Source organism: Drosophila obscura, unplaced genomic scaffold (genome assembly GCF_018151105.1).
Source record: "Drosophila obscura isolate BZ-5 IFL unplaced genomic scaffold, ASM1815110v1 contig_192, whole genome shotgun sequence".
Taxonomy (NCBI): Eukaryota; Metazoa; Arthropoda; class Insecta; order Diptera; family Drosophilidae; genus Drosophila; species Drosophila obscura.
In genome coordinates, this window is record NW_024542781.1 from 2,288,228 (window position 1) to 2,515,423 (window position 227,196).

General features: G+C 43.6%; 31 protein-coding genes and 1 long non-coding RNA gene across 69 annotated transcripts; 16 read left to right on the forward strand and 16 right to left on the reverse strand.

Moving 5' to 3' along the window:
* Positions 1 to 1,309: 1,309 nt before the first annotated feature.
* LOC111074904 lies at positions 1,310 to 30,721 on the reverse strand. Of its 2 annotated transcripts, none has more exons than XM_022367884.2 (4): positions 30,621 to 30,721; positions 28,195 to 28,831; positions 3,150 to 3,207; positions 1,310 to 2,981 (listed from the first exon to the last, which is right to left on the reverse strand). In XM_022367884.2, exons 2-4 carry the CDS (start codon positions 28,579 to 28,581, stop codon positions 2,839 to 2,841), a joined length of 588 nt encoding a protein of 195 aa, XP_022223576.2. In that variant the 5' UTR covers positions 28,582 to 28,831; positions 30,621 to 30,721; the 3' UTR covers positions 1,310 to 2,838. The 2 variants fall into 2 exon arrangements, with proteins under 2 accessions (XP_022223576.2, XP_022223577.2); XM_022367885.2 differs by having other exon boundaries at positions 28,195 to 28,963; positions 30,621 to 30,690.
* On the forward strand, positions 23,122 to 24,028 carry LOC111074905 (chromobox protein homolog 1). Its single transcript, XM_022367886.2, has 2 exons — positions 23,122 to 23,850; positions 23,914 to 24,028. Exon 1 carries the CDS (start codon positions 23,317 to 23,319, stop codon positions 23,824 to 23,826), a length of 510 nt encoding a protein of 169 aa, XP_022223578.2. The 5' UTR covers positions 23,122 to 23,316; the 3' UTR covers positions 23,827 to 23,850; positions 23,914 to 24,028.
* A 627-nt stretch (positions 30,722 to 31,348) lies between the features above and the next one.
* LOC111074882 (chymotrypsin-2) lies at positions 31,349 to 32,438 on the reverse strand. The gene is made up of 3 exons (XM_022367857.2): positions 32,290 to 32,438; positions 31,865 to 32,227; positions 31,349 to 31,798 (listed from the first exon to the last, which is right to left on the reverse strand). The coding sequence occupies exons 1-3, from the start codon at positions 32,434 to 32,436 to the stop codon at positions 31,496 to 31,498; spliced, it is 813 nt and encodes a 270-aa protein (XP_022223549.1). The 5' UTR covers positions 32,437 to 32,438; the 3' UTR covers positions 31,349 to 31,495.
* A 144-nt stretch (positions 32,439 to 32,582) lies between these two features.
* On the reverse strand, positions 32,583 to 35,055 carry LOC111074879 (serine/threonine-protein kinase ULK3). Its single transcript, XM_022367855.2, has 7 exons — positions 34,867 to 35,055; positions 34,647 to 34,795; positions 34,364 to 34,588; positions 33,577 to 34,307; positions 33,334 to 33,518; positions 33,190 to 33,276; positions 32,583 to 32,712 (listed from the first exon to the last, which is right to left on the reverse strand). Exons 1-7 carry the CDS (start codon positions 34,951 to 34,953, stop codon positions 32,614 to 32,616), a joined length of 1,563 nt encoding a protein of 520 aa, XP_022223547.1. The 5' UTR covers positions 34,954 to 35,055; the 3' UTR covers positions 32,583 to 32,613.
* Positions 35,056 to 54,538: 19,483 nt separating this feature from the next.
* On the forward strand, positions 54,539 to 56,539 carry LOC111065680. The gene is made up of 7 exons (XM_022353989.2): positions 54,539 to 54,580; positions 54,839 to 54,975; positions 55,043 to 55,181; positions 55,235 to 55,364; positions 55,421 to 55,515; positions 55,759 to 55,995; positions 56,055 to 56,539. The coding sequence occupies exons 2-7, from the start codon at positions 54,905 to 54,907 to the stop codon at positions 56,154 to 56,156; spliced, it is 774 nt and encodes a 257-aa protein (XP_022209681.1). The 5' UTR covers positions 54,539 to 54,580; positions 54,839 to 54,904; the 3' UTR covers positions 56,157 to 56,539.
* A 3,929-nt stretch (positions 56,540 to 60,468) lies between these two features.
* Positions 60,469 to 77,456, forward strand: LOC111065687 (AN1-type zinc finger protein 6). Of its 5 annotated transcripts, none has more exons than XM_022353996.2 (5): positions 60,469 to 61,054; positions 73,477 to 73,910; positions 73,969 to 74,127; positions 76,805 to 77,003; positions 77,078 to 77,456. In XM_022353996.2, exons 2-5 carry the CDS (start codon positions 73,812 to 73,814, stop codon positions 77,224 to 77,226), a joined length of 606 nt encoding a protein of 201 aa, XP_022209688.1. In that variant the 5' UTR covers positions 60,469 to 61,054; positions 73,477 to 73,811; the 3' UTR covers positions 77,227 to 77,456. The 5 variants fall into 5 exon arrangements, with proteins under 5 accessions (XP_022209688.1, XP_022209691.1, XP_022209694.1 ...); XM_022353999.2 differs by lacking the exon at positions 60,469 to 61,054 and adding an exon at positions 73,325 to 73,342; XM_022354002.2 differs by lacking the exons at positions 60,469 to 61,054; positions 73,477 to 73,910; positions 73,969 to 74,127 and adding an exon at positions 74,288 to 74,516.
* LOC121404277 lies at positions 65,829 to 66,905 on the reverse strand. Its single transcript, XR_005967858.1, has 3 exons — positions 66,374 to 66,905; positions 66,130 to 66,307; positions 65,829 to 65,928 (listed from the first exon to the last, which is right to left on the reverse strand). It is a non-coding gene; the product is annotated as an uncharacterized LOC121404277 (long non-coding RNA).
* LOC111065686 lies at positions 74,560 to 76,143 on the forward strand. The gene is made up of 2 exons (XM_022353995.2): positions 74,560 to 75,263; positions 75,365 to 76,143. The coding sequence occupies exons 1-2, from the start codon at positions 74,849 to 74,851 to the stop codon at positions 76,141 to 76,143; spliced, it is 1,194 nt and encodes a 397-aa protein (XP_022209687.1). The 5' UTR covers positions 74,560 to 74,848.
* A 4,855-nt stretch (positions 77,457 to 82,311) lies between the features above and the next one.
* LOC111065688 (phosphotriesterase-related protein) lies at positions 82,312 to 83,846 on the forward strand. The gene is made up of 5 exons (XM_022354004.2): positions 82,312 to 82,439; positions 82,525 to 83,037; positions 83,091 to 83,255; positions 83,314 to 83,531; positions 83,594 to 83,846. The coding sequence occupies exons 1-5, from the start codon at positions 82,421 to 82,423 to the stop codon at positions 83,729 to 83,731; spliced, it is 1,053 nt and encodes a 350-aa protein (XP_022209696.1). The 5' UTR covers positions 82,312 to 82,420; the 3' UTR covers positions 83,732 to 83,846.
* Positions 83,847 to 84,359: 513 nt separating this feature from the next.
* Positions 84,360 to 87,137, forward strand: LOC111065512 (L-threonine ammonia-lyase). Its single transcript, XM_022353732.2, has 5 exons — positions 84,360 to 84,687; positions 84,749 to 84,819; positions 85,693 to 86,143; positions 86,201 to 86,493; positions 86,556 to 87,137. The coding sequence occupies exons 1-5, from the start codon at positions 84,436 to 84,438 to the stop codon at positions 86,905 to 86,907; spliced, it is 1,419 nt and encodes a 472-aa protein (XP_022209424.2). The 5' UTR covers positions 84,360 to 84,435; the 3' UTR covers positions 86,908 to 87,137.
* Positions 86,931 to 117,851, reverse strand: LOC111065511 (tyrosine-protein kinase Fer). Of its 6 annotated transcripts, none has more exons than XM_022353729.2 (14): positions 117,763 to 117,851; positions 115,762 to 116,071; positions 113,321 to 113,508; positions 93,428 to 93,524; positions 93,016 to 93,352; positions 92,660 to 92,938; positions 92,419 to 92,596; positions 91,980 to 92,180; positions 88,759 to 89,133; positions 88,476 to 88,689; positions 88,271 to 88,357; positions 88,080 to 88,208; positions 87,836 to 88,018; positions 86,931 to 87,768 (listed from the first exon to the last, which is right to left on the reverse strand). In XM_022353729.2, exons 2-14 carry the CDS (start codon positions 115,955 to 115,957, stop codon positions 87,617 to 87,619), a joined length of 2,616 nt encoding a protein of 871 aa, XP_022209421.1. In that variant the 5' UTR covers positions 115,958 to 116,071; positions 117,763 to 117,851; the 3' UTR covers positions 86,931 to 87,616. The 6 variants fall into 6 exon arrangements, with proteins under 6 accessions (XP_022209421.1, XP_022209417.2, XP_022209419.2 ...); XM_022353725.2 differs by having other exon boundaries at positions 90,606 to 92,180; XM_022353727.2 differs by having other exon boundaries at positions 90,606 to 92,180; positions 115,762 to 116,095.
* A 3,503-nt stretch (positions 117,852 to 121,354) lies between these two features.
* On the forward strand, positions 121,355 to 123,145 carry LOC111065483 (odorant receptor 85f). The gene is made up of 4 exons (XM_041593536.1): positions 121,355 to 122,167; positions 122,231 to 122,432; positions 122,491 to 122,646; positions 122,701 to 123,145. Exons 1-4 carry the CDS (start codon positions 121,401 to 121,403, stop codon positions 122,752 to 122,754), a joined length of 1,179 nt encoding a protein of 392 aa, XP_041449470.1. The 5' UTR covers positions 121,355 to 121,400; the 3' UTR covers positions 122,755 to 123,145.
* LOC111065486 (protein FMC1 homolog) lies at positions 122,769 to 123,245 on the reverse strand. The gene is made up of 2 exons (XM_022353692.2): positions 123,213 to 123,245; positions 122,769 to 123,137 (listed from the first exon to the last, which is right to left on the reverse strand). Exon 2 carries the CDS (start codon positions 123,134 to 123,136, stop codon positions 122,831 to 122,833), a length of 306 nt encoding a protein of 101 aa, XP_022209384.1. The 5' UTR covers position 123,137; positions 123,213 to 123,245; the 3' UTR covers positions 122,769 to 122,830.
* Positions 123,246 to 123,888: 643 nt separating this feature from the next.
* On the reverse strand, positions 123,889 to 124,598 carry LOC111065485 (60S ribosomal protein L34). Its single transcript, XM_022353690.1, has 2 exons — positions 124,488 to 124,598; positions 123,889 to 124,427 (listed from the first exon to the last, which is right to left on the reverse strand). Exons 1-2 carry the CDS (start codon positions 124,550 to 124,552, stop codon positions 123,980 to 123,982), a joined length of 513 nt encoding a protein of 170 aa, XP_022209382.1. The 5' UTR covers positions 124,553 to 124,598; the 3' UTR covers positions 123,889 to 123,979.
* A 293-nt stretch (positions 124,599 to 124,891) lies between these two features.
* Positions 124,892 to 125,937, forward strand: LOC111065484 (omega-amidase NIT2). Of its 2 annotated transcripts, none has more exons than XM_022353688.2 (2): positions 124,892 to 125,000; positions 125,057 to 125,937. In XM_022353688.2, the coding sequence occupies exons 1-2, from the start codon at positions 124,982 to 124,984 to the stop codon at positions 125,887 to 125,889; spliced, it is 852 nt and encodes a 283-aa protein (XP_022209380.1). In that variant the 5' UTR covers positions 124,892 to 124,981; the 3' UTR covers positions 125,890 to 125,937. The 2 variants fall into 2 exon arrangements, with proteins under 2 accessions (XP_022209380.1, XP_022209381.1); XM_022353689.2 differs by having other exon boundaries at positions 124,972 to 124,990.
* LOC111065481 lies at positions 125,890 to 131,177 on the reverse strand. 2 transcript variants are annotated; one of them, XM_041593534.1, is made up of 3 exons: positions 130,745 to 131,177; positions 126,187 to 127,206; positions 125,890 to 126,131 (listed from the first exon to the last, which is right to left on the reverse strand). In XM_041593534.1, the coding sequence occupies exons 1-3, from the start codon at positions 130,904 to 130,906 to the stop codon at positions 125,985 to 125,987; spliced, it is 1,329 nt and encodes a 442-aa protein (XP_041449468.1). In that variant the 5' UTR covers positions 130,907 to 131,177; the 3' UTR covers positions 125,890 to 125,984. The 2 variants fall into 2 exon arrangements, with proteins under 2 accessions (XP_041449468.1, XP_022209378.1); XM_022353686.2 differs by lacking the exon at positions 130,745 to 131,177 and having other exon boundaries at positions 126,187 to 127,637.
* Positions 127,914 to 128,393, forward strand: LOC111065464 (BBSome-interacting protein 1). The gene has a single exon (XM_022353644.2). The coding sequence runs from the start codon at positions 128,066 to 128,068 to the stop codon at positions 128,300 to 128,302; it is 237 nt and encodes a 78-aa protein (XP_022209336.1). The 5' UTR covers positions 127,914 to 128,065; the 3' UTR covers positions 128,303 to 128,393.
* Positions 131,178 to 131,468: 291 nt separating the features above from the next.
* Positions 131,469 to 132,806, reverse strand: LOC121404250. Its single transcript, XM_041593535.1, has 3 exons — positions 132,494 to 132,806; positions 132,342 to 132,431; positions 131,469 to 132,284 (listed from the first exon to the last, which is right to left on the reverse strand). The coding sequence occupies exons 1-3, from the start codon at positions 132,692 to 132,694 to the stop codon at positions 131,970 to 131,972; spliced, it is 606 nt and encodes a 201-aa protein (XP_041449469.1). The 5' UTR covers positions 132,695 to 132,806; the 3' UTR covers positions 131,469 to 131,969.
* Positions 132,807 to 136,752: 3,946 nt separating this feature from the next.
* On the forward strand, positions 136,753 to 136,989 carry LOC111065521 (BBSome-interacting protein 1-like). Its single transcript, XM_022353741.2, has one exon. The coding sequence runs from the start codon at positions 136,753 to 136,755 to the stop codon at positions 136,987 to 136,989; it is 237 nt and encodes a 78-aa protein (XP_022209433.1).
* Positions 136,990 to 137,113: 124 nt separating this feature from the next.
* On the forward strand, positions 137,114 to 139,537 carry LOC111065518 (LMBR1 domain-containing protein 2 homolog). Its single transcript, XM_022353738.2, has 3 exons — positions 137,114 to 137,284; positions 137,340 to 138,671; positions 138,738 to 139,537. The coding sequence occupies exons 1-3, from the start codon at positions 137,114 to 137,116 to the stop codon at positions 139,338 to 139,340; spliced, it is 2,106 nt and encodes a 701-aa protein (XP_022209430.1). The 3' UTR covers positions 139,341 to 139,537.
* A 733-nt stretch (positions 139,538 to 140,270) lies between these two features.
* LOC111065519 (tubulin beta-2 chain) lies at positions 140,271 to 141,908 on the reverse strand. The gene is given in 3 exon segments (XM_022353739.2): positions 140,271 to 141,252; positions 141,254 to 141,307; positions 141,365 to 141,908. Coding segments are annotated over 3 exon segments (1,341 nt in total). The 5' UTR covers positions 141,758 to 141,908; the 3' UTR covers positions 140,271 to 140,358.
* A 119-nt stretch (positions 141,909 to 142,027) lies between these two features.
* On the reverse strand, positions 142,028 to 143,807 carry LOC111065520 (two pore potassium channel protein sup-9). Its single transcript, XM_022353740.2, has 5 exons — positions 143,610 to 143,807; positions 143,370 to 143,525; positions 143,247 to 143,308; positions 142,787 to 143,187; positions 142,028 to 142,730 (listed from the first exon to the last, which is right to left on the reverse strand). Exons 1-5 carry the CDS (start codon positions 143,788 to 143,790, stop codon positions 142,457 to 142,459), a joined length of 1,074 nt encoding a protein of 357 aa, XP_022209432.1. The 5' UTR covers positions 143,791 to 143,807; the 3' UTR covers positions 142,028 to 142,456.
* A 992-nt stretch (positions 143,808 to 144,799) lies between these two features.
* Positions 144,800 to 148,956, forward strand: LOC111065465 (alpha-mannosidase 2). The gene is made up of 5 exons (XM_022353645.2): positions 144,800 to 145,027; positions 145,089 to 145,609; positions 145,668 to 147,125; positions 147,196 to 148,258; positions 148,312 to 148,956. Exons 1-5 carry the CDS (start codon positions 144,914 to 144,916, stop codon positions 148,471 to 148,473), a joined length of 3,318 nt encoding a protein of 1,105 aa, XP_022209337.1. The 5' UTR covers positions 144,800 to 144,913; the 3' UTR covers positions 148,474 to 148,956.
* A 393-nt stretch (positions 148,957 to 149,349) lies between these two features.
* LOC111065466 (RNA-binding protein Nova-1) lies at positions 149,350 to 191,145 on the forward strand. 20 transcript variants are annotated; one of them, XM_022353658.2, is made up of 7 exons: positions 152,312 to 152,494; positions 166,346 to 167,276; positions 179,615 to 179,680; positions 180,798 to 180,941; positions 181,013 to 181,653; positions 181,741 to 182,263; positions 183,342 to 191,145. In XM_022353658.2, exons 2-7 carry the CDS (start codon positions 167,159 to 167,161, stop codon positions 183,560 to 183,562), a joined length of 1,713 nt encoding a protein of 570 aa, XP_022209350.1. In that variant the 5' UTR covers positions 152,312 to 152,494; positions 166,346 to 167,158; the 3' UTR covers positions 183,563 to 191,145. The 20 variants fall into 20 exon arrangements, with proteins under 20 accessions (XP_022209353.1, XP_022209350.1, XP_041449582.1 ...); XM_041593648.1 differs by having other exon boundaries at positions 166,349 to 167,276; XM_041593647.1 differs by lacking the exon at positions 152,312 to 152,494 and adding an exon at positions 162,259 to 162,279.
* Positions 191,146 to 191,344: 199 nt separating this feature from the next.
* On the reverse strand, positions 191,345 to 192,388 carry LOC111065480 (probable maleylacetoacetate isomerase 1). The gene is made up of 3 exons (XM_022353685.2): positions 191,993 to 192,388; positions 191,603 to 191,933; positions 191,345 to 191,545 (listed from the first exon to the last, which is right to left on the reverse strand). The coding sequence occupies exons 1-3, from the start codon at positions 192,300 to 192,302 to the stop codon at positions 191,416 to 191,418; spliced, it is 771 nt and encodes a 256-aa protein (XP_022209377.2). The 5' UTR covers positions 192,303 to 192,388; the 3' UTR covers positions 191,345 to 191,415.
* Positions 192,389 to 193,453: 1,065 nt separating this feature from the next.
* LOC111065675 (probable maleylacetoacetate isomerase 2) lies at positions 193,454 to 196,783 on the reverse strand. 3 transcript variants are annotated; one of them, XM_022353981.2, is made up of 4 exons: positions 196,369 to 196,783; positions 194,471 to 194,648; positions 194,083 to 194,413; positions 193,454 to 194,029 (listed from the first exon to the last, which is right to left on the reverse strand). In XM_022353981.2, exons 1-4 carry the CDS (start codon positions 196,390 to 196,392, stop codon positions 193,900 to 193,902), a joined length of 663 nt encoding a protein of 220 aa, XP_022209673.1. In that variant the 5' UTR covers positions 196,393 to 196,783; the 3' UTR covers positions 193,454 to 193,899. The 3 variants fall into 3 exon arrangements, with proteins under 3 accessions (XP_022209673.1, XP_022209674.1, XP_022209672.1); XM_022353982.2 differs by lacking the exon at positions 196,369 to 196,783 and adding an exon at positions 195,101 to 195,242; XM_022353980.2 differs by lacking the exon at positions 196,369 to 196,783 and having other exon boundaries at positions 194,471 to 194,740.
* A 1,557-nt stretch (positions 196,784 to 198,340) lies between these two features.
* Positions 198,341 to 201,938, reverse strand: LOC111065572 (26S proteasome non-ATPase regulatory subunit 1). 2 transcript variants are annotated; one of them, XM_022353806.2, is made up of 4 exons: positions 201,852 to 201,938; positions 200,782 to 201,763; positions 199,413 to 200,720; positions 198,341 to 199,347 (listed from the first exon to the last, which is right to left on the reverse strand). In XM_022353806.2, the coding sequence occupies exons 2-4, from the start codon at positions 201,725 to 201,727 to the stop codon at positions 198,497 to 198,499; spliced, it is 3,105 nt and encodes a 1,034-aa protein (XP_022209498.2). In that variant the 5' UTR covers positions 201,728 to 201,763; positions 201,852 to 201,938; the 3' UTR covers positions 198,341 to 198,496. The 2 variants fall into 2 exon arrangements, with proteins under 2 accessions (XP_022209498.2, XP_022209499.2); XM_022353807.2 differs by having other exon boundaries at positions 200,782 to 201,758; positions 201,852 to 201,907.
* A 2,753-nt stretch (positions 201,939 to 204,691) lies between these two features.
* LOC111065689 (endoribonuclease Dicer-like) lies at positions 204,692 to 211,029 on the reverse strand. 2 transcript variants are annotated; one of them, XM_022354005.2, is made up of 8 exons: positions 210,682 to 211,029; positions 210,468 to 210,598; positions 210,214 to 210,391; positions 209,682 to 209,992; positions 208,900 to 209,602; positions 208,264 to 208,821; positions 208,017 to 208,191; positions 204,692 to 207,967 (listed from the first exon to the last, which is right to left on the reverse strand). In XM_022354005.2, exons 1-8 carry the CDS (start codon positions 210,718 to 210,720, stop codon positions 204,906 to 204,908), a joined length of 5,157 nt encoding a protein of 1,718 aa, XP_022209697.2. In that variant the 5' UTR covers positions 210,721 to 211,029; the 3' UTR covers positions 204,692 to 204,905. The 2 variants fall into 2 exon arrangements, with proteins under 2 accessions (XP_022209697.2, XP_022209698.2); XM_022354006.2 differs by lacking the exon at positions 210,682 to 211,029 and having other exon boundaries at positions 210,468 to 210,619.
* Positions 211,030 to 211,283: 254 nt separating this feature from the next.
* LOC111065693 lies at positions 211,284 to 212,633 on the forward strand. The gene is made up of 2 exons (XM_022354013.2): positions 211,284 to 212,112; positions 212,172 to 212,633. The coding sequence occupies exons 1-2, from the start codon at positions 211,344 to 211,346 to the stop codon at positions 212,537 to 212,539; spliced, it is 1,137 nt and encodes a 378-aa protein (XP_022209705.2). The 5' UTR covers positions 211,284 to 211,343; the 3' UTR covers positions 212,540 to 212,633.
* A 1,104-nt stretch (positions 212,634 to 213,737) lies between these two features.
* LOC111065692 (zinc finger and SCAN domain-containing protein 21) lies at positions 213,738 to 216,266 on the forward strand. The gene is made up of 3 exons (XM_022354010.2): positions 213,738 to 214,841; positions 214,909 to 215,042; positions 215,099 to 216,266. The coding sequence occupies exons 1-3, from the start codon at positions 213,815 to 213,817 to the stop codon at positions 215,819 to 215,821; spliced, it is 1,884 nt and encodes a 627-aa protein (XP_022209702.2). The 5' UTR covers positions 213,738 to 213,814; the 3' UTR covers positions 215,822 to 216,266.
* LOC111065690 (arf-GAP with coiled-coil, ANK repeat and PH domain-containing protein 2) lies at positions 215,945 to 221,471 on the reverse strand. Of its 3 annotated transcripts, none has more exons than XM_022354008.2 (10): positions 221,030 to 221,471; positions 220,015 to 220,131; positions 219,840 to 219,933; positions 219,607 to 219,771; positions 219,406 to 219,549; positions 218,690 to 218,985; positions 218,362 to 218,478; positions 218,139 to 218,294; positions 216,914 to 218,074; positions 215,945 to 216,845 (listed from the first exon to the last, which is right to left on the reverse strand). In XM_022354008.2, exons 1-10 carry the CDS (start codon positions 221,080 to 221,082, stop codon positions 216,659 to 216,661), a joined length of 2,490 nt encoding a protein of 829 aa, XP_022209700.1. In that variant the 5' UTR covers positions 221,083 to 221,471; the 3' UTR covers positions 215,945 to 216,658. The 3 variants fall into 3 exon arrangements, with proteins under 3 accessions (XP_022209700.1, XP_022209699.1, XP_022209701.1); XM_022354007.2 differs by having other exon boundaries at positions 218,362 to 218,499; XM_022354009.2 differs by lacking the exons at positions 219,406 to 219,549; positions 219,607 to 219,771; positions 219,840 to 219,933; positions 220,015 to 220,131; positions 221,030 to 221,471 and having other exon boundaries at positions 218,362 to 218,499; positions 218,690 to 219,124.
* A 333-nt stretch (positions 221,472 to 221,804) lies between these two features.
* Positions 221,805 to 225,996, forward strand: LOC111065621 (cell wall protein DAN4). The gene is made up of 8 exons (XM_022353873.2): positions 221,805 to 222,324; positions 222,452 to 222,546; positions 222,626 to 222,808; positions 222,873 to 223,061; positions 223,123 to 224,579; positions 224,644 to 224,970; positions 225,044 to 225,148; positions 225,214 to 225,996. The coding sequence occupies exons 1-8, from the start codon at positions 222,285 to 222,287 to the stop codon at positions 225,272 to 225,274; spliced, it is 2,457 nt and encodes an 818-aa protein (XP_022209565.1). The 5' UTR covers positions 221,805 to 222,284; the 3' UTR covers positions 225,275 to 225,996.
* Positions 225,997 to 227,196: the final 1,200 nt, after the last annotated feature.

Sequence of the window (227,196 nt, forward strand, 5' to 3'; positions counted from 1 at the left end):
TTGCCTTTGTCTTGGGGAATACCTCAACTGCCACTTGAGTAGTCGCTGGCCATGCTAATGGAGCAGTGCACCACTGAAACAGCCCCCCATGATTCAGACTTCGTCTTAATCAAGCGCCTGGCAATTCACTTTTGCCCTCGGTTGTGGCATGCCTCGTGACTTAATCCGTTTGTCATGTTCAGGGTTGAATTTATTTGGATATTTATGGCAGAATCCTTTTTCACTTGCTGCCGCGACGCGTAATTGCATGAAATCCTTTGCTGACACAAAACGTACATTTCGCTTTCAATTTTTACATCACGAATTTGTTTGTTAAGCCTCGCCCTAAGCTTGGGAACTGTACAACGCTTTCCGTTGGGGCAGTCGAGTCGAACCCACAGCCGATAGCCGACCACTTTTTCTGTTTGACACAACGATATGTAAAATGCGTGGCTTATCCGGATTACCGAACGCTGAGCGCACAAACATTAGCAGAACTCAGTGGTTGTTCATTTTTTTCTACATTTATTTTGTTGGGATAACAGAAATAGCATTTTGAGTTTTAACTGGTGGAAAGGTTAAGTCGCGAGTGGGCAGTTGAAGTTTGTTGAGAAATGGAATTTTAATTTATTTAAAAAAATGCATCCTTTACAAGGACAAACAAATTTTTGTTTTGGTCTAGATTTCCCCTATATTATTTCTTCTTAGATATGTATAAATAACAGCAACATTAATGAAAGTTTTTCCATAGCAATGTAATATTCCCCAAGTGTATGACGACAGAACATTAAATCCCTCAATTCACAAAATGGAAGCTCTCCCGGAGAGACAAATATTTATGGCCTTGTTGAACTCTGAAATAATTCTCTCAGCCAAGGCCCTACTTTTAGCCATTACTCTTTTTGTTCTGCTCCAGTTTTAGAGACTTTTGGAGAGACTTCGCCAAGAAGCGGCACTTGAGAAATTAGTCTCATTTATACAAATTATTTGTTCCATGGAATAAAACGAAATTTATACCTTTTTTGTTTGTTTTATTGAAGTTTATTACTAAAAATTAAATGAAAATTTTATTGGAAATACATGTACCATATATAATACAATTATTATTAGTGTTGTAATTGCAATTGGAATAACCAGTATTTCTAGTAGCGTAGGGTGGGTCTTGCAACGGAAAATCATTAATTTCGAGGTGAATGTTAAATGATACATATAATTGCATAAAATGTGGTCCAAGCGGACAGAATATTTGACACATTAATTGGCAAAATGTCAGAGACGATTTTCCTTTGGTAATACAATTAAATGGAAAATCCGGTTTACCGATTTCATTAAGCATTAAATTTGTAATTTTTATGCAAATTAATAAACAGAACGGCGAGCTTTAAATACACAAGCTGCTTTGGTTTTGAGGAACTAACATTTAACATTCTTTTATGTGTGTATTTGTTCTGTTTTTATTCACACTTTTTGTTTGCTTTTAATATAGTGGAAAGCCCTTAGATCTAGTCTCTATGTATGTTGTATATATCATATGCATTGTTTAAATATATTTTTATAAGTATTTATCATTTAAAATGTTCATATTATATTAATTGTAAATAATTAAAAATGGAATCGCATAAGTGCTCTATAAGAAAATCGCTTAGAACTTTCATGGTAATACACTTTGGGTTCACTAAACTCTCGCTTGATAATTCTAAATAATTCTAGTAATTGGTTTTTGCTTTACCTACGGTTTTCCGCATTGTGTTACACTTCATCAAACTGCTACAAATATCTTCTCTTCTTTGGCTATCAATGGATTTTTGTTAGTATTCCTTTACTATTAATATATAATTTAGAATTTCATGAACAGTGGAGTGAAGGTTTGCTTGCTTTTCGTTATGATAATTCATATCACCTTAAAGTTACATATATTTGCATGAGTGCTAGATATTTTCAAATTTTAGGCGCCTCTCATCTTCGGGCAAAAGGAACAACATATAATAGAGTATCCAGCAAATATTACTTGTACAAAGTGCAAAGTCACAGACCCCAAAATAAACGCACTGTGACTTTGACATTTGCGTAATATTTGTGGATATTTATAGAAATTATAATGCAAACACTTAACCATGATTTATTTCTACTTTCGCTTTTTGTTCTTTGTTCTTAGGTGTAATATATTTATTAATGTTTATGAAATGTGAAATCGTAATGCATTCAACGACGCTAAAAATTTTATATTTGTATATATATATATTTAACGTCTCAATGTTATTACATTTCTTTATGTACTTTTGACAGCTGGCATTTTTCTTACAGACAATACTGGTTTTCTTTCTCTCAACATTTTTTGTTTTTCATCTCTTGTAATATCTAATTCATTTTTGGCATTCGATTTTATAGTTATGTAATACGATTTAGTTAGTGTTGCTTACGTTGCATTTTCTTCTATTTAATATTTTAACAATTAGTATTTTTTTTTGGTTTCAAGAGTTTTGTCATTATTCTTTTTATTCAGATATTATAGTAGTGCATTTTGGGAAGACAGTCAGAAATACAAAGCCACAAAATATTAACAGTAAATATATATTGCAACATATTCATATATATGCATAATTAGTTTTGTAATCATATGAGTTTCTAAGTCACATCAAAACAGGTTCGAATGGTTTAATTTTCATCGAAATGTTATTTTTTTGTTGTTTTATTTAGTTCTTTAGGTCCCGTTCACAGAATTTATTTTTCGTGTTTGTTTTTGAAACTCAATATAAATGCTAAACATTTGAATTTTTATACATTTTTTGTAATTAAAAATAGGTTCATAAATGAAAAAGTAACAAATGAGAGTGTGAATCATCTGAACGATTGTTCAACCTAACGCCTCAAGTTCCAGAGATCGACGGCTGTGGGCCAGATCGACAGGAAAGGCAGGGTCAACAAGATGACAGAGTAGGCCAAATGGGTGCCAGAATTACAACCATCCTCGGTGCAGCAATATGTTTGGGTCTCCCAAATTTCTAACCATCAAAGAAACGGAATAATAATAATACAAAATTAGCTGAGGATTTGGTCAGCAAAAATGGTTGACCACATTTAATTTGAATGTGACTTTCAGATGAACATTTCACAATATATAGTTCAATTAAGAGAATTAAATTGATCACTATAGTTGACTCGCCACTCACCTTTCTCCACACACTCGGTGGCACAATCGCGAACGGTCGACAGCTCACTAACGTATTTCTGAAAAGGAAGTCAATGAAAAATATGTAAATTTTACACAAAACTGCCATTTGAAATCATATTCATGAAAGGTTAATTAAATACCAACAAAGTCCAGTTGTGGATAGAAGTGTCCGTTGGACAACATGGCGTATGAATGGCATTTATCCGTGTTTGAGTGTGTGTGTTTATTTGTCGATTTATAATGGAAAATCGGATATGTAGACACATACTCGCATTCAAGTGAATAAATATCAAATTTAGTATTGATTTTTATCAATTAAATATGAATATTTTATTAACTGCCCTCAACCGCAAATTAGTGTCAGGCAATGTTATGGTTTTTACATAAAGATAACTCTTCAAATGTAATTAATGATAGTACGGGAAGTTTTCTTTGTCATGTTTTGAACGATTATACAAATGAGGTAGTCCTATAATACCTTGAATCAAGACATTTCGATCGATTGTTATATTTTTTATATTAAAAAACAGGTTGTGGCATAATATTTGCATAAAATCCATACATCTCTAAAGCTTAAAATGCTGTAACTACATAAATTAACTCATACAAAACAGACACACAGTTAAACATTTCTCATTACTTTGTGATTTTTTAATTAAATTTACACTTAATTTGTTGACATAAATTGTATTTTGTCATAAATTGAACACAATTATCAGCATATTAACTAATTAGTCATTGAGAACAAGCATTTTAAATCGTCCGGACTAACGTTTATAGGCTCAATGGCTTGAGAGCTTGAGGCTTGAGAACTATAACAAAGATGGAACCATAAACTTAAAATATGCCGGCCTTAAGATAAATATAGCCCATAAAAACCACAGACATTTGTAGGTTTGAGTATGACCATAAACATTTTTATGAGAATAATTTCGGATGGGGAATAGGATTAATATAAAACTTGGAAAACAAAACAACTTTGTGGGTCGTACGATACGATGTGGGTCGTACGATACGATGTGTGTTCTGTACCCGTAATTATATGTAGGCTATAAGTAAAGTATCTTAAGTACTTTGCTGACCCAAGCCGATTTCAATCAATCCTTAAAACAATCCTCAAACAAAACCCCCCTAAAGAAGTTGCCCCACTTTGATTTTGGCAAAGCGAGAGCATGGGTAATTCCGTATGTCTGTTCTAAAAGAATTATTTATTTCACTCAGGGATACCCACATATGGGGCGTACATCTATCCACCCATTCCGGCACACAATCAAAGTGTCATCAAGGATTTGTGTATTGTATTCTAAACCAACTTTTGATGCTATTTTAACGACAAATTCGTGAGCTCAACTAGAGAGCACCCCTGGAGTCCTGCTCCAAAGAAACACACATAAAACACATCATACAACGACCCCGTCATGTACTTGCAGCCCGACCCAACCAGTGTTCCCAAACCAAAGTAAACCCACACCACATGAGCTGCACAAGCTGGTTTTTAGCATATATATATACCCGACATTAAAGTTTATGGCAACATAAGAAAGGGACACTAAACACACAGATGACATGAAGATAGTCGGCGGGCTGACAGAGAGACATAAAGTGCGCTAGCACACACTCCTTCGTGTGCACCATTATAAATCTTTTGTTGAACTCACGAGTTAATTGAAAAATGGGGCTCCCGTAAGTAGGCAACGCCAACGCCTTACGGTCCATTAAGCAAATAATAAACCTGTTCAATAATTACCCAAGGTGTGTGCACTGAGTGTTATTCTCCAGCCACAGCTCGACAACAATGCACCTGCACCTGCAACCAGGAACTTTCAACCAGCAATACATCTACCCACACACATACATATGTATGTACGCCCCGGGATAGGCACTACAAAACACGTGTTCACAACAGGAAGCAGGAGGCAGGCAACCAAGCAGTCTGCCGAGGCAGCTTATGGGGCACTCTAAACCGCTTAATCGATTCGAGAGTCGAGTGGTGACCTGGGCCACGGCAGGGGCTAGACAATGTGCAACAATCCGAGTTTCTGAGCTAAGCCATTCCGCAGCACTTAACGACTTTGCGTGCTCATCGTCCGTTTGTTACTGCAACAATTTCATGACATTTGCAGCTGGGCACAGGATCAGGACCTGGGGTCCAGGAAAACCACAAGATTGCAGTAACCACCGCTAGAACATTGGCAGCTCATTGTTTATGTAACAGGTCCTGCGATAGCACCAAACCCATGCAACCGATCCGTTAGCTCTTGCCAAATGTTGTCTTATTAAATTGGAACGACACTGAGAATATTCCAGTGATACATGTTGGATCCAAACATGCCCCACTCTGCGGATTCGTTGGCATTGTTTAAGCTAATGTGTGCCCCTTATGCTCGGCGCTGAGTAACCCCACAGATGTCCCAAGGGGCGGAGAAAGGGTAAGCTCATTATGTTATGTGATGCCACAAAATGCGTCTGCTTGTGTGGTAGGAGGGCTAAGTAATGCGGCTGATGAAGATAATGTGGGGATAATCACATGAGACAAACATTCGGGTGGCATAGAGCGAACTAAGTGTTAAAGGGAGTGGTTGCCAATGTCTCCTTGGGGGTTGCAAACCCCAAAGTATTTCTGAGTTACTCATCTGATTTACCACTGAAATTCCAGTAAACTTCAGCAAACCGGTGTCCCAACGCAACCCCTCTTCTATCTTTCGCTTCCCAAATTTTACTTTCTACAAGCGGAATCCTTCTTCACTTGCAGGCCCGCCAACGATTTATGCATTTGGCCTAGTTTAAAAAAGAAATGCGAAAAAGAAATGCCTGCCGTGTGGGCGTGGCTATGGTCTGTCGAGCACGTCCAGCAGAATGCAGCTACGTAATATGCAGCACGGTAAAATGCAGCCCGGCATGTTATTTGGTTGTTAGGGCCAAAAGTTAGACCCAAAAGAAAACACGAAACGAAAGCGTTGAACAGAGCAATAATCTTGAGACACCCAAGGAGCCCTGCCACAGTGTTTCACTGCCAGTGTTGTTCTTGCCTCTGTTTCTGTTGCCCTGCCCCTTTGTGCTACTTTTACTTAAGCTAGTTATATCATCACTGTTCAGTTCTGATTTGAACACAGCCCTCACCCCGGCAGACAGCGACTGATGACGACGTTGATGATTTCAATTTTGCATGCAAGTGACGGCTAGCTGAAAAAAAAACCAAAAGATGTAAGAGAAAACTAGTAATGACAGGGAAAGTACTGCCATTGCAAAAAGAGAACATGAAAGGAAAGACTGTGTGGTCGAAGCTTTATATACCCTAAAAGAGCAATCTTTCCTATGGTAACTTATGATTTTGTCATCTTGCTAAAGGAGAGATATGGCAAGATCAAGAAACGGACACAAATACAAATACATCTTCCTCATATAATAAATCCTTCTTCCAGGGTAACCAAAGTAAGGATTGAATCGTGGGAGTAAGTGTGGCAGAGCACTGGTGGCAAATGAACGAGCCACAACGTCATCAAAGCCATCAGTGGCAATGGCAACTTTTGAATTGTGTGCGGCTGGTGGGGGAGTGCCTGGTGGCACCGACACAGGCAGGTTGCAGGCAGCATTCCCATCATCATGACAACGTTCTTAAGCCATTTATGAAATTTTCAAGAGTCTGTGGAGCAGCAGTAGGGGCGTGTCAGTGCTAGCGTAATCTTAAAGGGAAGAAGATGATTTCCTTCAAATACTTAGACATGCTGCAAATCATATGTGAGCTCCTTGCCTGTGTGTGTGTGTGTGTGTGTCTGCTCGTCCTGAATGCTTTTGCGGACTAATGCCTGGTTTTCCTTTGCCTGCGCCGGAATGATGCACAATTTTTCACAATTTCAAAGTAATAACTCAATTTGTCTCCAGGATGAAAAAGGATGCAAATTCTTGGCCGTTTTATAAATATTTATCAAAATTTTTAAAGAATGTCTTTAACCAAAAATGTGTAAAATATTTTGCAATCCAAACAAATCTACACATTTTATTCAGAGCTATGGTAGCCTCTGCCATGTCTGGAATTATTCATAATCATAGCCTTTGCCATTCCACCACTCCCTCACCACACCATTCCCTTCCAAGTGCTGACCATTTAGATGTCCTCGTTAAAATTTATTTACCAAGCTCAATAAATCCTTGCAGAAATGTTCCCCTGCCATCTGCCATCAGCGAAGCTGGTCACGAACTCAATTGTGGAATCCACTCAAATATTTTTAGAGGCGCCACAGTTGTGACATTAATTACGAAATCGTGACCTATCAACTGACAGGCGGCATCTGCAATGGAGAAATTCAATACGGCACTCCAAACACATTAATTATGCATGTCTAAGGAAAACAATTTCATTAAGGAACACTTTAATTCAATTTCAAAATGAAATAATGCAAAAAAGTGTGAAAATTGCAATGCGTTCAGTCATGTGTATGCGAAGGAAAGCAAATGAGGCGCACTCAAATCGAAATGAAATTGAAGCGTTTGCAAAATGATCAGGAAAACAGGCTCAAGGAAAAATGCAAAGAGAAGCAGAAACTGAAAGGATAAACTTTCGAACAAGAAGAATGAACTCGTGAAAAACTTTTTCAAGCTACATAAAACGATTTTGTCTCATTCTCGTACTCGTATGATTGTGCTGAGCATTGCCTTCAATTATTTTGCCAAAATTGTGCCCAGGTGTTGTGACAGGCGTAAAGCCATCTCTTCCCTTTCTTCCACTTGGGCCTTGAGCTCTCGCTTCAGTTGCTCTATTCAATGGGCACAGAAAATATCTAGTATACTGTTGCCACTCCTGCCGCTCCATTATCAAAATGCAATTTCATCAATGCTAACTTTGAGACCTCAAAAAATCCGACCAAAAAAAAAAGATGTAGAAAAATGTCTGAAATTTGATTTTCTCCTCTAAGAGCGAACGATGCACTCTCTCATTCAGCAGGACCCCGTAAATTCCCATTCCTCAAAAATCCATCAGAATCCCTAGCCCAATCCCAGCCATCAGACAGGCCAGTCATGAGGCAGGCAGCCATCCAAGAGGCAAGCAACGGCAGCCAGCAGAGTCAAGATGCACAAAGCGAGCAGCCTGCAAACGCTTTTTGTGAGTGCAATTTGTTGTTACATGCAAACCATGCCATGCCATGCCATTCCCAACACCAACAACTGGACAGAGAGGAATTTTAAATAAAATGACGCTCCATCCACCGAAAATTCATACAGACACATACATATATCCACACATCATATATACATATATATGTAAGCCTTTATGGGGTTTATATTTTTGGCCGCGGGGCGTATACGTAATGCAATAAACTGATTTAGCTACTGACTAACATCCAGGCCAGTCGGGTTGTGGCTCAGCTTGCGAGTATATATAACACTTATCTGGATAACAGCAACAATCAAAAAGAGATTTGTCTAAATTTGAATTGAGGTCATCGTGTGTGTAGGTTAAAGTTCAACCAAAGGAATGCTAGTGTTGGACAGAAATTGAAACCAGCCACATATCTTTATCTGAAATTAATCTATAGGAGTGCAATCTTATTTTAATTTATATATCACGAGGCAGACTATTGTGTAATGAAATTGCGTTAGAATAAGACTAAGCCACAATTCCCCGCATTAAGGCAAACCATCAACCCAACCAGACCCTATCTCTTTTACTTTGAATGGAAATGATAGCCTTTAAGTCAGTTCGGTCTGGGTCATTGTCCCAGCACTCAAACGCTTGGAATTACATTATTATGACTTTTGCACATTTTGTACCCCCCACTTTGCAAAATACTTTAGAAAAGGCAGAAGTCATAAAATTTAATTGCATACTCCTGGAAAATATGCTGTGTCATTGAAAATTTTTTTTATTTTATTTAGATTTCTGGTAAATACTTGTATAAGAAAAGCAATTTTATAATAAGCCAGCATGAGCTCTTCTGGAACATAAGCATAAGAACGAGAATTATTCAGACCATAAAGGTTCAAAGCTGTCCAACTTAATGTCACATCATCGCCAAAATCCCAACTCAAAAGATGACGCCTCATTTTGGATGATATTCAATTGGTTAAACGAATAGAACCTTTATCATTGTCTGGTTCACCTTTTGGCCCAAGTCAAATCCCAAGTCAAAGCTGTTGACCCACATCGCCTTTACCTTATAGACAAATAAAAAAGGGAAAATCGCTGATGACCTGGGAATACAAAAGTGCCACAAGCAGCTGCTTAAGACCACCCCAAGACCCAATAACCCATAAGCCGCAATGAAAATATCTTGTTAGGTTTTTTAGTTTAGACTGGCAAAACGATTTGTGTGACATGCAATAAGTTCTGCCTGACTGCCGATAACTGGCAATAGCCAAAAAACACACAAATCTGGGCTAACGAAGGGGCAATAACAGCAGTTGCATTTGCGGCTATTTGCAGCACATAATGGTTAGCACTGAACCGACAGAGTCGGTCACTTGCACAGACAATCGGTAGCCGGATGTATTGTCATTTATTTACAATGGCATCGCCAGGCGTGTGCAAAAAGCTGCGACTGGCCGGCACACTTATCTCACAGCCATTATGCCGATACTTGAATGCCTCCAGTGGTGTGGCATGTGGCAAACAATGGCAGCTGCAATTGCCTCTGCAGAGGAAATACTAGAAGAGAACAGAGAAAGCACCGCCATACACACAGCTGTTACAGGAAGCAAATATTGTACATAATCAAGTGCACAGGCGATAAAAACTACAAAACTGCATAAGACACAGATAAGAAGACTGCATATCCCTTTTCCTTTTCCCGCAGTCCTTACGCACACATTGAGTCTGTATGTATCTCCCCCTAAGCCATATCGATTGGAAAAACTTCTTCATAGCAACAAGAATGAAAGTACAGTCTCGGGGATCGAGGCTTCATATACCCTTTTAAAGCGATCGTTTTAATGGGAACTAAATGGTTTAAAAATCTCTTACACTTGGCTCTCCCAAACGACAGTTTTCTTACCCATATAATATAGATTCAATATTGGAAGTTTGACCTTTAAAGTTCGTGAAGCCAAAAAGAAGGCTGTCAAAAATTTTACGAAACCATATAATACCCTCTGCTAGGCCTAGTCTTGTCAACTGACATTTAAAATGTGTACTTTTATAAGAATCAAACCAAGCAAAACCCAAGTATCATGTTTTGGGATAATAAATCTCATTTCCGGAAAGTTTTCTGACCTTATTTCAATTGTTTTTATATGTACATTCAAGAGGAAGAACCAAACATAAAGAAGACTCTCACCTCCTTACATTTTCATTTATACTTTCAAAAATAGTTTTGCTTAGTTTTATTTGCCATGAATCTTGAAATATTTTACAAGTGGTCTTGTTCAACTAGATTCTGGGTCTGCTTATGACTGCCATCCCGTTCGAATGGCTACATTGCCGTCTCTTGTGCAGCTGCAGCTGGCGGCATGTCAACATGTAATTGACACCGAAAATAAGAGAGTGGGGGAAGCATGTAGTGCCCTCAATGGATGTGCGAGTATGTGGTTCAGTCGGGGCAAGAGTAAGCCATTAGTGGATGCTACGGTCTCTTGTCAGAGTCAAACTGTGTAGTTGAGCTCATGATTCGAGAAACATGATGATGCATGATGCAATATTGCATGTTGATGGGGTCTCCAACCCACCAGAGACAGTGCTCCTTGAGTGACTGTAACGCAGGTCTGATTTCTTGGGTCACAGAGTACCATTAGAGAAAGCAGAAATATAGTTTCAATTATATGCAATAGTTAAGGGAATATTGATTTCCACAGAAAAATTTGGAGGGGGCGAAACTTATTTGCCAAATAGTTTTTCCCATTCTTTGTAAAATATTCATAGTTAACGATGAGCGAATTCAATAAGCACATTTAGTTTTGCCAAACTGCACGTCCCCCAAGTTTTGTCTACGTGAGCGAAAACGACAAACTTTGCTTGCATTAATTTGCGTTAATTTCGAACGATGCGGAAACTTGTACGTATCGCCCAGACGGCAGGGTGAGGTAATTAAATTTGATAAATGACGACGCTACGACCTCAGCCGAGGCCTCACCCACACCATCAGCTATAGCACCACCCAGTGCTCTACCCATTACGATACAGCCTCCTGGCAGGCTGGCACGTAGCCAGCTGGCGAACGGCTTCTTGGAGAACTGCTCAAGTGTAAATGATCTGCGATTGCCTGGCATTCGATTGGATTGTGCTAATTTCATCGAACTGTTGACGCACGGAGCACGTTGACAATTATGCGGAAGCCTACTCGGAACCCCTACAGCCTAATTTATGGCTGCCAATTTACCGTAGGCAACTGTACGTACGGCCGTCGCCTTCCTCCGATCCAAAGAAACCTTTGGCAAATTAATTTGCAACAAAACTTGATTAATGTCGGGTGTTTATGCGGCACTCGGGGTCCGGCATGTGGTTTGAGTGGGGGACATTTTTCCACATGAATACCGAAGCGGAGAAGAATCTGTAATTAATTACACACGGACCGCCACAAAGTATGCAAGATGAACAAAAATGTATTGCGTATACGCCATGTGACCCAAAAAGGCTTGAGAGCTCAGTGGGTTTAAGTGCTTGTGTTTATGTGCTTCAATTACATACCATTTAAATTCGAAACAGATTTATGAGAGTTAATTGTTTTATAATTGCCGCATTAAATACGAAATGACTGCAGAATGTTGGACACTTCTCTGCCTTACCTATTTTAATATGCAAATAAAAAGGATTCTGATTTGGCTTAAACTTAAAATTATCCAAACGTAGTGCTTTTACACCATATTTTTTATACCGATGGTTTTTTGCATACATACATACATGGGAATGGATTTGTTATCAAAAAGCATCGGTGGAAGGTGTATCGTGCCACACCACCTTCGAACTTAACCAAACAAATTTGCTAGAGCATTGAAAACTCACAATGGTAGATTAGCCCATAAATTCAGACCTGACCAATCCATAAATTGCATAAAACGGATATTTTCCAAAGTCAATATTGGTTTTCATACCATGGATTTTGTGTTTACTTTCCGGAGTGTTTCGGAATGTTTATTTTCAATAAAATTTAACTAAAAATGCATGTGTTTGTTTGCGTATTTGATTCTGTGAGTTTGAAATGTGTTGCTAATTTCCCTGGGGCTAGCAATGTAAATATAAGCCCTCACAGTCATTTCAGCACCTTTGTTGATTGTTAAGCATAATTTCTCAGGCGAAAAACATTGCCATAATATTTACATAAGTAAAATAGAGAAAAATACTTTAGATGGGGTGGATACCAAGGGTCTCCGCTGTAGCTATAATCAATCAATCAATTATACAATCAATCACCCCCAAAAAGGACGAGCATCATCATCTCATTTCTTGTCATCATCATGGACGTATGAGACTCCCAAATTTCAAGTTTTTCTTGAGAACAGACTGATAAACGAAGGCACTGAGTGACTGAATGACTGATTGATTGTTGCTACGTTGCATTAGGGGAAATTAAAGTGTTAATTTGACAATGGCCTTGTGCGATTGTTGGCATCCACACTGCAAAAGAAATTACCAAGCAATTGGAAACTTTATTTGGTTCAGGTCATAGTGGTTGCCCTTCGAAACATCTCGACCATAGCAAAGTGCACAGTCAACCACCCCTATGAACATACATATATATATACATATGTATGTATCGTGTACAGCCAGATGTGTTCTCAGGCGTTTTTCCACGTTCGTGGAAGAACTTTCACGACAATTTTGTTGTAAGAAAATGTTCTAATGAAATTTGCGCGCAACTCTTGCAGGTATTTCGTTATTTATAGTTTTCGTTGTTTGGTTTTGTAACCTATTTTTCACTAGAGGTAGAAACTTTCCCACTGAATCACAGTGAAGTGGAGGAATCTCTTGCCGCTAATTAATTTAGTTTGTTTCTTTGGGTTTCGGTTGACATGTGATAGGAATATTTTATTTGGAAAACTCTATGTTTTGCTATCCCTAATTCGGGGCCTGTCTCTCTTTTAATTGATTCAATTCAAAAAGTTTAAATTGTCACAGATTAACTGAAAGTATAGCCCCAACAATGCGGATCCGAGTCTGAAAAGTATGTCCCCAAGCAAAGTGGATTTGGATGATAAATGAGCATTTGGTACGGCATGTGGCAAACACACAGAGAGCCGGGTAGAGTGGTGGCCGCCTCGGAGAGAGTGACATTCGAGCGTTAAAATTAACGAGTGTCACAATTTTCGTGTGTGATTTACGACATCAAATTTTCAACTCCAGCTGGCAACCATTTTGTTCTGTTTTCCTTTTCGCTTTTTTGCTGTCCCTGCCCGGCCACAAGGTCGAACATGGAACATGGAAAACCACTTGGTAATTACAATATACAGGCATTTGTTTGCCACACTTTTATTACTTCATATTATCGCTGTTATTGTTTGTCGTTTGTCAACGAACCAAGCGAAAGTCCTAGTATGTCGCTCGTGCTCATTAAAATTAATTAACCCTGAATACATTTTTTCATTAACCAGAAATATAAAAGCGTGAAAAAAATTTCCTCTCTAGAATGTTAGTCCTTTGCCCGATTAATAATGCGACTTAGGCTCACAGCTTAATTTTCGTAAAGGTTCTGCAATTAACGATGATATACTTATTCCCTTAAACTGTTTTCGGGATTTTCCCTTATGATTTGTCTTCCACCAAAACATTTTCCACATTAGTCCCCAGTAGAACATGCAGTCATAGCTCCCAACTAGCTGGCATGTCACAGGTTTAGTTAATGCTGCCCAACCGCAAGCACAATGCAGTCTACAGGGCTGATTAGAGTGCGGTATTTCCCATCGTATATTTAACATCTTGCCACGTTTATCGCATCGCATGACATGGATATAAAATGTAACAAATTGGATGGCCATATTATCCCCATATATTCAGGCACTTGAATGCGGCAATTTATTGTAATTTGCACAATTTATGTTGCATACTCTTTAGGTGCCATTCACATATAAGTACTCTGCATATGCTCGTACTTATGCATCAAGACACACATTCTAACTTGTCAAATACGTGCCGGAATCTGCTTGGCATCACAAAGCTGCTTGTGGCAGGGCCATGAGGCACAAAAAAAAGAGAGAGACAAAAGAACAGATATGACACTCAGAGTTTTACCACACAGTTGACACTCCAGCGATTCAGAATTCCAAATGCGTTGCGCAATTTCATTTAATTTATAGTACAGTGAGAAAACTTCTGCAAAAACTTTTCCCTATAAATCAACCGCAGAGAATCGTTAAGTGTTCGCTTAAATGAGTTACCACTGTGCACACATACCATGTATTTCGTGTCTACCATGGCACAACAATGCTGTCAATTATTCTTGTTGCAGTTGCAAAAGGCAAAGCAGCTTCTCGACACTTTCACAAAGACAGACAATGGCATTGTGTGTCGCGGCTTCTATTCAAATTATCTGCTTCTAAGCCGTTTTTGTGTGCACGTCAATCAGTTCAATTATGTGCCACACCCATATACTCATACTCATATCCACTTCCATGCTTATTTATATTCATATTTACATGGAGCTTCCAGAGAAGGGTAACAATGTAAAAAAAAAAGAAGAACCGAACTCCTTCAGGAGTGAAATTGTCAAATGGAGTTGATATGAAGGTAGTAGTACGAGCATTAATCATAATGTGTTACTCTCAATCATCGCAACATTTATGGCTCAAATAAATCCACTCAGTTGCCATATTCATGAAGGCTCACTCAATCAACTTAAGAATCAAAAGTGCCTCATTTTTCCCTTGGAGAGGGTTTCCAACTCACAACAAAAGCAGTTATTCAAATGAACTCACATCATGAATTACTCACCTCCACCCACTGTATGGAAAGTGACTCTCCGCAAAACCACATAATTTGCGTTGTTTTTCTCAGTTGTTCTATCTTAAAAGGAATTTAGTTGCTCTACTATTTTTTTTCCCTCCTCTGCATTTTTTCATGTGCTCCTTCCTGTTTTGTTTTTCCTGCCTGGCAGCTGCTCTTTTTGCTTTTTTTCCATGGCATTGCATTTCTATTATCTTGTACATTTATTTTGCCCATTTTCCATTGCCAGCGCCTGCTCAGCATTTTCTGTATGGAACTGCAGTGAGAGCCGCTTAGCTTTAGGTTCCTTTTTTTGGCTCAAATCTTTGAAATATTTTAATGTGCTTTGGCCAGATTTATGGAGAATATCTCCCTCCAGCACTCCAACTTCTATTTCCATCTTTCTCGCTTCCACTTAATATCATGCATTAGCAGTAGCCGCCTGCAAATAATGCGCTATTTTATATACTCAAATCTCTGCGGTTTGACTTTTGAGCCGAGTAACGAGGGGCTGGAAAGCGGTTGAGTCAGTTGGGTTGAGCTGGTGGTCATAAGGCGTGGCAGGCGCTACCATTAAATGGCTTTGGATTGCAGCTGATAAATGATGCCAGTTGGTTTTTGGCCATAAACATTTCTGTGCCTGCTTTCTGGCCAAACAATGAAATATGATAATCGCCAGCCTGGTTGAGGTCCATAAATCCAATCGACTGCATAAATAAACCCAACAAAATGTAGTCCCTTAGCCGTTAACTACTGCTGTTAGAAAAGCAATCATCTTCATACATACATACAATTGTGAACCCGATTTGATTTGAAATGAAAAGAAGAAGGATAAACGAAGAAAAGAGTCTTGAACTGAGGAATACGAAATCCCAAGAGTCTCGTTTCAATAACTCATAATAGTCAGGAATAAGACGTGGCACCTGCTAAATCCGAACGTTTCAGAGACAGCATACCCATTTTGGATGTTATTTGCTAAAAAATATTTTCTAAATACGCGTTTTATACATTATATAGTCAGTTATCTGTGCGCTTAAATTGAGAACTCTAGGATTATCCATCCAAACAAAAAGAATTTTATTTCAATTTCAAATGTTTCACATTGCATTCCACCAAAAAATAATTAAATAATCAAATTAGTTTTACGGTCAAAATAATCAAATGACCAAATTCCATCCTGACAATGAAAACATTTTAAATTAATTTAGTTCTGGCGCGGGGATAACATTTACCCCCCGCTGCGAAAATAAATTTTAAATGTCAAAGGGAACAAATTCCCACTAATCGGATGATGGATGTTTGCGGAAAATACAAAGTGAAATGATAGAAATGAACCATTTGGAGGAACACACAGCTTAACCGGAAGTATACAAATATTTCAGCATCCTTCAGACCTTAGTCCGAGGCATTAATAGCTTAAAGTGCTTGTGAGTCCACACTGCAGTCCTTCAGGGAGGACCCACGTAAGCACAAATTCCGCGCCATAAATCACGGATAAACAATTTTTGTTGTTGCTTTTGTACCTGCGCAGAGGACAAAAAACAAAATACGTAAAAACTTGAGCGAAAGCATAGTTGCGTAACTGGTCAGGGATGGGCCAGCGGCAGACGGCAGGGACGCGAAAGACCCCAGAACGAGGTCAGGTCCGAAAAAGACAGAGCTGAAAAAACCAAATTCTTGCGACACAAATCAACAGCAGCTAAATTGAACGTCAACATGACTTTGATTGTTCGCTGCAAGTGTGAGTAGCCCGTTCTCGTACTCCAGGGATACCCCTGGATGGATATCAGGCATCACTCGCAGAAAAGGCAAACAGGCGGACCCACCAGAGCCACTCATCAGCACACATGCCACACTGTGCCACATGCAGCAGGCCAACCAGGAATGAGGCAGGCAGTAAGCCCAGTCAAACACATATATGGAATTTCTAGCCCACAATTCAAAGGCCAGCCAACAACCACAACAATCCAAGTTCTCCCCCATTCCGCACCCTATCCAATTCCCTTGCACAACCATCAAAAAATTTGCTTCAAATGAATGCGAAACGCTGCCATGCCATGGCCGTCGGTTACAGTTGGCAGCTGTTTCCTTAAAGCAAAGACCTGATCCTCCAGCAGCACCAGACCCGACCCGACCAGACGGTACGGTATGACCGGAGCTGGAGAGCATATAAAATGCGAAAATATGCCAAAATGTCATTCACAAGCATGTGCAAAGTATGTCGTTTTGTGTTGAAAGACCATCGGATCTGAGAGGAATTGGCAGAGAAGAGAAACAGAAGATAGTGGAGGAATTATGGGCAAACAGACACAACACCTTGGCAGGCAATAATTCATCAGAGATTGCATTCTGCAGCCTTAAAGTGTTTGCCCTCTGCCAGTGCTGAGTGCTGTTTCGGTTTGAACTAGTTCAAGGAATTGGTTTTGCGGTATAGTTCCTACCATTTTGAGGCATGCTAAAATATTTGTTGGGGATTCAAACTGAGGAATACTGAGAATCCAAAGATATGGCTCTCGAATTTATAGGTTCTTCGCTAGTTTTATCTGGCATATTAAATTCTATTTAGCTTTCATAGGCAAATAGAAAACATCTTTAAAGTCTCCATTGCTCTATCGTTTGCCTGTTATTCCCCCATACCTGCGCCACATGTGAACTAGTTCTTTAAAACTACAAATGGTTGCACATTTATAGCCTGCCACCGTGTTGATTTCGAGTGCTGCTGTCTGTGTGAGTGGAGGTGCACCCAAGCGGTAGTAAAACGGTTTGCCTTTTGAAATTTTTCGACATTCACAAAATGCGAAGCGAGTTGTTACGCATTTCGCGCTCTTGTCATGCACTGCCACCTATACTTGAATGAGGGGAACGGGAAGCACACCGTAGGGGCAACTGGTGCCACCTTTCACTTTCACTTTAATCGATTTAGTAGCGCTTTAGTTTCGTGGATCTTAAAGTGCACACCAGCAGCTGGAGAGACATTAACTTATTTTGGGGATTTTAAACCACTGATAGATAGCTTGAGTGTTAAATTCTAATAGTAAAAGTGCAACTTAATAATCAAATGTAAGTGAAATCGCCAGACACAACATGACAATCAAATTCTTGGTAGAACCCGATCCCTAGCAAAAGTGAATTTACAAGTTTCTGAAATCTTAAAAAATTATGTAAAATGTCTTGCTCTCTAGTACATTTTATTAGAAGGATGCAAATTACCTGACCCAACTCAGCCAGCAGACAGTCGCACGAATCCCAGGTGTCCTGACCCGAGCAAATCACATTAGGATAATAAGATTCCCACTAGCGAATGCCAACTAACTTTTCTTACTCGTTCTTCGCCTCAAGTCCAGCAGTAATCATAAGTTCCAGTTCCAAGAATGACTTTTCGCATGAGTTAAACGGCTTTACAATGATTAATATTAATGACTGTTCTACCAGAAGGCCGAGGGCTGGGTTTTCCCGTAAAAAAGGAAATTTGCACACACCCATTACGCCTAATGAACCACGGAGGACCCAGATGGCAAGACAATGCCCCAAATTGCATTGAGAGTGGAAGAGGCTGGCACTCGTAAAAACTGCAACAGAATTCTCCATTTACACAGATCCGTTTTATGCGTTTTATTACGGACTATGACCACTTCCCTCTTCCCTTTACATTTTGGCTTACAATGTCGATGGCTTCGTTTATGGCCCCACATGGCCTCTACAGGCAAACGGAGACACGGACAAACGGATGGACGGACGTTGATCAAGAGAGAGAGCCTCAGAACCAAGGAATTTATATCGAAGTTGTAAATTTGCTCAACTTGTCGCAGTCCTGGACTTTAAGCGAATTACATTATACACTTGGGGAAAATACAAAAAAATTGTTTGGAGACCAACATTGGACTCAACCTCATGGAAGTCATGGGAAATGTGAGGAAAACAGACAAAGTTATTGTGGTTTTTGACAAAAAGTTTGAACAAGAAATTTTATATTTTCATGATGCCCTTTCACGGGGTAGACATCATAACCAGAAAGGTAGATGTAATAAAATTTATATAACAACATCAGTTTTAAGCTTCAATGATTTATCTAAGATAATCAGTTAATAATTTGATAGAATAGAATAACGGAATTAAAAATGGGTTTAAAATGAAGAGTATCACAAACTTCGTCCTTACTAAATCTATTCTAAAACTTTATGCAAGATTTATTTATTACTGTGTCTCCCCTTTGTGGGTCAGTTGAAGCAAATATTTTGATTCTCACTCCCCGAGGAACATGTCGCACAACAACCAACCACCTCACATATTGTTTAGTTTTGCCAAAAAGTTGGCAAGTTTGAGCCTTGGTGCCGTCAGGCCCTTGATTGATGGTGGTAAAAATTTTCATTTTGACTTTTCAGTTGATTAATATGAATGGCTGTAGGGAAAGTACCAACTGGATGCAGTCCCAACCAGCAGCCGACTGTCAATTAATAACCCCAGAAGCGATATCGATGGCCAATATGGCAGTACTTCCGCGGGAAAGTGGAAAATACCCGCGACGGAAGCCAGCAATTTGCCAAGGGCAATGTCGAGACGCGACGCGACTCCGATCCGACGCTTTAAGTGACTGCAAGCGAAATCTAATAAAAAAAATTTACGCTTTTCTCCGCATTTTTGTTGCCGGGCGAAAGTTTTTCTCTGTTTCTGGGTTTGCCTTTTTTTTTTTTTGCTTTTTTGGTTTGTCCCAGGATGTCGCTGTCATAAGGAAACTAAGGATTTCCGTTTTGGCTTTGGTTCGTAAGCCGAGCATCAGCTTTATAAAAATTTCAGTGGATGTTGTCACACAGACAGAACAGAGCAGAGAAAAAACAAAAAAAAAAGAAAGTAAAAGAAATGAGTGGGGGAAAATTATGTAAAAAGTTTTGTTCGTGCACGTTTAGTCACGCCCCCTGGTTATTAGTTGGTCACAGCTGCATGCCCATCATAATATGGGGAGCGGGGATACACACGTTCCTGGGCAAACCATTTTTCATTAAGTTTTCGCGCCATGTTGCTGCCTCTCATAAGTTATAAACAAGAAATATATTTTATTAGTGTCTTGGCAATTGTCTGTCTTGCAAAGAAATAATATAAATTTCCAGCAATAAATTACACGAAAGAGTCGCTTTCTCTTCTGTGTGCGAGAATGCTCAATGAAGTGGGAAAGTGGCTTTGACAGGAGTCGAGCACATTACTTTATTCAGTTCGTATGGGTTCTGGCATGTTCCCAGGAACCTTTATCAACAGCACCAGCAGCTCGTCAGTGGCACAACATTCTTTATATGACAGGAGAGATATGTATACTACATATACAGTTGAGGAAGCTTCAAATTTGCATACACGTCGTATGCGTAACATAGCCAATCACATCTTTCCTCAAACATACATATGTTTTTACACACATAAAAATGGATATTTTTACATATTCGTACATAACTGTGCTGGTGAATGTGTTGTCTGGAGAGCTAATAAAACTTATTGTCAGCCACAGTCTGACCCACTTTCCCATTCATTTTGTTTTTCGCCATTTTTTTGTGTGGTTGTTTTGGGTTGTGTGGAATTCCATTGTTCGTTGGCATAATTTGAATTTTAGAATAATGAAGTCACAAAATGTCAGTGCGCGTTATCAAAATCATTTATATGCGAAAAACAACTTTTTGGCCATGGCAGCTCCCAAGTGCCAACTGCCAACAGGCAACAGTCGAAAACAGGCAACAGCCAACTGCCAGTTGTGCACATTTTAAATCGCTTACAATGCTTCAAAATGAATGCAAAGAAGCAGGATAGTTGTCGGCCCAACTGGGAATGTGTATACATATAAACTCATATATTTATGTATTCAAATGTGGCAAAAATAAATGAATTATTGTTCTGGGTGTTTGGGTAAAAACTTTCTGGGGCCTCACATATGTTTGTATATGTGTGCTAGAGAGCTAAGTGTTAATGGAGCAAAGGGAAAATCCTTAAAGTGCCCGAAACAGAAATCAAGCTAATCTCTGCTGGGGCAGAAGAGGAATTTTTATTTTATTTTTCATGTGATTGCTTTAAATATTTAGGAGAGAGTTTGAACTTCCAGAAACGACATTGAGGCAATTTCGCACCAAAACAAAAGATTGATAAAGATTACTATGTTGCTCTTCTGTGAAAACAAGGACATTCCCCAGAATGTTTTCTTATCATTCCTTCAAATAACCATCAGCAAAAACTATTACCTACTCATGGACTCACACTCCTTTGTTCTCTTTACACAATTGTATCAAACTATTCCCTATCTTCGACAGATTCAGAGCTATTAAGACAGTACCACTGTCAAAACAAACACATAATAATTATAATGATGATCAAATAAAAGTGGAAATTAGCCCTTAAGCTGGTTAAGTGGGGTCTAGGTAAAAGACAAAGAGAACTACTAATAAATAATGCCATACAAGGCAAAAAGTGACAGCCAAATTTGCCAAAAGACAACGGCTAATGAGGCCGGGAAGGAGTCTGGGCGAGTGGAAGATCCTAAAGGGAGTTGGTTAGCATGGAAAGATGTCTATGGGTGGCTAGACCCTGAAGCTAGTCAAATAGAAAAGGCAACGAGAAGTGAATTGGGTTTGTAGCAAGACTAAGCGTCTTAGTTGGCCCCACCCCCGAGGAAGGGGTGAAAGTGAGTAACGTCTCTGGTCTCAAAGCCGAAAGCCCAACAAAGAAAAAGCAAAAACAGATGGAAGAAAAAACTCAATTGCCGCACAAACCGAGCCGCCATTGTTTTCTTAATTGAGTGCCTCTGTCATTGTATGGGTGTACGATAGTATCTGTGTGTTGAATAGCTGCTGGCATGGATGTTCATGTTTGCTTACGGACTTAGGGAGTCCTGTATGTGTGGGTACTATCTGCTGGCAGAGCTGCTTATCAATTACATTGAATTTTTCCAGGCGCAACTTGTTTTCTGTTGACTTCTCCGCCCATCTCAGCCATTTGTCGTGACAATCAATGGCTGCCGGAAATGATGGCATAGGCAGTCACTTCGACTTTCACTTCCCTTTCCGCTGGTCGCCTTTCCTTTACTTCCTCCTTTCCGATTTGTCGCTGATTTCACAACTCGCCGCACGGAAATTGCCAGCGCCCCATTTATGGCTTTATTACCCCCACCTGGGAAATACTAATTCCCCGCTTCAGCGCTGTAGCGCCTGTACTACATTTGAAAAGACTCAATATTTTCTTATATAACCATGGGCATTGGCTCCTCAGGATTCCATCCTCTTCAATGTCGAGCATAAGGATTCAACTGATTTATTCCGTTCATGTACCGCTCACTGCACACTTTGATTGCGGCATTGGGATGTAAATCTCGGCCTCTAAAAAGAGTGGACCTCCACCTAAATCTGGCCCACGTCAACACCCATAATCGGGCTTTTAATTTCGGGCAATAAAACGTTGGATGCTTTAATGTCACGGACGTGAAAAAACTCTTCTCTCCGGGATTTGACACAAAGTTTGAAGGAGAGCAATAAAAATAGGTGTGTTTTCTTCAAGAAGAAAGAAATACACTGTAAAAGTCCCTACATTTTTACTAATTAAAGATTCTATTACATATGATAATATTTCAGGAAATAATTGTCAAGAATCCCCATCCTTTAAAAGCAACTTTTCCATCATTAAACATTGTGATATTCAAGTCCCACCTCAACAAACTTTCATCCACGAGAGTCCTGAAACTTTTGGCAAAGTTTACGCATAATTTTTAACGATATTTTCCCGCATTTAGCCTTCGAGTGGTGGTTGGTGTTGTCTTCGAGCACTTTTGTTGGCCTCCACGGATCCCAAATACCTTTCCGGCCAAACAACTTTATTCAATTTCTCATATTGCATTGGCATGGGTATTTTATTAAGCTGTTATGCTCTGAGCTCCTGGATATTAAGATAAGACAGCTTCTTGGTAAGTTTTCTTTCTGAATATTAAATAAATTTCGCCTGTTTGTTATTAAAATTGTATGATAATCTTTGGCAAACGATTGAGATTTCTTCGCCAAACAAGATATAGATAGACATACTTTGAAATGTATAACAATCTTTGATTTCCGTAACGAAAAAAAGTAGAACAAAGTTGGCCAAGGAAACTGTGTCAATACAGAAAGGTAGACTACAAAAATTGAGCCGTAAAGCGTAAAGCCGTAAAGTTACGATAAAAAGTGAAAAGAAAAATAAATTCAAAATTCATTCTATTCACCAAAAATATTATATACCGTTTATTTGTACTCATAGAGGACGGTACAATTTCGTTAACGATCGACCAGTTCCCCAAATTCTGCATTTGGAACTAATTACAAACATGGGAAAATCTGACAAAGCGAAGGGCCACAGCAGCTCCTCATTGGAGATGATGATCTTAGCCACAGAACATACCGAATATGTTGTTGAGAAAATAATCGGTCTGAGAGTACGCCAGGGCAAAGTCGAATATCTTGTCAAGTGGTTGAATTTCCCCGAAGAGGACAATACTTGGGAATTTCCCAGCAGCCTGAACTGTGATCGTCTGATCGCCGCTTATCATCATCAACCCCTAATAAACCATGACCTAAACGAACTGTACGAAGGCAAAGCAAAACGATTGAAAGTTGACCCCACGGCAGTCATTGACAATCCTTTTTGTTGGGGCTTCGAAGCAAAACATATACTCGAAGCTTTTAAACAGGGAGAACAAATATCATTTCTGATCAAGTTTCGTGATCTGGTCCTGCCGCAAATGGTTCCATCGTACGTGGCATATGTGGAAATACCCCAAATGGTCTTTAAGTTCTACGAAAATAAATGCACATTTGAAAAACTTTATGAGCATTGAATGAAAAACAAGTAAATGAAGAAGGTAATGTAAAGATTTATAAATTTATCCACACAAAAGTCTAAATATTTCTTAATTATTTAACAGATAAATCGTTTGGATACTAAACAAATCAGCTGATGCAACGCGAATAAGACCTAAATTTATTATTATATTCATTTTTCCTTATTCCATAAAAGATGTTCACCATTTCCAATTGTTTTTTCTTTTATTATTATATACATATTTGCACCATTAAATTGTGCCACTTTACGCAAAATATTAGATGGAAAAATGCCAACTTTTAAGTGATTTTCGGGGCGTGTTTGTTCCGGGTGCCCCGTGTAAACATTCCTAATTGCAACAACAACATTCACAACAGGGCAGGCTTCAAACAGAAGAGGCGATGAGCTCGACGAATGTACAGCAGGGGAAAATGAAGACAAAATATTTGCATTCCTTTTTTTTTGTTTCCCTCTTTTGGCCCCCAGTGGATGGGGCGTGGCTGGTCGGCCAGTGGCCTATATTTGAGTCTGTTATTCAGCGTTTTGGTTTGTGGCGTTACCCCCAACAAGCACGTAGTAGCACCAGCAGCCGCCATAGAGAATGCTTTGTTTATGCAGCAAGGAATGCCTCCTGCAGTTGCACAAAAAAAGGGAAAAGTTTGATACTGCAGTACCTACTCGTACATAGAATAAAATGTTTGATACTGCAGTAGAAAATGTGTTTAACCTACAATGTATAATACATAGAAGCTCGGTTTTAATTAGTCAGACGTTGCTGCTTGATTTTTTTGTAATTTTGATTGGCACTGGGTATACCCGGTATCTGTGACTCTGGGGGTACTAATGGTAATGTATACAACAGGCTAAAGAAAACCTGGGTATATTGTACGGTGTACTATTAATGTATTCTTGATTCATTATAAACTTGGAGAGTATCCAGATTTACGAGTTTATCCAAAGTTACCCATTTAGGGTGATCCTTCAGTGCTACCAGCACCATTACTCCTATTTTTTTTAAGGGTAATGAAGCGTTGCCTTGCCAGGAAAGTTGAAAATAAATACAAAACAGCACAAAAAAAATTAATTACGTGACCAGGCGTTGGCTGTGCCTCTCTTCCTTTCCCACCACATGCCATTCTTTTTTTGTATTCCATGAGGTCAAGGGTTAAACATACACAAATGCAGTATTTGTTTACGTACTTGAGCCGAACCTCAAACAATGGTCGACCCACACCCATTGTTTTCAAGATGTAGATTATGCTCCATGAATAGCAGAGTTTTGCTACCCTTAAGCACTCATTATTGAAATAATGAATTATGCATTCATTCAATGTTGTAACACTACTCGTACTACATCCCCTCGCTGTGCACCTTCCAAAACTGGTTACCCAACTAATTTGAATATAAATTTAACTCATAAATATATATAAGACGATTCATGGCAGACGGTGCGGCGCCATGGTCCTGTAACTTTTTTTGGGAAGAACAAAAAAAACAACTACTTGGCCAAGAACAAGACGACATCAGGTCAAGCAGTCAGGACAACAACCGCCCCACAAGAACTACAATAATACCAAGGAAACACTTCAACTTTTATGTCAGACATCCATAGATGATGAAAGAGACGGAGCAAGAGGAGCCAGAGGAGCAGTCTTTATTATGCTGGTTAATATTTAAACAAAAGCTGTTCTCCTGTCTGTGTAGTCGGGTGTTGCAGCATATTTTTCTTGTCTTTTCGGAGGCGTTCACTGGAGCGCATCCTCATCAACATCATCATAAACATCAGCATGAGCATCTCGCCATTCTGGGGCACTTTAGTCTAGCGGCTTGGCATAAATTATTCTGTTAATTAAGTGTCTGTGAAGCTGTTAATAACCAAATTAATGGCAATTATCAGCAGAAGGGCAACACCAAAAACAAAACAAAACAAAAAGGAGAAAAGACAGAAAGATAAAAGTTAAATAGAAATACTTGAGCCTTGACGGACTCAAGCGTTTTCTTTTGTATTTTTCTTGTACAAATTTCATCTTTGCAGAATTTAGCAGAAAATTAAAAGGCTGTCCTTGGTAATTTATTGGTTCGTCATTTGAGCAATTTTAGCAGAAAAGGATTGTAAAACAAACTTTTTCTTTTCGAAGTCAAGTCATCACAACTTTTTAATGTCAAATTTTAGGGAAGGACTTCTGTATCTTAAAATCGAGCTTAAAAACGTGTATTTTAATTTGAGGTGTGTCATATCTATCTGGTCTCCTAACTCTAGATAGAAATTCCATTTGTTTATGGAAGGCAGGTTCCTCCGCTTTTCATCGAAATGAATGTGGCAAATAAATTCTCTTAAATTACACAAATAAAATTATCCACAAAAGCCCAAAATATAATTTTAAAATACATTCCTGCATTTCAAAATTCCCCCACATTTTTTTTTTTATTTCCGCACACAATTTTCTATAATTTTTCAGTAAATTTTCGTACAAACATATCGAATAACACAATTATGGTTAATCATTGCACATTATATAAAAAAAAGGTCAAAATATTCGCATAATATTTATATATTCTTATTTATATAAATTGGAATACAAATTTGCTGCAAAGGACACACTTTGGGGGCACAAAGCAAATGCCGCAATGTTGTATAAATTTCTTAAATTTATTCTTATTTGCTACCAATTGCAACTAAATGAAGTTTTTCCAATGCGTGCATATAAATATGTTCTACTGGATGGAAAGAGAATGAAAATTTATGTTAATGAGAGCGAACAAACTACAATGAAATTTTCATATATTAAAAACTATTTTAAATGTGAAAACACCTATCCAAAGTTTTTAAAACTTTACAAAAATATTTTGCCTTATTTCCTGTAGTTGCCAAAAAAGAATCCGTCGACTTTTAATAAAATCATGTGTTGATTTCGAAGAAAACTGTGTGTTCCAAGAGAAAAACCTTGCTGACTAAATGATTCCCAAGAGACGAGGGCGTTACGGGCGTGGCCGTTGAAATGAGTGGGACGTGTTCTCATCGTGCACCGCAGAAAATAACAATTTATGGGCTACTCCTCCATGTGGAATGGAGGAGTGTGGGATTCGGCAGCCAGATGGCAGCTGTGCATGGCAAGTAGGTGTTAAATATTTAATGATTGCCAGAGCGCAAACCGGAGGGTTCCCAAAGCTGCTCCTCTACCTGATTTGGCTCCTATGCTGCGTTCCTCCTGTTGCAATACGTTAAGTGTTCCTCCCAACGCACACAGACATTCGGAAATGGATACAGATACACTGGAGAATCAAGTGCATACAATATGCCGCAATTTATGTGCACAATTGGGCTGCCACGCCCACAATCAAGTCGGCACACGTACTCCGTGCCACCCATACCAGAGATCGTTCCGGGGGAGCCCAAATGCGACCTCAAAACTAATTGAAATTGCCAGCGCAGGCAGTTGCCATTAGTTTGTCTTTTCTTGGTGGAAGGATAGATGGATGTACTGCTGGGTGGACGCAAAAAGAGGGTTAACAGTTGCGTGATTGCTGCAGGCACCAACATTGCGTATTAGTAATTTAAACACGACGCGTATACGTAATAGATTTACATGGGCTCAACCCATAAGCTCCCATTACCTGATATTAATTAGTGAAGCAATAAGTGATGACAATAGATCAATGTTTGCTAAAAGAGTTGTACACTTCGGTAAATCTATTGTTTGCTTAGTACTCTAGCAATTTCAGCGGTTGGCTGTAGACAATCAAACTTTTATCAAATTCTCTGAATAAATACGCATTGATTTTGGAATCTATTTAGTGAAAATTTTCGTGCTACTCCCGTTTTCTAAATCCTGCCTTTTACCCTCTGTTTCTAAGTAACGACTTTACCCCTTCCATCTAATGTATGGGCCCTTACCATCTGCTTTTAAGAACAGACTTTATATACTTACCCTCCCTTTCTAGATACTGATCTATCCTGTTACTTTAGCAAATCATTCACTTTGTTTCTATAAGCAATTTATCTTTGTTTGTTCCCTCCCCAATGAAAGGAACAACAAAAATGTGACAACAGCAAAACTGCCAACGAATATATATGGCCAATACGAAGATAACACAAGCACACAACATGGCAAGAACAATAAAAGGGAAACATAAACTCGAGAAGTCGTCATCAATGGAGCAGTGGAGTGGAGGAAGGAGCGGAAACCTTCAATGGAGGGATGGTGGCTGTTTGCCTGACACGATGGTCCTTTTGCAGTCCAGACAATGAAAACAATGAGCAGCAATGAACCAAAATGAATGAGTGTATAAATAAATGAATGCAACGTTTCAATTTCGCTTCGATATCCGAACCTTGGACTTTGCTAGGGAATTTTCACGAAAAAAAAGCTACGATCCCACTTACCACACAATATTTCTCGCTCTTCTTGGTGCACTCCTTCAGATAGAGATGGGCAATGTCTTTGGTGTAGTTGGAGCAGGGCGTGATGGAGCCCACGCCCTCGTTGTACTGGCCGCACATGTGGCACTTGAGGCCGTCGGCGAATCCCAAGTTGCCGCTGCACAGAACAATGGCCACCAGTATGGCAGCGGCCACCGTAGCCCGACTGGCCCTAAACAGAGGTGTGCCACCTGTCAGGCTGATGCTGGACATCGATGCAGATGCAGATGCTGATGGGGATGCGAGTACTGAGGATGCAGGATGCATGGACGAGGCCATGTCCTCGTCGACGGCGGCGACAACAGCGCCATTTGTTGACATTGCTTTTTGGTTAGAGCGCGACATTTTCATATGAGTTCTGACCTTTAACACAAAACACACACCGCACACAAAGGAGGAGTCGACGGGCAGACTGACGGAGTGACAAACAGTATGCGTGTGCACTCACTAAAATTGCAGTTGTTGCTGTGTTGCTTTTTTCTCGGCTGCTTTTGTTTCTGTTGTGGTTACTTGATTAATATATGTACAGTGCACAATGTATTTCGCTTTCGTCTGCTTGTAACTTTGATGAGTTTCCTTCTGTGTAGTTTATCACCAGCTCCTGCCAAAGGTCAATGTTGGTTGTTTTGTGTTTTAAAATTTGTTCTTTAAAGGTTGAAGATGAAAGCTAACACTCCAAATGTTTTGACGTACTTCAGGCTCAGTACGAAGCTGTTCTGATATTCTTGGAATTCTAATATGACAAAATTAAACAATGAAAATTGCTTGGCAGTGACGTGGTGCCTGGGAAGGATAAAAGTGTATTTCCTGGAATAAACAATTGTGCGTCATCAACTAAAATTAATCTCTCTAGATTTTCTGTTACAAAATACTGGGATTCTGGGAGAACCAAACAAGATATCCGCTTGCCAATAGAGGAATCTATTTTAAGTTTGAATCAATTTATGTGGAAAATTCTAGGAACTTTTACTCAATCCTGAAAGAATATTAAATTTTTCTCAAAATTGTTCCCAATAAATTCTTCAAAACCTTTCAGCACTTTCTGGGGAAAACTTAATCAGAAATCTTGCAAGAAAGTACTGTGTACCGTGAAGGTCTTTTCATGGAAGACATCGACTTAAATCACAAAAGCTGTCGATGCGTTGGCAACTTTTGTGGCATGCACCTACCATCATGCTGCTTTTGTTGCACGTAGGGCTACTGGGCTCCCTGGCAGCATAGAAATGTTACAAATTTCCAAATGCTGCCACACCCTTTGTTCGGCTGCTGGGGGAGCTCTGGAGCCAGGCCCAAAGCCATAAGCATGGATGCCACAAACACACACGGCCAAACGTTTCTCTCAAAACTCAAAAAATTGTTTTCAAATTGCTTTTGTTGTTAGTTAAATGCGTGTCTCTGAGAGGGGAGCTAGGGGAGCGGCGTAGCACCGAGGGATGGTTCAAAGTTCTTCTATGCGCTTTCTGTTCTGAATGTTTTCCACGAAATTTCCGGAAAATACACGGAAAAGTACGGCAGGGGCAACCCAAAACCGTATTACTGCCTCCTCTTCACACAATATGTGTACTTTTTGGTGCCTACTTTCGGCTTTGATTTGATTCGGTGAAATGTGGATGATGCCTGTGTGCCACACGGAGGGGCACGGGATCAATTCATGTTCTCATTTTCTGCTATTTCGAAATTCTAGACAAAGTATCACGCATACGCCATGTTGCCCCGCAACAGCCAATTAACAAGTCTTTTTTTTTTTGTTATGTTTTTGGATTTTTTTTTTTTGCTTTTAATTAAACGAATGAATGCAATGGTCCATCTAAATGGGCGATGTATGACCTTCCGCACTCTGCTCTTCTCTGCCAAATGAAATATATTTTTCTCATTTTTGCATTCTCAATGGCACAGTGCAACCACACAAGAACACCAACATTGACAAGATCTGTCCGCAGGGATTACATATTCCAAAAAAAAAACACTGTTTCGGTTTCCCATTTTCCCTCTATTTCTATGGATTTTTTTTTCGAGTTTTATTCTCCTTTTCTTTGATATTTCACAAATGTTTCGTAGATATTCTCTGCGATTATAGATACGCTCTTTTAGTTCACTATTCAGTTTTTTAATTTAAAAAAATGGTTTAAAATCCACTATCTACTTTCACAAATGTTTTGGCAGGAATTTTCTATGTTTCAGACACATTTTAAATGTTTCAAATTCTCTTCATAATTTAAAAAATGTTTGTGGGGAATATTTATAGTTTAAGATACATTTTACATGTTTCATTTTGTACGTTGAGATTCCTCGACTGTTTGATTAAAATCCCTTTATTTTTAGGCACATTTCTCATGGTTTTAACGTTTATTTCTTGGTTCACTCCTCAGTTGTTGAACACATTCACTGACCGTTTCTCTGAAATATTTGATTTCCAACTGATTTTTACTGAATCCGTCGAACCGTGCGTTTCGTCAGAGTTGAAAATGTTGACTGCAGCGGCAGAAAGCAGAGGAAACAAGAACCATGCCACAAAAGGCATAGCGATGGCGATGCTCGGGTTTTTTGTGGCAGCTTCGGGTTGCCTTCGTATTGGTCCAGTTGTGCAATGCTGCTCAAACTGTTTTATTCTGCATTTTGGTGGTACAGTTTGACATTTGGGGCCATTGAATGTGTTAATATTGCTACAAATATATTTAATATGTGTGGTAGGATTGGCTTACATTTATTTACAAATTATTATACATATATGTATAAGAAAAAAAGTTTTGGTTTTTTAGTAAACACATTTAACCGTTTGCAAAGGGTTCCAAAAATAACTGAAAATTATTAAAAACAAAAAAAAGTACTAAAAATATCATATAACTGAGCGATTAACGGAAGTTAATAAAAAAAAAAATGTGTTGAAGAAATTAAGAGAAGGTTGCCGTAACTAAACATTTACTACAGTTTGAGAGTCACCATTGGGCTTTCGGCAATGACTATGAACTATTCTCTCTAAAATGCATTGCTTCTCATGAACCGTTCTCACTTCACTGTTGGCCTTCCGATGCACTGTTCTCACTAATACAAAATGCAACCGCATACTGCTCCCTTACACGCATACATTCCACACCTGTCACAGCTTGAAACTAGGAAATCCCATTATTTATTCTTTATTTGCTTTCAATATTGACATACAAAATATGATTTCCTTATCAATCGCCACGAGCAATTTCAGTGGACCGCAATTCAATTATTTATAGGGCAGTATCAAAAGATACGTCTTTAAAATTTATTTCCGTGACTATGCCAATATGATTTGATTCTTTTTAATCCAGTCAATGTACTGGGAGACCTTACAGTACACACCCGGGTAGGGGGCCACAGTGCAGGGCTTGATGCTCCACGAAACGATGCCCACCTGTTGGCCATTGTAGAGCAGAGGGCCGCCCGAATCGCCGCTGCACTGTCCCATGCCGCCCTCATCGACACCACCGCAAATGTGGTATCTGGGATCCGTGGCACCATTATGACGATCAGAGCATTCCTTGTCCGAGTAGATTTTAAGATCGACCTCCTGGAGAGTGGTCTGGATTACGCCGCCAGTCTGGAGGGATATAAAAAATTATGATTAAGGTTTTTTTGGTGGAGTCCTTCCAATCTCAAAACCTACCGCATTTAGACCCCAGCCAATGAGCACTCCGTCGCCGCCACTGTCCGTCTGAGGAGTGGCAAAGGCAAGCCCTGGGAGCTTCACGGCTGCCACAGTAACACCATCAAATACGAACGGCTCCTGCACCATGATTAGCGATATATCGTTGGCATAGTTATTGGCGGGACTGTACAGCTCATGCTGGATGATTTTCTTCACACCCACAACATTGGGACCAGTGGAATTGATATTCGTTACTCCATACTGCACCGAGAGCTGATTAGAAGTGCGACCGGCAGTGCAATGGGCGGCAGTCACCACAAACTGCTGGGAGACGATGGATCCACCGCAGGAATGCGAGCCGGACGGACCACGCAGCGATATCTGAGAGTTGAACCACACTAGTACAAACAGTTTATCCCTAATTCGTCATTCGTAAACATTACCACAAAGGGATAGCTCTCGATGCTAGAGTCCGTGCCATTAACCACACGCCCAATGGGAGGCGCCGCCTGACCCAAGCCAACAATGGCCAAAATTACAAGCGCTGCCAGCGAAAGATCTTTATACGACAACATGGTAGAGCAGAACATGTTCCCTTGCCACTTGGCCACATGCTTATATAGAGCTCTTTGGCCATTGCCAATATCGGACTGCCGACTGATTGTGTTTATTTATTAGCCCAGATTACAGGAGAGCGACAGCAGCGCTATCGCTGCTAGTAGGAGTATCTCCATTGACATCGAAACGACGTTTTGTTCGGTTATCAGTTAAACAATTTTAATTAAATTAAGAACAATAAACAAAAGAAGGTATAGTTTTGGGGGATTCGACTGGCCGTGGAATGTGTTGGTTCTCGTGATGGTGCGCTTAAAAAAGATAATGACAGGATACAAAACTTAACAACGTTTTAAAAACCAACAAATAATACAATTATTGTTAAAAAGAGGGAGGCCATCAATGTTAAGGCTAATACCGCTGATCCACATGGGCACATTCGTCGAATGCTGTACATAGGCGTAAGGACATACATAATGAAAGTGTGGTATTATTCGTACATACAATTCAAATACGTTAAAATAGTGTTGTTTTTTTTGTGGGTCGGGGAAGCGTTACAAAAAGCTGCTGTGGTTCTGTTGTACATAGAAAGCAAATCTAGTATAGATATATCTCTGTATATAAGTATCTGTATATAAGTAGTATATAAGAAGGCTACGTGACTATGCGATGTACCTCTAACATCGGTCTACAAAAATACTCTAACAAATGCGCTCCAGGCGCCGAAAAATTGCTCATCATTTTCTATTTTATCTTGTTTATTACTACTGTATGCTGCAGCTGCGTACCGTGGACAACTTCTGTTCCTCTTCATCCAAATTCTTGGCGCTCAATATACTCTTGATGCTCTCCGCCTCCTTCATCCAAAACTCCAACTAAATGATAGGGAAATTTATCATTATAGCGCATCAACTTTAAAATGTTTCACCAACCTGCTGCAATAATAGATTGCGACGTTCCCCCTTTGGTTCATTGTTCACGAAAGGCACCAGAATGCCCAACGCAGTGGTGTACGATTCCAGAGCTGCGTCCAGCTTCCGCTCGTACAGATAGAGCTCTCCTTTGCGTCCGATTTCTAGGCCTGTTTTCAGGGACGGACTAGAGTTCGACAAGGCAACTAAAATATAATTGGAAAATTAACCATAAACCCTAACACTCTTGTTCTTCTCTAATACATAGCTGCTTGTAGCGCGCATCTGGCTCCAGCATCTCCGTCACACTCGAGCCACTGGGCTGTGCCTCTGCTGTTGGGAGAGCCTCTGTGGAATGTCCAGCTGCTGATGCAGCAGCAGCAGCCTTCTGTTGCCGCAGTGCCAGCTGTTTGTACTCATCCTCGATTATACAGTTCTTGATCTCCTCGGCGCGCTTCATATAGGTCAGAGCTCGGTTGCGCAGCGCCTGCCGCTTGGGGGCATCCGACTCCTCCGTGATCAGCGGCACAAAATATTGCAGCGCGCTGCAGTATAGATAATAAGCCTCCTTGTAATTGTGCTTCTCGTCGTGTTCACACGCCTGGGTGACCAGATCAATGGCCTTCTTCAGCGTGTGCTCCGTGGGAAACGTCTTGAGATCTAGAAACGGATGCGCAAAGAAATCCGCAAAAGAAATGCGCGCCGTTGGCTCGTGGGCCAGCAGGCGGCGCAGGAGATCGTGACACTCGTTGCTGATGCGTGCATTTGGTGGCAGTGTGATGGGTTCGGCGTTGCGTATCTTCAACAGCAGCTCCTCAATGGTCCGCGAGCTATAAGGCGCCTTGCCGAACAGGCACTCGTACAGGATCACACCAATGCTCCAGAGATCCGCCTTGGCATCGTACTGATGCTTCCGCACAATCTCCGGTGCCATATACAGCGGTGATCCCTTCAACTGCTGATTGATCTCGCCCAGCTTCAAGTGCTGGGCAAACCTAAAGACGGAGTAGAGTTAGGAATATCTTTTGGCATTGTTTTCCCATATGGTTACCCAAAGTCAGCTACTTTAAGAGAGACATTGTTGGCTCCTCGCGTGAGGAGAAGGTTCTGGGGCTTCAGGTCAAAGTGGGAAACATCGTTGGCCCGCATATACTGCACGGCGGCGGCCAACTGGCGTAGAAAATAGCGGCAGGTGGTCTCCGGCAGTGCCTTCTTGGTGCGTATAAAAGCAGACAGGTTGCCGGCATTGCAGTACTCCAACACAATGTAAATGTTCCTAGTGGAAATACTCTGTATGAGGAATGGTGTTATATGAATTCTATTCACTTATGTACTTATCGTCCCAGAAGAAATCCTGCAACGTCACAATATACTTGTGATGGAGATCCCTCAGGAGGCGTATTTCCGTTATTAGATTCTCCCGCGAGGTTTGCGATAACGTTGACATTTCCACATATTTGATAGCGTGATAAGTGCGCTGCTTCTGAAAATGGATAGATTATTGTAAATTTTAATCAGCTAATTGACCGTAAAGTGTGTGTGTATGTGCCCTACTTTGTGGCGCGCTTTGTAGACGGATGCATAGCTCCCCACTCCAAGTTTCTCGAGTATATCATAGTCCGTTATGCGCGGGAGTGACATGTGGATGTGTCATTTAATTCACATTAATAAAATTCATTTAATTCGATGCACAATAAATGTTTGTTTGTTTGTTTGTAGGTAAAGCAGTGTGGATAACGAGCAAAAAAAACTGACTTAACCCACTGAACCCCCTTATTTATACACCCCGAACACCTTGAGTCAAACCGCGATAAATGTTACCGTTGTGTATGCTCCTTGTAGCTCCTCTTTACTTACAAAAAGAAATCAAAGCCTAGTACTCAGATCGAAAAAAACACCTCGCGAACAGAATCAGGGTTGATATTCGTATGAAACCGATAAGAAATTTTTTACGGCAAAAACTGTTTTCTAGGCTCTGTACGGAAGCACTAACCACACAGTATATAGATGTGCCAGTTAATACACCGAAGGTGTCGCAGCTGAGTTTTCTGTCCCAACACTCCCAGGGCCTTCGGCTGGGGTGCTGGGACCATTCGGCTATGCATGTATGTACATAAATATTTTTCAAATGTTGTCTGCTTTCGCCTTTTCAACTTAGTAAATAAATAAATAAATAAAATATAAAAATCAAACCAGTAACAGCTTTTATTTTAATATTTTATTTATTACCCACGCCCACCCCACCCACTCTGCCCATTCCTCACTTATGATGCGGCAGGTCGCTCCACAAGCTGAAAACAAAGGCGAAAAACGAAACGGCCAAAAATTGTAGAACCAACACACAAGCACAGTATGTGAGCACACACACATTTACGTAACCTGAAAACTCAAAACAAAGACGGTTTCGGAAAATAATAGGCTGTTTACATTGGGGCTGCGTCATGCTTCTTTGCGTCTTGCCAGCGTCGCAGTTTTTTTTTACAACGGCTAAGCCACTAACCATACAGTATATAGATGTGCCAGTTCATACAACGAAAGGGGCGCAGCTGAGTTTGCAGCGTACGTTCCCAGATCTTTGGGAATGGCCGCGTTCGGCTCTGGGAATGGCCGCGTTCGGCTCTGGGAATGGCCGCGTTCGGCACATGACGTCACACGAGCCGACTGGCAGCAAGCATGCATGCGTTGTGTACGTGTACACTCCAAAATATATGATTGTATGCATAGAATAATTTTTAGCTGCCGAAACCGACTTTGTTCGAGATTTCAGTTTACGTAAACGTGTGTGTGCCATGTATTCACACATACTGTGCTTGTGTGTGGGCTCTACAATTTTTGGCCGCTTGAATGGTTTTTCGTTTTGTTTTGAGGGCTGATGTGATGTAGCGAACTGAGCTGACCTGCCGCAACATAAATGAGGAATGGGCAGAGTGGGTGGGGGTGGGAAATAAATACAGTATATAAAAATAAATTATGTTATCTCTGCTCATATCTCCTAAGCTAAAATTATCTTGAAAATTATATTCGCTAAAGCTCTGGAAAATTTTCTACTTGATGTGTACATTTATTTTATTCAAAGCGTTCATAAAATATTTTTTAATTTTGCCACATTTTTTCCCCTGTATATACAAGCAATACAAACAAATAACAACTTTAAAACCAAACTAGACCTATTCAGGGCCGGATCAACCCTCAACCGGGCCCTGGGCAACCATCAATCTGGGGGCCCTCCTTTACTTTGTATTTTTCTCAGTGGCTATTATATTTTTTATTCATTATTTGGAGTTTTGTTTTTTCAACAAAATTTTTCTGTTATCCCTAGGGGGCCCTAGGCAACTGCTAATCCGGCCCTGGACCTATTCCCGTCGTAAGACTTCATATTTTCTTGGTGTGTTCTGTCGCTCGACGTGGGTCGAGACATTGACGAAGCCGAAAGCAGAGGCAAAGGCTAGCCAAAAAAAAAATGGAAAAAATACCGCGCGCCCGTCGCAACAACAGCTTTTCAAAACAAAACGAAAAAATATTTTATGAACGCTTTGAATAAAATAAATGTACACATCTAGTAGAACATTTTCCAGAGCTTTAGCGAATCTAATTTTCAAGATAATTTTAGTTTAGGAGATATGAGCAGAGATAACATCCTTTATTTTTATATACTGTACTGTACTGTACTGTACTACACTGTACTGATGCGTGTTTGTATCCTCATCTCCGTTGAACACGGCAGTATGAACGGGCGCGTGATGCGTGTAATTTGGTACGCAGACACAGCTCCTTCACCTCATCGGGGCTGTACTTTTGCTACAGATCCTCAGGGGTCACCTTCTGCAAATTGTTGCCCAGACTATAGATATATTGTGATGGAGCAGACGCTCCCCCACATTTTTTTCCCAAGAGAATGGAGACTTTATTATCCCTGGTTTCCTCCTATTTAACTCCGGATGTGCCCTGAAATGCTCCCACACTGGATGAGAACGACGGCTAAAAGCTACGTTGTCCTCATCTTCCTGGTCCTCAGCGGAAGTGTACCTCGCGGGAGACTTGTTGGCAGCTCAGCACTGCTGCACTACTGCGACATTCTCATCCCATCCAGGGCTGGCGACAGTGCTGGAAGTATGAACGGGCCTCGCGTGTAGCGTGTTGGCAGTGCTGGCGTCATTATCCTCATCTCCGTTGAACAAGGCAGTATGAACGGGCGCGTGATGCGTGTTTGTATCCTCATCTCCGTTGAACACGGCAGTATGAACGGGCGCGTGATGCGTGTAATTTGGTACGCAGACACAGCTCCCTCACCTCATCGGGGCTGTACTTTCGCTACAGATCTTCAGGGGTGACCTTCTGCAAATTGTTGCCCAGACTATAGATATATTGTGATGGAGCAGACGCTCCCCCACATTTTTTCCCAAGAGAATGGATCCTTTATTATCCCTGGTTTCCTCCTATTTATTTCCTCCATCCAGGGCTGGCGACAGTGCTGGAAGTATGAACGGGCCTCGCGTGATGCGTGTTGGCAGTGCTGGCGTCATTATCCTCATCTCCGTTGAACAAGGCAGTATGAACGGGCGCGTGATGCGTGTTTGTATCCTCATCTCCGTTGAACACGGCAGTATGAACGGGCGCGTGATGCGTGTAATTTGGTACGCAGACACAGCTCCTTCACCTCATCGGGGCTGTACTTTTGCTACAGATCCTCAGGGGTCACCTTCTGCAAATTGTTGCCCAGACTATAGATATATTGTGATGGAGCAGGCGCTCCCCCACATTTTTTTCCCAAGAGAATGGATCCTTTATTATCCCTGGTTTCCTCCTATTTATTTCCTCCATCCAGGGCTGGCGACAGTGCTGGAAGTATGAACGGGCCTCGCGTGATGCGTGTTGGCAGTGCTGGCGTCATTATCCTCATCTCCGTTGAACAAGGCAGTATGAACGGGCGCGTGATGCGTGTTTGTATCCTCATCTCCGTTGAACACGGCAGTATGAACGGGCACGTGATGCGTGTAATTTGGTACGCAGACACAGCTCCCTCACCTCATCGAGGCTGTACTTTCGCTACAGATCCTCAGGGGTGACCTTCTGCAAATTGTTGCCCAGACTATACATATATTGTGATGGAGCAGACGCTCCCCCACATTTTTTTCCCAAGAGAATGGATCCTTTATTATCCCTGGTTTCCTCTGGGAACAAAAGAGTCAGTTGACTTTTCAACTTCTTGGCGCAGTCGAGTGAGAAGCGGAGTTTGTTTTCTTTGAAATATAGAACGACTTGTTCCTTCACGGTTCGGGCTTGTTTTGCATGTAAGCAATTCTGTTTCTGGGCATTTTTAAGGAAAGCCAGTTTATTCCTCGTGAAAAAAATGTGTGCCAGATTTGTAGCTACAACATTTTCCTTTGGATCGTAATGTGACGTTTCATCCGATTCAATGTCTTTTTCCACGGTCTGAATCGGTGGTGTGCTCATGAACACGTTCTCATGCGCTCGTCGGATGTGGCGAGCCAAGTTCCCCGACTTGTTCTTTACTGAATGCAAACTACCGCACAGCTTGCACTTAGCTTGTGTCTCAGAAATAAAGATAAAACGAGAAGGAACGTGTGAGTCGCTTCTGGGGACGCGACTCTACTTATACCCGTACTCAGTCAGTATATACATTTTTGAACTTATAATTTTTAAGAATTTTAGAAAAAAAAAAAAATTTAACTGTTTACATTTTTTTCTACATCTGCTATCTACATCTACATATACAATGTATATTCAACATCTAACATGTAGATTGTACATGTTCCAATTAGATTCTACATCTCCTCCGCTAGGGGTTGCTCGCGCACTGAACGCGGCAGAGTGTGCGAGCGAGAAGGAAAATGAGTTGTGTTGTTGTTTTCTGGAGGGGGCAGTGGAAGCAACTGAAAATTAATTTCTTCATTCTGGCTATAATTATGATCCGATCTGATTCGGCAATCTGGTAGATATGGTCATTCTCTACGATACTGCGTTTTTAGTTTTATCGTATCTTTAAAAATGTGCCTGCCACAGATTTTCGTCCTTTGTGGGGGCGGAAGGGGGCGGGGCGAAATTTTGAAATACACTTGTAGCAGTGTGATATCACATGAGTCTGGAAACAAAATTTGGTTCCTCTAGCTTTTATAGTCTCTGAGATCCAGACGTCAAACAAGACGGACAGACAGACATGGCTCTATCGACTCGGCTATTGATGCTGATCAAGAATATATATATTTTATGGGGTTGGAAACGTTTCCTTCTCTGCGTTACACACATCCACTTTTACCACAAATCTGATATACCCCTTAACTCTTTTTTGAGTACGGGTATGAAAACTTCTGGCCTCAGGCTTCCTTGTACGGTTTTTCTGTGCGCATTCCCTTTGATGCCTTTTTAGGCGTGTTATGTTTTTTGCCTCTATAACAATATGGCAACGTTTACATTCTAATTCGAAATCGTTCAGCTGACTGAATGTTTCCCACGGAATTGCAATGTCCGAAAATATGTCCGGATGACACGAATGCATGTGGTGTCTAGCATTAAACGAGCAGTATTTGCAGGTTGCGATATTTAACTCCGGATGTGCCCTGAAATGCTCCCACACTGGATGAGAACGACGGCTAAAAGCTACGTTGTCCTCATCTTCCTGGTCCTCAGCGGAAGTGTACCTCGCGGGAGACTTGTTGGCAGCCCAGCACTGCTGCACTACTGCGACATTCTCATCCCATCCAGGGCTGGCGACAGTGCTGGAAGTATGAACGGGCCTCGCGTGATGCGTGTTGGCAGTGCTGGCGTCATTATCCTCATCTCCGTTGAACAAGGCAGTATGAACGGGCGCGTGATGCGTGTTTGTATCCTCATCTCCGTTGAACACGGCAGTATGAACGGGCACGTGATGCGTGTAATTTGGTACGCAGACACAGCTCCCTCACCTCATCGGGGCTGTACTTTTGCTACAGATCCTCAGGGGTCACCTTCTGCAAATTGTTGCCCAGACTATAGATATATTGTGATGGAGCAGACGCTCCCCCACATTTTTTTCCCAAGAGAATGGAGACTTTATTATCCCTGGTTTCCTCCTATTTAACTCCGGATGTGCCCTGAAATGCTCCCACACTGGATGAGAACGACGGCTAAAAGCTACGTTGTCCTCATCTTCCTGGTCCTCAGCGGAAGTGTACCTCGCGGGAGACTTGTTGGCAGCCCAGCACTGCTGCACTACTGCGACATTCTCATCCCATCCAGGGCTGGCGACAGTGCTGGAAGTATGAACGGGCGCGTGATGTGTGTTTGTATCCTCATCTCCGTTGAACAAGGCAGTATGAACGGGCGCGTGATGCGTGTTTGTATCCTCATCTCCGTTGAACACGGCAGTATGAACGGGCACGTGATGCGTGTGATTTGGAACGCAGACACAGCTCCCTCACCTCATCGAGGCTGTACTTTCGCTACAGATCCTCAGGGGTGACCTTCTGCAAATTGTTGCCCAGACTATAGATATATTGCGATGGAGGAGACGCTCCCCCACATTTTTTTCCCAAGAGAATGGATCCTTTATTATCCCTGGTTTCCTCCTATTTATTTTCTCCATCCAGGGCTGGCGACAGTGCTGGAAGTATGAACGGGCCTCGCGTGATGCGTGTTGGCAGTGCTGGCGTCATTATCCTCATCTCCGTTGAACAAGGCAGTATGAACGGGCGCGTGATGCGTGTTTGTATCCTCATCTCCGTTGAACACGGCAGTATGAACGGGCACGTGATGCGTGTAATTTGGTACGCAGACACAGCTCCCTCACCTCATCGGGGCTGTACTTTCGCTACAGATCCTCAGGGGTGACCTTCTGCAAATTGTTGCCCAGACTATAGATATATTGTGATGGAGCAGACGCTCCCCCACATTTTTTTCCCAAGAGAATGGATCCTTTATTATCTCTGGTTTCCTCCTATTTATTTCCTCCATCCAGGGCTGGCGACAGTGCTGGAAGTATGAACGGGCCTCGCGTGATGCGGGTTGGCAGTGCTGGCGTTATTATCCTCATCTCCGTTGAACAAGGCAGTATGAACGGGCGCGTGATGCGTGTTTGTATCCTCATCTCCGTTGAACACGGCAGTATGAACGGGCGCGTGATGCGTGTAATTTGGTACGCAGACACAGCTCCCTCACCTCATCGGGGCTGTACTTTTGCTACAGATCCTCAGGGGTCACCTTCTGCAAATTGTTGCCCAGACTATAGATATATTGTGATGGAGCAGACGCTCCCCCACATTTTTTTTCCCAAGAGAATGGAGACTTTATTATCCCTGGTTTCCTCCTATTTAACTCCGGATGTGCCCTGAAATGCTCCCACACTGGATGAGAACGACGGCTAAAAGCTACGTTGTCCTCATCTTCCTGGTCCTCAGCGGAAGTGTACCTCGCGGGAGACTTGTTGGCAGCCCAGCACTGCTGCACTACTGCGACATTCTCATCCCATCCAGGGCTGGCGACAGTGCTGGAAGTATGAACGGGCCTCGCGTGATGCGTGTTGGCAGTGCTGGCGTCATTATCCTCATCTCCGTTGAACAAGGCAGTATGAACGGGCGCGTGATGCGTGTTTGTATCCTCATCTCCGTTGAACACGGCAGTATGAACGGGCACGTGATGCGTGTAATTTGGTACGCAGACACAGCTCCCTCACCTCATCGGGGCTGTACTTTCGCTACAGATCCTCAGGGTGACCTTCTGCAAATTGTTGCCCAGACTATAGATATATTGTGATGGAGCAGACGCTCCCCCACATTTTATTCCCAAGAGAATGGATCCTTTATTATCCCTGGTTTCCTCCTATTTATTTCCTCCATCCATGGCTGGCGACAGTGCTGGAAGTATGAACGGGCCTCGCGTGATGCGTGTTGGCAGTGCTGGCGTCATTATCCTCATCTCCGTTGAACAAGGCAGTATGAACGGGCGCGTGATGCGTGTTTGTATCCTCATCTCCGTTGAACACGGCAGTATGAACGGGCACGTGATGCGTGTAATTTGGTACGCAGACACAGCTCCCTCACCTCATCGGGGCTGTACTTTTGCTACAGATCCTCAGGGGTCACCTTCTGCAAATTGTTGCCCAGACTATAGATATATTGTGATGGAGCAGACGCTCCCCCACATTTTTTTCCCAAGAGAATGGATCCTTTATTATCCCTCGTTTCATCCTATTGAACTCCGGATGTGCCCTGAAATGCTCCCACACTGGATGAGAACGACGGCTAAAAGCTACGTTGTCCTCATCTTCCTGGTCCTCAGCGGAAGTGTACCTCGCGGGAGACTTGTTGGCAGCCCAGCACTGCTGCACTACTGCGACATTCTCATCCCATCCAGGGCTGGCGACAGTGCTGGAAGTATGAACGGGCCTCGCGTGATGCGTGTTGGCAGTGCTGGCGTCATTATCCTCATCTCCGTTGAACAAGGCAGTATGAACGGGCGCGTGATGCGTGTTTGTATCCTCATCTCCGTTGAACACGGCAGTATGAACGGGCACGTGATGCGTGTAATTTGGTACGCAGACACAGCTCCCTCACCTCATCGGGGCTGTACTTTTGCTACAGATCCTCAGGGGTCACCTTCTGCAAATTGTTGCCCAGACTATAGATATATTGTGATGGAGCAGACGCTCCCCCACATTTTTTTCCCAAGAGAATGGATCCTTTATTATCCCTGGTTTCCTCCTATTTAACTCCGGATGTGCCCTGAAATGCTCCCACACTGGATGAGAACGACGGCTAAAAGCTACGTTGTCCTCATCTTCCTGGTCCTCAGCGGAAGTGTACCTCGCGGGAGACTTGTTGGCAGCCCAGCACTGCTGCACTACTGCGACATTCTCATCCCATCCAGGGCTGGCGACAGTGCTGGAAGTATGAACGGGCGCGTGATGTGTGTTTGTATCTTCATCTCCGTTGAACAAGGCAGTATGAACGGGCGCGTGATGCGTGTTTGTATCCTCATCTCCGTTGAACACGGCAGTATGAACGGGCACGTGATGCGTGTAATTTGGTACGCAGACACAGCTCCCTCACCTCATCGAGGCTGTACTTTCGCTACAGATCCTCAGGGGTGACCTTCTGCAAATTGTTGCCCAGACTATAGATATATTGCGATGGAGGAGACGCTCCCCCACATTTTTTTCCCAAGAGAATGGATCCTTTATTATCCCTGGTTTCCTCCTATTTAACTCCGGATATGCCCTGAAATGCTCCCACACTGGATGAGAACGACGGCTAAAAGCTACGTTGTCCTCATCTTCCTGGTCCTCAGCGGAAGTGTACCTCGCGGGAGACTTGTTGGCAGCACTGCTGCACTACTGCGACATTCTCATCCCATCCAGGGCTGGCGACAGTGCTGGAAGTATGAACGGGCGCGTGATGCGTGTTTGTATCCTCATCTCCGTTGAACAAGGCAGTATGAACGGGCGCGTGATGCGTGTTTGTATCCTCATCTCCGTTGAACACGGCAGTATGAACGGGCACATGATGCGTGTAATTTGGTACGCAGACACAGCTCCCTCACCTCATCGGGGCTGTACTTTCGCTACAGATCCTCAGGGGTGACCTTCTGCAAATTGTTGCCCAGACTATAGATATATTGCGATGGAGGAGACGCTCCCCCACATTTTTTTCCCAAGAGAATGGATCCTTTATTATCCCTGGTTTCCTCCTATTTATTTTCTCCATCCAGGGCTGGCGACAGTGCTGGAAGTATGAACGGGCCTCGCGTGATGCGTGTTGGCAGTGCTGGCGTCATTATCCTCATCTCCGTTGAACAAGGCAGTATGAACGGGCGCGTGATGCGTGTTTGTATCCTCATCTCCGTTGAACACGGCAGTATGAACGGGCACGTGATGCGTGTAATTTGGTACGCAGACACAGCTCCCTCACCTCATCGGGGCTGTACTTTCGCTACAGATCCTCAGGGGTGACCTTCTGCAAATTGTTGCCCAGACTATAGATATATTGTGATGGAGCAGACGCTCCCCCACATTTTTTTCCCAAGAGAATGGATCCTTTATTATCTCTGGTTTCCTCCTATTTATTTCCTCCATCCAGGGCTGGCGACAGTGCTGGAAGTATGAACGGGCCTCGCGTGATGCGTGTTGGCAGTGCTGGCGTCATTATCCTCATCTCCGTTGAACAAGGCAGTATGAACGGGCGCGTGATGCGTGTTTGTATCCTCATCTCCGTTGAACACGGCAGTATGAACGGGCACGTGATGCGTGTAATTTGGTACGCAGACACAGCTCCCTCACCTCATCGGGGCTGTACTTTCGCTACAGATCCTCAGGGTGACCTTCTGCAAATTGTTGCCCAGACTATAGATATATTGTGATGGAGCAGACGCTCCCCCACATTTTATTCCCAAGAGAATGGATCCTTTATTATCCCTGGTTTCCTCCTATTTATTTCCTCCATCCATGGCTGGCGACAGTGCTGGAAGTATGAACGGGCCTCGCGTGATGCGTGTTGGCAGTGCTGGCGTCATTATCCTCATCTCCGTTGAACAAGGCAGTATGAACGGGCGCGTGATGCGTGTTTGTATCCTCATCTCCGTTGAACACGGCAGTATGAACGGGCACGTGATGCGTGTAATTTGGTACGCAGACACAGCTCCCTCACCTCATCGGGGCTGTACTTTTGCTACAGATCCTCAGGGGTCACCTTCTGCAAATTGTTGCCCAGACTATAGATATATTGTGATGGAGCAGACGCTCCCCCACATTTTTTTCCCAAGAGAATGGAGACTTTATTATCCCTGGTTTCCTCCTATTTAACTCCGGATGTGCCCTGAAATGCTCCCACACTGGATGAGAACGACGGCTAAAAGCTACGTTGTCCTCATCTTCCTGGTCCTCAGCGGAAGTGTACCTCGCGGGAGACTTGTTGGCAGCCCAGCACTGCTGCACTACTGCGACATTCTCATCCCATCCAGGGCTGGCGACAGTGCTGGAAGTATGAACGGGCCTCGCGTGATGCGTGTTGGCAGTGCTGGCGTCATTATCCTCATCTCCGTTGAACAAGGCAGTATGAACGGGCGCGTGATGCGTGTTTGTATCCTCATCTCCGTTGAACACGGCAGTATGAACGGGCACGTGATGCGTGTAATTTGGTACGCAGACACAGCTCCCTCACCTCATCGGGGCTGTACTTTCGCTACAGATCCTCAGGGTGACCTTCTGCAAATTGTTGCCCAGACTATAGATATATTGTGATGGAGCAGACGCTCCCCCACATTTTATTCCCAAGAGAATGGATCCTTTATTATCCCTGGTTTCCTCCTATTTATTTTCTCCATCCAGGGCTGGCGACAGTGCTGGAAGTATGAACGGGCCTCGCGTGATGCGTGTTGGCAGTGCTGGCGTCATTATCCTCATCTCCGTTGAACAAGGCAGTATGAACGGGCGCGTGATGCGTGTTTGTATCCTCATCTCCGTTGAACACGGCAGTATGAACGGGCACGTGATGCGTGTAATTTGGTACGCAGACACAGCTCCCTCACCTCATCGGGGCTGTACTTTTGCTACAGATCCTCAGGGGTCACCTTCTGCAAATTGTTGCCCAGACTATAGATATATTGTGATGGAGCAGACGCTCCCCCACATTTTTTTCCCAAGAGAATGGAGACTTTATTATCCCTGGTTTCCTCCTATTTAACTCCGGATGTGCCCTGAAATGCTCCCACACTGGATGAGAACGACGGCTAAAAGCTACGTTGTCCTCATCTTCCTGGTCCTCAGCGGAAGTGTACCTCGCGGGAGACTTGTTGGCAGCCCAGCACTGCTGCACTACTGCGACATTCTCATCCCATCCAGGGCTGGCGACAGTGCTGGAAGTATGAACGGGCCTCGCGTGATGCGTGTTGGCAGTGCTGGCGTCATTATCCCCATCTCCGTTGAACAAGGCAGTATGAACGGGCGCGTGATGCGTGTTTGTATCCTCATCTCCGTTGAACACGGCAGTATGAACGGGCACGTGATGCGTGTAATTTGGTACGCAGACACAGCTCCCTCACCTCATCGGGGCTGTACTTTCCCTACAGATCCTCAGGGTGACCTTCTGCAAATTGTTGCCCAGACTATAGATATATTGTGATGGAGCAGACGCTCCCCCACATTTTATTCCCAAGAGAATGGATCCTTTATTATCCCTGGTTTCCTCCTATTTAACTCCGGATATGCCCTGAAATGCTCCCACACTGGATGAGAACGACGGCTAAAAGCTACGTTGTCCTCATCTTCCTGGTCCTCAGCGGAAGTGTACCTCGCGGGAGACTTGTTGGCAGCACTGCTGCACTACTGCGACATTCTCATCCCATCCAGGGCTGGCGACAGTGCTGGAAGTATGAACGGGCGCGTGATGCGTGTTTGTATCCTCATCTCCGTTGAACAAGGCAGTATGAACGGGCGCGTGATGCGTGTTTGTATCCTCATCTCCGTTGAACACGGCAGTATGAACGGGCACATGATGCGTGTAATTTGGTACGCAGACACAGCTCCCTCACCTCATCGGGGCTGTACTTTCGCTACAGATCCTCAGGGGTGACCTTCTGCAAATTGTTGCCCAGACTATAGATATATTGCGATGGAGGAGACGCTCCCCACATTTTTTTTCCCAAGAGAATGGATCCTTTATTATCCCTGGTTTCCTCCTATTTATTTTCTCCATCCAGGGCTGGCGACAGTGCTGGAAGTATGAACGGGCCTCGCGTGATGCGTGTTGGCAGTGCTGGCGTCATTATCCTCATCTCCGTTGAACAAGGCAGTATGAACGGGCGCGTGATGCGTGTTTGTATCCTCATCTCCGTTGAACACGGCAGTATGAACGGGCACGTGATGCGTGTAATTTGGTACGCAGACACAGCTCCCTCACCTCATCGGGGCTGTACTTTCGCTACAGATCCTCAGGGGTGACCTTCTGCAAATTGTTGCCCAGACTATAATATATTGTGATGGAGCAGACGCTCCCCCACATTTTTTTCCCAAGAGAATGGATCCTTTATTATCTCTGGTTTCCTCCTATTTATTTCCTCCATCCAGGGCTGGCGACAGTGCTGGAAGTATGAACGGGCCTCGCGTGATGCGGGTTGGCAGTGCTGGCGTTATTATCCTCATCTCCGTTGAACAAGGCAGTATGAACGGGCGCGTGATGCGTGTTTGTATCCTCATCTCCGTTGAACACGGCAGTATGAACGGGCGCGTGATGCGTGTAATTTGGTACGCAGACACAGCTCCCTCACCTCATCGGGGCTGTACTTTTGCTACAGATCCTCAGGGGTCACCTTCTGCAAATTGTTGCCCAGACTATAGATATATTCTGATGGAGCAGACGCTCCCCCACATTTTTTTCCCAAGAGAATGGAGACTTTATTATCCCTGGTTTCCTCCTATTTAACTCCGGATGTGCCCTGAAATGCTCCCACACTGGATGAGAACGACGGCTAAAAGCTACGTTGTCCTCATCTTCCTGGTCCTCAGCGGAAGTGTACCTCGCGGGAGACTTGTTGGCAGCCCAGCACTGCTGCACTACTGCGACATTCTCATCCCATCCAGGGCTGGCGACAGTGCTGGAAGTATGAACGGGCCTCGCGTGATGCGTGTTGGCAGTGCTGGCGTCATTATCCTCATCTCCGTTGAACAAGGCAGTATGAACGGGCGCGTGATGCGTGTTTGTATCCTCATCTCCGTTGAACACGGCAGTATGAACGGGCACGTGATGCGTGTAATTTGGTACGCAGACACAGCTCCCTCACCTCATCGGGGCTGTACTTTCGCTACAGATCCTCAGGGTGACCTTCTGCAAATTGTTGCCCAGACTATAGATATATTGTGATGGAGCAGACGCTCCCCCACATTTTATTCCCAAGAGAATGGATCCTTTATTATCCCTGGTTTCCTCCTATTTATTTCCTCCATCCATGGCTGGCGACAGTGCTGGAAGTATGAACGGGCCTCGCGTGATGCGTGTTGGCAGTGCTGGCGTCATTATCCTCATCTCCGTTGAACAAGGCAGTATGAACGGGCGCGTGATGCGTGTTTGTATCCTCATCTCCGTTGAACACGGCAGTATGAACGGGCACGTGATGCGTGTAATTTGGTACGCAGACACAGCTCCCTCACCTCATCGGGGCTGTACTTTTGCTACAGATCCTCAGGGGTCACCTTCTGCAAATTGTTGCCCAGACTATAGATATATTGTGATGGAGCAGACGCTCCCCCACATTTTTTTCCCAAGAGAATGGATCCTTTATTATCCCTGGTTTCCTCCTATTTAACTCCGGATGTGCCCTGAAATGCTCCCACACTGGATGAGAACGACGGCTAAAAGCTACGTTGTCCTCATCTTCCTGGTCCTCAGCGGAAGTGTACCTCGCGGGAGACTTGTTGGCAGCCCAGCACTGCTGCACTACTGCGACATTCTCATCCCATCCAGGGCTGGCGACAGTGCTGGAAGTATGAACGGGCCTCGCGTGATGCGTGTTGGCAGTGCTGGCGTCATTATCCTCATCTCCGTTGAACAAGGCAGTATGAACGGGCGCGTGATGCGTGTTTGTATCCTCATCTCCGTTGAACACGGCAGTATGAACGGGCTTGTGATGCGTGTAATTTGGTACGCAGACACAGCTCCCTCACCTCATCGGGGCTGTACTTTCGCTACAGATCCTCAGGGGTCACCTTCTGCAAATTGTTGCCCAGACTATAGATATATTGCGATGGAGGAGACGCTCCCCCACATTTTTTTCCCAAGAGAATGGATCCTTTATTATCCCTGGTTTCCTCCTATTTAACTCCGGATGTGCCCTGAAATGCTCCCACACTGGATGAGAACGACGGCTAAAAGCTACGTTGTCCTCATCTTCCTGGTCCTCAGCGGAAGTGTACCTCGCGGGAGACTTGTTGGCAGCACTGCTGCACTACTGCGACATAATCATCCCATCCAGGGCTGGCGACAGTGCTGGAAGTATGAACGGGCGCGTGATGCGTGTTTTTGTATCCTCATCTCCGTTGAACAAGGCAGTATGAACGGGCGCGTGATGCGTGTTTGTATCCTCATCTCCGTTGAACACGGCAGTATGAACGGGCACATGATGCGTGTAATTTGGTACGCAGACACAGCTCCCTCACCTCATCGGGGCTGTACTTTCGCTACAGATCCTCAGGGGTGACCTTCTGCAAATTGTTGCCAGACTATGATATATTGCGATGGAGGAGACGCTCCCCACTTTTCCAAGAGAATGGATCCTTTATTATCCCTGGTTTCCTCCTATTTATTTTCTCCATCCAGGGCTGGCGACAGTGCTGGAAGTATGAACGGGCCTCGCGTGATGCGTGTTGGCAGTGCTGGCGTCATTATCCTCATCTCCGTTGAACAAGGCAGTATGAACGGGCGCGTGATGCGTGTTTGTATCCTCATCTCCGTTGAACACGGCAGTATGAACGGGCACATGATGCGTGTAATTTGGTACGCAGACACAGCTCCCTCACCTCATCGGGGCTGTACTTTCGCTACAGATCCTCAGGGGTGACCTTCTGCAAATTGTTGCCCAGACTATAGATATATTGTGATGGAGCAGACGCTCCCCCCGGCCACCGCCCTACCTCATCCGGCGGCGCGGCTGGAGTTGCGGGCCGGGGTGGGGGCGTTTATCCCATCTCCGTTGAACAGGGTTGACGGCGGCGTGTTTGTATCCCATCTCCGTTGACCGGTCACCTCGCAAATGTTCCAGACTATAGATATATTTTGATGGAGCAGACGCTCCCCACATTTTTTTCCCAAGAGAATGGAGACTTTATTATCCCTGGTTTCCTCCTATTTAACTCCGGATGTGCCCTGAAATGCTCCCACACTGGATGAGAACGACGGCTAAAAGCTACGTTGTCCTCATCTTCCTGGTCCTCAGCGGAAGTGTACCTCGCGGGAGACTTGTTGGCAGCTCAGCACTGCTGCACTACTGCGACATTCTCATCCCATCCAGGGCTGGCGACAGTGCTGGAAGTATGAACGGGCCTCGCGTGTAGCGTGTTGGCAGTGCTGGCGTCATTATCCTCATCTCCGTTGAACAAGGCAGTATGAACGGGCGCGTGATGCGTGTTTGTATCCTCATCTCCGTTGAACACGGCAGTATGAACGGGCACGTGATGCGTGTAATTTGGTACGCAGACACAGCTCCCTCACCTCATCGGGGCTGTACTTTCGCTACAGATCCTCAGGGGTGACCTTCTGCAAATTGTTGCCCAGACTATAGATATATTGTGATGGAGCAGACGCTCCCCCACATTTTTTTCCCAAGAGAATGGATCCTTTATTATCCCTGGTTTCCTCCTATTTATTTCCTCCATCCAGGGCTGGCGACAGTGCTGGAAGTATGAACGGGCCTCGCGTGATGCGTGTTGGCAGTGCTGGCGTCATTATCCTCATCTCCGTTGAACAAGGCAGTATGAACGGGCGCGTGATGCGTGTTTGTATCCTCATCTCCGTTGAACACGGCAGTATGAACGGGCGCGTGATGCGTGTAATTTGGTACGCAGACACAGCTCCTTCACCTCATCGGGGCTGTACTTTTGCTACAGATCCTCAGGGGTCACCTTCTGCAAATTGTTGCCCAGACTATAGATATATTGTGATGGAGCAGGCGCTCCCCCATTTTTTTCCCAAGAGAATGGATCCTTTATTATCCCTGGTTTCCTCCTATTTATTTCCTCCATCCAGGGCTGGCGACAGTGCTGGAAGTATGAACGGGCCTCGCGTGATGCGTGTTGGCAGTGCTGGCGTCATTATCCTCATCTCCGTTGAACAAGGCAGTATGAACGGGCGCGTGATGCGTGTTTGTATCCTCATCTCCGTTGAACACGGCAGTATGAACGGGCACGTGATGCGTGTAATTTGGTACGCAGACACAGCTCCCTCACCTCATCGAGGCTGTACTTTCGCTACAGATCCTCAGGGGTGACCTTCTGCAAATTGTTGCCCAGACTATACATATATTGTGATGGAGCAGACGCTCCCCCACATTTTTTTCCCAAGAGAATGGATCCTTTATTATCCCTGGTTTCCTCTGGGAACAAAAGAGTCAGTTGACTTTTCAACTTCTTGGCGCAGTCGAGTGAGAAGCGGAGTTTGTTTTCTTTGAAATATAGAACGACTTGTTCCTTCACGGTTCGGGCTTGTTTTGCATGTAAGCAATTCTGTTTCTGGGCATTTTTAAGGAAAGCCAGTTTATTCCTCGTGAAAAAAATGTGTGCCAGATTTGTAGCTACAACATTTTCCTTTGGATCGTAATGTGACGTTTCATCCGATTCAATGTCTTTTTCCACGGTCTGAATCGGTGGTGTGCTCATGAACACGTTCTCATGCGCTCGTCGGATGTGGCGAGCCAAGTTCCCCGACTTGTTCTTTACTGAATGCAAACTACCGCACAGCTTGCACTTAGCTTGTGTCTCAGAAATAAAGATAAAACGAGAAGGAACGTGTGAGTCGCTTCTGGGGACGCGACTCTACTTATACCCGTACTCAGTCAGTATATACATTTTTGAGCTTATAATTTTTTAGAATTTTAGTAAAAAAAAAAAAAATTTAACTGTTTACATATTTTTTCTACATCTGATATCTACATCTACATATACAATGTATATTCAACATCTAACATGTAGATTGTACATGTTCCAATTAGATTCTACATCTCCTCCGCTAGGGGTTGCTCGCGCACTGAACGCGGCACAGTGTGCGAGCGAGAAGGAAAATGAGTTGTGTTGTTGTTTGCGGGAGGGGGCAGTGGAAGCAACTGAAAATTAATTTCGTCATTTTGGCTATAATTATGATCTGATCTGATTCAGATTCAGCAGTCTGGTAGATATGGACATTCTCTACGATACTGCGTTTTTAGTTTTATCGTATCTATATATCACATGAGTCTGGAAACCAAATTTGGTTGCCCTAGCTTTTATAATCTCTGAGATCTAGGCGCTCAACAAGACAGACAGACGATATGGCTATATCGACTCGGCTATTGATGCTGATCAAGAATATATATATACTTTATGGGGTCGGAAACGTTTCCTTCTCTGCGTTACACACATCCACTTTTACCACAAATCTAGTAAAAAAAACTGAAATTTGGAAAAAAGATTATCCTCGTTGAATATAATTTGGTTAGACTTATATTCACCAGAAAAATGGCAATAATCGAGCGTACGGTTTTAAAGATATAAGCCAAAGTATGACCTAAAAGTGCGTTACATAAAACAGAAGTGGTTTTCGAGGTTGGGGTACAAAATGGCAAAACTCTGCGAATTGGATAGGGCTATCTGTATAACATTTTTTGTGCTAATAAATGAAGTATTGAGAGTTAATTTTCCAATTTTATTAAATGTAAAAACTTTTTCTGTTTTTTTGTTAAAAATCCGCGGAGGCATCTGTCGAACGTTACTGGCGTTATGTTACCAAATTCCGCGATTATAAAAGCCTAAAAATATACTGTTAGCCAAGGTTCGACCAACGTTCTGATAATGGTTTTAGGTAGTTTAATATATTAGAAAGACTTTAAGGATAAACTTTTATCAAGAACCATCTTCTTCCTAGGAGATAAACGTAAAAGAAAACATGTCTATAAAAATACCAGAAAATACCAAAAACGTGAACTTTTGCTTATTTTCATGGGTTTTAGGATGAAAGTTAATGAAATTATATGTGAATAAAGTAAATTAGTTACCTTTCAATAAATTTAGAAACAAATATCCGGAAAAAATTATATAGAAATCGGTTTTTATTGACTTTTTATGATTTTTGGCCTGGTGGACCTTTTGGCGGAACTGCCCATATATAACCCCCCTTCATCGACTATAATGGCCTCTTAATTATTTTAAAATCAGATAAATTTTCTTTTTCTACTGGTACCGATATGGTTCCTAGTGCTGTTCTTAAACTTTTTGCAGATTCTCTCTGTGTGCCCCTCCTTAAACTGTTTGTCTGGGAAAGAGTCATATATTCCCATTCATTAAAAGGGGTCTAAATCGGATGTTTCTAATTACCGTGGGATCTCCAACTTATCTGCCACTCCCAAACTCTTCGAAAAAATAATTACTTTCCAGATCTAACACTTTTGTTGTTCCTTATTCTCTGAATCGCAGCATGGATTTGTGAAATGTCGGTCTATTTCTGCTAACCCCCTGGAATTCTCCACCTTCGTGCATGCGGGTAAAAATCTTCCACACTCACGCGAAACCGTTACTCTGCCACTACTAATACTTTTGATTTGCGCGCCTGTCGCTACGCTACGTTTGTTGTGCTGTTGTTGTTTTTTAGTGGACCGTTTAAATTAAACAGCTTCTCCTGTTTTTATTCATAGGCGCTTGGTGGAAGCAGTATTTAAAAAAAACTTCGTTATCCGCTTTTTATATGCCTTTTTTGAGATATTTCTGCTAAAATTGAGATGTCAATCGATCGATCTCCTGATCAGTGTGACCGCGGACTTATCGACGAAATATACCGTCAGACCCTCAGAAATATACCGTAACGTTGTCAAAATATACCGTAAATATACCGATGTAAAATAAGGACTTAGCACACTTAGCCATCATGTACTAATTAATGCAATGCAAAAGATTTTCAGAAATGGTTCGTAAAAATTATATCGCGTATTATGATTGCCCTTGAATTATATCAATAGCTAAATTAGAATAAGCACGAAATCGCAAAAAATAAATAAACACAAAATGAATAAAAAATCATAAAACTAGCTCAATATTCTAATTTTACGTGACTATTTTTTGTTTCGAGTCGCGAATCTTCGAAGTCAATATCGATAGGTTCACCGAACTTAAAGCAGTTTGATATCTTTTGCCAGCAAACACGAAGCAAACATTGCAATTAGAGAACAAAAAACTTTAAACAAGACCAAGCAGCGGTCTGAGCAGTGTAACCGTTCGGAATGCAGTGCACACCTCTGGTCACACCACTGGTCGCTCGAAAAATATATGACATCTGTTTGCTAGCAAACAGTTTTTCGATCTGAGTACTAGGCTTAAAATGAAGTTGTCCTGGTGAACGCGCCCAATGAATTTTTCTTTTAAGATGTTTTTTATTACCGCGATTTAACTCAAGTGATGGAGGGGGCTAAGTGGGTTAAGTTCGTTTTCCGGTATTTTTGAAATTTTAGAGGTATATTTCGGTATATTTCTAAGGGGGCAGGCAGTATATTTTTGTGTTTTGTTTTTGAAGCGTGTTGCGAAGCAACTAGTTTTTTTGATTTTATAAAGGTACATAAATGCAAGGATGCATAAAAATGTCCACACGTGAACATATAAGCTGCAGCAACAGACCTGCAGTTACGGCTGGTGCTTAAGTGTTTATTAAACGTGTGAATTTTACATTTAAAGTGTGATGCTTTCAAGTCCAGCTTGGGACGTACACTGGGGCGACACACCCAAAATAACAAATTAAGCAAACACGCCCTGCAGACCATCGCAATGTTCAAAATGTGTTGTTAAATTCTCATTATAAACGTTCTCCTGCAGGTATTTCATAGACTGGTAACCAATTTCCTCTTCTGCTGCGCGTGACGTCACTTGCAAGGCTTCAAGATGAATTACGGCAGGAAAACGCCCTCCACATATCGCTCCAATCCCTCGGTGTACTCCCATGCCACGGGAAGGTATGTACTAAACAGAGATTGCTCTAATGATGGATTTGAATAACTTTCATTTTGCATATTCCTGTAGATCCTCGACAAATCTGCATTCCAAGATGTCGCGTTCGACGCGGTCTGTGCGGATTCCTTGGTACCAGCGACCGCTGCTCAAGAACAATCAGTATATTGATATACAAAAGGGTGCCATGCTCATTGGCCTGTTTGCCATTGTAAGACCATGATCCCGATCCTATTTCTGCGTATTAATTTATATTCCTTTTAGTTCCTTTCATTGTTTACCATTGCCTCGAGTGTCTTTGATATCTACTGCTATGCCATGGCCGCGCCAGGGTCCACACATTATGGCTACTATATCATATCGTATGAGTTTGTCTATGTGGGAAATAAGCATGGTATGGAATCACTGGGAACCCCATTTTAAATATAAATAAATTTAAATTACTTTTAGTGCGCAACATGTTGATTGTGTTTGCCCTGTTCTCCCTGATCATGGCTCTAATTAACTTTGTGACCAGCGTACTGCTGTGCGTGGCCCTCCGCAAGGTAAGTTGTGGGTTAGATGGTGGTACTATAAAACATTTGCATGGATTTCATTTACATTTCTCATTGCCCGAAAGCAAGAAAAACTGGCAGCAGAGAAACGTTTACTGAGCAAACGGGTAACAAATGCATCCAGCACAATCATGAATCAAGAAAATTTGCACTTGTCCCCCAACCCCCAACAATTGGCTACATTTCCTGCTTTGTTTATATAGTAATCGCCATCTGATTTCTCTCACTTCTCAGGAATACGAGCGGAAGGTGATGCCCTGGCTGTGGACCTTTGCCGTTTTCACGGTCTGGCGTGCCCTGGCGCTGATCTTCTTTGCCATTGTCAATGACTTGTACTTTGCCTACAATGTGATAATGGTGATGCTGTGGAGCATCTTCTGTCTTTTCTCGATCTATGGCTGGGCCGTGGTCTATTCGCTGTTCCTGGAGCTAGTGGATCTCACCAAATTGGAGGATTTGGCTCATTTACGCGCAAGTTTCTTGGCTAATTACACATTTAGCATTAATCTAATAATTATTTCATGTTTCAGATGGGTACAATGGCCTCGCTGCATGCCTCTACAGCTAATTCGCTCGCTGGTTCACGACCTACAACTCCTCATAGCACCGTATCCACAATGCCCGTTGGCTAGGAATAGTATTATCTATATGAGATAGATTACAACGAAATTGCACAAACCAGACCGTCCACAAGCTGCACCCCCGATGCGCTTTCTTTCCACCAACATTTAAATATTTAAACAAATGTGCATTCCATCCACCAGTATAGTGCCTTATAGATGCGTCTATCGAATACCACAAATTTTATACACGAATCTGCATAAATAGTTCTAGTTTTATTCCGTCCAACAGTGCATCTGTGTGTTCTCCAATGTTTTTTATATTGTTAAAGAATCTCTCTGCCTTTATGTACGACAAACATATCGTGTTTTTATATATACTATGTACAATCCGAATATTAGCTATATTTGTATCGAAAGTACTAAGCGACAAGCAATTACACAAAACAAAATACAAACAAATTAGTTTTGTTAATGATGTTCTCGTACAATGGATCATTTTCAGGGCGTTGACCATACGCCCACCCTTAAAAAGTAATACATCTTATTCTATGATGATTCAGAAGGCACAGTGAAGCCAACAGGGAATTTAGGGTTGCCCAATGACACCGTAGTCGATGTACTTTCAAGAAACCATTTTGCATCCAAATTAAGATGATCTTCCGGAGTTAATGATCACAGTTCACTTAGGGGACGAGTATCAGGGCGTTTACCATTGAAAAGTTATTCATCTTAATTCATGATGATTAATTACAACAACGCAATGCACAGTGCTAGTCAAAAGTGAACCGCTGTAATTCAATAATTTATAAGGAATTTTCAATCTAAGACGATTCTGTGGTTAACTTGTATACATTTTTATTTTTAACAACGCATAGTGGTGGAGGGGTTATCCTGAAGGAGACCAGACCCCAGTCAACCGCTTTTGTGTATGTATTTTACTTACAAAGAACAATCTTTGAAATACATTTGCTGCCGGACTTTCCATGAGTGTGCAATGCGCGAAGCGAAGGCATTTACTGGTCATTAACACCCGAAAATATATTATGAACCCCACACACGGGCAAAGTGGGGCAGTTCAAGAGCAGAGGCGACACAGGCACGGACACAGACACGAGCAAACGCGATGGGACTTGTAGATGTGTGGATGCGTGTGTGGTGTGTGGAGGCCAAACAAAGTTCAATCAACTGTTTTTGTTAATCATGACGACGACGACGACCGACTCTTTCGATAGAGGGGTGGTGTTGGTGCAACGGTTAACCGGAGTTTCCTCCCTCCGTAACCCCACACGACTGCAATACTTTCACGGCCTCCTGCTAATGATGGCGCATTCAGGTCTCACTCTATCATCAGCGGCAGGGTGAGGGCATCGCATCCCACTGGGTTAATTTAAACAATTGCAATTTGATTTCAGCTGGAAAACAAACTACGTCATAATCTAGTAACTCTGGAGGGGAGACTCTTTGTTCCTGTCTCTGTCTCGGTTGTAGAACGCAATTTGTTGCATGCGCCATTGACTTATCATCAGCATCAGAAATCAGGAAGAAGCAACCAACCCCAACCCCCTCCTGCAAGACAGGCAAACAAGAGATGTTGCGAACGGGGTGGGGGTGAGGGTTTGCTACGCATTAAAGTTCAACAAATTGCGTTGTCTCCGAGTCCTGAGGTTACACTCGCACTCTCACTGCATATTCTCCATCTCGCTCTGTCACTCACACAGCTGTTGATCGCACCGCAAACGGTAAATGTTCTTGTCGTGCACCTGTCGTCCCGTTCCTATCCCCCCAGGTTGAATGCACCAAAGCAAAATGGGATAAACCAAAGTGTATTAGTGTAGGGTGAGGTATTTTCAGGGAGGCGCTCTTTAAGATAAATGATTCACTAAGGGAGTTGGAGTTGCAAAATTGGAAAGAGTGTGTGTGTGTGTGTGGGATGGAGTGAGTGCCAAAATATACACAAAGCTTTAGTCTGTTCCCCTTCCACGTTGTTAGATTTGCTTCCACATGCTCAATTTATGGTCCTTTTCCCCATATGGCTGTACAATGCACTCGCTCTCACACTCAACCTTGTAGTAAACTTATATATACATACATATGTACATATGCACAAATGTATATGTAAGCATTCACCCTCTGTAGCTGGAGCTCCGTTATATGTACATATGTACATGGTACATTTTGTAAGACGCACCTTGTTATCAATCAGCTCTGGTACGCATTGTTTGGCCACCTTTGTCTTTTGCACTGCGTCATTTCCAACGGGGCACTATGCAACGGTTTGGCTTTGCCTCCCCTGCTGATTGTTAAGGCTATTCACCACGCCATGTTATGCCACCCACCCCCCACACACAGAGAGAAGTGCAGTGCAAGGTGCCTTTGTATTGAGTGAGGAATTCTTCTACCTTTGAGTGGCCTATTTTTACCCCTCTTTTCACAGACGCAATGGAAGCAAGAAAAAATGACAACTGTCATGGGAGCACTCTCTGGCGTCGCACCTTGGCTCAATACACCTTGATTGACGTGACTTTTGCCCAACTTTTTCTGTTATCTCCGGCTGCAGGGCCATACGTGTGTATGCACATTTGTATGTATTTTCCCACCTCACCATCAACGCTGGCTGCGACGCTGACTGCGCAATTGTTGCTATTGCTAAAAACAGGAAATAATTTTCGTTTTCTATAGAAAACACTGCCAGCGCAGTCGCTGCCTACGTTGCCTTCGCTGGCGTCGCTGTTGCGTGTCTGATATTTTATTTTTAACGCTCTGCGACTTTAAATTTTCTGTTCCTCTTTTTTACGTCTCGCATACTTTTCGTAGCTCTTTCGTAGCCTTGTCGGAACCCCCGAACAGGGGCTTTGCACGGAGTTCGTTAGCTTTAGCGCTCTTATATGGCTGAAATTTCAATTTGTTATTATTATCAACAAAAAAAGTCGTCGGTCGCAAGGTTAGTACAGAACGTAAGACCAGAAATGGATAGTACTGGTCAGATCTGTCGACAGTTCATACTTACATAGATAATGCTGTAGGAACAGTCCAACATGATCACATTGGATCCTATGACCTCTAATTAAACATATTTTAGCCTCACATTGCCTTTGCATTTGTTTTGCGAGTGATCAGTGAGAGAGAGGAAGAGCTACAATCACAAAAAGAATGAGTCGAGACTTAGGATGCCCTACAAATTCCTTGATATGCTTCCAGTTGGGAAGCCATTTAGTAGAACTATACTCCATAGAATCAGGCCATATGTTATTTCCCAAAAGAATAGTTGGGATAAATTTGCACAGATAAACATACAAATGTTATTCAAAATAAATATACTCTTCGAAAGGGTATACATTAACAAATTGCAGGCAAACGAAAATGTTAACCTGCAAAAATTCACCACAGCCCACCACAGCAGAGAAACGGAGACAACAGACAAATTTCACAATTTGCCTCTGTTACTTCAATTGTAAGGAAAACCAAAGCAATTAACATGCAATTGGCTGTTAATGTTAATGCTGAATGGTTACAACATAAGTATTAGCGAACGCATAGAGGGTAACATTAGTAACATTTCTTTTTTGAACAAAGTGCGCAGTTTGCACTGATGACGCAGCAACAAACACAATGACAATGTCCACAGCATAGACGACAACAACAGTTGCTTCCAATTGCTCACTGCTCTCGCACGCTCTCTCCCTCTCTGTCGCTGTTAATTTCTTGCTTTCGCAGCTAGCGAACAATATGGCGTCTTTGAAATTGTGTCGTCGCCCAATTTAAAATATTTATAAAAATCACAAATGCCAGTAAGGCGTACATGTGTATTGTACATATTTGGGGAAAATGCACATCCAGCAAAATTGACTATGATTTTTCCATTTCATTTAATTGAGCCAGCAGCAAGAGTCATATGACAGTCGGTCGTATACACTTTGCCCTCCTCTTTCGCTCTCTTCGCTGCATGGGTCTTTTGTGTCTGCTGCTCTTATTGTACTTGCACTGTACAGTGTACACTCAATTTTGCTCTGCTGGCTGTGCACTTTGCACTCATTCTCTTGGTTATTCAACATTGTTCAAGTTTTTTGTTTTTTACTTTAATACGCATTTTCAGCTAGGCGCTCTCACTTAATTTATGGCTATTTTATCACTTATTTCCTACTCGGACATTTTCACCACACCCTCTGTTAAGTGTTCGCTCTCTGGGCACTGCTCTCCGATACGCGATTTCTTTTTAACTCTGCACCCTGCACACATCCGCTGCTGGCATATGTGTTCCCACCACCGTCTTGCCCACGGCCGAGCGGCCAACAGCAGTCGTTGTGGCTGGTCGCCGCGTCCGCTCTCTATCCACCGCTGTGCGCGTTTTGAGGGCCAGAAGCATGAAAGTAGAAACTGGGCAGCATTTCAATTCGAGCCCCCGTTTGGAGCGTTTCGAGCGTTTGGAGGATCAGATCCACGTTGCGTTTTGGCTTCAGCTACCAACAACTGTTAGGAAATTACACACGCGCTGTCTCTCTCGCTCGCTCACTCGTTCGCTGGCCTAGCTCTGTGTGTGTGTTAATAATTTAAAATAAAATTACGATTTTTCTGCGACCAAAGGTGCCGAGCCAACCGCAGGACAGGACGCAGCAGTTGTAATACCCTGCGCCTCAGCGTCTCGTCGTCGCCGTGTGCGTTGTGACCAAGAAAACGGAAAATTTTTAAATTGTTTTTCAAATACATATTGAGAAAAGATATATAACTACAACTGCAACTGCATCGTGCATAATCTTGTGATATATTATTTGCCCCTCCTTCTGCAACAACGATCCCTGTGCAATTCTCCGCAACAAAAAATTAATCATAATTAATAATAGTTCTGCAAAAGCAAGCAGATAGAAGCCACATAAAAAATTGAATAGAATATAACTGTGATTTAAACAAAGCTCTGAGTTTTTGTTTTTCAAATTTGTGCAAATACCACAAAAATCGAAATAAATAAAAAAGTAAGTGCTGCAGCAAAGAAAAAGAAAATTTATTATTTCATTTTGTCTCTGCTTATTCACCACCATTAACAGCTAAAAAATTTCAACATGAATGCTCTCTGCCCACCACGGCAGACCTTATACACACATGAACACACACACAACGGCAGGCATACGTCACTCTGTTGGGTGTTGGTGTGTGTGTGTGGGACAGGCAAGCGTTGCCATGTCGCGCGAAAAAAAGTGGAAACAAAAAATAAATAGCAGTTAGGCAGAAAAGCAAATAAAAGCAAAAGGAAAAACAGATGGGAGAGAGAGGAAAAGGAAAGGATTAGGGTTCGAAGAAAGATAGTCGAATGAGAAATACCCTGACAATCAAAGAATAATGAAATTATATTAGAAAAGAAATAATTGAGTGATAATTAAAGGGGGGAAAATGTTGTGTAAATTGTAAGAAATACCAGTCTCAGGCGAACCTTCATATTTGGTTGGCACCTTTGTTCCACCTCTTTTTGTTCAGTGTATTTTAGCAGATTTTCTGGCTGCGCTGCCAACAAAATATTACGACTTGCCAAAAAACTAAAAACCCAGCAGAGGACGTGGCTGATAAGTCGACCACAAATGACTGATAGCTCAAGTACACACGCACACAAAGAGGGAATAGGAATGAGAGATAGTGTATAATTTAAATAGCATTTTCCGCATTATCGCGCTGCTTGAAAATTACTTTATCTGCACTCGCACACGCTCTCTCTGTCTCTTTCTGTCACTCTGGGTTTGCGCTCTGCACTCTCTTTGCTGTTGCCTGCAGTGCGTGACTGGAACTTTTTGTGGATGACTCACCAGAACACATATCTGCTGTATAGTCATATTTGGTCGCAAGTACCACAATATGCCAGCAGAATATTTGCATTATCTGCAGATTCTAATCAGCTTCTGCCTGTGCATAGGGGTGCATTGTGGCAACCCTAGGTATCTTTGGATAAGGGCAGATAGTAATAGTTGACAACCCTGGTAGCCAATCAGCTGATATGTTTCCTTTTTGTTTTGTCATTCTCTCTCTATCTCTCTCTCTCTTGGTGAGTCATTGTTTTTGGCATTTTGCTGTTTGTTTTTCTATTTTTTTTGTTTGCATTATGATCGAACTGCAGCTCACCTTGTAACACTTGTAAGAGGTTTTACTGTGCTTTCTGTCTGTTGCTTTTACATCCCACACGTGTCGCCTACTCGCTCTCTTATCGGAAGCTACATATATATATATATGCTTTATCTCTAGTGGGGCACGTTTTTTGCTCTGAATAGAGTACATTTTTACACGTCCTGTATAAAAAATGATACATTTATTATAGGTGAATTTCTATATGAGACTTCACGTAAAATATACTCTTGAGCTAAATAGAGTCTTATTTCAAAACTTCTTGAACTTTCTATGGTTTATTTCGTCATTTTCTCGTTGAAATGTTGTTTTTGTGTACAGTAGACCGCGATAGGCCGTCACAAGAGACAGATAAGAGTAATAAAAGAGAATGAGAGAGAGAGAGAGAGAGAGAGACAATCGGAACGCTAACTGTTTTGGATTGTATAGACAAACAAACATGTTTTTAGCTCAGTTCCTGCGAGTGAATCAGAAAGCCAAACAGCTGAAATCGTAATATGATAATGGATAACCAAAGCACTTGTGTGTGTGTATGTGTGGGCTGTTTCAGTTGTTTCCAATTCCAAGGTAAAGCTGTTATATAGATTTTCCTAACCTATGCACTCCCATGATTTAGAGAGAAAACAGTTTCGAGAACCTTCTGGCCCTACTCGACTGTGACTAATTCTTTAGTAAATAATTCTATAGAAATAAACATATATTTTGTTTGAAATTCTTGGCAAAAAGTTGGATCAACAACACGTGTCGCCTTTCTTTCGCTGAATTCACTCTAATGCCGTCAAATATTTCGTATATTTGTATATGCAAATTTAAACAAGTTTTTCATACTAAAATGAATAATATAATAAAAACAAACAAATAGTCGCCAATCGTCTCACGTACACGTCGCTCTTTTCATATTTATTTCCTCTTTATTGTTGTTACGCATATTATTTCATTGTATCATAATTTGTTTCGTAACTTCTCGGCCAGACGACATACCCTTTCTGGGCGAAAGAGCAGGATATAATCGGTGGAGTACCCCTTTTAGACTAGGGAATATTCGTCGAATGTTTTTCTGTAAAAAATGTCTCAAAGGTGAATTTTACGAACAGGGATTTATTTGCCACAAGAGATTCGTGATTTCGGAATATTAGAAAACAAATAGAAATGATGGCAGAAACATACGAAAGGGCATACAATTTTCGTTGCTTACAAATTGATTTTTCATGCACTTTTTTTTATATAAACAACTAAAAACTGATAAGCGGACGCCGTCTGGCGTTCGACGCGTGTATGCCCGCGGCCCCATTTTTTTTCTTGTTGCTGTTGCGTCTGTTTTTTTATAGGTCGCGTGTAAACGAACGGTCACCCTCCCAGAAGCTCCCTTCCACCCTCCCCACAATCTTCCCATTTCTCTTCCCACCTCCCCCACACACGATCGGATTCGATTGGGCTTCGGGTTCGCTTGGTTCTGTCATTCGTGTCGTTCAGTTCAGTTGTTTGCTTCGTTGATTCTCTCTTTCGTGCAGTTTCGTTGTTGTTTTCAAAATGTTTTTGTGTAGAGATCTATTTATACCACTCTAATCCCCTATACTTGATCTTCTTTTTGCTTGTTTTTCTCTGTTATTTTTTTTAAGTTATGCAATTTAGTTGTTGTATGTAGTATTCCCTTCATTCATGAGACTGACTGTACCTCAAATTGAGAGAGAGAGAGATAAAGATCCCATTGAAGAAATCGTTTGTGTATGCACATATTCTCAATAGATCCCCCATGTAAATGGTCCTCTGCATAAATTGGAACATTGAATGGTTGGGATTCATCAATCAATTTCCGATGAATATTTCATCGCTAAAGGAGAACACATACCACCCTCATATCCATAGATCCATATGTACGAGTATTTTGTGTCTAAATTGGTACCAAAAAAATATACTATAGGAAACATTTTTCCGGCACATCTTTTTGCTTTGATTTCCTCGTAAACATAAAAAAAAACCTAACAAAATTTGGGTCAAATAATGCGAATGTGTTCTCTATAAATACTTTTAAATATTGCCAGAGGGAAACTTAATTGTGGGGAAATCCTTGGGGAAAACCTTGGATGTTTTATGGGGCGAGGATTTACGAGCAAGTGCACATACATTTAAAATGTTCAAACAAACATATAATGCAATTTTAATTTCCGGACAAATGAGCAAACCACAAAAAATAGCAATAAAAGCAAGCCACAAAGGGTGGAGGAGGAGAAGGAAAGGAATAGGGGAAGTAAAAACAGAATCGACTAGCGGGGGCGGCGTCTCACCTTGCGCCCGACCGAGAGCTACAAAATTTTCTTTCAAACATCGATTTTTTCACCCATCCTATAACCTTCCTTTTCCCACTGCCCCCAATCCCTGCTACCCTCACCTTCTATGCATTATTATACCTATCTCTTTTTTGTGTTTCTCTTTTCAATTTTCTCCAATTTGTTGTACAGGTTTTTCCTTATTCTCTTTTTGTTTTTTTGTGGGAATCGATTTAGGCGCTCGATTGACTCTCCGCCGCCTGCACTGTTTGCCACCCACAACCCACCCACGAAATTAAAGTTGTCCGCCCAAAAGGAAAAGTTGAGGCGCTTTTCTCTGGCAATTTAAATCCGTGCCGTGGCTCCGTTCGTTCGTTCGTTTGTTTGTTCGGTTCGTGTGTTGTTGTTTCTTTACTTTTTTTTATCCAACAGAAAAGCAGACGCCTCTGTGACGCGCATATTCACCACATCTGGCAACCATGGCAACCACCGTTAGCTGGCGGAGCCATACCATACCACCGTTAGCCAGACAAAATGAAAAGCGAAACTTTTGTGGGGCCCTGCCTTTGTGTGCTGCTGCTGCTCCTCCCGTCGTTGCTTCCTTCCTTGAGCGGAGAGTGGAAAGGAGCGAAGTGGAGCTGCTGCCTCGCCCTGTTTGCGACGGCTTCTTTGTCTTGGTCTTGCTCTTGGTCCCACAGTTCATTGCCTTTGGAGATAGAAGAGAGCAGCAGCAGCAGCTGCTCCAGCAGCAACAGCAGAAACAGCAGCAACAGAAATTCGTAAATGCATAAATCAATAAAAATCAAGTTTAATGTAAATGGTTCTGCTGATGCTGCTGCTGCTGCCACCGCCCCAAACATCATCATCATCATTGTCCAAACAGAGGAACAACGTCATCATCTCTGTGAGCTCAATGTCTCGTGACTCAGCTGCAGCCTTTGTACATAGTCCCAGGGTATTGTCGGGGTTTGCTCACTCTCCGGCACGGTTCAACCGCCGCCCAATAGCCAACGGCAAAGTTCAATAGCACAAAATGGCAGTTCAGAAAAGTTTCTAGCTTAAATCCATCCATCCATCCAACCACAGACTCAAGGCTTCCGCATCTGTCATTGCTTTGTTTTCATCGTCTTTATTCGCAATTTTCTGGCGAGCGAGCGAGCGAGGAGATGTCAGTCATTGAAATTACCAGATCCGAGACGCTTTCAAAGCTCAAACGTGTGTGCAAGGGGATAGACGAATTGTATATACCCTTTAAAGAGCTATTGTTACCAGGAAAGTTACATGAAGTTATTTGTTTCGAAATATAACTCGAAAATAAGGATCTTAGAGATATGAAGATCTACATACATAGTGTAATTTCATGTTTCCTGCAACTCTTTTGACTAAAACTTTATTACCCTACCATCTGAAAGGGTATACAAACTGTCTTTGAACGGCCTTCAGTTCCCATAAAACCGATCGTTGCGGAGTCTCTGCAGTTGGAAAGAGAAACAGACACACTGAAAGATACCCAACTTAGTAAGAGGGAGACACCACATTCAGCTACTTAGTGTGTGGCAGAGAGGAGAGCAACTGCAGACAGACAGAGCCGAAGCACTTTTTTCTTTGTTTCTCCGGACAGCAGTTTTATTTGCCTCTCGCGTTTTATTTGTTTTGCTCCTTTGTGCACTTACTTTTCGTGAATTCTATAAAACTGGTTTTCTTTTCTTTTTTCGGTTCGTGTTGGGGATGGTTCTTCAAGTGCTCCATGGAGAGATCCCCCTCTCTATCGCTGCTTCAGTGATTTGATTAGCCTATAAAGTAAGGGTATCGTGGTGGGTGGGGTGGGGTCCGAAGTAGAGTGAGCGCTGACTGTAGAAATCCATTTCGAATTTAGCTTTTATTTCTCATTCTCTTTCATTGTACATACATACATACATATGTCTCTCTATATGACTTCTTTCTCTTCTTTAAGTACACCCGCATGTTACCACTGTATAGTAATTTGTGGTATTTCTTTTGGTATTATTGCTGTAATATCAATTTGCCAATTAGTTTCGCTTCACACGTTGGCTCTCTGGCTCACTCTTCTCTCTTGCGCTCCAACTATCTGGCTGTGTTCCCTTTGCAATGGCAATGCTCCCGCTGCTTTTGCTACTGATTCTGCATCCCTTCCTCTTCGTTTTCTTCTGCTCTGCGTCTAGGCGGCGTTTGTTCGGCTCCCCTGCAGCGTTTGCCCATATGATCGTCATCTCATCGTCGCGGTGGTTGAAAATGTCAACTCTCCCATTCTCCTTCTCCTCTCCCGCTGGTCATGAATCTCCTCCAGAGCCAAGAGCCACTCATGTGGACGTGGACGCGCTCTCCTGAAGCGTTTCATATTTCATTTTCCCATGCGATTTTCATTAATCTTTACGATACGTGTGTGTGTTTGTGTGAGTGTGTGTGTAGTTGTAAACGGAGTCGTATTCGTCCGTTCTCCGACCCCTGTTACACAGAAAAAAAAGCAACCACAAAAACTAATTTATAACAATTTAGGGATTGCTCTTCTTGTCCCTCTACTGCACACACATGCACGGTCACAGAGAGGAGCATAGTATTGTAACTGCACACCTTGCCATTTGTTTTCCTTTTCTGTTATTCTTTGACCTGTAGAGCAGGATGGGATGGGATGGGAGAGTAGCAACGGAAGAGGAGAGCATGCAAGGTGTAATTGGTACAGGTGTGGTATAACCAAATAGTTCTCGCAAAAATCGCATATGTATTTGGTTTCATCTGCACACGTGAGAGCAAAGAGAAAAGTCAAAAAAAAGGAGACTAGAAGAACGTGAATGCCTCACCTTGTATCTATGCACCTTGAGAAGGAGCAGCCACAAAGCAGTGTTGTGTGGTGACTTTCGCTGGCAGCACCTCCCACTCCCCCACAACCCATCAACAGTCCCGACCGAACCAACGCCTGCTTCTTCTCGTATTTTTATGGCCATTGCTGTGTGTGCTGCATGCAGCACACTCTCCTTTCAACATAATTCATAAAAAATGGTTTGGTTGAAGTGAATTATTGGGGCTCGTAAATTCTTATAAATGCAATTTTTTTTTAAAGGAGCAGCAGACCAGGGAGCTGTTCAAGAACGTGTTCGTTGTTCGTTTTGCACTGTTTATATGAAAGTCTGCTTTATATAATTATACATATTTACAGGGTAATTAATTATGCGTCTGAGAGCAAATAATTTCAATCAATGTCGATGCTCAGACAGAGATGAAGAATCTGCGCTAATAAGCAATGCAGCCAGAATGAGAGGGGTATAGTACACAGTTACAGCCCGTATGATGGTATGGTTGTCTGACACTACACATAACGTGACACCCAATCTAATAGCGATTGAGAAAAGGAAATCTCCTTTAAAATTCGATCATCGTTCTTCGTTTCTCCCACACATATTTTTCTACCAAACAAATCAGCAAATGACGTCACGTACACGTTTTGCTTTGGAAAACATTTGACTTTGAAACGTGAATTCGAATGAAACACGTGGAAAACGCATTTGGGAAAACAGTTGTTAACACCTGTTTTGTATTTATTGATCATGTACGTTCGTTTTAAAGAGTATGTGCATATGTACGTATGTATTTGCTTTTGTATATTAAGATATTGACATCAATTCAAACTGATGTTCTCCTTTCAATATCGTCGGCGAGAACAGAACACAACTAATGACTTGTTCGTTTCTTTGTCTCCCGTACTCTCTTTTCCCTTGTTGACTTTTGTTTCGGGCTTGAACAAGGAGGGGAACGGCGGAACCCTACTCCAAACTCCATCTATACTTCGATAGGTAAATATGCAGTGTCTCGATATCGATTGGCTGTCCGTTCTTCTCTCTGCACTCAAAATGTGACAATCTGTTTATTGCTGGCCTTTTAGCCACGGTTTTACGTTTGAGAGTGTTTCCCGTGTGTGTTTGTGTGTATTTTTGTTTCTCTTCATCCTTCTTAATGGCCGCCATTGTTGTTGACTTTTGCTGGCGGGCCTTTGTCTCTTGGACAGAACACCAGAGTTGAGTTCAAGGTGAAATCGGTTCAAGTCTGCAGGAGGGATTGTCTCTGTCTGTCTGTCCTTTGCTGATTGTTGGTATCCTGCCACGCAGGCGCACAGCTCTGCGGTTCCCTGTTCCGTTCTACCTTCAGTGCGCCGAAAACAAAACAAAACAAATCAATATACCCTCTCCTCTCCTTTCATCCCCTGTGTGCAGAGTGCAGCACATTTCCATTCCATTCTATCCACTATCCATTGACTATACCACATTCAAGTGCACGCGTTCCTGTAGAGTTTTTTGACCTATCGCACATCATCGTGGTGCTCATGGTAACTCATTTTTGTGCTCTCTCTTTCTCCCTCTTATTGTGTGTAATTTTGAACAGGTGTTTCCATGTGAGTCTTCGTTTAATCCTAAGCCACCACACACCACTCCTCTCCTTAATGTCTGGAAGGCCAGACATCTTTTCATCCATCCATGAATTGTTCATGAAGCTGTATTTATTTCATATTATTTCATGTATTACTTTTCGGGGGGGGCGTTCTTTCAGTTTTAATAATTTTTCGCAACAAAATCGCCGGAAATATGAAGCTTAAAGGTAGAGTGTAGCATCAAAGCTGTCTGGGTCCACATCCTCTTTCTCGTCCGTCTTCCCCGAGCATTCGTGCGTTCATTTATTATGTGGAAAATAACACTCCTTGGTCCGAAGCCTCGCAGTTCCGAGAGTTTTGCTTCACAAAATGTAGTCGTCATATCACTTTTTTCCTTTCTCACTCGCTCCGTTTCATAGTTTGTAATTTATTTTGATTAATGATGGGCGGCACGCTCTCGTGCTTCGTCTCTGATTCTCCTCTCTGGTGGGTCCTCCTCCCCTTCTCCACCTCCTCTTGCTTGTTGGAGGCCAACCAATTGCCGTTATATTCCACATTTATTGTTTTTGTTGTTGTTTTCAACTCCTATTTTGGAAGAAATTCAATTGGTATTTCTTCTATTTTGGAACATTGATTGATTGTGCGTATTGCACGAGTATTTTCCATTTTTAGTCGTGGATAAGTCGGTGCAAACAATTTTAGTTGAACAGTGAAGACATTTAAAGGAAATGATATTGATTCATTGAAGCACTGCAGCTAGCTATATTTTTTAATTTGTAAGTATCGTAGTTGCTGCTTATTTGATGGACAAGTGGGATTTTTGTAATTAAGAATTTCGCAAATGTGGAAAATAAATAAATAAATACTTATAATGAAGTAAGTTCAAAAAAATCGATTTCGGAGCTTAATTGTGTGTTTACACTACAGAATATCCTCGGAAAACTTTACCAACCGGTTAGGCAGAAAAAAAAGGTGCAGCATGAGCACTAATAAGCAGTAGATTCCACCATTTTCCAGCATAGAAGCTACAATCTCCCTCCCACTAGTTAAGTTTACCCATAAAGCTCATATACATAGCTGTACTACTTTAGTTTACACTTAAGTAAATGTCATAAAGGCTATGGCTTCTCTTCTCCTTTTTCTTCAACTTCTGCAGTCTCGTTCTACCGTGACCGGAAGCTCTGTGCATTCTTGAGACGGCAACGAACATTTTAAAGCTCAGGCCACAGCTTAGCTCTCAGTTCTTTGCTTAGCTCTCAGCTTTCGTTGAGCTGCCTTTGGGCGGCCATCTTTCTGTGTGTGGTTGCCTCTCGCCCTCCTCTGCTCCTTTTGCGCACATTTTAATAAAGTTTAATAATTCAATGCGCCGCCTCGCCTCAGAGCCTGATGTTGTCTCTTTGTTGCATTTCATCAGCATATGTATATGTTTGTTGTTTTTTGTCGGTTGTTGCTCCGCTTGCCCCGCTGCTCGCTCATTAATATGCAAATGTGAGTCAGAACTGGCGTTCTATCTCTCTTCCCCTCTTACTTAGTCTTCTCTCTCTCCCTTACCTTTTATGTGGTTGTTGTGTGCCCATCATCATCATCATCTCTCTGTTTTCGGTCTTTCCTGTTGTAAATTTTAGTATTTTTGAATGCAGGTCAACAGCACATTAACCTGTATGGGTGTGTGTGTGAGTCCAGTTTATCAGAGTTTTAATATCAACGGGGGTTGGGGAGTGTGTAACGTAGTCGACCGGGTGATATCTTATAGAGAGATGATTCTACTAAAATCTATGACTTGATCATTTGCTCAGAGAAAGGAGTGGCACCTTGCATAAATACACCTTGTGTCAGAGTTTTCCTTTTCGTCCACGGTAGTCGACTTGCTTATACCCTATTAAGAGTTATTAATAAGTCGCACGTTGAATTTTGAGCATAAAAGGGTGTTCTTCTGCTCGTTCATTTCTTCTATCTGTTATCTGCCTTTGACTTGTGTTCAGCGTTGTTATTTTTTTTATTTTTCCTCCACGCGCCAATTTCCAAGTTGCTAATTGTTTCTCACTTGGCACTTTTTGGTTTTGCTTTAGTTGTTCCTCTTTGTGCGCCTGTTCCGTTCTGATTTCTGGTGTTCCTTATGCAACACACACAAATGCGCATTTGGCCTATCATTTGTATCTCCCACAAGCTTTGATATGTGACAGCAGCCGCTAATGACGTCACACCGAGTAAAGCAGTGACGACACTGCTTGGTAGGCAGCTGAACGAATCATATGATTTCCTAGTATCTTGAGATTATGAGCCTATTGCGCTTAAAAATAGCCAGCAAAAACGGAAGACGAAGTCTACACACAAAACAAAATAAACTAAAGGCAAACAAACATACATATGTAGATATATATACAGAGAAGTACATACAAACTTATACCACTTTTATTCGTGTTTATTTCATTGAACGGAAAAAAAAACAAAACTTTAGGCGCAGCAGCCGCGCGTGCTTGTTGACGTCTGTATGTATAATATACATGCATACGTGTGTGTACATACTACATACATATATATGTGTGCTCTCTCTGTGACGCTGGTGGTGGTGCCTGTTTCTATCTCTCTCTGCTGCCAATTGTTGTGTGGGGAATTTTTTGGTTTTGTTGTTGACATTTTGATGTCCACCTTCCCCCCTTTGGCACTCTTAGCCTGGTGTCACCTCTCTTGTTTCATCTCTCTCTCTCTCCCCCATTGACTTAACATGTCATTTCTGTCATACTGTTTGTGTGTGTGCGTATGACGGACAGCTGTTTTGTCTGCAATTAAATGGCAAACGGCAGGAAATCAACTATGTAAGCTCACAAACATACATGCATACAAGCGTATACTAGTAAATTTACATAGTGGCACATGGTTGGAGTAAAACTATAAATCATAATTAAATTTATATGCATACAAAGTGGAGAAAAAGCAAAACTGATTATTTATTGCTGCGTCCCAGCAGAGCAAGCAGCTCACAAGCAGAGCACATAGCCATATGCATGTGTGTAAGTAAATGCAATGCCAACAGGGAAGCGTCGCTGTCAACGTTAGCATCTGCAGCGACTGCGACGTTTGCCTCGCCTTCCATATGGTTCGTCCCCCCTCCCCTACTACAGCCATTCCATGTCGTAAAATCCACCATCGCCGTCACGGTGCTCTGCTCGCGTCGCTGTTGTGGTGGCTTGAGGAAACAAAAAAAAAAACTCCCCATGCTACGTTGTAAATGTAAAAGTCGTCTCTCTGCTGTGCCCGCACACAACCACAAGCACTCCAGCTACACCCTGCTTATGTGTGTACATAGAGGTTTCGGCCAGTTGTGCAATAGAGGGATTCCCATTCTGGATGGGATAAAATAAATTCTTGTAATTTATGCCCCAGACGTGTGTGAGAGGGGGCCTTTGCTCTGCCTAGCTTTTGAATGTTTGCGATTCACCATAACATTCACCACTAAGGTCAATTTTAGTATAACAGCAGAACTCGCACACACGCTTACACTCTGCTGTACAAGTGTGTGCGTGTGCCCATTTCAATTCTGGCTCCCAGCAGCGTCGCATTGAAAATAACAGTAAACATAATTGTGCTCATTCTTTGCTCTCTTCCACTCCCACTCTTTCACCCTTTGCCTATCTCTGTTTCGTCTGATGGCCGTTTTTTTGTGTTTCTGTGCGTTTACAATTTTGCTTTTACTCTTTGGGGTTTCTCTCGTAATCTGGGTTTTTTTCCCCCGTGATGGATTGCACGTCCGCCTCAACATCCTGGCTTTGCGCTGATCGCAATGGGTATCGATGCTTGCGATTGTTATCAACAATTGGTTAAAAAATTATACATATGTACATACATACTACAAATATTTGTTGTTTGTTACCGTTAGGAGGTGCAGCTGCTTTAAAATTCATTTAAACATCAAACAAAACTCGTTTAATTTACTACCTCTTACTACTGCCTCTTTTTTGTTCACTAACTATCTCTGTCTCGCTCTTCCTCTAGTGTGACCAGTTGCTGGGCAAACTGGTTTAAGCTTCGTCTTTTTTCGTCTCTCTTGTATCACAGGTTGTGTGTGTGTGTGTGGTATGACTGAGACAGCCTTGAAGAGAGCAAAGACTCAAATACGAGAAGATAAAAAAAAACAACATAGTTTGGCTTGTTTTGTTGTTGCAACATTTTGTTTTTGGTGTGAAGAGAGGTCTCTGTTCATTGAGTGTTTTGTAATGCAAGGCAAACTTGGTTGCACTTGGGTGCTGCTGCATCGGCACCTTCTCTGGCGAGATTTGTCGTTTATTTTGTTGAATTTTCATGTGTCGAGAACACCAATAAATATCGTTACTTATAGCAAATCATGTTTTGATTTAATTCCTCTCTCATATAGTCATAGTCAAACAGGTCACGATCGTATCTGCTTTTCTATAATTCTCATTCATATCCATATTTATTTTCGAAATGCATAGAACGTTTACATAAAACATTCTGGGTTTGCTGCCCTAATTATTGTAATTATCTTGGTAACTTAACCGCGAATACCCTATCCATTTCCATCTTGTCATACCGATACATCGGCCATCAATGGTTTCTCAACGATATCTATCGATATGCATGACTAAATGTTTTTCTTCCCTTTTGTTGTTTGTTATTGCAGTCTACGGTTGCAAACAAATCTGCCTGGAGATTGCAGCAGTTCCACAGTCACGAAGCGAAAACTACAAGAGGAAGCCGAAGCCTGTCTGGATAATTGGACGAACTGATTAACAAAACAGTTAAAGCAAACAGTAAAAGGTATAAACGGCGACGAATCAACACGCTTCCAAACGCACACGATTGAGAGAGTGCAGGAAGGAAAGGAGCAGTCGGCTGTCGCTCGACACATAGCAGCAAGCAAACGGAACTTCGCTGGGCGAAAGTGAAGATATAGATTGGCTGAAACAATAAAAAGCAGCAATTGCACAGACAAATAGAGGCGCTCTAGCTTCAGCCATGGAACGTGAATCGAATCCAATGCAACCCATGTGCCGCTCTGGTTGCGGCTTCTATGGTAACCCAGCCACAGATGGACTCTGTTCGGTGTGCTACAAGGTAAGTAAACACATCCATCAGATCAGAACTAAAACTAAAATATATATCGTTTATGCAGGACTCGCTTAGAAAAAAGCAACAGCCACCTGTGAGCAGTACACCTGTCTCGGTTCCAAGCCCACAGCCTAGCCCCACATTCAGTCCGGCCATTGCAATCACCAACACCGCACAGCCCACAGTTACCAGCTTACAACAGCCACACAATGATGTCAAAGAGGTGAGTGCCGCCGACACACTAGAACACCTACCCAAGAGGTCTTGCTTGGGATGACCCAAAAATATAGTTTTCCTTGTATCAAAAGTAGGCTTTGCCTTTAAATGCAAAGATTTATCCATTAGATGTAGATTTTCCTTTACTGTCGTCTCAGTCTATCACAAAATCTGTTGCAAAATCTATTGCTTTTCGGATATAAATTCAGTGTATATTTAGTCAAATTGTTGAAACAATTCGTTGTGTGTTTCACCCAATTGGGAATCAAGTGTAGACGAACAACTGTGTTCCTTCCGTATATAAGTTTTTTTTTTCGTTTGTTTCGTTAATTTTGTGTTAATTTTATGTGTTATATGATCTACACTGATATCTATGCTGTTGGAGCTATTCAGAAGGTAAGGTTATGATTTATAAGTCTTTGCGTTCCGTTGCCCTGCACCCAATGAAGCCCAAGGCTTAGTTTTCCCTACGAAGTGACATTAAATGGAAAAGACTTCCGTAAGAGGCTAAAGATATAAGGATAAATATGAAAACTTGGAGAACTAAGACAAAGCTGAGCATCTACGTATATGTATATAAGCTATTCCCCAAGATGAGGGTAAAGATTTGCTTAACAAATTTGTGAAGATCTATAGAATCCAACTCTTAAACACCTTACCAAAATCCACTCCTCCCTTTTGGTTCGGCTTAGTGTCACTTTGAGATCTGGGATCCCAGCAATCCCTGCATGACATTTTGCTCTGTTCGACTTTCGGTTATATTCCTTTTCGGCTTTGAATCAAAATTTCGATTTTCAATTAAAATTCCAAATTCAAAATTCCCAGCAATGGTCAGTGGTGGTTCACAGAGAGCAGCAAAGCCCAAGCCCAAGGCCAGTGGCAGTACTAACAGCCGCTCAAACGTGACCATGCGGTCGGGAGGTATCTCGGCGATCGATTCCACGGCTCTGAATGCGCGACGCATCAAGCGTAATCCCCGTTCGGCGGCTGGAGCCCTGGCGCTGGGAGGGAGGATTGCTGGGAACCTGGGAGCTGCAACGATGGGCTTCAACACGGGACGTGTCTCCGCCTTGGGTCCGGGGGGTGCGGGCACGGGAACGGGCGCCCAAACCACGAAGCTGCTATCGACGGTGTCTTCAAAGGGTACTGATATTTGCGCTTATTGGATTTATTGGCGCCGCCCGACGGCACTAACCTCCTTTCCCACCTACACCTCTCTTCTCCTTTTCGATGCGATGCTGCAGTCCACGAATACCAACGATCGCCGCTTCGCAGGGGAACAGTCTCTGCCGTGTCTGCCCCCCCCTCGTTTGTTGCCAAAGTTCCTTTTGCCACGCCGTGCTCTAGTGTCAGCGCACCAAACCTAGTACCCATCCATTCAGCCCTCAAGAAGAGCTCGCTGTCCCGCAAGGTGGGCGGTGGCAAGGTCGTCGACTCCAGTGCCAAGCGCAGGGTCAAATTCTCGGCCAATGTGCACACCTTCCCCTTGGCACCCACCAAGAAGTCGTCGCGCATCGGCGAACTGCAGCTGAAGAAGCGCGTAAAGAAGCTGAAGCGTAATCGAACGCGCAAGGAGGGCGGCAGTGGCTTCCTTAGCGAAGGTCGCGCTGGCTTTGGCCTGAGCAGCATCGGGATCGCAGGATATAGCGCCAGCCCGAACAACAACCACCACGGCAACATTGTAGATGTGCAGCCGGCGCCACGGATTGCCAGGAAAAGTGTTGCTGCTGCCTCAGGATCAAGAGCCTACCCCATTCGTGTGAAATCGAAGCTTGCAACTTCTCTAGCGACTGCGACATTAAATGCCAGGTATCCGTGCAGCAGCCTAACATTGAGCGCCACCAAGGAGAGGACCAATCTTGCCAAGGGCCAGGCCAAAAGCAAGTCTAGCAGCACGCAGCCATTGCGTACAGCCACCTCCTCCCGCCTGGGTTACACTCCAGTGGCGGGTGTCAATCGCAAGAAGACCACTCCGGTGACCATTACGAAGGGCGGTCGTCGTCGCCGTAACAGCCATGGATAAGTCCGATGGGGGAAAGCAACCGGAGCGCCACAACCAGAAACGCCGCCGGGACTTTGAACAAGACAAGGCAGATATCGTCGATAGCAATCCAAAGGGAAAGCCAACAGCAGCAGAGACCAAGCCACATGATCCCAAGGAATTCCCATTACTGGTTCCTGTTCCTGTCGATGCTGTGCCATCGAAGCGGGCGGTAAACATCCACCTCCATCACACAATAAACACAAACGACAGCGATCGAGGGATCTCTTTCTCTCTAAATCCGCCACTGTACCACACACATATTTACATACGAATAGAATTGGTTAGGAATTTTTGGCTGTTCGCCCAGTTGATGCAACTGTGGCAGTTGGGCGGGCCAGAGACACACAACAACATCTATCTCATCCGCCACTCAACACTCGACGGAGACCAACAGCGAGAAAAACTTGATAAAACAGTCGAATAGAATAATAAAAAAAAAACCGAAACGAGAAAAAATTGAGTCGTACCAAGTACTTCAAGGCTTTTGAATGCAGTTAGAGGAGGAAGAACAGATAGTACATAGAATTGATATAGGGTTTTTTGATCTAGATCTGGATAGTATTGTCTAGTTTTCGTTCAAATTTTCTGTGTGTGTCATGTGATTGAAATTCCTCTTTTTCTCTTTTCCTTGTGCCTGCAGAAAATCATCGTAGAAGCCGCCGCTGCTGCTGCTGCCAAAGTCAATACTGAAGCCATCACATCGGCGACCGGTCCAAATACTTCCACACAAGCAGCCGCCTCCGCCAATGAGGAGGATGACAAGGACAAGGAAGATGATAAGGATGCCAAAAAGAAGAAGAACCGATGTGGCGAATGCCGCAAAAAGGTTGGACTGACTGGTAAGTAGATTCTGGATATATAATTGTCATCAATTGAATTGCGTTTCTAATTCTTTTCTCCTCTTTTTTCATAGGTTTTCAGTGTCGCTGCGGCGGTTTATACTGCGCTGTGCATCGTTATTCTGATAAACATAACTGCACATTTGATTATAGAGAGCACGGTGCACAGGAGATTCGACGCAACAATCCAGTTGTCGTTGGCGAGAAAATTCAAAAGATTTGAATTTTGCGAGATATTGTGCCAGTAACAGTAAACAGTAACAGTAGCCGTAGAATGATAATAACCACAACCCCCTACACATAATGATATATATAGTATATAAAATGCTATGCTGTAACAAAATCTACAAAAACCAACAACCACACACACACACCATACACACATACAAGCAGAAGAATAGTACTAAAAAAAAAAAAATGTAATTATAATTGCAAAAGAAGCGAAAGCCGAAAGCAAAACAATAGTACAGAAAGAGAGAAACGATAACCAAATACCACGCATAAAGTACACCTGGAGCAACAGCAAATGGAAGAACAACAGCACTGGGCGATACGAAGAGCTTCAGGAGTCTACCAACAGCCAAACCAAGGAGCATCAGTGGAGCAGGGACTACGACTTGAACCAGACGCGTAACAGCGTTAGGCGTTACTGCAATCTCTCAACAGCAACAACAACACAAATTTAACAACAACCTCTGCACAAGATTGACGGCTGCTCCTGAAGCCAGAATGCGCTTAGAAGAGAGAGAGAGGACAAAACGTTGTTTTGGAACTCCTTTTGTTTTGTTCCATCAAAAAGAAAAATACCATTTTGCAAATTGTTTGTATTTAGCAACAGCAACAACAAAAACACTCAACACTTGCAACAAATTTGCAATGGCAACAATGCACACACACAAACAACAACAGCTACAACAACAATTGTTTCATGTTATTGAAGAACGCAACAACAGCAGCAACAACAGCCTTTAAAGACAATGTGGGTCGAATGTTTTTTGTAATTTGTTGGAGTGTATTAAAAAAAAATTTAAAATAATAAAAAAAGTATAAAAAATGAACAAAAACTAAGCAAAATTCAATTGCAACTCAAAATCTAGCCGGGAAAAAAACGAAGGAAACAAAATTCCACACACATAGAAAAACAATTCAACAACCAACACACAAAAACCAACTCTTTCTCAATTCTTAATTATCAGCTACTAAAAAACAGAAAAAAAAACAAATATTATATTAATTAAAATTATTGTATATGTATTATAAAAAGAGAAAACAAAGAAAAACAAAAATATGCAAAATTTAAGCGTAAAAAAACATAAAACCCTCAAACACAAAAAAAAAAAATGTAAAAAAAAAACAAAAACCTAAAGAAAAACAGAGTAGAGAGAGATGAACATTTTGCTAAAAATCCACGACCATGCTAAAAACATATTTAGAGGAAAGAGAGCGAAAATGTGCGAGAGAGAAGGAAGGATGAGAGAGAGAGAGAAGAGGAGCGCGTTAAAGTGTAAAGCAACTTGGAGCATAAAAAACTCCCTATACATACATATATATATATATATAGAGATATAAATAATAATTATAATTAATTAGTGAATCAAAGCAGGCAAATGCAGTGCAAGCGGCGTTTTTTCTTCGTTTTTACTACCAATGGCCAACACCATACCCCCGCACTTCCACTTCCACTCCCCCCAACAAAACTCTAACATAAAATTGAATTGATTTTGATTTTTTCGATGAATTATATATATATATATGATGATGATATGCATAAACGTAAACTATATCTACAACTAATTCTATATATATATATATAGGGTAGGATGTGTCTGTCGTCAATCGCATAGTTTTCTTTCACCATGCAACACGAACATAAACCCTCACACATATTCTACGAGTATATATATATATGTAGTAAGAATTACCAAGAAATCCGCTTAAAAACAAACATAAAAATGCAAAAAATACAAAAAATATATATGGTTCGTCTTTAGGTTTTTATTGCTTTAAGCGTTATTTAGTTTTTTCTTTGTTTATATTAAAACTTAAAACAAAACAACAAATACTTGCATACACAACAAAAAAACAAAAACAAAAGAAAACCCCCTTTTAATCTTTGCTTTCTTCTTCATTCTGTAGTACATAATTTACAAAACAAAAACAACTTTTATTCAAATCAATTATTACTATTATATGCAAAAAATAAATTTAAATCTAGCGATAAATTGTGTTGTTAACCCCCTACGAAAACAAAGCAAAATATTTTGAGTAAAAACTAAACTTACACCAATAACAAACAAAAAATGGAAATATGCAATAAATTTTGATTTTTCAATTGAAATTCTCCCCACGACCAACAGATCCTATAATATAGATTTTAATATACATTTCTTGGCACACAAAGAACTGAGAAAAAGAGAGCTCCAGCAAGAGCGCATACCATAACTATCCTGCGAACTGTAGAGATGTTATGTTTTGTGAGCTTTTATACATACATATACGATCACATAGATCAGTTCTAGCTAGAAGTGCTGCACTCAGTTTTGGAGTAGCTTTTCTATCTATTCATTGATCAAGGGGTCTCTCTCTCTCTGGAGGCGATTCTTAAGTTCGGTTCTAGGTAGGTTATCACTTATCCACTGAATAGCGTTTCAAGTCAAGAATAGTTTCAACAACAACTGTACAAAAATGAGCAACCTATAAAACACCAACTTCAATATAATTTTTAAAAATATATAGAGACACAGCAAACTGCAAAGAATTACAAATCGAAGAACAGCAAAATGTCATTTTAATTATAATTTTCGCAACAAAAGATTTAAGGCGACAATTTACTCGTACGTACATATATTCATAATTTAATTCATTAAACAAATTCTCTAAAATTAATTAGTAAAATTATATGCAAACACAGACACAAAGGAGAATTTTAAAAATACAAATGAAATTTACACAATTTTTAAATAGAATTTTAATATTTAAAAGTTTTGAAATTATCAAAAAAACCTATTTCGAACCGCTCTTTTGTTTGTGCCTAGTTTTTAGTCTATCAAATTATTTTAATTTACAATGCTTTAGTGTGCTTTTTAGTTGAATTTGTGTTTTTGAAAGTGAAAGGCAAATAATTATTATACGCGTAATAAATTTTAATAATTATTAACCAACGTTTACTCTAGTAATTCTTTATTATTATTATCATAATTATTATTATTAAATATGTTTTTTTTGTTTGTTGTGTGCACCTCTTAGTCACTTTTGCGCTTATAAGCTTAACAAACAGTAACAAACATGTAACACACCAGCCGTTTACACCCCCCCCAGGATCATCCCGATTTGTCCACTCTGGATTAACCGTTTACCTCCCCATTTGTGTTAAATCTTTTTGCAATTGCTAGCCGAATTTGATTGTTTGATTGATTCTTTTGAGTGTTTTGTTGAGAGTAGAGTCGAAACGAAATTAGTCGATGTAAGCGTATGAATGGGATATACAATGAACAATTTGAATATGAATTATGAATGGAAAACGAAACCAATATCCAATACTTTATGCGGATCATCTATATATATATATACACACAATATATATAAATATTGTACTAATGTGTAACGTAACTGTAATTAGAGGCGGTGAAACGGGGTAGTACCCGGAGTATTCGCAGCAGAGTGTGGGGTCTAAAACTGAACATATAATTAACACAGAGAAATGGTAAAGCTAGAAAATCTAAATAGAAAATAGATATATACATATACATATATACGAGCCTCAGCCTCAGATCTGGGCCTATATATAAGAGCAACAACTATTTTAATTAAACGTAAAACAAATGCATAACAAATACAATAAAAACATAGATGATACAAGCAACAAAAACCGCAACAGCAAACAGAAGCCACAAAAAAAAATCCATTAAAAAGATCACGAAATTAATTGCAAAATTTATATATATAGCTAACTGGATGATGTTCAATAAATGGCAATTAAATAATTTTGAAAAAAAAAACCAACAGAAAGTGAATGTTTTATTTGAATTTCTTCCGTTTGCCTAAAAACCAATTTTACAATTTGAAAACAAAAACAAACCAGACCCGAAGCCAGGCCCAGGTGCTAAGTAGGATATATAGAAAATATATGGAAAGCGGATGAGATGTGGAAAGATGGAGAGGGTCGCATAGAGGTTTATTTTTATGACAGAATAGGTGGGGGCCAGGCAGGAGGTTCGCTCTCTCGATGCAATAGTAATAACCTAAATAAAGTCACAGCAAGTGTTCAAAAGCAAAACTCAGCAACTACCTAAAAACAAAACTCAACAAAACGAAATATTATAATAAAAACAGTTTTGCGTGCTTACTTCTTCATAGAGTCGTTTATGTAAATCGAAAACAAAATAACAAACCCTAATAACAATAATAATTTAAATTACAACAAAAAGGAATCACTAAAAACTTAAGTTCTAATCAAGATTGGCTTAAAATAACACACCACACACACACACAAAAAAAGAAGAGATAGAGTAACAATTACAATATTTGACAGATTATTCGCGATGTGCTTAGATCTTAAGGAGAATCGATATGAAAATATATATACATATATATATACAAAAGATATAGCAGTTGAAATGGATGAAGGTAGCAGCAGCAATGTCATGAAATTAACAAATGAATATAACATAAGTATAAATGAGTATATATATATATAGACTATATATCTGATAAATGAGAAATTGCTAAAACTGATAAACCTAATAACTAAGTAAAATTAAAAGAAAATACAAAAAAAAAAACAAACAAAAAACACGGAAAGAAATGGAACTAATAAAGAGAATTATTCTGAGAAATATAAAGAACAAATGTATTTTGATTGAGCAGAAGTTTTTGGAAAGGTTTTTGAATGGAAGAAGAAATGGAAAAGTTATATCTGATGCTGCGATATGGATCTTTAGTAGTTTATATTTTCAGTTTATTTAATTTTCGTCTAAAGATAATAGAAAGTCTTGCTAGAGGTATTCGTTTTCTGGGAAATATTAGTTATATTGCACATAAGATACCACAAGAATATGCATCTTGGCATTCATTGAAGCCATTGAACTCTCTCTTAAGTACAGTACTCGGCTAGTATACACTCTTCATCTCCTGTACCGAGTTTATTTCATCGTGACTTTAATTGCACTTAAGGAGATAATAGACGCAATTGCAATCTCTGATTGTGGGGCACAATACACACACAGCTTAATGTTTGATCTACGAGAATAAAGCAGAACAACTGTGCGGATTTATTCACCACGAAGCACCATTGGGGTTCTCCAAGTTTTAGTTGCTCTTTGAAAGTCGGGGCGCTCGGACGCTAACAGGTTAAACGAACCATCTAAAAATATACATACGTTTCTGAAAGAGTGTGACCCAAATAGAAAGCTGCAATCATGTCAGCCGTACAGACCGGTAAGTTGGTGGAGAATATATCATGATAAGAGCTGGTCTTAGGCTTATCTGAATGTAAATTTCCACTGTTTATGCGTCTGCATAGTGCTGGGGAGCATTACACCCAATCTGCTGGGTCGCACCCTCACCCACGAGCATGTGGCTCTCGATTTCGAGCACTTTTACAGGCCACCGCCGGCGGACTTTGAAAGCGAACTGAAGGCAAAGATAAGCATGTCCACCCTGGGCTATGTACGTCTGTATCCGTATTCCAGCAAGGAGAATGTTCGGTTCTATGATGAGGAGGCTCTCGTGGCCGCCAAGAAGGATGTGCTGCTCTACAAGAAGCACGGCGGCGGCAGCATCGTAGAAAACAGCAGCTATGGATTGAAGCGTAATCTCGAGTTTATTGTGGAGCTGGCTAAGAGCACTGGTGTCCATTTCATAGCTGGCACGGGACACTACATCCACGCCGTGCAGGATGCTAGTCATGCGAGTCTTACGGTGGAACAGATGACTGATTTGTATACCAAGGATATTCTGACTGGTATCGAGATCAAGGGGAAAATGGTCAAGTGTGGCTTCATTGGGGAAGTGGCCAGCGTCTATCCCATTCATGGTAAGCCCCTAAAGATGACATTGAACCGTTTTCTAACAGGTAATTTCCTGTAGAGTTTGAAAAGAATTCCATCAAGGCAACGGGAGAGATTCAGGAGGTGCTGGGCTGCGGCGTCTCCTTCCACCCACATCGGGATGCACAGGCTCCTTTTGACATCATGCGACTGTATCTGGAGGCTGGCGGACGTGCACAAAAGTGTGTCATGTCGCATCTGGATCGTATGTGAAGTGACACTACTCCTGCTTATTTTTCAGAGATTTCCACTTGTTGTTTTAGGCACCCTTTTCAAGATTGACGAGTTGGTAGAACTCTCCGAGCTGGGCTGTTACCTACAGTACGATCTATTCGGCACTGAGTGCTCATACTACCAGCTAAACACCAATGTGGATATGATATCCGATGGCCAGCGCATTGACAATCTGATGAAGCTAATCGAGGAGGGTCTGGTGGACAGGCTGCTCATGTCCCACGACATTCACACAAAGCATCGATTGGTAAGCGAAAGAGAATCACCATTAGCTATAAATATAGCCCTATAATTCTCTTTTTTCAATAGACTTCTTATGGGGGTCATGGCTATCATCATATCCACACAAACATCCTGCCCCGCATGTTTGCCCGAGGCGTCACCTTGGAACAAGTGGAACAAATGACTGTCACCAATCCTGCAAATTGGCTCTCATTTGATCCCTAGAAAGGGAGCTACCATATATGATGTTCTTTGAACCACATCTCTTATCATCTCTACGAGTGGATTAGATAAGCTCTGTTGTTTTGGCAAACTTGGAAAATATACATATGTATAAATTCACAAAATGTTCATAAGTTTCGTCTTATCGACCCTGTGTTTATTATTTTTCTAATGGTCGTTTTTGGGGGCTCGTGCGCAGCTTCGACCTTAAAGTATCGCAATCCCCTACAGTCCAAAAGTTGAATAAACAACTGCTTGGTATTGGATGATTTTAGCAATTGGATTCTAAAGGTTTCCCCATTTTCCTTTGTCGATTGATCCAACCAATTTCTTATCGCTTTTGACCCGCATTCGATTTAAACGGCTTTAAACTTATTTTACCCTTCAGTATGGAATCTTTCTGCCTTTGGTGATGTTGCCAAAAATACTGAAAGTCGAGTTAATTTAAGCCTTATCGTTGTTTTTGTGGTAGCCAAACTCTTATCAACACGTCGTCAGGCCAGGCCAGGCCAGGCCTCATAAAGTGACCAGCCGCCCCAGGCAATCAAAACGCAAAGGTGCCGTTTTTACGACCAACAGCTCGTCAATAGAGACTTCTAATCGACCTGCCTATATATACGAGTACCGACTATTCCAGCATTCAGCAGTATTCATCAGGCAGTTGTCGGCAAGCAGTCGTAGGAGCTGGAATAACATTGAGGGAAAACATGTCGCAGGCGGTAAAAACGGAAACGACCAAGGAGCAAAATGTCACAGTTCCGAAAAGCAATGGGAATTCCAATGGAAATAGCAATGGCAAAGTGGAACAGCAGAAGCTGAGACCCAGACACGTATCTGGCGGTGTGGAGGAAATCTTAGATCCCTTTTGCGATCCCGAGCATCCTCAAAAGATATCCTTCCATGATGTTACATCGGCTGCTTTTCTTATTCGCGGTGGAGTGGAGCGCACACCGTGTCCGGTAAATATCTATCTCCATTGATTATAGATTCTGGGTTATAATCTGTGTGTGTGGTTTGCAGAAATCCACTTCTTCGGATCTATATGGCATGGAGCTTTATTTGAAAAAAGATTTCCTACAATATACAGGCAGGTGAGTGATCGGGGATTAAAAACATCGGGGAAACCCTAAGAAAACAATTGAAACTGAAATTTTAATTAGAAAGAGTTGAGAGGAGAATGGATTTGCACCTAAATATATTTGCAATCAATCTTGGAATATTATAGACATTTTCGGAACCTTAAAATATATGTTAGAGGCTGAAGTACAGTGTTTATGGTACCACAAACTATTATGCCATAAGAGTCCTTAAGTCTGTCCGGCAGTGTGTATAAAAAGTGTATCGCTCTCTATAATATTGGGCGTTTATTTTCTACGCAGACTTTCCAAGGCAATAAATTGTTGATACTTTTGATATCGTAAATCAATATAATTCTGATAAAAATTATAATTTTAGAAAATTTCGTATAAATGGTTATAATATATGAATTTTTCTTAAGATTGTTTTTCCACCTACCTTCCTATTGCATTTTGTTTGAAAAATGTAGGTACAAGGTTCATAATCACTCTGGCATTATTATTGCCTCCAATGATCTGTATAGTATATGCATATAGTATGTATACTGTGCCTAATAGCCTATACAATATGCATTTGAATATTGTCTGGCAGCGGTATTTTCCGGCTACTGATAAGAAGCGTATTACAATATTTGTTGTCATCTTCTGCGTCGCTCGAACAGCTACTATGATTAATCAAGCATATAGTACATTATTCATAGAGCGGCTACAACGTATTATTTTTTATCACTTGCCCAAAAAAAAGTAACAGGCACAGATCCGATAAGATAACGCTTAATAGGCTGATATGGGTAAATGGGGGAAATTAATTACTGTTGCTAATTGATTTCCTCTTTTACGGGTAACATGTGATTGAGTACCGAATTCATTTGACATCCGTTTCGACAGCTTCAAGGAGCGTGGAGCACGCTACGCCCTGCTGTCCCTCACAGACGAACAGAAGCGGACGGGAGTAATCAGTGCCTCGCTGGGGAATCATGCCCAGGCATTGTGCTACCATGGCTGGAAGCTTCAAATTCCCGTGACGGTGGTCATGCCGAAAGCAGCGCCGATAATGAAGATCCAGAAGTGCCGCAACTACAAGGCTCGCGTCATTGTGGACGGCAACGATATGGGTGAGGCCAAGTCCCTGGCCATGCGCATGTCCCAGGACGAGGGTCTGCTCTATGTGAATGGCTACGATCATCCACATATAATGGCCGGGCAGGGTACGATTGGACTGGAGATCCTCGAACAGGTGCCCGAACCGGATGCTGTGGTGGTGCCGGTGGGCGGTGGTGGCCTAATAGCCGGCATAGCCACAGCGGTGAAGGCACTGTCTCCCAAGACCAAGATAATTGTAAGTAGAAGCCATGTGTGATTGAAAGTAGACTCTGAATTCTGTGGCTTTTTCCAGGGCGTGGAGTCGGAGAAGTGCGCAAGTTTCACGAGAGCCATGGAGAACAAGGGACCCATTCATACACCCATCAAGAACACCCTGGCCGATGGTCTGGCTGTTCCAAAGGTCGGCTACAATGCCTATGCCACGGCCATGCCCCTTATCGATCGCATGGTGGTGGTCAAGGAGGAGTGGATTGCAGTTGCTATACTCCGACTAGTGGAGGAGGAAAAGTGTGTAGTTGAGGGAGCTGGTGGTGCAGGTTTGGCTGCCATTTTGGCCGGACATCTCGATGAACTGAAGGGCAAGAAGTGAGTAGTCATTGGGCTGGCTGAAAGTAGGATTAACCGACTGATATTCTCTCCTCCTTTAGGGTTGTGGTTCTGCTCTGTGGAGGCAACATAGACACCACTGTCTTTGGACGCTGTCTGGAGCGAGGACTGGCCGCTGTGGGTCGCTTGGTGAAGTTCAATGTGGAGATCAGCGATCGGCCGGGCGGCATCAATGACCTGTGCAACCTGCTGATGCGCATAGGGGTCTCGATCAAGGATATTATGCACGAGCGTGCCTGGCTAAGGGACATCTACACCGTGGAGGTGAAAGTAATCTGCGAAACGGTCGATTGGTCGCACAGTCTGCAGCTGAAGAACGAACTGAAGAAATTCTACTCCAAAGTAGAGTTCTCCGATGTGCCACTGGCAATACTCAATGCCCCAGAGTCGTAGGATCAAGCAAAATATGCAACAAGTACACGGTACACATATGATTTATTCACTTCAGCAGCGCAGCTAAACTTAAAGCTTTAACTTAGAGCGTAGATATACATATATAGTACATATATATAATCGTAAATATAATCGTAATCGAAGTAAAAATATGTAAATTAGGTGTAAATAAATATACATAGAATACAGAGTCTTGAAACGAATTGGCCAACGCAAGGCTTGAATAATTTACAAATATATTTTTTCCTTAAACTAAAAAAACACAAAAAACAACTAAGGATATAAATTCAATGAGCTTAGGCCTATGCGATGCAGTTATTTAAGCAGACACACAATTTCTTTTATGAATTTCTTTCTTTCTTTTTAAGTTCTTCTTGCGGTTTTTGGCACATTAAGGATTCATTATATCATACATATTCAGTCAGTCACGGATACACATGCACACAGACACACATCAAAATACAAATATATATCGAAAATTTACAGATTACATGGCTAGAAAAAATATAATATAAATATCGTTAATGTGGTAAAATGTATCAGTTGTATGTTGTATGGTTTATGGTATCTCATAAATACAGGCATCTCGTTATTAAGTCCTAGGACGTGACGTACTTTAAAAGCGCTGACTAAACTTACATTGAGTATGCTTAAAGTTATAGATACAGATGCGGCTACAGCTACAGCTACGGATACAGCGCGGATGCATTCAGTGGCTGTTGTCCAGGCGCAATATGAGGGCATCGACCACATTATAGATTTCATCGAAATGTGGCCGAGACTCAGCATCGGCTGCCCAGCACTTGAGCATCAGTCGATACATCTCCGGCGGCGTATTCTCCGGCGTTGGCATGCGATATCCTATGAAACATACATATAACCATTATGCGACTCTTTTTCGTTTGCATAATCTAAGTTGATTCCATACCTGTATCGATGCGCTCCCTGGCCCTTGAATTGCTCATGCCCGAATAGGGTGTATCGCCCTTTGAGAATATCTCCCACATCAATATGCCATACGACCAGACATCGCATAGGGACGTATATTTTCCAAAGTTCAGGGCCTCTGGTGCAGTCCATTTCACGGGTATTTGCTTCATGCCATCGGAAACTGTTCCATCAAAATACATTTTAGTTTATGTTTAGTATTTCTTTTGTATTATTAACCCTACCGATATATTCCTCTTCCTCGCGGGACATTCCAAAATCAGAGATCTTCACGCTGTGCTCTAGATCGACGAGACAATTTCGCGCCGCCAGATCCCGATGAATGCAGTTCTTGGACTCCAGATAACGCATGCCTAAATTAATAATATTGTATGGGATTAGTTGGGCGTTTGGACTTGGTTTATGTGGATCTTACCTGCTGCCGCATCTCGGCACATTCCCATTTGTTGGCGCGCAGAGAGGCCATTCGAGTTCTTACGCAAATAAGTGAGCAGGGAACCACCTGGAATTACAGATTTAATATTAGTTCCCATTCAGCAGATTGCTAGATATTTATTTTCTTTAGTTTCAATCTTAATTTTGAGTTAATTTAAATCTTTGAATCTTTTCCTATCACTTACCTAGCACCAGTTCCATGACAATCATTATTGGCTGCTTCTGCACACAAATGCCAATCAGTTTGACAATATTCGGATGATCGTATTGCTTCAGGATGCGACCCTCCTGCAGAAATTTGCGCTTCTGTTCATCGGGCAGGGTCATGCGGCAGGTCTTGACGGCCACATCCAGTTTGGTGGACTTCAATTTGGCCTTGTAGACATCACCAAAGTTGCCCTGAAAATAGACAAGAGTAAAATAAATATCCATATATCTTTCAGGATTAAAATAACTACGGAGACTTACCCTGCCAATCCTTTCGAGCAGGACCACATCATCGTTGCTCAGCTCCCAGCGTTCCCGGCAAACGGGACGTCGTAGAATGGCACCGGACTTGACAGTGACGGGCAACTCGATGTGGTACTGATGCATGATCAGCTCCTGGATGCTGGCAAAGGGTGGACCCTCGAAGCGGAAATTGCCCTCGCCGGTGGTCTGGACGATAAAGTGCTTGTGGCCATTCCAGCAGACACTCAGCACAATCTGGCTCTCCTCGTTGCGGATGGTCTCGCGCACCAGGAAGTCGCCATCGTTGTTGAGTAGGCGCACAACCTCCTCGCGCGGCAATACACCGTGGAACCACTCCTCCTCGTAGAGCGGCCGATTCGTAGATAGGGATATCTGCAAGAGCCAGACAATTAGCCAATATATTCTTCCCACTTAGCCAGAAGATTAGTGAATGGCATGCAGAACACAGAATACAAGAAGAAGTGAAACGATGAAAAATAAAATAAAATGAAAAGCTTAACACGCCATTTCCACAATTTCCACAAAAACGGCGGAACGGAAATGCGTGGGTGCAATTGGCTCTGACGAAATGCAGCAGCAGCCTTTTTATATACAATAGAGGGAGAGAGAGATACAAAGATACACACGCAAATTAAAAGAAAATACTGTAAGCAAGAGGCATATAAAAATAAATATTATTACTACATCGGATATGGATATTCGTATGGACAATGTGGATGGATGGATCTACGTTCAAGGTTGACACTTGTGTGACTCACAAATACTTTCGATTTGGGTCTCTTCTTACGTGCCGGCGGCACTGGGCGACCGGCAAAGACAATTGTCTCAAAGATCCCGCTACCATCGGGTCCACCATTACTGCTCCGACCGGAAGTGCTGCTGCTCATGACGGTATCGACTATGAGAGTACGTATATATCCCTATCAACTATCCAAGTACTTGCGCAATATGGAAAACACGCGTCGTTCTACAAATACTCGTATGATTTCCAACTTTTCACTGGCCAAACAGACGCCAAACATTTCAAGAGACCAGATGAGAGATTAATGACAGCGACTGCCTAGTGTCCAAACTGTTCGTCGGATCAGGGAGAACTAAAAGCTATAATCGTTTTATGCTCTCAGTTGAACTTGTATCTCGGAGAGAGTAGGTACACTCTCCCTGTGCCTGTGCCTGTGTCTCTCTGTGGCACGCACAAGTAAATTTAGATATTGGAAAGGGAGAAAGATATTTCGGGCAGATCGAAATATGAATACTCTTTGAGTCAATGAATTTGGGACATTAATAGAGGCTATTGGATCTCTTTGTATTAAAAATATTCTCAAAGTTTTTATCCTATTATTTTAAAGATTTACAGCTTATAATTTTTTAATTTATCTCGTCTGGGAAGGATAGTAGTTATGTATCCATGCAAAGGGATTCACATTCTTACTGAAAGTATCTCTAAGTACAGCCCTGCTGTCGATTGCTCTGTTTCCCAACCTTTTTCTGCTAGGAACATGCTATAACCAATCCGAATCACATAGTTTTCATACCCTAAACCAAGAGCTTCCCCCAAAGATCTACATATATTTACATACATATATAAATGCGAATTGGGAGCACCCTGTGCTCTATTTTTGGGACCCGCAATAAAAAGCTTTGCCCCCCCCATGCTTTCAATATTGAACGTAAACTTTGAAACATGCACAAAAAATCAATCAATCAAACATGCAAAAAGAGGCAATAGGCGATGCGATGCGTTTTCATTGTGAGGTGGCGCCATTCGGCATCCGGTTGCTTAGATACACTTGATACGGTGGTGGGAGGGGGTGCTGTTGTCGCTGTCGAATACGGGAACTCACACTGGCCGCCAAGCTGGGAACACAATAGCAGTGCTCCTTCATGCTGAGCACATCGTCGCTGATGCTATCCTCGTTATCATGGTCCCGGTCGTCGTCGTCATTCTCGTCCAGCTCCCCGGAGCTGTGGGACTCGAATTTGCGCTCCATCTGAATGGGCAGCTTCGTCTTTGGGGCCGGCGCTGGGCAGCTGCAGAATTGCTCCTCCGTGGCATCCTCCTGGTTCTCCGTATCGAACTCCTTGGCAAAGTCAAAGACACTCTTGCTGGGATGGATGCGCCTCCGTTTGGTGCACTGCTTGCAGGGCTTGGCTCGCTTCAACTGGAAGTTGAGCAACTTGGATCGGAATGTATTGCGGATGGCTTTCGATTTCTTCTGGATCTTTGGCACTTTGAATTTCAGTCTTGAGGTTTCCTTGGACGGCGTCGCTGACGATGTGGTTGTGGTGATCGTCGTGGTGATCGTGCTCGTGATGATCGTTGACTGTGAGGCACTGTGGTTGCTGCTACTACTGCTGGTGTTATTGTTGTTCTGGCTGCTGCTCTGATTCGTTTGCGATTCGCTGCTGCTGGAATGCTGGTCGATGGGCGCCTGAGGCTTCTCCTGGGTGTCCTGCTCCTCATTCACCGTCGCACTCCTGCCCATTCGCACCAAGGGACTCTTGGAGAACTCCTTGAGATTGCTAAAGATGTTGCTAATGGACTTTTGGGTGAAGGACAGCGAACGCTTCTTGGAATGGCCCATCATGTCCCCTTTGGCGGACAGCTGTGAGGAGCGGCACTCCGAGCTGGAGCTGGAACTGCGCTTCGTCTGGCTATCCACATCGTGTGGTGCCGCCTTCCGTGTCTGCACCTCATCCATGCTCTCGATGGCATTCACATCATCGTTGGGCGTGGTGGGCTGCAGAGACCTCTTCAAGCGATCGTCCAGCACTCGATTCAGCTCATCAATCCTGTCCAAATGGGCATCGATGGAGTTTTGTGGCACTGCCTGATTGATTTCTATCTTGATCTGTTCCTTCCGGGCGGGCAGCTCCTCCTCCTCCTCCTCGCTGGCCAGACTGTCGTCGGCATCTGCATGGGGTATCTTCAGTCCCAGCTCGAGATCCGCGTAGATGTGATTGTTGTTAGTGTTAGTAATAACGGCAACGGTAAGCTGGGTGAGCGGGGCGGGCGAGAAGACCGCCGGCAACGGCTCCAGCGGCTCCTCGTCCTCGCCCAAACACAACATGGAACACTGGGTGCGACGCAGTCGCGGCAGGGCCGGCGGCGTCGAACTGAGGGATATCTCCTCGCCCAAATAGTGGACGCTGGCCGCCAGGCGCAGTGGGTTAGTAATGGGCTCGTAACGTGCAGGACTACGCGCATCCCTAATTACCGACAACGATCCGAGGCTCTGGGAGCGTGGCTGCATCTTGGAGAATCGTCCCTGGCGCGTCCGCGTCATCGGTGTCGTCGGCTGGGGCGTGGACTTACGCTTGAAGTGGCGCCCGCGTCCGCGCAGGAGCGTGAGGACTCCGCCGCGTCGCATCAGCTCATTCATTATGCCCAGCCCCGGAGAGCTAGTGGAGTTGGAGCGCTGCTCCCAGCATCGAGTGGGGGGAGTGGTTTCAAATGGGTTAGATTTGGATGTGGTTTTCGAGTGTGTCGTGTGGATTGTGTGTGGTATGTGGATGGGACAGAGGGCGGCATCCAGAGAGAAAGAAATCGTTTCATGACAGAAGATTAGTTATCATTAGAGCTAGACCAAAACCACCTACAACTTAGGACTAGCCACAACCTAAGGGGCATAAGTACTCGGCCATCATGCCACCCACCTGCTGTTCATTGTTGTAGCCATTCTCGATGAAGGTCTGCTCGAGGGTCAGGTGATCATCGCAGCCGGAGGGCAGCTCCTCGCAGCCCACTTCGTTCAAAGCACACTTGATCATGTCCACCAGCTTCTGTTTCTGTTTCTCCTGGCATCTCAAGGCATTTAGATCCTTGGATTGGCGACTGTAGAGAGGGAATGGGATTTAAAGCAGATACTTTGTATAGTTTTAGCGCTCTCTCGCTTACCACTGGCTATCCTTGTTGGACTGTATGCCATTGGAGCTGTTGCTGCCATTCGAGATAATGCTGCCATTGGCCACCGGAGAGCCACCATTCACATGCTCAATCATCTTGAGCTGCTTCTCCTGGCACTCCTTCACAGAGCCCTCCAGCTCCAGGAGCCGTGTACGCAGCCAGTCCACTGTGAGATTATCTACTGTCAGGGTGCTGGACTGCAGTTTGCCGGGTATGTCCTCGATGAGCGTCTCATCGAACTGGAAGAGTAGCGGCGTTGTCGGTGAGGTTCTAGATGGATCAAAGAGGTGTAGAAGATCGTTAATTGAATAATTGGTCTGAAATTGGGATTCCGTGATGCTACGTACTTGTGTTTCTCGGTGAATTCGCCATACTCTTCGCCCGGATTGATGCCACCTATCACAGTGTCGATGCGTTTCTGTATCTCCTTGTACTTGTCGGCCGTGAGATCGCCGTATTGGACAGCCTCCTGTAGAATGTTGCGCCACAGCAGAATGAAGCTCTCCTGGACGGACTGCTGATGCTCGAGGAGTCCCGGCAGCAGAACAGTGCGAAAGTCCTTCTCCACTTCGATGGCCTCTGAGATGGAGAGCACGTACTCGTTGTGTGTGAGATGGAGTTTGCGGCAGGCCTTTTGATATTTGTCACGCACATCGTCCAGTTTGCGGCCACTGCGACCGGGTGCTGTGAATGGTGATTGAGCATCAGCTTTTGATTCCAAATCCACTTCAGATGAGATCGGGTTGCACGCTGGCTTACCTTTAATGTAGTGCTCCTCGAAACGCGTGCGCAGCGCCTTGTAGCCCTCCAAATGTTTTTGGTATTCGGTCTTCTTGCGCACCACCTCGTCAGTCAGCTGAAAAGAAACGAGTATAAAGTCAGTATGACGGACAAAAGGAAACAAGTTGAAGTTGAGGTTTCAATGCGGTTTACACACGTGTGCGTGGACTGTGCCATTAAGCCACTTTCCCAAAAAAAAAAAAAAGCTTTATTCATTACATCATCATTATCATCGGCAACATCGACATCGCTGCGGCTACGTGTTGTGTTTTTTTTGTCGCGCACTGTGTGCTCCACATGCGAGTAATCGCATAATGAAACATATCGCTTTCCACCCATACCATACTCTGCTCTCTCTCTATCCGTCTGTACACCTCGTACTCCTACATTCGGTTTCTCTCTCTCTCTCTGTCTCACACTTTCTTTGGCAAAACATTTTCTCACGTTTGCATATTATGCAAGGTACAAAAGCAGCAAACAACAAACAGCCACAGCAAAAGACTGAGTCTCGCAAATGACTGATAAGTGACTGGGCAAAAGGATTGCAGCATTTTGCAGCAGCTGAGCCAACATCCCAGCCTTATAGCCAGGGCAGGCCAGGCCAGCATCCAACAGCATCCGTTAGCATTGTCAACAAAATCAACAGCTATGGAGCTGCCGAGGGACGGGAACTGGGACTTACTCGGGGACGGAGGCTCAAACTGAAGTTGAGGCTGATGGCTGATGCTTTCGGCTGCAAAACTAATGGCTGCAAAGTGCAGTTAGTCAAGCAGCTGCAAAGTTGCCGAGTTCAAGTTGCATTTGCACACTTTGCAGCTGATGCTGTGCACACTGGGTTGAAGAGCAGTAGAAAACGAATGGAATTCTTAGCAGTGTGAAAATTCATTAAAAGAACAATTTTAAACACTGCAAAAGCTTTGTTAGATTAGGTGTGTACACACCTTTTGATAAATGCGCATTTGTTTCAATCATTAAAACTACAAACAGTGCGACAGATTTTATGTGGAACACATTACGATTGTGGAATTTAATCATCCTACGAAAGTATTTATATTTGTTAGTTTCCATGTATTTATTGGTGATTTTTCTTTGCTAGAAATTAGTTTTTAAGAATTATAAAAAATATACTTAATGAAAAAAACGAGCCAAAAAGACTGAGTCGATAAGAGTGAGTTGTTATAGAGTGAACGCCCTTTAGGGCGTATGTTTTAAGATCTAGATTCAATTCAACTCTCTATGTCCCACAGTTTGTACCAATGTTGGCCAGCCACATTGCCAACGGCTTAAGTTTGCAACCAGAGCCGCTTTTTGTTGTCGTTGTCGTTGCAGTTGCATTTGTCCATGCATATTAATTGCAGACAGCTTTGCACATTTCCACAAGACGCGGAAGACCGCAGAAATACTCGTACTCGCAGATGAATTAACTAATTGAATGATCAGGCCCCAGGCCAAATGACATTCCCGGGAACCATACCATGCGAGTGGCGACGAAAATGAAACTCACTAGAAAAAAGGCAACAATAGATACGAAAAGGCAATCTGAACAAATATATATGCAGTACTCGTATAAATTGTTGACCCAGTTTACCGATTTGGCATTGAAAGTGCCGTCGAGAGTGTTTCGAGAGTTATCTTGAAATTAGTTGCAATCTCGACAACTTGTTGCTATTGTCACTGGATTCCCATTCCCATTCCCGGCTTTGGCTATGGCTACGTAATAGCCAGCATTTGCTAAGTTCTAGCCATGGTTTGTTTGGGTTTTTCATTTCATTTTTGTATATATATATATGTGTATTTTTTTATTTTTTTTCGGCAAGTGGTTAAGCAACTTTCAATGCCTTTGCAGCTGCTAATTTGCCCAAAAAGTTGTTTAGAAAGAGAGGGCCACAGTGATAGATAGAGAGAGAAGTAAACATGGCTCGAAAGTGGGTCATGCTCGGCGTATTTCTTACTTCTCAGCAGCCAAACAGTCAATAGTCCCCAGACCCCAGTGCCAGTCCCAGTCCCCAGTCCCCAGCCCCCAGGTGGACCTCGCCTCACACATTGTTTACAAATGATTGCCAATTTTTTTTTTTGTTTCTTCAGCATTTTATTTCGCTGTTTTCTGCGCCGAGAACGCCGCCGGATCTGAGCGGCCAAGGAAAGTTGCTAATCTGCCACCTGCACCGAACCAAAACCTAGCGAAACTTTCTCAATTTTCTCACGCCCCTCCTCAGATCTCTCGACCAGCTCTCGACCAGATCTCTGCGCGGATCTGTGCTCCCATATGGACCCATATGGTAATCCAAAAACGATTCCATTAGATGGCCTGGGGTGGACAACGCACAGTTGAAATATTTCAAATCTATATGTAAATGCGGCGATGACCTAATGGAAACTGTGACAAGTGGTGCCAACTGCCACGTTTTGCATTAATCAGCCTGATTCTTTGCCATTCTGTTTTGTCGATTTGTCTGCTGCTGTTGCTGTTTCTGTATCTGTATCTGTTTCGGTTTCTTCTGCCTGAGATCTCTGGGTTTTTTCTCGCCAAAATCTATTAGAAATGAAATGTCTACAAATTAAGCAGAAAATTCGACTGGCCTGGCTGATTTTTATTTAATGGTGATAAATTAAGCTGCATAATGTTTTATGAAAATACAAATGTATGTATGTATGTATTCAAATGAATAAGTATGGGCGAATTCAAAAGAAGACTCCGCTACTTTCGGATTCTTATAGATGTCATTGTTTGCTTGTCATAGCGTTTTCTTTGTCATAATCTTATTTTATTGCAACGATTTTTGCTCAGTTTTCTATGGAAGTTTATCTAACAGTTCAAGGAATCAATCATGTGTGATGATATATGAACAAATTGAAGCTATTATTTATAATTGCAAAACTTAACAAAGCGAGAAAAACGAATCGTTTATGGGGTCAATTAAGACTAAGTTGTTAGATACTTAAAAGAAAAAATCGTGAATACTAAAAGCTTGTCCAAAATAAGAGAATATCGTTGAACTGATATTAAAATATGGATTTATACATTTTGCACTTTGTCGAAAGATTAAAAGCATAGCCAATACAATTTAAATCTTCAAACTTATTTTCCATACGGCCACCCCCATTTTCTATCTTTTAAATTTACCAAGCCCTTTATGCTCTATCCGTCTAGAGTTCATCAACATAAATAAAGTATGACCACAGCCAGTACCATGCCAATTCTCTCATACAAAACCCATACAAATAATAATAATAAAAAAAGAGCACAGCTCAATCAAAGCAAAATTCAATTCATGTCTACACTTCCAAAGAAATTGCCTCTAATCAAAATAAATTTGTCAAATGTATTGCGGAATCGTGATGCAATAAAAAGAGACCGAATCAAGAAAACCCCCCAGCAAAAAAGGCAGAAAAATGAAAACAACTCAACAACTTCAGCAGGCACTGCATTTGTTGTGTGTGTGTGTGTGTACCTCTAGCTTTTCGCTTTTCTTCGGGTTTTATCCATTTTTCTTTGGCTTGTCAGCGCGTGAGAGTTTTTCTTGGCCAACATATTTGAATATGAAATGGCCCGACAGCAGCTGTGACAAAAGTCATAGGCCCATAAAGCCATAGGAAATGCCACACACGCGTTTGGATTCGGGGTACGGTACGGGGTACGGGTGCTCGTTTATCCCTTTTGTTGGGAAATCAATGCAGTTGATTGTATGGGAATTTTCAATCAGCTGCCGGCCCCAAAAGATGGCATTGCATAAGCGTTGACAGCGTCGTCGCGTTGACAATAATGATGTTTTATGAAACATTTTGAGATTGTTTAAACACTGGCGTTTAGCCTGCAATTGCGAATTATGCAAATTTATGACCGTTGGTCAATACACGAGTTTCCGCGGATCTGGGATTTTGTATACTCGTAATTTCCTCGAGCTCGCGTTGTCGTGGTCGCGCTGGTGGTCGTTGTTCGTGTCTTGGTCCGGGTCTGGGCCCGGCTCGGACTCTGGCTTTGGCTTTGGCTCTATCCAGGCGCCTGGTCAATGACCTGCTGCTGCTGCTGATGTTGGCCAGGCCCAACAATAGAGGCACGCTAATATTAATGGCCAACCCGTTTTGATTTAGCTGTACACCTGTTTAACTGTACACAAGCGGGGGGCTATGGATACGGCAGTTTGTGCTTCTGTTTAATTTCATTGTTCAAACAAATCCCCAAAAATCAGTCGCATTATTGCCACGCAATATCTTCACTTTCGTTGCTACATTTATTGGCCATTTCATTTGGATCATATTGTATTTTGCCAAGTTTTTGGTTGTTGTATTTTTGCAAAAAATTTGCATGTGTGCCAAGTGAAATGAAAAGAAGCGTGACGAAAAAAAGGCAACGCATTTAAATTGTATTTTTCGTAAATGTCGGTCCGTCGCCATCAGCACTTTCTATTTCAGGCTGAGTGTCACGTCGAAAGCCAGCCACAGAGGCACAGACAAAAGAATAGAATGGCAAAATTGACGATCGATCGCAGTGAAAGTGTCTTGGCAAATTGGCCCAAAACATCTTGCGAGCGAGTTTCGGTCTCAAGTTTGTGGCTTGAGTCTTTCGCTTTTTGGGGCTGCCACTGCCAGTGCCACTGGGAGGTCTCAATCCGCCGCAGGAGAGGCTGCAGAACGACTTTTCAATATTCAAAGCCACCTACGTGTCGCTTGCAACTTGTTTTGCATACACAGATATATACACAGAAATACATTCATACACAACACATATCTACAGAGCACTCCAGCAGCAGCAGTACTGCCAGTGGCGGCAGCTCTCGCCAATAATTTCAGGGAATGGGCATAACTTTTGAAAGCCGAGCAGGGCTCTATATACAACTTGTAATAACTCTGTGTATACCCTTGCTGAGGAGCGGGGATATTGTCTGAGGAAGAAGCTTGGATTTTCCATAATTCAATGAGACAAACTTAAGCACTTTTAGGGTACAGTTCTAGCGGTTATACTACTTTCTTCATATACCATAATTTAATTGTAGATACTTTCAGTCGCTCAGCATTGTAATAACAAATCTTCTGATAGCTATTCCATTACTCAATTGCAGATACTTTCAGTACTTTAATCTTCATGAACATTTCCTCCCCAGGAGCCAAAGTGTAAAATCTTCGCATCGCAATATTATATTACAGATTTCCCTTTTGTCTGTTTCTAAATCAATTTATGAGTTTTTTTTTTGCTATTGCCTGTCGCTGCATTTGGGACAAAACCGAGACCTGAACTTGATCCACAGCAGCAGCAGCAGCAACAGCAGGAACAGAGCAGACACAGAGCACACAGCTGCGCTTTTGATGTCAAGGGAACGAAGTCAGTTCGCACGGCACGGCACGGCTCTTGGCCAAGTTATTACCACTCATATTGAGTAGCTAGACTATAGTCGGGAAGTGGTGAACGGCTGGAAGAGCAGACCGACGACCGACCAGCGATGGGGACTTGGCTGACTGCCTCACTGGCTTTTGTTAATTTATTTTTACTGCTCCCCAAACATGATGAAGTACTTGCCGCAGCAGCACCACTACCACCACCAATAGCATCAGCACCAGTAAGAAATTAAGTTGCAGTCGCAGTCGCAGCACAGCGAAGCCCAGAGCCAAGTGGCAGGTACAAAAGCCCCGACTTCGTCTCCAGATCCATAAAGTATTTTGCTCCGGTGCTCAGGCGCAGCTAACGAGACGAAACTCAAGTCGAAGTCGGGGAACAGGCACAGGCACAGGCCCAAGTCTCGTCTCTCAGGTTGAAGTCCAGATTCGGGCCCAATACGTTTAGCCCTCGGGTTGGGTTCTTTATTGTTTTCTCTGCCGTCTTTCAATATCTCTTTCTCTCTCTCGCTCTCTACCCGTGTCTGTGGCTGGCTCTGTGCCTCCGTGTGCCTGTGTGTGCATGTTGCAGACTTGTTTCATAACTGGTCCACGATTCTTGGAACTGAAGGAACAAAGGCTGGGGCTGATTTTGATTTTGACCGACAAACGTTGTCTGTGCTTGTTTGCCGTTGACTCCGACTCTTCCCCTCCTGCCGCTGCTACAGCTGCTAGCTGTTTGCTCAACCCAAACCCAAACCCAAACCCATACCCATACCCTTAGCCATAGCCAAACCCGGCCTGCATCTCCATGGCAGGCATAATGTACTTGAAAATGACTGAAAAGATACGAATGTGCCGCACATGCGCGTAGATTACTGTGAGATAGAGGCAGAAAAGGGTTACCCCAGACGGAACGTTGCTTCGCTCGTTGCCTGCCTTTGCGTCTGCCTTCTGCCTGTTGGCGTGTTAGAAAACCTTTTTAACGCGCTCCAAATCGGAGACCGAGTCCGCGTCCGCATCTGCGTCCGAGTCGGCGGCAACTTAATTTTAATGGTAAGCCGCATCTCCAATTAGAACTCGTGCAATATGAGACGCTGGGATCTGGACACACAACACAAAACACAAGGAGCCTCTTAGATGGTGCCACAAATGTCTGGGTTCTTAGGGTTTGATTTGGTGTGACTACCAGCCACGATACGAGTATATGTTAACACTTGAATGATCGTGGTGTGATCTGCAAACCTTTAGCTAACTTTTCCCATCCAAGCCATGCGAAAATTGTGATTAATATTCATTAAGCGTATGTAAGTTCTGCGCTGAAATCATTAACCAAATTGGTCGTGACCATATCGGGGGACTAGCCATATATAAATCTATCTATATCTTGTGTGTTTATTAAAGTTGAAACGAAACAAGCGCCACCTTTATAAACGGGGATCAACATTCCCACTGTCCGCAACTGAATTTCGTGGAATGGGAATGGGATCGGACCGGAGGAAACAAAACAGAAAAAAAGATTGGCAAAGACTAAAGCAGAAAAAAATATATATATATATACTCGTATAAGAACAAAATAAAAGTTCACACACAAGAGATAAAAATCACTTCAACTACGTGAGATCTGTGGGTTGTTGTTCTTGTGCCGGCTGCTGCTGCTGCTGTTGTTTCTGTTTCTCTAGTATTTATTGTCATACATAGTCTGTCACTTCATTTAATTGTTTATGACCTTGTTAGAGCGCTGTTCATTTCTTTTCGGTGTGGACTCTTTTCATATTGCTTTTTCGGCATTTCTCGTACCAGCCGGAGCGAGGGCGATCAACTTTGGGGCGATCTTGTGATTACTTTGAGCGTAAATTAAAATTAATTCTTTGAAATATGTATACTAAGTAGAAGAGACTGAGATGACGGAGAGAAGAGGCAAGTGCGCGCTAACCGGTTTATCAGCAATGGAATATATGTAGGTACATATAAATACTCCATATTCAGATACATACATACATATATATATATATATATCTATGCCTTTGGCGTCATCAGATACTTAAGAGATACTGTCTGTGTGTGTGCTCCATTTCGCGAAGTAATTTCCAGACAATCAATGGCTCATTACGTAAATTGGCAATTAGAAGTAGATACTCGTATACACTACCGATTTGATTTGATTTGTCTTTACTTTTCCAATTTGTTTCATTTAGATGGCAATTATGTGATTGTGTGCATGGAACTGCCATTGTGTGGCATGTGGCATGTTGTCTGTGGGCGTGTTCCACATTTAGCGCTCGGCAATTACCCCTCTGATTAGTGTTAATGCAATGCCAAAATGCACATCGAATCATAATCACTTTTTGCCGGATCAGAGTCGAGTTGTCGGCTTTCCAGCACAAATTAGACAGAGCCAGTCGACTTTCACGCTCGAAAGTTTTTACGCTCAAGAATTTCTCTTTCGCAATAATTGACTCCAAATCTCTTCAATTAAGCATTTGCGAATGCGCGAGAGACAAGACCAAGACCAAGACCAGAAACCCCGCTCCTCAACAGAACCAGAAATAACTACACACCAGACTTCTTCTTTTTTTTAGTTTTTGTTTTTGTTTTGGTTTTATCTTTACTGCTGCGGCAGTTTGTAGTTTGATTTGCTTTTGCTTCTTCGTGTTTTCAGTGTTTTCAGGTTTTCTGCTCCACTTTCTGATCGTCCCGACACGCTGACGCTGCTGACGTTACTGACTCTGCTGCTGACACGGATGCGGATGTAGCGCATGGAAAATCCGCAAGTGAAACAAGTTCATCTGACAATCAGCGTCACTGGGAACTTGCCAGAAACTGGCACAGGGAAAAGCCACCCCAGTGCTCCAAGTCTTCATTCCAGTTTCAGTTCCCCAATAAAAAAACCCCACTTCTTTTTTTGTTGGTGACCTTACAGAAAATTAGCAAGCCATACAACAATTATTATCATTATTCGTACTTCTTTTTATTTTCTGGCACGTTCCACTGCATCACCACTGCTGGTGGTCATTGTTGGCCATTGACACGGACCGCTTATTGTCTCTGGGCCATAAATAATCATAGGCTTCCATGGCAGCAGCCCCAGCCCCTCCCCACTGCCCACCACACCCCAACAGAGCCCAGACTTTTGGCCTGTTTGGATTTTCTAGTGGCACTTTGTCACTATTTTGTACCATGCTCTCGGTTCCGGCACTGGCACCGAGAGCAGCTCGAGTTCACGTTTTCGCCTTGACCAAAATGGGCAGGAAAGGGTGGGCCCCCGATCCCTAAGTGGTCAAAACTGTTTGAATACAGTTGCCAGCAGAGTTCAATGTCATATTGGTAATACAATTGGCCAGCTTTCCCCGTGCTTCTCTTTGTGTGTGTCTGCCACTTTAGTTTTTAGTTTTGTTGTATCTTTTCGGGTCTTGCTTAAACGATTTTAATTACGATTGTAATGGCAAAATGAATTGTTAACAAAAAGGTGGGGCCACCGGCCCAAAAAAGCTGCAGGCGATAGCAAAAATCGATTCAATATGGAATTGGGCAATAGCGAGGGTAGGTTTACATTTAGGGAATTGGTTGGAGAATTGATATGTCTACTTTGAAGAAATGGGAGCGTGAAATGGTCTTCTATTATTCGCTCAATAAGAAGGTATCTTATAGTATTATATCGCCCAAGTCCTGGTTCGGGGAATGCGGTTTAACGACCCTTGTTAATATATATTTTCTGTTGAAAGAATTATACATATGTACATATGCATATTCTTTAACATTCCATAATATAAATATAAATACAAATCAATTTTCTTTCTTCTTTTTGAATTAAATAATTTTTTCTATGGCTATCTTATTCTCTTTTATTATTTCTTATTAATAAATTCTGTTTGCTTGCCGTTCCACTTAATTTTTACGCTTGAGTTGACTCATTTCTCATGTTTCATCATAATTTGGTCTGCTTTCGCGGGCGCCTCACGTAACTTTCGCACTTTCAATTCATGAATTAGCACATTCATCAATTAACACGCTGTAAACTTTTTTTGTGACTCGAGTACGCATCGAGTTAATCAAGACACGGGAACTGGAACTGGAATGACCCCAATTGTGGTAGGTACTTGAATAAATTAATGAGTAAACCTCGCCTCGCATCGCCCTGGAGCTATGGCTTTGTGCGTGCCATTTTGGCTAGCATAAATAAAAATCCAAATTTTTTGCCCTTTATGCAGTGTTTTCGCTTGGCTGTCATTTTCACTCTTCGATGCATTTTATACTACCTTCACTCGGTGGGGTTTCCATCATTCTCCCTCTTCCATCTGTTCTCTACCTTCCCTTAGAGACAACAAGACTTTGGATTTTTACCTTTCCCTCATAGCCAACAAGTCTTCTGCTCTCTTCCCTTCCCCTCCCCACAAGTCTTTGGTTATTTTTTGCCTTCTTTTAAAACCAAGTCGTCTGCTGTCCTCTACATTCCCTTATGGTATAGCGCAATGTCTTCTTTTGATTGCGTCAAACGTCTACACTTCGAAAAAATATGATTTATTTAAAGGGTATATTTTCAATATATACTTTACACAAGACCTAGAGTAGGTTTTAGTTCCTGGTAGCAGAGATATATTGCTATAAACCCTGTGATAATAATAACATAAATTACCTTCTTTAAAATCTTTAATAAACCTTCAAAATCTTTAAGAAATCACCCTCAAAGAACCTCCCTATTTTTGTTTGCTCTGTATACACTTGACTGGTTGTTCAAGTACATTTTAATGAGAGCAAACAAAACATTTTCGTTGTCCTTTTTGTGCACCCTTGCCGCTTTGGCTTTGCCTTCCCCCGACTGCACAGCGGGTGGCTTTCAAGGTGAATTTTTGTGAAAGGAAATCGATTGATTTACATAGATGGCTGATAGAGAGGAGGTAGAAGGAAGGTAAGGTAAACGCAGGTGGAGAGTCGGCAGGGTCGCCGCACACGCCAGTTGACATGACCTATGCCCCTTAAGCACTTTAGTGGTTTCCAAAACAACGAATAATGAAGGTGGTTTTATGCCCTGGTGGCTTTAAGTGACCATCGTTTTCCTTGCCGATTGGTTTGCAAATTTTGGGGGGAGGGGGAAAAGCACTAGGGGACTAGATGCACTGCGCCATATTTATTTTTAGTTTTAGCAGCTATAAAATCTAGCGAGAATTCGGGATACGACGAGTATTTCTGAAATTCAGATACAATTGTGCCGGTATTAATTTTGCCGCTGCAGCTGTCGCATTTCCCTGCTGCTACACGGCACACGCGGCGGCTACGTAATTTCCTATTTTCAACGGATGCACAATGATCTGGTCGATGTTTGGCAAAAGCAATTGCTCAGCGAAATTTGTGCAGCATAAATGAGTTTCCCAAAATCTGTGAACATAAATTTTACTTTGTGTGTACGGCAACAACAAGCGAATTGTTCGACAGACGGAAAGTAAAAAGAAAATGAGAGGAGAAACCAAAACATTTCACTTTATAGAGATCTAAAGACACAGGTGGCAAAGAGGGGGCGGGAGTGGGCGATATTTGTGACTAAAATGTATATGATTTAGTAGATGATACAGTAAATGACAGGCAAACACATAAAAATGTTTAAATTCTGCTAAAAATAGACTAAAATTGAACACCATTTATTTCGTGCTTCCTTGATTTAATTGGCAATAAATCATGATACGCAATCCCTTGCCCCTTTCCCTCGGAAAACCTTTCAATTAGCCGTATTATCGATTGTTTACTGTAGCCGTGAGGGGGATTTTTTTTGTACGAGCTTGCAAAGTTTTTATTTTCAATTTGGCGCCATTCCAAATTAGCAAACCGAATTAACGCAGACACAGACACAGACCAGCCCCCAGTCCGCAGTCCGCAATACCCTTCCATTGCCAGCCTTTATCTCTACTTGATTTTCAATTTTCCACTATATTTTCTCTGCACTGGGTTTTCGCCCAGGCCAGAGCCAACGCCGCGTATGAGCAATATTCAAGGGAAGCGTAAAATGCCGCCGCCAGGCAACGACAACGACAACATCTTCTCAGTGTTTGGCGCCGTACAAAAAAAAGGCCGACAAATATTTCCACAGCCCTGGAAATTATTGCGGGTAGGAAACTCGAGGAACGTGAATATTTTTGCACAGCGAAAATAAAGAAAAACTGAATGCGTTTTCAAGGAAAGTGCCGGTATGTCGGGGGCGTGTCTGGTGGATCTGTTGGAGTTTTGTTGATTGCCGCCAGCTCGTTCCGCAAAATTGCTTTCCTTCCCCCCACCCCAACCCTCTCTCAAGAGTTTGACAGAAAATTACGAACAATAATGCGTTTTGTTAATGGCGGCGGCGTTGCCATTATCAGGGGCCAGGCACAGACCTAGTCGTAGACAACCCCATTCTCGCATGACTCCAAACTCCATCTCTGTCTGGCCTGGCCCTAACTTTACCCATTAGAATGGCTGTCTGTGCCGCATAAAATGCCCATGATTATGGCTTTGCCAATTTAATTGTTAGCTCAGCCCCAATCGGTGCGACTTTTTCGGGGTGTCACAAGCATTAAATTTGATTAAAGTTGCCGCCAACTGTTCGCCGCCATGTCTTTGATTTATGGCATCCATTAGTTTAATCAAAAAGTGCACCGAGTGCTTCTCAATGTATCTACATAGGAGCATCTATAAGGGCCAAAATTTTGCCATTTTTGTTGCTCTGCCAAATGTTGCCACAAGTCTGTGTGCCGGAGCCGTCTCTATGCGCCCAAGTCCGGACACTAACCAAAAGCCAAAGAGTTAAGGGCCAGGCTGTAACCATGGACATAGGGCTACTCGTACATGACATGCACGAAATTTGTTGGCACTTGGCCGTGCTTCAGGGCTGAAACAAATTGCCCGCAGACTGGTGCAGTGGGAGGATATGACGTCGGAACTGTGTGACGGTATACGAGTGGAGTACCTTGGTTCAGAGACCAATGGGAATATATGTACATATAATGGGAATATAAACACTTTATGGACATGAAAGTAGCGCCAGTGAAACTACAATTGAAAACCTAAGCGAAACACAGAGGAATGTCCATTCATTTTGAGGGAGTAGCTATAGAATTTAATGAATATCACACAGTTAAATAAATGTCTATATACCTAGAGAATTGTGATGCCCAAATTTATTTCTAAAACCTAATTAACAACTTTTTCATTAATATTTTAAAGTCATATTCCCGCACCGAGTAACCACTGTTTGGTGTTGACATTTTGGATCGTTATTAGAATTTCAGCCAGGAGGACCCTGCGTGTGGACCAAGTGACTTTTATGCATTGTCGGCGTCTGTCGGGGAGCCCATCGGAGGGCTGCATTCAGTCCTATCCTTGTCTGCCTGTCTGCCTGTCGGCCTGACAACCCTGATGCTTGACATTGCACACAGTGGTTCACTCTCCAGTCGTTTGTCAGTCGTCTGTCTGTCTGTTTGTCAGTCCGTCTGGCTGTCACTCAAAACTCAACCTCCTCCGACTGAATGACCCTCTGCGTTGCATAACTTTTCTACCCCTTTATTCGTGGCTGCCTTTTTGTTGTTGCCATTTTTGCGGTTGGCCAAAAGGCTTAACTCAATTTGCCACCACACTGGACTTTCCGAAATGAAAATGAAAATGCAAACGAAAGACACGTGTGGCTTGAGGGGGAAACATGGTAGGTGGGCGAAAGGGAGAAAGGCGGGTAATACCCATGCTGACGGGTATATTCATTTCTTTAGAAAATTAAAAGCAATGAAATAGCTATAATTTGTCGTCATTTAGCGGGCAAGAGATGTTGTTTATAAATAAACAGGATTTCGTTGCTGTTTTTGGCTATAAGTAAACAATTTTTGCTGCTGCTTGATGTTCAGATCAAATGAAGGCGTGGGCGAATCAACTAGTAGACCCAGGGGCGATCCCTCTGTCTATCTTTGCTAATTTCCTAGTGAAAAGTAATGTAGAAAATAAGAAAAAAAGACCACGACAACACAAAAATGATACCACACCTTATGCCATAAACAAAAAAAAAAGATATAGCAGCGGAATCAACAAACATAATTAATGTTATTTCGGATGAATCCGGAAAATAAAGAAATAAAAGCAAAGCGAATTAATGGCAATGGAATGCATTAATGAAAAATCCCATAATGAGATAAATAAATCATGGACTGTAAACGAGATGGGAAATAAAAGTATTACAATAGTACAGAATTTAGATATATTTTTTTGGGATTTATTTGGATTAACATATGAACTTGGAACTATTAAAAACAATTTGTCTCTATTTTTATTTTAAGGCTAATATAATTTACGCTACTTAAAAGCTAAAGAACGAATTTGTTATTTATTTAATTTAAGAAATATAGCCTATTTTTGTTCCAGAATAAACATTAAAAGGAGAAAAATGCCAAATAAATTCAAGGTTATAAGAAATAACCTTCAATAAAATACAATTTCCCCTGCATCCTTGTCAGCTTCATTTCCAATGCAGTCTGCAAATGGAGCTCTGACAGCGAAGATAATGGCATACCGAAATTGTGCTTTTGGCCAGACAGCAGCCACTCCGCAGCTGCAAGACTTCACCCGGACATCTAGGGGACCAAGGAAAAGCTGTGTGCCCTGTGGAAAATGTCACCACTTGACGGAAGTAATCATCATCAGTCGCGTCATCATTGTCATTGTCGATGCGCAGCGCAGCGCAGAGTCTTTGGAGTTTGGCAAACACGCAGTTCAGACCAGACCATGTCGATATGGATGGGAGATGGCCGGTTAATAGTTCCGCAAACAGCAGACGATGGCCCCGCAGTCGCAGACGATAGAAAGTTGTAAGTCAGAGAGAACTGCAGCCGAAACTGGCCTCTGGTTTTGGTCTGGGCCCCAGTCTGGGGGCTGATGCGGCGCCAATGCCAGTTCCATTATATGGCAATTATGTTAGCAACAACCCCCCCAAACATTTGGGTGTAAATGCTCGAAGGGAAGCTCGAAAAGCAACCCCAGGCTATGGCGCTTGTCGCCCAGAGTCAGACGCACGCCATGACGTCGTCCGGCAGACCGCAAGTTTCGTTTATACAATCTATGGAGTTACCCCCCAATCCCAATCACAGTTTGGGGGAGTCTCAGATCTCCCCTTGAGCGTTGCACGCGACGCGACGCGACCCGAACCCGAAAACCAAACTTTGCCACATGTTTGTTGTCAACAAATATCACTTCTAATTTTAATGCTGCGTGCAGTTCTGTTCGTAGTTTGGAGTTTGAGAGACACTGAGGTTTGCAGCTGCACAACGATGGAAATCACTGGGCTTACATGGCCGGGAAACTTATGGCAGTGACTATCAGATAAACAGATACAAAAGTATCTACAAGTTGTCTTTGTGTTCGCTGGAGCAACAGCATGTGTGTGTCTTGTCTGCCACAGCTGCCTGCCGCCTGCCTGCCTGCAATTTGTGCAGCTTTTGTCGCAATGTCAAGAAACTTTTTGTGACTCCCTCGGTCCGACAACCCCCACGCAGCCGGCAAACAGTTAAGTTGTTTTGCCATTTTATGGGCTACAGCATTTAAGGATCAAGACATTCAGAATTTATGGCCAAAAACGCATTTGCCATCCTACACTCCATCTAACTGGTGGTGCGAAACAATCGGTATGAGTATAAGCGTATAGGGTTTCCCTAAGCCCAAGATTGGCCGAAAACTATTCGCAACTTTAGTTTTGCATTCATTTAGTTCATCCTCGAATCTATCTCTGCTTTCATGGGCTCTATCCTCGTTCGTTTGTGGATGCGTGCGGCAATTATACGTGGGGGAAAAACTTTGCAGACACTTGAGAACTCCCGGAGGGGCATACAGGGGTCAATGCAGCTCAATTAAATGGATGTCCAAAGGCCTTTGTATAGAACCAATTGACTCTCAAGTGAAGGGATGCCATGCCGCATTCCCAGGGTTGTCGGGGGGGCGCAAAAATAACTTTGGCGCCGTCACTCGAATAATATATAGAGCATTCCGAACCCTCTTTGGAGGAGAGGCCTCCCCCTCCCCACCCATTAGACTTGATTTGTATGCGTTTAATGGGAAATTTCAATCAGACGCTGGCCGACGCTCACTTTTGCATGAAGTATCTTCAAGTGGTGGGGCCATGTGGAGCGGATAGATACTACATCCATCCTACAAATGCGGCTACTGCAGTTGTGTGCAGTCAAATCGTTGTTTTTTGTACACCCCACCCCACCCCACACGATCAACCCTGTTCTGGGCCGACTTCTCACTGCCATATCTTATCGGCTTATCTGGCATACCAAGACGAGCAGACAGACGACCGATTGTTGCCGGTTGTGCCTGCCATAAAGATACTTGAATTGAACTTATTGTAATTAATACGACTACGCCTCGCTGCCGCAGTCGAGGCAGTAAGTATTTTCAATGCCAAGCGCAGATAGAAATGTATCTCAGGCAGCAGAATGAACACAGCTTCGGAGAATTTCAGCATGCGTTTTGCGGTTTATCAATGCTAAAGATAGCCAGTGCGAAGCCCCAGAAAAGCTACCATGTGTGGCATGAGTGTGTGGGGAAAAACGGTGGAAACCCACCCGGAAATGGAAGCGCACTAATGCGTTCTCTTGGTATGCCCGCACACTCAGGCGGGGTGGGCGTATGCAACGCATTTGACAAGCCAAAAGATACAAGATACATTAAAACCAATTCCATATCCATTAGCAGAGTGCGGGCGTAGTGCCGGGCGGAGTCAGGCGCCCTTAAGTGGTGTCAATTAATAACCAGAGTCGCAGCTAGTCAAAATGTTTTGTTCAACATTTTTGGTTGACAGTCTGCTGGATAAATGATGCAGTTTTCCCAACCCGCCCTAGAGGAAACTATAAACTGTTGCGAGTTTAAATTTTCAATGGCCAATAGATTTTGAGGGGCTGACGAGAGAGTACTTTTTGGTGAAGAGTTATCCCCATACTTATGCCTGAACGGATATTGGTTTTGAATTTGTGATGTGGAATGCCTCCAACTGTTATTTTCTTATAGTTTTTAGTTGCTTATCAAACGAGTTTTATGGGAATTGATAAAGCACATTGTAATCTTTATAAGTAGTCATAAAATCAAGTTCTTTAGGAAATGAAAAACTAGTTAACTTCTGATTATCGATACAAACTATCAGTTAATTTTTGTAATTTTCTCAAGCAAACGAACAAAAAAAAAACACAAATTAGTTCTTGAGTTAACCGGAAATTGGTGGATTGGTTGAAGAGGAAGAAAAACTTTTTGTTTGAAATTGAAGTACTAAAGGAAAATTGTACCCAATACTCGTAGAGGAGAAGGGCTTAATAGTAATATTATAATGCTCGCAGTAGTAGGAATCCCTACCGAATGACCAGCATAGAGTTCTAGTCCTGTATTGCAACCATTTATCAAGACAAGGTTCATGTTTTCATAGAAAATATAGATAAAACCTCTGTGATTTAAAGTGTAGATAATATTTCCTATTTCAAATTTTAATTGAGTAAATTGATTTAAAAACGTCAAAAAACAACATGATAATTATACAACATAATTCAATCACTAAAAATATTATATTCTTCTAGAATTTACTAATAAGAACTGCCTAGCTATCATCATCTAAGCAAAACCAATCAATTTTCCTCTTTTTCTTGATTCCCAGCCAAGTGGATTGTTTGCGAGACGCTCCCAATAATCCAGTGCCAATCCATCAGCAACAAATAGCAGCAATTCCAATCCATCAACACCATATATTGTACATGGTAGTAGTAGATGCGATGCCACTCCAGCTGCACTAGTTGTCCGCTCGCACACACACACACACAGATATTCCCGCGGACGGACACACGTGCATGCATGTTCTAACCGACTTGGCGACCCATTTCCAGACAGACACTTATTAAATCAACAGCACAGCAACAATTCCTCGATGGGTTCTGTTCTCCTCTGGTTCTTTGGTGTTGTCCGGTCGGTCGGTTGGTCTCTCGCTCGCTCGCTCTTTCGACAATAACTCAAGCGATATTGCTGCTCTGTTCGAACCATTGCGCAAATATTACAAAGTCAAAGTCCAATAAAGAAAGAAAAGAACTGGAAGCAGTACGGTGTAGCGGGAGGGAGGGGGTAACAGTGTATGGGTGGTGGTGTAGAGCCAAGAGTTGTGGCTGTGTTGACTGCTCCAACTTATTGAAGCCAGAGCCAAAGGCGAGCTCAACTCAACTCATCTTCCACTTGGAGTCTTTTACCCAGAATTTTGTTGTGCTTTTTATACCCTTACAGAGGGTTTTGTGGTTTGCGCAGAGAGAAGAGAGAGAAGGCATTTCGATCGTATAACATATGTCTATTATTGATAACAGCAACAGAAGACTCAAAGAGTCATTTTGATTTATTAGTTCCTATGCAAACTACTCATAGTACCTTCAGATCTACAGATACATAGATGGCTTAAGCTTATTCTATATATAAGACCAAAGTTCCAAGACCATTTTACTATATTATAGAGCTTCATAGAACGGAATTGGTATTTAGGCATTCTTTGAGACCATCAATTTTGTGATTTTAAAGTTAATCATGTCTTGCCAAAGCCACCAAGGATTTCAGTTCGCAAGGGTATCAATTGGTTCGGTCCCTCAGTTAACCTTTTATTATTGTTTGCTTCTGCTGCTGCTGCTACAGCTGCTGTCTGCTTAGTAATTTTTTTTAGCTATTTCACTAAATTGTTGTCAATTGACTGGAGCTTGGCGCAAGTTTGGAGCATGTTTTGTTGCCAGTGGCATTTTTTGTTAAATTTTTATTGTTCGATTTTTTGCTGTTGTGTGCAGCAAACTTTGATTTTTATTCGATTACATATTATGGATGATGAAGTGGAAAGAGCAGCGCACCATTGTTGCAAAGAAATACTCGCAACTGGAACAAGTTTGTTGAACATTTCATCATATCCATTAAACTTTGAACCGTCCATAAACAGATTCGTACGAGGGGAGAAAAATCTTCGAAGAATTGTTGAAATTTTGATTGGCGTTCTGGGCCTGCCATTAAATTTCGTTTTGGCAAAAACTGCGGCGCAAATATCTTTTTGTTTTGCAGTAGAAAAGAAGCAATAGATGGGATGGATACATGGATACAGGATAGATGGATACATGGATACAGGATAGATGGATACATAGATATAGATACAGATAAATAAATAAATAATACTAGAGCCATAGAGTCATAGATCGATGCAACGTTCAGCAAGACTTTTGTTTAGATTTGACAAAGGCCGCAGCAAGATATAAAACAGTAGCCAGCGGCAACGGACCAGACCAGAATTCTATGCCAGAATCACAAACAATTTTTATTGGGTCATCGCCGGGGCCATATTGGCAGCGGCTGTTGGCCAGTACGCTGTTTCCACATAGGCTACACATCTCTCTGTTTTGAAACATGTCGCATGACCACCTTTTTGGCGACTTCTTTGTTGTCTGTCAAATGCTAATTTTGTTGTCAGCACCCGGCATCCGTGAATACAGGAGGACCAGTATACGAGAATAGCCCAATTGGTTGACCCTTCGTCATGCTTGTGTTGCTCTCGATACTCGTTTGTTGTTTGTGGTTGCTGTGGTTCTAATGCCCCATGCCCCATGGGTTAATAAACTTGTTGCCCCACACAACCCGACACGACTCATAAATAAACACTTCTATTGATTTAGTACGCGGTGGTTTGGGGCCTCCAACAAAAGCGTTTTTGGTGTTCGTTCTCCTTTTTGCGAGTGTTGTTTACAAGCCCCTTAAGCCGTAAGCCGCTTAAATACGAGTGTATTCCCCAAGTCGTTCGTTTCTTCTTTTCCGCAGCAAAAGCATAATAATATTTATTTTGATTATACAAATACTTAATATATAAGAACATCGAACAATAGGCAAGAAGCAGCAGCAGCAGCACCACCAGCCAGAAGAAGACAAACAACAAAAGCCATCTGTGGGCGGGAGTCTCATAGGTTCATGGATCCGTTCCGAGCCCCAAGCTCTGAACTCTCATAATCATTATTGCTATTGTTTGTTACTGGTGTTGTTATGGCTGTTCTGTTGTTGACTCTTCAATGGTAATCATAAATTAATTTCTACACTCGAAGAAATCATAATTGAAGGCTAAAGAGATTTGGCATTGAGGGAAATACTCGTGAGCGTGTTTAGCATTTATAAATGTTTGCAAAAAGATTATTACCATGGAGTTCATGAATGAAGTTTCTCACATAAAACCCAACTTTAGTGGCTTAAATATCTATCTGTAAATGAGACAGGTTTATTATCTTTTTCAACAAATATTTCACAATCTGATTTCACTTCTTGCATGATAATCATGTAAGAATTTAATAAGAATTCAACATTTATCAGTTTTCATAAAGATAAAGAATTACTATCACACTCATCTAATTTCTATTCCATGATACTTCATTTCTATCATTCCTAAATCTTTTCCCCTAGTGCACATTTGGCTTTAATGAGTTATTTGCACTGCGATTGGGGTGCGGTGCGTCTTAAATTTGTTTGGGTACGAATATTAGGGGTACGGGTATTTAAGGTGTTGGCCCAGACACTCACATGATTGAGGCGTGCCGCAATTTTGGCATGCTCCTCCTGGTAGGCCTTGCGCGCCTTTCGCTTGTCCTGTGAGAGATGTGTCAGCTTGTCGCAGACCACTTCCAGCTGCTCGGCATTGAATTTGAACTGTTTGGCCTGTTGGTCCAGCTCATCCATATAGGATCGCCAGGACTTTGTGATGAGGCTGCCTGAAAGTCGAAAAACCAAAACATTTCATTAGATAAAGAGAAAGAGAAAGCTGAAGCAAAGAGGAAAGCAATGTTGGTTTAATGTATGATAATAAGGCGTTTGATTTCAGTCGCCAACAGGTTGGATGTGGGATATCTTGTTGCATTGCATATCAAATTATAAAAACGCAGTAAACTGATAAACAATATCTTGATTAGGCACACCGTTTTAACGACCGATAAATCCGAGACAAATCCACAAATTGCACAGATACAGAGCTGTGACTCATGGAAATTGTCTCCATTTACCAGTTGGGGAAAAGTTCAGCCAATGATTCAGCCTTGCTTTTGAGAAAGACTTGAGCTATGCTTAAGAGTTTTTTAGCTGATTTCCATCACATAAACTAGATGCCAAACAAAACGGAAACAAAATAGTTGGCCAAAATCTTTTTCGGTTGGTTGAGTTTTATTTGAAACCCAGTTTCGTTGGAGTCGGAGCAGTGGAGTGGCTGGCTGCTGCTCCCAACACAAGTTCATGGTCAAGGTGAGACGAGAGGCAAATCGGAGAAGTCAGCAGCAGAGAATAAAATACGAGGCAGCTGCTGCTGCAGTCTGTGTGTCTTCACAGACACAACTATCAAATGGTCCGAACTAAATCATTCGCTATGGATCCATTGTGGATTGTGTGTGAGGGCGTGCGTGTGCGCTCGCATCCAGCGGATACGTTTGTTTGGCAATGTAAACAGCAAACAGAAACATTTCCCAGGCCCCAAAGCTGACACTGACTAAAAATTATAGCAATTATAGTGTGGATATCGTCCGCATCTGGAGGGGTGTGTGCTGCCCGTGCTTGTGGTACACTTGTAATAGCAAAGGGGAGCACGGGGAGCACTGGGCCCTGGACAGCTGCACTTTGTCGACACTTTGATGAGCTTAGTGCAGTGCAGTGCAGTGCAAGTATCTTTGAGATACAGAGAACGTTTTGCCAGGGCAATTACCACGACACATTCACATGCACACACATGAGATGGAACAGAGTCCTGTACGGCTGATGATGCCACACAGAGCACACGGTAGTTGAAAACAATTTGCTTGACTGGTGATTATATCAAATCGTTGGAAATAAAACCTCACGCGTATTATTCACTGGGAAATGAGATCAAGTCACGCGATTGCCTCCGGAAACTTCCCTTTTTAGATGGCACGACTGCCAAAATTCACACTAAAACCGGAGCACAAACAACAATAGAGAAGGGCACTAGATTTTGGCAAGACGCTCGGGAGATATACGTATATGTACATGTACAAGATGCTTCCTTTTCCCAACTTAATGGCATGTGGGCTTTAATAACTCTCTCTCTCCGTCTCTCTCTGGGCTGTGACTAGTTATTTCTGGTTTTGTGGAGATTGTCCATTTGGCGTCACTCGGCTGGGTACAAGGGACATTGACTGTCCCTGCCGGGCGCATCATCCACCAGTTTATCGACAACAACACATGCAACCGTCGGACGTATGAAATTCCCTGACTAATGGATGATAACTGGGGCTTACTATAACCGAGGAAACCTCAATACAATTCTCCAAGTAATCTTTATGTCAACAGTTGCACCACAAGTTTCAAAAGAAAAACACTCTCAAGCATTTTCGAAAGATTAATGAAATATGCACATTTGTTTGAACTATTACCAGATTTTGAACAGATGTTAACAATTTCCAACAACAGTATTTTCGAGCAACTCATTTTCTGCTTTGATTTCACAATTTTTATGGTTTTTGTCACTCTGTTGTTTTCGGTTTTTAAATATGATCAAAAGAAGAACTTCTACAACTCGAATTTCTCCAACTAGTATAAATCTTTACAACTTGAATGATTTTTGTGTTTACTCTTGGAGAAGTACGAATAGAATCCCGAATACCGACTGTCAATACAAATAAAACCCCCTTTTCTATCATAAATTAATTAATACTTACATATATTCGACAATTATCATAACTGGCGTTAAATCAATGCCCCATAAAGTCTGTTCGCGAGTTCAAAATAAAGCAAAACAAAACATTAACACAAACACTTATCTTCAGGCCGGGGGGCAGGGTATCTCCTACAATCAGAGGGGTTTGGTCTTTTCTTGGAATTGCACTTGCAAATACTCGCAATATCATTGACCAAACAATTGGTGTCTGGCTGGTATGGTATCTTATCTAACAAGGACTGTACAGCATGGCGAAAGGGATGGGGATGAGGATGGAATTGGGAATGTTTGGGTCTTGTCTTACCTTGCATTTCGTCAGCCCGATCGATTTTCAGGCCCTGTTGGGCCACAGCTGTCAAACTTATTGCGTATTCCTTGTCGCATTTGGCCTTCAACTGGATGGATCTCTTCATGGTCTCCATGAGACGCAGCTCGGCATCCTGACGCACGATCAGCGCCTCGTGTGCGGCCCGACTTTGCAGGGCCGATGAGAAGCCCATTTTGATGGAGTTCTTCTATGTGTTCGCCTCTATATGTGCACTATTTTCGTTATGGCTCTCTGTGCTATAGGAATACCATTCGGATGATTCAGTTTTTTTGCGATTATGGGGGCGCTAGATGGAAGTGGGAGTAAAAAACTTCACTTTTGATTAAATTGCACAACCAGAACACCAGAAAAAACACTGAGGGAAAACCGAATCGAGCGGACATATGGCAAACACTTGTTGCATGACAAAATATATTTATGGGGTTTTTTCTGTTCACGCCCGTTTTGACACTTTTTGTTGTCCCCCCTGGTTAAAGACGCTACTTAAACGCCCCACTGAAATTAATTATTTATTCCGCTCACACACACTCCTATACAATATGTCGTATTCACTTTTTTTTTTGGTTTGGTCTGAAATGCAGCCAAAAAATAAACTTTCACATGCGTTGATATTTCTTGTTTGCTGTATTTCGATTTCTTTATGTAGATATCTCTCTGTGGCCGCGACATTTGCTAATTACACACCGACCCGTCCCGGCTTTTGATTAACGACTTTATTCGAGTCACTGGCAGATACTTTTTTATCCGCTAATTAACGCATTTTCCGCATCTCTTTCGTTGCCTTAACTTAACTCGAACTCCACTCCGTGTGGGGAGATACTCTACTCGAATTTAAAGTGTAAAATATATATGCATTTATTTTGTGGTATTTTGAATGCAACAGTTGTCTTCACTTGAACTTTTCACAAAGTATTTTCCAAGAGGTAAGCTGCTGCGGCGCAGTTGTGGCTGCTGCTGCTGCTGTGTTGAGGTTGTTTTTTTTTGTTCAAAGAGGAAAACTTGTTTTTCCCGCTTGCTGTGGGGATAGCAAACAAAAATAAACATTGCCCCAAGAGCCGACGCGCAAGAGGAGAGGAGGAGCCAGTCGTCAGTCAATAAGGAAACACTGAGGGGCACAAGGTGTGTGCGGCAAGTACGTGTATCTTACAGATACATGGATGCGCCAGAACAACAACTTGATGCATTGTTTGTATGTGCGTGCCCCTCCACTCCACTCTACTCCATTCCACTCTACTCCATTCCACTCCCCATATTGGAGTTGGCCAAGTCGGGTAAAACATAAACGGGTTAGGCAGCACCAACAACAACACAACAACAACAACAAGAACCACCAACTGGGGGATCTTCTTCGAGAGACAGAACAGGAACCGCACAGCACAACCGCACCGTTATATAAATTAAAAATGTAAAACAAAAAAACTTTAGTGCTCCGCTATAAGCAATAACGAAATAAATCCCCAAACCCCCGATCTGATAAGGCGATCTGGATTTGTTTATGGTTTATGGTGGGAAAACGGGCAAGCAACGGGACGGACAACTCTTTTACCGCAGAATCTCTCTTTTCACTTTGGACTGCGGCTGTCACTGCAATTTGCGTAGTCAGAACAATGTCTTAAACACAATCATGATTTTATATATAGATCGTTATCGTATCAAAGGCTTTATCAAACGTTGACGCCAGGCGACGACGACGAATTCAAATTTCGAAATCGAAAAACGTCACTGAAAATTAACCGTTAGACTCGAAGCGAGTCCCTCAGGGATTTCGAATATTCATTTTATAATATTTTTAGGTGATATTTGTTTTTGGCGAAATTATATGGGATATAAAGAACAGTTAAATTCGATTAAAAGCGCCAACCGAGGGTTTTTTGTTATTTCGCGGCCAAGAAATTTGTGTTTGTTGAATATATTATTCATACATCGAATAATGTACATATTTTTTTGATAATATATTTGTATGTGATATCAACGTACTTTTCTGAATTCAGAAAAAATTCGACACTATTTTTCTGGTGCTTCCCGCGGTCGACATGTTCATTCACGTTCAGAGTTTTTACGGTTTCTGGGTGCAGGGCGGGGGGCTAGAGCTGGAAAAAACATCGATGTGACATCGATAGTATCGATGTTACTCAAAAATGTTCAGCGTTTTTTCTGCAAGCATCGATTATCATCACTTACAACCGAAAGACAGCAGACAGGCTGCTGTTGCCCTGCAACATGTGGCTAGAAACATGTACAAAAAAAGGTATGGACATACCATGAAGGCTTAAATTCACAGCATATTATTGATCAAACACGGTGAGGTGAGGCCATGTAATGTAGCTGGGGCCTTATTTTCCCCTCCCAGACTCATTTTTGGGTTTCAAGTCCGAGTTTTGCTCTCTCGCGCTCTCTCCAGCAACATTCAGCAGCATGTTGCCCGTGAATTGATTGCGAGAGCGCTATTCACTTTTCTATACCCTGTAATTAATTTTTTTGATGTTCAAAAGAACGGCACAGTTAGAGCTAAATGTAATTTAATAACGATGTTTTTTTCTGATAAATAAACATAGATAAAATAAAATATATTTTTTAAATAAAAAATACATTTTTATTTGAAAATGTCTGTTAGCATAGCAAATTAAATGATATGTTCATGATTCTGACACTGGTTCTTGCAAGAAACTAAAAGTCATTCTCGGGGAAGTCCAAACGAGTTGCATTCAAAGGGATTTGGCAGGGATTTCAAATGTTTGCTGACTTTGACTTTTTGTCAATGAATATTCAGTTCTATTCTTCCCTCCCCTGTGTATCGCCGTCTATTGTAATCCGAGAATTACCAAAATTGCCTTTCCGCACTATTAATTACCAAGGTTTCGGCACTTTGGTTTCCGACAGCTGCCCGGATCCAGGATCCGTTACCATCGCTTCCACCCACCCATCAAACAGGAGACAAACACACGCCCGGGAAACAAAAGCAGCTGAAATGTAACCAAAACAAAAAGCTACGAGTATGATAAATGTTATGCGTAGAGATCTACCCCTTGGCCAATTGCACCCCCACAACTTCAGCCATTACCATTCCACCATTCGATTTTCCCCCTTTCGAGCCCTGCCAGGGCCAGGATAAATGTGGAAATGCATTTGCCCATCAAATGCAGTCGGGCCAATAAATTCATTAATAAATGGAAAAGTGAAAAGCGCAGCAACTTTACGTTTCCCCACTCCCAACCTTCTGCTGTTTGTGTTCTTTGTTATCCTTGTGGTCTGGGGTGCTGGGTCCCTGGGTCCTGGGCTGCGCATAATGCCTTTGAAAAGTTCTGCAATGTCAGGCGCCTCTCGTTTTACTGTCCACTCTCCAGTCCATGGAGCCCATTCCCACCACTTGAATAATGGATATTGAAATCGCATCGAGTTTAAAGGGGGTGTGAGAAATTGTACTTTATACCGATTAATGCTGCCCGTGTTGGAGGACAAAACCCCTGACCATTGATTTGATTGCCGGGCAAATGGTCCTCTTCCTCTGAGGCTGCTCTGCTCCTGCTGCTGCTGCCAGACATCTCCCAGCCCAGTCCATGTCGTATCCACCGCCAGCCTGTTGCCCACGTTCGACTCTGGACGCTCCTTTGTTCTTCTCGTGTTTGCATTCTGTGTTTTCTTTTGAGTTTTAGGGTGTTTGCCGTTGTCTATTGTATGCACCGCACCGGCAATGGGACTTGGACCCATAAACCGGCAACCGGGTCTGCTGAGTTTATTTTAGTTGGAGCCAGACGAAAAAAAGAAAAAAATCAAGGCGCCTCAGCATCATAAAGTATTTAGTGCGACAGAGATACCGGACACCCGGCACGTTTCCCAGACCTAACCACGTGCACCCTGATGACTGATGACAATATTCCTTTTTTATGTGCGGATATCCCGTAAAGATGAGCCGGAACTTAACCGCCGTCTGGCACTTGCTTATGTACGGGGTAATTGGGCCAACTATAAGTAGAAGAGCGTCCCAAATATCTGCATCTAATTTAAGAACTCAAAGTGACGCATCTTCGCCAGACATAAATCTCTTGAAATGAGCCGTAAATGTTTTTGGGGATAACAGTCGAGTGAGTTCTACAGAACGCACCGAACAGTGTTGCAATCTCAATTTGAATACTCTCGATCTATGTATGGAGAGCTCTCCCTAGCATCAGTTTTGAATGGAGACCAACATTTTGCTGTCAATTGAAGCTAATGAATAAATTACCCATGCAGTGTAAGACAGTGGAAAATTGATGAGAGAAGTTCAAAATGGGGCTGAACTTATATCGTATGCGAGTAGGGTTCTGGTGTGACCGAGTGGTTCGGTTCGGTAATGGGAACTTGACAAACAATAGATGACCGACTTGAAAGTTGTGCAATAGTGTGACAGCAATAAATTGACTCGGCTGATGGGACGGAATTAAGTAACAGAATCAAAACAAAACCATTTTCAAGTGAATGAGAAACCATCGCATTAAGAGTTAGCCTCTACAAGTTAGAGAAGTTAAAGTTACCTATCTGACATAGCAGACACCTAGCAGTGTTCCCCCAGACGAGAGGCAACCAATTCCTGGACTGCTTAGCATTCCGCTCAGATACTTGGTTGGGAGGGGGGCAAGCTATAGGAACTCCCATGCCAATTTGTTGCTGTGTGCAAGAATTTCATTTATGTCCACAGCAACAAAGAAACGGTAAATACACCCCAGAGAACTGGAGGAGGAGGTGCACATTTATGGAAATTATTAAGTGCAAGCAATGACCAAGTGGTTTCTTTTCTCTCTCTCGCTCTAACCGTCTTTTCCCATTTTCCTTTCAAGCAGCTTGAATGCATTTCTTGTGCGTAGATATTTTTATGGGCAATTGCTGGAATGACAACAGCAAACAGGCTGGCTGCAAAGATATTGTAATTACATTAAACTCTTTCTCAGCAGCAATGCAGATGTGTAATGGAAACGGACTTATCCAGAGGGTTCCTTCCACGCTTAACCTACTATATAATTGTCACCTCATCGTCGGACTAGGTTCTAAAGTTCAAAGAATAAACGATTAGGCTGCTTCAAAAGGTGTTAAACCGCAAGGCATTCCCCAACCAGAGACCTTGGAAAGGGTTCTACACCATACAACGAACGACTAAGATATGTATGTACGAATTGAGAACAAAAACAATACACACTACGAGTATAACCCCATTTGGCCTTGGTTATTGCATCTTTGATTCTGCGGATCTCTCAATTGATCTTAATTAATGTTCATTTTAATTCGTACGTCTCTTTTTTATGTTCTGATCTTTGTAATGCAGTACAATACACATGACACGATATACTGAAATTTTGAGTTGGTTTCCGCTCGCATTCCTTGAATTTCCAAAATGAAGCAATCATTGGGTGTCTGGGGGAAAATTTACATGAATAATTCTTATGTTTTGACGCTTGTGTTAATTGTCAGACGGCACGTAATCCTTTCCATTAATAGCGGCAGGTGTGCTGAGGTCCCATGCTGAAATCCTGTAATGGAAACCACATCAAAAGGTGAACCTCTAACCGCAAGCCATTCCGTCAGTATCCAGGCCCTATAAATACCGCCCCAATCGTCAATGGAGAGCTCAGAACACTTTCAAAATGGAATCCGTGCAACGCAGCTACGAAGACTTTGCCTCTGTGCCCAGCATCGTCTTTCGACTAACGGGCTACGATGTTTTGGGCGCACCGGAGACGCGTTCTCGGAGGCTGCTAATGTGGATCTACCGCTGGATGTGCGCTTTCAGCCACGCCATCTGCGTGGGATTCATGATATTCCGCATGGTGGAGATGACGACCATAGACAGCATCTCGCTGTTCATTCGCTATTGCACTCTGGTCACCTACGTCATCAATTCGGACACCAAGCACGCCACAGCCATGCAGCGGGAATCCATTCAAAGTCTTAACAAGAAACTGGCCGCCTTGTATCCGAAGAGTACGCTGGATAGAATCTATTATCGGGTGAATGAACACTACTGGTCCCGATCATTTCTGGCCATGATTGTGATATACATTGGGTCCTCGATTATGGTTGTCATTGGGCCAATTCTACAGTCGATTATCGCCTGTTTTACCCAGCAGCAGTTCACCTATCAGCATTGCTATCCATATTTCATATACAATCCCAATCGAGACCCGATCTGGGTCTATGTGACCATCTATGCCCTGGAGTGGCTTCACAGCACCCACATGGTGATCTCGAACATAGCCACAGACCTCTGGCTGCTGTGCTTTCAGGTGCAGATTTGCATGCACTTCAGCTGCATGATTCGGTCCCTGGAGGAGTACCAACCTGCTCGGACTCACGAGAGAGATGACAAACACTTCCTGGCGCAGATGGTGAACAAGCACGAATACCTGGTTATGTGAGTGACAAAGAGTTGTAATGAGAATGATGCCAACTATCGAGTGTCTTTCACTACCATTAGGCTTCAGAACGATCTCAATGGAATCTTTGGTGGGTCGCTGTTGTTGAGTCTCATTACAACCGCCGCAGTCCTGTGCACGGTCTCCGTGTACGTGCTTATACAGGGCCTAAACTTGGAGGGGATTACATATATGGTTTTCATCGGCACTTCATGTATGCAACTGTTTCTGGTTTGTAATCATGGCCAGCAGGTTCTCGATCTGGTATGTCTTGCCATTGATTTGGGTACGGTACCAACTGATGGGCTGTTCTCTTCCTTAGAGCGCAGATATTGGCCACGCCGCATACAATCACAACTGGCACAATGCCTCGATAGCCTACAAGAAGTATCTGCTGATTATCATTATTCGCGCCCAAAAGCCAGTCGAACTGAGCGCCATGGGGTACATGCCGATATCGCGCGACACCTTCAAGCAGGCAAGAACAGTCCGTAATATTGGGGAGCCTCGTTCAATTCCCTTTCTGTTCCAGATGATGAGCGTGACTTACCGCGGTCTTGCTATGATACGTCAAATGATTGAGTAGAAAGAGTGTATATATTATTTGAACATTAATCAACTTTAATCGCACTACACACTATAGCAATTTCCAGTCACCAGCCTCACTTGGGATCCGTGGGCAACTTGAAGCCCACCAGATCGGCTGTATCACTCACAGACCGCTCTCCACGTCCATGGTATTCGTGGTACAGCTCGGTATAGGTGCGCAGGCTGCTCAAGTAAGTGAGATAGGTTTGGCCCAAGAAAACTGCCTCGTTGCGAGCCTTGCAGTGCTGCTGGTCGGTCGTCTCGTGCCTCTTGTACTGCGCCAGTATGTAGCGGGCGGCCAATGAATCCTTAATGCAGCCATTTGGGGACGCCTTGCGGAGCTCGTGCAGCAGGGAGCGAAGCACTTTGGTTCCCGACATCCTGCGCCAAACGCCAAAGATATCAAAAGTTATTTAAAATTTAAATTTTAAAAAACAAAACAAAAAACCCTCTTACGTGACCGATTTATCGAAAAAATATACCGTAAGACCCTCAGAAATATACTGAAATATACCTTATAATCATTAAAATATACCGTAAATATACTGACTGACACGACAAGATTGCGTTGATATTCCTCGATTTTGATATTCGGTTTAATATTACTAACTAGTTAGGACTTAAATGACTGAAAATATCATTTTATCGGATAGATGTATCAATTTTCTACCTTTTAGCTTGTTTGCAGGACACCCATTTATTGGATTACTTATAAAATAAGGTTCAAGAAATGAAATTTTAAAAAATGTAATTTTGTTACATGGTAACTACACAGTAACTATCGAAAGACGCCCACCACTATATATTTGTATCGATTTTGTTGTTTTTTTCGCGTTTAATTTAAAAATCGAATTCAAATAAAGAGTGGACTCCGACTCGCACTCTACAATACAGTCGGCACCCCCTCAAAATATCTTTATCTATATTATTTTTGGTTTTGGATACCAACATTAACCCTACGCGTGATTGCTTTGAAGGTATTTAAAAATATGTATAGCTTTTCTCCTCAAATCTGGGATACGTTTCTCCAACGCGGTTCAGCAGCAGATCTCTATCCCCGATCCTCCGCTGCACTTACTAGATGGGGCCCCATTAACAACACCAAAAACGCTGCTGGCTGAAAACAAAGGTGTACGCGGCTGCAAGTCCGTTTTGGGAAAACAATTTATTTATAAATTTCTTATTTAGCAGTTAACCGAACTCGTCCCATGTTCGCGTTGCGTTTACTTCCTTGGCTTGCCAGCAGCAGGCTTCTGTCCGGGCTTCTTGCCGGCAGCACCCTTAGCGCCAGCGGCTCCCTTGGGTCCCGTGGATTTGGCACCGGCCTTGCCGGCTCCTGGCTTCGTGGGCTTGCCAGTGGGCTTCTTCTTCTGCTCCACCTTGGGGGCCTTGACGGGCTTCACCAATGCCTCGCGCTGGCTCTTCAGGGCCTTGACGATCTTCTGCTCCTCGATGAGGAAGGCGCGAACGATGCGCTCGCGCAGGCAGCCGTGGCAGAGAACGCCTCCGTAGGTGCGGGCGACGGTCTTCAGGCGCTTGGACATGCGTGGGCGCTCGCTGGGACGAGAGGGGGTGATGCCCTTAAGCTTCTCCTTGCACTGGCCGCAACGGGGCACAGTCTTGTTCTTCTTGACATACTGGTACACCAGGCGACCGCCAGGAGTGCGCACACTAAAATAATAAGCTATGATTAATACAATTTCTTAATGGGGAATGTTATTTTATAGTTACATGCGCCTCTTGTTGGAGCGGGTGTTGTACGACAGGCGTCTTCTTAGCGTCAGACGTTGGACCATATTGTTGTTGTTTCTGCTGCAGGCCAAGAGATTGCGTGGAAAGTGTATGCAAAAGCAGAGAAATTCATTGTTAGTTTGTTGTGTCACTATTTGGGGTAGCTTTGCAGCTGGTTTATGTTGAATATTTCAAGCAACTATTGCCAATTTGCGAATATTCTTTAGAAATTTGACAAAAGACACGTGCGTACCTTTAAGAGACAAGAAAGAAAGAAAGGTGGCAGCACTGCCAGCCGAGGAGTTGAACTTGGGTGCGCTTCGTCATTTCTCGTATTTTCCAGCACTTCCTCGCCTTGATTTCTGTATCGAAAAGCGCACACCACTAGTCCGATTGGTACTAGTTGTATCGATTATATCGAAGGACTGCCATCTCAATTGCAACAAAAATTGTTATCAAACCGCAGCAGAGATAAGAAATTTTATTGAGGCAATATGAGCAAAGTAAGCAGCAGTAAGTAGATAGCGTACTTAAACTGACTACTAATGAAAGCAATAACAACGCTGTAGTCATGCGTCTGGCGCTGTTGCAACTGAAGGGCTCCAAGGACAAAACGGTCAATGTGCAAAATGCTGCAAGCAAAATAGAAGCTGTCGTTAAGGAGCACCAGCCCCGTCTAATTACACTGCCCGAGTGCTTCAACGCTCCGTACGGCACCAAATACTTCCGCGAGTACTCCGAAACCATACCGGATGGCTACACCTCGCAACAGTTATCGAATCTCGCGAAGAAACATCAGGTGTACATTGTGGGAGGCACCATCCCGGAGCTCGGCGACAACGATGCCATCTACAATACGTGCACGGTGTGGTCGCCCAGCGGGGATCTGATAGCCAAGCATCGGAAGATGCATCTGTTCGACATTGATGTGAAAGGCGGCATTTGCTTCAAGGAGTCCGAGACACTCTCCGCGGGCAATGACTTCACCACCATCGATGTGGATGGACACAAGATTGGCATTGGCATCTGCTATGACATTCGCTTCGAGGAGATGGCGCGTCTCTATCGGAATGAGGGCTGTGAGATGATCATTTATCCGGCCGCCTTTAATATGACCACTGGACCCCTGCACTGGGAGCTGCTTCAGCGTTCCCGAGCCAATGATAATCAACTCTTTGTGGTAACCACTTCTCCGGCTAGAGATTCGAGCGCTGAATATGTGGCCTATGGCCATTCAATGATTGTTGACCCTTGGGCCAAGGTCCAGAAGAGCGCCAGCGACGGGGAGGAGACTGTGGTGGCCGACATTGACTTCTCGCTGGTGGAGCAAGTACGTCAGCAGATTCCCGTGTTTAGCCAACGTCGCCTGGATCTGTACGCCACCGCAAGGAATGGCCAATAATGCATTTTATATACGCTGATTGTATTGTTGATTGTATATAAAATTGAATAGAACTAAACATTTTTCACATTAATTTCTAACGATTCACTAACATATTATTGCTTTAGGTCCGACTGAGCACTGTCGGTAGGAGGATCCTCCGCAGAAACTGTTCGCACATAATGGGGTCGTTGGGCTTGGTGGAATAAAGCGCGTATGGCCTCATCGGTAGCCATCAGGGGCTGACTAATAAACTCCAGAGCCTAAAGAAATGTTTCAGATAATTATTAGATCTCTATGAACAAAGCGAATACCTACCCGAACTGCATACTTTTCCGCCTCACAGAGCGGACTCGTGCTGGCACTGGACAACTTGAGCGTCTCCTCGGGAATGCCCACTCCCGTGTGGAGCACCATTCGCTGTAGGATATTCAGATTCTCGGCACTCAGACTTATCACATCGGTAGCGGGCAGATTGAGATAGCGAATTTTGGCCAAAAACTTCAGTTGCTTCAGCATATCCAGCTGGATCTCGCGTATCTGGTGCGTGGCATGCAGCAATTGCTTGGTGGACTCGTTCAGCATCTGATTCTTCTGCGTGAGATCGGCCTTCCAGCGTGCCAGCTCCTCGACCATGACACTGCTGGCAAGAAACTTTGATCGCCACACTTCGCATTGTCCCGCGAGAAACTCAATCTGTTCGGTATGCGTCGTGAGATTGTTTGCTGTATCCAGCAGGGCTCGAGCCAGCTGCAACTTGTCTTCGGTCAGCAGATTGACGCGAGTCTGCAGATCCTCTCCCACTGACGCCACAAGCAGATTCTTCAGTTCGCTGTTGACCTGCGTTTGAAATTTGTATTGGGCCTGGAAGTAGTCACGTTCCTCCCTCATCTTCGAGAGCTGCTCCTTCAGGCTGTCCAACTCCCCGCTGTTGGCATCTTTATTGTCATTCTCCTTGGGCTCAGAGTCCAGTTCTTGAGTGCGCAGAGTGGACACTTGATCCACGAGTACACCGATGTCCAGGTTGTTTTTGTCACGATGAATTTTATGCTTGGTCGACGGTGCAGCAGTCATGGGATTCACAGCTCCTGGATATGGCTCATAAGGCACGAATTTCGGTGGTTTAGTCTTTTTGTGTTCCGGCAGCGGTTCGTGATTCGGATGGACCAGCCTCGGCTTCAGCTGCACCAGCTCTCCCTTGGGTAGGGCTGGGGCCAGGCTTCGAGCAACAATTTCGGGGCGTCTGTAGAGCGTATGCAGGCCCGGAAGAGGCAGATGGGAGGCACTGCTTGAGGATGTTTTCCTTGCCATCGCCGCCTCCTGGACAACTGTGCTGTCCTTCCGCGACAACTGTGGTCGCCTGACCTTAATATCCACATCAGTGCTTGTTGCATTTTCAACTTTTGTTGGTGCGGTCTGTTCTGGCTGTTCCATCCCGTCGCCGCTGGTGCGGCAGTCCTGAGTCTTCTCGACATTGATAACTGTGTTGTCCGCATTCATTTATTGACGATTTAGGCAGTGCCACCTCCCTGTATAATCTAGAATATTATGAATTTCTCTTTTGGTTTTTGCCAGCAAATCAAAATCCCCTCTCTAGATCAACTTCTTGGAGTATCGATAAGACTGGTTAATTATGTCTCGTCTCTTGTTATTGCCGATAGATATGTAGAAATGCCATGTCACATCCTAAGACAAATACTAATAATAAAATAATTAAAAATAGATTTGATTTAAATGAATCAAATTTGTTTTTAGTTTCTGGACTCTCCAGGGTCTATCGATAGCGAACAAAATGTGTCGATAGTACTTTCATAGGTTGTTTGAAAAAAACAATCGATACTATCGTGATAGTATCGGGCTCAAATAACCATTGAAACCTTTTAGGAACTTGTCCATTGTAAAAATTAGATGCCACCTGTCGAATTGCTTACAAATGCGTCTTCGTATTTTATAGCAGCCAATCCAAACATATCAAAAGCCCAACGACTGTAGCTCGATACTATCATGATAGTCGCAAAACCGTCGATAGTATTGATACTATCGTAGTGCCCTCGATGGTTTGACACCTCTAATAAAAACAAATAAATGCAATTTTAAAAACATAAAACGCAAATCGAACGGTTGCTTTGTGTATCAAAGTGTCTAAGCTAGAGTTCCAGCCTAGTTGCGGCGATTGGATTGTTTCCAATCCGCTAGCATGTCCGAAGTAGAGTCCGAGCTGCTTAGAAAAGTGAATGAGAAAATCGATCTGATTGAGCCCACAACCGGAAAACTATTTTTCGAGCACAAAACAGAGCTGGTTTTTTGTAGGCCGCACCTGATGCCGCTAAAGACGCAGGCGCTGGAACGGCTGGAGGAAATGCATCGCGAAACTGCGCGACAATTGCAAAAGAAGCGAAACAATAAGAAAATCACCGAGCCCCACAAGGAATAGTCCCGGTCATTAGAGCGGCCCGAAATGAAATAGTTATTATATATAGCCACTAATCACAGCACAGACAAACACACACACAAACACTCACGGAAAGCACAAAATTTGTTGATTGATTTTTGAGTTTTCTAGTATTTTTCGGTATATTCTGGTACATTTGTGAGGACAAGGCACACTTTAAGTGACTTTGGCATGTGGTTTTGCTTCGCTTCCGGACAAACAATTCAAAGTGCTCGCCGTATAATATCGTGAAAATAAAAAACAAGTGCAACCTGAATGTGCGTGTTTGTTTGTGCGTGTGTAATAGCGCAACATATAAAACAAGTGCGAAAGTGCAACCTGAATGTGCGTGTGTAATAGCGCAACATATAAAACAAGTGCAGTGCACGCTGAATTTGCGTGTTTGTTTGTGCGTGTGTAATAGCGCAACATATAAAACAAGTGCAGTGCACGCTGAATTTGCGTGTTTGTTTGTGCGTGTGTAATAGCGCAACATATAAAACAAGTACTTGCTGAATTTGGGTAAGTCATGGAAGGAGAACAGCCCTCCCTGTTCGATCCGATCGATCCAGTCCCGCTGGCAGCTGCCCGACTGGCTCGATCGCTTTCTGCAAAAAAGCTCGCAGAGCTTGCAGTCGAACGAGATAGGCATAATCTTCTCCTGTCAGAGCAGTATGAACACATACGCCTGACACAGTCCAATTCCGGCATTTCAAGCGATGAAATAGCCGCGAAAGCGCCAGCAAAGGGGCAGCCTCTTCCTGGCCGACCACAAAGGCCAGTGTCTCGAACTCCAATGTTCGAAGGGGCTTCATCCCCTGCAGGCCGACCGCAAAGGCCAGTGTCTCGAACTCCAATGTTCGAAGGGGCTTCATCCCCTGCAGGCCGACCGCAAAGGCCAGTGTCTCGAACTCCAATGTTCGAAGGGGCTTCATCCCCTGCAGGCCGACCGCAAAGGCCAGTGTCTCGAACTCCAATGTTCGAAGGGGCTTCATCCCCTGCAGGCCGACCGCAAAGGCCAGTGTCTCGAACTCCAATGTTCGAAGGGGCTTCATCCCCTGCAGGCCGACCGCAAAGGCCAGTGTCTCGAACTCCAATGTTCGAAGGGGCTTCATCCCCTACAGACCGACCACAAAGGCCAGTGTCTCGAACTCCAATGTTCGCAGGCCTACAAGAGCCACCGGTCATGGACATGGACAATGTGCCAAGCACTAGCGCTGCTGCACGGAAGCGATTCGCTGAGCTGAATTTTTCAGAGCCACCTCTCAGCTCGACTCCCATAGGGGTGAAGCGTGCTCCTGCAGCGAAGACTCCTCGGCTCATGTCAAATACAGCGGTAGGGAAAATTACAGGGAAGCGCGACATGGAATATTCATTTCCAATCGATTCCGGTTCCCTACCGCCACTGCCTGCAGAAAAAGCTGAGGCAAGTTGTTATTATTTTGAAAATGAAAACATGAGGTATTTTAATGGCACTGATCCACTCCCCAATCCCGATAATCGTATTGCGGGGGAATGTGTCTGTATTATAGATGGAGTGCCTTGGTGGCGACCGCCGAAGGGGTGTTCGGCCCCTCCAGGCTTTATCCCAGGCCAGTCTATGAAAAAAAAATGCATATTTTGTTCGAAAACTTCGAATGGAGGCAAAAACATATTGACAAAGCACTCGACCAAGTGCCAATTTATACCAAAAAAATATATTTGTTTGCAATGCAGTTTCACTTGCAAAATAAAAACGGTAAACCACAACTGCCCCGAAAGCTTGCGAAGTCAGCCAAAAATGACTATGTCATTAGACTGTTAGCTTGTGGAATTGGTTCCTCAGTGGAAAAAATATGCAACAAAAAATATTGAAAATTCTTCCCCAGCTGTTCCTTGTGTGGAAGAAAATTCCGCAGCTGTTGGTGTGGAAGAAGATGTTGGTGAACATATTTCATTAAATCAGTTCTTCGATATAATTACAGAAGATGACAGGATGGCCTGAAATGGTTACATCTGAAATTCATGTGGCACACATGAACGACTGAAAAAATGTCTCGATCGCTTGGAAAGGCTAGAAAAATAAGTAATAATACCAACAAAGAAATTCATGTGGCACACATGAACGACTGAAAAAATGTCTCGATCGCTTGGAGAGGCTTGAATAATACTTAACTAACACACATCCTGTCCGATCGACCATCTTTTCCCTTCATTGGAAAAAGTAAAGATCGCTGATGAGGAAGATTGGTCTCTTCCGAAACAGGAAACACGAAATATATTATATTTTAAACTTATTTTTTTCAGCTTCTTCCTGTGGGGCATATATCCGAATATTGCGGGCGAAGCGACGGTGACCATCTCTCCTACTGCATTCAGAATTTGATCTTTGGTTTGGAAATGCAGCTGCCCCAGGAGAAGGTTCATTGCATCGTCAGAGATGAGGCAACTGCTCTGCTCTGCAGCCTTCCGCGACAACTGTGGTCGCCTGACCTTAATATCCACATCAGTGCTTGTTGCATTTTCAACTTTTGTTGGTGCGGTCTGTTCTGGCTGTTCCATCCCGTCGCCGCTGGTGCGGCAGTCCTGAGTCTTCTCGACATTGATAACTGTGTTGTCCGCATTCATTTATTGACGATTTAGGCAGTGCCACCTCCCTGTATAATCTAGAATATTATGAATTTCTCTTTTGGTTTTTGCCAGCAAATCAAAATCCCCTCTCTAGATCAACTTCTTGGAGTATCGATAAGACTGGTTAATTATGTCTCGTCTCTTGTTATTGCCGATAGATATGTAGAAATGCCATGTCACATCCTAAGACAAATACTAATAATAAAATAATTAAAAATAGATTTGATTTAAATGAATCAAATTTGTTTTTAGTTTCTGGACTCTCCAGGGTCTATCGATAGCGAACAAAATGTGCCGATAGTACTTTCATAGGTTGTTTGAAAAAAAATCGATACTATCGTGATAGTATCGGGCTCAAATAACCATTGAAACCTTTTAGGAACTTGTCCATTGTAAAAATTAGATGCCACCTGTCGATTTGCTTACAAATGCGTCTCCGTATTTTATAGCAGCCAATCCAAACATATCAAAAGCCCAACGACTGTAGCTCGATACTATCATGATAGTCGCAAAACCATCGATAGTATTGATACTATCGTAGTGCCCTCGATGGTTTGACACCTCTAATAAAAACAAATAAATGCAATTTTAAAAACATAAAACGCAAATCGAACGGTTGCTTTGTGTATCAAAGTGTCTAAGCTAGAGTTCCAGCCTAGTTGCGGCGATTGGATTGTTTCCAATCCGCTAGCATGTCCGAAGTAGAGTCCGAGCTGCTTAGAAAAGTGAATGAGAAAATCGATCTGATTGAGCCCACAACCGGAAAACTATTTTTCGAGCACAAAACAGAGCTGGTTTTTTGTAGGCCGCACCTGATGCCGCTAAAGACGCAGGCGCTGGAACGGCTGGAGGAAATGCATCGCGAAACTGCGCGACAATTGCAAAAGAAGCGAAACAATAAGAAAATCACCGAGCCCCACAAGGAATAGTCCCGGTCATTAGAGCGGCCCGAAATGAAATAGTTATTATATATAGCCACTAATCACAGCACAGACAAACACACACACACACACACTCACGGAAAGCACAAAATTTGTTGATTGATTTTTGTTAACATGGCCTATCTACTGACATTCGGCATCATCTTCTTGAATATGCTCCTCATATATACCCTCCGCAATACTCGGTCTGTATAGCGGTACCGCTCTGCCAAATTATTTTTTAGATGTATATAGTCCCGCAGCACCGGCAAATGCGCGTAGTGGTATGTGTGAAATTCTGCTTTTGCATTTGCAGCATTGCCGTCGCTGATGACCCCTAGTACTTTTTTGGAAAAGGTTATACCATTCTCCTTCATGCCTCCTATGCGGTCCAGCACACGTTGCACATGGAGCTGTATCTTGTCCTTGCCCATGGTCGTGTCTTCTGTGACTGCCTGTTAAATACAAATATTTTTATACACTTTTCCAGACATGAAATTGCTTTCACTTACCACCGCAATGTGGAGCACTGCAAAACGGCTGTCCAGCTCAGCAGTATGGGCCGCAATTACCAGCATTTTAATTTTGGAAGGAATGCCACGCTATTTTGGAAAACATATTTTGGATAGTAAATTGCAACATGCTTAAATAACATCATACTTACACCTGTTTCAAACTGTCTCACGTGCAGTTCGTCGTATGTGACGAAGAACGGCGAGAATGTACGCAATATCTCTACGTTTTCTACTGTACACCCCTGTGTGTGCCTGTATTCAGAATTAACAAACCGTATTGCGGATTCAATATCGGCAGGACGGTGCCCAAAATTTTCGCTTTTTAAGAAATACTCCCTTATTGCCTCCATTCTGTTCTTTTTGTTTTCCCTTTTTTGCTTTGATTGCAAATAGATCCAATTAACTGTTCATTTCGAATATTTGATCTTTTTTGAAGTATCTGGCAACTTCATGTATTTGTTATACCCGTACTCAAAGAAGAGTTAAAGGGTATATTAGATTTGTGGTAAAAGTGGATGTGTGTAACGCAGAGAAGAAAACGTTTTCGACCCCATAAAGTATATATATTCTTGATCAGCATCAATAGCCGAGTCGATAGAGCCATGTCTGTCTGTCCGTCTGTCCGTCTGTCTGTCTGTCTGTCTGTCCGTCTTGTTGAGCGCCTAGATCTCAGAGACTATAAGAGCTAGGGCAACCAAATTTGGTTTCCACACTCATGTGATATCACACTGCTACAAGTGTATCGCGTTCAGTGCGCGAGCAACCCCTAGTGGAGGAGATGTACAATATAAATGGTACATGTAGAATATACATGTTAGATGTAAAATATACATTGTAGAAGTAGATTTAGATAACAGATATAGCAAAAAAAATTTAAAATGGAAAGAAAGAAAGAAATGGAAGAATTCTAAAATTCTAAATAATCATAAGCTCAACAATGTATATATACGGGTACAAGTAGAGTCGTGTCTTTAGAAGCGACTCACACGTTGCTTTTAGTTATGCTTTAAGCCTAGTACTCTCTTCAGTTTCAATTCGAACCCTATTTTATAAGCAACCGAACGGAAGGAAGTACAGAAAATTACCATATACTACAGGAAACTCATTCATCTGACTTACAAAATTATATCTTAAGTGCTGAAAATCCTAGTTAGCTAGCATTCGTAGCCAGAATATCAAAATTAAGGAATATGAGTTTCGATCATTATCGAAAGTGGTATATGCGTAAGTTTTCTAGTATTTTTCGGTATATTCTGGTACATTTGTGAGGACAAGGCACACTTTAAGTGACTTTGGCATGTGGTTTTGCTTCGCTTCCGGACAAACAATTCAAAGTGCTCGCCGTATAATATCGTGAAAATAAAAAACAAGTGCACGCTGAATTTGCGTGTTTGTTTGTGCGTGTGTAATAGCGCAACATATAAAACAAGTGCGAAAGTGCACGCTGAATTTGCGTGTTTGTTTGTGCGTGTGTAATAGCGCAACATATAAAACAAGTGCGAAAGTGCACGCTGAATTTGCGTGTTTGTTTGTGCGTGTGTAATAGCGCAACATATAAAACAAGTGCGAAAGTGCACGCTGAATTTGCGTGTTTGTTTGTGCGTGTGTAATAGCGCAACATATAAAACAAGTGCGAAAGTGCACGCTGAATTTGCGTGTTTGTTTGTGCGTGTGTAATAGCGCAACATATAAAACAAGTACTTGCTGAATTTGGGTAAGTCATGGAAGGAGAACAGCCCTTCCCGTTCGATCCGATCGATCCAGTCCCGCTGGCAGCTGCCCGACTGGCTCGATCGCTTTATGCAAAAAAGATCGTAGAGCTTGCAATCGAACGAGATAGGCATAATCTTCTCCTGTCAGAGCAGTATGAACACATACGCCTGACACAGTCCAATTCCGGCATTTCAAGCGATGAAATAGCCGCGAAAGCGCCAGCAAAGGGGCAGCCTCTTCCTGACCGACCACAAAGGCCAGTGTCTCGAACTCCAATGTTCGAAGGGGCTTCATCCCCTGCAGGCCGACCACAAAGGCCAGTGTCTCGAACTCCAATGTTCGAAGGGGCTTCATCCCCTGCAGGCCGACCACAAAGGCCAGTGTCTCGAACTCCAATGTTCGAAGGGGCTTCATCCCCTGCAGGCCGACCACAAAGGCCAGTGTCTCGAACTCCAATGTTCGAAGGGGCTTCATCCCCTACAGACCGACCACAAAGGCCAGTGTCTCGAACTCCAATGTTCGAAGGGGCTTCATCCCCTACAGACCGACCACAAAGGCCAGTGTCTCGAACTCCAATGTTCGCAGGCCTACAAGAGCCACCGGTCATGGACATGGACAATGTGCCAAGCACTAGCGCTGCTGCACGGAAGCGATTCGCAGAGCTGAATTTTTCAGAGCCACCTCTCAGCTCGACTCCCATAGGGGTGAAGCGTGCTCCTGCAGCGAAGACTCCTCGGCTCATGTCAAATACAGCGGTAGGGAAAATTACAGGGAAGCGCGACATGGAATATTCATTTCCAATCGATTCCGGTTCCCTACCGCCACTGCCTGCAGAAAAAGCTGAGGCAAGTTGTTATTATTTTGAAAATGAAAACATGAGGTATTTTAATGGCACTGATCCACTCCCCAATCCCGATAATCGTATTGCGGGGGAATGTGTCTGTATTATAGATGGAGTGCCTTGGTGGCGACCGCCGAAGGGGTGTTCGGCCCCTCCAGGCTTTATCCCAGGCCAGTCTATGAAAAAAAAATGCATATTTTGTTCGAAAACTTCGAATGGAGGCAAAAACATATTGACAAAGCACTCGACCAAGTGCCAATTTATACCAAAAAAATATATTTGTTTGCAATGCAGTTTCACTTGCAAAATAAAAACGGTAAACCACAACTGCCCCGAAAGCTTGCGAAGTCAGCCAAAAATGACTATGTCATTAGACTGTTAGCTTGTGGAATTGGTTCCTCAGTGGAAAAAATATGCAACCAAAAATATTGAAAATTCTTCCCCAGCTGTTCCTTGTGTGGAAGAAAATTCCGCAGCTGTTGGTGTGGAAGAAGATGTTGGTGAACATATTTCATTAAATCAGTTCTTCGATATAATTACAGAAGATGACAGGATGGCCTGAAATGGTTACATCTGAAATTCATGTGGCACACATGAACGACTGAAAAAATGTCTCGATCGCTTGGAAAGGCTAGAAAAATAAGTAATAATACCAACAAAGAAATTCATGTGGCACACATGAACGACTGAAAAAATGTCTCGATCGCTTGGAGAGGCTTGAATAATACTTAACTAACACACATCCTGTCCGATCGACCATCTTTTCCCTTCATTGGAAAAAGTAAAGATCGCTGATGAGGAAGATTGGTCTCTTCCGAAACAGGAAACACGAAATATATTATATTTTAAACTTATTTTTTTCAGCTTCTTCCTGTGGGGCATATATCCGAATATTGCGGGCGAAGCGACGGTGACCATCTCTCCTACTGCATTGCAGCTGCCCCAGGAGAAGGTTCATTGCATCGTCAGAGATGAGGCAACTGCTCTGCTCTGCAGCCTTCCGCGACAACTGTGGTCGCCTGACCTTAATATCCACATCAGTGCTTGTTGCATTTTCAACTTTTGTTGGTGCGGTCTGTTCTGGCTGTTCCATCCCGTCGCCGCTGGTGCGGCAGTCCTGGGTCTTCTCAACATTGATAACTGTGTTGTCCGCATTCATTTATTGACGATTTAGGCAGTGCCACCTCCCTGTATAATCTAGAATATTATGAATTTCTCTTTTGGTTTTTGCCAGCAAATCAAAATCCCCTCTCTAGATCAACTTCTTGGAGTATCGATAAGACTGGTTAATTATGTCTCGTCTCTTGTTATTGCCGATAGATATGTAGAAATGCCATGTCACATCCTAAGACAAATACTAATAATAAAATAATTAAAAATAGATTTGATTTAAATGAATCAAATTTGTTTTTAGTTTCTGGACTCTCCAGGGTCTATCGATAGCGAACAAAATGTGCCGATAGTACTTTCATAGGTTGTTTGAAAAAAAATCGATACTATCGTGATAGTATCGGGCTCAAATAACCATTGAAACCTTTTAGGAACTTGTCCATTGTAAAAATTAGATGCCACCTGTCGATTTGCTTACAAATGCGTCTCCGTATTTTATAGCAGCCAATCCAAACATATCAAAAGCCCAACGACTGTAGCTCGATACTATCATGATAGTCGCAAAACCATCGATAGTATTGATACTATCGTAGTGCCCTCGATGGTTTGACACCTCTAATAAAAACAAATAAATGCAATTTTAAAAACATAAAACGCAAATCGAACGGTTGCTTTGTGTATCAAAGTGTCTAAGCTAGAGTTCCAGCCTAGTTGCGGCGATTGGATTGTTTCCAATCCGCTAGCATGTCCGAAGTAGAGTCCGAGCTGCTTAGAAAAGTGAATGAGAAAATCGATCTGATTGAGCCCACAACCGGAAAACTATTTTTCGAGCACAAAACAGAGCTGGTTTTTTGTAGGCCGCACCTGATGCCGCTAAAGACGCAGGCGCTGGAACGGCTGGAGGAAATGCATCGCGAAACTGCGCGACAATTGCAAAAGAAGCGAAACAATAAGAAAATCACCGAGCCCCACAAGGAATAGTCCCGGTCATTAGAGCGGCCCGAAATGAAATAGTTATTATATATAGCCACTAATCACAGCACAGACAAACACACACACACACACACTCACGGAAAGCACAAATTTGTTGATTGATTTTGTTAATATGGCCTATCTACTGACATTCGGCATTATTGCGGCCCTATTCTTGGCCAGCATCTCGCTGTACCGCTATGGCAACATACCACGTCAGCATATCCTGGTCACCCTGTCCGTGCTGACAGCCTGGTGTTTCTCGTTCCTGATTGTCTTCACCATTCCGCTGGATGTGACTTCGGTGAGTATGGGCCGGCATATGGTTCCCATATGGTTGATAAAAACTCCAATTACAGACACTCTACCGGCAATGCCTGGCGGAACGGAAGCTGGCACTGGAGGCAGCTGACAATGCCAGCACAACGGCGTCGGCCAATATAACCCCACCGCCCGAATGCCAAGAACCTTGGGGAATGGTGCCCGAGTCGGTGTTTCCTAATTTGTGGCGCATCATTTACTGGAGTTCGCAGTTCCTCACCTGGTTGATTATGCCATTGATGCAATCGTACCTCAAGGCCGGCGACTTTACGATCAAAGGCAAACTAAAGTCGGCGCTCATCGAGAACGCCATCTACTATGGCTCTTATCTGTTCATCTGCGGCGTCCTGCTCATCTACATTGCAGTCAAGGGCGTGCCCCTGGACTGGCAAAAGCTAAAGGCAATTGCCTCGTCGGCTTCGAATACCTGGGGGCTGTTCCTGCTAATCCTATTACTGGGCTATGCCCTGGTGGAGGTGCCACGCTCGATGTGGAACAACGCCAAGCCGGGATTCACTTTGCAATATGCCTACTTCAAGGCAGCCAAGCTCAGCACGGACAAGGCGGAGGCTGAGGAGCATGTGGACGACATACTAGAGTCGCTGCAGTGCATCAGTCGGGTGGTGCCCAACAACCATGAGCTGCGGCCCTGCGTGGAGACCATAATGCGGAAGGTTCCAATTGAGCTGCAGGAGCGGGCCAGCCGTAATTTCTCCCGCACTGGGGGCAGCGGAATGGGAGCGACTAGCTCCACCATTTTGCCCTCGGAAAAGGCCCTGGTTCGCATCCACAAGCAGGTGATCAAATCCCTGCAGACGCTGCAGCGCACTGAGGCGCTGTGGAGTGTGCAGGTGGAGACGGTGCTGCATCTGGAGGATGTGGCAAGGAACATTCACTCCGCCGAGCGAAGCTTCAAATCGGAATTTCCGAGACAACGCACACAGCTGGAGAGGATCTGCTACAGTGCCACGTTGCAGTGGTATTGGGAGTGTCTACTGAAGGCGCCGTTTCTCAAGACTCTCTGCGTGGTCACTGCCACCATGTCCGCTATGGTGGTGTGGAGTGAACTGACCTTCTTCAGCCGCAAACCCGTGCTCTCCATATTCGCCAATGTGATCTATTTGGCGAAGGAAAGCTACGACTTCTTTACCATTGAAGTATTCTCCATGATGGTTCTGTGCTACTTCTTCTACTGCACCTACTCAACCATTCTGCGCATTCGCTTCCTAAATCTGTACTACCTTGCGCCCCACCATCAGACCAATGAGCACAGCCTGATCTTTAGTGGAATGCTCCTGTGTCGCCTAACGCCGCCAATGTGCCTCAATTTTCTGGGTCTAATACACATGGATTCGCACATTATACCAGAGGTGAGTACTGTGTAGATATCCATTGATATAAGTAAAACTCCAACATTTAACTATGTCTCGTGACAGCGAATGATGGAAACATATTACACTCGAATCATGGGACACATGGACGTCATTGGCATCATCTCGAACGGGTTCAACATATACTTTCCAATGTGCATGCTGGCCTTCTGTCTGTCTACGTGGTTCAGCCTGGGCAGTCGGGCTTTGAACGCCTTGGGCTTCCAGCAGTTCCTGCAGAACGAAACAATTGCCACGGAGCTGGTGCAGGAGGGAAAGGATCTAATTGCTCGAGAGAAGCGGAGGCGACAGCGAGCCGAGGAGGCCATGGCCAGGCGCCGTGACTTTAATCGACCCGATCCGACAGTGGCCAGCAATGACTACATAAATAAGTACCGGTCAGGTGCTGGCGCCTTGGCCAGCAGTCGCACCCCAGCCGACGGACTACTGCGCGACGGTGACGGCAGCTTTGACTATGCTGCGGTGGCCTCATCCTCAGCACTGGGCGTGCCCCGATCCCTGTCGGAGGAGATCAATGATCGCTTTGGCGTGAGCACCCAAATGCAGGTGGGATTCAGGGGCACCAGTGAGTTGGACCAAGACTACGAGGCGGAGCACGAACGCCGCATTGTGGGGCCCCCGCCACGAGGTCTCTTTGATGATGTTTAGGCAAACAATGGTTTAATTTAATTTAATTTAATGTATCTCAATGTCTGCAATGTTCCATAAATAATTTCGTTGACGCTTAAGTATTTTCTGCTGCGGCTGTTCCTCTCACAGGCACTGCACCATGCACGCCATTTAATGAAATGAAGGCTAAAAACAAAAAATATATATTGCTATAAATCCGTAAATTGTAGAGCGAAGATTTAAGTGTACTTTTCCTGAAGCTATTCCGAGTCGCTGTCATAGCTATTGTAGCTTTCGCTATCTTCGCTATTGCAACAGTCACTATTGCTTTCCTCTGAGCTGCTTTCCCGATCATCACTTGACAAACGTTTTTGTTTCTTGTCCGAGGGCAGCTTTGATTTCGATTGTAGCACCGATATGGGATGAGGATTGGTGCGCTTGCGACCGCGCATATAGGGAGCTCGTGACGTCTGAGGCGTCTCAATAAAACTCATCCCCAAGCCGAATATTAAATAAAAATTGCCAGGAAGGAGTGACTTTTGTTTTTCACACAAATCCTAGACCTAACCTTACTTTCTACCCTGCCAATTTGGACACCTGTCAATTTGTACGTCAAACAAGGCATTGCCACCACAAAAACTGACAGTTTTATGCACAGCCTCCAACCAGATTTATTATTACTAACATTGGTATTTATGTATTTGTGTGAGAGCACAGGTATCTAGCAATTGCAATCCGAAAATAAAATAAGAGTGTGTCTGAGCTTGAGCAGAAGGTGTCTAGAAATTGCATAGTAAAATTAAAGAGAGAATGTTTCTGGGCTTGAGTAGGTATGGGGTGAGGTGTGTTTGTATGACCCAACCAGAAGAGCGATTAAGAACAATTTTAGTGTCAAATAGGGCGAGGCGTCTCCGATCTGGAGATATGTGCAACAACAGCAGTAAGGGTGTGAGATTTGCATTCGAATTGATTGATTGATATGATATATGATATGATATGATATATGTGCGAGTGTGTGAGTGTTTGCGGTGGGTGTTGAGTGTGTGTTTCAGGTGGACTATTCGTCACCACCACCCTCCTCGTCTTCGTCGAATTCGCCCTCTTCGTCGGCAGTGGCCTCCTGGTACTGCTGATACTCCGACACCAGATCGTTCATGTTGCTCTCCGCCTCGGTGAACTCCATCTCGTCCATGCCCTCGCCAGTGTACCAATGCAAGAAGGCCTTGCGCCGGAACATGGCCGTGAACTGCTCGGAGACGCGCTTGAACAGCTCCTGGATGGCCGTTGAGTTGCCAATGAATGTGGCCGACATCTTGAGACCGCGAGGCGGTATATCGCACACGGCTGTCTTGCAGTTGTTGGGTATCCACTCGACGAAGAAGCTGCTGTTCTTGTTCTGAATATTCAGCATCTGCTCGTCCACCTCCTTCATGGACATTCGACCTCGGAAGATGGCGGCCACTGTGAGGTAGCGACCGTGACGCGGATCGCAGGCGGCCATCATGTTCTTGGCGTCGAACATCTGCTGGGTAAGCTCTGGCACGGTGAGGGCGCGGTACTGCTGCGATCCTCGCGAAGTCAGCGGAGCAAAGCCCGGCATGAAGAAGTGCAGCCGGGGGAAGGGCACCATGTTCACGGCCAGCTTGCGCAGATCGGCATTCAACTGGCCGGGGAACCGCAGACATGTGGTCACCCCGGACATGGTGGCCGAGACCAAGTGATTCAGATCTCCGTAGGTGGGGGTGGTCAGCTTCAAGGTGCGGAAGCAGATGTCGTACAGCGCCTCGTTGTCGATGCAGTACGTCTCATCGGTGTTCTCCACCAGCTGATGCACGCTCAGGGTGGCATTGTAGGGCTCCACCACGGTGTCGGACACCTTGGGCGATGGCACCACCGAGAAGGTGTTCATGATACGGTCGGGATACTCCTCGCGGATCTTGGAGATCAGCAAGAGTACCCATTCCGGAGCCAGTGCCTCCACCCAGCGAGTGAGTCAGTTGGAAACCCTGCAGAGAAGGGGTTTTATTTATCGGGCTTTACCCAGCCCAGGGGATTTCACTTACCTGCAGGCAGTCACAGCCCTCGGACTCCTTGCGCACCACATCCAGCACAGAGTCCACCAGCTCAGCTCCCTCCGTGTAGTGTCCCTTGGCCCAGTTGTTGCCCGCCCCAGACTGTCCAAACACAAAGTTGTCGGGGCGAAAGATCTGGCCAAAGGCCCCCGAGCGCACCGAATCCATGGTGCCAGGCTCCAGATCGACTAGAATGGCTCGTGGCACATACTTCGCTCCAGTGGCCTCGTTGTAGTACACATTGATCCGCTCTAATTGCAAATCACTGTCGCCGTAGTACGTTCCAGTCGCGTCGATGCAGTGCTCGTCTGATATCACCTCCCAAAACTTTCCCCCAATCTGGTTGCCGCATTGGCCCGCCTGGATGTGTACAATCTCACGCATTTTAGATTAAAACTAACAAGCTACTGACAGCACAAAAAAAATTCAAAAATTAATTCGGAAAAAAAAAACTTGAACAACTTTTCTGGAATACGACCGGCGACCGAATAAATTTTTGGGTGTATAAATTTATACGTGTGTTTTCACTGGCTCTAACGTACTTTGAATGAGAATAAAACCTAAGGCCAGCCCAGAAAGTGGACTGCTCGACTACTTTGTTCAGACATTTCCTAAATTTGTTGGGCTAACGATTTTGAGTAATATTCTTTAATACTTTTTTTTTTTGATATTAAGTTACTTTCAACCGTGATTAGTTGAAAGATTTATTTGGCCTCCACGTCTGACACGGGTTAACGCCACCTCCTATTAATAATACTTTGATTTCACAGTTAAAATTTGTATGTTTTTGAGATGTATGAAATGTGAGGGTGGGTGGGGTGACGACTAAAAGAGGCGACATCCTCTCCCTCGTAGGTGATGCGATTGATATTGCCATGATTTGTAGGAGGTTACTCCATTGTATATGTGTGTATATGGTGGTTCGTCTAACAACCAACGATTAAATGCGGCGGTGTGGGTCTCCACATGATTGCAACTGCGTTCTGGCGCACCCTCTCTTCGGGGTTTGAGCTTTCTTTGGCATTGGTTCCTACTCCAAGTCGGCCTTTGACTTCTAATTCAAGTAGGCGTCTGTTGGCTATCTTAAATGGATGCGCGATGCAGGCACTGTGTGCTTTGTATAATGTCTGTGGGCTGAAAGTCCGGGTCGATAAACTGCTCGTGGTTCAGGCAGCGCGTTCCGCCCATGCAGGTGCAGGAACAGAGCGAGGCTGTCTCATCGTTCTCGGTTGTATAGTTGTGCTCCAACAGTTTGCCGTTCATGTTGTATGTGGTCTCGTCGTCGAAGGTAACCGGCTGCGCATTTCCCGCCAGATTCTGAGCATCCTGCTCATCCCGTTTGGCATCTTCCGCTTGCCTGAAATACACAAAACAGATAAGTTTATTTGATTCCACTAACAGAGCACGACTTACATGGTCATGAAACGCAAGACGAGCAGATTAATGCTGGCTGCAACCACGGCCAGGCCAAAGAGAATGAAAACCAAGCTCAAGGCAACATATCCCGGCTTGTTGGTCAGAGCCTGATCGTTCTGCAGGGCCACATAGTCGCCAAATCCAATTGTGGTCAATGTCACAAAGCAATAGTAGAAGCTGTCGAAGTAGCTCCAGCCCTCGTATCGCGAGAAAACAGCTGCTCCCGTGGTAATTATGGCAGACGAGAGCATTCCGGTGGCCAGCATAAGATTCATCTCGGTGGCTTCCGTACATCGGGCGCCACTTGCCCGCTTGGCCCGTCGTATAATGACCGATGCGAACTTGTTCAGACGTTCACCGATCGACTGGAACATGACCAGTCCCAAGGGTATCCCCACCTGTTCAGGGAAATCTTGATTAATTGCGGATATGCAAGGGTACGGCTCTGACGTCTCACCATTGCGTACCCCATGCAAAAGGCCTTTCCCGGAATGGTGACTGGCGTAGAATGACCGTAGCCTAGGGGAAGCAAAGATTAATGCTGATACTGGGGATGGATTTAAGATAGTCACGGACTCACCTATCATGGCCAGGACAACGGTGCTGAAGTAGAAGGCGCCAGCAAACTTCCATTGCGGTCCTGCTTTGTGCGGCTTGTTCTCAATGATGACAATCTCCATCACTCGAAAGTCCTCGTCACTCACATTGTACTTTTTCACAAAATTGTTCTTTACGGCTGGAAAATATACGTCGATGTATCAGTTATGAATATATGTATAAGATGTGGGGGGAGGCAGGGCAGGGTCTATAAATACCATACTTTGCAAGAACTCCCAACGCTTTGCCTCCAAAGAACTTTCCAGCGAATCGAAAACGGCAGCTCCAATCAACAAGTACGTGAAGGTGCATACCACCAGCGACAACGTTCTCACATTCTGACGCTTCATGATGCAATCAGGAATAAAATCAAAGGACGAATAACGATACAATTCAATTAGCATTAATTAGAGGTGTCAAACCATCGAGGGCACTATCGATAGTATCGATATTTTACTGCTAGCCTCTATTATCGACATGATAGTATCGAGCTACAGTCGTTGCGCTTTTGATATGTTCGGATTGGCTGCTATAAAATACGAAGACACATTTGTAAACAAATCGACAGGTGGCATCTAATTTTTACAATGAACAAGATTCTAAAAGGTTTCAATGGTTTTTTAATAATTATTTGAGCCCGATAGAGAGATTCAAAGTTGATATTCCTCGATTTTGATATTCGGTTTAATATTACTAGCTAGCTGGGACTCTCAGCCATACAAAAATAATTTTATCCGATAGATACATACATTTTCTACAAGATTGGCAAATTTTCAGAAGTCTTTTTTATTTGATTATTTACATATTAAGGTTCAAACGAAAACAACATAAAACGAATGTGACGTCGTTTTGTGGCGCTGCCAGACTCGTACAATTCGTAGTTGCGGGCTGCCACCATGATATTTTGCTACCCGTTTCATTACCGATTCGCCTTGAACAGATCTGGCAGCCCTAAAAACAAAAGTAGGCAAAAAAGAAGAAGATAAATTTTCCGCAAATAGGAAGAAGAAGACAAAAATATTTTCCGCAAAAAGGAAGAAGAGCCTCTGCGGAAAATTTTGAGCCCGATACTATTACGATAGTATCGATTGTTTTTTCAAAACTATCGATGGCTCAACTATCAATCGTTTGACAGGTCTAGCATTAATGTTTCGTCCGCGTTTTTTTTTTGCAACTGCAAAAAATCGATAGATGCCAGGCAGTACTATGACTTGCGGGTCGTAATATTGGCAATATTTATTAGCAAATTGCAATTTTAAACAACAATTTCTTTCCAAGAAGGGAAATTTTCATCTAAATTGAATACCGTTATTGCAAGAACAAATGTGATTATCGCGTGATGGCAGTGACTCCATAGGAGAGAAGCGATTTCATGACACTCTGGCAACTCCGCGTCACACTGTTCACCTCTAATCATTTGTTTATGTGAAAAAAACCACGCAAGTCGAGGAGTCAAGTTGGACAATTTTTGCTTCAGTAGGCTTGCTGTCTGACGTGTAATCATTTCCATGATAAATTAGGAAAGAAATGCTGCGCATACGTCGTCGCTTTGCGCTTTTAATTTGCTCGGGCATCCTGCTCGTCTTTCTCAGCCTCTATGTGATCCTCAACTTTGCTGCGCCGGCAGCCAGCCAGAAAAAGGTGAGACTAATTGCTTTCGTTTCGCATTTAGCGGAAATAAACAATTATTTTCTTTATGCAGCCTAATTATCCATCCATTGAGGACAAGCTGCAGCAGTTGGAGAATGGCCTGCAAGAGCACGGCGTGGAAATGCGCCATCTTCGGGCCCGTCTGGCCAAGGAGGATGGTGTGAAACTGGAGCGCGAAGCGGTGAAGGTGGTGCCACGCAGCGAGCCAGGGTGCATGGATGTGGTGCAGCAGGTGCCTGAGGTGGATGTGCAGATGCTGGACCTCTACGACAAGATGTCCTTTAAGGACATTGATGGCGGCGTGTGGAAACAGGGCTGGAACATCAAGTACGATCCCTTGAAATACAACATGCACCACAAGCTGAAGGTGTTTGTTGTGCCGCACTCGCACAACGATCCTGGCTGGCTGGAGACGTTCGAGGAGTACTATCAGCACGACACCAAGCACATTCTGTCCAATGCGCTGCGGCACCTCCACGCGAATCCCGACATGAAGTTCATTTGGGCAGAGATCTCGTACTTTGCGCGCTTCTATCAGGATCTGGGGGAGAACAAAAAGCTACAGATGAAAGCGTAAGCATGAATTGATTAATAACTTAAGGATTTGCTTATCCTCCCCAATTGCCTGCAGAATCGTGAAGTCCGGACAGCTGGAGTTTGTCACCGGCGGCTGGGTGATGCCCGACGAAGCCAACACGCACTGGCGGAATGTGCTGCTGCAGCTAACCGAGGGACAGACCTGGCTCAAGCAAAATTTCAATGTAACACCCACCGCCTCCTGGGCCATCGATCCCTTTGGCCACAGCCCAACTATGCCGTACATCCTGCAGAAAAGTGGATTCAAGAATCTCCTTATCCAGAGAACCCACTATTCGGTGAAGAAGGAGCTGGCACAGCAGCGCCAGCTGGAGTTCCTTTGGCGCCAGATATGGGACACAACCGGCGACACAGCTCTCTTCACGCACATGATGCCCTTCTACTCGTACGACATTCCCCACACATGTGGGCCAGATCCCAAGGTGTGCTGCCAGTTCGATTTCAAGCGAACGGGAGCCTTCGGAATGAGCTGTCCGTGGCGCATATCTCCTAAGGCCATCGATGATAACAATGTGGCTGCCCGCTCGGAGCTCTTGGTGGATCAGTGGAAGAAAAAGGCCGAGCTGTACCGCAACAATGTGCTGCTGGTGCCCTTGGGGGACGACTTCCGCTTCAAGCAGAACACCGAGTGGGATGTGCAGCGTGTCAATTACGATAGGCTCTTCGAGCACATCAACAGCCAGCCACACTTCAATGTCCAGGCGCAGTTTGGCACACTCGAAGAGTACTTTAACGCAGTGCACCAGCAGCCGCAGGCCTTCCCCTCGCTCAGCGGCGACTTTTTCACCTATGCAGACCGAGCGGACAACTACTGGAGTGGCTACTATACGTCGCGGCCCTACCACAAGCGCATGGATCGAGTGCTGATGCACTATGTGCGTTCGGCGGAAATGCTCTCTGCCTGGAACGTGTGGCCCAACAGTACAGACTTTGATCGAGTGCTGGCAAATGCACGTCGACAGCTGTCGCTGTTCCAACATCACGACGGCATCACCGGCACCGCCAAGAACCATGTCGTGTTGGATTACGAAAAGCGTATGGTGAAGGCGCTGAAGGGCTGCCAGTCTGTGATGCAGCAATCGATCTACCGCCTGCTCACCAAACCCTCCATCTACAGTCCCGACTATAACTTTGTTTACTTTATGCTGGACGACTCCCGCCTGCCGGGATCCGGCGTGGAGGACCTACGCACCACTATCATTCTCGGCGATCAGCTGCCGACCAAGCATGTGGTGATGCACAACACTCTGCCCCACTGGCGAGAGCAATTGGTGGACTTTTTCGTCTCGAGTCCATTCGTCAGCGTCACCGACGCCACCAACAATCCAGTTGAGGCTCAAGTGACGCCCGTCTGGACCTGGCATCACGACACGGTCACGAAAACCACTCACCCACAAGGCTCCACCACCAAGTATCGCATCATCTTCAAGGCTCGCGTCCCGCCCATGGGACTGTCCACTTATGTGCTGACAGTTTCCGACAACAAGCCAGAGTGAGTCTCCCACCCCTCTTCAGACAGATTTGTTTTTAGAATGTTTTTCGCATTTCCACCTCTCTTGCAGACACACTTCCTATGCCTCGAATTTGCTGCTGCGCACCAATCCACAGACCGTTCGTCTGGGCCAATATCCGCAGGATGTTAAATTCGGCGAGCATCGAGAGATCTCGTTGCGTGTGGGCCAGGGACCCACGCTGGCCTTCTCCGAGCAGGGCCTCCTGAAGTCCATTCAGCTAACGCCTGACAGTTCGCATGTGCCTGTCCATCTAAAGTTCCTCACGTACGGCACTCGCCAGCACGGAGATCGCTCTGGGGCCTACCTCTTCCTGCCCAATGGTCCGGCTTCGCCCTACCCCAGCAGCAATCCCGTGGTGCTGGTCACCGAAGGGAAGCTGGAGTCAACAGTGAGTGTGGGTCTGACCAGTGTCATACATCAGACGATTATGCGTGGCGGGGCACCAGAGATACGCAATCTCGTGGACATCGGTGTGATGGACAACACGGAGATCGTGATGCGCCTGCAGACGCACATCGACAGCGGGAACATATTCTACACGGATCTGAATGGACTGCAGCACATCAAGCGGCGGCGCTTGTGGAAGCTGCCACTGCAGGCGAACTACTATCCGGTGCCATCGGCCATGTTCATCGAAGATGGCAGCATGCGACTGACTCTGCTCACAGGACAACCGCTGGGCGGCTCCTCGCTCGCCTCTGGAGAAATGGAAATCATGCAGGATCGCCGCCTGGCCAGGGACGACGAACGCGGTCTGGGTCAGGGCGTACTGGACAACAAACCGGTGCTGCATATCTATCGTCTGGTGCTGGAGGATATTAGTGGCTGTGGTCGGCCCTCGGAGGTTCATCCAGCGGGATACTTGACCAGCGTTGCCCACAAGGCATCGCAGTCGCTGTTGGACCCCCTGGACAAGTTCATCTACATGGAGAATGAGTGGACCGGTGCTCAGGGTCAGTTCGGCAGCAATCATATCTCGGCCAATGAGGACCTGGACGTGACCGTGATGCGGCGTCTCACCAAGAACACGGCGAAGACGCAGCGGGTGGGCTACGTGCTGCATCGCACGAACCTAATGCAGTGCGGCGGTGAAGAGCAGCAGACGGAAAAGGTAAAATACCTTTAACTTTACTTATTTTTTTATTGATTTGTTTGTCTTTGTAGTTTGATGTGTGCCACCTAATGCCGCACACAGCCCGCTGCGAGCGCACAACGCTCACCTTCCTACAGATCCTGGAACACTTTGAGCCGGTGATGATGGCGCCACCTTTGTGTCCCATGGAGACGGAGGCCTATGTTACCAGCCACAGCTCAACATCGAGCTGATCTGCCCGGATCAGGACCGGGGAGCCAGAATTTGATAGGGAAATACACAGGAACAAAGTACAGCAACACATGAATCTCTGACGCAACACGCAATCTCAGCTACGTCGAACACTTAAACAGCACTGTCCGCACCAGAAAGACCTTGCGCATTCCTTTTAATGTGCATAATTTATTTATTCATGCTTCCATCGGGGATTTTGGAAACATTTGACACACTGACTTCACAGCAGGGTTCGCCCCCCGTGTAATTTTATAATTTTTTGTTTTTTATTTTATGTAGTCTTCTATGTTTTGTGATATTCCTAGAATCCTCCCTGTCCTTGCTATTCTTGAATGTATGTATGTCTTAATCGGAAGAGATGTAACTATAACTATTATGTAGGATTAGTGATAATGAGGAAACTAATGCAATTGCACGGCAAATCGAAGGCCTATCTGCGAATTTTGAATACCAATTTGAATAAATTGAGTCTCATTTGTGTACAGAAGTGTTTTTTAGCCGCTTTCCACGTGATGCGGATTAGTTTCAGTGCATGCTGCCTCGTCTTATCAGTGTCATTAGTTGGCTATATATACGGGGGTATTGTTATGGCCTTTATGAGCTATTGGATTTGTGAGAGTCATCTAGGAAATGCGACGAAGCTGGAGATGCTGCTTGGAAAATGCACAATGGAAATTCAAATTGAATCCGAATTGAGCGTAAAGTGGTTGTTTTTACGCAGCCAGAGAGAGCCCAGAGAGTGACTTGGCTCTCTCTCTCTCTCTCTCTCTCACTTGGCTCGCTCTTTTCCAATTCGAAAGCAAAACCGAAATATATTGAGCACCACACACAGATACACAGGCGCTGCTCTCTTACTCTCTCGGGTTTGTGGGTGTATGGGTGCACAACCACTATGCACCACTCGGCCCCGCCGAATGGGGAACCATCGGAATTTTTCTGTACAGAAATCTCAGCAGCAAACGCTGCTTCAAGTTTTCAGCTCCTCAGTTTCAGTTCAGTTGGATTCATAGACGAGTCGTCACAGCGTCCCAGCGTCGTCGTTTGTGAGTTTTGTTTATATGTTTATGCCACAAAAGCCCACACACAGATACACAGGCTGTGACTGCTGCGACTGTGTGTATGTGTGTTCGTGAAGCGAAATAAGCACAAAGTTCTGCAACATCCAAAACAACAATCTATCTATCAATCAATCTATTAAATCGCAATCCGTATCTAAACAAAAGTGGTTTTCGAGCAACCAATTAAAAAAGTGCTGCACAAGAGTATCTCGAAGTGGGCTAACGCTGGGTCAACGTCAACATCAACGCTGCTGCTGTTGCTATCGTTTTGGTTTGGCTGCTCTGCTGTCTAATGAGAATGAACGGAATAAAATTTAATTAAATTAAATTAAATAATGCACACACGCGGAGCAGAGAAGGGGAATGGGAAGGAGAGAGCGAGAGAGAGAGACAGAGACAGAGAGGCATAGAAGTGTGTGTAGTGTGTATATGTACTATGTATCTCCTCTCTAAGCTCTACTGTTCTACTGTTCTCTGTTCTTGTTCTTCTTTGCGTTTCGTTCTAAGTTCTTTTTTCGTGTCGTATCCGTATCTGTGTGCAAGTGTTCGTACGTGCCTGTGTAGGTGTGTGTGTGTGTGTATGTGTTCGTGTGCTTTTTGTGAACTACGTTTTGTTTCAATGCCAAAAAGTATCTATGCCTTGGCATGTGCGCTCTCTCTCGCTTGCCCGTTTGTCAGGCTGGTTACATAAATACTCACACAAACGCAAGTCCACACTCACACACATGTACCGAATGTATATAAAAAAAAGAAACTGAAATTGTAACGCGCTAGATTTTGTACCAAATTTAATTAACACTTGGTAAACCCTCCCACCCCACACCAAAAACAATTCCACTTCCAACTGGAATGAGACGGACGGCTCTCCATCCATCCATCCGATTGGAAGCCTCAGTTGGAGATAGGGAGAGAGAGAGAAAGAGGTGGTAACCAAAAAACATGTGTTAATTTATCAGATGCTTCGTGGGATTTGTTATCAACAAACATTCCCTTGCTGGGGAAGGGACAGCACTCTTCCCCCTCTTTCACATTGGAACCCATTCCAATGGTCAAATCAAATGTCAGGCAAAGCTCCTTCTAAGAGCGGAACGAGAACGAGAACACACACACACACCACACCAAAAACAAAACGTTGCGTTGGAACGAGCAAACGAAATTAAAATCAACGACGTCATAAAAAAGTGTGTCAAAGCAGCACCAACACACTCCTAAACACTCTTTTTCTCCCAGTGTGTATGTGTGTGTGTGTGTGCAAAGCTTTTTCTCGCTCTCCCACTCCCTCCTACACCCAGCCACCCCCTCACTTGATTAGCGCTTGCAAGCTAAGGCTGAAACTAAGGCTGAAGCTGAGGCTGATAAAACGCAACGCACACAGTGCGTATACATAATTTATATACTATTTTATTTGAAATGCTTTTCGTTTTCGTTTGTGTGTCCCCAACGAGTTTTTCTCGTTATTCTCTTCCATATTCACGTTCCCTCCGCATGGAATATGCTCTCTCTGGCACTCTCTGTCGGGCCAAACATATGGCCTGGGCATTTCTCAGTTATTATGTCATAAACAATTTGAATGACAAAATCCGATAGAAGTTCAATTCGTTCAAGGCAATGATGAATGCTTGAAACCTGCAGCCCTCGTTCGTTCGCAACGAGCTTTTGGCAGTTGCACAGGAAATGCATAAGTTTGTCCCAAAAATGTCGCTCTTCATAAGTGTATGTGTGTGTGAGTGTGTGTGTGTGTGTGAACGTGCAGCAATTTTCCAACGTTTGCATGAAAACCTAGTGCCCTAATAAGCAAACTGTCGGTGGGAGAGGAAAAACACAGAGAGGCAGAGCGAGAGAGAGAGAGAGATGAGAGCCATCCATGTACGTATGGTGGTTGCGAGAGAGCAAAAGCTTAAGGTTGAAATGAAACGTTTTTCTTGCAATATTTGAAATAAATTTTAAAACAAACAACCCCCTGAAAATTAAAATAAAAAAATAAAAAACTTAAAAAAATCAATCTACAAAATACGCGCAAAAGAGACAAAGAAATAACAGAGCAAAAGCAAACACACATGCACACACTTTCAGATAGAAATGTGATCAGACAAGGCACACGTGGCACACAGATACTCAGAGAGCGCAAGAGAGAAATATATATAAAGAGAGTGAGAGGGAGAGAGAGAGAGCGCGTAACTTAGAATAGAGCTTAAGTTGTGTTTTCTCTCGGCGCCACTCTCTCCCAAATGAGTGTGATATTTGAATTTGGTGCAAAATAACAATCACACTCATAACCCTCGCCAGAAGCACTCACCTATTCACATACTCACTCAAACGCGCAACGGGAAAAGACGAAGACGCGCGTGACGCGCATGAAACACAGAAAGCAGAAAAGGAAGCAACAGCACTCAGCTTAAACGCTAAACAAATTGTTTGCTACAGAAAAGGATTTTTTCCATACTCGTCGATAGGTATTCCCCCAGATCGATATATGTAGCGAAAGATCGATATAAACGTTTTTGCATCACTAAAGTTTATTGTTCGGCTGACCGCGTGGTTGTGTGTGTCCCCATTTGTGTGTGCGTTTTTTATAATTCAACAAAAGCAACAAAAATTAGCATAGAGTATAACAACAACGATACGATAGCAACATTAGCTGTTGATCAGCGCCTAACGAGAGAGCAGAAGAGAGGAAAGAACAGAGTCAAGACAAAGTTTATAAATTAACAAATAATTCCAACAGAAGCTACAGCAACAGCAACAACAACAAAAGCAACTGTCGCGCGTCACATGTAAAACAATAATTGAATAATTGAATACCATAACAAATAATAATAACGTACGAGTACATATTGTATTGTAAAGTAAGCCCAGCATAAAGCGATATCCACATAAAGCGTATCCAAGTACCATATATAGTCGTTCTTATATAGCCACACTCAAATTAATTGCAGCTGTATGCACGACTCCTTGCAAAAAGGTGAATATATCTAAAAACTAGATGTAAGATCGATCTCTTTAAGCCTTAAGCGTAGAATAATTGGGTAATTGGGGGTGGAGTGGAAAGCAGTGGTTCATCTAAGGTGGAACTACGCAGCGGATCCTCTACAGAGGCATTGCAGGGAATCCTTTGCAGTGGATATTTTATAGGGGAAATCCGCAGTGGATCCGCCATAGATTACTTTTGCGTGGATCCTCTCAAGTCCAGACATAAACATAATTGTCATTGTTCGCCTCTCCAGCCCCTTTGGTTTTCTAGCAATTCCGAATAACTGTGTTCAGCTTCCCAACGAGGGTTGGAAATTCAGGGAAATTACGACTTCTTTTCAACTGAGTAAACTGTAAACTGCGACTTGCTTTTTTACAACACCTCACGCATATGTAGATGATATATCTGAGACGTTGCTTGCCGATCCTTCCTGGCTGCCGCCCCTTGTTGCGCAGTCGGTCACCCCCCACCTTCCTGCACACCTTTCTACTGCGGTTGCTGTCATTGTCCCTCGCTCTTTTTACTTTTTTCTGCTTTCCTTTTACTCATCCATTTGCTCGTTTCTCACCTCCTAACCCGACACTTGATTCTAGTTTTTTGCCTGCTGCTGTTAAATGCAAATAGGCATTAAATTGTCCGCTTGTCTGTCGTTTCGTTTCATTTGCATTTACACCCGCCCCCAGACGGTCGCCTTCCAGCAGCACACCCCCACCCCCGTTGCGCAATTTCGTGGAGCAGCGCTCGTATGTGGGTTAAACTGCTGCTGCTGCTGCTGCTGTGGCGGCAGAGGTATAGGCACAGCCACAGTCACAGTCACATGCATAGGACCAGTAGAGTAACAGAAGAGCTAGTAAGGGGACGGGACAAAGCAACTGAGAAGAAAAAGTAAACCCAAAAACGAGAAAAGGTTTATGTAAACAAGTACACACTCTCTCATGTACATACATACGAGTATGTACAGAGAAATGTTCATGCAAAAGGCACGAAACTGCTGTTAACCTATTTGCCGTAATGGTTACGGCGGTGATTTCGACCCGGAGACGGGGACTCACACTGCTCTTTGCCCCTCCTCACCATTCCCTCGGCTTATTAGCCGAGTCCGAGCCCTATATGCGTGCCTCCGAGTGTGTGTGTGTGTGTGTGTATGTGTGTGCGTTGGGGCCATAATCGAGGCCTCCCAGAATACTCGCAGAGCTCTCAAAATGCAAAACTGCAATGTAAGCAGTAAATTAAAGCCAGTGGAACTTCTAGGAAAAACTTTGAGCCGCCTAAATTGGTTTACGAAAATGAAAATAGTAAAAATGAATCACTTTTAAGCTCCGAAAACGAAATGCCATTATTTTAAGGGGTGAAAATAGCTGTAGAGGCCCTTCCATATGGAACACAACTTATGCGTGAAAAATAGGTTTACAACATTCACTAACTATATTGTGGTTACTTTTTGTGGCTTTGAGAATGAAAACTCAAGCCTCAATGGTTTTTTTTTAATCTATAAAGTCCAATCTATCCGATTTATCCATAGATAAGTTCCTGCACTTTTGTCCGAGATGAAATTAACAGAATGCTCTACATTAATGGAGACATGTCTGACCCAGGGATCTGTTACACGGTACGCGCGGTACTTTCTGTGTTCAGGTTCATTTGTAACACTGCTAGCGAACAGTTGTTAACTTTCTTTTATTTGTTTATGTACATGATCTTAAATTGATTTGAATACACTTTATTGGGCCAATTCATTCCCATATGCTTACTAATAGCTATATGACATTAGCCTTTGCTAACTGACTAGCTGAAAAAATAGGGATGGCCTTATGGGAAGTGCCTGCAGTCAGAGCGAGAGAACTATATGCGTCAAGCTGGCTTCCCGGTTGATCTGGGAGCAGCGATTAATCGATTGTTTTACTTTGCGGATACAATTTTGATGGCTTGGTGGCTGTGTTTGCTGTAAAACATCATTTTGTATCAAGTAGAGTCTCTGTTGTTCGACTGAAAGCCATTAGACGTGTCTAGAGACGGCTACGAACAATAACGTTGCATTTTGTCTGTCATACTATTCCTCTCTACGCAGAAAAATCCGCAAAGTCATATAGCTATAAAAAACAGTAGGTACATATACAAAACGTTTCATCAGATGTACCTTCTCTGTACCTTCCCCCTCCTAAATCTCATTATCATATCAGTTTCATTTTTAATACATACATACATATGTACATATCAATTAGCTTTCAATTGAACCTCTATAGTATAATTTGATATTTGGTTTCTTAAGTTTCTTTCTTAATGATCTTCATTAAATTTTAATCCTTTTAATTGTGCTCTTAAGTGCGATCTATTGCATATATATATGTAAATCATACTCTTACCACATCAGTTTAATTTATCAGCTGGATCAGCTGTTCATGCCTATTATTGAGCTTTGGCTGATCTTTAGTTCACCTGCCGACGCGGCGGCGGCGGCGGCTTGGAAACCCCATTTCTTGACCTTGCCTTGCCCTGCCCATAAATATTCAACAATTTTATAATTGCCACCAATGCCTTCAGATAGATATCGCTGTCGCTGTCGCGTTTTTTGTTTGTTTGCAATTGCATCGGGCAATGGCTGTTAATTGGCTGCATCAATTGAATGTTATTAGAGGTAAGCCGTAACAACGGAGATCGGGGAACGGCAATAACCCATCGACTTTGAGGCTGCTCAAGTTCACAGCGTCATCGCATGAAACAAAAAACAAAACGCAAAAAGCAAACAAAGCTAAAAGTAAAACAAAAAATAAAAATAAAAAATAATAAAAAACCAGCTTCTCTATCCGCGGGGGCAATAACAAATTAGTTGCATTTGTAATTATGAAAGAAAAATAAAATGTTATTTTTACTCGCTTGAAGAGAGGAGGCATCTCCGCGGAATGGAATTACTGTTAATGAAATACCTGTGTGCGCGAGTGACGTAACAGCAACAAAAGCGAAATCAAGAAACAAACGAAATAAAGAAACAAGCAAGAAGAGAAACAGACACAATAAGCAATAAGGTAGAAGAGAATCTGCTCCGAAGCCAAATACATAATAGCCATAACACGAGGGAAAGAGAGCGTGGCGGCGTGCGTGAGATGGGGATGGGTAGGTGGGAGCAGGGCATGTTTAGCAGAGGGTGAGGTAGTAAGAGAGAGTAGTACCAGCTACGATCGGCACCAAAGCCCTGCGAATGAATGCAGGTTTCAGATTGATTTTGTACTACATATGTATATATAGATGCTGCCATACCACTGGTTTAATATACCTTGGGTTGGAAGGTAGAAAGCAAAGAGCAGGAAGGTGCAGTATGTGCGATATGTAGGTCTGGCAGCTCTGGCGGCAGGTGAACTAGGCAACAACAGTGCATACCTTAAGCGAGAATCCGGTGCAGTAATGTCATGTGCTGGGTGGAAGGCAGGGTGGGGATAAAATCGGGCTGAATCTGAATGAATTACATTGTCGCCCAGGCCCCTGCGCGCCTGCTGCCAAGCATCGATTCTGGCTAAATTGGGACACTGCTTGTCGCTGTCTCCCTATCTCTCTCTCTCTCTCTCTCTCTCACTATATATACATATGCTCTATACATATGTATGTACATGTATGTACATATCTATGTATCTCTTCCTATCTACCATTTCGACTGCCAAAAGAGCTTCTGGTTGTGCCTTCTGCCGTTGAAATCTGAAAATCTGTTGGCCTGGCCCAAGTGCAGTACAAAACTGTCGCCAGGCTCGTCCGACAACTCGACAACTAGGGCAATTTTTAATTAAAATGCCAAAAATAAAGCGCACAAGCAAACATTTGTTTCATTGTCAGCCAGGGTTGCCAAGTAATTTGATTTAATATTTCATCTGTAGGAATGAATGAGGAAATTAATGATTGTCGGGGGGTGAAAAGAGAGGTAGAAGCGATAGAGTAGTAGAATGTGACCAATTGTATTGCATTTTCAATTAGTATTTTTGTCCCAAGTTAAAGATGCAACAAATTTTGCTATTTATAAATATCCTCTTATTCCTCTATCCCACCCCTCAATGGTTAATTTCTTTCTAAGTAGGTTCGGCTTTTCAGCTTCACCTAAGCATAGTTCCACATTTTGAAGCAGGCAAATCTATTGACACCTTTCTTAATGGCACCCATATCCAGGTCTAACCACTTGAGTGTGCACCAGAGACAGCGACAGAGAGGAACAAACAGAGTGGGAAAGAGTGGTTTTGTGGCAGAGAGACCTCCCCCTTCTCTCCACCCCCCATAGACCTGCCCACTTGTTTACCTTAGTCTTGCCATAAGTTCTTTGTGTTTGAGTTAGTCTTTTGTTGCTGTTCGTGTTGCCATTTGACTGCCTCTGACTTTGTATCTGCCCCTGCCCTGCTTTTGCCTGTGGCTCTGTCTCTGCCTTTATTTATGGATAATTCATAGACGCACCTTGGCTTGGGCACCTGCAAACACGACATCGATTTGATTCGATTCCCCCTGTGGGCACCCGTGTGTACGTATGTACACCCGTACCCCGCTTGATTGTATTGACAGGCGACCTAGCGACATAGTTTCACAGTTTGGCTTCACTGCCCCCAAGTAATTTACATATACACACACATGCAACATACTCATGCAACACACACTGCATGTCGCTGCTTCTGCCTCTGCCTCTGCCACTATCTTTGCCACTCTTCGTTCCTCGTTCTTCGCTCTCCGCTCTCTGGTCTGCTGTTCGTTTGGCCTAATTGTGAGCTTTTGATTTTGTTTTCATGGGAAGCCCCTGCCGCTGCCCTGTCTCTGTGTGCCCCTTGAGACCTCCCCAGTCATGATGTTGCATGTTGTGCTAGCTGCCGCCTCTCTTCGTGACTCTCTTGTTTTCGCCTAGCTCAGCATTGGTATTGGTTCTTGCCGCTGCATATTTTCCATGCCTTGAATATGTATGCTTTTTCATTGCTCGGATACATTTTCGTAGGGCGCATACTTTTCATGGCAATGGACGGACGGACGGACGGACGATAGTTGGGCATAAAGTTGCTGCCGCTGCTGGTGCTGGTGCTGTTGCTGCTACGGCTGCATAGTTGTTGTATTTATATTCGGCCGTCCGTATATTACGTTGCTTAACCTTCACCCATTTATGGCCAAGCGAACCACCAGAAATAACACACACAAAAAAAACCAGCAACGAAACGAAACGAAAAGAAAAGAAACCAACGATTCCGCAGAGAAAAAGCGCATGGCTATATACAAGTTACATATATGTATTTTCATATGTATATGAATGTTTCACACTATGTACGAACATTTAGGTACAAATATGCAGAGAGATATATATTTTCATATTTATAGACGCGGGCAGGGCAGGGCCAGGGCCCACCGTGCATTGCAGGTGACGGAGATGGGACCGCACGCACACACACACACGCATTGCGTATACGCCGCGTGGCCGCAGCTCCATTATGCAACGCACATAATCAGCGCTAATGTGAAATTCTAATTTCATTTCATATACTCATTAATAATTATAATTTAGCAGCCATTCAGCCACCGCAAAAAAAAGTAAACAGCAGCTGTGCTGTGCTTCCTCCAGGCTTGAACTCCTTCCTGCCTTCCTGCCTCCCAGCCTGTGGCTTTCTGCATGTTTTTCTGTTGACTCGACACAAATAGTCGCTCTCTCGTCTGATATTTATAACAAACACACTCAGATACCGACGCACACACACAGCGACGCACACAACATCATCATCAACGGCATACACTCGTACATATCAAATACATGCTAAACAAAAGAGAGGCAGAGCTTTGAGCCGAGTCAACGAAATCTAAAACCAAAATCCAAAGCAGCTTACTCCACTCGAGAAAAGGGCTATGAAACAGAAAGAACAGTGCGAAGGGTTTGATACCCTTAGAATCCTCCTCGAGCTGTAGATGGCACAAGTATTCCTTACAAATGAAGAGTACCCTCAAATCAGAAGCAAGAAAGCAGGCCTAGCTGCGAAGGCATAAGCCTCCGTACATATACCCTTTCATTTTAAAGGTTCCTATATCATTCAGACATATGTATTTACGTATGTATTATACGTATGTATGTATGTACTTATCAAATAAAACATTTAAGGGGTTTTCTTCACATTTCCTCATTGGAAACATCTGGGGAAAAGTGATGATACCCGCTCTTGAAGGGTATGCCAGCAAATGGGGACTTGCAATGGTTGATGGGGGCTGGGACTGGTGGGGGTCTGGGGCCCGCAATGAGCATAAATTATGCGCACAAAGGCAACCGCTGTGGCAGCAGCAGCAGCAGGAGGAGGATGATGATGAGGAGTAGACGAGAAGGTTTTGCAGGCGCCAGCGACATTCCTGGCATTCCTTTTCGGAAAAGAAGCTCACTTCGGATCGTGCTATTTCGGTGCTCTTCTGTTACTTCGTTGTTGTGGCTCTTACATAGACAACGGGGAAACCCTTTTTGGGTTTCCACTCCGCTTTCCCGGCTCCCTCTAGAGTTTATTGATAGCCATCGTGGGGGTCAGTGGGCGGCCGGCAGATGGGGTCCTAGCGATATTATATCGCGTGCCTTGTTTATTGATTTTCGCTTTCATTTTTCTTGTGGCGTGCGAGGCGGCAACAGGAAGAACAAGCTGAGGAACAACCAATAATTGTGCATACACACACATACACAAACACTCAAACACACAGTGCCTGCTTACATATGCGGCTGAAGTTTTTCCTTTCGATTTTTCCTTATATATTTTTTTGTTGTTTTGGGGAAAAGAAAATACAGCCATGGATGGGGTAAACGCACAGAGAGCTGGACAAAACAAAGGCAAACACACGAGGAAAACTCATTTGACAGAAGACAAGAAGCGACAGCGACTCAACCAAAAAAAACGTGACGCCAAAGTCAATGAGGTCGCACTCGCTGTACCGCTGTGGAATACTGGGTGGGTTGCCGTTACCTTGCCCCAGGCAGCTGCCTCATCCTCGTCTCGTTCACATTTGCCAGTTTGTTAAGTATGCGCCGTGTTTACCTTTTACAGGCGATGTCCTTGCTGCTGGGGCTGGCTTTAAAGCTCTCACACCCACTCCCTCTTTATCTCTGTCTCTCTCTCTTTCAGAGGCTCATAATAAAGTCGAGCATAAAGTGTCCTGGGGCGCTTTTCCTTTTCTTTATGGCTTATGACATTTGCGCTTTTGTTGTATTTGCATTCGTGTCGCTGTGGCTTTCAGTTTAGGTTCTTTTGTCAACTTCCGCTAATGCTAAACACCCTTCTATATCCCAATTCCCCACTCCCACTCCCACCCCCACCACCACACCCATACCCATACCCATCCCTCGATGCCTTGTTTACGGGTAAAGCCCACTGACTCCGGCTCTCCGACAGTTATCAACTACTGCGCTGACCCCCACTCGACAGTCCGACACACAGTTGTTGTCGTCGTCGTTGTCCCCGGCTCCTTTCATTGTTCATTTTGCTCTGTACGTTGATTTTATTTCTGTTGCCCCATTTTTAGGTCTCTTTCTCTTTCCCTTTCCGTGCCCCTTTCTCTTTGTTCCTATGCTGGATGTTGAATGTTGGCGGGATGGGGGTGTTCCACCTATTATATAGAAATATACGACTATATATAGTTCTCTTTTTTATTTTTTTGTGTGCTTGTCAACCCATTTGCCGGCCTGCAATTATGAATTTGGGGCAATTGTTTGGTGCTCGCTTGGATGGCTCCATGGCGGCTTTGATTTGAGCGCAAGAGTTTATCCGGGCTGGTAGGTGAAACACAATCCATTTGCTATTTGCTAGGGAATTTTGGCTTCATAGGCTGTTAGATTAAAGACCCACAAAATCAAGATACGACGAGTTTCCCATTGGATTTACTTTAATATGGGTTTTCAGTGATTTATTGCACATAGATCATAATTTCTAATCGAAATATGTGTATGACACTCTTTATCGGAACACACAAACACACACACATAAAAATGTACATTTTAATCAAAAATGGATGTACGAGGAGTACAGTATGTGACACCCTTTATCGTACAAGCTGACCATATCTGACAGATAGATGAGAGACGACACTATCTGTAAGGCAATCTTATCGATTGAGGGCATACCAATCTAGGGGCGCACATACGAGTATGTAGTATTCTATTGGTGGATCTGTTAACCTTCCTAATGACAAGTGTTATTGAGTGAAGATTAGCTCATCATTTGCATGCGGCAGTCATTAGCGAAGCGGCAGTAGCAGCAGCAGCAGCAGCAGCAGCAGCTCCCTCTCGGTTAGAATCGAATCACACGACGACGACTCTGGAATCAGGTCCGGTTCTGAGTCATCGTTTGGCAACCAACAACCTGTTCGTAAGACAGCAGAATATTGCTACCCCATCTCTAGGCCCCACTCCCATTATATGCACACACAGTACATACTCGTAGGAATAGTACACTCTTCAGTCTCAGGGCCATTAGTCATATAATTTTTCAAATTTGTTGTTGCTGCTGGGAAAAGTGTTTTCCAATAGGCCGCTTAATGCCGCCTGACAAGTCAAACAAAACGAACGAAAAGGAGCATTTTCAGATTAGCAATGTCAATGGTGCTTCGGAAATGTCGGGAATAAATTGCCATCAGCCTTTGTCATCAGGATGCCTGCTTGTCTGCTTGTCTGCTGTCTATCTGTCTGCGTGCGTGTGTGTCCTTTTTCACTGGCTGAGACTACGATTTATCGCACATGATATTTGTCAAAAAATAAAGGAGATAGATAGAGATAAAGATACTCAAACAAACACACACAGACAGGCAGAAAGAGATACAATACAGTAACAGCGGCTGCTGCTGTGGCTGTCAGCAGATTTGTTGTTGATGTTGATGTTTGATGTCGAGAGGAGAGCCTATGAAAAGACGATAAATGAGTCCGATTCCGGGTTACCGGCGCAAACAAAGATGATGGCCAACAAATTGGGCTATCTCGAATGGGGGGTTATCTCTGGGCTACTTGGCTGCCCTGCCACACCACCTCCTTCGTGATCCACTTAGCAGTCCAAAATATTGCTAAACTTTGAGTTTTTATCAGCGTCAAGGCGTCTGCTGAGATAACACAACAACAAAGTGGGAGAGGGGTTAGGGAGAGGTAGCGGGAACGGGAGAGAGAGCAAAGTGCAGCACATAACATAAACTATTTACTGATAAGAATATACACACACACACACAGACACATAGGAGTACATGCCATCGCATGTGTGTTCTCTGTCGGAGAGAGAGATAGAGAGAGAGCAGTGAAAAACGGCTGAGCAAACACTTGCAAACCCAGCACTCGACAGTTTTGTAGATAAAGTATCTACAAGATACAACAACAAGAGCAGCAGCAGCAGAACAGAACATAACAGAAACAACAACTCTCACTCTCCCCCATTCTCACTCTGGCTCGGCTCTCACTCTCTCTCTCTCTCTATGTGTTTGCTCTCATTCTCCCTCTTTAGCTCTTTTGTGGCGCTCGCTCTCTCTCTCTTCATAAGTATCTTCCTCTCTCTGTCATTAGCAAGTGTTTGAAACTCGTAGATACTTTCGGTCGCCTGCCTGCCTGCCTGCCTCTGCCTTTTGACTCTGCTTCTGCCTCTCTGTGTTCCGACTTGAAACCCATTTCGTTTTTAATTATTTTCAGTTTCGAATTTAGTTGTATTTGATTTTCACAAACTCGCGCACTGCCCCGTCCGTTGCCGTTGCCGCTGCCTTCCGCTTCGTTCCCGCTCACCAATGTACGAGTATTTTTGAAGTTTCCATTCCGAATATCCATCGGAATTGTTGAAGTGAGTGTCGTTTTATCGTGTCATTGAGTGCTGGGAATCATTGCCGCTGACAATTTGTTATGTGAGAAGTGGAGCCCCACCCCCATACAGTCCCCCTGACCACACTCGCAAAGTGGTTGAGGGCCGGGCCTGCACTCGAAATTTGTGTGGTGGCGCCCCAAAACAGAGCAGAACAGAACAGAACAAACGAATTGTACCCAGAGAAATGCTGCTTATCAAGCAGCCGCACCAACAAGCCTTTCAATTAAGATACAAAACATAAATCTTTGCGCCCTGCGACAGTGGTGCCTCGTTATGTGGAGAATGCGGGCTGGCACAGAGAATCGCGTGTCCGCCCTGCCACCCAAATCTTTGCTTCGAAAAACCCACCCCACCCAAAACTCTTTCCCAACTTCTGATGTCATACCCACCAGACAGACTTGACTCTATTTTGATTTCCCATTTCTCGTTTTGAATCGTTTCAATCGTTCCAACTGCAAACAAGTTGCTCACGAATGTTCAGCATATTGGATGTGCGCCAGACAGCGTTCGAGAGGGGGGAAGCCATTGATTTTGTACTCGGAAATAACCCCTCTTTCAGAGGCTTCTACTAGCCACGTCTCTGACCGCCTTATCGACAACAAAAAATACTACAAAATAACGAAAATAAACCTTATCGCCGACGTCTCCGCTCGAGTGATAACTGTGCGCCAGCCGCACGACAGGCAGATAACTTGTACGTATTCCTATGTTCGAATGCGACGATTCTCCCGCTCGGAAGAAGTACTAGTTGTTGAGTAAATGAAACACTTCTCATATGCTTCTTGGGTTATTTTATTATTTTCTTGTACATAAGAACTTTAAAGATAAACCCGAAAGTGACAGAAGGAGAGGCGTCTTCGTTCTGGTTTTGGCTTTGGTGTGCTGTAGAAAATTGCACTCCATTAGCGCTCCATTAAACATTCTGATTATGAGGAAAAGTGATAGATGTAATTACTTTTTTAGATGGAGTTTCGGTTAAGTAGGGATGGAAAGATAAATCATACAAATTTCTATTTAAAGTTTCACCTTTACAGGTGTGTCCATTATTATTTGAATATTTTATTCATAAAAGATATATAAAAGATAGATTTATTAAAAAAATGGATTGGATAAGAAAGGGAAATTGCTCTAGCAGGGACTTTTTACTGTAGTTTTTCTTGAACCGAATAGCTTCTCAGAACTCTTGTAGTAAATTTTGATGTATAAACCATATCTTATATGCCACATCTTGAGCATGCCACAACCTGTTTCCACTCAAGGCCTCGTTGTCCACCCACAAATCTTGTCCACGAAACGATTTCAAATGCTTTGCTGATTTTTATATTTGGCGGCCGGGGGACTCACAGAAATCCTTGGGCTGATTGGAGAGTGCATTCCATTACGTAAGGCCGCCGGGGAAGCAGCTGTTTCGCATTCATCACCATTAACACATTTCTGGCTTGACTGCATCAATGACGCTGGCGGTGGTGTCGTTCTGGCTGCTCCGTCATCATCGTCATCGCCATCGCCTTTTCTTCTAATCGGGGCACAAATTGTTTTTTGCTGCAACCATTTTGCCGTTGCATTTCAAGGACACAAAAACCCAGAGTGGAATAGAAGCAGAGAGAGTGAGAGAGAGGGAAAGCGAAATGTCGAGCACTTTGCGTGCCTGCAGGGCGGTGTGGAGCATGGCGTGTGCCTTGTGGCTGGGGACCCCTGGCCCGGCGGCATCTCTCGCGGGGTCTCCCCCTTCCCCACCCAGTTCTGAGAGATTTGTGACCCGACTGCAGTTGAAATTTGATTGCCAAGTTTTGGTTCTTGTGCATTTATTATCCGCCTTTTGTTTCGACATCGACTGTCGCCATTTTGTGGCTGTGTCGCGCGGATCCCCACCAAATGGGAATTCTACAAAAATTCTATAACAAATGAACAGAGCAGAGCACAACAGAAATAACAAATATCATTAAATAAATTAATTGAAAAACTGAAATGCCAAGCCGAGGCGCAAAAGCAACTGGTTCTCGCATCCAAACAGAAACTTGTTCTACTGCGGCGGCATCTCCTCCTGCTGCTGCTGCTGCTACGGCTGCTACGGCTGCTGCTGCTACTGCTGCTAAAATGTATCTTTAGTTTCGTATTTGTTTCTGTTGTTTACTAATTCCTTAAGTAAATGCAAATTTTGTGCGGCTTACTCGTTTTGCGACAGGTGCCACACAGCCCCCAGACACAGAATTTAATAGCGAATGCAATACAATTACGAATATGTATCTGATAGTACGCATTCGGCATAGGTATCTACATATGCATGTATCGTAGCATTGAATTTTTCGCTGCCTCTGCCATGTCTTCGATTTATTGCTCATTTTGTTTTGTGGTTACTGTAAAAAAACAAAAGAAGAAACACAGACACAGACACAAATACTAATACTAATAAAAATAAAACCACACACACATCGCACATCGCATTCAATGGTCAAGGTCGTTCGCAGTCAAATCGAAATCCAACACTTGGACACTTAGAGTGCCCCTATAAATGAGTGGTATACCAACATCAGCAGACAACAGCAACAGCAGCAGCAGCACTACCACAAATATAACAACAAAATACACAAAATGTTTGTATAATTAAACGCCATTTTAAACAAATAAATGCGCGTTGTCTGTCACTGCAAAATGTTGTGTTGCTGCTGGCTGTTGGCAGTTGGCTTTTGATTTTTGGATTCGTTTTTGGGTTTTCTGTTGGCGCATTTTTAATTAGCAATGAAATCATAATAAAATAAACCAACTCATGCATAATTGAGTTGCAAGTTTTGAATTTTCATTGCCGTGCACGCTCAGCTCAGCTCAGCTCACACCAAAAACTTGCTCAGGTTTTTATTTGCTTTTAAATAATCATGATCGACTTAAAGGAGGGGGTTTTAGGGACAGATTATGGATAGATTTGAAACCATGAAATGTGTTGAATAATAAGATGATTATCGAATGTTGTATTCCGTATATTTGATGGAAATTTAACCAAAGAAGAGACCTACAATATGAGCCTTGTCAAGAACTATACTGCCGAGGATAACCAGATGAAATGAATTTATATCCTTATGTCACCTTATGGTGGGTGGTTTTTAAAATAGAAAACTCACAGAATGTAAACATTTAAATGAGTTTCATATTTATATAGCAGGAAACCTGCTATTCAATGATTGACCCACATATTAAAAAGACTAAACAATCGTCGAGAGAACCTTTAAACTTGCACACATATGTCGCCATATGGGTGCTCTTTTATACAGAGTACAGAAGTACAGGAGTATCCCTCCGTAACATTTCTATGGATTCCAGTGATTCATCCCGTCGTCTGCTTGCCATCCAGCCATTCCACACACATATGCTCAACATTCACAAATGCTTGATTCAAACAACTTGTTGTCTCTAACTCAATCTATGCCTCAATCTCTCTCTCTATCTCTCTTTCGCTCGCTCTGTTTAAATCATTTGCCTGCCTGCCTTTGATATGTGAATGCCCCTCCTTCACACCAAGAAAACCCACGCTTTTCAGAAGATACTCGTGTAACCTCTCTCCAAACCAGAACCATGTCCCTGCTCCGCCCTCATTTTGTATATATATACAGCATCAAAACGAATCGAAATCAAGCGAATCCATATACCCCGTCCCTGCCCACCAAAACTGTTTGTATCTATCTAAATGTTACTCACTTGTGTGTGTTTTACTACTCTCGAGAACTGCATTGCCACACTCCGACAGATGCTGTATCCTCCACATATGTATGTCTGTATCTGTTGGATCGGTTGCAATGCAGCGGAACATACTCGTACCTATATATTTGCCTAAATGTTTACTGTATGTATGTATATTTATTATTGCTGCATAATTCACTCATAAATATTTTTTTCTTTTTTCTTTTTTTCATATAAACGTTTACCAAAAAAAAAAAAACAAAAACAAATATCGCACATTCCACCACAAAACCACCAAATAAAAAATATCAAAAAACTAAAAATCAAAAATAATCGAAACTAAAAACAAAACAAAAAATGCATTGATATCTAGAAGGATCATAAAGATATATAAAGTACATGCATATATTTGTGTGCATATGGTCCGGCGCCCATCAACTGTCACTGTCACGATTACGATAGCCGAGAGCGAATTGTTCGATTGATCGATAGCGATAGCGATAACGATAGCCCTAGCTGTAACTCTGTAAACGATAGCCTGCACCTGCGCCTGCGCCTATGCCCATCGCTAACCCGCTGTGTGTGTGTGTGCATGTGTCCCGGCATCAGTAGAGCGCCCCAGGACCTCCTGCGACTGACTGGCTGCTGCTGCGACTCCCCCCACCACCGCAACCGCCAGCGCCACCATCGCCGCCGACTCCTCATCATCCCAGCCACGCCACCATCGCTCACATAGCCCATCATACTTTCAGATGACAGTTGCGGATCCCCCCAGACACAGATAGTGATACAGACACACACAGAGATCGTTTGGTCGTTTGTTCGCTCGTCCGCCCGCTCGCCCGCTCGTTCGCTCGCTCGCTCTGTCGCTCGCACGCACCTAAAGCCAAACAGAAATCCAACCAACAAAAGCAAACAATCAAACAAAAATCAACAACAACAAAAAAAATCAAGCCAAAAACTAAATAATACCAAGCTAAACCAGACGCCTCATTACCAAACATCGAACGTTTGCGTTGTCGTTCAAAAGAGCGGCTCGAATCGAATCAAATCAAATTGAATCAAAAGAGAAACATATACCAAAAGTACCAGTAGCAAAAACGCATAAGCAAAACGTAAACGTAAACGCAAAAGCAATCATCAGTCACAGTCGATAACCCAAAAAGCAGTCAACATTCAGTTAAAAATGGCCGAAGACGGTACCATGGAGACATGTCCAAGTCCTGAGATCGGCGATTCGCGCAAAAGGCCGCTCGATTCCGATCCGGAAAATGAACAAACTAAACGCTCACATTTCAGTTCCGGTAAGTTTATCAAAATCCAAATCCAAATCAAATCCAATTCATTCAAAAAAAAAAGAAAGCAATAAAAAAGAACAGACCAAGAAAATTAGAAATGAAAAGAAACAGAAAATATTTCAATCGCTCTTGCATATTCCATTATCGTGCTCTCTCTCTATCTATCTCTCTCTCGTTCGTTATCTATCCACTGCTCTTTATCTCAGATCCGCAGCGTATAAATAACTCATTGAATTTTTCGCCTAACTTTTTGATCGCCGAATCGTGCCGTTTTTGCCTTACTTTCTTTGTTGTATGTACAGTCATTTTTCGATGTTACTGCAATATTGTATCGTACATATGTATGTATATCCCAGCCATCAGATCAATCCTCCTCCTCCCCCAAAAGCCCCATATCTCTCGTTCTCTCTCACTGTATCTCAAAATGTAGTTGCTTTTCATTGTCTTCATTGTTGTTCCTTGCTTTAAGTAATTTCAATTAATCCGCACGGGATGGGCATTGCAGTTGTGCCCCCAAAACGTACGTTTCTGATTTTGATTTGTAATTAAGTCCGATAAAGCGTATACGCCCACAGGGCCGGCCCCCAAACACAAACTCATGCTGCTGTTCCTTGCTCCTGGCATGACAACTGGCATCTGGCATTTGGCTGGGTCGAATCTTTGCGCAGGATTTGGCGCCGAGACACTCTGGGCCCAGTTTGACCCATTTTCCCAATGACCTCCGACTGCAGGATGGCGTCGTGTGCTGCGCTCCTCCCATCCTCAATGGCTTGCAATTAGATACAAGTACGAGACTGGCCCTGAGCTGGGCCTGCTTCTGATGCTGACTGACTGACTGGCTGACTGACTGCTGCTTGACTGAAAGAGACCGTAATGAATGACATTTGAGCAGCTTCGACAGGCGCATTTGTTTGGGCAGCTACTTCTCCAGTTCATCTTTTCCTCGAGAGTAGGTCGACCTGCCATTCATATGCAAAGTCAAAGATTAGCGCGCGCTCAAAAGAAGCTCCAACGCCAGTCAGTCAGTCAGTCAGTCAGTCAGTCAGTAAGGCAGCCATTGCCAAACCCCATACAAAATGTGTGTTTGACCACGAGCCATTAGCTAGTTGCTTGCTTTGCATGATTTGTTGGGGCCAAAACCAGCTGCCAGGCAGGCTGGCTGACTGGCTGGCTGGCTAACAGCCCCAAGGTGAGCCACGACGACAGGTACTTCGATTCAGCGTCGCTGTCGTCTATCGTCTCTCTATCGTCATAGATACAAAAATAGCAAAAGTGTAAATGTTAGAGTCTGTTAGAGTGTCGCCCCCGCGGTGGCCCGAAGGCATGGCCAAGCCTAACATTTGATATTTAGATACGTATGGATAGATACTCTCGCACTCGTGAGAGCCCCAACAGCTGAAACACGTTTTAAAAAATTTCTTAATTGCCGACTGAATGACTGAATGATGGACTTAACAGGCATAAAGTCTGTTTGTCAATTGGGAACACGAGGGGGATGATGCGATACGAATAATGACATGATTTTCGTTTTACCGAGTAGGCAATGGGAACAATACCATTCAATTGGTATCCAAATTCAAGTATTTTTTATATTTTAAAGCGAAAAAAAATCAATATTTTAAAGTGCTATCTAAATTTGTGTGCTATATAATTTGTTGTATATGGTTGGCTGGGAATGCGGAAATCTAGTAAGTTGACAAATTAGTAAGGTAAATATTCTCATGAATCTATGGATCTTTTTGCTTGAATTTACATATTGGTTTTGGTCATTGATGGATGGATGGTCTTATGTTTCGGGTGTGAAAATGATTAGTTTTTCTTTGCTTAGCTGCAAGGTCTGCTGGCCAAGATTGAGATGTGTTGAGATAGATGTGTGTGTGGATACAGCTGCACCTAACATTAATGAGCCACCATTAAAGCCATTGTGCGGCTATTGTCTTCTGCTCTCTGCTGTGGACGCTGTGGAACAGGTCCGTGTCATGTGTGTATGTGCGTTGCTTATTAGTTGCCATAGAATTTATTTGCTTAGCTGTCTTGACAGTCATTCATTTATTAATATTTATTTCGTTTGTGTTCTGTTTTCTATCTTCTGGCTATTGTTTGTTATTTACGGCTGTCAGAATAGAATTATACGAGTTTTTAGAAGCTGTCAGAAATAGTTGAAAAACCACACACACACGGAGAAAAACAGCTTCAAAGATGATGGGGGGAAGGGTTTGGGGGTCTGGGGGTCTGGGGTTGGAAATGCGTCAGCAGCAGCAGCGACTGAGGCTGCAAAGGAAATGCAGTAGAAAATGAGAAAAATAAAGGGGCGGCGGGTCAACGTGTCGGGGTCGGAGCTGGGGCTTATGTAATCAATGCTGGAAAATTATGTCCGTGTGTGTGTGTGTGTGTGTGCGCGGTAGTGCCTGTATGTGTCTCTGTGGGTGAGATGGGGGTGCATCATTGGGGGTGTATAAGCATAAAAGTCGAGCCGAGCCATAAGCCGAGCGCATAAAAGACGAGCACACCACACAGAGGCGGAGAGAGAGAGAGTGGGTGAGTGAGAGAGCTGCGAGAGCTGACAGCAGCGGCGAGCGGTTGACCTACTTTGATGACAATGCGGGTGCGAAGTGTGCGTGTGACCACGCTCTCGTCTGTGTGTTTGTAGCAAGTGCCTAGGCAAAGGTCCTGCGCAGTGGCCGCCTGAGCCGCCAGACCAGACCCAGGCCAGGAGCTGCACTGCAGCATTTGGCGCCATTGCAGCCTGCCACAGAGGCAGAGACAGTGACAGAGGCTGCCTTGCGCCAGCCAACGTCCTTGAGTACTGCTATGTAACTGGGTTGGCAGGCTGCTGCTGCTGCTGCTGCAACTGCTGCCACTACTGCCACTGCTGCTGTTGCCTGGCCACATCTCAAGTGCGTTTACTGCCCGCGGGGCCACCGCCACCTCTCTCTCTGAATCCCACTCTCTTTCTCTCTCTCTCTCTCTCTGAATGTTTTTGGTATCTCTCTGGCGTGTTTTTGGGTTACCTTATTCTTAGGTACATTCTATTGTTGCAGCTCAAGTGTTGCTGCCACTGCTGCTGTTGCACTTGTAGAGCATCTCCGCCCCGGCCTCTGCATTGGACTGGCTTGGCCTGGCCTCAAGTGGCCTACTAATAACTCGAGGGCCAACTATTGTGGCACGAGTGGTAGCTTCCCTTTCGACCAGTGATTAGGCCAGAAAAGGGAATAGGCCAATCAGGCTCGCCTTTGCCTTTGTGCCATCCAGTAAATTGGGTCACATGCATAGATATTACGCATACGCAGTGTGTGCAGTGTGCAAGTGTGCCTGTGTACGTGTACGTGTGTGTCTGTGCAGCGATTCCTCCTAGTTCGTGGATCATTGGGAAATGCGTTGAATGGTAAATCCGAATGGGGATGGATCCGCATTGAGTTCCGCTCCAAACGTGACACGTTCACTCTTTTGCTGGCTTATCAACTCATTTCGGCATAACTGGCTGTTGATTTTGGTATCACATGTTGCCACAGCAGTTTCTATTTTCGGCACACGCCCCCCAATCTTTAGCTCTCTCTCTCTCTCTCTCTCTGTCTCTCTGTCTCTGTAATGCTCTCCCTCTCTACCGCTCTTCCACTCTCTCTCCACTGTCACTCTCTCTGTCTCTCTCTCTGCTCTGCTGATAATGGAGGACCGACTAAAAGTGAGGCAATCAACGAGTCGGAGTCCGTCCCCGCCATTAGATCATACGCACACAGACAGCCACATCATCTCTGGGTATGATCACACACTCGTGACTCATTAGCCAAAGCTCTCGCACCATTCGCTCGCTCTACGTCTCTCTCTTCATGTGGGGCTGGTCTCTCTCTGTCTCTCTCGCTTCCGAACTCTATGCTTGAGTCTGGTCTCCGTCTTCGGCGCACGGAATTCTTCAGTTCGCAGTTCGGTTCAGTCAGTCGCTCGTTTCGTGCGCTCGCTCGTCGTCGCTCCAGCTCCGTTCCAGCTCCCGCTCCCGCTCCCGCTCCTCGCCTTCGCTTCCGCGCGCCAGCCATTCCGATAGACACACTCTACATTGGCTACCCAGGCAGAAGCATGTTGTTTGCCAGAACAACGACACCCAGCACCCCCACAATGATGCAGCAGCAGCAGCAGGAGAATCTCCTCCTCCAACAGCAGCAGCCAGAGCAGCTACAGCAGCAGCAGTACCAACTGACGCCATCGTTTCAATTACAGCAGAGTTTCTGTATGTGTTAAGTGCAATTTGGTTATAAGTTTTTCCATTGTATCTTCCATATCTCCCCCGTATCTTTGTATCTCCCCCTTTATCTCTGTGTATTTGTGCTTTCGTGTTGACCTTGGCAATTAGCGTGTGCTGCAATGCTACGAAAAACTCTACCTAATAATTATAATTGTGGGGTTTATCTGCCCCGCAGCTTTAAACAGTGTCTCCGCACGGAGACACACCGCTGCGTATGCGTAATATACCAATATGAATATTAGGCAACACACTCGAACGACAATTAACGTGCCGTCAACTCTGTTTATCTAGTATTTCAAGGCCAGTAGCAGCAGCACCAGCACCAGCATTGGGTTGGGTGGGTTCTCTCCTTTTATTATCTTGCCTGCCAAAACATTTCAATTGTGATTCGATTTGTGACTCCAATTGGAAATACTTTTCCATAAATACTTGAATTTGTAAATCATTTTAAAACCCACTCACTCACACACGCACAAACGCACACAGACAGAGCAGAGCCACGAATTCAGTTCAATGTCAGGCAATAATGATTATTCAGAGACACAAAACTGAAACACTGAAACACTAAAAAACTAAACCAAAGCGAATGCCTTGGACAACGACAACGACAACCCAACATGAAGTTTGACCTCAGCAGAGCTCGACCTGGTTTGGGGGGGCTTTATCAGTGGATTCTTGAAATCAATTCGAAGCGAATGTCCACTATAATTAATTCAAGAGTCGCGTTGTCACGCCGCTGTACGGTCCGAGTATGTGTGCTCGGTACTTAGGCCAATCCAATCCAAAGCAAAAACAAAACCAAAAACTATATAAAATCTTGACTTGATTTGAGGTTGAAATGCGGGAAGCAAATGTAACCTTGAAAAGTGATTTGAATGTGGGCAAACACGTCTCGCTCTCTTCGTGTGTGTGTGTGTGTGTGTGTGCATGAAAAAGCCAAAAATAAGTTGAGACACTCACTCAGATACTCGTATGAGCCACAAAACCCCCACATAGCAGTGCCCAAAAAAATGTGCTCACGTTAGCTCTCGTTGCTCGGTAAGGTAACCCCCCTGAAAAGCGAAACACAAAAAGACAACAAACCGAAAGATAGAAATAAAATGAAAGAAGAAACGCTCTAGAGGCGTTTTACTTTTATTTTTCTTGGCCAGTCTTCTGCCTCTTTTGTCTGTTTGCCATTTGGCGCAAAAATGTCTCGAGAAATGTTTTATTTATGCGTGCCACAAAATCCCCAAATCCACAAAAACAAAATACAAAACCAACAAAAAATATTGCCGCAAAGCATCTCTGGCTCTTGCTCTGGCTCTTGCTCTGGCTCTGACTCTGGCTTCCAGTTCCAGCCACAGCCTGAGTCGTTAGCTGCTGCTATTGGCCCCTAAGCTCCATTGTGTAATCGGAGTTTTGGCTATTGCCAACCAGTTGTTAATTTTGCCTGCCATTTGGCAACACACTCTGGCGGCTATGGCTATGGCTATGGCAATGGCTCTGCCGATGGCAGGTGTTTTTTCATTTCCATTGAGCCCGCATTTCATTCCGGCTGCTTCTCTAATCATATTTCTGTCGAGACTTCTCAATGGCGGGAACAGCACACAATAAATCAATCTCCGAAATCCCAGAAAGGGTTTTTTCACTCAAAGATGATCTCATGGGTGTGTAACGCCTACAGTTGTTTTTTTGTTATTTTTTTTGTGTGCATATTTTTGTTATTTCCGTTTTTGATAACTTCTCAATTTATAATTTCTACTAATTTCTCTATATTGCTGATGTTTAATAATCCACCCTAATACCGCATTCATGCTTGGTTTGGTAATGCCACATTCGTCATTTCATTTAATGACTTTGTTTGTGTGTGTATGTGTGTGTGGGTGGGATTTTTAGCAGGGTCCAAGGTCTTGGATAACTTTGATTTGGGCCAAATTGTTCTTGTTTAATCGAATAGTAATTGTTAGCCATAGACTATACATTTATTTCCCCCCTTCCCCTTCCCCTCCCCCCTCCATTTCCGATCTATCACACACGAATCATTTTCAGCTTCTGCCTTATCAAGGGGGGGCTTCCGCTGTTTCATCAATTAAAACGCTTTCGATTCGCTGCCACATGACCATGATACTCGTACTATTTGTTACAGCTATTGACTCCACCATTCCCATACGATTACTATTATATTACATATGATTCTGTTTTTTTTTGAGTTTTTTGTTTATTTGGTTTTGTCCATTGCCGTCCATGCATATAAATGTGCTTGTAATTATCGAGTCAGAAACCATAGCGCAAATATAATTATAGATAATACGAGCACACGAATATATATGAACCATAAATTGATGTGCTGCATGCCACACAACACACAGAATAGCGGAACGATAAAACGATTTCGTAATGCTCGTACACATATAAAAAAGCAGAACACTCTCCAATATAATCACGAACAGTTGTTTTTGTTGTTGTGTGTCGTCCCCCCACGAACATTCGCCAGTTACTGGACGCCGACGTTAGGCGTGCGATTAGCAGCAAATAAAATAATACAATAGTCAGCCAGCCAGATCTACATATATAATAATCCACAAAAATAACTTGTAATATTCTCCAAAGCAGCAGCATTCCCACAAAACTAATGACAAAACTCTCAGCTGAACTCAACTCAAATGTGATAAATTCAGAATAAAAACAAAAACAAAACAAATCAAAAGGACATTGAAGCTCCAAAATATAAATATATATAATATATAAAATTGTGATAAAACTACGCAAAGGATACAAAATTCATAATCCACAAAAAAACCAAACAAAAAAGAAAGAAAAGGAACATTTAAACGACTGAAAAGAAACATAAAAATTAAATGCAACTCCATGCGACGTAGCATCATCGAAAGCAATAGCAAAATAAGCAAAAGCATCTCAAATGATCGCCGTCCTGCCATCGAGCCCGAAACAAGCATCAAGTATTACGAGTAGAAACCACTCCTTCGACAGCATCTCGAACCTGCAACAGCACCGATCCTCATCGATCCGCAGAACGACATCCACATCGAAATCGACATCTCCTCCTCCACTGAACTCAACTCTAACTCTACTGCTGAATGGTAAACTCTTGTCTTCCATAGCAAATTATTTGGATGTTGTGTAACTCTATCGTCATTAACAATAATCCATAGTACATGGACATACCCTATTTGTCTTGCCATAGCACCATGCATATTTCTACCTAGAACTGAATCGAAATCGTCATACGAACATGTATTTACATATAATATTGTCCAAATTTGATGGATATCTGAGTCGATAGTTGTCATTATCATCCCAAAACAGCCAGAGCGCTGTTAGGCAGCAGATATAATCATTCCAATGGCAATCAAGTTTGACGTTTGTTCAATCAATCAGTCAACCAAGCGACCAATCAACCAATCAAACAATCAATCAACCAACCGATCGTTTAAGCACTTCAATCAACTACAATCAAATACCTTTGCTGAAAACCTACTGCTGCTGCTGCCGCCGCTTTCCTAGCAAATAGATCAATCAACATATCTATCTCTTATCACATATCTCTCTCGCTATTTCTCTCTCTCACACACTCTTACGTGCGCATCCATCGTATACTATATAAAAATACTATCTCGCATCGTACTCGTAATTGTTGTTGTTGTTGTTATTATCGTTGTCGCCTACAAAAATATATATTTGTATACCTAACCGAAACCATCAAGAAAACAACCAAATGAACAAGCCAAATGCCACGCACCAACAGAACAGAACTAAAATAATCGTCATGCCACAACCAAACACCACCTCTAATCAAAAATCGAGCTCAACGAATCAATCCAATCATAAGGAAAACTACTAAAACCACTGCAGATGTCACCACTCTTTCAGCCCGATCTCTCTCTCTCTCTCTCTCTCTTTCGCTCTCTATATATGTATGTAAAAACTTACAAACACCGCATTATCATGAAGAGCATTATCCCAAAAAAAAAAGTAAAGCAACAAACAGCACAAAGAGCCACACCACACCACTCGAATCGTCTAATAACTCAAATATAATAGAAATATCCATAGAGACAGACAGACAGAGAGAGTGAGAGAAAGAGAAGATATTTTCCCTTATCTCCAGCTCGCTCTCTCTACTTCTGGCACTCTGCTTTCATCAATGCGTGTGTGTATTTTTGTGTGTGTGTGGTGTATGTTTTTGTGTGACCAAAAACTATTCTTTGAAAGAATGCCTTAATTTAAACCAATTTTCCATTTCTTTTTCTTTTCGTTTATTGAACAAGTTTTGTAATTGGAAATATCGCGTAGAGTTAATTGAAAACAAAACAGAGCAACCGAAGCAAAAAAAAAACATAAACAAAAACCATTTGTCCAATACAACAAGTGCACAACTGCACACACAAAATAGATAAAAAACATTAAAAAAAAAAACTAAGATAAATCATTAAATAAATAAAAAAAAAAACAAAGAGAGAGAACGAATCAATTCCGTCGAAGGCAATCTGAAGACTGAACGGGAACGGCAGAACATTTCCAGCAGCACAAAGGGAGGTGATATCCCCATAGCCACATAATCCCCACAATGGATAGTATTACGACCATTAGGACGGCCATGGACATGGCCACCGAGCAGCTGATACAGCAGTTTGCCATTGAATCTATATCGCAAGAACAAGAACATCAGAGGCAAGAACTCCAGATGCAACAACGACTACAGCAACAGCAACAGCAACAACAAGAACAAGAACATTTCATATACCAATATCAGCAATTAACGCCCACACATATGCAGCAATTAGCTAGTAACTATCAGCCACGACATTCCACAAACACGTCGTCGCCCTCATCCACACATTCGCTGGCCAGCGGTGGCGGTGGTGGTGGCAGCTCCAGCTCCAACTCCAACTCCAACTCCTACTCCAGCGGCAGCAGCAGCACCAGCGGCATCAGCATCAGCAATAGCAATATCACAGCAGCATATTCATCAGCCGTTCATAGCTACTATAAGAAGCTGCAACAGCAAAGCCAAGCTAATCCCCAATACAATATTCAACACCATCAGATGGAGCTGCAACAGTCGCCGCTGAGTGAGAATGGTTCGCCGAATGCCACGCCAGGTGCCAATACGCCCCCCGACACGACGGGGGCCACATCAACCTCAGCCTCAGCCTTAGCCTCAGCATCAGTCGCTGCCACAGCAGCAGCCACATCCCAGCAGCAAGCATTGCCACTGGGCAACTATAAGACTGCCTCCTGTTGGTGCTACGGTGAGTGTGACCTAAGAAACAAAGCAATCAACATCAACAGCATTGAAACTATCAGAAAAGTTGCGCACAACTTCCTATACTACACCCTACATACTCGTAAAAATGAACACCACTTCTCTATCTATATATGACTATTATATATATTGTATATACATACGTATAACTACTATAACTATCGAGCTACATCGCTACAACAAACCAACAAACAGCAACAGCATCAATCACCACGTCGCCTCATTCAAAATGCCGCCAGCAACCAAAAAAAACAAAAAAAAAGAATAAATACATAAGAAACGCCCCAAAAATCAAATAAATCCAACGGCAAACCCAGGAAGCTACAAGCTATAAACGAATTATCCATTAACATTGCGTTGACAGTATTTTTTTGAGAAAATAATCCAAACGATTAATTCACCCAACATCCAGCACAGCACACATCCCGCCACACCAACACTAAATAAAACCAACAAACAAAAACCCAACAAACACTCATCGAAAACTGAGCAACAGAAAAGCGAAACAAATCGAAACAGCAGCCACGGCCACCAATCGACTATACTATAAGAAATCTCAGCATTTGCTAATCGTACGCTTTAATGTGGGCGTCCATCTAAAAATTTGCTTTAAACTTTTATGTATGTATCATGTGGTATGGCTTTCCTTTGCTTTGCGGGCCCTAGTGATTCATGGGTGTTGCATAAATATTACGGCATGACATATATTTCGCTTGGAAATTTGCGACACACACATGCATGTGTTAGGAGAAAGAGAAATGGGCTACGGAAAGGAAAGGAAGAGAAAGGAGAAAAGAGGAGGCTTGGGAAGAGTTTGAAAATCCACCACTGCAGTGATTATAAAGAGTGTTAAATATCCATTGATTATGGCTTTTCATGCATATCTTGACATATTGTATCCCATCGATGGTAAACATCCTATTCTGCTTAGCATGGCCATACTTTCAAGCGGACACAAACTCCCGTGGTTGGGGCCTAATGAATATCGTGTAGTCCGCTACGGGATCCGGGCATTTGTTCGCGTGTCACATTTAGCCACATTACACATACGTCGCGTGGTACGCGACAACCACTTGGCTGCAACGAACTTTGCTTCAACTATTTGCGTGCTACAGATTGCTGCACGGAGGTGTTTTTATTTTTCATTGCATTCGTTTTGGTGCTGCCGGGAGAGTAGGACGAGCGACGAGCGACGATGAGTGTGCCAGCTTGTCGTTAGCCTAGTTTCCCGAGTTTTCCACAACCAATCCTGCACACAATGCATATGAAATTAGTCTCCAGTCTGCCTGCCACCGCTCTGTGCAACGCCCACTTGTAAGCCACAAGCAGTGCAGCCCTCTGGGCGGTCTGGCCAATGTGCTGCAAGTGTTATTTATGGCAGTCACATAATTTAAGCTGCAGCTCAGTGTCAACAGCCAGAGGCGGAGCAGAGCCACAGCAGCCCTTACTTCGTGCCCCTTGGTGGCAGGTCCTGGCTGCCCCTGCAATATTTACTGTGCAGATTGCAGCCAAATTTTATTTATTTCTCTTTTGTTTTCATTGCTTTTATTTCCACTTTTTTGCGGTTATCTACATTTGATAGATATCTGACAGATGCATCCGGCAAGCTGGCAAAGTAAGAGCAATTTCAATTATTTTAAAGCATTTGCATTTCGTTTTCTGAAATCGAAATTGGCCAAACTGTGGGCGAAGCGTTAGATATGTGGGCTGTGGCTTGCTTCTCTGCTCATTTTGCTTTTGTTTTCGCCTTGCAAATTCTTTTGCAAATCGCATTTTCACACATGCTTGCAAAGCGGCACAAATGGTCCAATGCGACGGTCCCCCATGCACCCCCTAGCACTGCCCCTGCAATGTCATCGCTTGTGCGGGGCGGCACCATGTGTGCGTTGCATCTAATTAGAGAAATACTTTTGAAGGACACTTTGCTTCTGCCTCTGCCTTTGCTTCTGCCTCTGGGTCTGCCTCTGAGTGGCAATAAGACCAAGTCGACGTCGACGACTGGCACACATTTCAGCATATCTATGTGGTGGGGTGTGGGGGAGAAAGGGCGAGCGAAAGAGAAGCTAAATTTAGACAAAACGAGTGCCAAGTGGCAAGTGGCAGCGACAACGGTGGCGCGTCGGTGGCACAGTCTTGGGGCTGCCTCAAGTCAAGTGGAGTAAGGCGGACAGACGGCTGTGGCAGCGCCAGTCAGGTGCAACGCGCTTAGATCTGTGACGCTGTCACGCTGCCGCATGGTCGTTTGTGCAATAGAGCGTCTCCGCTTGACACATTTTATTAATTGAAATTTGTTTGTTTACTGGCGCGGCCCTGGCAGGCGACTTGAGTCTGTGATGCCCTCTGTACAATGGACACCAGCTGGAAGGAACTTTGCGTAGCCCGCTCTTCTTCTCGGTTTACTAAGCGGGTATCCACTGTACATATTCATGAAGCTTTGCCCAGACATATTCCTAGCTCAATCTTGTTGTTGAGTTTGCAATGCCCTTCCCGTCTTTGACACTGCAATAGTTTCTGTACAGTATGAACAGGCTTCAAGAAGCTAGAACTGGCCTTAGGCTTGCTTATCCGGGTTTCACTGGTTGGCATTCATTTATCCCATAAATGATCTTGTCATTGAGTCTTTAATGCCTGCTGTCTTTTGAAGACTGCCCTTATAGTAAGCACTGGGTCTGAGTTAATCAACCCAAAAGGCCCTGCCCCATGTGACATATTCGTTCATGCCCATTGCCTTACATCATCTAATTGTTATTGTTACGTAGTAAATGTGTATTTTTTGTATCAAAAAACCAACCCCCTATTTATAATCCATTATTCTTGTTCTTCTCTTTGCCATTTCAGGTGAGTCAGTTTGTTCTGGAATTGAGGTTGAAATTGAAAATAATAACAATAATCATATTCATCATGGTAAGCTTTCTCACACTTTCATTAAATACCATTAAACCCATCTTTGTCTAGCCAAATGATCAACTAATTAAAGCGATTAATACCCACTACTTAAAGAGCGTAGAATCAATGCTATCTGTACCGTTTCGTTGTATGTATCTCTGTCTCTGTAACTGTTTCTGTATCTGTACCTGTATCTTTCTGCAAGAGCGCGCGCTTTGAGCTTGACTTTCAAAATGACAACAACATACGACAAAAAAAAAAAAATGAAAACGAAAAATGAAAACTGACTTTGAACCAACGAACATTAACCTCCGAACCCTTGACCAACTTTTTGCTTTAACTTACAAAATGTTGTTGGAAATGGTTTCTTTTTTTTTTTGTTTGGCTAGTACCATTACCATTACCATTACGAATATGATTACGATTGCCACTCGGATGACCTGCGTCCGTCCGGTGCGGTCCGGTCCAGTCCGGTCCAGTGGAGGAAGTAAGCGGTTTACTCATGTGTTTCGTCGTCATGTGTGTCGCCAGCGCATTCTGTCCGTTGCATCTCATCTCGAGCGCATATCTCCTACTCGTCTCATGGCTTGCCACAAACCACAATCAAAATCAAACCACAACAGCCACCAAAACAGACCACACAGTCGAACCACACCGCCAGCACCACCATAACCAAACCGCCCATAGCCATAGTAAAAACACAGCAAATAACCAAACAAACAAACAAACAAAAAAATGCAACTAAAAACTAAACCAAAATTGAATTTCTATAACTATATAACCAAACAAAAAACTAAAACTAAAACTAACCAAAAATCGACTCGAATCGAATTGAAGTAATGCTTGAAGAACAAATCGCCGTCGTATCGTTGCGAGCGCCCCGCCGAACGAACAAACGATCGTCGCTGAATGAGAGCTGTTATTATTTATAATTTGTAGCAAAAAGAACGTAGCAAAACTAACCCCAACAGCAACAGCAAACAGCCAAAAGCCCCCCAGTACCCCGACTAACCAGAACCGGGACCTACTATAATACCTATTGAAAGGAATAACCGCCCTCTACCTTCCCAAACAAAAAAAAAACCTCGAAAACCATTGGTCGCTCTGTGAACCCGTCTCGATTTTTTGATTGCAGGTGAGACAACGTATCACATGAAAATACTGGTGCCCGCGGTGGCCTCAGGGGCCATCATTGGCAAAGGAGGCGAGACGATCGCCTCCCTGCAGAAGGACACGGGTGCTAGGGTAAAGATGTCCAAGTCGCACGACTTCTATCCAGGTGAGTCCTATCTACCCATGCTCCCCCTAATGATCCAACTCCAACTGAAACGATCGCATATTTTTGTTTAGGCACCACTGAACGCGTCTGCCTGATCACTGGATCCACGGAGGCCATTATGGTTGTGCTGGACTTTATCATGGACAAAATCCGCGAGAAGCCCGACCTGACCACAAAAATCATCGATGCCGAGTCGAAACAGACGCAGGAGCGGGACAAGCAGGTGAAGATTCTGGTGCCCAACTCCACAGCCGGCATGATCATCGGCAAGGGCGGTGCCTTCATCAAACAGATCAAGGAGGACAGCGGCTCCTATGTCCAGATCTCGCAGAAGCCCAAGGACGTTTCGCTGCAGGAGCGCTGCATCACCATCATAGGCGACAAGGAGAACAACAAGAACGCCTGCAAGATGATCCTCTCGAAGATCGTCGAGGATCCGCAGTCGGGCACCTGTCTTAATGTCTCCTACGCGGACGTCAGTGGGCCGGTGGCCAACTTCAATCCAACCGGCTCCCCGTATGCCACCAATCAGAATGCCATCAACTCGAGCACCGCATCGCTCAACTCGACGCTGGGCACCTCCATCGGTGGCGGAAATTCGGCGGCCAGTCTGCTAGTCAACGGCACCGGCATCAACTTGTCCATCAATCTGGGCTCCCCCAATCCGGCGCCCAATCTGGCGGTTGCCAACCAACTGCTCGAGCATATTAAGGTTCGGTCCCATCCGCTGGTGATTACTGATCAGTGGCGTTCCCATCTCTGGAAGATGACTAACCAACGAATGGTTTCCCCCTTGCAGGTTGCCATGCGCGGCTCTGGCTACTCGGAGACCGTCACCACTGAAGTCTGCAACGCCCTTGCCGTACTGGCCAAGTACGGAGTCCTCGGCATGGGCGTGGGCGTGCCCCACACCAACGGTGCTCACTCGACGCTGGGCAATTTCCTGGGCGTGACGACGCTGGACCAACAGGCGGCGGCAGCCAATGCGGCCAATGCCAGCAATGTGTTTGGCGCTGTCGGCCAGGTAAATCTGGAGCAGTATGCCGCTGCAGCAGCGGCTGCCGCAGCCGCCAGCCGGCCGACACAGTCGCAGCTGGACGCCGCCGCGGCGCAATTCGATCCATTCCGCCATCTGGGCTCCGCCACGGCGCCGGCCACGCCCGTCTCGCTGAACAACAACAGTTTCGGGCTAACGGCTGCCACGGGAGCGGCGAACAGCGCCCAGTTGGGCGGCCTCAGCAAGAGCCCCACACCCGGAGACCTGAGTTCTAAGGACTCGAAGAACGTGGAGGTGCCCGAGATGATCATCGGCGCAATTCTAGGTGGGCGCCATTACTATTACCCCTACTAAATGCAAAAAATGCTAAATGCAAAATGCAAACAACCTACCAGAAACTACAGCAACAACACCGCAACTTTATTTACCGAACCCCGAACTCCTCCTGCCCCCGATCCATCCTAGCACACACCAGAAGCCAATAGAAGGAAAAGCCGAAAGAGTTTCCCCTACATCGCACGCGTATCCCCCCCACTCTGCGCTTTAGCCATAGATCAGATTCATTAAACATAGCCGCCATTCCAGCAGACTCATCGCAGGGCAGACTCTCAAGAGACAGAGAGCTAGATAGGAAGAGAGATCTGTTGAGTAGTCTCTGCATTCGAAACATTCCGTTCAACATTCTCAATATGATATTCCCAATAAATTCATCCAACTTATAGCGAAATTTCTAGTCAAGTTCTTGCCTCACACACAACCCGCACGATCCATGATCCATGATCCACTCCCATTCCGTTCAACTGAAAGTTCGCACAAGTTTCACACAGATACGAGAATTCTGTATCTGAAAAGCAGCAGCAGCAGTTAGCAGTTATCAGTAGGCATTAGTTTTAGGCCCCACCCAAATTAGGTTGTAGGTTTTTCCCCACATTTTGTTTTATGTTTAACGAATTTTGTCTTACATACGATATATGCATATGTATGTATGAATACTTATGCCCCCAGTCGGCTAGTGCAATTCTTGGATAAACAACGAGTTAATATTATTTTTGTTGGATACTGTTAAATTTACCTCAGTGTCATTTATAAGGTCGTTAGGTCATTAGTTTGTAGGGTCAAGGCACTCTGACCAATACACCTTATTCCAGTCTACCACCCAAATCCACCATTCCAGAGCTTATTGCAATGGCTATTGATTATTGTGTTTCCTTTGGTATGATTTACAATGTCGTAAGTTTCGATCCACTAAACACTTAACTGCTATAAAGAACACACACACACACACAAACCTTCCCCCCATATACTATACATAACTATATAACTCGTAATCGTATATAATCCACATAATGTCATATTACTATTCTTAAAATATATTTAACATAAATCTGATGCAAATATTCCAGGTCCGAACGGTCGTAGTTTAGTTGAGATTCAACATGTTTCTGGCGCAAATGTGCAAATTTCCAAAAAGGGCATATTCGCACCTGGCACTAGAAATCGCATTGTAACTATTACTGGTCAGCCGAACGCCATTGCCAAAGCGCAGTTTCTAATTGAGCAGAAAATCACCGAGGAGGAGACAAAGAGGGCGCGACAAATTCCATTAACCACTGTTGTGAATTAATATCCAAGTAAACCAATCAATCAACCCCAAAAAAAAAAAAACCAATCAAACAACCAAACAAACAACCAACAAACAAGCAACACACAACATAACACCACAGCAAAACAACACCACAGCATACACCTATAGGCTATAGCAAGTTTTTCCTCTAACAAAAATTGTTCATTTTCTGTAAGAAGCAACACCAAAAGGAAAAACAAAAAAAAACGAAATAAGTAAAGAAAAACAAAAAGCCATGAAATATTAAATTTAAAAACAGAAATAAGAGAAAGGGAACTTCAGCAATAGAAAAAAAACACCAATTGTTATGCGAACTGCAAAAAAAGTTAAACACTTAATAAATGTTAATTATGTATTGCATATACCTCTCCCTTCCCCCATTCACCTTTTTGGGTACACTGTTCAAGGCCCTCAAGACCCCGTGGAGAAATGCTTTAAAGTTTAGAGAAAAATAGAGAAAGAAGGAAAATCGAATGAGAAGGGAAGAGGAAAAGAAAAGGAAAAACTTGTATAATAATATGGATTAACCCGCTCTACAATAAATGATTGTTGCATTTGTTTGTCACGAATCGAATCGATATCGAAATCAAAGTTAACGCCCAGATATTTTAATGCCAGATCGGACACACATGCATACTTACAATACATAGATAGAAAGAAGGCAAAACTGTTTGGGTTATTTTGTTTGTGATGTGTTTGTTTGCGTTGCGTGTTTTGTTTTTTGGTTTTCGGCCCCGACAAAAGCTATATACGACACATATGGGGCATATATACATATGTATATGTTATGTACACACGTTGTTGAGTCTTGTTTATATATTATCCACACACATATGCCCATACATATATATATTTACATATGCCACCACCACACACCCCCTTACACACAACCCAAACACACACTTACACGATACACATAAATATTAGCATTATGTTGAACTAAAACGAGCTGAGGAAAAGGCCAAGAAAAGCCTCTTCTTTTCCGTGTACTGAGCGAGCGTTTTCAGTGAAAACTTCAGGTGATTCTTAACCTCGAAATAAGGTAAATATTTTACTACAAAAGAAATACAAGAAAAACTACGAGTACTACTGCTGACAGGCTAGTGAAAAAGTGTTGTTCCCCAAAATAAACTACTGACATATTACGTTCTTTCGTTACCGTTTTCTGTTTTTTGTTTTCTGTTTCCTGTTTTATCTGTTCTCTGTTGTTGCCCCTTTCCCCCCACTCTATTCCCCCTATTGCTTACTGCTGTATATATATACACACGATTCCACAGCTTTAAACAGATACATATATAGTTGACGTTGATCATGATAATGTTGTTAAGTTTTAGACAGAGAGACTATCTATCCCATACAATCAAGTGGTGTTAATGTGTTGCGCGCGCACGTGAGTCTCCCTTTGGTTATGATTTGTGCTCCCGATTTGTTACTCCTTATACAATCATTGTTTAATATATATATATATTATTTATAACTATGCGATTTGTTAGCTGCCAGTTCGAGAACTGCACCTCTTAATTTTTTTATTTTTGTTTTCTAAACTTCATATTCTTTTTTGGTAAATTTAGCACATTTGTTTCTTACATTCTTAATCTTAAGTCGTACATTTTCTTCACATCACACTACTCTTTTGATTGAAACCTTAATTAAAAGAAGAAAAAAAAAAAAAAAAAAAGAAAACAATCGACGTTTCTCTGTAAAATATTCTCATATGAAAGCATTCATTTAGGGTTTTCTTCATGCCACAAAAATCAGAAATTTCACCAAACAATTTCCCTCTCTTAATTTTAAGTATTGTGCAATTATTAAACATAATTTCGACAAAACATTTCACAACTCCACAATTTTATGTACATATCTAGAATGCAGTGTAAAGACAAAAAACCAACTTAACATCACATTAAAAATGAAAAACAAAAAATTTTCCGCCTAATCATACACACACACATACACAAAGTCAAGGAAAAGTCCCCATACCCATCCATACAGAGAGAGAAATGCCTTACTTGTAATGAAATTTTTCTTATTTTACTTTATTCCTTACACATAATTAAGTTTAACCTTTCTTTTTGATTAATAAACAAAGACAATGATGAAACGAAATTTCAATAAAATCTGAAAAAAAAACATGCAACGTTTTTTGTGTTTAATTTAAATTTAAAAAAAGCGCACCTGGTGCACCACCAACCCGCTCGCCCAGCACCACCCCCTCAGCTCACCCACTAACCCAAACAGCCACAAAACGTATCCTAAAACCAGTCTACAACATTATCATGACCAATCAACAATCAACCAACCAACCAACCAGTCAGTCAGTCAATCAGTCAGTCAAACCAACCAACCACTTCTTTTGATACGCTCTCAATATCAATATCGATTCAATCACTGAAAACGCTCATCAATGTAGGGAAATGAAGGGATATTCAAATGGATAAACAGCAAGCAAAACAGCAACCAATCCTAAGCTAAGTCTATGTTTAAGTTTAAAAGTTGTTCTTATTAATTTTTTTGCTATTATTGTTAAAACTTACATACCTACAATTGTTCTTATTTGTGCAATATTTATATAATACAATTAAAATATGAAATCAAACGGATAACTAGAGGAGATAATTGTGACAAAACAAAAGAAATTTTGTCTTAAAGAATAACTATTACCTAACTACCATAAATGAGGGGAAAAATGAAACAAAAAATTAAGGAAAATTTGAAAGTACAGTCGTAAATGCTAGTGTGCCTTGAAATATGCATTAACATCCAAAAAAAAAAAAAACAAAAGAAAGAAATATCGGAAGGGAATAAAGATGATGTTGTTGTTTTAATTGAAACTATTATTTTATGGAAAACATAAAGAAAAAAAAACCACAGCACAACGTCGAGAGAAATGATAAGCAATAGATTGTCTAAAAGTAGGAATTATCCAGGCAAAACAGCAGCAGCAGCAGAAATCCACTAAAACAAGAATCACAACAAGCATAATACACAGATCCCCTTTCGTCCACCCTCCCACAAAAAAACCCAGTCAATCAGTCAACCAATCAACCAATCAGTCAACCAACCAACAACCTACAAAATTCAAACAACAAAACGACATTTACTTTTCGTTTTTTTCTGGTCACATCTCAAACTCAACAACGGGAGAGCAACGAACAATCCTATCAGAGCCACCCAGAGAATCCGAGCACCATAAGAACCCCAACTAACTCAGATACATTTCCCGACCCACTACACACACACACACAAACACGCAGATACACACATGCATACGTCCCCCCATACATACACACATTCGTACTAAATATCAGTATCACATGCGCGCGTGCTCACTGAGTTATGTTTAATGTATGAGTTTTATATGATATATAAACTTATAGTAGAAGAAGAGAATAAGGGAGAATAACCACAAATATATATACTTATATTTGTACTGGATCTGTGATATGTATTTAAAGAAAAACAAAAAAACAAAGCAAAACGAAAGCAAAAATATATTTATTAAACGAAGAAGAAGTCAAATGAAACTTGAAATTAATTATGAAATAATTAATTTTTTAATGAGACAACTAAGAGAAAAGAAAAGCTTTACTTGAAAAGCAAACAAATTCCCCGAAAATCAAGTTCTCAATTCATCAACAGAAATATGCATGGACACAGTTCCAAGTCGGAGGCCACACCACACCACACCCCATACTATATGCATACGTATTCACTGCAAAATCTTTTGCCGATTCCAACTCCGTTTCTCAGCAAATGTCCGATATATGTACTCCGCCTATGTTACCCCTCGTCATCGTTTATTGTGGGCTGTGTGTGGGCTGAGGGCGTGACGAAAGAGAGGACTGAAATAAAAAGGGGTAATGGGTCAGGTCAGGGATCAAGTCAGAAGAACGGTTCCAATCCGTTCAGATATCCTGTGTCCTACGCTTTCGACGTGTTTATGCTTGTTTGGATTTTATTGTTTGAACACGTTTGTTATTTGCTGTACAAATTGAAGCTTCACGCATCCCGCGCCATCATAGTTCAGGTCTGAGAAAGGACTGTGGGGAAGATCCATCCAAAGGGTTTTGGATGATTGCATGATTGCTTTGTGCTCACCCTTCAATTGTTAATGCCAAGCACCGCCCACATCCCGCTCCCCCCAGCCACTTATCAGACACATTCTGCCATTCAACCCAATCACCAATCTATCGCCACTTCAACTCCAATTTCCACTGCAATCATTAGAAAACAACAAAAATAAACTTTGGATAGACGTGTGCATTAAATTAATGTTTTTTGTTCACCGATTCAGAAAGTTTTTTATTAAAGGCATGATAATTAATAACAATAAGAAGAAAAGAATAGAAATATGGAAAGGTAGGAGGATAGGAAAATAGAAGAAGGAAAGGGAAAGTAAAACAGCTGTTATTTCAACGACGGAGTCTATTAGTGTTAAAGTAGTACCACATAAAATGCAACTTTTATTAACTATATACATACATACAGTACGTGAATATTTAAAGTAATTCAAATTTGAGAAAAACAAAAACCAAATGGAAAGAAACAAAATAATACAAGAAAAAAAAAACAAAAACAAAAAAAAACAAATACAAAAACAATAATGAAAATCCGTAATTTGCTAAAGATACAAAAATATGTAAAGAGGAGTTCAATTTATCAATCAAATCTCGTATAGTGCATACATACATATATATATATATGGAATCATTAATACATACATAAAGAACTTAAACGAAAGAAAAATAATTAAAAGAATCGTTAAATATAATTTGTTATGCTTTGCCACCCCCACACTGTTATTAGAACAATTAAACATTAACGAATGCATATGCATATTACATCTTATATATATATAAATATACACACCTATATATAGACATACACATACAATATATATGTATATGAAAAACCCAAGAGATGATGTTTTGAAGGTACGACAAGTACTAACTGAATCATAATATAACCTCATTATAGCATTGTATTGTATAAAGCTATTCGGTGGAAGACAGCTACGCAAGGGGAGGTGTGTTCATTCAACCACAACCACAACAGAACCGAAAAGAACGGAACAGAACATAACACAATTCAACATTAGTGAAATATTAATAAATATATATATATTTAATATACATATATAAACATACATGCATACACTAAAAGTATAAAAAGTAGTCGTTAGTGTGATACATAAATTAATATTAAACAATTCAAGCAAATAAAAGCGGTTTAACGATTGAAACTAAGCAAGTCTCAAAACCCCCCACTGGGAATAATCTGTTGGGCCACACTTTTCAAACATCTCAAAGTGCTCCAGCTCCTCCACATGGATCCCACATTTACGTATATTTATATCTTTTCTTTATGTTTGTTTTCTTAGCAATTGGGTCTGCGCACCAGAATTGGTGGCAGCCCGAAGAAGGGTTGAAAAATTTACATTAGCTATAAGGAATGCTTCGGATATTGCTGTGCAATATCTGACTCGCTGGAAAAGTGTATCCATAGATTAGATACAAGGACGGAATTTAGGATAAGTCATAACTCATGCAAGTGCATCACAGTCATAGCGAAGAGATATACCCTCTGAGAGTCACCACTCCATTCGAAATGCAATATACACGTATATTCAATGTACAAAATAGTTAACTGACAAATTAAACTTTGGATCGATCGTCAAACACAAAACAATTAAAATGCCAATGTTTGTGGGTATTTTCGAAATTTCTTCTCATACAAGTAGATACTTTGTCGAATCCAATCCAAAAAGTAGCATACGTGAGTACCTTAGCCAACGAGAACAAATGTTAAATACACAAAAAAAAACGGCCTTCACGATTTATTTCAGCAGCTCCCCAAAAATCCAATATTTCGCTCAACGTAGGATTTCCAATTCTGTTAATATTTTATACAAACGACTAGATATAACCATAGCAGTGAGTGCGTAAAGAGGTTAGTTCGATATCATTACTTTGCAAACAACTTCTTAACGTTTCTTAGGAGAATAGTACATGATAATGGAAATATATGGAAATACTAGCACCCCTCTTCACACAAAGTCAAATTCCGTTGCACTCTCTATAGGAATTACGAACAGCAGCAATACGTTTCGATCTCTCAATAGTTATATAGAAGACGACACAATGAAGAAATTGGCGTGGATCGGTGGTCATTCGGAAGCGCGAAACATTTAGCAGAAAAAACAAACATCATGGAAACTCATTCAAAAGTAAAAGTACTAAATCTTTTATGATTTGACTGTGATAATAATAATGACAAAACGAGAAAGGTAGAACGGAGATGGAGAACAAATTAAACAAATATAGAGTATATATAAATGTATATACAATACCCCGCGTATATAGGCGAAGCAAATGTAATATTAACCTAGGTGCGATACAAATTGAAGGCTCAGGCTCCCTTAAGTAGGCAAATCGAATTCGGAAATTCTTTTGCCAGATGGTGGAGTAAACCGAATGAGAACATACCATGTATTTGCAGAGAGAGAGAGACGTGTTTTACTTATACATATTAGCAAAATATTTAAATAAAATTTTAGCGAAACCAAACCCCGTTTCTGAGTGCGAATGAATGCCCCAATAAACTCGAAATAAAAACGAAAATAATGAATAGAAGAACCCAGAAATGGAAAATGTAAAATCCTTACTAAATTAAAGAAAGTAAATACAAAAGTATAAAAGGAAATCAACGATATTTAGTTATGCTCTATTTACAATTTATAATCAATTGAAGTTTTTTAACGATCAAGTAGTAAAGCAAAGGATTTTATAAATTTATTCATTTAGCATTCGAAACAAAACCAAATGAAATGGATCACACATAGCCACGAAATAATGTAGGATTTCTTTATTTCTCAATATCATTTAAATTGACAAAAAAAAAAACGAGATATAGATTTGACAAAAAGCAAATGCGAAACACATGGCGCAAAGAAATAAAAAATAGTATAGTGAAATCTTTAAACAATTAAATCAAAAGGTATCCCAAACAAAAGATGATTCTTTAAATGTAGCTCATTCAGATTTTAACAAAACGAAAAACATAATTTTTGCAACTAGACAAAAGATAAGAAACAAACTTGTACAATTGCGGATAAAAAAAGAAAAAAAACGTATGCAAAACAGTTACTCCTCTCTACATACATATATATACATAGCTACATATATAACCCCCAAAAATGGATCATACTCGAAAAAAAAAACAACCGAATAATACATAACGGATAGTGAAAGAAAAAGGATAAAGAAAAAGATTGCAAGATAACTCTTTATGGTGTTGGCCAGCAATAAAATGGAAAGCTAAGCTCTAGGTAGGCTGATGAACGATCGGTACCGATGTTAGATACAGTGCAGTACATACATGTATATCGAATGTAATGGTATGATAATGTTATGGCATGCGTTTGGCGCATCTGTATGTAATAGTATTTATAGTGAAAATTTGTTGAATACATATATACACACGCAGAAACACACAAAAACACACAACAGACACCCAACCAACCGGAAACGCCAATAAGTGCATACGACACACACTCACACACACACACAAACACAAACACAAACAAACAAAAACACACAAAAACATTATAAAGATCCGCATCCGCATCCAGGATGAAAGATTAGAAATTGCAAAGCTAGGACGGTACATAAATGAATTACAACATGGATTAAACATTACACATTTAAGAACGATTATATGAAAATGACGAAACTAATAAAAATTAAATTATAAATTAAACTGCAGTTTTTCTTTCTTTATGTTTAAACAAATATTTAATATAAATGCGAATAGAATGTTATTTTTCAAGGATATTCCTTATATGTAGTTATTTCCTATTTGCCAGCAAATTTTGGTGGACAGTCGGGCTGTTGATGAGGATGGGAGCTTTTGAAGGCTGGTAAACTTTGTAGCTCATGATCCAAGCGAACGATGTTCGGGTATGGGGTCAATTCCACTTTGTATCTGGCAGAGAGAAATACTCGTATAAAGCAGTGATTGCAGCAATGATTGATTACATACCTTCGGGCATTGAAAACTTGCGGCACGAGGCATACATCCGCCATGGATAGCTCATCGCCCACACAATACTTCCCAGCGGATCCGGCGAGCACTCGATCTAGACCCTTAAAGCCTCGAGCTATCCAATGCTGTGCCCACACAAGGCTTTGCTCCTTGCCCACATGCTCCAGGACCAAGCGATTCTGCAGGGGCTGAATGGCCGAGCAAATGAGCTCTACGATTTCCCGCACCTTGGCTCGTTTAATGACATCCTGTGGCAGCAATGGGATCTCAGGACGTGTCTCCTCCAGGTAGTGCATAATGGCTACCGAGTCGCACAACGAGTGTCCGTCTGTAGATATTTCCAAATTACACCTTTTCCAATATATATTTTATATTTTTAATACTAACCTATTTGAAGCGATGGAACTGTCTGCATGGGATTCACTTCACGATACTTGTCGGTATAGGCATGATCTTCGCCGGTCTGGACTAAATTGATTGCTTGGATTTCATAGGGGATATTTTTGAGGGTCAGTGCAATGCGAACACGCCAGGAGCACGAACTTGTCCAAAAGGCGTAGAGTTTGGGTTGTGGTCCATCAGTAGCCGGTGTCGACATTTTAAGCACAGAGCTGGAAGACATACTAGCACTAAACGGTGGTCTAAAGATTTGAGTACACTGCTGTCCCTGGGGGGCCAATAATCTCAGTGCTGCCATTGCACTTATCTTATCTGTTTTTATGCCTGATACAATTGATCTCTAATCGCTTGTTAACTTGTTTTCATTGATTATGAGCTTTCAGGGAATAACTGCTATCGATAGATCGATTGAAGATTTCGTTGGTATGTTTTTGGAACCAAGTATCGGTTTTGAGAATGTAGTATGGATGTAAATTTTCGTGTGCATTTTTTTAATAAATAAATTGAAATAAATATGCACGGACATATTTATATATTAAAATCCATATCGAGAAAAATCAACTACTATTATTACATCTTGTGCTATTCTATAATGCTAATGATCCAATGCTTCAATGATCCCATCCATAAGCAAAAATTTGCAAAGCCATCAGTAACTTATTGCTTTGGCTTAGTTTAGTTTGAAGTTTATTTATTAATAGTATATGGAACTGTTACAATATTTCGGAAATTATGAATATTAGTTTGTTTGTTTTGTTGGTTTTCAATTTGGTTTGCTTTTGGTTTGGTATGCGAAAATGCGCAGCTCTTTTTATATAAGTATTTTATGTATGTATATTTGTATGATGTGACTAATGTCCTTCGTCCTTCGGCTCGTGCATTGTACCGTTATGCAGGAGTACTTGGCATTGGCAGGCTTACAGCTACTCGTACATATGTAGGTAGGTTTGTGAACAGATTCTCACGCTCCAGTTTACATCGACTTTCTATTAAAAATACAGTGCACTTAATTTGTTGGCTTTGTCATTCGTCTATGTGCATTGAGTTGAGTTGAGAGAAATACTTGGGGTTAGTTATGCAGTTGCGGATCCACTTGGAGCCATAAAATAGTTGACCCAACACTGATCGATCGATTGACCTGTGCTGTGTGTATAGTTCTCGTATATTACTTATGATTTATTCGATTTAACATATAGTTTGTCTGTTGGTATAGTTTACTTAATTCTTGACTGAAGTTTTGTACTTTGTGAACGTTTTGTCTAGCGTATGCCCAACTTTGACATGAAGTACTTATACATACGTATAATATATATCTTTATATCTTCGATAGTATTCATATTTTGTTTTTGCTTTTCATTTTAGATCCCTGAATTTAATTTTGCTTTTCGTCATGAGTGTTCCTTGAATTTGTTAAGTTTTTTTTAGCCTAAATAAAATGCATAAAAATAAGTTACATTTAATTTGTAAGTATGTATGTATATGAGTTCATCTTTTAGATCATGTTCACATTGACAAACTAAGAGAAATTATGGAATTTATTACTCTTTTTTGTTTTGTTTTGTTTTTGTTTCGTTCTCTCTTAAGAATTTTGGAATTTTTAAAGTTGTTGAATTTCATGTTGGAATTTCGTTATGTTATCGATAGTATTTTTATGCATATTTTATGCATATTTCAAATGCTGTTAGCAAATTTTTAAATCACATCCGACTGTTTATGCTTAATGGAATCCCCGCCAGCTCTCCTCGGCACCTCCCTCCTCCGTTTCCTGTCCATGTTCCTGCTCACTGATCAGATTTCTGTTGTGTAGTTTGTCTTGAGGTGTTCTGTTTGTTTCGTTCACGAACTGCAATTCACTTTTTCGTTTTACGGCGCTTTGCAGTTGTCGTCGGAAAATTCTATTTATTGGGCAGCTCCGGCGGACAGTCCGGTTGATTCGAGGGGTGGGCTGCCCGGAAAGCCGGATTGCTCTCCAGCTCACGATCGATGCGCAGAATGATGGGATACGGACGCAAATCCACATGGAATCTGAGTACAAATGGGTTAAGCATCTCTGTTAATCTTTCACTGGATAGTCTCACCTTCGGGCGTTGAACACCTGCGGTACGAGGCAGCAGTCAGCCATCGAGATCTCATCCCCCACACAGTACTTTCCGGCAGAGGTGGAGAGGGCTTTCTCCACCGCCCTGAAGCCACGTGTTATCCAGTGCTGGGCCCACTCCTTCTTCTTCTCCTCGCCCACGTGTATCAGGACAATCAGGTTCTGCAGCGGCTGGATGCCCGAGCAAATGATTTCAACGATCTCGCGCACCTTGGCCCGCTTGTGGACATCCTGTGGCAGTAGAGGGCGCTGGGGACGCGTCTCCTCGAGGTAGTGCATAATGGCCACCGATTCGATGAGGGTGTGTCCATCTAGGGGGTGTGTCCATTGGGAAGTAGTATAAAGTGGCAAACTTTAGGAGTACTCACCAATCTGTAGGGCCGGAACCTGCTCCATGGGATTGACCTCGCGATACTCGTTGCAGTGCTGCTCTCCTCCGGACTTGATCAGGCTGATCGGCTTGATGTCGTAGGGTATCTCCTTGAGATTCATCGCAATGCGCACGCGCCAGGAGCACGAGCTGCGCCAATACGAGTAGAGTATTGGCTGTGCGTCGGAGGAGGAAACATTGGCATTAGTAGACATTTTGTCACAAAAACTTCTTTTCGGTTGCTGTGCCGGACGCCGACTGGCCGACCCAGCCCCACAAATTCTATTACGAAATCTACATATATAATAATTTACACACAGAGCCCAGAGCAGAAAAGAACAGAACAGGTTGCCACTGATAACGAGTTGGATGGGACAGGGGGGCACAGCACAAACAGCACAAACAGCACAAACGGCACAAACAGCACAACTATTTTCAATATTATCCATCTAGTCAAACTGGTTTAATCATTTGCATTAAATGCCATTCGGCGCTATTAATGCCTTTGTTTACTCAATGATTAGGCTGCGGAATTAAATCTGAACGAGATCTACTTCCAGTTAAACACTTATCGATTTGCAGGCACAGTATATTAAAGTTTTCTCTTTTTTCGCATAGGTATACCCACATGATTCATCGTATTGTAAGCGGCGAAATGCTGCAGACAGGAGCAACGCTAGAGACAGACTGATGGGGCAACAAAAGCACAGCCACAGTACAGCAAACAGCCAGAGCACGGGCCGGCGCGACGCGACGAGGCACGGCACACAGCACACAGCACAGAGTCAAGTTCGTCTTGCACCAAAAATAGCACCCGACAACAGCTGCAGAGCAACAGTGAACTCCGAATGACGAACACGCTCTGCTGTGCTGTGCTGAGTACAGAACAGAACAGTGAAAAGCGGCAATGGCCGCGGACGAGGACGAGCCCTAAAATGATATACACACAGCGCGGCCGGATGGCTCTGCTTTTGCTGCTACTGGCCAATCAACCCAACAGAGCCTATCGACGTGGCCTACCCTACACCCATCCACCCACCCACTCACACAACATGATTGTGTGTTTGTGTGTGTGTACACGGAAAGCATAATAAGTTCCCTAAAAGTTCAATGAACCCATGAGAAAGTAAAGCCGAAAGCGTCGGACAGCGGCAGCAGCAGTCAAATCGCGAGAGACAGCCAGCAGTAGTGGCAGTAGCCCACAGAGTAGGCCGGGCCCGAACCGAGGCCGGCACCGAGTCCCGAAGTATGTCGCACCCCAAGGTCGGATAGGGGCATTAACCTTAATCAAGTTGACGTTGTCGTTGTCCTGGTCCTTGTCCTCGTCCAACGATACGAACCGAAGCCAGGCGAGGCGAAAGCCAGCGGCGGCAGAAACGCGCCAAGGACACCAAGGGGACCCCTGGCTCAAGAGGAAGCACAAGCAGCAGCAGCAGCACGAGAGGATATTTGGCTCAGAAGTTTCGTTGAGCAGCATTGTCCGTCCGCCCATCTGGCGTTTGTCCGTGGAGAGGGTGTGCTTTTAGGGGTTGGTTTTGCCGAGTGCCCGCCATTCGTGGAGTCCGGAGTTTGAGTTAAAAGCCTCGCCCCTGGGTTGTCGAGTCCTCGCAGAAAGTAATCCATGTTGTGCCTGCACACAGCCATGTTATCCGCCTGGCAACCCTGCGCGGCGAAACTTTTGCAGTGTGTACGCGAGGGAGCTGTGCAATTCTGAAAGTCTGCGCATGCTCGATCCGAACACAAAATCAAGGTATGAGCAAACCCCCCTTCCCCTGTACCGACTGAAGTCAGAGATTGCCAATGTCGCCCGCATGGGGTATGAGTGACAATTCGTGGTAATGGATTTCTCTGCCAAACAAGGCGCCAATGACGCTGGGAACTCCGATTTGCGCTTACCTTGGCTATGGCCGATAGGGACATAGCGTTGTGGTGATACTTTGAGTAGTTAATTTTGAAGCCGTTCAGTGCCAATGCACAACCAGGTGGACGAGTAAAAATGTTTCTGTGATCCGAGCCGGTTCACTAAAAGCGGCTTAAACCACCACAAAAATTACAAAAGTTTACTGTTTCGCTTTCGCGCTCGGCAGATCGGGTCCGATCGGATCTAGAGCAGGCCGCGTTTTACTAAACTAAACACCATCCACTAAATTCTTCGGAATTATGCAAATTTTGTTTTGGCAAACTTCTGTTGTTGTTTGCAGCCGCCGAAATGAAATGCACTCAAAGTCTCGAGAACTGGAGAACCGCTGCGGAGGGGAGAACAGAACGCTAAGCGACAGCACACACAGCTAAAGCGACAGGATATGCCAGGACGCAGGACGCAACTGAACGACGGAGCACACTGAACTAAATAAACGAGTGCGAAAGCGAAAGCAAAAGGAAACGCAATCCCAAAGAGGACCATGATAAACTCCAGCAACAAAACACGATTTCTGTGTGTGCGAAAAGGAAGGGTGGGAGGGAGGGCGAGAGCGCATCGAAAAAGGAGAAAGATATGAACGAGCTTTTGCCGAAAGCTTTCATTCACAATAGCAGGTCTCTGACATAATACCAGGACCAGCACTCTGGTCATTCCGAATATTTATTTATTCTGAGAAAACTTGACAAACAATAAAAGGATAAAGAATATAAAGCTTAGACGGAGAATTCTGCACTCATATCAATTAAAAACTTCCTATATCACCACACCTTATAGGGTGATTTTATTGTGAAAAGCAGATCAAATAACTGTATGCAATTTGCTAAAAGAAAAGAACTTATTTCTCTTAATTCCAATGATTTCCCACATTTAAAGGATACTGTTATAGCATTTGTTGATAATAACTAGGATTCAAATGCAAAATATAAATGAAAATAATTTGAATATACTGCCAGCCCGCCAAATCGAAATTAAAATATTTCAGCCCCATTAGCTGTGCTCTTCCATTGCATGGTTTCGTTTATGGTTGCTGCTGCGTATTGCTGTTGCCTCGCACCAAGTTCGAATTTTCGAACAAGACTGTGAGTCAGCTGTTCGCCGTTCATTTTATACCCGTAATCAAAAAAGAGTTAAGGGGTATATTAGATTTGTGGTAAAAGTGGATGTGTGTAACGCAGAGATGGAAACGTTTCCGACCCCATAAAGTATATATATTCTTGATCAGCATCAATAGCCGAGTCGATAGAGCCATGTCTGTCTGTCCGTCTGTCCGTCCGCCCGTCCGTCTTGTTTGACGCCTGGATCTCAGAGACTATAAAAGCTAGAGGAACCAAATTTGGTTTCCAGACTCATGTGATATCACACTGCTACAAGTGTATTTCAAAATTTCGCCCCGCCCCCACAAAGGATGAAAATCTGAGGCAGGCACATTTTTAAAGATACGATAAAACTAAAAACGCATTATCGTGAAAATCCCCATATCTACCAGACTTCCGAATCTGAATCAGATCGGATCATAATTATAGCCAGAATGAAGAAATTAATTTTCAGTTGCTTCCCCTGCCCCCTCCTGCCAACGACCTGCAATTCATTTTCCTTCTCGCTCGCACACTCTGCCGTGTTCAGTGCGCGAGCAACCTCTAGCGGAGGAAATGTAGAATCTAAATGGAACATGTACAATCTACATGTTAGATGTAGAATATACATAGTATATGTAGATGTAGATAGCAGATGTAGCAAAAAAATTTAAAATTAAATTTTTTTTTTTTAATTCTAAAATTCTAAAAAGTCATATGCTCAAAAATGTAAATACTGACTGAGTACGGGTATAAGCAGAGTCGCGTCTTTAGAAGCGACTCACACGTTCCTTCTCGTTTTGTCCTAAAAATTTGCGCCTAATCATTATATTAAGTTTATGATCCAAAAACCATATAAAGCAAGTTTTTTACATCATAGACGATGAAACTTTTATTGTATTATAATTAGGGATTAGCATTAAATCGGCATATGCAATTGTTTTGTGTCTAGTGCAGATATCGTGACACGTATGCCCAAACTGAAAAATCTGAACAAATTTACTTAGATAATGACGAACAACATGCCCATTTAGTCTTCAATGTATTCGAAGGGCTCTGGGGGCTCGGGCTCCTTCTCCTCATCGTTCATTGGACCGAAGGCGGCCACGGGCTCGACGAGTTCCTGTTCCTCAACCTTGCCGCTGTGCTGGAATACAATGATGCCGCCAATGGTGACTTCCTTCAGGGGCTCGTAGGTCTGGTTGTCGATGACGCTCAGGACCTTCAACTGTTGACGCAGGACACGTGCGGGGTTCTGGAGGATTTCGAAATTCGGTTCCGGCTCTTTCTTTTCCTTCTTCTCCTCCTTCTTGTCCTTCTCTTTGTCAGCGCTAGCGCTAGCGCTTGTGCCGGCCGCCTCTTTGTCCTTTTCCTTCTCATCCTCCTTCTTCTTTTCCTTCTCCTTCTCGTCCTTCTTCTTGGGCTTCTCCTCCGCTGGCTTTTCATCGGACTTGGCCGACGGCTCGGCCTTCTCATCCTCCTTCTTGGCTGGAGTCGCACCCTCCTTGCTGTCCTCATCGACGTCCATTTTCTCGTCTTCCTTCTTGTCGGCATTCTCGCGACGCTTCTGTCTGGCGGCAATCGAGAGCACTGCCGTGGCCACCTTCTCGCGCTCCTCGCTCTTCTTCTCCTCCAGCGGGGCAGGGTAGGCATACAGCGATGGCTTGGCAGCCGACTTGTACTCCATTTTGGGCATCTTCAGGTCTGAATTCAGACCAATCACACAGGTCGGCGTGAAGGCCAGCGAGAGAGTGTGAGCCAGGGGGAACCAGTACCAGTACTGAGTGAAGGCCAGCATTCCGACGACAGCCTGCAGATTGGTGTGTCCGGTGCGTGATTGCAGCGAGAGCGTGGCGTTTCGTCCGCCAGCATCAATGATACCTAGCAATAAAGAGAGGCCGATTGAAGTTTATTGTTTTACAATCCCACCAAAGGGGAGAACTCACCTTGTGCCAAGATGGCGCCGTATTTGGCCATGACATCCTCGTGCTTGTTGCTAATGACCTCCGCATACAGCTGCCGGAAGAAGGTGGTCTTGGGGCAGCTCTGGTCCGTGTGCTGTATCAGGATCATGGCCGAGGCAATCAATGCTCCCTGGCGCACAAAGTTCACGGGATCAAACTTGACCATCGGCTCCAGCAGAGCAATGGCTTCGCGCAGCCCAGTGCCGGCGCAAGCAATGCCCAGGGCCATCGCTGCTCCGTAGCGCACGTGCGGATTGTAGGACTCGGCAAGCAGACTGACCACCGAAGGACACTGTTCCGGTGTGCGGAAGAGTATGAAGCCAATGGCGGTGACAGCAGCACGTCGAACATCGTCGTTCACATCGGAGACGGCCACGTGCAGGAGTTTGCGTATGGCTTTGTTGCTGCCGGTTCCGTTGTATGCCATGGCCAGGGTGTACATGCCAGAGCGACGCAGGACGGGATCCTTGTCGGTGGACAGACTGGTAACGAGGGGATCGGCCTCCTCAAGGCGAGAGAACATGGTCAACGATATGCCGACAGCCAGACCCCGAAGGATCTTCTCGTGCTGCGTTTCCTGGGCATACGACACCATATCCTCGATGGCCTGTGCGTTCTTCGAGCCCAGCATAACCATGCCCATTGCAATGCCCGCCGCCTCGCCAGTAACAGCATCATCCTGATACAAATTGAACTTCAACTGCTCGTACAGATCCTGTCGGTGGGTACCCATGCCGGCCAGACCGAGGCCCAGACAACCGCCGTGACGCACATTCTCGTTCTGGGCATCCTTCAGCTGCTGCAACAAGTAGTCAATAATGTTGGCTCCGTGATTGGCATGTATGAGGCCCAGAGCATAGAGAGCACCACCCTCAGAGTAGCCAGAACTGGGACCCGCCTCCTTGGGCAAGTAGCTTTGCATCAGCGCCAGCGAATCCTTTTCGTGTCCACGATGTATGACACCCAATGAGGCGGTGGCCGTTAATTTGGCCCAGTTTGTCGCCCTCGCCAACCAATCCAAGTTGTCGCGCAGGAATTGATCGGAGGTGGTGCCGCTGTGCATGAAGGCATTGGCGATGACCGTGGCCGTGTGGCAAATGGACACGCGCACAGCCTCCTTGGTGCCGCGCAGCACCTGCAAATCGGCATGATTACTGCGGATGAGGAACTGCAGTTGCAGATCAATGGAGATCTCGCCGGAGAGAATGGAGATCAGCTTCTCAATATTTTTCTGATGCAGTTTCTCCACTTCGTTCAAAGAATCGATTGTGCGTTCGACCTTGGGCTCAGCTGGAATCCAAAACCATTGAATTTATTCAACCGAAATGTTAGTAATCAGTCTAAGACGTACCTTCTTTTTCTTCCGTAATATCTTCGTCCGGTTTGGCTTTATCTTCGTCAGACTTGGCCGCTGCATCGCCAGAGCTGGTCCCCTGCGGCTTGAACGTGCTGGGCAGGGCTGTGGGAATCGGTGCTGTATCCTTGAGAGCCTGCAGTACGTTGCCCAGAAACTCTTGGGTGGCCGACTCGTACAGATCGAAGGCAATCTGATAGGCCATCAGATTGTTTGTCTCCACAGCGGAACGTGTCAGAGTGTCTAGCATCTCTGCCACGGCCAGCGGATCCTCGAGGAATATTAAGCACTGGCACATGTTTACATAGTCGGGCACGCCCAGGTCCTTGTAAAGGCCGACCAAACAGCGCAGTACTTCGTTGCGGAAGCCGCGATTCTGTATCAGCGACATTGTTACATTGTAGGCATAGGCCAGCATGCCGCGTACATCGTCCGACTTCATGATGGCCACCGTGAAGATGTCCATGCGGCGGGTCTCCAGCGCAATACCCAGAGCCTGCCTGAACTGGTTGTCGTCCAGGCAGCGCTGGATCATGCGATTAACAATGCCTTCGAGGCGCTCATCTACAGCGGTGGCCTCCTTGGGGTTTTCAATGAACTGTACGCGTTGGGCAATGTAGAAATCAATGCACTTGGCAATGATTGTCTCCGTGTATTCGTTCCGCGCATTCACATCGAAAAGATCGCCAGCGCCCAGCGCATAAGTGAGGGCATCCTCGAATGATCCCAAGTGATAGAATACCTTGGAGGCAACCATGCCAGCCAATTTGTTTTCCGGGAATCCTCTGTCCTCATGGAGCATCTCAATCTTCTCTATGGACTCGGATATTTCCGGCCAAAACTCGTCCACAATGTTGTCCAGCTTCTTCAGCGCAAATACCTTAAGATCTGGCATCGGTTCATCGAGTAGGGATATTATCCCCGCGGCGGATGTAAGACTCATTTTTGTGCTTCCTTTTTTTCCAGCTAAATATCTGTTCTATAAAAATGTAATTGACATATATCAAATTTAGGCACCAAATTTCTCTAAAAGTAATGTAAATTAAGTTCTTTTCTTGCGTACTAACCAAAAATTTGCACTTTTTTTAGAATAATTTTTCTTTATGCCGAGAAATGCTAAATCACTGGTAGTGGTGTCAAACCATCGAGGGCACTATCGATAGTATCGATATTTTACTGATGGCCTCTACTATCGACGGTTTTGAGACTATCATGATAGTATCGAGCTACAGTCGTTGCGCTTTTGATATGTTTTGATTGGCTGCTATAAAATACGAAGACAAATTTGTAAAAAAATCGACAGGTGGCTTCTGATTTTTACAATGGACAAGTTCCTAAAAGGTTTCAATGGTTTTTTAATAATTATTTCTGCCCGATACTATCACGATAGTATCGATGGTTTTTTCAAAACATTCGACATTGATATTCCTCGATATTGATATTCCGTTTAATATTACCAGCTATCTGGTTCTCTCAGCCCTAAACAAATAATTTTATCCGATAGATACATATATTTCTTAAGAGATTGTCAAGTTTTCAGAAGTCCTTTTTATTGGATTATTTACATATTAAGGTTCAAACAAAAACAGCATAAAACGAATTTGTCGTCGTTTTGTGGCGTTGCCAGACTCATGCAATTCGTAGTTGCTGCGGGCTGCCATACCGTGATATTTTGTGATATGAAAATCGTCAATTTTGATATTCAGTTTAATATTACTAGATAGTTGGCCCTCTCAGCCGTAAACAAATAATTTTATCCGATAGATACATAAATTTTGTTCAGGATTGGTTAGTTTTTAGAACTCTTTCTCATTGGATTGTTTACATAATAAGGTTCAAACAAAAGCGGCCAAAGTATAAAGCGTAAATTTTGACTAATTGTGACGTCCGTGTTGCTGGTCAACCAAGTTTCTTCTATGCGTATGTACTTTTGTATACCTTATTTCTTTTAATTGATGTTAAATGCTTTGTTCCAAGCTCCATTGAAACATTATTTATTTTTATCCTAGATTGACATGTTTTTTACATATTAATGCATAAGTTTTGTTTTATATATATACATTTATTCCGGTTCTGATACCTATTATTGGTACCCGTGAGCTACAAAATTTCGTTGATGTCTTTAAAAAAGAGACAGACTAGTTTCGGCATTAATTGGAGCCTGAAAATTCAAACAATATCTCAAGTCCATAATATCTATTTTCCTAAGGTATTCAGACTTGTTGCTCATTCCGTGCTAAAGTTTCACAACATTGCTGACGCAACAATGAATCTTTATTCCATACGCGTTCCCGTAAGATACATTTGATTTTGTATGGGAAAAATTTCAGCAACATGCTGCCACACCACGAAAATGAGTGGAAAGTCTCCACAAAAACACTCTATTCTCCACTGATAAGAGAGACGAATTGAGAGCAAATTTTGAAAACTCTCCACGAATTGAGAGCGAGTTTTGCAAACTCTCCACGAATTGAGAGCGAAAAATGTCAGTATTTTTGGTGCGCTAAATTGAGTTTGGCGGTCAATTTGAAATGTGTCTTAATATTTGGAAAAATAACTTGATTTGTTTTGTCGAGTGACCTCAGAAACCGAGAACCAGCAACTAGTACATAACAAAAAAAAAAAAATTAATAATTAATAATTTTTTTGGCCCGATACTATCATGATAGTATCGATTGTTTTTTTCAAAACATTCAAAGCTATCGATGGCTCAACAATCAATCGTTTGACAGCTCTAATCACTGGAGATAGTGTGACCGCCTACGTGACCGTGATAAAAATACCATTAAATACCAATTCAGTTTCAAAAAATACCTTTTAAATACCATTCCATAGACTTAACCCACTTAACACCCCTCTATTTAAAAAGTTGAGCACCCTTTGATAAACTGTGGAAAAAATTACTGTTTGCAAAGGCTCCCTGTAGCTCCATCCTGCTCTTTACTTATAGGCTGTTTACATTGGGACTGCGTCATGCTTCTTTGCGTCTTGGTGAAGACGCAGGTTTTTTTACATAGGTTAAGCATGGTGGCAAAAAGTTGCGTCTGTCTCTGATTCATGTGCGCCTAATTCGATATATTCGATTGCTTTTGCGCTTAACTGCACATTTTTGCACTTCTCTGCCTATCAGCGCAACTATCACCACTAAGAACAACAAAAACTTTTAGTTAAAAAATCAAATTTTGGCGCTAAAAATTAATGGTTGTGCAAAAAGGTGAAAATATACATAAAATCATGAAATAAAATACTTGAAACTGATTGTATTATTATAATACGACATTTTTGTGACCCCCTGATGCCATTATGACACTGCTGGAGACGAACTTCGATGGTTTTCATAATTTTAAGAAGAACTCCCACAAACTCTACAGAGAAATGTCTGAAAATAATAAATAAATATGAGAATCAATTCTCTTTCGTCCATTTTCTTGTCGTCTTGCATAATTCTGTTGATTTCTCAAAATTTGTTTCCTTGTCATCAAGCACCCAAATCAAAATTCAAGACGCGCGTCTGCCAATGTAAACGCATTTTCTGCTTCATTGCGTCTTTTCCGATATCGATAGCATACGCGCCAAGTGTAAAAAGGCTATTACAAAACAAAAATGACCACCGACATCTTTCACCTGTAATGCGTAAAATATGTTAAAGTTACATAAATTTCGTGGAAATATTAAATACCCCTTAGGTCGACAATGGGATAACGTTCTATTTTATTGATTGAAATCGTGTTCCATGATTTTTTTTTATATTCAGTTTCAGCCCTAAACAAATAATTTTATCCAAAAGATACATCATCTACAAGATTGGCTAGATTTCAGAAGTCCTTTTTATACTGTATTGTTCGTGATTAAGTACTTAGAGTACTTACCAGAAGAGATATATAAAATTAAAAAACAAATAAAAAAAAATTTTTTAAAATATAAATACAAAATTGATTGGCTTTAAAATTTAAGCGAGTAATGGTGTCAAATGCCCTTTTTTGTTCATTAAAGTCTTACTTGCAAAAATACAGTGACCAATAAAAGTCAAAGCATGAACATTCACAGGTGAAATTAATGCATACTGTATGTATGTAGAATGGGTGTCAGACTTGTCCTTTCTGTGGATCACGGTCTATGGGCTATGGATCATATTTAGCCAATTTCTGAAGAGCGCTCTTGGCAGCGGCTAACTTGGCTTGGTTCTTGTTGCTGCCGACACCAGTGACACGAATGGTCTTCTCCATGCACGTGAACTGGCAGTACATCATCACAACGTCCTTGTCAACCAGGGGCGGACCGTAAACGGGGTTGGCCAGCTTGTGTTCCTCTAGCTGTCGGATCGGGCTGATGGGTATATTGCGGGAGAACTCCATCAGCTCGGGCTCGAACATGTTGTAGATCATCTGCCAGGTTGTCTGCAGATCCCGGCAATCCAAGTAGACGGCCGCTATAAGGGCCTCCAGGACATCGCCCAAAGCCTTGGGCACATCTACGTTCTGCGCCAAGTTGAAGGCACCGATGCGTGGGCCATCTCCCGATCCATCTTCCATCGCCATATCCATCTCCACTTCATCGTCCATGTCCAGAGCAATAGGCTGCACGTCTCGCTCCTCGAGCAGAAAGCGTACATGGTTCGTGACTCTGTGGCCCTGGCTCTCCTGGAAATTCACAAACTTGCCGATGGTCTCCGAAAGGAGCGCATTTTCGGCCAGAATGAACAGGTGCAGCTTGTGCCGCACGCAGATGCAGCCCAGTGTCGTGTTATTGACCAAGGCCGAGCGCAGATCCGTGAGCTGGCCCGGACGCAGCTTTGTGTTATTTTCGAAAATGTATGCAGAGATGAGAAAGTCGAGTATGGCGTCGCCAATGAACTCCAGCTCCTGGTAGCAGCCGGTCAGGCGGTTGGTGGGAAACGACGGATGCGTCAGGGCCTGCAAGAGGTAGCCGCGATCCCGAAATGTGTAGCCAATATTCTGCTCCAGATAGGAGTGGTTGATCAGGAAGCCATCAATGTCGGCAGGGCTAGCGTTTGCTCGCATCTTGGTGCTCCTCAACTGAAGATCGAGCAGCTGTGTCAGTGGCTTACCAAGGTCCGGTCTGCAAATGCCAAAGTATTCGAGCATGCGGAAGCCATGCTGCAGTCCATAGTTCCTCACAATGACCCCCAGCAGGGCCTCCAGGGTGTCGGCCACCACCTTGTTCTGAATTGTGGCCTCGCCAAAGCAGTAGTTCACGTCGGGCGAGAAGTCTGAGTTGGCATGATGGCCCTGCTTATTGCCCTGGCAGCTCTGAACAAAGCGACTATAGGTGGCCTCGCTGCAACGACCTGCCAGAATCTCCTCCTCGCTGAGCTTCAGATCGAAGAGATTGTGGGGACCAATCAGCTTGGCAAGGCTAGGCTGCTCCGTCCACACGGCCAAGACATCTTCGGGCAGGCCAATGCTGGGCGGAAGCCACGAAATTCTGGGATCGAACAGGCTGCAGCTAATACGGCTGGGAATATCCGTCTCCCTGAGGCAGTACATCAGATTCTTGTTGGACACCAGCCGCGACTTGACCTGCGTGAGCGTGCCCTCGTTCCAGTCGGGATACCTGCTGGCCAGGTAAAGGCTGGCACTCATCTTGAGGAACGAGTCGCCCAACAGCTCCAGTCGCTCCATGTCATACACATCTGCGCTTCCCGCTGTGGTGATGGCCGCCAGGAACTCGCCCTGGTGGGCCGGAGAGATGTGCTTCTCGGAGACGCTCTTCAGCAGTATCGGCAGCACATTCACCGACTTCTGAGTGGGCGCCAGTGCTGGGCCACTTGTCGGCCTCCTGTTCTCATAGATGCTCCTCTTGGGCATCTTGAACTGCGTCTCCAGCCAGTACTCCTTGTCGTCATGCTCCATTTTGTCGATAGACGCCACTTGCCCGGAGATAAAATGGTTGTAATAGTTGAACTCAACGTTGTAGACGGACATGATGTTCCGAGATGGGTCTACGGGTTCGACGTATTGCTGCCAAGGCGCTCGTACGTCCCTGATAAGCAGGTTGTTCACGTCCATCTCAATTGATTTGGTGGGCAGGGGCAGCAGAATGGAGCGCGGCTCTTGGACATCTTCGATGGGTACGGCATTGCCGTGGGGATCCACATTGCGGCGCAGCGACCAGTCGATCTCCAAGAGCTTTGGCCTGTAATCGACTCCATTCTGAAGCAGATGCTGCAGCCCCAGGAAGGCATTGAAGCGCTGACGCAAGGCCTCAGCGTGCAGCAAGAAGTGGAGACGGTTCAGGATGCTGGGCAGAAACAGGGCCTTGATCCAGAGGTCGCCGGGGAAATCAAAATTGAAGCAGAGCTCCGGTATGAGAAAAATCTTGGCCCTGGCCTTGCTCTGGGCCGACGTCTTGCCCCGCTGCTGGACATAGAAGTTCAGCTGCTCCGTAAGCTCCCGCACCTCGATCAGGGCCTGGTCCATGTGAACCACCCCGCCGATGTGATTGCCATACTTGGACATTGTGAACTCGCCATAGCTCATTTCCCCCTGTTTGCTGTCCATTATGCTGCGCGGTGTCAGGTCTCTGCGCACCTTGTGCACGAGCATTCGCTTGGTTGTGAGGTTTGCATACCACTGCGTCACAATTTTACCCTCCAAGTCTTCTACACGCGGCGCTGGCTGCTCCTGGCGCTGCTGCAGGCTGACAGACTCCGCGATGGGCAGACGCTGGAACTGACGCACCAGCGGCCAGTCCACCACGTTCTGATACTCTGATCCCACGGCCAGAGGCACCACGAGGTACGAGTTCTCCTTGCTGCGACGATCCAGTGCAAAGCAGGGACGCCAGATCTTCAACACGTCGCGGAACAGCATGCCATGGAACTGATGCAGCTGCTGCAGTTGCTCCGCGCTCGCAAGAACCAGCACTCGCGGCTGCTCGCACACCCGCACATGCAACGGGCCCTGGTTGCAGAACAGCGGCATCTTGGACAGAGGCGGCAGCTGCTTCCTCAGCAGCAGCGCATAGTTCCTGCCCGACAGCAGATTATCGTAGATGTGCTCTGTGTAGTCGTTGCGCTCGAACTGTGGCTCCAAAATGATCTCATAGGCATAGCAGACTTCGCCCACCCGCGGCCTGCAATCGTAGAACTCTGTCGGACAAGCGGTCTTATAGGTAGCAAATCTCTCCGGAGTGTCTTTCTTCTTGCTCAACGTATCGACCACTGCAAGCACAGAAGCTTAAGGATGAGTCAGGATTAGAGCTAGACTCACCATTGTCGCTGTATTTCTTCCAGTGATCAAAGTGAAAGTCGGCTATGGCCGCCACCCGGTCCTTGAGGGACACGGGTAGGAAGCGCTCGTTCAGCTCCCCCGTGGTGTAGAGTTTTATGCAGGTCTTAAATGCTGCCGATATTTTGGCCGCCTTAACGGAGAGCATGGGATCGCCCTGGAAAGATTCAAATGGAAAGATAACTGACTGACTGACGGCGCTTGGGCTTCGGCTGGGGCTTGGGCTTACATAAATTGTTTCACGCATGGACGAGCTGAGTGGAAGATCGATGGAGACAACCTCCTTAAATGCAGCCTGAGCGCCAAAAACTTGCTGGCGTTCCTGCTCACTTATCAGTGAGATCCATGGCTCCACCAGGCCGAATGCATCCGTGGGTATGCTCTGGCAGTAGCGGTGTAGCAGCATCAGGGCACAGCTGGGCAGCAGCACTGCACCAAGTTCGTTCTTGAAGGGTGGAATCAATTCGTGGAAGTGATCGGCTATCTCGTGCATTAGAGGCTCGGCCCGCTCCAGTACGCGATCCTTCAGATACTCTCCGATGTCGGCATGCGCTTGGCGGTATTGATGGATCTGCTGGCTGGTTTTTAGTCTGTCCAATTCTGAGGAGAAAACCACAAACTGGGCCTCCTTGGAGCGTGCCCGCCCCTTCGTCTGCACATACATGTTGAATGTCCGCAGCGGATCCAGGATCAGCACATAATTGCAGGCCTTCACGTCGATGCCTTCCTCCAGAACGCTGGAGCAGACCATCAGGTTGGCTTCGCCATCCCTAAATTGGTGAATGGCCTTCGAATGGGGCATTCAAGCAGGCGATGATAATTTACTTGACTTTTCTCTGCTGTGGACGATGGAAGAATAACCTACCGACTTTTGCCACTTGCGCTCCAGGAGGCTTTCACAATCCGCCGAAACTGAGTTGCGGCCCACCATAAACTGCGGTTTGAGAACATTGCGCAGCTCCGGCGTGACCGCAATATACTTCTTCAGCACTTGGTATATGCACTTGCACGTATATCGGCGCTCGACAAAGACCAAGCAGCAAATATCCTTGGCCTCCTTACCGGAGAACGTTTGCTTCACGTAATGCAAAAATCTCTGCACCCTGGGCGTCGAATAGGTCAAGATGGTTAACTCTGTGTGGACAGCGTCATCGTGTTGCGTATTATCGTCGAGCATATCGCGCAGCTTCCCATTTAGTATGTGACGGATGAAGTTGCACAGGTTGATAGCCGACTTGTACATATCGCCCAGGATAATGGTCTCCGACTGATGCAGCTTGATTTCGAGCTCCAGAGCAACCGACACAATGGCCATGGCTGCCGCGTATATGCCGTACTCCCTCAGCTGGTACTCGAAGTCGTTCAGCAGAATCTTCACATAGCTCTTCTTGTGGGGATCGCGCTGGGCTAGCAATCCCTTGGATAGGCGCGTCGGCTGTTTGCCAATATCTAAGTTGTCTAGCAGTTCGTAAAAGTACCTAATGTGGGCATGTATGGTGTGGACGACCTGCAGGGTTCCCCCTTGCACTGGATAAGTGAGTAAACTCTCCTTTGGTTTGGTGGAGTAACTGCAAAAGAATGAAACAGAACTGCTGTAGAGTTAACTGCTCCCATGGGAAGGGAAGGACTAAGCTACAAGGATCTCACAGCATCACGTTCTTCAATTCCTCCGTGTCGGACACGGTGATGATGTTGCTCCTGTAGGTCGTCTCCAGTTCTTTGAGCTTGTGAGCGACCTGCTTAAATTCGTTCCCTTTAATGAGGACACCCGTCAGCCCAACAACGCGCGGCAGTGGCGTGCCTCGACCAGCGAGCAGGAACAGGTGCATGAACTCATGGTAGGGATGGTGGCCAGTGCCATGGTGGCATTCGTCTATAATCACAACACTAACAGAGCTCAGCTCCATGAACTTCTGGGTGAACATATTCAACATGACTTGGGCTGTGCCCACCAGAACCTATTTGCCATTGCAAGAGAAAGATGAAAATGCAATTAGAAACAAAATAATGGCCAATGCACCAACACTTGGAAAGCACTTGGACAAATGCTAGAGCCTCCGTTCCATACATACGACTATCAGAAATAGCTTCAGGGCATGCACATGATATGCCTGATCATATTACATGTGCACGGAACAAGTGTCGATCGCTTGATGAGGCACGTAGCGCTGACACTCACTTGGCTTTCGCTTATTTCGTGGCTCCATTTTGTTCTCGACCAGTCGTCGACGCCCTGCTCCCCCACAAAGAACCCCACTTTGAGATTTGTAAACTTCTTCACGGCCACAGCCTGCTGACGGGACAGCTCGACTGTGTTGCACATAAAAATAGCACGCTTGCCGCCCTCCTCGATTGATCTGTAGAATGCAAACAAAAACGAGTTTTCATTCCAATACCTCTGTATGTGCATGTGCAGCATGCTAGACGACTTACTTGTCCATATCTTTGGAGAATCGCTTGAGGGCCAGGATGGCCACGTATGTCTTGCCAGATCCGGTCGGCAAATAGATTATACCATTATTCTTGGTGATATGATCCACGAGACGCAGCTGATAGCTGCGTGGCTGCAACATAAGAAAATGCATTCCATTTACAATTCAGCAAAAAGTACAAGCACCAATGTCTTGCAATTTATTTATTTATTTACCTTTATTTCTGACTCTCCACTATCTTTGTTTTCTGCCATGATGCTCCTGCTATTTGCTACTGGTTCCGGCTTGCATTTGCGAAATCAAAGAACAGGGCACCGCTCGCCAGACTAAGAAAATTGATAATGCTGACGTGGCTGTTAGTGAACCAGCTCGTTCTATTCATTTTGACAGATTTCGAACTAGGCCGGGGATTCACTTGTATTGCAAGGCACACCTGCCAACGAAAAACACCGGCAAATGTCACTCCACACCTGGTTTTAGAATTGTGCGATAGATCGTGTGTGTGGGCTCTACAATTTTTTGCCGCTTGAAATGAATTTCGGTTTTTCGTTTTGTTCGTTGTATGAACTGGCACATCTATATACTACGGTTAGTGGTTTAACTCAAGATGTTAACCTGTTTAAATAAATGGGGGCTAAGTTCGTTTTTCTCCTTGGTATATTTACGCTATATTTCAGTATATTTCAGAGGGTTTCAGGCGGTATATTTTATTGATAAATCCGCGGTCACACTGCCTCAAAACAACAAACATTTTTTGATTCAAATTTTTTACATTTTAAAGTGTTAATTGTTTTGTAAAAAATACAAAGACAGAGATATAAAACTCAAAAGTCTTGTATTTGTGCTTGTTTTTTGTTTCGTCCCGTGCTGTCAAACAATGTTTAATGTGTGCCGTCTGTGTCTAGCAAGCGACGCCACCTTTTCGATTTTCAATGGGCAAACCGCCGTAAGGATAATGGCTTGCACTGCTGTCGAGGTGCAGCCTAACGATGATCTGCCTCAGCGCATCTGTGCGGTATGCCGTTTGCGAGTCGAGGAGTACTATGCCTTTCGCAAACGCTGCCACGCCGCGGATAGAAGGCTGCGGCGTAACAAGGTGCTGCAGAGCCAGGACCCGAATGGCACGCTGGTAGACAATTTGGTGGCCGCCGAGGAGGAGTTTGAGTTGCACGATGTGGCGGGCTGCACAGCCACAGCCTGCTCCGAGAGCAGCGCTCAGTGGCGCATGCAGACGGCTGAACTTATCCGGACCGAAATCGATTCCTACAAAAAGCAGCTGCTCAGCGTATGCAAGCTGGAAGTGCGCACGGAGATCGAACAAGAGGTGCGCCAGGAAGTGGAGGAGCTAGTTGTGGAAGACGCGAAGAAGAAGTGCCGCATCAGCGTCCTGGATGATGTGTTCTATGAGATGCAGCGATTCTTCCTACGCAAACGCAACGAGACACTCTACGGCAATGTCAATGACTCCGAGAGCTACTGCTCCGACTCGGAGACACTGCAGCCGGTAAGCGTTACGTCCGTGTGTCAGGGGATTGCGGTTGAAGGATCCGACTTTTACGAAGCTGAAGCTCAGCCCGGGGCAGTGGCTATCAAGCGCGTTGAGGAGGCCATGGAAGATGCCAATGTGAGCATTGTGGATCTTCTAGGTCAGTTCTCTTGATGTGGAAAATCTTGTCGTTGGCTAAAACTATTTCATAAATTTCAGATGATGATCCAGATCCGAAAACTCCTTCGAACACAGCACCAGCCACAGCTCCTAGACAAATTGTGCCAGTGACCATGGTGGAAATACCCATGACGGGTACAGAATTGAATCACTTGCGAGAAGATTTCAGCACCGATACGTTCCTGTCTTTTGGACCTACCACTGAAGTAACCAAGCCGAAGCCTCCATCTCTCAAGAAAGTTCGTTTCGAAACTCCGAAAAAGATAAAAGATAGCCCACGCCGGAAGGAGCGTGGCATATTGTGTCGCAAGCACAGCCAACGGTACGACTCGGCAGCCGTGGACCCTGTTAACTGTGTGCGCTGTCGTCTTAGATGCGGTGATAGGCGTCATTCGACCGTGTCGTAGCATCGGCCGCAATAATGACCATAACTATATGTATCCATATGTGTATGTGTTTTTTAATAGTTATACTTGTCAAGCTTGCTATGATTGTCATAAGCTATATATAAAATCAATTTTTTTGGCACGCGTATATAGTTATAGAATAATATAAAAGATATCTAAGAGAATTGTATTACATTATTTATTTGAAATTCACGCGCTCTTGGGCAAATCCGTTTTGCAGCACTGCTCTGGTTGCGTGTAGCAGATATGAGTCTACGTACGTTTTATGTTTCGACCTTTTTTGCTTGAACATTATTATGAAAACAATCCAATTAAAAAAAGTCTTTCAAATTAACTAATCCCGTGGGAAATTTATTAATCAATGGGGTAAAACTATGTGTGTAGTGCTGAGGGTCCTAGCTAGCTAGTAAATCGAATATCAAAATCGGGGAATGTGATTAATTTCGTCAGTGTAGTGTCTCGAAATGTGTAGTTAGCGTGTAGTTACCATGTAAAACATCATCATTGACATCAAAGGACCATTAATTATATATAAATTAGTGCCTAAAATAAGGGAATCTTTTAGGAAATTAAACAATTTATCATAGAAAAGTATATGAACAGTGATGAGGGCTCCAGTAGTATTAGTATTTTACTAATCCGAAAATCAATATAAATGTTTGAAACATTAATTAAAGGAAATAAGGTATAAAAAAGTCATTACGCATAGCAGAAACTTGGTTGACCAGCAACAATGACGTCAAATTCTGGTACACACTTACCATTTATGCTATGTCCGTTTTAGTTTGGACCATATTTTGTAAGCAATTCAATTAAAAATGAGTTCTGAAATCCAGCCAGTCTTATCCAAATTTAATTGACAAATTGGATACAATTAAAATTTTAGTGCTGAGAGGGCTAGTTAGCTATAAATATTGAACAGAATATCAAAATTGAGGAATATGATTTCCGATCATGCACAGAGAACGATTAACCCATTGTCGACCCTTGAGTATTTAATTAAAAAAAATAAAATGATTAAGCTTGAAACATTTTAGCGCATTTCAGGTAAAACATATAGTAATACAATTTTGTTTGTAGGTAAATAGAAAGGATGGAGCTGCAAAGAACACTTACAAACAGTGTTATTCTCTGCGATTTAACTCAAGGTGTTTAAAATGTTTTAAATAGAGGGGGGCTAAGTGGGCTAAGTCCTGTTTTCTTCGGTCACACTATTATCACACTGCTGGCGTCTCAAATTGTTGTTAATTTTAGGAATCCCGAAAATTAATTGCGATGCCAGAGGCGGGATACCCCGACTTGAAGACCTTGTGCCGCCTGTGTCTGAAGGAGCATCTAGATGCCTACACCATTTTTGGCGAGGATGCCACGGAGCTGTCCATTCCGATGCGTCTGATGGCCTGTGTCTCACTGGACACAAAGCCATCAGATCCATTCCCCAAAAAGATATGCGAGGAGTGCCGCTACCAACTGGAGAAGTCGTTCCTCTTCCGCCAACGCAGCCAGGCGACAGAGAAGAAACTGCGCAAACACATACGCCTTCTAGGCTTGGGCAAGAAAAGCCGCGTCTTTTCAAAGGAGTCGGATGACTACGACGAGGATGAGCTGGAGTTTGAGGAGTCGCTGGCATTCATAGCCCAGCAAGACAAGGTGCGCGAGGCAGTGGTCGAGAAATGGCGTGAACAGTTCAAGAAGGATCAGGAGCGGGAGTACGCCAAGCGTTTGGAAGCCTCGCGTTTGGTGCTGCGCCAAGAGCTGGCGGACGAAGTGCGCAAGGATGTGCGGGAGGAACTTCGCAACGAAGTGAACGAGGAGATTCGTAGGGAGCAACTGGCCAAACTCGTGGGCGAACTAGAAGTATTCCTAACCGAAAAGAAAGCCGGTTCGTGGGAACCCATGGATCCGGAAACAAAAGTCGTATCCCAAGAGACCGTGCCAGATTCGCTGCCCGCCGCCTCACTTCTCAAGCATCCAATTAAACGGCGTCTCAGCTCTGCCTCAAAGCACCCGCCCGTACAATGCTTGAAAGCGGAAGATGTCGAATTCGTGCTTGGCGGCGATCCAGAGACTTCAGCCGCTGATGAAGTTGATTTGGACCCAATCGACATAGACGAAGACGGCCCAACAGATGCCACTACTCACGAGTTTAGTGATATTAAGATGGTCGATGTCGGTGCAGGAGATGTGGTGAGGACTGAGGATGGAGAAATTTACATTATCAATTCGACCAGTACGGTGGAGCCCAAGGACGACAGCCCTCCGCCAGAGTTTCAACAGGACAGCGACATCACTTCTTACAACAGTTAGTATGAGATTCTATGCGAAAGCGACATCATATAGATTAATTAACCCTGCTTCACCCTGTGCAGTTAAGGACGACGGGGAGATTCAGTTCAGCGGCGAGAAATCGGAGGAAATGGGCGATGTTGTGGTATTTAACTTGGACGGCGACATATCTGAGGAGCCGCAGGTCTACAACTTTGATCAGAACCTCATCATTGTGGTAAGTCGATTGTAGACTAATGGATATTCCCTATAACATTCTGCGTATCCTTTTAGCCCAAGGAGAAACCACTCAAACGTGAGAGCCGGCAGGCAGGCAAACGGAAGCGATCGAGCGAGTTTGTGTCGAAGCAGTCGCCTCGTGAGGCCCAACCAAAGGCCTGTCGCGTCACCGATACGGTGAAGACGTTTCAGTGTCAAATGTGCCCAACGGCCTTCCCCACAGAGAAGCTGCTGACGCGCCACCACAATTCCCACATAAAGAGCCTGAAGAACGGCAAGGGTGGCTCGCTGCAGTGCCCCATTTGTGAGCTGCAACTGTCCTGCGCCAGCTCCCTCAAGCGCCATATGATTATCCACACGGGCCTCAAGCCCTACAAATGTGATGAGTGTGACCTGTCCTTTTCGCAGCGCGAAGTCCTCAAACGCCACATGGACATCCACACGGGGGCAAAGCGTCACAAGTGTTCGCAGTGCCAAAGCTGCTTTGCCCAAAAGTCCAACCTGCAACAGCACATTGCTCGGGTACACATGGGAAACTCACGTACGCACAAGTGCCATCTTTGCGAGCGCAGCTTCAATCATGTGTCGGGCCTCAGTCGCCATCTCGTTGCCCATGCTGGTGTCATGTTCTCCTGCACGGAATGTGGGCGACAGTTCAACGATCGCAGCGCCGTTCAGCGACATCTCCAGACTGTCCACAAGATCCAAGACAAAAGGGTCGACTATACTTCCGAACCAGAGCCGGAGTTGGGCGAGCTTGAGTTTCAATCGGTTTAGTTTTAATTGTATATTCCACGTGACTAAAGAGTTTGATCGAGTTTTAGCTGCAATAAAAAAGAATTTCATACTTGTACTTACTCTCTGCGGTGGCAGAGGAGAAACAGCAAGAATCATTTGTAATTAAGTTAATTCGAATAAGTTACAATTTTATTCTGAAACTAGGGGGGGATGCTCACAACAGTTGGCACCAAACATCATCAACATATGTATCGGATTGCTTTGAAAACATTTAAAAAACATGCAAACATTGAAACAGCTCTTAAACACCGAGATACATGACATACAATACAATACATAATTTCTAGCTAGACATAGTACATTCTTCATACATACACGCATACATATAGTATATGTAGCATTGTTACAATACAAAATATCGTGTAATAAATACCACATAAGATGATGTACAATACGTTATAGGCAAATACATGTATTTTAAATGATCATTTACTCTATAAATACGTATAACTTTAAGCTTAAGCTAAACACGGACTTGAAATGCCTCGGAACATAAATCAAATGTAAGTATATATCAGATATATGTATGTATGTTTGTTTTGCAAAATGCATTGAAAGTGTGTAATCGTACGTTTAATGGGAAGCGCCTTTCAAGGTGAGATTGCCTACAGAAATCCGACGTCCATTGAGTGGGTGACAATTGAGAAGACATCGAAACCGTTTAACAGTTGGTATGCGTAATGCGCGCTATAAAGCCAATAACAATCCAATATGCGCCCTAACTAACTAATCCATACAATATCCATAATAACGAGTAAGTTTTCAACTTTTTAGACGCGTCGGAGTCGGCGTACTAGCACCCGTACTAGCCCTCTGCTAGTCTGAGTTGGTCAGAGAGCTGCGCTGGGATTCTAGTGTGTTTGAGTCATTGCGCTGACGCAACATGCGCGGCTGACTGGCGGCAAAGTTGGAGAAGTCCTTCATCACATCCTTGTACGTCTCATCCTCGCCATTGTATTCGTCGTTCAGGCCAATCTCATCATTGAGTCGCGTCAGACGAAGACTGTAAAATATTGAAATTTGCAATTGCATCAACGATTCGGTTCGATTAGGGAAAAGTGTTCTACTTACAGTGTTACAATGTCGGCATTTTTCTGATCCACGGCTATGTCCAGGGCCTTTTTGCCATCACTGGATGCCAGGTCGTAGGCGGCCTTGTTTTTCAATAGCAGATACACTTGGGCGATGTGCCCCTTGGCCGTGGATATGTGAAGGGCACTGTAGCCGAGCTCATCGACCGCATCGATGGCTGCTCCATTCAGCAGCAGATATTCGCAGGCCATCACAGAGCCGGAGATCACGGCCTGATGCAGAAATGAGCGCTGACGATCCTGGGCATTCTTCCATGTCTTGTCGGCGCCCAGGGCAAAGGCCATGCACATAACCGGAAGATTGTGCACAACCGATGCCTTGTAAAGCAACTGATTCGCGTCCAGCTGTGTAAAGGGCACCTCTTCCGGTAGCTCCGGATCGGACTCGCCTTCGGTGCTCTCCTGATCGCTGCCCAAGATGCAGGGCGTCTCATAGCTGTCCAGGCCTAGGTCATCGCCAATGACTAACAAATCGTCGCGCGAGATGCTCAACGACATTGATGGAATGTTGATGGACTCGTCATCATCATCTTCGTCCAGCTCGTCGCCAGTTTTGGCCGTATTATAGATGCTTGGATCGTCGCTCAATGTTTTTGGCAGAGAACGCTGCTGTCGCCTCCTGCGCAGCTTTTTGACAGCCCACTTTCGTGTTCCGCCCAACGGTAGCGTGGCATGTTTGCCAAGAATGTTGCTGCCACCACCGCTGCCACCTTCGTCCGCCACACCGCCGCTGTCTATGCTCAGCACCTCGGCTGTTTCACTGGCCAGCAGCTCCTGCGGCTTGGGCATGGCGCACACAAACCGTCGCTCCACATACTTTGCCTTAATCCAAGCCTCGCGCACTCCAATCTCACACTGCTCCGTGGGACGCTTGAGCTCACAGTCATCGCCCACCCGTGCCTCATATATACGATTAACCACCTCGTTGCCGAGCTCCATCATGACCTTGACATTCTCCGTCTCCCAGGCATCCAAAGTCAGAGAGCGAACCTTGCTGTAGTGGACGCCGAGGCTGCGATGGACTCCAGAGCACTCGATGCACAGCGTAATGCCCAGATTGATGGATGCCCAGCGCGGATCCTGGCTGCGGCAGTCGCAGCATTGTGCATTGCCGGGTATCTTTAAGAACTCCTCCCAGTGGCTGCATGAGTAATGGCAATAGAAAATCATGAACACATTTCTATTTATTACGTTTTTCCACTTACATTCTCCGCTTAGCAGGCAGTGCATTGGGCATGTTCGTTGACTGGGGCCGCGAGTGGTGCGTGGCGTCGTGCTGAATAGCTGCCCCAATACTGTGCTGCAGTGCGGAAATCCACAGGGAAAGCATGTCGGCTGAGTCAGCCTGGAGAATGTGAGATCTAAATGGGAGTGGAAAATGATTAGAACCTTGTTATCTGTGGATGGCAGCGATTCGAGGGTACTCACTTGGTTGGCGAAATCACTTCGAAACAGAAGCGGCGATCGCCCTCGTTCACCGGCCGCACACTGCAGATGCGCAGGTCCTCCTCCATGACCGAAAACGAGTCCTCGTTGCTGCGTTTTCTGCAATGCGAATCCAAATCACTTCAGCGTTCAGCACAACACATCACCATCACATCACAACACAATAAAACATCACAAAAATCAAAAGTTTGCAAATAAAAGTAGACGATTAACTAAGCAAGCAAATGGTGGGAGAGTGGGTGGGGGTGGGTTTTGGCGGGATATGCGGGGGGATGTTTGAAATGATGGAAATGGAGAGCCATGAACCCACCTGTAGACCAGCTGGTTGTCGCTCAGATAGAACCAACGCCTGCACCAGGTCTTGAAGCCCTTTGATTTTTTCTTAAACAAATATCCCTCGATTTTGTTCGAGGCACTATTCGTATTCGAATCGCAATAGCGATTCACGCTCATGTGTCGATTCTGCATGACCTTCTCCAGCTGCTGATAATCGCCACGCAGGGCATTCAAATCCTCGCTGATGTTCTTGAAGAACTCGTCGAAATCGTTGCACAAGTCAAAGCCCTGATGGTAGTAGGTCACGCACGCCTGATAGTAGTCCAGCAGCTGTCGCCCGAACACCCGAAAAAACATGCAAAATAACAGAAGAAGATCAGCATGAAAACGTGACAAATACAAAGAAAAGGCTAGGTCCACGTCGATCCAGCAGCAAGCACTCCCTATAGACAACTGTAAGTGCCATGCCGTACACTCAACGACTGGACTGACTCAACGACTGCTGATCATTGGTTATAGATATGCAATACAGGCAAAAATAGCAATCAGTACAGTACAGTACATATGTACTTATCTATATATCACACAACAATAGTGACGTCATGCCAATAACAAAACCCCCCCCAGCTCCGTGGCTTTATTTACTCATATGTAGAAGTCTGGTACTCCGCGCAGAGGCAGAGACCCCTTTTCATTCATGAAAGATAAGAAATGCTTAGGCTGGCACTCTTCGGGGACTTCTTTACTCACCGTGGACAGTATGGATGGGACTTTGCGGGATTGCGCCAGCGTTATATAGTTGACATAATCCAAGGCGGTATGCTGGAAGCAGGATTTCGAGGCTGAAAGGATATTGGCTGCCTCTTGCACTTCCTGTGGACGATTTTTACTGGCCTGCGAAAAAGAGAGATTATAATATCACGAAGAATCTGAAGATGATTTGAAACGAACCTGAGCGTTCTTTATCAATGCATTGTCATAGCCCTCGGATACCTTGAGAAAGTGTCCCTTGTAGTCCTTCACCTGATTGATGTCGTCCTTAACAAATACAGTAAGATTTTTGAGCACCGTGCGACTGGCCTGATCCAACAGAATCGTATGGAACTTGTTCATTTCCTGGAATCCAAAAAAAAATGGTTAAATTTAGGGACCCATTTTAGCCGAAACAACCTGCTTGGACCCACCTGGAAGCAATGAATCAACTTTCCCAGCGCATTGTGGGCGTTTTTGTTGTCGAGAAAATGCTGCTGCAGATCCCACAAGGACATGGCAAAGGCGCTGTTGACATGGCAGGTGGAACGGTTGTGAATCGATATCAATGAATATGCATGAGACGGCGGAATTTATATGCGCATTTACCTCTGGTTCTTGACATACTCCTTGCCCGAGTCGACGGCCACATTGCACAGCTTGATGATTTTCTCCAGCCTCTGCTCCAAGTGCTCAATATCGCCTTCCTCCTTGGACACAAATTGTCTGGACATACACAAAAAACAAATTGAAAACGTTAGCACAATCTTGAAAATGTAAACAACAGCACAAGCACAGCAGATGCTGTAGATGGTAGGAATGGGAATGGAAATGGGGATGCTGGGGATGCTGACGATGCTCTTGCTGTTGTGACGATTAAAGTTGCCTTTGAACAAAACATTATCTGTGCGTGCTTAATCCAAGAAGCCATCGGTTGTCCGAGTAGACTCTTTGTGTCGTTTTGTGTTTACGACGACACTTTTAATTTATGCCATGCTGCTTTATTAAAGCGATATTTGCGCCTCCAATTAAAGCGGAGCTGCAGGGCAGACTGAACGAACTGTTGCGTCGCCTCTTCTGGTGCTAATCATTTTCTCTGCTGCTCTCTAAAAGCATCGATTTGTCGCCTCATCGGAGTTTGTTTGTGTTTACGAGCGAAAGCAGAGTCAATTTTGGTGAAATCTTATCATCCAAATGTCTGTCTGTTCGACAATTAGTGGGGAAACAATAGAAATTGGTGGGACCAGGGGATGGATGGCACGAGAGAGAGGGAGGGATGTGCAATAGTTTTCCATTGGCTGAAACAAATTCCAAAGCAGTGACGGGACGGAGAAGTGCAAAGTTTGTTCGATTGATGATTAAGCCCGAAGCAGCGTTTGAGCCGTGGATGGAGAACAGAGACACAGAATGGCAGAATGAGGGGGTGGGTGGCTGATAGCAACCAGTCACGCTACATGGCCCGAGGCTCTCGCCTCGTCTCTGCTCTCTCGCATCGCAGTAATGCAAAAATATCAACTGCCTAAAGCGGAAACAGCACGAAAAAAGGCAGGCTCAGCAAAAGATACGCGAGTATGGGGGTAGGGAAGAGACGGATGGATGGCCATGGCATGGCCTTGATACGCACCTGAATCTCGGCGAATCCTTTAGGCATTCCTCAAACTCGATTGTGGCGCGCATTATTAAACACAAACGAAAGACACCAACCAACACCCAACAAAACACACACACACACACTGCCTGGCTGGCCTGTTGCTGAGGCACTTGCACTGTTGGCTATTTGCTAATTAAGACCGAGAGATAGGCTCTAGGCTGCAATATTTTGGCCTGTTGCTGCTTCTCTCTTGCTTCGGTTGCGGTTTCGATCCGTGAGAACCTAATTGTGGGCAGACACACTCCAAGGGCACGCTCACATTGTATTCAAACCACGCAGACACATCAACACTCTCGTTCTTAATGATTCAAATGGATCAAATCGTGAGATTAACGGGGTAAATTAACGAAATTCACAGGCGCGAACGAACATAAACTAAAAAGTCTCACTTTCTACTTGAAATTATTACTATTTCTGGCCAAATGCGTTATTATCGACCAGTGCTGCCAGAATATCTGAATTAAAATAAAAGCTAGATATGCTAGATCGGCATCACTGGTATCAAAGCAGTTTGGAAAAACACATAAAGAATAGGTCAAACTCATGACTGAAAACGTTTTATGCTTGGCCGTTGTTATTTTATAAACTATCCAATAAAAGGGAGTGGTTAAATTTAGCCAATCTTGTGTAAAATTGAGATACGAGGCCAGTTTTTTCATCTCTGTATATTTAAGGTATTTTTTAAAACTGAGAAGTTATATTTCGGTATATTTCAAAGGGTCAGGCGGTATATTTGATCGATCCGCAGTCCGGTCACACTGGTTTTGGTTTTTTGGTGCAATTATCCGTTTAAAAAAACATATATTTTCCCTGCACATGCATTTTGCCTGCAGTTTGGACGTGTCCAGTGCCAGTTTCATTTATAAAACCATGCATATCATGCGCTTAGCCACTCCAATGGCCCAGTGAGCGCACTCGACTCTCTCGCTCTGTTTCTTTCCGTTCTGTTCCCTTCATGTGTTTACCCTTTGTCTTGCGTTCTATTTGCGTTTCGTGTTCGCTTCAACTTTATTAATTTGCATAAATCTCGTGGCGGTGTATTATCTTTACGTCACACGGCCCTCGACTGCGGAATAAAATCGCCAGAGGCAAAGCTGAAACGTCATATACACGCCCATCCAGATCCAGATCCGATCCAGTATCCCAGTCCCCAGGCACCAGGAAGCGTTGACCTGCCTTGACCAATTGGTGGCGTCCCGGGCACAGCTGAGACAGCAGCAGCGCCGGAATGTGGAAGTGCCACAAGTGCGGCAAACCCGTTTTCTTCGGTAATATACAAATACACCCCCGCACACACATTCGCATACGCAACGCAACGCACACAGCCGCAGACACTTGCCTTTTGTAAATAACATTTAAATTATTTATAATCGTTTTTGTTGCCTCGCATCACAGCGGAACGTAAACAGTCGCTCGGCTATGATTGGCATCCGGAATGTTTGCGCTGCGAGGAGTGCGGTAAGCGGCTGAATCCCGGCCAGCATGCTGAGGTAAATACTGCATCAGTTTGATTGATAGCAGGTCGTAATATCCCAACGATTCTCCTTCCATTCGGGATTTCCTTTTTAGCACAAAGGTGTGCCTTATTGTCATGTGCCCTGCTATGGAGCCCTGTTCGGACCGCAACTCTTTGGCCATGGCACGAGGGTTGAGTCACACAAGAGCTATGGCATCAAGGGAAACCAGAAATCAACTGGCGCTCAACCGAATGGACCCACACTGCCGCGCGATCACTTTGAATCGAAATTAAAGGTGCGGGCCCAATCGAATCCACTCAATCCTTGCATGCTAACAATGATTCATGATTAATTCACAGCTCTACAATCAATTCTACGACAATAAAAGCCTGGAGATACGTAGCCGTGAGGTCAATAACCGCTTGATATTGGAGGGAGCCCTGCGCGTCTATTGGGGAGTGCAAGGAGTAATCCACCTCAAGGAAGACGATGATCAACGTACGTTTGTGGTGCGCAAGAGGAACTCCTGTCGCAGCTCCAAAGCGGATGTAGGAATGACTAGATTTTGCATCAGGAGTAATCCCTTTTAATAAAAAATTTCACCCACAGGACAGCAGTTCGGACAAAGAGAACGAGGCTAGCGAATCGCTGGCACCGCCGACAACCACAACCGGCGAGGTAGATGCCCTCTCCACCGATGTGTCGCTGTCGGAGAGCATGACCTTCGACTCTTGCAGCTTAAATGAAATATCCGAACTGCCCACAACACCCGAAGATGCCTCTGCCAATACGACAGGGAACAGCAAAGAGGGGACAAATGGAAAGGTCTTAAACGACGACGACGATACAACCACGACGGACTCTTCAGGCACTCTGGTGGAAGGTGCGACGGCCAGCACCAGTTGTGTGTCCAGCACGCTGCCGTCAAAGCTGGACAATCTGGAGAAGCTCGACTGGGATGACATTGACGATCTGCTGCAAGTGGAAAGACGTCACAATCACAAGGATAAGATCTATGAAACGATGCCGGTGAAACTGCCTTCGTCGCAATCCTCCAGCGACAGCTCCCCTAGCAAAACATCCACGGACAACACTACTACCACCACAGATTCGAGCTCCACACCATCATCGACCACCAACAACAGCAGCACCACCACAGATAACTTTATGACCGCCACGGACTCGTTAACGACCAATATAAACACCCAAAACACAACCACGGTGAGCACCACAGCCACCACGCTGGACAATTACGAGACCGCTGACGATGCTACCCTGAAGCCGATGGATTTTGAGGACTTTAAGCGTAGTGTACACCAAGACTATGTCAACGGAACGAACTCCTTCAAGGAGCCAAATGATGGGACACTGAAGCGCAATCAGCCGATAGATCCCTCGCGGATACACGACTCCCTTAAGCTTTACGGCGAGAACTCGGTGATGAGCAAGAGCTTCAACTGCGAGCATGCCCTTCGCTCCCACATTGATCCATCGCTCATCAATGATACCATGAACCTGCGCAGCAGCGTAGACTCCCCACGGTCCGCGCAGCGTCAGTACGCCTTGCAGAAGAGCGGATCGGCGTCCGCTTCAACGGTGCCCAGCAAGGAGCAGAGGAAGCCATATCAGCAGGGTCGACAGCTCTTCGAAAAGGGCATAAATCGATCCAAATCGGGACCCAGTTGCTTTGTGTACTCGGACAGCGATGACGACGACGATAACACGCTTCGTCCCCAACGTCTGGCCACCATAAGACGCAGTGATGTGCCTTCACGTTTTATTCAAATCCAAATGGACTGTTATCCCAAAGAGAATGCTGCTGGAGGTGGGTGTGGCAGCGAGGGAGAGTCGAGCCGTGCCGATGCTCCGTCTATAACCAGCGGAGCTGCTGCTGGGGATGAACTCACTCAAACGGAGGAGCTCTATACGGCCAGCGATGGGGCAGCAGGTGCTAGCGGGGATGCAATTGGAACGTCTGGCTTGCATGTAACCGAGGACGGAGTAGTTCTAAGGAGACCGCCGCGCACTGGAGCCGCAGCCATCAAACGTCGCAGTGGCAATCGGCGGTAAGTCAACGCAGTGTCCACCTTGTGAGTAGTTAAATTATGTTTGTCGTTTTCCATATCACAGATCTCGTACCAAACTGAAACGTCGGTGCTCCATTAATGGCCATTACTACAATCGGGAGACCTCTTTCTTTACTCCGCCATATGGCTCTCAAATGTCTGTATGGGTCTCATCGATGGTGACCACACCAGAGGTCATCAATTTGGTGCTCGAAAAATATAAGGTGGATATGGCCCCAGAGAACTTTTCGCTCTTTATTATGCGCGACAATGGGGAGCAGAAGCGCCTCAAAGACGATGAATATCCCTTGGTGACGCGCGTCACCCTGGGACCGCATGAGGATGTGGCTCGTTTGTTTTTGGTGGATACTCGCAAAACTGATGAAATCAGGTTGGTCTTCGGAGACACCATATCACGATATAGACATATTCTTAATCAAGAAACTCTCGTTGTTCCGATTTAGTAATGAAGTTGCTCAATTTTTGAATCTATCGCTGCCCGAATGTCGTGCCATTCTGGAGCGTTACGAACAGGAAGTAGATCGCGAGGTGGCCAAAATAAAGGAAAGGTGGGTTTCCAATTGTAAAATATTATAAAATAAAAAATAAATAATATGATTTTCCCTTTTTGAAGATACGCCGAGCTGCGTCGCCGCATTGTCAGCCGCATGGAATCTCTAAAAGTGCATTTGTAAACGCAGAATGAATCTCCAAAACAAAAAGAAATTTTTTGAATAGCCATAAATATCAATTCGGCCAAAAAAGAGGCGTCCCCAGCAGCTAAGCCAAAAGTATTCAATTTTATACAAAAAACAACAACAAAAAAACGTGCATATATATTTTGATGTAGCATTTAGAACAAATTACGAATTAGCAACATTAGGCGCCCCAGTGAACAAAAAACAAAACAAAGCAGCTGCTGCAGGTCGCAGAAATCGTAGAAATCCCTATACAATTACGGTCGTTTCTTCCCAGCCGAAACTAACAATTACGATCCAGGCATTTCCATTTTGTTTAGAAAGCGTTTAAGACTTGTAACTAACCAAAAAATAATTATTAATGCATGTACCACATTACCATGCGAATAGTTTTGTTCATTCTCTTGATGATAATCAAAATCAGTGTGTGTTTGTGTGTGTTTGGAGTCACGTTACTCGTACAATCGGTGTGTCATGTATATCTATTGTTTAAAGTTTATCCATTAAGCCGTAACTGGCAGAAGGCACAAGTCCCCTCCCCCCTGGGACCTAGGAAATCCCCTTTTAACAAGCCATTGAACAAATGTGTAAAAATCAATTTGATGTCCTCTTGCAATGCTTGCGAAACAATAACAATAACTATATATATACTACATATTGCATAACATGGACTTGTTGATTGAAAATCATTTGGAAATCCAATAAAATGTCAAGTTTTACAAGAAAAGGCAACTGCATCTGTGACCAGCCCAGCAGCAGAGTGAGCTCTGAGTTTAAAGCCCCACCGGCCCCTAAAAAGCAGCAAACTTTGTCAAGATACGAGCTCCTGAGTGCAAGGAGGCGGATCTGAAGCCCAGCAGCAGCAGCAGCAGTCACAAGTGTAAGCCGAATATTCAAAAAAGGCAGCTAACGGCGCCAGCCGGGCATACAAGAACTGGAGTGGAGTGTCGAGTGGAGGCGGATTGTGGCACACACACACACGAGAGGGGCGGACGACCAGCAAAGCCCTGTCCGGGCCAAAGCAGCCATCAAAGCACAAGTCAATGATGCCATTATAATAGAGGAGCGGCAGCCGCAGCATCAGAGGAGCGAATACGACTAAAGTAGGCAAACACACACTCACACACCCCAGGACGAAGCGGAGCCATTGTGCATGTGTGTGTGTGTGTGTGTGTATGTGCCTGGGGTGTGTGCGTGGCTATTAATTTGAAACTGACAGAGCCTACGGGTCCGAGAACGCGAACGAGAACAAGAACATGAACAAAAACGGGACCAAGACCGGGTCCGGGACAACGTGGCTGGGACTCTCTGACTGCGCGACGACTAGGGGGCTAGCTTTGGCCAGCCTGTGAGGCGCGCTGACGCTGATGCTGACGCGTTAAATGGTTTCGGAGTTTCCCGGCCAAAAGCAGCCCAACGCGGTCCAAGTGTGCCAAGCGCCAATACATAAAAATCAAAAGCCAGCGCCAGGGACAGTGGCAGTGGCAGTCAGCAGCCAGCAGCCAACATCCCAGTAGCCAAGCAACAAAAACTCAAGTCCATTTGGGATGTAGGGTCGCATTAGGCGCCATTGGCAGGTTCACGACCCGTCGCCTGCCTTGGCCCCAGCAATTATCGTCTAAGAGAGCGCTGGGCGGCTGTTGAGCCTCTCCTTTGGTGAGGAAAGAGCGTCGAGAGTCCGGAAAATCGATTTTGGATGAGTGCTGTTCGCTGGTATTTGGACCCATTGCTGTCTGTTTTGTTGGTGGTGGCGGTCTGGAAGTGCTTTAGCAGTTGTTGCTCCAACGGGAATGGGCCGAATGGAGAGGGCGTTGGAGAGTGGTGAAATCCTAAGAGAGAGAGAGAGAGAGCCGTGCACGAATTGCGCATACGCAGTGTAATACACTGCAAGAATTACATAGTATTCGCACATAAAGTGT

Bases quoted from the DNA above. Each gene is read 5' to 3' on its own strand.
- LOC111074905 (XM_022367886.2), top strand. From the start codon at position 23,317: ATGGGAAAATCTGACAAAGCGAAGGGCCACAGCAGCTCCTCATTGGAG.
- LOC111074904 (XM_022367884.2), bottom strand. From the start codon at position 28,581: ATGAAAATGTCGCGCTCTAACCAAAAAGCAATGTCAACAAATGGCGCT. The intron at 3,208-28,194 runs GTAAGTGGGATC...CTTCCTTTTCAG, and splicing joins AGAGCGAGAAATATTGTGTG to AAATACGTTAGTGAGCTGTC. The intron at 2,982-3,149 runs GTGAGTGGCGAG...TTTGATGGTTAG, and splicing joins CACCGAGTGTGTGGAGAAAG to AAATTTGGGAGACCCAAACA.
- LOC111074882 (XM_022367857.2), bottom strand. From the start codon at position 32,436: ATGTTCTGCTCTACCATGTTGTCGTATAAAGATCTTTCGCTGGCAGCG. The intron at 32,228-32,289 runs GTAATGTTTACG...TTCAACTCTCAG, and splicing joins TCGAGAGCTATCCCTTTGTG to ATATCGCTGCGTGGTCCGTC. The intron at 31,799-31,864 runs GTAGGTTTTGAG...ATATCCCTCCAG, and splicing joins TTGGCTGGGGTCTAAATGCG to ACTGGCGGCGTAATCCAGAC.
- LOC111074879 (XM_022367855.2), bottom strand. From the start codon at position 34,953: ATGTCACTCCCGCGCATAACGGACTATGATATACTCGAGAAACTTGGA. The intron at 34,589-34,646 runs GTACATAAGTGA...TATTTCCACTAG, and splicing joins GATTTCTTCTGGGACGATAA to GAACATTTACATTGTGTTGG. The intron at 33,519-33,576 runs GTATTAGAGAAG...ATTATATTTTAG, and splicing joins TGCGCGCTACAAGCAGCTAT to TTGCCTTGTCGAACTCTAGT.
- LOC111065680 (XM_022353989.2), top strand. From the start codon at position 54,905: ATGAATTACGGCAGGAAAACGCCCTCCACATATCGCTCCAATCCCTCG. The intron at 54,976-55,042 runs GTATGTACTAAA...ATATTCCTGTAG, and splicing joins TACTCCCATGCCACGGGAAG to ATCCTCGACAAATCTGCATT. The intron at 55,996-56,054 runs GCAAGTTTCTTG...TTCATGTTTCAG, and splicing joins AGGATTTGGCTCATTTACGC to ATGGGTACAATGGCCTCGCT.
- LOC111065687 (XM_022353996.2), top strand. From the start codon at position 73,812: ATGGAACGTGAATCGAATCCAATGCAACCCATGTGCCGCTCTGGTTGC. The intron at 73,911-73,968 runs GTAAGTAAACAC...TCGTTTATGCAG, and splicing joins TCTGTTCGGTGTGCTACAAG to GACTCGCTTAGAAAAAAGCA. The intron at 74,128-76,804 runs GTGAGTGCCGCC...TTGTGCCTGCAG, and splicing joins CACACAATGATGTCAAAGAG to AAAATCATCGTAGAAGCCGC.
- LOC111065686 (XM_022353995.2), top strand. From the start codon at position 74,849: ATGACATTTTGCTCTGTTCGACTTTCGGTTATATTCCTTTTCGGCTTT. The intron at 75,264-75,364 runs GTACTGATATTT...GCGATGCTGCAG, and splicing joins ATCGACGGTGTCTTCAAAGG to TCCACGAATACCAACGATCG.
- LOC111065688 (XM_022354004.2), top strand. The intron at 83,038-83,090 runs GTAAGCCCCTAA...AATTTCCTGTAG, and splicing joins CAGCGTCTATCCCATTCATG to AGTTTGAAAAGAATTCCATC. The intron at 83,256-83,313 runs GTATGTGAAGTG...TTGTTGTTTTAG, and splicing joins TGTCATGTCGCATCTGGATC to GCACCCTTTTCAAGATTGAC.
- LOC111065512 (XM_022353732.2), top strand. From the start codon at position 84,436: ATGTCGCAGGCGGTAAAAACGGAAACGACCAAGGAGCAAAATGTCACA. The intron at 84,688-84,748 runs GTAAATATCTAT...TGTGGTTTGCAG, and splicing joins TGGAGCGCACACCGTGTCCG to AAATCCACTTCTTCGGATCT. The intron at 86,494-86,555 runs GTGAGTAGTCAT...CTCCTCCTTTAG, and splicing joins GATGAACTGAAGGGCAAGAA to GGTTGTGGTTCTGCTCTGTG.
- LOC111065511 (XM_022353725.2), bottom strand. From the start codon at position 115,957: ATGGGCTTCTCATCGGCCCTGCAAAGTCGGGCCGCACACGAGGCGCTG. The intron at 92,939-93,015 runs GTACGTAGCATC...TGATCCATCTAG, and splicing joins GAATTCACCGAGAAACACAA to AACCTCACCGACAACGCCGC. The intron at 89,134-90,605 runs GTGAGTTCCCGT...TGGCTCTTGCAG, and splicing joins TTCCCAGCTTGGCGGCCAGT to ATATCCCTATCTACGAATCG.
- LOC111065483 (XM_041593536.1), top strand. From the start codon at position 121,401: ATGGAATCCGTGCAACGCAGCTACGAAGACTTTGCCTCTGTGCCCAGC. The intron at 122,433-122,490 runs GTATGTCTTGCC...TCTCTTCCTTAG, and splicing joins GCCAGCAGGTTCTCGATCTG to AGCGCAGATATTGGCCACGC. The intron at 122,647-122,700 runs GCAAGAACAGTC...TTTCTGTTCCAG, and splicing joins CGCGCGACACCTTCAAGCAG to ATGATGAGCGTGACTTACCG.
- LOC111065486 (XM_022353692.2), bottom strand. From the start codon at position 123,136: ATGTCGGGAACCAAAGTGCTTCGCTCCCTGCTGCACGAGCTCCGCAAG.
- LOC111065485 (XM_022353690.1), bottom strand. From the start codon at position 124,552: ATGGTCCAACGTCTGACGCTAAGAAGACGCCTGTCGTACAACACCCGC. The intron at 124,428-124,487 runs GTAACTATAAAA...TTATTATTTTAG, and splicing joins CGCTCCAACAAGAGGCGCAT to TGTGCGCACTCCTGGCGGTC.
- LOC111065464 (XM_022353644.2), top strand. From the start codon at position 128,066: ATGTCCGAAGTAGAGTCCGAGCTGCTTAGAAAAGTGAATGAGAAAATC.
- LOC111065481 (XM_041593534.1), bottom strand. From the start codon at position 130,906: ATGAATGCGGACAACACAGTTATCAATGTCGAGAAGACTCAGGACTGC. The intron at 127,207-130,744 runs GCTGCAGAGCAG...TTGTCGCGGAAG, and splicing joins GACCACAGTTGTCGCGGAAG to GACAGCACAGTTGTCCAGGA. The intron at 126,132-126,186 runs GTAGGTATTCGC...ACATTTCTTTAG, and splicing joins CGGAAAAGTATGCAGTTCGG to GCTCTGGAGTTTATTAGTCA.
- LOC121404250 (XM_041593535.1), bottom strand. From the start codon at position 132,694: ATGGAGGCAATAAGGGAGTATTTCTTAAAAAGCGAAAATTTTGGGCAC. The intron at 132,432-132,493 runs GTAAGTATGATG...TTTCCAAAATAG, and splicing joins TGAGACAGTTTGAAACAGGT to CGTGGCATTCCTTCCAAAAT. The intron at 132,285-132,341 runs GTAAGTGAAAGC...TGTATTTAACAG, and splicing joins CAGTGCTCCACATTGCGGTG to GCAGTCACAGAAGACACGAC.
- LOC111065521 (XM_022353741.2), top strand. From the start codon at position 136,753: ATGTCCGAAGTAGAGTCCGAGCTGCTTAGAAAAGTGAATGAGAAAATC.
- LOC111065518 (XM_022353738.2), top strand. From the start codon at position 137,114: ATGGCCTATCTACTGACATTCGGCATTATTGCGGCCCTATTCTTGGCC. The intron at 137,285-137,339 runs GTGAGTATGGGC...CTCCAATTACAG, and splicing joins TTCCGCTGGATGTGACTTCG to ACACTCTACCGGCAATGCCT. The intron at 138,672-138,737 runs GTGAGTACTGTG...GTCTCGTGACAG, and splicing joins ATTCGCACATTATACCAGAG to CGAATGATGGAAACATATTA.
- LOC111065520 (XM_022353740.2), bottom strand. From the start codon at position 143,790: ATGCTAATTGAATTGTATCGTTATTCGTCCTTTGATTTTATTCCTGAT. The intron at 143,188-143,246 runs GTGAGACGTCAG...TTCCCTGAACAG, and splicing joins TTTGCATGGGGTACGCAATG to GTGGGGATACCCTTGGGACT. The intron at 142,731-142,786 runs GTAAGTCGTGCT...TGTGTATTTCAG, and splicing joins GTCTTGCGTTTCATGACCAT to GCAAGCGGAAGATGCCAAAC.
- LOC111065465 (XM_022353645.2), top strand. From the start codon at position 144,914: ATGCTGCGCATACGTCGTCGCTTTGCGCTTTTAATTTGCTCGGGCATC. The intron at 147,126-147,195 runs GTGAGTCTCCCA...CCTCTCTTGCAG, and splicing joins GTTTCCGACAACAAGCCAGA to ACACACTTCCTATGCCTCGA. The intron at 148,259-148,311 runs GTAAAATACCTT...TTGTCTTTGTAG, and splicing joins AAGAGCAGCAGACGGAAAAG to TTTGATGTGTGCCACCTAAT.
- LOC111065466 (XM_022353648.2), top strand. From the start codon at position 176,078: ATGGATAGTATTACGACCATTAGGACGGCCATGGACATGGCCACCGAG. The intron at 176,763-179,614 runs GTGAGTGTGACC...TTGCCATTTCAG, and splicing joins TGCCTCCTGTTGGTGCTACG to GTGAGTCAGTTTGTTCTGGA. The intron at 181,654-181,740 runs GTTCGGTCCCAT...TCCCCCTTGCAG, and splicing joins AACTGCTCGAGCATATTAAG to GTTGCCATGCGCGGCTCTGG.
- LOC111065480 (XM_022353685.2), bottom strand. From the start codon at position 192,302: ATGGCAGCACTGAGATTATTGGCCCCCCAGGGACAGCAGTGTACTCAA. The intron at 191,934-191,992 runs GTTAGTATTAAA...AAATATCTACAG, and splicing joins AGTTCCATCGCTTCAAATAG to ACGGACACTCGTTGTGCGAC. The intron at 191,546-191,602 runs GTATGTAATCAA...TCTCTCTGCCAG, and splicing joins CAAGTTTTCAATGCCCGAAG to ATACAAAGTGGAATTGACCC.
- LOC111065675 (XM_022353980.2), bottom strand. From the start codon at position 194,687: ATGTCTACTAATGCCAATGTTTCCTCCTCCGACGCACAGCCAATACTC. The intron at 194,414-194,470 runs GTGAGTACTCCT...CACACCCCCTAG, and splicing joins GGTTCCGGCCCTACAGATTG to ATGGACACACCCTCATCGAA. The intron at 194,030-194,082 runs GTGAGACTATCC...ATTTGTACTCAG, and splicing joins CAGGTGTTCAACGCCCGAAG to ATTCCATGTGGATTTGCGTC.
- LOC111065572 (XM_022353806.2), bottom strand. From the start codon at position 201,727: ATGAGTCTTACATCCGCCGCGGGGATAATATCCCTACTCGATGAACCG. The intron at 200,721-200,781 runs GTACGTCTTAGA...TTTGGATTCCAG, and splicing joins TATTACGGAAGAAAAAGAAG to CTGAGCCCAAGGTCGAACGC. The intron at 199,348-199,412 runs GTGAGTTCTCCC...CTTTATTGCTAG, and splicing joins CGGCGCCATCTTGGCACAAG to GTATCATTGATGCTGGCGGA.
- LOC111065689 (XM_022354005.2), bottom strand. From the start codon at position 210,720: ATGGCAGAAAACAAAGATAGTGGAGAGTCAGAAATAAAG. The intron at 210,599-210,681 runs GTAAATAAATAA...CTTATGTTGCAG, and splicing joins GTGGAGAGTCAGAAATAAAG to CCACGCAGCTATCAGCTGCG. The intron at 209,603-209,681 runs GTGAGATCCTTG...ATTCTTTTGCAG, and splicing joins GAATTGAAGAACGTGATGCT to TTACTCCACCAAACCAAAGG.
- LOC111065693 (XM_022354013.2), top strand. From the start codon at position 211,344: ATGTTTAATGTGTGCCGTCTGTGTCTAGCAAGCGACGCCACCTTTTCG. The intron at 212,113-212,171 runs GTCAGTTCTCTT...CATAAATTTCAG, and splicing joins GAGCATTGTGGATCTTCTAG to ATGATGATCCAGATCCGAAA.
- LOC111065692 (XM_022354010.2), top strand. From the start codon at position 213,815: ATGCCAGAGGCGGGATACCCCGACTTGAAGACCTTGTGCCGCCTGTGT. The intron at 214,842-214,908 runs GTTAGTATGAGA...CACCCTGTGCAG, and splicing joins CGACATCACTTCTTACAACA to TTAAGGACGACGGGGAGATT. The intron at 215,043-215,098 runs GTAAGTCGATTG...GTATCCTTTTAG, and splicing joins ATCAGAACCTCATCATTGTG to CCCAAGGAGAAACCACTCAA.
- LOC111065690 (XM_022354007.2), bottom strand. From the start codon at position 221,082: ATGCGCGCCACAATCGAGTTTGAGGAATGCCTAAAGGATTCGCCGAGA. The intron at 219,772-219,839 runs GTGGGTCCAAGC...TTTGGATTCCAG, and splicing joins AGTTGATTCATTGCTTCCAG to GAAATGAACAAGTTCCATAC. The intron at 218,500-218,689 runs GTGGGTTCATGG...TGAACGCTGAAG, and splicing joins GACAACCAGCTGGTCTACAG to TGATTTGGATTCGCATTGCA.
- LOC111065621 (XM_022353873.2), top strand. From the start codon at position 222,285: ATGTGGAAGTGCCACAAGTGCGGCAAACCCGTTTTCTTCG. The intron at 222,547-222,625 runs GTAAATACTGCA...TTTCCTTTTTAG, and splicing joins ATCCCGGCCAGCATGCTGAG to CACAAAGGTGTGCCTTATTG. The intron at 224,971-225,043 runs GTTGGTCTTCGG...GTTCCGATTTAG, and splicing joins CGCAAAACTGATGAAATCAG to TAATGAAGTTGCTCAATTTT.